This window comes from Octopus bimaculoides, chromosome 22 (genome assembly GCF_046866305.1).
Source record: "Octopus bimaculoides isolate indiv1 chromosome 22, ASM4686630v1, whole genome shotgun sequence".
NCBI classification, from domain to species: domain Eukaryota; kingdom Metazoa; phylum Mollusca; class Cephalopoda; order Octopoda; family Octopodidae; genus Octopus; species Octopus bimaculoides.
In genome coordinates, this window is record NC_142949.1 from 15,917,085 (window position 1) to 16,205,442 (window position 288,358).

A 288,358-nucleotide genomic window follows, 5' to 3' on the forward strand; every position below is an offset into this window, starting at 1 on the left:
TATCAAAGCGTTCATCGAAGTCACAACCGTTTTCAGAAAACACAAACTCACAATATTTGGCAAATAACCATGAAAAAGCAACAAATCTTGAAAATGCTTATTTCGTGATTTCCAGTCGATTTTAGACACTTTTAGGTAGTTTTCATTTTAGCAAAACCACTACTCGTTTTGAAGTCTAGATGGTTAATATAAGCTCGATGGGTGTTGAAAACATTATATTTATCAAAGCGTTCATCGAAGTCACAAGCGTTTTCAGAAAACACAAACTCACACAATTTGGCAAATAACCATGGAAAAGCAACAAGACTTGAAAATGCTTATTTCGTGATTTGCAGTCGATTTTAGACACTTTTAGGTAGTTTTCATTTTTCAAATCCACTATTCGTTTTGAAATCTAGATGGTTAATATAAGCTAGAAATAAGCACTTTTCGTTTTGAAGTCTAGTGGGTTAATAATATAGGCTAGAAAAGACCACATTTCATTTTGATGTCTCGAGGGTTAATATACGCTAGAAAAAATCTCTTTTCATTTTGAAGTCTAGTGGGTTAATATAGGCTAGAAAAAAGCACTTTTCATTTCGAAGACTAGTGGGATAATATAGGCTAGAAAAATGCACTTTTCATTTGGTTAATATAGGCTAGAAAAAAGCATTTTTCATTTTGAAGTCTAGTGGGTTAATATAGGCTAGAAAAAATCACTTTTCATTTTGAAGTCTAGTGGGTTAATATAGACTAGAAAAAAAGCACTTGAAAATGCTTATTTGGCAAATAACCATGAAAAAGCAACAAAACTTGAAAATGCTTATTTCGTGATTTCCAGTCGATTTTTGTCAGTTTTAGGTAGCTTTGATTTTGGAAAACCACTATTCGTTTTGAATTCTAGATGGTTAATATAAGCTAGATGGGTTTTGAAAACATTATATTTCTCAAAGCGTTCAGCGAAGTCACAACTGTTTTCAGAATACACACACTCACACAATTTGGCAAATAACCATGAAAAGCAACGCATCTTGAAAATGCTTATTTCGTGATTTGCAGTCGATTTTAGACACTATTAGGTAGTTTTCATTTTTGCAAAACCAATATTCGTTTTGAAATCTAGATGGTTAATATAGGTTAGAAAAAAGCACTTTTCGTTTTGAAGTCTAGTGGGTTAATATAGGCTAGAAAAAAGCACTACATTTTGAAGTCTACTGAGTTAATATAGGCTAGAAAAAAGCACTTTTCATTTCGAAGACTAGTGGGATAATATAGGCTAGAAAAATGCACTTTTCATTTTGAAGTCTAGTGGGTTAATATAGGCTAGAAACAAGCACTGTTCATTTTGAAGTCTAGTGGGTTAATATAGGCTAGAAAAATGCACTTTTCCTTTTAAAGGCTAGTGGGTTAATATAAGAGATAGAAAAAAGCACTTTTCATTTTGAAATCTAGTGGGTTAATATAGGCTAGAAAAAAGCACGTTTCATTATGAAGTCTATTTGGTTAATATAGGCTAGAAAAAGTGCATTTTTCATTTTGAAGACTATTGGGTTAATATAGGCTATAAAAAAATCACTGTTCATTTTGAAGTCTAGTGGGTTAATATAGGCTAGTTAAAAATCACTTTTCATTTTGAAGTCTAGTGGGTTAATATAGACTAGAAAAAAAGCACTTGAAAATGCTTATTTGGCAATTAACCATGAAAAATCAACAAAACTTGAAAATGCTTATTTAGTGATTTCCAGTCGATTTTAGACACTTTTAGGTAGATTTCATTTCTGCAAAACTATTATTCATTTTGAAGTCTAGATGGTTAATATAAGCTAGATGGGTGTTGAAAACATTATATTTACCAAAGCGTTCATGGAAGTCACAAGCGTTTTCAGAATACACAAACTCACAAAATTTGGCAAATAACCATGGAAAAGCAACAAAACTTGAAAATGCTTATTTCGTGATTTCCAGTCGATTTTAGACACTTTTAGGTAGTTTTCATTTTAGCAAAACCACAACTCGTTTTGAAGTCTGGATGGTTAATATAAGCTACATGGGTGTAGCTTATATAGCGTTCAACGAAGTCACAACCGTTTTCAGAATACACACACTCACAAAATTTGGCAAATAACCATGAAAAAACAAAAAAACTTGAAAATGCTTATTTAGTGATTTCCAGTCGATTTTAGACACTTTTAGGTAGTTTTCATTTTGGAAAACCACTATTCGTTTTGAAGTCTAGATGGTTAATATAAGCTACATGGGTGTTGAAAACATTATATTTATCAAAGCGTTCATCGAAGTCACAACCGTTTTCAGAATACACAAACTCACACAATTTGGCAAATAACCATGGAAAAGCAACAAAACTTGAAAATGCTTATTTCGTGATTTGCAGTCGATTTTAGACACTTTTAGGTAGTTTTCATTTTTCAAATCCACTATTCGTTTTGAAATCTAGATGGTTAATATAAGCTAGAAATAAGCACTTTTCGTTTTGAAGTCTAGTGGGTTAATAATATAGGCTAGAAAAAACCACATTTCATTTTGATGTCTCGAGGGTTAATATACGCTAGAAAAAATCTCTTTTAATTTTGAAGTCTAGTGGGTTAATATAGGCTAGAAAAAAGCACTTTTCATTTCGAAGACTAGTGGGATAATATAGGCTAGAAAAATGCATTTTTCATTTGGTTAATATAGGCTAGAAAAAAGCATTTTTCATTTTGAAGTCTAGTGGGTTAATATAGGCTAGAAAAAATCACTTTTCATTTTGAAGTCTAGTGGGTTAATATAGACTAGAAAAAAAGCACTTGAAAATGCTTATTTGTCAAATAACCATGATAAAGCAACAAAACTTGAAAATGCTTATTTCGTGATTTCCAGTCGATTTTTGTCACTTTTAGGTAGCTTTGATTTTGGAAAACCACTATTCGTTTTGAATTCTAGATGGTTAATATAAGCTAGATGGCTGTTGAAAACATTATATTTATGAAAGCATTCATCGAAGTCACAACCATTTTCAGAAAACACAAACTCACAAAATTTGGCAAATAACCATGAAAAAGCAACAAAATTTGAAAATGCTTATTTCGTGATTTCCAGTCGATTTTAGACACTTTTAGGTAGTTTTCATTTTAGAAAAACCACTACTCGTTTTGAAGTCTGGATGGTTAATATAAGCTAGATGGGTGTTGAAAACATAATATTTATCAAAGCGTTCATCGAAGTCACAAGCGTTTTCAGAAAACACAAACTCACAAAATTTAGCAAATAACCATGAAAAAGCAACAAAATTCGAAAATGCTTATTTCGTGATTTCCAGTCGATTTTAGACACTTTTAGGTAGTTTTCATTTTAGCAAAACCACTACTCGTTTTGAAGTCTGGATGGTTAATATAAGCTAGATGGGTGTTGAAAACATTATATTTATCAAAGCGTTCATCGAAGTCACAACCGTTTTCAGAAAACACAAACTCACAAAATTTGGCAAATAACCATGAAAAAGCAACAAAATTTGAAAAAGCTTATTTCGTGATTTCCAGTCGATTTTAGACACTTTTAGGTAGTTTTCATTTTAGCAAAACCACTACTCGTTTTGAAGTCTGGATGGTTAATATAAGCTAGATGGGTGTTGAAAACATTATATTTATCAAAGCGTTCATCGAAGTCACAAGCGTTTTCAGAAAACACAAACTCACAAAATTTAGCAAATAACCATGAAAAAGCGACAAAATTCGAAAATGCTTATTTCGTGATTTCCAGTCGATTTTAGACACTTTTAGGTAGTTTTCATTTTAGCAAAACCACTACTGGTTTTGAAGTCTGGATGGTTAATATAAGCTAGATGGGTGTTGAAAACATTATATTTATCAAAGCGTTCATCGAAGTCACAACCGTTTTCAGAAAACACAAACTCACAAAATTTGGCAAATAACCATGAAAAAGCAACAAATCTTGAAAATGCTTATTTCGTGATTTCCAGTCGATTTTAGACACTTTTAGGTAGTTTTCATTTTAGCAAAACCACTACTCGTTTTGAAGTCTGGATGGTTAATATAAGCTAGATGGGTGTTGAAATCATTATATTTATCAAAGCGTTCATCGAAGTCACAACCGTTTTCAGAAAACACAAACTCACAAAATTTGGCAAATAACCATGAAAAAGCAACAAAATTTGAAAATGCTTATTTCGTGATTTCCAGTCGATTTTAGACACTTTTAGGTAGTTTTCATTTTAGCAAAACCACTACTCGTTTTGAAGTCTGGATGGTTAATATAAGCTAGATGGGTGTTTAAAACATTATATTTATCAAAGCGTTCATCGAAGTCACAAGCGTTTTCAGAAAACACAAACTCACAAAATTTGGCAATTAACCATGAAAAAGCAACAAAATTTGAAAATGCTTATTTCGTGATTTCCAGTCGATTTTAGACACTTTTAGGTAGTTTTCATTTTAGCAAAACCACTACTCGTTTTGAAGTCTGGATGGTTAATATAAGCTAGATGGGTGTTGAAAACATTATATTTATCAAAGCGTTCATCGATGTCACAACCGTTTTCAGAAAACACAAACTCACAATATTTGGCAAATAACCATCAAAAAGCAACAAATCTTGAAAATGCTTATTTCGTGATTTCCAGTCGATTTTAGACACTTTTAGGTAGTTTTCATTTTAGCAAAACCACTACTCGTTTTGAAGTCTAGATGGTTAATATAAGCTCGATGGGTGTTGAAAACATTATATTTATCAAAGCGTTCATCGAAGTCACAAGCGTTTTCAGAAAACACAAACTCACAAAATTTGGCAAATAACCATGAAAATGCAGCAAAATTTGAAAATGCTTATTTCGTGATTTCCAGTCGATTTTAGACACTTTTAGGTAGTTTTCATTTTAGCAAAATCACTACTCGTTTTGAAGTCTGGATGGTTAATATAAGCTAGATGGGTGTTGAAAACATTATATTTATCAAAGCGTTCATCGAAGTCACAACCGTTTTCAGAAAACACAAACTCACAAAATTTGGCAAATAACCATGAAAAAGCAACAAATCTTGAAAATGCTTATTTCGTGATTTCCACTCGATTTTAGACACTTTTAGGTAGTTTTCATTTTAGCAAAACCACTATTCCTTTTGAAGTCTGGATCGTTAATATAAGCTAGATGGGTGTTGAAAACATTATATTTATCAAAGCGTTCATCGAAGTCACAAGCGTTTTCAGAAAACACAAACTCACAAAATTTGGCAAATAACCATGAAAAAGCAACAAAATTTGAAAATGCTTATTTCGTGATTTCCAGTCGATTTTAGACACTTTTAGGTAGTTTTCATTTTAGCAAAACCACTACTCGTTTTGAAGTCTGGATGGTTAATATAAGCTAGATGGGTGTTGAAAACATCATATTTATCAAAGCGTTCATCGAAGTCACAAGCGTTTTCAGAAAACACAAACTCACAAAATTTGGCAAATAACCATGAAAAAGCAACAAAATTTGAAAATGCTTATTTCGTGATTTCCAGTCGATTTCAGACACTTTTAGGTAGTTTTCATTTTAGCAAAACCACTACTCGTTTTGAAGTCTGGATCGTTAATATAAGCTAGATGGATGTTGAAAACATTATATTTATCAAAGCGTTCATCGAAGTCACAAGCGTTTTCAGAAAACACAAACTCACAAAATTTGGCAAATAACCATGAAAAAGCAACAAATCTTGAAAATGCTTATTTCGTGATTTCCACTCGATTTTAGACACTTTTAGGTAGTTTTCATTTTAGCAAAACCACTACTCGTTTTGAAGTCTGGATCGTTAATATAAGCTAGATGGGTGTTGAAAACATTATATTTATCAAAGCGTTCATCGAAGTCACAAGCGTTTTCAGAAAACACAAACTCACAAAATTTGGCAAATAACCATGAAAAAGCAACAAATCTTGAAAATGCTTATTTCGTGATTTCCAGTCGATTTTAGACACTTTTAGGTAGTTTTCATTTTAGCAAAACCACTACTCGTTTTGAAGTCTGGATGGTTAATATAAGCTAGATGGGTGTTGAAAACATTATATTTATCAAAGCGTTCATCGAAGTCACAAGCGTTTTCAGAAAACACAAACTCACAAAATTTGGCAAATAACCATGAAAAAGCAACAAAATTTGAAAATGCTGATTTCGTGATTTCCAGTCGATTTTAGACACTTTTAGGTAGTTTTCATTTTAGCAAAACCACTACTTGTTTTGAAGTCTGGATGGTTAATATAAGCTAGATGGGTGTTGAAAACATTATATTTATCAAAGCGTTCATCGAAGTCACAAGCGTTTTCAGAAAACACAAACTCACAAAATTTGGCAAATAACCATGAAAAAGCAACAAATCTTGAAAATGCTTATTTCGTGATTTCCACTCGATTTTAGACACTTTTAGGTAGTTTTCATTTTAGCAAAACCACTACTCGTTTTGAAGTCTGGATCGTTAATATAAGCTAGATGGGTGTTGAAAACATTATATTTATCAAAGCGTTCATCGAAGTCACAAGCGTTTTCAGAAAACACAAACTCACAAAATTTGGCAAATAACCATGAAAAAGCAACAAATCTTGAAAATGCTTATTTCGTGATTTCCAGTCGATTTTAGACACTTTTAGGTAGTTTTCATTTTAGCAAAACCACTACTCGTTTTGAAGTCTGGATGGTTAATATAAGCTAGATGGGTGTTGAAAACATTATATTTATCAAAGCGTTCATCGAAGTCACAAGCGTTTTCAGAAAACACAAACTCACAAAATTTGGCAAATAACCATGAAAAAGCAACAAAATTTGAAAATGCTGATTTCGTGATTTCCAGTCGATTTTAGACACTTTTAGGTAGTTTTCATTTTAGCAAAACCACTACTTGTTTTGAAGTCTGGATGGTTAATATAAGCTAGATGGGTGTTGAAAACATTATATTTATCAAAGCGTTCATCGAAGTCACAAGCGTTTTCAGAAAACACAAACTCACAAAATTTGGCAAATAACCATGAAAAAGCAACAAAATTTGAAAATGCTTATTTCGTGATTTCCAGTCGATTTTAGACACTTTTAGGTAGTTTTCATTTTAGCAAAACCACTACTCGTTTTGAAGTCTGGATGGTTAATATAAGCTAGATGGGTGTTGAAAACATTATATTTATCAAAGCGTTCATCGAAGTCACAAGCGTTTTCAGAAAACACAAACTCACAAAATTTGGCAAATAACCATGAAAAAGCAACAAAATTTGAAAATGCTTATTTCGTGATTTCCAGTCGATTTTAGACACTTTTAGGTAGTTTTCATTTTAGCAAAACCACTACTCGTTTTGAAGTCTGGATGGTTAATATAAGCTAGATGGGTGTTGAAAACATCATATTTATCAAAGCGTTCATCGAAGTCACAAGCGTTTTCAGAAAACACAAACTCACAAAATTTGGCAAATAACCATGAAAAAGCAACAAATCTTGAAAATGCTTATTTCGTGATTTCCACTCGATTTTAGACACTTTTAGGTAGTTTTCATTTTAGCAAAACCACTACTCGTTTTGAAGTCTGGATCGTTAATATAAGCTAGATGGGTGTTGAAAACATTATATTTATCAAAGCGTTCATCGAAGTCACGAGCGTTTTCAGAAAACACAAACTCACAAAATTTGGCAAATAACCATGAAAAAGCAACAAATCTTGAAAATGCTTATTTCGTGATTTCCACTCGATTTTAGACACTTTTAGGTAGTTTTCATTTTAGCAAAACCACTATTCCTTTTGAAGTCTGGATCGTTAATATAAGCTAGATGGGTGTTGAAAACATTATATTTATCAAAGCGTTCATCGAAGTCACAAGCGTTTTCAGAAAACACAAACTCACAAAATTTGGCAAATAACCATGAAAAAGCAACAAAATTTGAAAATGCTTATTTCGTGATTTCCAGTCGATTTTAGACACTTTTAGGTAGTTTTCATTTTAGCAAAACCACTACTCGTTTTGAAGTCTGGATGGTTAATATAAGCTAGATGGGTGTTGAAAACATTATATTTATCAAAGCGTTCATCGAAGTCACAACCGTTTTCAGAAAACACAAACTCACAAAATTTGGCAAACAACCATGAAAAAGCAACAAATCTTGAAAATGCTTATTTCGTGATTTCCAGTCGATTTTAGACACTTTTAGGTAGTTTTCATTTTAGCAAAACCACTACTCGTTTTGAAGTCTGGATGGTTAATATAAGCTAGATGGGTGTTGAAAACATTATATTTATCAAAGCGTTCATCGAAGTCACAACCGTTTTCAGAAAACACAAACTCACAAAATTTGGCAAATAACCATGAAAAAGCAACAAATCTTGAAAATGCTTATTTCGTGATTTCCAGTCGATTTTAGACACTTTTAGGTAGTTTTCATTTTAGCAAAACCACTATTTGTTTTGAAGTCTAGATGGTTAATATAAGCTAGATGGGTGTTTAAAACATTATATTTATCAAAGCGTTCATCGAAGTCACAACCGTTTTCAGAAAACACAAACTCACAAAATTTGGCAAACAACCATGAAAAAGCAACAAATCTTGAAAATGCTTATTTCGTGATTTCCAGTCGATTTTAGACACTTTTAGGTAGTTTTCATTTTAGCAAAACCACTACTCGTTTTGAAGTCTGGATGGTTAATATAAGCTAGATGGGTGTTGAAAACATTATATTTATCAAAGCGTTCATCGAAGTCACAAGCGTTTTCAGAAAACACAAACTCACAAAATTTGGCAAATAACCATGAAAAAGCAACAAATCTTGAAAATGCTTATTTCGTGATTTCCAGTCGATTTTAGACACTTTTAGGTAGTTTTCATTTTAGCAAAACCACTACTCGTTTTGAAGTCTAGATGGTTAATATAAGCTAGATGGGTGTTGAAAACATTATATTTATCAAAGCGTTCATCGAAGTCACAAGCGTTTTCAGAAAACACAAACTCACAAAATTTGGCAAATAACCATGAAAAACCAAGAAAATTTGAAAATGCTTATTTCGTGATTTCCAGTCGATTTTAGACACTTTTAGGTAGTTTTCATTTTAGCAAAACCACTACTCGTTTTGAAGTCTGGATGGTTAATATAAGCTAGATGGGTGTTGAAAACATTATATTTATCAAAGCGTTCATCGAAGTCACAAGCGTTTTCAGAAAACACAAACTCACAAAATTTGGCAAACAACCATGAAAAAGCAACAAATCTTGAAAATGCTTATTTCGTGATTTCCAGTCGATTTTAGACACTTTTAGGTAGTTTTCATTTTAGCAAAACCACTACTCGTTTTGAAGTCTGGATGGTTAATATAAGCTAGATGGGTGTTGAAAACATTATATTTATCAAAGCGTTCATCGAAGTCACAACCGTTTTCAGAAAACACAAACTCACAAAATTTGGCAAATAACCATGAAAAAGCAACAAATCTTGAAAATGCTTATTTCGTGATTTCCAGTCGATTTTAGACACTTTTAGGTAGTTTTCATTTTAGCAAAACCACTATTTGTTTTGAAGTCTGGATGGTTAATATAAGCTAGATGGGTGTTTAAAACATTATATTTATCAAAGCGTTCATCGAAGTCACAACCGTTTTCAGAAAACACAAACTCACAAAATTTGGCAAACAACCATGAAAAAGCAACAAATCTTGAAAATGCTTATTTCGTGATTTCCAGTCGATTTTAGACACTTTTAGGTAGTTTTCATTTTAGCAAAACCACTACTCGTTTTGAAGTCTGGATGGTTAATATAAGCTAGATGGGTGTTGAAAACATTATATTTATCAAAGCGTTCATCGAAGTCACAAGCGTTTTCAGAAAACACAATCTCACAAAATTTGGCAAATAACCATGAAAAAGCAACAAAATTTGAAAATGCTTATTTCGTGATTTCCAGTCGATTTTAGACACTTTTAGGTAGTTTTCATTTTAGCAAAACCACTACTCCTTTTGAAGTCTGGATGGTTAATATAAGCTAGATGGGTGTTGAAAACATTATATTTCTCAAAGCGTTCATCGAAGTCACAACCGTTTTCAGAAAACACAAACTCACAACATTTGGCAAATAACCATGAAAAAGCAACAAATCTTGAAAATGCTTATTTCGTGATTTCCAGTCGATTTTAGACACTTTTAGGTAGTTTTCATTTTAGCAAAACCACTACTCGTTTTGAAGTCTGGATGGTTAATATAAGCTAGATGGGTGTTGAAAACATTATATTTATCAAAGCGTTCATCGAAGTCACAAGCGTTTTCAGAAAACACAAACTCACAAAATTTGGCAAATAACCATGAAAAAGCAACAAATCTTGAAAATGCTTATTTCGTGATTTCCAGTCGATTTTAGACACTTTTAGGTAGTTTTCATTTTAGCAAAACCACTACTCGTTTTGAAGTCTAGATGGTTAATATAAGCTAGATGGGTGTTGAAAACATTATATTTATCAAAGCGTTCATCGAAGTCACAACCGTTTTCAGAAAACACAAACTCACAAAATTTGGCAAATAACCATGAAAAAGCAACAAAATTTGAAAATGCTTATTTCGTGATTTCCAGTCGATTTTAGACACTTTTAGGTAGTTTTCATTTTAGCAAAACCACTAGTCGTTTTGAAGTCTGGATGGTTAATATAAGCTAGATGGGTGTTGAAAACATTATATTTATCAAAGCGTTCATCGAAGTCACAAGCGTTTTCAGAAAACACAAACTCACAAAATTTGGCAAATAACCATGAAAAAGCAACAAAATTTGAAAATGCTTATTTCGTGATTTCCAGTCGATTTTAGACACTTTTAGGTAGTTTTCATTTTAGCAAAACCACTACTCGTTTTGAAGTCTGGATGGTTAATATAAGCTAGATGGGTGTTGAAAACATTATTTTTATCAAAGCGTTCATCGAAGTCACAACCGTTTTCAGAAAACACAAACTCACAAAATTTGGCAAATAACCATGAAAGAGCAACAAATCTTGAAAATGCTTATTTCGTGATTTCCAGTCGATTTTAGACACTTTTAGGTAGTTTTCATTTTAGCAAAACCACTACTCGTTTTGAAGTCTAGATGGTTAATATAAGCTAGATGGGTGTTGAAAACATTATATTTATCAAAGCGTTCATCGAAGTCACAACCGTTTTCAGAAAACACAAACTCACAAAATTTGGCAAATAACCATGAAAAAGCAACAAAATTTGAAAATGCTTATTTCGTGATTTCCAGTCGATTTTAGACACTTTTAGGTAGTTTTCATTTTAGCAAAACCACTACTCGTTTTGAAGTCTGGATGGTTAATATAAGCTAGATGGGTGTTGAAAACATTATATTTATCAAAGCGTTCATCGAAGTCACAACCGTTTTCAGAAAACACAAACTCACAAAATTTGGCAAATAACCATGAAAAAGCAACAAATCTTGAAAATGCTTATTTCGTGATTTCCAGTCGATTTTAGACACTTTTAGGTAGTTTTCATTTTAGCAAAACCACTACTCCTTTTGAAGTCTGGATGGTTAATATAAGCTAGATGGGTGTTGAAAACATTATTTATATCAAAGCGTTCATCGAAGTCACAAGCGTTTTCAGAAAACACAAACTCACAAAATTTGGCAAATAACCATGAAAAAGCAACGAATCTTGAAAATGCTTATTTCGTGATTTCCAGTCGATTTTAGACACTTTTAGGTAGTTTTCATTTTAGCAAAACCACTACTCCTTTTGAAGTCTAGATGGTTAATATAAGCTAGATGGGTGTTGAAAACATTATATTTATCAAAGCGTTCATCGAAGTCACAACCGTTTTCAGAAAACACAAACTCACAAAATTTGGCAAACAACCATGAAAAAGCAACAAATCTTGAAAATGCTTATTTCGTGATTTCCAGTCGATTTTAGACACTTTTAGGTAGTTTTCATTTTAGCAAAACCACTACTCCTTTTGAAGTCTAGATGGTTAATATAAGCTAGATGGGTGTTGAAAACATTATATTTATCAAAGCGTTCATCGAAGTCACAACCGTTTTCAGAAAATACAAACTCACAAAATTTGGCAAACAACCATGAAAAAGCAACAAATCTTGAAAATGCTTATTTCGTGATTTCCAGTCGATTTTAGACACTTTTAGGTAGTTTTCATTTTAGCAAAACCACTACTCGTTTTGAAGTCTAGATGGTTAATATAAGCTAGATGGGTGTTGAAAACATTATATTTATCAAAGCGTTCATCGAAGTCACAACCGTTTTCAGAAAACACAAACTCACAAAATTTGGCAAACAACCATGAAAAAGCAACAAATCTTGAAAATGCTTATTTCGTGATTTCCAGTCGATTTTAGACACTTTTAGGTAGTTTTCATTTTAGCAAAACCACTACTCGTTTTGAAGTCTGGATGGTTAATATAAGCTAGATGGGTGTTGAAAACATTATATTTATCAAAGCGTTCATCGAAGTCACAACCGTTTTCAGAAAACACAAACTCACAAAATTTGGCAAATAACCATGAAAAAGCAACAAAATTTGAAAATGCTTATTTCGTGATTTCCAGTCGATTTTAGACACTTTTAGGTAGTTTTCATTTTAGCAAAACCACTACTCGTTTTGAAGTCTGGATGGTTAATATAAGCTAGATGGGTGTTGAAAACATTATATTTATCAAAGCGTTCATCGAAGTCACAACCGTTTTCAGAAAACACAAACTCACAAAATTTGGCAAACAACCATGAAAAAGCAACAAATCTTGAAAATGCTTATTTCGTGATTTCCAGTCGATTTTAGACACTTTTAGGTAGTTTTCATTTTAGCAAAACCACTACTCGTTTTGAAGTCTGGATGGTTAATATAAGCTAGATGGGTGTTGAAAACATTATATTTATCAAAGCGTTCATCGAAGTCACAACCGATTTCAGAAAACACAAACTCACAAAATTTGGCAAATAACCATGAAAAAGCAACAAATCTTGAAAATGCTTATTTCGTGATTTCCAGTCGATTTTAGACACTTTTAGGTAGTTTTCATTTTAGCAAAACCACTATTCGTTTTGAAGTCTGGATGGTTAATATAAGCTAGATGGGTGTTTAAAACATTATATTTATCAAAGCGTTCATCGAAGTCACAACCGTTTTCAGAAAACACAAACTCACAAAATTTGGCAAACAACCATGAAAAAGCAACAAATCTTGAAAATGCTTATTTCGTGATTTCCAGTCGATTTTAGACACTTTTAGGTAGTTTTCATTTTAGCAAAACCACTACTCGTTTTGAAGTTTGGATGGTTAATATAAGCTAGATGGGTGTTGAAAACATTATATTTATCAAAGCGTTCATCGAAGTCACAAGCGTTTTCAGAAAACACAAACTCACAAAATTTGGCAAATAACCATGAAAAAGCAACAAATCTTGAAAATGCTTATTTCGTGATTTCCAGTCGATTTTAGACACTTTTAGGTAGTTTTCATTTTAGCAAAACCACTACTCGTTTTGAAGTCTAGATGGTTAATATAAGCTAGATGGGTGTTGAAAACATTATATTTATCAAAGCGTTCATCGAAGTCACAACCGTTTTCAGAAAACACAAACTCACAAAATTTGGCAAACAACCATGAAAAAGCAACAAATCTTGAAAATGCTTATTTCGTGATTTCCAGTCGATTTTAGACACTTTTAGGTAGTTTTCATTTTAGCAAAACCACTACTCGTTTTGAAGTCTGGATGGTCAATATAAGCTAGATGGGTGTTGAAAACATTATATTTATCAAAGCGTTCATCGAAGTCACAACCGTTTTCAGAAAACACAAACTCACAAAATTTGGCAAATAACCATGAAAAAGCAACAAAATTTGAAAATGCTTATTTCGTGATTTCCAGTCGATTTTAGACACTTTTAGGTAGTTTTCATTTTAGCAAAACCACTACTCGTTTTGAAGTCTGGATGGTTAATATAAGCTAGATGGGTGTTGAAAACATTATATTTATCAAAGCGTTCATCGAAGTCACAACCGTTTTCAGAAAACACAAACTCACAAAATTTGGCAAACAACCATGAAAAAGCAACAAATCTTGAAAATGCTTATTTCGTGATTTCCAGTCGATTTTAGACACTTTTAGGTAGTTTTCATTTTAGCAAAACCACTACTCGTTTTGAAGTCTGGATGGTTAATATAAGCTAGATGGGTGTTGAAAACATTATATTTATCAAAGCGTTCATCGAAGTCACAAGCGTTTTCAGAAAACACAAACTCACAAAATTTGGCAAATAACCATGAAAAAGCAACAAATCTTGAAAATGCTTATTTCGTGATTTCCAGTCGATTTTAGACACTTTTAGGTAGTTTTCATTTTAGCAAAACCACTATTCGTTTTGAAGTCTGGATGGTTAATATAAGCTAGATGGGTGTTGAAAACATTATATTTATCAAAGCGTTCATCGAAGTCACAACCGTTTTCAGAAAACACAAACTCACAAAATTTGGCAAACAACCATGAAAAAGCAACAAATCTTGAAAATGCTTATTTCGTGATTTCCAGTCGATTTTAGACACTTTTAGGTAGTTTTCATTTTAGCAAAACCACTACTCGTTTTGAAGTCTGGATGGTTAATATAAGCTAGATGGGTGTTGAAAACATTATATTTATCAAAGCGTTCATCGAAGTCACAAGCGTTTTCAGAAAACACAAACTCACAAAATTTGGCAAATAACCATGAAAAAGCAACAAATCTTGAAAATGCTTATTTCGTGATTTCCAGTCGATTTTAGACACTTTTAGGTAGTTTTCATTTTAGCAAAACCACTACTCGTTTTGAAGTCTAGATGGTTAATATAAGCTAGATGGGTGTTGAAAACATTATATTTATCAAAGCGTTCATCGAAGTCACAAGCGTTTTCAGAAAACACAAACTCACAAAATTTGGCAAATAACCATGAAAAAGCAACAAAATTTGAAAATGCTTATTTCGTGATTTCCAGTCGATTTTAGACACTTTTAGGTAGTTTTCATTTTAGCAAAACCACTACTCGTTTTGAAGTCTGGATGGTTAATATAAGCTAGATGGGTGTTGAAAACATTATATTTATCAAAGCGTTCATCGAAGTCACAACCGTTTTCAGAAAACACAAACTCACAAAATTTGGCAAATAACCATGAAAAAGCAACAAAATTTGAAAATGCTTATTTCGTGATTTCCAGTCGATTTTAGACACTTTTAGGTAGTTTTCATTTTAGCAAAACCACTACTCGTTTTGAAGTCTGGATGGTTAATATAAGCTAGATGGGTGTTGAAAACATTATATTTATCAAAGCGTTCATCGAAGTCACAACCGTTTTCAGAAAACACAAACTCACAAAATTTGGCAAACAACCATGAAAAAGCAACAAATCTTGAAAATGCTTATTTCGTGATTTCCAGTCGATTTTAGACACTTTTAGGTAGTTTTCATTTTAGCAAAACCACTACTCGTTTTGAAGTCTGGATGGTTAATATAAGCTAGATGGGTGTTGAAAACATTATATTTATCAAAGCGTTCATCGAAGTCACAAGCGTTTTCAGAAAACACAAACTCACAAAATTTGGCAAATAACCATGAAAAAGCAACAAAATTTGAAAATGCTTATTTCGTGATTTCCAGTCGATTTTAGACACTTTTAGGTAGTTTTCATTTTAGCAAAACCACTACTCGTTTTGAAGTCTGGATGGTTAATATAAGCTAGATGGGTGTTGAAAACATTATATTTATCAAAGCGTTCATCGAAGTCACAACCGTTTTCAGAAAACACAAACTCACAAAATTTGGCAAATAACCATGAAAAAGCAACAAATCTTGAAAATGCTTATTTCGTGATTTCCAGTCGATTTTAGACACTTTTAGGTAGTTTTCATTTTAGCAAAACCACTATTCGTTTTGAAGTCTGGATGGTTAATATAAGCTAGATGGGTGTTTAAAACATTATATTTATCAAAGCGTTCATCGAAGTCACAACCGTTTTCAGAAAACACAAACTCACAAAATTTGGCAAACAACCATGAAAAAGCAACAAATCTTGAAAATGCTTATTTCGTGATTTCCAGTCGATTTTAGACACTTTTAGGTAGTTTTCATTTTAGCAAAACCACTACTCGTTTTGAAGTCTGGATGGTTAATATAAGCTAGATGGGTGTTGAAAACATTATATTTATCAAAGCGTTCATCGAAGTCACAAGCGTTTTCAGAAAACACAAACTCACAAAATTTGGCAAATAACCATGAAAAAGCAACAAATCTTGAAAATGCTTATTTCGTGATTTCCAGTCGATTTTAGACACTTTTAGGTAGTTTTCATTTTAGCAAAACCACTACTCGTTTTGAAGTCTAGATGGTTAATATAAGCTAGATGGGTGTTGAAAACATTATATTTATCAAAGCGTTCATCGAAGTCACAAGCGTTTTCAGAAAACACAAACTCACAAAATTTGGCAAATAACCATGAAAAAGCAACAAAATTTGAAAATGCTTATTTCGTGATTTCCAGTCGATTTTAGACACTTTTAGGTAGTTTTCATTTTAGCAAAACCACTACTCGTTTTGAAGTCTGGATGGTTAATATAAGCTAGATGGGTGTTGAAAACATTATATTTATCAAAGCGTTCATCGAAGTCACAACCGTTTTCAGAAAACACAAACTCACAAAATTTGGCAAATAACCATGAAAAAGCAACAAAATTTGAAAATGCTTATTTCGTGATTTCCAGTCGATTTTAGACACTTTTAGGTAGTTTTCATTTTAGCAAAACCACTACTCGTTTTGAAGTCTGGATGGTTAATATAAGCTAGATGGGTGTTGAAAACATTATATTTATCAAAGCGTTCATCGAAGTCACAACCGTTTTCAGAAAACACAAACTCACAAAATTTGGCAAACAACCATGAAAAAGCAACAAATCTTGAAAATGCTTATTTCGTGATTTCCAGTCGATTTTAGACACTTTTAGGTAGTTTTCATTTTAGCAAAACCACTACTCGTTTTGAAGTCTGGATGGTTAATATAAGCTAGATGGGTGTTGAAAACATTATATTTATCAAAGCGTTCATCGAAGTCACAACCGTTTTCAGAAAACACAAACTCACAAAATTTGGCAAATAACCATGAAAAAGCAACAAATCTTGAAAATGCTTATTTCGTGATTTCCAGTCGATTTTAGACACTTTTAGGTAGTTTTCATTTTAGCAAAACCACTATTCGTTTTGAAGTCTGGATGGTTAATATAAGCTAGATGGGTGTTTAAAACATTATATTTATCAAAGCGTTCATCGAAGTCACAACCGTTTTCAGAAAACACAAACTCACAAAATTTGGCAAACAACCATGAAAAAGCAACAAATCTTGAAAATGCTTATTTCGTGATTTCCAGTCGATTTTAGACACTTTTAGGTAGTTTTCATTTTAGCAAAACCACTACTCGTTTTGAAGTCTGGATGGTTAATATAAGCTAGATGGGTGTTGAAAACATTATATTTATCAAAGCGTTCATCGATGTCACAAGCGTTTTCAGAAAACACAAACTCACAAAATTTGGCAAATAACCATGAAAAAGCAACAAATCTTGAAAATGCTTATTTCGTGATTTCCAGTCGATTTTAGACACTTTTAGGTAGTTTTCATTTTAGCAAAACCACTACTCGTTTTGAAGTCTAGATGGTTAATATAAGCTAGATGGGTGTTGAAAACATTATATTTATCAAAGCGTTCATCGAAGTCACAAGCGTTTTCAGAAAACACAAACTCACAAAATTTGGCAAATAACCATGAAAAAGCAACAAAATTTGAAAATGCTTATTTCGTGATTTCCAGTCGATTTTAGACACTTTTAGGTAGTTTTCATTTTAGCAAAACCACTACTCGTTTTGAAGTCTGGATGGTTAATATAAGCTAGATGGGTGTTGAAAACATTATATTTATCAAAGCGTTCATCGAAGTCACAAGCGTTTTCAGAAAACACAAACTCACAAAATTTGTCAAATAACCATGAAAAAGCAACAAATCTTGAAAATGCTTATTTCGTGATTTCCAGTCGATTTTAGACACTTTTAGGTAGTTTTCATTTTAGCAAAACCACTACTCGTTTTGAAGTCTGGATGGTTAATATAAGCTAGATGGGTGTTGAAAACATTATATTTATCAAAGCGTTCATCGAAGTCACAACCGTTTTCAGAAAACACAAACTCACAAAATTTGGCAAATAACCATGAAAAAGCAACAAATCTTGAAAATGCTTATTTCGTGATTTCCAGTCGATTTTAGACACTTTTAGGTAGTTTTCATTTTAGCAAAACCACTACTCGTTTTGAAGTCTGGATGGTTAATATAAGCTAGATGGGTGTTGAAAACATTATATTTATCAAAGCGTTCATCGAAGTCACAAGCGTTTTCAGAAAACACAAACTCACAAAATTTGGCAAATAACCATGAAAAAGCAACAAATCTTGAAAATGCTTATTTCGTGATTTCCAGTCGATTTTAGACACTTTTAGGTAGTTTTCATTTTAGCAAAACCACTACTCGTTTTGAAGTCTAGATGGTTAATATAAGCTAGATGGGTGTTGAAAACATTATATTTATCAAAGCGTTCATCGAAGTCACAACCGTTTTCAGAAAACACAAACTCACAAAATTTGGCAAATAACCATGAAAAAGCAACAAATCTTGAAAATGCTTATTTCGTGATTTCCAGTCGATTTTAGACACTTTTAGGTAGTTTTCATTTTAGCAAAACCACTACTCGTTTTGAAGTCTAGATGGTTAATATAAGCTAGATGGGTGTTGAAAACATATTTATCAAAGCGTTCATCGAAGTCACAACCGTTTTCAGAAAACACAAACTCACAAAATTTGGCAAACAACCATGAAAAAGCAACAAATCTTGAAAATGCTTATTTCGTGATTTCCAGTCGATTTTAGACACTTTTAGGTAGTTTTCATTTTAGCAAAACCACTACTCGTTTTGAAGTCTAGATGGTTAATATAAGCTAGATGGGTGTTGAAAACATTATATTTATCAAAGCGTTCATCGAAGTCACAACCGTTTTCAGAAAATACAAACTCACAAAATTTGGCAAACAACCATGAAAAAGCAACAAATCTTGAAAATGCTTATTTCGTGATTTCCAGTCGATTTTAGACACTTTTAGGTAGTTTTCATTTTAGCAAAACCACTACTCGTTTTGAAGTCTGGATGGTTAATATAAGCTAGATGGGTGTTGAAAACATTATATTTATCAAAGCGTTCATCGAAGTCACAACCGTTTTCAGAAAACACAAACTCACAAAATTTGGCAAATAACCATGAAAAAGCAACAAATCTTGAAAATGCTTATTTCGTGATTTCCAGTCGATTTTAGACACTTTTAGGTAGTTTTCATTTTAGCAAAACCACTACTCCTTTTGAAGTCTGGATGGTTAATATAAGCTAGATGGGTGTTGAAAACATTGTTTTTATCAAAGCGTTCATCGAAGTCACAAGCGTTTTCAGAAAACACAAACTCACAAAATTTGGCAAATAACCATGAAAAAGCAACAAATCTTGAAAATGCTTATTTCGTGATTTCCAGTCGATTTTAGACACTTTTAGGTAGTTTTCATTTTAGCAAAACCACTACTCCTTTTGAAGTCTAGATGGTTAATATAAGCTAGATGGGTGTTGAAAACATTATATTTATCAAAGCGTTCATCGAAGTCACAACCGTTTTCAGAAAACACAAACTCACAAAATTTGGCAAACAACCATGAAAAAGCAACAAATCTTGAAAATGCTTATTTCGTGATTTCCAGTCGATTTTAGACACTTTTAGGTAGTTTTCATTTTAGCAAAACCACTACTCCTTTTGAAGTCTAGATGGTTAATATAAGCTAGATGGGTGTTGAAAACATTATATTTATCAAAGCGTTCATCGAAGTCACAAGCGTTTTCAGAAAACACAAACTCACAAAATTTGGCAAATAACCATGAAAAAGCAACAAATCTTGAAAATGCTTATTTCGTGATTTCCAGTCGATTTTAGACACTTTTAGGTAGTTTTCATTTTAGCAAAACCACTACTCGTTTTGAAGTCTGGATGGTTAATATAAGCTAGATGGGTGTTGAAAACATTATTTTTATCAAAGCGTTCATCGAAGTCACAACCGTTTTCAGAAAACACAAACTCACAAAATTTGGCAAATAACCATGAAAAAGCAACAAATCTTGAAAATGCTTATTTCGTGATTTCCAGTCGATTTTAGACACTTTTAGGTAGTTTTCATTTTAGCAAAACCACTACTCGTTTTGAAGTCTGGATGGTTAATATAAGCTAGATGGGTGTTGAAAACATTATATTTATCAAAGCGTTCATCGAAGTCACAAGCGTTTTCAGAAAACACAAACTCACAAAATTTGGCAAATAACCATGAAAAAGCAACAAATCTTGAAAATGCTTATTTCGTGATTTCCAGTCGATTTTAGACACTTTTAGGTAGTTTTCATTTTAGCAAAACCACTACTCGTTTTGAAGTCTAGATGGTTAATATAAGCTAGATGGGTGTTGAAAACATTATATTTATCAAAGCGTTCATCGAAGTCACAACCGTTTTCAGAAAACACAAACTCACAAAATTTGGCAAATAACCATGAAAAAGCAACAAATCTTGAAAATGCTTATTTCGTGATTTCCAGTCGATTTTAGACACTTTTAGGTAGTTTTCATTTTAGCAAAACCACTACTCGTTTTGAAGTCTAGATGGTTAATATAAGCTAGATGGGTGTTGAAAACATATTTATCAAAGCGTTCATCGAAGTCACAACCGTTTTCAGAAAACACAAACTCACAAAATTTGGCAAACAACCATGAAAAAGCAACAAATCTTGAAAATGCTTATTTCGTGATTTCCAGTCGATTTTAGACACTTTTAGGTAGTTTTCATTTTAGCAAAACCACTACTCGTTTTGAAGTCTAGATGGTTAATATAAGCTAGATGGGTGTTGAAAACATTATATTTATCAAAGCGTTCATCGAAGTCACAACCGTTTTCAGAAAATACAAACTCACAAAATTTGGCAAACAACCATGAAAAAGCAACAAATCTTGAAAATGCTTATTTCGTGATTTCCAGTCGATTTTAGACACTTTTAGGTAGTTTTCATTTTAGCAAAACCACTACTCGTTTTGAAGTCTGGATGGTTAATATAAGCTAGATGGGTGTTGAAAACATTATATTTATCAAAGCGTTCATCGAAGTCACAACCGTTTTCAGAAAACACAAACTCACAAAATTTGGCAAATAACCATGAAAAAGCAACAAATCTTGAAAATGCTTATTTCGTGATTTCCAGTCGATTTTAGACACTTTTAGGTAGTTTTCATTTTAGCAAAACCACTACTCCTTTTGAAGTCTGGATGGTTAATATAAGCTAGATGGGTGTTGAAAACATTGTTTTTATCAAAGCGTTCATCGAAGTCACAAGCGTTTTCAGAAAACACAAACTCACAAAATTTGGCAAATAACCATGAAAAAGCAACAAATCTTGAAAATGCTTATTTCGTGATTTCCAGTCGATTTTAGACACTTTTAGGTAGTTTTCATTTTAGCAAAACCACTACTCCTTTTGAAGTCTAGATGGTTAATATAAGCTAGATGGGTGTTGAAAACATTATATTTATCAAAGCGTTCATCGAAGTCACAACCGTTTTCAGAAAACACAAACTCACAAAATTTGGCAAACAACCATGAAAAAGCAACAAATCTTGAAAATGCTTATTTCGTGATTTCCAGTCGATTTTAGACACTTTTAGGTAGTTTTCATTTTAGCAAAACCACTACTCCTTTTGAAGTCTAGATGGTTAATATAAGCTAGATGGGTGTTGAAAACATTATATTTATCAAAGCGTTCATCGAAGTCACAAGCGTTTTCAGAAAACACAAACTCACAAAATTTGGCAAATAACCATGAAAAAGCAACAAATCTTGAAAATGCTTATTTCGTGATTTCCAGTCGATTTTAGACACTTTTAGGTAGTTTTCATTTTAGCAAAACCACTACTCGTTTTGAAGTCTGGATGGTTAATATAAGCTAGATGGGTGTTGAAAACATTATTTTTATCAAAGCGTTCATCGAAGTCACAAGCGTTTTCAGAAAACACAAACTCACAAAATTTGGCAAATAACCATGAAAAAGCAACAAATCTTGAAAATGCTTATTTCGTGATTTCCAGTCGATTTTAGACACTTTTAGGTAGTTTTCATTTTAGCAAAACCACTACTCGTTTTGAAGTCTAGATGGTTAATATAAGCTAGATGGGTGTTGAAAACATTATATTTATCAAAGCGTTCATCGAAGTCACAACCGTTTTCAGAAAATACAAACTCACAAAATTTGGCAAACAACCATGAAAAAGCAACAAATCTTGAAAATGCTTATTTCGTGATTTCCAGTCGATTTTAGACACTTTTAGGTAGTTTTCATTTTAGCAAAACCACTACTCGTTTTGAAGTCTGGATGGTTAATATAAGCTAGATGGGTGTTGAAAACATTATATTTATCAAAGCGTTCATCGATGTCACAACCGTTTTCAGAAAACACAAACTCACAAAATTTGGCAAATAACCATGAAAAAGCAACAAAATTTGAAAATGCTTATTTCGTGATTTCCAGTCGATTTTAGACACTTTTAGGTAGTTTTCATTTTAGCAAAACCACTACTCGTTTTGAAGTCTGGATGGTTAATATAAGCTAGATGGGTGTTGAAAACATTATATTTATCAAAGCGTTCATCGAAGTCACAACCGTTTTCAGAAAACACAAACTCACAAAATTTGGCAAACAACCATGAAAAAGCAACAAATCTTGAAAATGCTTATTTCGTGATTTCCAGTCGATTTTAGACACTTTTAGGTAGTTTTCATTTTAGCAAAACCACTACTCGTTTTGAAGTCTGGATGGTTAATATAAGCTAGATGGGTGTTGAAAACATTATATTTATCAAAGCGTTCATCGAAGTCACAACCGTTTTCAGAAAACACAAACTCACAAAATTTGGCAAATAACCATGAAAAAGCAACAAATCTTGAAAATGCTTATTTCGTGATTTCCAGTCGATTTTAGACACTTTTAGGTAGTTTTCATTTTAGCAAAACCACTATTCGTTTTGAAGTCTGGATGGTTAATATAAGCTAGATGGGTGTTTAAAACATTATATTTATCAAAGCGTTCATCGAAATCACAACCGTTTTCAGAAAACACAAACTCACAAAATTTGGCAAACAACCATGAAAAAGCAACAAATCTTGAAAATGCTTATTTCGTGATTTCCAGTCGATTTTAGACACTTTTAGGTAGTTTTCATTTTAGCAAAACCACTACTCGTTTTGAAGTCTGGATGGTTAATATAAGCTAGATGGGTGTTGAAAACATTATATTTATCAAAGCGTTCATCGAAGTCACAAGCGTTTTCAGAAAACACAAACTCACAAAATTTGGCAAATAACCATGAAAAAGCAACAAATCTTGAAAATGCTTATTTCGTGATTTCCAGTCGATTTTAGACACTTTTAGGTAGTTTTCATTTTAGCAAAACCACTACTCGTTTTGAAGTCTAGATGGTTAATATAAGCTAGATGGGTGTTGAAAACATATTTATCAAAGCGTTCATCGAAGTCACAACCGTTTTCAGAAAATACAAACTCACAAAATTTGGCAAACAACCATGAAAAAGCAACAAATCTTGAAAATGCTTATTTCGTGATTTCCAGTCGATTTTAGACACTTTTAGGTAGTTTTCATTTTAGCAAAACCACTACTCGTTTTGAAGTCTGGATGGTTAATATAAGCTAGATGGGTGTTGAAAACATTATATTTATCAAAGCGTTCATCGAAGTCACAACCGTTTTCAGAAAACACAAATTCACAAAATTTGGCAAACAACCATGAAAAGGCAACAAATCTTGAAAATGCTTATTTCGTGATTTCCAGTCGATTTTAGACACTTTTAGGTAGTTTTCATTTTAGCAAAGCCACTACTCGTTTTGAAGTCTGGATGGTTAATATAAGCTAGATGGGTGTTGAAAACATTATTTTTATCAAAGCGTTCATCGAAGTCACAAGCGTTTTCAGAAAACACAAACTCACAAAATTTGGCAAATAACCATGAAAAAGCAACAAATCTTGAAAATGCTTATTTCGTGATTTCCAGTCGATTTTAGACACTTTTAGGTAGTTTTCATTTTAGCAAAACCACTACTCGTTTTGAAGTCTAGATGGTTAATATAAGCTAGATGGGTGTTGAAAACATTATATTTATCAAAGCGTTCATCGAAGTCACAACCGTTTTCAGAAAATACAAACTCACAAAATTTGGCAAACAACCATGAAAAAGCAACAAATCTTGAAAATGCTTATTTCGTGATTTCCAGTCGATTTTAGACACTTTTAGGTAGTTTTCATTTTAGCAAAACCACTACTCGTTTTGAAGTCTGGATGGTTAATATAAGCTAGATGGGTGTTGAAAACATTATATTTATCAAAGCGTTCATCGAAGTCACAACCGTTTTCAGAAAACACAAACTCACAAAATTTGGCAAATAACCATGAAAAAGCAACAAATCTTGAAAATGCTTATTTCGTGATTTCCAGTCGATTTTAGACACTTTTAGGTAGTTTTCATTTTAGCAAAACCACTACTCCTTTTGAAGTCTGGATGGTTAATATAAGCTAGATGGGTGTTGAAAACATTATTTTTATCAAAGCGTTCATCGAAGTCACAAGCGTTTTCAGAAAACACAAACTCACAAAATTTGGCAAATAACCATGAAAAAGCAACAAATCTTGAAAATGCTTATTTCGTGATTTCCAGTCGATTTTAGACACTTTTAGGTAGTTTTCATTTTAGCAAAACCACTACTCCTTTTGAAGTCTAGATGGTTAATATAAGCTAGATGGGTGTTGAAAACATATATTTATCAAAGCGTTCATCGAAGTCACAACCGTTTTCAGAAAACACAAACTCACAAAATTTGGCAAACAACCATGAAAAAGCAACAAATCTTGAAAATGCTTATTTCGTGATTTCCAGTCGATTTTAGACACTTTTAGGTAGTTTTCATTTTAGCAAAACCACTACTCCTTTTGAAGTCTAGATGGTTAATATAAGCTAGATGGGTGTTGAAAACATTATATTTATCAAAGCGTTCATCGAAGTCACAAGCGTTTTCAGAAAACACAAACTCACAAAATTTGGCAAATAACCATGAAAAAGCAACAAATCTTGAAAATGCTTATTTCGTGATTTCCAGTCGATTTTAGACACTTTTAGGTAGTTTTCATTTTAGCAAAACCACTACTCGTTTTGAAGTCTGGATGGTTAATATAAGCTAGATGGGTGTTGAAAACATTATTTTTATCAAAGCGTTCATCGAAGTCACAAGCGTTTTCAGAAAACACAAACTCACAAAATTTGGCAAATAACCATGAAAAAGCAACAAATCTTGAAAATGCTTATTTCGTGATTTCCAGTCGATTTTAGACACTTTTAGGTAGTTTTCATTTTAGCAAAACCACTACTCGTTTTGAAGTCTAGATGGTTAATATAAGCTAGATGGGTGTTGAAAACATTATATTTATCAAAGCGTTCATCGAAGTCACAACCGTTTTCAGAAAATACAAACTCACAAAATTTGGCAAACAACCATGAAAAAGCAACAAATCTTGAAAATGCTTATTTCGTGATTTCCAGTCGATTTTAGACACTTTTAGGTAGTTTTCATTTTAGCAAAACCACTACTCGTTTTGAAGTCTGGATGGTTAATATAAGCTAGATGGGTGTTGAAAACATTATATTTATCAAAGCGTTCATCGAAGTCACAACCGTTTTCAGAAAACACAAACTCACAAAATTTGGCAAATAACCATGAAAAAGCAACAAAATTTGAAAATGCTTATTTCGTGATTTCCAGTCGATTTTAGACACTTTTAGGTAGTTTTCATTTTAGCAAAACCACTACTCGTTTTGAAGTCTGGATGGTTAATATAAGCTAGATGGGTGTTGAAAACATTATATTTATCAAAGCGTTCATCGAAGTCACAACCGTTTTCAGAAAACACAAACTCACAAAATTTGGCAAACAACCATGAAAAAGCAACAAATCTTGAAAATGCTTATTTCGTGATTTCCAGTCGATTTTAGACACTTTTAGGTAGTTTTCATTTTAGCAAAACCACTACTCGTTTTGAAGTCTGGATGGTTAATATAAGCTAGATGGGTGTTGAAAACATTATATTTATCAAAGCGTTCATCGAAGTCACAAGCGTTTTCAGAAAACACAAACTCACAAAATTTGGCAAATAACCATGAAAAAGCAACAAATCTTGAAAATGCTTATTTCGTGATTTCCAGTCGATTTTAGACACTTTTAGGTAGTTTTCATTTTAGCAAAACCACTACTCGTTTTGAAGTCTAGATGGTTAATATAAGCTAGATGGGTGTTGAAAACATTATATTTATCAAAGCGTTCATCGAAGTCACAAGCGTTTTCAGAAAACACAAACTCACAAAATTTGGCAAATAACCATGAAAAAGCAACAAAATTTGAAAATGCTTATTTCGTGATTTCCAGTCGATTTTAGACACTTTTAGGTAGTTTTCATTTTAGCAAAACCACTACTCGTTTTGAAGTCTGGATGGTTAATATAAGCTAGATGGGTGTTGAAAACATTATATTTATCAAAGCGTTCATCGAAGTCACAACCGTTTTCAGAAAACACAAACTCACAAAATTTGGCAAATAACCATGAAAAAGCAACAAATCTTGAAAATGCTTATTTCGTGATTTCCAGTCGATTTTAGACACTTTTAGGTAGTTTTCATTTTAGCAAAACCACTACTCGTTTTGAAGTCTGGATGGTTAATATAAGCTAGATGGGTGTTTAAAACATTATATTTATCAAAGCGTTCATCGAAGTCACAACCGTTTTCAGAAAACACAAATTCACAAAATTTGGCAAACAACCATGAAAAAGCAACAAATCTTGAAAATGCTTATTTCGTGATTTCCAGTCGATTTTAGACACTTTTAGGTAGTTTTCATTTTAGCAAAACCACTACTCGTTTTGAAGTCTGGATGGTTAATATAAGCTAGATGGGTGTTGAAAACATTATATTTATCAAAGCGTTCATCGAAGTCACAAGCGTTTTCAGAAAACACAAACTCACAAAATTTGGCAAATAACCATGAAAAAGCAACAAATCTTGAAAATGCTTATTTCGTGATTTCCAGTCGATTTTAGACACTTTTAGGTAGTTTTCATTTTAGCAAAACCACTACTCGTTTTGAAGTCTAGATGGTTAATATAAGCTAGATGGGTGTTGAAAACATTATATTTATCAAAGCGTTCATCGAAGTCACAACCGTTTTCAGAAAACACAAACTCACAAAATTTGGCAAATAACCATGAAAAAGCAACAAATCTTGAAAATGCTTATTTCGTGATTTCCAGTCGATTTTAGACACTTTTAGGTAGTTTTCATTTTAGCAAAACCACTACTCGTTTTGAAGTCTAGATGGTTAATATAAGCTAGATGGGTGTTGAAAACATATTTAGCAAAGCGTTCATCGAAGTCACAACCGTTTTCAGAAAACACAAACTCACAAAATTTGGCAAATAACCATGAAAAAGCAACAAAATTTGAAAATGCTTATTTCGTGATTTCCAGTCGATTTTAGACACTTTTAGGTAGTTTTCATTTTAGCAAAACCACTACTCCTTTTGAAGTCTGGATGGTTAATATAAGCTAGATGGGTGTTGAAAACATTATATTTATCAAAGCGTTCATCGAAGTCACAACCGTTTTCAGAAAACACAAACTCACAAAATTTGGCAAACAACCATGAAAAAGCAACAAATCTTGAAAATGCTTATTTCGTGATTTCCAGTCGATTTTAGACACTTTTAGGTAGTTTTCATTTTAGCAAAACCACTACTCGTTTTGAAGTCTGGATGGTTAATATAAGCTAGATGGGTGTTGAAAACATTATATTTATCAAAGCGTTCATCGAAGTCACAAGCGTTTTCAGAAAACACAAACTCACAAAATTTGGCAAATAACCATGAAAAAGCAACAAATCTTGAAAATGCTTATTTCGTGATTTCCAGTCGATTTTAGACACTTTTAGGTAGTTTTCATTTTAGCAAAACCACTACTCCTTTTGAAGTCTGGATGGTTAATATAAGCTAGATGGGTGTTGAAAACATTATATTTATCAAAGCGTTCATCGAAGTCACAAGCGTTTTCAGAAAACACAAACTCACAAAATTTGGCAAACAACCATGAAAAAGCAACAAATCTTGAAAATGCTTATTTCGTGATTTCCAGTCGATTTTAGACACTTTTAGGTAGTTTTCATTTTAGCAAAACCACTACTCGTTTTGAAGTCTGGATGGTTAATATAAGCTAGATGGGTGTTGAAAACATTATATTTCTCAAAGCGTTCATCGAAGTCACAACCGTTTTCAGAAAACACAAACTCACAAAATTTGGCAAACAACCATGAAAAAGCAACAAATCTTGAAAATGCTTATTTCGTGATTTCCAGTCGATTTTAGACACTTTTAGGTAGTTTTCATTTTAGCAAAACCACTACTCCTTTTGAAGTCTGGATGGTTAATATAAGCTAGATGGGTGTTGAAAACATTATATTTATCAAAGCGTTCATCGAAGTCACAACCGTTTTCAGGAAACACAAACTCACAAAATTTGGCAAACAACCATGAAAAAGCAACAAATCTTGAAAATGCTTATTTCGTGATTTCCAGTCGATTTTAGACACTTTTAGGTAGTTTTCATTTTAGCAAAACCACTACTCGTTTTGAAGTCTGGATGGTTAATATAAGCTAGATGGGTGTTGAAAACATTATATTTATCAAAGCGTTCATCGAAGTCACAAGCGTTTTCAGAAAACACAAACTCACAAAATTTGGCAAATAACCATGAAAAAGCAACAAATCTTGAAAATGCTTATTTCGTGATTTCCAGTCGATTTTAGACACTTTTAGGTAGTTTTCATTTTAGCAAAACCACTACTCCTTTTGAAGTCTGGATGGTTAATATAAGCTAGATGGGTGTTGAAAACATTATATTTATCAAAGCGTTCATCGAAGTCACAACCGTTTTCAGAAAACACAAACTCACAAAGTTTGGCAAACAACCATGAAAAAGCAACAAATCTTGAAAATGCTTATTTCGTGATTTCCAGTCGATTTTAGACACTTTTAGGTAGTTTTCATTTTAGCAAAACCACTACTCGTTTTGAAGTCTGGATGGTTAATATAAGCTAGATGGGTGTTGAAAACATTATATTTCTCAAAGCGTTCATCGAAGTCACAACCGTTTTCAGAAAACACAAACTCACAAAATTTGGCAAACAACCATGAAAAAGCAACAAATCTTGAAAATGCTTATTTCGTGATTTCCAGTCGATTTTAGACACTTTTAGGTAGTTTTCATTTTAGCAAAACCACTACTCGTTTTGAAGTCTGGATGGTTGATATAATCTAGATGGGTGTTGAAAACATTATATTTATCAAAGCGTTCATCGAAGTCACAAGCGTTTTCAGAAAACACAAACTCACAAAATTTGGCAAATAACCATGAAAAAGCAACAAATCTTGAAAATGCTTATTTCGTGATTTCCAGTCGATTTTAGACACTTTTAGGTAGTTTTCATTTTAGCAAAACCACTACTCGTTTTGAAGTCTGGATGGTTAATATAAGCTAGATGGGTGTTGAAAACATTATATTTATCAAAGCGTTCATCGAAGTCACAAGCGTTTTCAGAAAACACAAACTCACAAAATTTGGCAAGTAACCATGAAAAAGCAACAAATCTTGAAAATGCTTATTTCGTGATTTCCAGTCGATTTTAGACACTTTTAGGTAGTTTTCATTTTAGCAAAACCACTACTCGTTTTGAAGTCTAGATGGTTAATATAAGCTAGATGGGTGTTGAAAACATTATATTTATCAAAGCGTTCATCGAAGTCACAACCGTTTTCAGAAAACACAAACTCACAAAATTTGGCAAACAACCATGAAAAAGCAACAAAATTTGAAAATGCTTATTTCGTGATTTCCACTCGATTTTAGACACTTTTAGGTAGTTTTCATTTTAGCAAAACCACTACTCGTTTTGAAGTCTGGATGGTTAATATAAGCTAGATGGGTGTTGAAAACATTATATTTATCAAAGCGTTCATCGAAGTCACAAGCGTTTTCAGAAAACACAAACTCACAAAATTTGGCAAATAATCATGAAAAAGCAACAAATCTTGAAAATGCTTATTTCGTGATTTCCAGTCGATTTTAGACACTTTTAGGTAGTTTTCATTTTAGCAAAACCACTACTCCTTTTGAAGTCTGGATGGTTAATATAAGCTAGATGGGTGTTGAAAACATTATATTTATCAAAGCGTTCATCGAAGTCACAAGCGTTTTCAGAAAACACAAACTCACAAAATTTGGCAAATAACCATGAAAAAGCAACAAAATTTGAAAATGCTTATTTCGTGATTTCCAGTCGATTTTAGACACTTTTAGGTAGTTTTCATTTTAGCAAAACCACTACTCGTTTTGAAGTCTGGATGGTTAATATAAGCTAGATGGGTGTTGAAAACATTATTTTTATCAAAGCGTTCATCGAAGTCACAAGCGTTTTCAGAAAACACAAACTCACAAAATTTGGCAAATAACCATGAAAAAGCAACAAATCTTGAAAATGCTTATTTCGTGATTTCCAGTCGATTTTAGACACTTTTAGGTAGTTTTCATTTTAGCAAAACCACTACTCGTTTTGAAGTCTGGATGGTTAATATAAGCTAGATGGGTGTTGAAAACATTATATTTATCAAAGCGTTCATCGAAGTCACAACCGTTTTCAGAAAACACAAACTCACAAAATTTGGCAAATAACCATGAAAAAGCAACAAAATTTGAAAATGCTTATTTCGTGATTTCCAGTCGATTTTAGACACTTTTAGGTAGTTTTCATTTTAGCAAAACCACTACTCGTTTTGAAGTCTGGATGGTTAATATAAGCTAGATGGGTGTTGAAAACATTATATTTATCAAAGCGTTCATCGAAGTCACAACCGTTTCCAGAAAACACAAACTCACAAAATTTGGCAAACAACCATGAAAAAGCAACAAATCTTGAAAATGCTTATTTCGTGATTTCCACTCGATTTTAGACACTTTTAGGTAGTTTTCATTTTAGCAAAACCACTACTCGTTTTGAAGTCTGGATGGTTAATATAAGCTAGATGGGTGTTGAAAACATTATATTTATCAAAGCGTTCATCGAAGTCACAAGCGTTTTCAGAAAACACAAACTCACAAAATTTGGCAAATAACCATGAAAAAGCAACAAATCTTGAAAATGCTTATTTCGTGATTTCCAGTCGATTTTAGACACTTTTAGGTAGTTTTCATTTTAGAAAAACCACTACTCCTTTTGAAGTCTAGATGGTTAATATAAGCTAGATGGGTGTTGAAAACATTATATTTATCAAAGCGTTCATCGAAGTCACAAGCGTTTTCAGAAAACACAAACTCACAAAATTTGGCAAATAACCATGAAAAAGCAACAAAATTTGAAAATGCTTATTTCGTGATTTCCAGTCGATTTTAGACACTTTTAGGTAGTTTTCATTTTAGCAAAACCACTACTCGTTTTGAAGTCTGGATGGTTAATATAAGCTAGATGGGTGTTGAAAACATTATATTTATCAAAGCGTTCATCGAAGTCACAAGCGTTTTCAGAAAACACAAACTCACAAAATTTGGCAAATAACCATGAAAAAGCAACAAATCTTGAAAATGCTTATTTCGTGATTTCCAGTCGATTTTAGACACTTTTAGGTAGTTTTCATTTTAGCAAAACCACTACTCGTTTTGAAGTCTGGATGGTTAATATAAGCTAGATGGGTGTTGAAAACATTATTTTTATCAAAGCGTTCATCGAAGTCACAAGCGTTTTCAGAAAACACAAACTCACAAAATTTGGCAAATAACCATGAAAAAGCAACAAATCTTGAAAATGCTTATTTCGTGATTTCCAGTCGATTTTAGACACTTTTAGGTAGTTTTCATTTTAGCAAAACCACTACTCGTTTTGAAGTCTAGATGGTTAATATAAGCTAGATGGGTGTTGAAAACATTATATTTATCAAAGCGTTCATCGAAGTCACAACCGTTTTCAGAAAATACAAACTCACAAAATTTGGCAAACAACCATGAAAAAGCAACAAATCTTGAAAATGCTTATTTCGTGATTTCCAGTCGATTTTAGACACTTTTAGGTAGTTTTAATTTTAGCAAAACCACTACTCGTTTTGAAGTCTGGATGGTTAATATAAGCTAGATGGGTGTTGAAAACATTATATTTATCAAAGCGTTCATCGAAGTCACAACCGTTTTCAGAAAACACAAACTCACAAAATTTGGCAAACAACCATGAAAAAGCAACAAATCTTGAAAATGCTTATTTCGTGATTTCCAGTCGATTTTAGACACTTTTAGGTAGTTTTCATTTTAGCAAAACCACTACTCGTTTTGAAGTCTGGATGGTTAATATAAGCTAGATGGGTGTTGAAAACATTATATTTCTCAAAGCGTTCATCGAAGTCACAACCGTTTTCAGAAAACACAAACTCACAAAATTTGGCAAACAACCATGAAAAAGCAACAAATCTTGAAAATGCTTATTTCGTGATTTCCAGTCGATTTTAGACACTTTTAGGTAGTTTTCATTTTAGCAAAACCACTACTCGTTTTGAAGTCTGGATGGTTGATATAAGCTAGATGGGTGTTGAAAACATTATATTTATCAAAGCGTTCATCGAAGTCACAAGCGTTTTCAGAAAACACAAACTCACAAAATTTGGCAAATAACCATGAAAAAGCAACAAATCTTGAAAATGCTTATTTCGTGATTTCCAGTCGATTTTAGACACTTTTAGGTAGTTTTCAATTTAGCAAAACCACTACTCGTTTTGAAGTCTGGATGGTTAATATAAGCTAGATGGGTGTTGAAAACATTATTTTTATCAAAGCGTTCATCGAAGTCACAACCGTTTTCAGAAAACACAAACTCACAAAATTTGGCAAATAACCATGAAAAAGCAACAAATCTTGAAAATGCTTATTTCGTGATTTCCAGTCGATTTTAGACACTTTTAGGTAGTTTTCATTTTAGCAAAACCACTACTCGTTTTGAAGTCTAGATGGTTAATATAAGCTAGATGGGTGTTGAAAACATTATATTTATCAAAGCGTTCATCGAAGTCACAACCGTTTTCAGAAAACACAAACTCACAAAATTTGGCAAATAACCATGAAAAAGCAACAAATCTTGAAAATGCTTATTTCGTGATTTCCAGTCGATTTTAGACACTTTTAGGTAGTTTTCATTTTAGCAAAACCACTACTCGTTTTGAAGTCTGGATGGTTAATATAAGCTAGATGGGTGTTGAAAACATTATTTTTATCAAAGCGTTCATCGAAGTCACAAGCGTTTTCAGAAAACACAAACTCACAAAATTTGGCAAATAACCATGAAAAAGCAACAAATCTTGAAAATGCTTATTTCGTGATTTCCAGTCGATTTTAGACACTTTTAGGTAGTTTTCATTTTAGCAAAACCACTACTCCTTTTGAAGTCTAGATGGTTAATATAAGCTAGATGGGTGTTGAAAACATTATATTTATCAAAGCGTTCATCGAAGTCACAACCGTTTTCAGAAAACACAAACTCACAAAATTTGGCAAACAACCATGAAAAAGCAACAAATCTTGAAAATGCTTATTTCGTGATTTCCAGTCGATTTTAGACACTTTTAGGTAGTTTTCATTTTAGCAAAACCACTACTCCTTTTGAAGTCTAGATGGTTAATATAAGCTAGATGGGTGTTGAAAACATTATATTTATCAAAGCGTTCATCGAAGTCACAAGCGTTTTCAGAAAACACAAACTCACAAAATTTGGCAAATAACCATGAAAAAGCAACAAATCTTGAAAATGCTTATTTCGTGATTTCCAGTCGATTTTAGACACTTTTAGGTAGTTTTCATTTTAGCAAAACCACTACTCGTTTTGAAGTCTGGATGGTTAATATAAGCTAGATGGGTGTTGAAAACATTATTTTTATCAAAGCGTTCATCGAAGTCACAAGCGTTTTCAGAAAACACAAACTCACAAAATTTGGCAAATAACCATGAAAAAGCAACAAATCTTGAAAATGCTTATTTCGTGATTTCCAGTCGATTTTAGACACTTTTAGGTAGTTTTCATTTTAGCAAAACCACTACTCGTTTTGAAGTCTAGATGGTTAATATAAGCTAGATGGGTGTTGAAAACATTATATTTATCAAAGCGTTCATCGAAGTCACAACCGTTTTCAGAAAATACAAACTCACAAAATTTGGCAAACAACCATGAAAAAGCAACAAATCTTGAAAATGCTTATTTCGTGATTTCCAGTCGATTTTAGACACTTTTAGGTAGTTTTCATTTTAGCAAAACCACTACTCGTTTTGAAGTCTGGATGGTTAATATAAGCTAGATGGGTGTTGAAAACATTATACTTATCAAAGCGTTCATCGAAGTCACAACCGTTTTCAGAAAACACAAACTCACAAAATTTGGCAAATAACCATGAAAAAGCAACAAAATTTGAAAATGCTTATTTCGTGATTTCCAGTCGATTTTAGACACTTTTAGGTAGTTTTCATTTTAGCAAAACCACTACTCGTTTTGAAGTCTGGATGGTTAATATAAGCTAGATGGGTGTTGAAAACATTATATTTATCAAAGCGTTCATCGAAGTCACAACCGTTTCCAGAAAACACAAACTCACAAAATTTGGCAAACAACCATGAAAAAGCAACAAATCTTGAAAATGCTTATTTCGTGATTTCCAGTCGATTTTAGACACTTTTAGGTAGTTTTCATTTTAGCAAAACCACTACTCGTTTTGAAGTCTGGATGGTTAATATAAGCTAGATGGGTGTTGAAAACATTATATTTATCAAAGCGTTCATCGAAGTCACAAGCGTTTTCAGAAAACACAAACTCACAAAATTTGGCAAATAACCATGAAAAAGCAACAAATCTTGAAAATGCTTATTTCGTGATTTCCAGTCGATTTTAGACACTTTTAGGTAGTTTTCATTTTAGCAAAACCACTACTCCTTTTGAAGTCTAGATGGTTAATATAAGCTAGATGGGTGTTGAAAACATTATATTTATCAAAGCGTTCATCGAAGTCACAACCGTTTTCAGAAAACACAAACTCACAAAATTTGGCAAACAACCATGAAAAAGCAACAAATCTTGAAAATGCTTATTTCGTGATTTCCAGTCGATTTTAGACACTTTTAGGTAGTTTTCATTTTAGCAAAACCACTACTCCTTTTGAAGTCTAGATGGTTAATATAAGCTAGATGGGTGTTGAAAACATTATATTTATCAAAGCGTTCATCGAAGTCACAAGCGTTTTCAGAAAACACAAACTCACAAAATTTGGCAAATAACCATGAAAAAGCAACAAATCTTGAAAATGCTTATTTCGTGATTTCCAGTCGATTTTAGACACTTTTAGGTAGTTTTCATTTTAGCAAAACCACTACTCGTTTTGAAGTCTGGATGGTTAATATAAGCTAGATGGGTGTTGAAAACATTATTTTTATCAAAGCGTTCATCGAAGTCACAAGCGTTTTCAGAAAACACAAACTCACAAAATTTGGCAAATAACCATGAAAAAGCAACAAATCTTGAAAATGCTTATTTCGTGATTTCCAGTCGATTTTAGACACTTTTAGGTAGTTTTCATTTTAGCAAAACCACTACTCGTTTTGAAGTCTAGATGGTTAATATAAGCTAGATGGGTGTTGAAAACATTATATTTATCAAAGCGTTCATCGAAGTCACAACCGTTTTCAGAAAATACAAACTCACAAAATTTGGCAAACAACCATGAAAAAGCAACAAATCTTGAAAATGCTTATTTCGTGATTTCCAGTCGATTTTAGACACTTTTAGGTAGTTTTCATTTTAGCAAAACCACTACTCGTTTTGAAGTCTGGATGGTTAATATAAGCTAGATGGGTGTTGAAAACATTATACTTATCAAAGCGTTCATCGAAGTCACAACCGTTTTCAGAAAACACAAACTCACAAAATTTGGCAAATAACCATGAAAAAGCAACAAAATTTGAAAATGCTTATTTCGTGATTTCCAGTCGATTTTAGACACTTTTAGGTAGTTTTCATTTTAGCAAAACCACTACTCGTTTTGAAGTCTGGATGGTTAATATAAGCTAGATGGGTGTTGAAAACATTATATTTATCAAAGCGTTCATCGAAGTCACAACCGTTTTCAGAAAACACAAACTCACAAAATTTGGCAAACAACCATGAAAAAGCAACAAATCTTGAAAATGCTTATTTCGTGATTTCCAGTCGATTTTAGACACTTTTAGGTAGTTTTCATTTTAGCAAAACCACTACTCGTTTTGAAGTCTGGATGGTTAATATAAGCTAGATGGGTGTTGAAAACATTATATTTATCAAAGCGTTCATCGAAGTCACAACCGTTTCCAGAAAACACAAACTCACAAAATTTGGCAAACAACCATGAAAAAGCAACAAATCTTGAAAATGCTTATTTCGTGATTTCCAGTCGATTTTAGACACTTTTAGGTAGTTTTCATTTTAGCAAAACCACTACTCGTTTTGAAGTCTGGATGGTTAATATAAGCTAGATGGGTGTTGAAAACATTATATTTATCAAAGCGTTCATCGAAGTCACAAGCGTTTTCAGAAAACACAAACTCACAAAATTTGGCAAATAACCATGAAAAAGCAACAAATCTTGAAAATGCTTATTTCGTGATTTCCAGTCGATTTTAGACACTTTTAGGTAGTTTTCATTTTAGCAAAACCACTACTCGTTTTGAAGTCTAGATGGTTAATATAAGCTAGATGGGTGTTGAAAACATTATATTTATCAAAGCGTTCATCGAAGTCACAAGCGTTTTCAGAAAACACAAACTCACAAAATTTGGCAAACAACCATGAAAAAGCAACAAATCTTGAAAATGCTTATTTCGTGATTTCCAGTCGATTTTAGACACTTTTAGGTAGTTTTCATTTTAGCAAAACCACTACTCGTTTTGAAGTCTGGATGGTTAATATAAGCTAGATGGGTGTTGAAAACATTATATTTATCAAAGCGTTCATCGAAGTCACAACCGTTTCCAGAAAACACAAACTCACAAAATTTGGCAAACAACCATGAAAAAGCAACAAATCTTGAAAATGCTTATTTCGTGATTTCCAGTCGATTTTAGACACTTTTAGGTAGTTTTCATTTTAGCAAAACCACTACTCGTTTTGAAGTCTGGATGGTTAATATAAGCTAGATGGGTGTTGAAAACATTATATTTATCAAAGCGTTCATCGAAGTCACAAGCGTTTTCTGAAAACACAAACTCACAAAATTTGGCAAATAACCATGAAAAAGCAACAAATCTTGAAAATGCTTATTTCGTGATTTCCAGTCGATTTTAGACACTTTTAGGTAGTTTTCATTTTAGCAAAACCACTACTCCTTTTGAAGTCTAGATGGTTAATATAAGCTAGATGGGTGTTGAAAACATTATATTTATCAAAGCGTTCATCGAAGTCACAAGCGTTTTCAGAAAACACAAACTCACAAAATTTGGCAAATAACCATGAAAAAGCAACAAAATTTGAAAATGCTTATTTCGTGATTTCCAGTCGATTTTAGACACTTTTAGGTAGTTTTCATTTTAGCAAGACCACTACTCGTTTTGAAGTCTGGATGGTTAATATAAGCTAGATGGGTGTTGAAAACATTATTTTTATCAAAGCGTTCATCGAAGTCACAACCGTTTTCAGAAAACACAAACTCATAAAATTTGGCAAATAACCATGAAAAAGCAACAAATCTTGAAAATGCTTATTTCGTGATTTCCAGTCGATTTTAGACACTTTTAGGTAGTTTTCATTTTAGCAAAACCACTACTCGTTTTGAATTTTAGATGGTTAATATAAGCTAGATGGGTGTTGAAAACATTATATTTATCAAAGCGTTCATCGAAGTCACAACCGTTTTCAGAAAACACAAACTCACAAAATTTGGCAAATAACCATGAAAAAGCAACAAAATTTGAAAATGCTTATTTCGTGATTTCCAGTCGATTTTAGACACTTTTAGGTAGTTTTCATTTTAGCAAAACCACTACTCGTTTTGAAGTCTGGATGGTTAATATAAGCTAGATGGGTGTTGAAAACATTACATTTATCAAAGCGTTCATCGAAGTCACAACCGTTTTCAGAAAACACAAACTCACAAAATTTGGCAAACAACCATGAAACAGCAACAAATCTTGAAAATGCTTATTTCGTGATTTCCAGTCGATTTTAGACACTTTTAGGTAGTTTTCATTTTAGCAAAACCACTACTCGTTTTGAAGTCTGGATGGTTAATATAAGCTAGATGTGTGTTGAAAACATTATATTTATCAAAGCGTTCATCGAAGTCACAAGCGTTTTCAGAAAACACAAACTCACAAAATTTGGCAAATAACCATGAAAAAGCAACAAATCTTGAAAATGCTTATTTCGTGATTTCCAGTCGATTTTAGACACTTTTAGGTAGTTTTCATTTTAGCAAAACCACTACTCGTTTTGAAGTCTGGATGGTTAATATAAGCTAGATGGGTGTTGAAAACATTATATTTATCAAAGCGTTCATCGAAGTCACAACCGTTTTCAGAAAACACAAACTCACAAAATTTGGCAAACAACCATTAAAAAGCAACAAATCTTGAAAATGCTTATTTCGTGATTTCCAGTCGATTTTAGACACTTTTAGGTAGTTTTCATTTTAGCAAAACCACTACTCGTTTTGAAGTCTGGATGGTTAATATAAGCTAGATGGGTGTTGAAAACATTATATTTATCAAAGCGTTCATCGAAGTCACAAGCGTTTTCAGAAAACACAAACTCACAAAATTTGGCAAATAACCATGAAAAAGCAACAAAATTTGAAAATGCTTATTTCGTGATTTCCAGTCGATTTTAGACACTTTTAGGTAGTTTTCATTTTAGCAAAACCACTACTCGTTTTGAAGTCTAGATGGTTAATATAAGCTAGATGGGTGTTGAAAACATTATATTTCTCAAAGCGTTCATCGAAGTCACAACCGTTTTCAGAAAACACAAACTCACAAAATTTGGCAAACAACCATGAAAAAGCAACAAATCTTGAAAATGCTTATTTCGTGATTTCCAGTCGATTTTAGACACTTTTAGGTAGTTTTCATTTTAGCAAAACCACTACTGGTTTTGAAGTCTGGATGGTTAATATAAGCTAGATGGGTGTTGAAAACATTATTTTTATCAAAGCGTTCATCGAAGTCACAACCGTTTTCAGAAAACACAAACTCACCAAATTTGGCAAATAACCATGAAAAAGCAACAAATCTTGAAAATGCTTATTTCGTGATTTCCAGTCGATTTTAGACACTTTTAGGTAGTTTTCATTTTAGCAAAACCACTACTCGTTTTGAATTCTAGATGGTTAATATAAGCTAGATGGGTGTTGAAAACATTATATTTATCAAAGCGTTCATCGAAGTCACAACCGTTTTCAGAAAACACAAACTCACAAAATTTGGCAAATAACCATGAAAAAGCAACAAAATTTGAAAATGCTTATTTCGTGATTTCCAGTCGATTTTAGACACTTTTAGGTAGTTTTCATTTTAGCAAAACCACTACTCGTTTTGAAGTCTGGATGGTTAATATAAGCTAGATGGGTGTTGAAAACATTACATTTATCAAAGCGTTCATCGAAGTCACAACCGTTTTCAGAAAACACAAACTCACAAAATTTGGCAAACAACCATGAAAAAGCAACAAATCTTGAAAATGCTTATTTCGTGATTTCCAGTCGATTTTAGACACTTTTAGGTAGTTTTCATTTTAGCAAAACCACTACTCGTTTTGAAGTCTGGATGGTTAATATAAGCTAGATGGGTGTTGAAAACATTATATTTATCAAAGCGTTCATCGAAGTCACAAGCGTTTTCAGAAAACACAAACTCACAAAATTTGGCAAATAACCATGAAAAAGCAACAAATCTTGAAAATGCTTATTTCGTGATTTCCAGTCGATTTTAGACACTTTTAGGTAGTTTTCATTTTAGCAAAACCACTACTCGTTTTGAAGTCTGGATGGTTAATATAAGCTAGATGGGTGTTGAAAACATTATATTTATCAAAGCGTTCATCGAAGTCACAACCGTTTTCAGAAAACACAAACTCACAAAATTTGGCAAACAACCATTAAAAAGCAACAAATCTTGAAAATGCTTATTTCGTGATTTCCAGTCGATTTTAGACACTTTTAGGTAGTTTTCATTTTAGCAAAACCACTACTCGTTTTGAAGTCTGGATGGTTAATATAAGCTAGATGGGTGTTGAAAACATTATATTTATCAAAGCGTTCATCGAAGTCACAAGCGTTTTCAGAAAACACAAACTCACAAAATTTGGCAAATAACCATGAAAAAGCAACAAAATTTGAAAATGCTTATTTCGTGATTTCCAGTCGATTTTAGACACTTTTAGGTAGTTTTCATTTTAGCAAAACCACTACTCGTTTTGAAGTCTGGATGGTTAATATAAGCTAGATGGGTGTTGAAAACATTATTTTTATCAAAGCGTTCATCGAAGTCACAAGCGTTTTCAGAAAACACAAACTCACAAAATTTGGCAAATAACCATGAAAAAGCAACAAATCTTGAAAATGCTTATTTCGTGATTTCCAGTCGATTTTAGACACTTTTAGGTAGTTTTCATTTTAGCAAAACCACTACTCCTTTTGAAGTCTAGATGGTTAATATAAGCTAGATGGGTGTTGAAAACATTATATTTATCAAAGCGTTCATCGAAGTCACAACCGTTTTCAGAAAATACAAACTCACAAAATTTGGCAAACAACCATGAAAAAGCAACAAATCTTGAAAATGCTTATTTCGTGATTTCCAGTCGATTTTAGACACTTTTAGGTAGTTTTCATTTTAGCAAAACCACTACTCGTTTTGAAGTCTGGATGGTTAATATAAGCTAGATGGGTGTTGAAAACATTATATTTATCAAAGCGTTCATCGAAGTCACAACCGTTTTCAGAAAACACAAACTCACAAAATTTGGCAAACAACCATTAAAAAGCAACAAATCTTGAAAATGCTTATTTCGTGATTTCCAGTCGATTTTAGACACTTTTAGGTAGTTTTCATTTTAACAAAACCACTACTCGTTTTGAAGTCTGGATGGTTAATATAAGCTAGATGGGTGTTGAAAACATTATATTTATCAAAGCGTTCATCGAAGTCACAAGCGTTTTCAGAAAACACAAACTCACAAAATTTGGCAAATAACCATGAAAAAGCAACAAAATTTGAAAATGCTTGTTTCGTGATTTCCAGTCGATTTTAGACACTTTTAGGTAGTTTTCATTTTAGCAAAACCACTACTCGTTTTGAAGTCTGGATGGTTAATATAAGCTAGATGGGTGTTGAAAACATTATTTTTATCAAAGCGTTCATCGAAGTCACAAGCGTTTTCAGAAAACACAAACTCACAAAATTTGGCAAATAACCATGAAAAAGCAACAAATCTTGAAAATGCTTATTTCGTGATTTCCAGTCGATTTTAGACACTTTTAGGTAGTTTTCATTTTAGCAAAACCACTACTCGTTTTGAAGTCTAGATGGTTAATATAAGCTAGATGGGTGTTGAAAACATTATATTTATCAAAGCGTTCATCGAAGTCACAACCGTTTTCAGAAAATACAAACTCACAAAATTTGGCAAACAACCATGAAAAAGCAACAAATCTTGAAAATGCTTATTTCGTGATTTCCAGTCGATTTTAGACACTTTTAGGTAGTTTTCATTTTAGCAAAACCACTACTCGTTTTGAAGTCTGGATGGTTAATATAAGCTAGATGGGTGTTGAAAACATTATATTTATCAAAGCGTTCATCGAAGTCACAACCGTTTTCAGAAAACACAAACTCACAAAATTTGGCAAACAACCATGAAAAAGCAACAAATCTTGAAAATGCTTATTTCGTGATTTCCAGTCGATTTTAGACACTTTTAGGTAGTTTTCATTTTAGCAAAACCACTACTCGTTTTGAAGTCTGGATGGTTAATATAAGCTAGATGGGTGTTGAAAACATTATATTTCTCAAAGCGTTCATCGAAGTCACAACCGTTTTCAGAAAACACAAACTCACAAAATTTGGCAAACAACCGTGAAAAAGCAACTAATCTTGAAAATGCTTATTTCGTGATTTCCAGTCGATTTTAGACACTTTTAGGTAGTTTTCATTTTAGCAAAACCACTACTCGTTTTGAATTCTAGATGGTTAATATAAGCTAGATGGGTGTTGAAAACATTATATTTATCAAAGCGTTCATCGAAGTCACAACCGTTTTCAGAAAACACAAACTCACAAAATTTGGCAAATAACCATGAAAAAGCAACAAAATTGAAAATGCTTATTTCGTGATTTCCAGTCGATTTTAGACACTTTTAGGTAGTTTTCATTTTAGCAAAACCACTACTCGTTTTGAAGTCTGGATGGTTAATATAAGCTAGATGGGTGTTGAAAACATTACATTTATCAAAGCGTTCATCGAAGTCACAACCGTTTTCAGAAAACACAAACTCACAAAATTTGGCAAACAACCATGAAAAAGCAACAAATCTTGAAAATGCTTATTTCGTGATTTCCAGTCGATTTTAGACACTTTTAGGTAGTTTTCATTTTAGCAAAACCACTACTCGTTTTGAAGTCTAGATGGTTAATATAAGCTAGATGGGTGTTGAAAACATTATATTTATCAAAGCGTTCATCGAAGTCACAACCGTTTTCAGAAAACACAAACTCACAAAATTTGGCAAATAACCATGAAAAAGCAACAAAATTTGAAAATGCTTATTTCGTGATTTCCAGTCGATTTTAGACACTTTTAGGTAGTTTTCATTTTAGCAAAACCACTACTCGTTTTGAAGTCTGGATGGTTAATATAAGCTAGATGGGTGTTGAAAACATTATATTTATCAAAGCGTTCATCGAAGTCACAACCGTTTTCAGAAAACACAAACTCACAAAATTTGGCAAACAACCATTAAAAAGCAACAAATCTTGAAAATGCTTATTTCGTGATTTCCAGTCGATTTTAGACACTTTTAGGTAGTTTTCATTTTAGCAAAACCACTACTCGTTTTGAAGTCTAGATGGTTAATATAAGCTAGATGGGTGTTGAAAACATTATATTTATCAAAGCGTTCATCGAAGTCACAACCGTTTTCAGAAAATACAAACTCACAAAATTTGACAAACAACCATGAAAAAGCAACAAATCTTGAAAATGCTTATTTCGTGATTTCCAGTCGATTTTAGACACTTTTAGGTAGTTTTCATTTTAGCAAAACCACTACTCGTTTTGAAGTCTGGATGGTTAATATAAGCTAGATGGGTGTTGAAAACATTATTTTTATCAAAGCGTTCATCGAAGTCACAACCGTTTTCAGAAAACACAAACTCACAAAATTTGGCAAATAACCATGAAAAAGCAACAAATCTTGAAAATGCTTATTTCGTGATTTCCAGTCGATTTTAGACACTTTTAGGTAGTTTTCATTTTAGCAAAACCACTACTCGTTTTGAATTTTAGATGGTTAATATAAGCTAGATGGGTGTTGAAAACATTATATTTATCAAAGCGTTCATCGAAGTCACAACCGTTTTCAGAAAACACAAACTCACAAAATTTGGCAAATAACCATGAAAAAGCAACAAAATTTGAAAATGCTTATTTCGTGATTTCCAGTCGATTTTAGACACTTTTAGGTAGTTTTCATTTTAGCAAAACCACTACTCGTTTTGAAGTCTGGATGGTTAATATAAGCTAGATGGGTGTTGAAAACATTACATTTATCAAAGCGTTCATCGAAGTCACAACCGTTTTCAGAAAACACAAACTCACAAAATTTGGCAAACAACCATGAAACAGCAACAAATCTTGAAAATGCTTATTTCGTGATTTCCAGTCGATTTTAGACACTTTTAGGTAGTTTTCATTTTAGCAAAACCACTACTCGTTTTGAAGTCTGGATGGTTAATATAAGCTAGATGTGTGTTGAAAACATTATATTTATCAAAGCGTTCATCGAAGTCACAAGCGTTTTCAGAAAACACAAACTCACAAAATTTGGCAAATAACCATGAAAAAGCAACAAATCTTGAAAATGCTTATTTCGTGATTTCCAGTCGATTTTAGACACTTTTAGGTAGTTTTCATTTTAGCAAAACCACTACTCGTTTTGAAGTCTGGATGGTTAATATAAGCTAGATGGGTGTTGAAAACATTATATTTATCAAAGCGTTCATCGAAGTCACAACCGTTTTCAGAAAACACAAACTCACAAAATTTGGCAAACAACCATTAAAAAGCAACAAATCTTGAAAATGCTTATTTCGTGATTTCCAGTCGATTTTAGACACTTTTAGGTAGTTTTCATTTTAGCAAAACCACTACTCGTTTTGAAGTCTGGATGGTTAATATAAGCTAGATGGGTGTTGAAAACATTATATTTATCAAAGCGTTCATCGAAGTCACAAGCGTTTTCAGAAAACACAAACTCACAAAATTTGGCAAATAACCATGAAAAAGCAACAAAATTTGAAAATGCTTATTTCGTGATTTCCAGTCGATTTTAGACACTTTTAGGTAGTTTTCATTTTAGCAAAACCACTACTCGTTTTGAAGTCTAGATGGTTAATATAAGCTAGATGGGTGTTGAAAACATTATATTTATCAAAGCGTTCATCGAAGTCACAACCGTTTTCAGAAAATACAAACTCACAAAATTTGGCAAACAACCATGAAAAAGCAACAAATCTTGAAAATGCTTATTTCGTGATTTCCAGTCGATTTTAGACACTTTTAGGTAGTTTTCATTTTAGCAAAACCACTACTCGTTTTGAAGTCTGGATGGTTAATATAAGCTAGATGGGTGTTGAAAACATTATATTTATCAAAGCGTTCATCGAAGTCACAACCGTTTTCAGAAAACACAAACTCACAAAATTTGGCAAACAACCATGAAAAAGCAACAAATCTTGAAAATGCTTATTTCGTGATTTCCAGTCGATTTTAGACACTTTTAGGTAGTTTTCATTTTAGCAAAACCACTACTCGTTTTGAAGTCTGGATGGTTAATATAAGCTAGATGGGTGTTGAAAACATTATATTTCTCAAAGCGTTCATCGAAGTCACAACCGTTTTCAGAAAACACAAACTCACAAAATTTGGCAAACAACCATGAAAAAGCAACAAATCTTGAAAATGCTTATTTCGTGATTTCCAGTCGATTTTAGACACTTTTAGGTAGTTTTCATTTTAGCAAAACCACTACTGGTTTTGAAGTCTGGATGGTTAATATAAGCTAGATGGGTGTTGAAAACATTATTTTTATCAAAGCGTTCATCGAAGTCACAACCGTTTTCAGAAAACACAAACTCATCAAATTTGGCAAATAACCATGAAAAAGCAACAAATCTTGAAAATGCTTATTTCGTGATTTCCAGTCGATTTTAGACACTTTTAGGTAGTTTTCATTTTAGCAAAACCACTACTCGTTTTGAATTCTAGATGGTTAATATAAGCTAGATGGGTGTTGAAAACATTATATTTATCAAAGCGTTCATCGAAGTCACAACCGTTTTCAGAAAACACAAACTCACAAAATTTGGCAAATAACCATGAAAAAGCAACAAAATTTGAAAATGCTTATTTCGTGATTTCCAGTCGATTTTAGACACTTTTAGGTAGTTTTCATTTTAGCAAAACCACTACTCGTTTTGAAGTCTGGATGGTTAATATAAGCTAGATGGGTGTTGAAAACATTACATTTATCAAAGCGTTCATCGAAGTCACAACCGTTTTCAGAAAACACAAACTCACAAAATTTGGCAAACAACCATGAAAAAGCAACAAATCTTGAAAATGCTTATTTCGTGATTTCCAGTCGATTTTAGACACTTTTAGGTAGTTTTCATTTTAGCAAAACCACTACTCGTTTTGAAGTCTGGATGGTTAATATAAGCTAGATGGGTGTTGAAAACATTATATTTATCAAAGCGTTCATCGAAGTCACAAGCGTTTTCAGAAAACACAAACTCACAAAATTTGGCAAATAACCATGAAAAAGCAACAAATCTTGAAAATGCTTATTTCGTGATTTCCAGTCGATTTTAGACACTTTTAGGTAGTTTTCATTTTAGCAAAACCACTACTCGTTTTGAAGTCTGGATGGTTAATATAAGCTAGATGGGTGTTGAAAACATTATATTTATCAAAGCGTTCATCGAAGTCACAACCGTTTTCAGAAAACACAAACTCACAAAATTTGGCAAACAACCATTAAAAAGCAACAAATCTTGAAAATGCTTATTTCGTGATTTCCAGTCGATTTTAGACACTTTTAGGTAGTTTTCATTTTAGCAAAACCACTACTCGTTTTGAAGTCTGGATGGTTAATATAAGCTAGATGGGTGTTGAAAACATTATATTTATCAAAGCGTTCATCGAAGTCACAAGCGTTTTCAGAAAACACAAACTCACAAAATTTGGCAAATAACCATGAAAAAGCAACAAAATTTGAAAATGCTTATTTCGTGATTTCCAGTCGATTTTAGACACTTTTAGGTAGTTTTCATTTTAGCAAAACCACTACTCGTTTTGAAGTCTGGATGGTTAATATAAGCTAGATGGGTGTTGAAAACATTATTTTTATCAAAGCGTTCATCGAAGTCACAAGCGTTTTCAGAAAACACAAACTCACAAAATTTGGCAAATAACCATGAAAAAGCAACAAATCTTGAAAATGCTTATTTCGTGATTTCCAGTCGATTTTAGACACTTTTAGGTAGTTTTCATTTTAGCAAAACCACTACTCCTTTTGAAGTCTAGATGGTTAATATAAGCTAGATGGGTGTTGAAAACATTATATTTATCAAAGCGTTCATCGAAGTCACAACCGTTTTCAGAAAATACAAACTCACAAAATTTGGCAAACAACCATGAAAAAGCAACAAATCTTGAAAATGCTTATTTCGTGATTTCCAGTCGATTTTAGACACTTTTAGGTAGTTTTCATTTTAGCAAAACCACTACTCGTTTTGAAGTCTGGATGGTTAATATAAGCTAGATGGGTGTTGAAAACATTATATTTATCAAAGCGTTCATCGAAGTCACAACCGTTTTCAGAAAACACAAACTCACAAAATTTGGCAAACAACCATTAAAAAGCAACAAATCTTGAAAATGCTTATTTCGTGATTTCCAGTCGATTTTAGACACTTTTAGGTAGTTTTCATTTTAACAAAACCACTACTCGTTTTGAAGTCTGGATGGTTAATATAAGCTAGATGGGTGTTGAAAACATTATATTTATCAAAGCGTTCATCGAAGTCACAAGCGTTTTCAGAAAACACAAACTCACAAAATTTGGCAAATAACCATGAAAAAGCAACAAAATTTGAAAATGCTTATTTCGTGATTTCCAGTCGATTTTAGACACTTTTAGGTAGTTTTCATTTTAGCAAAACCACTACTCGTTTTGAAGTCTGGATGGTTAATATAAGCTAGATGGGTGTTGAAAACATTATTTTTATCAAAGCGTTCATCGAAGTCACAAGCGTTTTCAGAAAACACAAACTCACAAAATTTGGCAAATAACCATGAAAAAGCAACAAATCTTGAAAATGCTTATTTCGTGATTTCCAGTCGATTTTAGACACTTTTAGGTAGTTTTCATTTTAGCAAAACCACTACTCGTTTTGAAGTCTAGATGGTTAATATAAGCTAGATGGGTGTTGAAAACATTATATTTATCAAAGCGTTCATCGAAGTCACAACCGTTTTCAGAAAATACAAACTCACAAAATTTGGCAAACAACCATGAAAAAGCAACAAATCTTGAAAATGCTTATTTCGTGATTTCCAGTCGATTTTAGACACTTTTAGGTAGTTTTCATTTTAGCAAAACCACTACTCGTTTTGAAGTCTGGATGGTTAATATAAGCTAGATGGGTGTTGAAAACATTATATTTATCAAAGCGTTCATCGAAGTCACAACCGTTTTCAGAAAACACAAACTCACAAAATTTGGCAAACAACCATGAAAAAGCAACAAATCTTGAAAATGCTTATTTCGTGATTTCCAGTCGATTTTAGACACTTTTAGGTAGTTTTCATTTTAGCAAAACCACTACTCGTTTTGAAGTCTGGATGGTTAATATAAGCTAGATGGGTGTTGAAAACATTATATTTCTCAAAGCGTTCATCGAAGTCACAACCGTTTTCAGAAAACACAAACTCACAAAATTTGGCAAACAACCATGAAAAAGCAACTAATCTTGAAAATGCTTATTTCGTGATTTCCAGTCGATTTTAGACACTTTTAGGTAGTTTTCATTTTAGCAAAACCACTACTCGTTTTGAATTCTAGATGGTTAATATAAGCTAGATGGGTGTTGAAAACATTATATTTATCAAAGCGTTCATCGAAGTCACAACCGTTTTCAGAAAACACAAACTCACAAAATTTGGCAAATAACCATGAAAAAGCAACAAAATTTGAAAATGCTTATTTCGTGATTTCCAGTCGATTTTAGACACTTTTAGGTAGTTTTCATTTTAGCAAAACCACTACTCGTTTTGAAGTCTGGATGGTTAATATAAGCTAGATGGGTGTTGAAAACATTACATTTATCAAAGCGTTCATCGAAGTCACAACCGTTTTCAGAAAACACAAACTCACAAAATTTGGCAAACAACCATGAAAAAGCAACAAATCTTGAAAATGCTTATTTCGTGATTTCCAGTCGATTTTAGACACTTTTAGGTAGTTTTCATTTTAGCAAAACCACTACTCGTTTTGAAGTCTAGATGTTTAATATAAGCTAGATGGGTGTTGAAAACATTATATTTATCAAAGCGTTCATCGAAGTCACAACCGTTTTCAGAAAACACAAACTCACAAAATTTGGCAAATAACCATGAAAAAGCAACAAAATTTGAAAATGCTTATTTCGTGATTTCCAGTCGATTTTAGACACTTTTAGGTAGTTTTCATTTTAGCAAAACCACTACTCGTTTTGAAGTCTGGATGGTTAATATAAGCTAGATGGGTGTTGAAAACATTATATTTATCAAAGCGTTCATCGAAGTCACAACCGTTTTCAGAAAACACAAACTCACAAAATTTGGCAAACAACCATTAAAAAGCAACAAATCTTGAAAATGCTTATTTCGTGATTTCCAGTCGATTTTAGACACTTTTAGGTAGTTTTCATTTTAGCAAAACCACTACTCGTTTTGAAGTCTAGATGGTTAATATAAGCTAGATGGGTGTTGAAAACATTATATTTATCAAAGCGTTCATCGAAGTCACAACCGTTTTCAGAAAATACAAACTCACAAAATTTGACAAACAACCATGAAAAAGCAACAAATCTTGAAAATGCTTATTTCGTGATTTCCAGTCGATTTTAGACACTTTTAGGTAGTTTTCATTTTAGCAAAACCACTACTCGTTTTGAAGTCTGGATGGTTAATATAAGCTAGATGGGTGTTGAAAACATTATATTTATCAAAGCGTTCATCGAAGTCACAACCGTTTTCAGAAAACACAAACTCACAAAATTTGGCAAACAACCATGAAAAAGCAACAAATCTTGAAAATGCTTATTTCGTGATTTCCAGTCGATTTTAGACACTTTTAGGTAGTTTTCATTTTAGCAAAACCACTACTCGTTTTGAAGTCTGGATGGTTAATATAAGCTAGATGGGTGTTGAAAACATTATTTTTATCAAAGCGTTCATCGAAGTCACAAGCGTTTTCAGAAAACACAAACTCACAAAATTTGGCAAATAACCATGAAAAAGCAACAAATCTTGAAAATGCTTATTTCGTGATTTCCAGTCGATTTTAGACACTTTTAGGTAGTTTTCATTTTAGCAAAACCACTACTCGTTTTGAAGTCTAGATGGTTAATATAAGCTAGATGGGTGTTGAAAACATTATATTTATCAAAGCGTTCATCGAAGTCACAACCGTTTTCAGAAAATACAAACTCACAAAATTTGGCAAACAACCATGAAAAAGCAACAAATCTTGAAAATGCTTATTTCGTGATTTCCAGTCGATTTTAGACACTTTTAGGTAGTTTTCATTTTAGCAAAACCACTACTCGTTTTGAAGTCTGGATGGTTAATATAAGCTAGATGGGTGTTGAAAACATTATATTTATCAAAGCGTTCATCGAAGTCACAACCGTTTTCAGAAAACACAAACTCACAAAATTTGGCAAACAACCATGAAAAAGCAACAAATCTTGAAAATGCTTATTTCGTGATTTCCAGTCGATTTTAGACACTTTTAGGTAGTTTTCATTTTAGCAAAACCACTACTCGTTTTGAAGTCTGGATGGTTAATATAAGCTAGATGGGTGTTGAAAACATTATATTTCTCAAAGCGTTCATCGAAGTCACAACCGTTTTCAGAAAACACAAACTCACAAAATTTGGCAAACAACCATGAAAAAGCAACAAATCTTGAAAATGCTTATTTCGTGATTTCCAGTCGATTTTAGACACTTTTAGGTAGTTTTCATTTTAGCAAAACCACTACTCGTTTTGAAGTCTGGATGGTTGATATAAGCTAGATGGGTGTTGAAAACATTATATTTATCAAAGCGTTCATCGAAGTCACAAGCGTTTTCAGAAAACACAAACTCACAAAATTTGGCAAATAACCATGAAAAAGCAACAAATCTTGAAAATGCTTATTTCGTGATTTCCAGTCGATTTTAGACACTTTTAGGTAGTTTTCATTTTAGCAAAACCACTACTCGTTTTGAAGTCTGGATGGTTAATATAAGCTAGATGGGTGTTGAAAACATTATATTTCTCAAAGCGTTCATCGAAGTCACAACCGTTTTCAGAAAACACAAACTCACAAAATTTGGCAAACAACCATGAAAAAGCAACTAATCTTGAAAATGCTTATTTCGTGATTTCCAGTCGATTTTAGACACTTTTAGGTAGTTTTCATTTTAGCAAAACCACTACTCGTTTTGAATTCTAGATGGTTAATATAAGCTAGATGGGTGTTGAAAACATTATATTTATCAAAGCGTTCATCGAAGTCACAACCGTTTTCAGAAAACACAAACTCACAAAATTTGGCAAATAACCATGAAAAAGCAACAAAATTTGAAAATGCTTATTTCGTGATTTCCAGTCGATTTTAGACACTTTTAGGTAGTTTTCATTTTAGCAAAACCACTACTCGTTTTGAAGTCTGGATGGTTAATATAAGCTAGATGGGTGTTGAAAACATTACATTTATCAAAGCGTTCATCGAAGTCACAACCGTTTTCAGAAAACACAAACTCACAAAATTTGGCAAACAACCATGAAAAAGCAACAAATCTTGAAAATGCTTATTTCGTGATTTCCAGTCGATTTTAGACACTTTTAGGTAGTTTTCATTTTAGCAAAACCACTACTCGTTTTGAAGTCTAGATGGTTAATATAAGCTAGATGGGTGTTGAAAACATTATATTTATCAAAGCGTTCATCGAAGTCACAACCGTTTTCAGAAAACACAAACTCACAAAATTTGGCAAATAACCATGAAAAAGCAACAAAATTTGAAAATGCTTATTTCGTGATTTCCAGTCGATTTTAGACACTTTTAGGTAGTTTTCATTTTAGCAAAACCACTACTCGTTTTGAAGTCTGGATGGTTAATATAAGCTAGATGGGTGTTGAAAACATTATACTTATCAAAGCGTTCATCGAAGTCACAACCGTTTTCAGAAAACACAAACTCACAAAATTTGGCAAACAACCATTAAAAAGCAACAAATCTTGAAAATGCTTATTTCGTGATTTCCAGTCGATTTTAGACACTTTTAGGTAGTTTTCATTTTAGCAAAACCACTACTCGTTTTGAAGTCTAGATGGTTAATATAAGCTAGATGGGTGTTGAAAACATTATATTTATCAAAGCGTTCATCGAAGTCACAACCGTTTTCAGAAAATACAAACTCACAAAATTTGACAAACAACCATGAAAAAGCAACAAATCTTGAAAATGCTTATTTCGTGATTTCCAGTCGATTTTAGACACTTTTAGGTAGTTTTCATTTTAGCAAAACCACTACTCGTTTTGAAGTCTGGATGGTTAATATAAGCTAGATGGGTGTTGAAAACATTATATTTATCAAAGCGTTCATCGAAGTCACAACCGTTTTCAGAAAACACAAACTCACAAAATTTGGCAAACAACCATGAAAAAGCAACAAATCTTGAAAATGCTTATTTCGTGATTTCCAGTCGATTTTAGACACTTTTAGGTAGTTTTCATTTTAGCAAAACCACTACTCGTTTTGAAGTCTGGATGGTTAATATAAGCTAGATGGGTGTTGAAAACATTATTTTTATCAAAGCGTTCATCGAAGTCACAAGCGTTTTCAGAAAACACAAACTCACAAAATTTGGCAAATAACCATGAAAAAGCAACAAATCTTGAAAATGCTTATTTCGTGATTTCCAGTCGATTTTAGACACTTTTAGGTAGTTTTCATTTTAGCAAAACCACTACTCGTTTTGAAGTCTAGATGGTTAATATAAGCTAGATGGGTGTTGAAAACATTATATTTATCAAAGCGTTCATCGAAGTCACAACCGTTTTCAGAAAATACAAACTCACAAAATTTGGCAAACAACCATGAAAAAGCAACAAATCTTGAAAATGCTTATTTCGTGATTTCCAGTCGATTTTAGACACTTTTAGGTAGTTTTCATTTTAGCAAAACCACTACTCGTTTTGAAGTCTGGATGGTTAATATAAGCTAGATGGGTGTTGAAAACATTATATTTATCAAAGCGTTCATCGAAGTCACAACCGTTTTCAGAAAACACAAACTCACAAAATTTGGCAAACAACCATGAAAAAGCAACAAATCTTGAAAATGCTTATTTCGTGATTTCCAGTCGATTTTAGACACTTTTAGGTAGTTTTCATTTTAGCAAAACCACTACTCGTTTTGAAGTCTGGATGGTTAATATAAGCTAGATGGGTGTTGAAAACATTATATTTCTCAAAGCGTTCATCGAAGTCACAACCGTTTTCAGAAAACACAAACTCACAAAATTTGGCAAACAACCATGAAAAAGCAACAAATCTTGAAAATGCTTATTTCCTGATTTCCAGTCGATTTTAGACACTTTTAGGTAGTTTTCATTTTAGCAAAACCACTACTCGTTTTGAAGTCTGGATGGTTAATATAAGCTAGATGGGTGTTGAAAACATTATATTTATCAAAGCGTTCATCGAAGTCACAAGCGTTTTCAGAAAACACAAACTCACAAAATTTGGCAAATAACCATGAAAAAGCAACAAATCTTGAAAATGCTTATTTCGTGATTTCCAGTCGATTTTAGACACTTTTAGGTAGTTTTCATTTTAGCAAAACCACTACTCGTTTTGAAGTCTAGATGGTTAATATAAGCTAGATGGGTGTTGAAAACATTATATTTATCAAAGCGTTCATCGAAGTCACAACCGTTTTCAGAAAACACAAACTCACAAAATTTGGCAAACAACCATGAAAAAGCAACAAATCTTGAAAATGCTTATTTCGTGATTTCCAGTCGATTTTAGACACTTTTAGGTAGTTTTCATTTTAGCAAAACCACTACTCGTTTTGAAGTCTAGATGGTTAATATAAGCTAGATGGGTGTTGAAAACATTATATTTATCAAAGCGTTCATCGAAGTCACAAGCGTTTTCAGAAAACACAAACTCACAAAATTTGGCAAATAACCATGAAAAAGCAACAAATCTTGAAAATGCTTATTTCGTGATTTCCAGTCGATTTTAGACACTTTTAGGTAGTTTTCATTTTAGCAAAACCACTACTCGTTTTGAAGTCTAGATGGTTAATATAAGCTAGATGGGTGTTGAAAACATTATATTTATCAAAGCGTTCATCGAAGTCACAACCGTTTTCAGAAAATACAAACTCACAAAATTTGGCAAACAACCATGAAAAAGCAACAAATCTTGAAAATGCTTATTTCGTGATTTCCAGTCGATTTTAGACACTTTTAGGTAGTTTTCATTTTAGCAAAACCACTACTCGTTTTGAAGTCTGGATGGTTAATATAAGCTAGATTGGTGTTGAAAACATTATATTTATCAAAGCGTTCATCGAAGTCACAACCGTTTTCAGAAAACACAAACTCACAAAATTTGGCAAATAACCATGAAAAAGCAACAAAATTTGAAAATGCTTATTTCGTGATTTCCAGTCGATTTTAGACACTTTTAGGTAGTTTTCATTTTAGCAAAACCACTACTCGTTTTGAAGTCTGGATGGTTAATATAAGCTAGATGGGTGTTGAAAACATTATATTTCTCAAAGCGTTCATCGAAGTCACAACCGTTTTCAGAAAACACAAACTCACAAAATTTGGCAAACAACCATGAAAAAGCAACAAATCTTGAAAATGCTTATTTCGTGATTTCCAGTCGATTTTAGACACTTTTAGGTAGTTTTCATTTTAGCAAAACCACTACTCGTTTTGAAGTCTAGATGGTTAATATAAGCTAGATGGGTGTTGAAAACATTATATTTATCAAAGCGTTCATCGAAGTCACAAGCGTTTTCAGAAAACACAAACTCACAAAATTTGGCAAATAACCATGAAAAAGCAACAAAATTTGAAAATGCTTATTTCGTGATTTCCAGTCGATTTTAGACACTTTTAGGTAGTTTTCATTTTAGCAAAACCACTACTCGTTTTGAAGTCTGGATGGTTAATATAAGCTAGATTGGTGTTGAAAACATTATATTTATCAAAGCGTTCATCGAAGTCACAACCGTTTTCAGAAAACACAAACTCACAAAATTTGGCAAATAACCATGAAAAAGCAACAAAATTTGAAAATGCTTATTTCGTGATTTCCAGTCGATTTTAGACACTTTTAGGTAGTTTTCATTTTAGCAAAACCACTACTCGTTTTGAAGTCTGGATGGTTAATATAAGCTAGATGGGTGTTGAAAACATTATATTTATCAAAGCGTTCATCGAAGTCACAAGCGTTTTCAGAAAACACAAACTCACAAAATTTGGCAAATAACCATGAAAAAGCAACAAATCTTGAAAATGCTTATTTCGTGATTTCCAGTCGATTTTAGACACTTTTAGGTAGTTTTCATTTTAGCAAAACCACTACTCGTTTTGAAGTCTAGATGGTTAATATAAGCTAGATGGGTGTTGAAAACATTATATTTATCAAAGCGTTCATCGAAGTCACAACCGTTTTCAGAAAACACAAACTCACAAAATTTGGCAAATAACCATGAAAAAGCAACAAAATTTGAAAATGCTTATTTCGTGATTTCCAGTCGATTTTAGACACTTTTAGGTAGTTTTCATTTTAGCAAAACCACTACTCGTTTTGAAGTCTGGATGGTTAATATAAGCTAGATGGGTGTTGAAAACATTATATTTATCAAAGCGTTCATCGAAGTCACAACCGTTTTCAGAAAACACAAACTCACAAAATTTGGCAAACAACCATTAAAAAGCAACAAATCTTGAAAATGCTTATTTCGTGATTTCCAGTCGATTTTAGACACTTTTAGGTAGTTTTCATTTTAGCAAAACCACTACTCGTTTTGAAGTCTGGATGGTTAATATAAGCTAGATGGGTGTTGAAAACATTATATTTATCAAAGCGTTCATCGAAGTCACAAGCGTTTTCAGAAAACACAAACTCACAAAATTTGGCAAATAACCATGAAAAAGCAACAAAATTTGAAAATGCTTATTTCGTGATTTCCAGTCGATTTTAGACACTTTTAGGTAGTTTTCATTTTAGCAAAACCACTACTCGTTTTGAAGTCTGGATGGTTAATATAAGCTAGATGGGTGTTGAAAACATTATTTTTATCAAAGCGTTCATCGAAGTCACAAGCGTTTTCAGAAAACACAAACTCACAAAATTTGGCAAATAACCATGAAAAAGCAACAAATCTTGAAAATGCTTATTTCGTGATTTCCAGTCGATTTTAGACACTTTTAGGTAGTTTTCATTTTAGCAAAACCACTACTCCTTTTGAAGTCTAGATGGTTAATATAAGCTAGATGGGTGTTGAAAACATTATATTTATCAAAGCGTTCATCGAAGTCACAAGCGTTTTCAGAAAACACAAACTCACAAAATTTGGCAAACAACCATGAAAAAGCAACAAATCTTGAAAATGCTTATTTCGTGATTTCCAGTCGATTTTAGACACTTTTAGGTAGTTTTCATTTTAGCAAAACCACTACTCGTTTTGAAGTCTGGATGGTTAATATAAGCTAGATGGGTGTTGAAAACATTATATTTCTCAAAGCGTTCATCGAAGTCACAACCGTTTTCAGAAAACACAAACTCACAAAATTTGGCAAACAACCATGAAAAAGCAACAAATCTTGAAAATGCTTATTTCGTGATTTCCAGTCGATTTTAGACACTTTTAGGTAGTTTTCATTTTAGCAAAACCACTACTCGTTTTGAAGTCTGGATGGTTGATATAAGCTAGATGGGTGTTGAAAACATTATATTTATCAAAGCGTTCATCGAAGTCACAAGCGTTTTCAGAAAACACAAACTCACAAAATTTGGCAAATAACCATGAAAAAGCAACAAATCTTGAAAATGCTTATTTCGTGATTTCCAGTCGATCTTAGACACTTTTAGGTAGTTTTCATTTTAGCAAAACCACTACTCGTTTTGAAGTCTAGATGGTTAATATAAGCTAGATGGGTGTTGAAAACATTATATTTATCAAAGCGTTCATCGAAGTCACAACCGTTTTCAGAAAACACAAACTCACAAAATTTGGCAAATAACCATGAAAAAGCAACAAAATTTGAAAATGCTTATTTCGTGATTTCCAGTCGATTTTAGACACTTTTAGGTAGTTTTCATTTTAGCAAAACCACTAGTCGTTTTGAAGTCTGGATGGTTAATATAAGCTAGATGGGTGTTGAAAACATTATATTTCTCAAAGCGTTCATCGAAGTCACAACCGTTTCCAGAAAACACAAACTCACAAAATTTGGCAAACAACCATGAAAAAGCAACAAATCTTGAAAATGCTTATTTCGTGATTTCCACTCGATTTTAGACACTTTTAGGTAGTTTTCATTTTAGCAAAACCACTACTCCTTTTGAAGTCTAGATGGTTAATATAAGCTAGATGGGTGTTGAAAACATTATATTTATCAAAGCGTTCATCGAAGTCACAACCGTTTTCAGAAAATACAAACTCACAAAATTTGGCAAACAACCATGAAAAAGCAACAAATCTTGAAAATGCTTATTTCGTGATTTCCAGTCGATTTTAGACACTTTTAGGTAGTTTTCATTTTAACAAAACCACTACTCGTTTTGAAGTCTGGATGGTTAATATAAGCTAGATGGGTGTTGAAAACATTATATTTATCAAAGCGTTCATCGAAGTCACAACCGTTTTCAGAAAACACAAACTCACAAAATTTGGCAAATAACCATGAAAAAGCAACAAAATTTGAAAATGCTTATTTCGTGATTTCCAGTCGATTTTAGACACTTTTAGGTAGTTTTCATTTTAGCAAAACCACTACTCGTTTTGAAGTCTGGATGGTTAATATAAGCTAGATGGGTGTTGAAAACATTATTTTTATCAAAGCGTTCATCGAAGTCACAAGCGTTTTCAGAAAACACAAACTCACAAAATTTGGCAAATAACCATGAAAAAGCAACAAATCTTGAAAATGCTTATTTCGTGATTTCCAGTCGATTTTAGACACTTTTAGGTAGTTTTCATTTTAGCAAAACCACTACTCGTTTTGAAGTCTAGATGGTTAATATAAGCTAGATGGGTGTTGAAAACATTATATTTATCAAAGCGTTCATCGAAGTCACAACCGTTTTCAGAAAATACAAACTCACAAAATTTGGCAAACAACCATGAAAAAGCAACAAATCTTGAAAATGCTTATTTCGTGATTTCCAGTCGATTTTAGACACTTTTAGGTAGTTTTCATTTTAGCAAAACCACTACTCGTTTTGAAGTCTGGATGGTTAATATAAGCTAGATGGGTGTTGAAAACATTATATTTATCAAAGCGTTCATCGAAGTCACAACCGTTTTCAGAAAACACAAACTCACAAAATTTGGCAAACAACCATGAAAAAGCAACAAATCTTGAAAATGCTTATTTCGTGATTTCCAGTCGATTTTAGACACTTTTAGGTAGTTTTCATTTTAGCAAAACCACTACTCGTTTTGAAGTCTGGATGGTTAATATAAGCTAGATGGGTGTTGAAAACATTATATTTCTCAAAGCGTTCATCGAAGTCACAACCGTTTTCAGAAAACACAAACTCACAAAATTTGGCAAACAACCATGAAAAAGCAACTAATCTTGAAAATGCTTATTTCGTGATTTCCAGTCGATTTTAGACACTTTTAGGTAGTTTTCATTTTAGCAAAACCACTACTCGTTTTGAATTCTAGATGGTTAATATAAGCTAGATGGGTGTTGAAAACATTATATTTATCAAAGCGTTCATCGAAGTCACAACCGTTTTCAGAAAACACAAACTCACAAAATTTGGCAAATAACCATGAAAAAGCAACAAAATTTGAAAATGCTTATTTCGTGATTTCCAGTCGATTTTAGACACTTTTAGGTAGTTTTCATTTTAGCAAAACCACTACTCGTTTTGAAGTCTGGATGGTTAATATAAGCTAGATGGGTGTTGAAAACATTACATTTATCAAAGCGTTCATCGAAGTCACAACCGTTTTCAGAAAACACAAACTCACAAAATTTGGCAAACAACCATGAAAAAGCAACAAATCTTGAAAATGCTTATTTCGTGATTTCCAGTCGATTTTAGACACTTTTAGGTAGTTTTCATTTTAGCAAAACCACTACTCGTTTTGAAGTCTGGATGGTTAATATAAGCTAGATGGGTGTTGAAAACATTATATTTATCAAAGCGTTCATCGAAGTCACAAGCGTTTTCAGAAAACACAAACTCACAAAATTTGGCAAATAACCATGAAAAAGCAACAAATCTTGAAAATGCTTATTTCGTGATTTCCAGTCGATTTTAGACACTTTTAGGTAGTTTTCATTTTAGCAAAACCACTACTCGTTTTGAAGTCTGGATGGTTAATATAAGCTAGATGGGTGTTGAAAACATTATATTTATCAAAGCGTTCATCGAAGTCACAACCGTTTTCAGAAAACACAAACTCACAAAATTTGGCAAACAACCATTAAAAAGCAACAAATCTTGAAAATGCTTATTTCGTGATTTCCAGTCGATTTTAGACACTTTTAGGTAGTTTTCATTTTAGCAAAACCACTACTCGTTTTGAAGTCTGGATGGTTAATATAAGCTAGATGGGTGTTGAAAACATTATATTTATCAAAGCGTTCATCGAAGTCACAACCGTTTTCAGAAAACACAAACTCACAAAATTTGGCAAACAACCATGAAAAAGCAACAAATCTTGAAAATGCTTATTTCGTGATTTCCAGTCGATTTTAGACACTTTTAGGTAGTTTTCATTTTAGCAAAACCACTACTCCTTTTGAAGTCTAGATGGTTAATATAAGCTAGATGGGTGTTGAAAACATTATATTTATCAAAGCGTTCATCGAAGTCACAAGCGTTTTCAGAAAACACAAACTCACAAAATTTGGCAAATAACCATGAAAAAGCAACAAATCTTGAAAATGCTTATTTCGTGATTTCCAGTCGATTTTAGACACTTTTAGGTAGTTTTCATTTTAGCAAAACCACTACTCGTTTTGAAGTCTGGATGGTTAATATAAGCTAGATGGGTGTTGAAAACATTATTTTTATCAAAGCGTTCATCGAAGTCACAAGCGTTTTCAGAAAACACAAACTCACAAAATTTGGCAAATAACCATGAAAAAGCAACAAATCTTGAAAATGCTTATTTCGTGATTTCCAGTCGATTTTAGACACTTTTAGGTAGTTTTCATTTTAGCAAAACCACTACTCGTTTTGAAGTCTAGATGGTTAATATAAGCTAGATGGGTGTTGAAAACATTATATTTATCAAAGCGTTCATCGAAGTCACAACCGTTTTCAGAAAATACAAACTCACAAAATTTGGCAAACAACCATGAAAAAGCAACAAATCTTGAAAATGCTTATTTCGTGATTTCCAGTCGATTTTAGACACTTTTAGGTAGTTTTCATTTTAGCAAAACCACTACTCGTTTTGAAGTCTGGATGGTTAATATAAGCTAGATGGGTGTTGAAAACATTATATTTATCAAAGCGTTCATCGAAGTCACAACCGTTTTCAGAAAACACAAACTCACAAAATTTGGCAAACAACCATGAAAAAGCAACAAATCTTGAAAATGCTTATTTCGTGATTTCCAGTCGATTTTAGACACTTTTAGGTAGTTTTCATTTTAGCAAAACCACTACTCGTTTTGAAGTCTGGATGGTTAATATAAGCTAGATGGGTGTTGAAAACATTATATTTCTCAAAGCGTTCATCGAAGTCACAACCGTTTTCAGAAAACACAAACTCACAAAATTTGGCAAACAACCATGAAAAAGCAACAAATCTTGAAAATGCTTATTTCGTGATTTCCAGTCGATTTTAGACACTTTTAGGTAGTTTTCATTTTAGCAAAACCACTACTCGTTTTGAAGTCTGGATGGTTGATATAAGCTAGATGGGTGTTGAAAACATTATATTTATCAAAGCGTTCATCGAAGTCACAAGCGTTTTCAGAAAACACAAACTCACAAAATTTGGCAAATAACCATGAAAAAGCAACAAATCTTGAAAATGCTTATTTCGTGATTTCCAGTCGATTTTAGACACTTTTAGGTAGTTTTCATTTTAGCAAAACCACTACTCGTTTTGAAGTCTAGATGGTTAATATAAGCTAGATGGGTGTTGAAAACATTATATTTATCAAAGCGTTCATCGAAGTCACAACCGTTTTCAGAAAACACAAACTCACAAAATTTGGCAAATAACCATTAAAAAGCAACAAATCTTGAAAATGCTTATTTCGTGATTTCCAGTCGATTTTAGACACTTTTAGGTAGTTTTCATTTTAGCAAAACCACTACTCGTTTTGAAGTCTAGATGGTTAATATAAGCTAGATGGGTGTTGAAAACATTATATTTATCAAAGCGTTCATCGAAGTCACAACCGTTTTCAGAAAACACAAACTCACAAAATTTGGCAAATAACCATTAAAAAGCAACAAATCTTGAAAATGCTTATTTCGTGATTTCCAGTCGATTTTAGACACTTTTAGGTAGTTTTCATTTTAGCAAAACCACTACTCGTTTTGAAGTCTGGATGGTTAATATAAGCTAGATGGGTGTTGAAAACATTATATTTATCAAAGCGTTCATCGAAGTCACAAGCGTTTTCAGAAAACACAAACTCACAAAATTTGGCAAATAACCATGAAAAAGCAACAAATCTTGAAAATGCTTATTTCGTGATTTCCAGTCGATTTTAGACACTTTTAGGTAGTTTTCATTTTAGCAAAACCACTACTCGTTTTGAAGTCTAGATGGTTAATATAAGCTAGATGGGTGTTGAAAACATTATATTTATCAAAGCGTTCATCGAAGTCACAACCGTTTTCAGAAAACACAAACTCACAAAATTTGGCAAATAACCATGAAAAAGCAACAAAATTTGAAAATGCTTATTTCGTGATTTCCAGTCGATTTTAGACACTTTTAGGTAGTTTTCATTTTAGCAAAACCACTACTCGTTTTGAAGTCTGGATGGTTAATATAAGCTAGATGGGTGTTGAAAACATTATATTTATCAAAGCGTTCATCGAAGTCACAACCGTTTTCAGAAAACACAAACTCACAAAATTTGGCAAATAACCATGAAAAAGCAACAAAATTTGAAAATGCTTATTTCGTGATTTCCAGTCGATTTTAGACACTTTTAGGTAGTTTTCATTTTAGCAAAACCACTACTCGTTTTGAAGTCTGGATGGTTAATATAAGCTAGATGGGTGTTGAAAACATTATATTTATCAAAGCGTTCATCGAAGTCACAAGCGTTTTCAGAAAACACAAACTCACAAAATTTGGCAAATAACCATGAAAAAGCAACAAATCTTGAAAATGCTTATTTCGTGATTTCCAGTCGATTTTAGACACTTTTAGGTAGTTTTCATTTTAGCAAAACCACTACTCGTTTTGAAGTCTAGATGGTTAATATAAGCTAGATGGGTGTTGAAAACATTATATTTATCAAAGCGTTCATCGAAGTCACAACCGTTTTCAGAAAACACAAACTCACAAAATTTGGCAAATAACCATGAAAAAGCAACAAAATTTGAAAATGCTTATTTCGTGATTTCCAGTCGATTTTAGACACTTTTAGGTAGTTTTCATTTTAGCAAAACCACTACTCGTTTTGAAGTCTGGATGGTTAATATAAGCTAGATGGGTGTTGAAAACATTATATTTATCAAAGCGTTCATCGAAGTCACAACCGTTTTCAGAAAACACAAACTCACAAAATTTGGCAAACAACCATTAAAAAGCAACAAATCTTGAAAATGCTTATTTCGTGATTTCCAGTCGATTTTAGACACTTTTAGGTAGTTTTCATTTTAGCAAAACCACTACTCGTTTTGAAGTCTAGATGGTTAATATAAGCTAGATGGGTGTTGAAAACATTATATTTATCAAAGCGTTCATCGAAGTCACAACCGTTTTCAGAAAATACAAACTCACAAAATTTGGCAAACAACCATGAAAAAGCAACAAATCTTGAAAATGCTTATTTCGTGATTTCCAGTCGATTTTAGACACTTTTAGGTAGTTTTCATTTTAGCAAAACCACTACTCGTTTTGAAGTCTGGATGGTTAATATAAGCTAGATGGGTGTTGAAAACATTATATTTATCAAAGCGTTCATCGAAGTCACAAGCGTTTTCAGAAAACACAAACTCACAAAATTTGGCAAATAACCATGAAAAAGCAACAAATCTTGAAAATGCTTATTTCGTGATTTCCAGTCGATTTTAGACACTTTTAGGTAGTTTTCATTTTAGCAAAACCACTACTCGTTTTGAAGTCTAGATGGTTAATATAAGCTAGATGGGTGTTGAAAACTTTATATTTATCAAAGCGTTCATCGAAGTCACAACCGTTTTCAGAAAACACAAACTCACAAAATTTGGCAAACAACCATTAAAAAGCAACAAATCTTGAAAATGCTTATTTCGTGATTTCCAGTCGATTTTAGACACTTTTAGGTAGTTTTCATTTTAGCAAAACCACTACTCGTTTTGAAGTCTAGATGGTTAATATAAGCTAGATGGGTGTTGAAAACATTATATTTATCAAAGCGTTCATCGAAGTCACAACCGTTTTCAGAAAATACAAACTCACAAAATTTGGCAAACAACCATGAAAAAGCAACAAATCTTGAAAATGCTTATTTCGTGATTTCCAGTCGATTTTAGACACTTTTAGGTAGTTTTCATTTTAGCAAAACCACTACTCGTTTTGAAGTCTGGATGGTTAATATAAGCTAGATGGGTGTTGAAAACATTATATTTATCAAAGCGTTCATCGAAGTCACAAGCGTTTTCAGAAAACACAAACTCACAAAATTTGGCAAATAACCATGAAAAAGCAACAAATCTTGAAAATGCTTATTTCGTGATTTCCAGTCGATTTTAGACACTTTTAGGTAGTTTTCATTTTAGCAAAACCACTACTCGTTTTGAAGTCTAGATGGTTAATATAAGCTAGATGGGTGTTGAAAACATTATATTTATCAAAGCGTTCATCGAAGTCACAACCGTTTTCAGAAAACACAAACTCACAAAATTTGGCAAATAACCATGAAAAAGCAACAAAATTTGAAAATGCTTATTTCGTGATTTCCAGTCGATTTTAGACACTTTTAGGTAGTTTTCATTTTAGCAAAACCACTACTCGTTTTGAAGTCTGGATGGTTAATATAAGCTAGATGGGTGTTGAAAACATTATTTTTATCAAAGCGTTCATCGAAGTCACAAGCGTTTTCAGAAAACACAAACTCACAAAATTTGGCAAATAACCATGAAAAAGCAACAAATCTTGAAAATGCTTATTTCGTGATTTCCAGTCGATTTTAGACACTTTTAGGTAGTTTTCATTTTAGCAAAACCACTACTCGTTTTGAAGTCTAGATGGTTAATATAAGCTAGATGGGTGTTGAAAACATTATATTTATCAAAGCGTTCATCGAAGTCACAACCGTTTTCAGAAAATACAAACTCACAAAATTTGGCAAACAACCATGAAAAAGCAACAAATCTTGAAAATGCTTATTTCGTGATTTCCAGTCGATTTTAGACACTTTTAGGTAGTTTTCATTTTAGCAAAACCACTACTCGTTTTGAAGTCTGGATGGTTAATATAAGCTAGATGGGTGTTGAAAACATTATATTTATCAAAGCGTTCATCGAAGTCACAAGCGTTTTCAGAAAACACAAACTCACAAAATTTGGCAAATAACCATGAAAAAGCAACAAATCTTGAAAATGCTTATTTCGTGATTTCCAGTCGATTTTAGACACTTTTAGGTAGTTTTCATTTTAGCAAAACCACTACTCGTTTTGAAGTCTAGATGGTTAATATAAGCTAGATGGGTGTTGAAAACATTATATTTATCAAAGCGTTCATCGAAGTCACAACCGTTTTCAGAAAACACAAACTCACAAAATTTGGCAAATAACCATGAAAAAGCAACAAAATTTGAAAATGCTTATTTCGTGATTTCCAGTCGATTTTAGACACTTTTAGGTAGTTTTCATTTTAGCAAAACCACTACTCGTTTTGAAGTCTGGATGGTTAATATAAGCTAGATGGGTGTTGAAAACATTATATTTATCAAAGCGTTCATCGAAGTCACAACCGTTTTCAGAAAACACAAACTCACAAAATTTGGCAAATAACCATGAAAAAGCAACAAAATTTGAAAATGCTTATTTCGTGATTTCCAGTCGATTTTAGACACTTTTAGGTAGTTTTCATTTTAGCAAAACCACTACTCGTTTTGAAGTCTGGATGGTTAATATAAGCTAGATGGGTGTTGAAAACATTATATTTATCAAAGCGTTCATCGAAGTCACAAGCGTTTTCAGAAAACACAAACTCACAAAATTTGGCAAATAACCATGAAAAAGCAACAAATCTTGAAAATGCTTATTTCGTGATTTCCAGTCGATTTTAGACACTTTTAGGTAGTTTTCATTTTAGCAAAACCACTACTCGTTTTGAAGTCTAGATGGTTAATATAAGCTAGATGGGTGTTGAAAACATTATATTTATCAAAGCGTTCATCGAAGTCACAACCGTTTTCAGAAAACACAAACTCACAAAATTTGGCAAATAACCATGAAAAAGCAACAAAATTTGAAAATGCTTATTTCGTGATTTCCAGTCGATTTTAGACACTTTTAGGTAGTTTTCATTTTAGCAAAACCACTACTCGTTTTGAAGTCTGGATGGTTAATATAAGCTAGATGGGTGTTGAAAACATTATATTTATCAAAGCGTTCATCGAAGTCACAAGCGTTTTCAGAAAACACAAACTCACAAAATTTGGCAAACAACCATTAAAAAGCAACAAATCTTGAAAATGCTTATTTCGTGATTTCCAGTCGATTTTAGACACTTTTAGGTAGTTTTCATTTTAGCAAAACCACTACTCGTTTTGAAGTCTAGATGGTTAATATAAGCTAGATGGGTGTTGAAAACATTATATTTATCAAAGCGTTCATCGAAGTCACAACCGTTTTCAGAAAACACAAACTCACAAAATTTGGCAAATAACCATGAAAAAGCAACAAAATTTGAAAATGCTTATTTCGTGATTTCCAGTCGATTTTAGACACTTTTAGGTAGTTTTCATTTTAGCAAAACCACTACTCGTTTTGAAGTCTGGATGGTTAATATAAGCTAGATGGGTGTTGAAAACATTATATTTATCAAAGCGTTCATCGAAGTCACAACCGTTTTCAGAAAACACAAACTCACAAAATTTGGCAAACAACCATTAAAAAGCAACAAATCTTGAAAATGCTTATTTCGTGATTTCCAGTCGATTTTAGACACTTTTAGGTAGTTTTCATTTTAGCAAAACCACTACTCGTTTTGAAGTCTGGATGGTTAATATAAGCTAGATGGGTGTTGAAAACATTATATTTATCAAAGCGTTCATCGAAGTCACAAGCGTTTTCAGAAAACACAAACTCACAAAATTTGGCAAATAACCATGAAAAAGCAACAAAATTTGAAAATGCTTATTTCGTGATTTCCAGTCGATTTTAGACACTTTTAGGTAGTTTTCATTTTAGCAAAACCACTACTCGTTTTGAAGTCTGGATGGTTAATATAAGCTAGATGGGTGTTGAAAACATTATTTTTATCAAAGCGTTCATCGAAGTCACAAGCGTTTTCAGAAAACACAAACTCACAAAATTTGGCAAATAACCATGAAAAAGCAACAAATCTTGAAAATGCTTATTTCGTGATTTCCAGTCGATTTTAGACACTTTTAGGTAGTTTTCATTTTAGCAAAACCACTACTCCTTTTGAAGTCTAGATGGTTAATATAAGCTAGATGGGTGTTGAAAACATTATATTTATCAAAGCGTTCATCGAAGTCACAAGCGTTTTCAGAAAACACAAACTCACAAAATTTGGCAAATAACCATGAAAAAGCAACAAATCTTGAAAATGCTTATTTCGTGATTTCCAGTCGATTTTAGACACTTTTAGGTAGTTTTCATTTTAGCAAAACCACTACTCGTTTTGAAGTCTGGATGGTTAATATAAGCTAGATGGGTGTTGAAAACATTATTTTTATCAAAGCGTTCATCGAAGTCACAAGCGTTTTCAGAAAACACAAACTCACAAAATTTGGCAAATAACCATGAAAAAGCAACAAATCTTGAAAATGCTTATTTCGTGATTTCCAGTCGATTTTAGACACTTTTAGGTAGTTTTCATTTTAGCAAAACCACTACTCGTTTTGAAGTCTGGATGGTTAATATAAGCTAGATGGGTGTTGAAAACATTATATTTATCAAAGCGTTCATCGAAGTCACAAGCGTTTTCAGAAAACACAAACTCACAAAATTTGGCAAATAACCATGAAAAAGCAACAAATCTTGAAAATGCTTATTTCGTGATTTCCAGTCGATTTTAGACACTTTTAGGTAGTTTTCATTTTAGCAAAACCACTACTCGTTTTGAAGTCTAGATGGTTAATATAAGCTAGATGGGTGTTGAAAACATTATATTTATCAAAGCGTTCATCGAAGTCACAACCGTTTTCAGAAAATACAAACTCACAAAATTTGGCAAACAACCATGAAAAAGCAACAAATCTTGAAAATGCTTATTTCGTGATTTCCAGTCGATTTTAGACACTTTTAGGTAGTTTTCATTTTAGCAAAACCACTACTCGTTTTGAAGTCTGGATGGTTAATATAAGCTAGATGGGTGTTGAAAACATTATATTTATCAAAGCGTTCATCGAAGTCACAACCGTTTTCAGAAAACACAAACTCACAAAATTTGGCAAACAACCATGAAAAAGCAACAAATCTTGAAAATGCTTATTTCGTGATTTCCAGTCGATTTTAGACACTTTTAGGTAGTTTTCATTTTAGCAAAACCACTACTCGTTTTGAAGTCTGGATGGTTAATATAAGCTAGATGGGTGTTGAAAACATTATATTTCTCAAAGCGTTCATCGAAGTCACAACCGTTTTCAGAAAACACAAACTCACAAAATTTGGCAAACAACCATGAAAAAGCAACAAATCTTGAAAATGCTTATTTCGTGATTTCCAGTCGATTTTAGACACTTTTAGGTAGTTTTCATTTTAGCAAAACCACTACTCGTTTTGAAGTCTGGATGGTTGATATAAGCTAGATGGGTGTTGAAAACATTATATTTATCAAAGCGTTCATCGAAGTCACAAGCGTTTTCAGAAAACACAAACTCACAAAATTTGGCAAATAACCATGAAAAAGCAACAAATCTTGAAAATGCTTATTTCGTGATTTCCAGTCGATTTTAGACACTTTTAGGTAGTTTTCATTTTAGCAAAACCACTACTCGTTTTGAAGTCTAGATGGTTAATATAAGCTAGATGGGTGTTGAAAACATTATATTTATCAAAGCGTTCATCGAAGTCACAACCGTTTTCAGAAAACACAAACTCACAAAATTTGGCAAATAACCATGAAAAAGCAACAAAATTTGAAAATGCTTATTTCGTGATTTCCAGTCGATTTTAGACACTTTTAGGTAGTTTTCATTTTAGCAAAACCACTAGTCGTTTTGAAGTCTGGATGGTTAATATAAGCTAGATGGGTGTTGAAAACATTATATTTATCAAAGCGTTCATCGAAGTCACAACCGTTTCCAGAAAACACAAACTCACAAAATTTGGCAAACAACCATGAAAAAGCAACAAATCTTGAAAATGCTTATTTCGTGATTTCCACTCGATTTTAGACACTTTTAGGTAGTTTTCATTTTAGCAAAACCACTACTCGTTTTGAAGTCTGGATGGTTAATATAAGCTAGATGGGTGTTGAAAACATTATATTTATCAAAGCGTTCATCGAAGTCACAAGCGTTTTCAGAAAACACAAACTCACAAAATTTGGCAAATAACCATGAAAAAGCAACAAATCTTGAAAATGCTTATTTCGTGATTTCCAGTCGATTTTAGACACTTTTAGGTAGTTTTCATTTTAGCAAAACCACTACTCGTTTTGAAGTCTGGATGGTTAATATAAGCTAGATGGGTGTTGAAAACATTATATTTATCAAAGCGTTCATCGAAGTCACAAGCGTTTTCAGAAAACACAAACTCACAAAATTTGGCAAATAACCATGAAAAAGCAACAAAATTTGAAAATGCTTATTTCGTGATTTCCAGTCGATTTTAGACACTTTTAGGTAGTTTTCATTTTAGCAAAACCACTACTCGTTTTGAAGTCTGGATGGTTAATATAAGCTAGATGGGTGTTGAAAACATTATTTTTATCAAAGCGTTCATCGAAGTCACAAGCGTTTTCAGAAAACACAAACTCACAAAATTTGGCAAATAACCATGAAAAAGCAACAAATCTTGAAAATGCTTATTTCGTGATTTCCAGTCGATTTTAGACACTTTTAGGTAGTTTTCATTTTAGCAAAACCACTACTCCTTTTGAAGTCTAGATGGTTAATATAAGCTAGATGGGTGTTGAAAACATTATATTTATCAAAGCGTTCATCGAAGTCACAAGCGTTTTCAGAAAACACAAACTCACAAAATTTGGCAAATAACCATGAAAAAGCAACAAATCTTGAAAATGCTTATTTCGTGATTTCCAGTCGATTTTAGACACTTTTAGGTAGTTTTCATTTTAGCAAAACCACTACTCGTTTTGAAGTCTGGATGGTTAATATAAGCTAGATGGGTGTTGAAAACATTATTTTTATCAAAGCGTTCATCGAAGTCACAAGCGTTTTCAGAAAACACAAACTCACAAAATTTGGCAAATAACCATGAAAAAGCAACAAATCTTGAAAATGCTTATTTCGTGATTTCCAGTCGATTTTAGACACTTTTAGGTAGTTTTCATTTTAGCAAAACCACTACTCGTTTTGAAGTCTAGATGGTTAATATAAGCTAGATGGGTGTTGAAAACATTATATTTATCAAAGCGTTCATCGAAGTCACAACCGTTTTCAGAAAATACAAACTCACAAAATTTGGCAAACAACCATGAAAAAGCAACAAATCTTGAAAATGCTTATTTCGTGATTTCCAGTCGATTTTAGACACTTTTAGGTAGTTTTCATTTTAGCAAAACCACTACTCGTTTTGAAGTCTGGATGGTTAATATAAGCTAGATGGGTGTTGAAAACATTATATTTATCAAAGCGTTCATCGAAGTCACAACCGTTTTCAGAAAACACAAACTCACAAAATTTGGCAAACAACCATGAAAAAGCAACAAATCTTGAAAATGCTTATTTCGTGATTTCCAGTCGATTTTAGACACTTTTAGGTAGTTTTCATTTTAGCAAAACCACTACTCGTTTTGAAGTCTGGATGGTTAATATAAGCTAGATGGGTGTTGAAAACATTATATTTCTCAAAGCGTTCATCGAAGTCACAACCGTTTTCAGAAAACACAAACTCACAAAATTTGGCAAACAACCATGAAAAAGCAACAAATCTTGAAAATGCTTATTTCGTGATTTCCAGTCGATTTTAGACACTTTTAGGTAGTTTTCATTTTAGCAAAACCACTACTCGTTTTGAAGTCTGGATGGTTGATATAAGCTAGATGGGTGTTGAAAACATTATATTTATCAAAGCGTTCATCGAAGTCACAAGCGTTTTCAGAAAACACAAACTCACAAAATTTGGCAAATAACCATGAAAAAGCAACAAATCTTGAAAATGCTTATTTCGTGATTTCCAGTCGATTTTAGACACTTTTAGGTAGTTTTCATTTTAGCAAAACCACTACTCGTTTTGAAGTCTAGATGGTTAATATAAGCTAGATGGGTGTTGAAAACATTATATTTATCAAAGCGTTCATCGAAGTCACAACCGTTTTCAGAAAACACAAACTCACAAAATTTGGCAAATAACCATGAAAAAGCAACAAAATTTGAAAATGCTTATTTCGTGATTTCCAGTCGATTTTAGACACTTTTAGGTAGTTTTCATTTTAGCAAAACCACTAGTCGTTTTGAAGTCTGGATGGTTAATATAAGCTAGATGGGTGTTGAAAACATTATATTTATCAAAGCGTTCATCGAAGTCACAACCGTTTCCAGAAAACACAAACTCACAAAATTTGGCAAACAACCATGAAAAAGCAACAAATCTTGAAAATGCTTATTTCGTGATTTCCACTCGATTTTAGACACTTTTAGGTAGTTTTCATTTTAGCAAAACCACTACTCGTTTTGAAGTCTGGATGGTTAATATAAGCTAGATGGGTGTTGAAAACATTATATTTATCAAAGCGTTCATCGAAGTCACAAGCGTTTTCAGAAAACACAAACTCACAAAATTTGGCAAATAACCATGAAAAAGCAACAAATCTTGAAAATGCTTATTTCGTGATTTCCAGTCGATTTTAGACACTTTTAGGTAGTTTTCATTTTAGCAAAACCACTACTCCTTTTGAAGTCTAGATGGTTAATATAAGCTAGATGGGTGTTGAAAACATTATATTTATCAAAGCGTTCATCGAAGTCACAAGCGTTTTCAGAAAACACAAACTCACAAAATTTGGCAAATAACCATGAAAAAGCAACAAATCTTGAAAATGCTTATTTCGTGATTTCCAGTCGATTTTAGACACTTTTAGGTAGTTTTCATTTTAGCAAAACCACTACTCCTTTTGAAGTCTAGATGGTTAATATAAGCTAGATGGGTGTTGAAAACATTATATTTATCAAAGCGTTCATCGAAGTCACAACCGTTTTCAGAAAATACAAACTCACAAAATTTGGCAAACAACCATGAAAAAGCAACAAATCTTGAAAATGCTTATTTCGTGATTTCCAGTCGATTTTAGACACTTTTAGGTAGTTTTCATTTTAGCAAAACCACTACTCGTTTTGAAGTCTGGATGGTTAATATAAGCTAGATGGGTGTTGAAAACATTATATTTATCAAAGCGTTCATCGAAGTCACAACCGTTTTCAGAAAACACAAACTCACAAAATTTGGCAAACAACCATTAAAAAGCAACAAATCTTGAAAATGCTTATTTCGTGATTTCCAGTCGATTTTAGACACTTTTAGGTAGTTTTCATTTTAACAAAACCACTACTCGTTTTGAAGTCTGGATGGTTAATATAAGCTAGATGGGTGTTGAAAACATTATATTTATCAAAGCGTTCATCGAAGTCACAAGCGTTTTCAGAAAACACAAACTCACAAAATTTGGCAAATAACCATGAAAAAGCAACAAAATTTGAAAATGCTTATTTCGTGATTTCCAGTCGATTTTAGACACTTTTAGGTAGTTTTCATTTTAGCAAAACCACTACTCGTTTTGAAGTCTGGATGGTTAATATAAGCTAGATGGGTGTTGAAAACATTATTTTTATCAAAGCGTTCATCGAAGTCACAAGCGTTTTCAGAAAACACAAACTCACAAAATTTGGCAAATAACCATGAAAAAGCAACAAATCTTGAAAATGCTTATTTCGTGATTTCCAGTCGATTTTAGACACTTTTAGGTAGTTTTCATTTTAGCAAAACCACTACTCGTTTTGAAGTCTAGATGGTTAATATAAGCTAGATGGGTGTTGAAAACATTATATTTATCAAAGCGTTCATCGAAGTCACAACCGTTTTCAGAAAATACAAACTCACAAAATTTGGCAAACAACCATGAAAAAGCAACAAATCTTGAAAATGCTTATTTCGTGATTTCCAGTCGATTTTAGACACTTTTAGGTAGTTTTCATTTTAGCAAAACCACTACTCGTTTTGAAGTCTGGATGGTTAATATAAGCTAGATGGGTGTTGAAAACATTATATTTATCAAAGCGTTCATCGAAGTCACAACCGTTTTCAGAAAACACAAACTCACAAAATTTGGCAAACAACCATGAAAAAGCAACAAATCTTGAAAATGCTTATTTCGTGATTTCCAGTCGATTTTAGACACTTTTAGGTAGTTTTCATTTTAGCAAAACCACTACTCGTTTTGAAGTCTGGATGGTTAATATAAGCTAGATGGGTGTTGAAAACATTATATTTCTCAAAGCGTTCATCGAAGTCACAACCGTTTTCAGAAAACACAAACTCACAAAATTTGGCAAACAACCATGAAAAAGCAACTAATCTTGAAAATGCTTATTTCGTGATTTCCAGTCGATTTTAGACACTTTTAGGTAGTTTTCATTTTAGCAAAACCACTACTCGTTTTGAATTCTAGATGGTTAATATAAGCTAGATGGGTGTTGAAAACATTATATTTATCAAAGCGTTCATCGAAGTCACAACCGTTTTCAGAAAACACAAACTCACAAAATTTGGCAAATAACCATGAAAAAGCAACAAAATTTGAAAATGCTTATTTCGTGATTTCCAGTCGATTTTAGACACTTTTAGGTAGTTTTCATTTTAGCAAAACCACTACTCGTTTTGAAGTCTGGATGGTTAATATAAGCTAGATGGGTGTTGAAAACATTACATTTATCAAAGCGTTCATCGAAGTCACAACCGTTTTCAGAAAACACAAACTCACAAAATTTGGCAAACAACCATGAAAAAGCAACAAATCTTGAAAATGCTTATTTCGTGATTTCCAGTCGATTTTAGACACTTTTAGGTAGTTTTCATTTTAGCAAAACCACTACTCGTTTTGAAGTCTGGATGGTTAATATAAGCTAGATGGGTGTTGAAAACATTATATTTATCAAAGCGTTCATCGAAGTCACAAGCGTTTTCAGAAAACACAAACTCACAAAATTTGGCAAATAACCATGAAAAAGCAACAAATCTTGAAAATGCTTATTTCGTGATTTCCAGTCGATTTTAGACACTTTTAGGTAGTTTTCATTTTAGCAAAACCACTACTCGTTTTGAAGTCTGGATGGTTAATATAAGCTAGATGGGTGTTGAAAACATTATATTTATCAAAGCGTTCATCGAAGTCACAACCGTTTTCAGAAAACACAAACTCACAAAATTTGGCAAACAACCATTAAAAAGCAACAAATCTTGAAAATGCTTATTTCGTGATTTCCAGTCGATTTTAGACACTTTTAGGTAGTTTTCATTTTAGCAAAACCACTACTCGTTTTGAAGTCTGGATGGTTAATATAAGCTAGATGGGTGTTGAAAACATTATATTTATCAAAGCGTTCATCGAAGTCACAAGCGTTTTCAGAAAACACAAACTCACAAAATTTGGCAAATAACCATGAAAAAGCAACAAAATTTGAAAATGCTTATTTCGTGATTTCCAGTCGATTTTAGACACTTTTAGGTAGTTTTCATTTTAGCAAAACCACTACTCGTTTTGAAGTCTGGATGGTTAATATAAGCTAGATGGGTGTTGAAAACATTATTTTTATCAAAGCGTTCATCGAAGTCACAAGCGTTTTCAGAAAACACAAACTCACAAAATTTGGCAAATAACCATGAAAAAGCAACAAATCTTGAAAATGCTTATTTCGTGATTTCCAGTCGATTTTAGACACTTTTAGGTAGTTTTCATTTTAGCAAAACCACTACTCCTTTTGAAGTCTAGATGGTTAATATAAGCTAGATGGGTGTTGAAAACATTATATTTATCAAAGCGTTCATCGAAGTCACAAGCGTTTTCAGAAAACACAAACTCACAAAATTTGGCAAATAACCATGAAAAAGCAACAAATCTTGAAAATGCTTATTTCGTGATTTCCAGTCGATTTTAGACACTTTTAGGTAGTTTTCATTTTAGCAAAACCACTACTCGTTTTGAAGTCTGGATGGTTAATATAAGCTAGATGGGTGTTGAAAACATTATTTTTATCAAAGCGTTCATCGAAGTCACAAGCGTTTTCAGAAAACACAAACTCACAAAATTTGGCAAATAACCATGAAAAAGCAACAAATCTTGAAAATGCTTATTTCGTGATTTCCAGTCGATTTTAGACACTTTTAGGTAGTTTTCATTTTAGCAAAACCACTACTCGTTTTGAAGTCTAGATGGTTAATATAAGCTAGATGGGTGTTGAAAACATTATATTTATCAAAGCGTTCATCGAAGTCACAACCGTTTTCAGAAAATACAAACTCACAAAATTTGGCAAACAACCATGAAAAAGCAACAAATCTTGAAAATGCTTATTTCGTGATTTCCAGTCGATTTTAGACACTTTTAGGTAGTTTTCATTTTAGCAAAACCACTACTCGTTTTGAAGTCTGGATGGTTAATATAAGCTAGATGGGTGTTGAAAACATTATATTTATCAAAGCGTTCATCGAAGTCACAACCGTTTTCAGAAAACACAAACTCACAAAATTTGGCAAACAACCATGAAAAAGCAACAAATCTTGAAAATGCTTATTTCGTGATTTCCAGTCGATTTTAGACACTTTTAGGTAGTTTTCATTTTAGCAAAACCACTACTCGTTTTGAAGTCTGGATGGTTAATATAAGCTAGATGGGTGTTGAAAACATTATATTTCTCAAAGCGTTCATCGAAGTCACAACCGTTTTCAGAAAACACAAACTCACAAAATTTGGCAAACAACCATGAAAAAGCAACAAATCTTGAAAATGCTTATTTCGTGATTTCCAGTCGATTTTAGACACTTTTAGGTAGTTTTCATTTTAGCAAAACCACTACTCGTTTTGAAGTCTGGATGGTTGATATAAGCTAGATGGGTGTTGAAAACATTATATTTATCAAAGCGTTCATCGAAGTCACAAGCGTTTTCAGAAAACACAAACTCACAAAATTTGGCAAATAACCATGAAAAAGCAACAAATCTTGAAAATGCTTATTTCGTGATTTCCAGTCGATTTTAGACACTTTTAGGTAGTTTTCATTTTAGCAAAACCACTACTCGTTTTGAAGTCTAGATGGTTAATATAAGCTAGATGGGTGTTGAAAACATTATATTTATCAAAGCGTTCATCGAAGTCACAACCGTTTTCAGAAAACACAAACTCACAAAATTTGGCAAATAACCATGAAAAAGCAACAAAATTTGAAAATGCTTATTTCGTGATTTCCAGTCGATTTTAGACACTTTTAGGTAGTTTTCATTTTAGCAAAACCACTACTCGTTTTGAAGTCTGGATGGTTAATATAAGCTAGATGGGTGTTGAAAACATTATATTTATCAAAGCGTTCATCGAAGTCACAACCGTTTTCAGAAAACACAAACTCACAAAATTTGGCAAACAACCATTAAAAAGCAACAAATCTTGAAAATGCTTATTTCGTGATTTCCAGTCGATTTTAGACACTTTTAGGTAGTTTTCATTTTAGCAAAACCACTACTCGTTTTGAAGTCTGGATGGTTAATATAAGCTAGATGGGTGTTGAAAACATTATATTTATCAAAGCGTTCATCGAAGTCACAAGCGTTTTCAGAAAACACAAACTCACAAAATTTGGCAAATAACCATGAAAAAGCAACAAATCTTGAAAATGCTTATTTCGTGATTTCCAGTCGATTTTAGACACTTTTAGGTAGTTTTCATTTTAGCAAAACCACTACTCGTTTTGAAGTCTAGATGGTTAATATAAGCTAGATGGGTGTTGAAAACATTATATTTATCAAAGCGTTCATCGAAGTCACAACCGTTTTCAGAAAACACAAACTCACAAAATTTGGCAAATAACCATGAAAAAGCAACAAAATTTGAAAATGCTTATTTCGTGATTTCCAGTCGATTTTAGACACTTTTAGGTAGTTTTCATTTTAGCAAAACCACTACTCGTTTTGAAGTCTGGATGGTTAATATAAGCTAGATGGGTGTTGAAAACATTATATTTATCAAAGCGTTCATCGAAGTCACAAGCGTTTTCAGAAAACACAAACTCACAAAATTTGGCAAATAACCATGAAAAAGCAACAAATCTTGAAAATGCTTATTTCGTGATTTCCAGTCGATTTTAGACACTTTTAGGTAGTTTTCATTTTAGCAAAACCACTACTCGTTTTGAAGTCTAGATGGTTAATATAAGCTAGATGGGTGTTGAAAACATTATATTTATCAAAGCGTTCATCGAAGTCACAACCGTTTTCAGAAAACACAAACTCACAAAATTTGGCAAATAACCATGAAAAAGCAACAAAATTTGAAAATGCTTATTTCGTGATTTCCAGTCGATTTTAGACACTTTTAGGTAGTTTTCATTTTAGCAAAACCACTACTCGTTTTGAAGTCTGGATGGTTAATATAAGCTAGATGGGTGTTGAAAACATTATATTTATCAAAGCGTTCATCGAAGTCACAACCGTTTTCAGAAAACACAAACTCACAAAATTTGGCAAACAACCATTAAAAAGCAACAAATCTTGAAAATGCTTATTTCGTGATTTCCAGTCGATTTTAGACACTTTTAGGTAGTTTTCATTTTAGCAAAACCACTACTCGTTTTGAAGTCTGGATGGTTAATATAAGCTAGATGGGTGTTGAAAACATTATATTTATCAAAGCGTTCATCGAAGTCACAAGCGTTTTCAGAAAACACAAACTCACAAAATTTGGCAAATAACCATGAAAAAGCAACAAAATTTGAAAATGCTTATTTCGTGATTTCCAGTCGATTTTAGACACTTTTAGGTAGTTTTCATTTTAGCAAAACCACTACTCGTTTTGAAGTCTGGATGGTTAATATAAGCTAGATGGGTGTTGAAAACATTATATTTATCAAAGCGTTCATCGAAGTCACAAGCGTTTTCAGAAAACACAAACTCACAAAATTTGGCAAATAACCATGAAAAAGCAACAAAATTTGAAAATGCTTATTTCGTGATTTCCAGTCGATTTTAGACACTTTTAGGTAGTTTTCATTTTAGCAAAACCACTACTCGTTTTGAAGTCTGGATGGTTAATATAAGCTAGATGGGTGTTGAAAACATTATTTTTATCAAAGCGTTCATCGAAGTCACAAGCGTTTTCAGAAAACACAAACTCACAAAATTTGGCAAATAACCATGAAAAAGCAACAAATCTTGAAAATGCTTATTTCGTGATTTCCAGTCGATTTTAGACACTTTTAGGTAGTTTTCATTTTAGCAAAACCACTACTCCTTTTGAAGTCTAGATGGTTAATATAAGCTAGATGGGTGTTGAAAACATTATATTTATCAAAGCGTTCATCGAAGTCACAAGCGTTTTCAGAAAACACAAACTCACAAAATTTGGCAAATAACCATGAAAAAGCAACAAATCTTGAAAATGCTTATTTCGTGATTTCCAGTCGATTTTAGACACTTTTAGGTAGTTTTCATTTTAGCAAAACCACTACTCGTTTTGAAGTCTGGATGGTTAATATAAGCTAGATGGGTGTTGAAAACATTATTTTTATCAAAGCGTTCATCGAAGTCACAAGCGTTTTCAGAAAACACAAACTCACAAAATTTGGCAAATAACCATGAAAAAGCAACAAATCTTGAAAATGCTTATTTCGTGATTTCCAGTCGATTTTAGACACTTTTAGGTAGTTTTCATTTTAGCAAAACCACTACTCGTTTTGAAGTCTAGATGGTTAATATAAGCTAGATGGGTGTTGAAAACATTATATTTATCAAAGCGTTCATCGAAGTCACAACCGTTTTCAGAAAATACAAACTCACAAAATTTGGCAAACAACCATGAAAAAGCAACAAATCTTGAAAATGCTTATTTCGTGATTTCCAGTCGATTTTAGACACTTTTAGGTAGTTTTCATTTTAGCAAAACCACTACTCGTTTTGAAGTCTGGATGGTTAATATAAGCTAGATGGGTGTTGAAAACATTATATTTATCAAAGCGTTCATCGAAGTCACAACCGTTTTCAGAAAACACAAACTCACAAAATTTGGCAAACAACCATGAAAAAGCAACAAATCTTGAAAATGCTTATTTCGTGATTTCCAGTCGATTTTAGACACTTTTAGGTAGTTTTCATTTTAGCAAAACCACTACTCGTTTTGAAGTCTGGATGGTTAATATAAGCTAGATGGGTGTTGAAAACATTATATTTCTCAAAGCGTTCATCGAAGTCACAACCGTTTTCAGAAAACACAAACTCACAAAATTTGGCAAACAACCATGAAAAAGCAACAAATCTTGAAAATGCTTATTTCGTGATTTCCAGTCGATTTTAGACACTTTTAGGTAGTTTTCATTTTAGCAAAACCACTACTCGTTTTGAAGTCTGGATGGTTGATATAAGCTAGATGGGTGTTGAAAACATTATATTTATCAAAGCGTTCATCGAAGTCACAAGCGTTTTCAGAAAACACAAACTCACAAAATTTGGCAAATAACCATGAAAAAGCAACAAATCTTGAAAATGCTTATTTCGTGATTTCCAGTCGATTTTAGACACTTTTAGGTAGTTTTCATTTTAGCAAAACCACTACTCGTTTTGAAGTCTAGATGGTTAATATAAGCTAGATGGGTGTTGAAAACATTATATTTATCAAAGCGTTCATCGAAGTCACAACCGTTTTCAGAAAACACAAACTCACAAAATTTGGCAAATAACCATGAAAAAGCAACAAAATTTGAAAATGCTTATTTCGTGATTTCCAGTCGATTTTAGACACTTTTAGGTAGTTTTCATTTTAGCAAAACCACTACTCGTTTTGAAGTCTGGATGGTTAATATAAGCTAGATGGGTGTTGAAAACATTATATTTATCAAAGCGTTCATCGAAGTCACAACCGTTTTCAGAAAACACAAACTCACAAAATTTGGCAAACAACCATTAAAAAGCAACAAATCTTGAAAATGCTTATTTCGTGATTTCCAGTCGATTTTAGACACTTTTAGGTAGTTTTCATTTTAGCAAAACCACTACTCGTTTTGAAGTCTGGATGGTTAATATAAGCTAGATGGGTGTTGAAAACATTATATTTATCAAAGCGTTCATCGAAGTCACAAGCGTTTTCAGAAAACACAAACTCACAAAATTTGGCAAATAACCATGAAAAAGCAACAAATCTTGAAAATGCTTATTTCGTGATTTCCAGTCGATTTTAGACACTTTTAGGTAGTTTTCATTTTAGCAAAACCACTACTCGTTTTGAAGTCTAGATGGTTAATATAAGCTAGATGGGTGTTGAAAACATTATATTTATCAAAGCGTTCATCGAAGTCACAACCGTTTTCAGAAAACACAAACTCACAAAATTTGGCAAATAACCATGAAAAAGCAACAAATCTTGAAAATGCTTATTTCGTGATTTCCAGTCGATTTTAGACACTTTTAGGTAGTTTTCATTTTAGCAAAACCACTACTCGTTTTGAAGTCTAGATGGTTAATATAAGCTAGATGGGTGTTGAAAACATTATATTTATCAAAGCGTTCATCGAAGTCACAACCGTTTTCAGAAAACACAAACTCACAAAATTTGGCAAATAACCATGAAAAAGCAACAAAATTTGAAAATGCTTATTTCGTGATTTCCAGTCGATTTTAGACACTTTTAGGTAGTTTTCATTTTAGCAAAACCACTACTCGTTTTGAAGTCTGGATGGTTAATATAAGCTAGATGGGTGTTGAAAACATTATATTTATCAAAGCGTTCATCGAAGTCACAACCGTTTTCAGAAAACACAAACTCACAAAATTTGGCAAACAACCATTAAAAAGCAACAAATCTTGAAAATGCTTATTTCGTGATTTCCAGTCGATTTTAGACACTTTTAGGTAGTTTTCATTTTAGCAAAACCACTACTCGTTTTGAAGTCTGGATGGTTAATATAAGCTAGATGGGTGTTGAAAACATTATATTTATCAAAGCGTTCATCGAAGTCACAAGCGTTTTCAGAAAACACAAACTCACAAAATTTGGCAAATAACCATGAAAAAGCAACAAAATTTGAAAATGCTTATTTCGTGATTTCCAGTCGATTTTAGACACTTTTAGGTAGTTTTCATTTTAGCAAAACCACTACTCGTTTTGAAGTCTGGATGGTTAATATAAGCTAGATGGGTGTTGAAAACATTATTTTTATCAAAGCGTTCATCGAAGTCACAAGCGTTTTCAGAAAACACAAACTCACAAAATTTGGCAAATAACCATGAAAAAGCAACAAATCTTGAAAATGCTTATTTCGTGATTTCCAGTCGATTTTAGACACTTTTAGGTAGTTTTCATTTTAGCAAAACCACTACTCGTTTTGAAGTCTGGATGGTTAATATAAGCTAGATGGGTGTTGAAAACATTATTTTTATCAAAGCGTTCATCGAAGTCACAAGCGTTTTCAGAAAACACAAACTCACAAAATTTGGCAAATAACCATGAAAAAGCAACAAATCTTGAAAATGCTTATTTCGTGATTTCCAGTCGATTTTAGACACTTTTAGGTAGTTTTCATTTTAGCAAAACCACTACTCGTTTTGAAGTCTAGATGGTTAATATAAGCTAGATGGGTGTTGAAAACATTATATTTATCAAAGCGTTCATCGAAGTCACAACCGTTTTCAGAAAATACAAACTCACAAAATTTGGCAAACAACCATGAAAAAGCAACAAATCTTGAAAATGCTTATTTCGTGATTTCCAGTCGATTTTAGACACTTTTAGGTAGTTTTCATTTTAGCAAAACCACTACTCGTTTTGAAGTCTGGATGGTTAATATAAGCTAGATGGGTGTTGAAAACATTATATTTATCAAAGCGTTCATCGAAGTCACAACCGTTTTCAGAAAACACAAACTCACAAAATTTGGCAAACAACCATGAAAAAGCAACAAATCTTGAAAATGCTTATTTCGTGATTTCCAGTCGATTTTAGACACTTTTAGGTAGTTTTCATTTTAGCAAAACCACTACTCGTTTTGAAGTCTGGATGGTTAATATAAGCTAGATGGGTGTTGAAAACATTATATTTCTCAAAGCGTTCATCGAAGTCACAACCGTTTTCAGAAAACACAAACTCACAAAATTTGGCAAACAACCATGAAAAAGCAACAAATCTTGAAAATGCTTATTTCGTGATTTCCAGTCGATTTTAGACACTTTTAGGTAGTTTTCATTTTAGCAAAACCACTACTCGTTTTGAAGTCTGGATGGTTGATATAAGCTAGATGGGTGTTGAAAACATTATATTTATCAAAGCGTTCATCGAAGTCACAAGCGTTTTCAGAAAACACAAACTCACAAAATTTGGCAAATAACCATGAAAAAGCAACAAATCTTGAAAATGCTTATTTCGTGATTTCCAGTCGATTTTAGACACTTTTAGGTAGTTTTCATTTTAGCAAAACCACTACTCGTTTTGAAGTCTAGATGGTTAATATAAGCTAGATGGGTGTTGAAAACATTATATTTATCAAAGCGTTCATCGAAGTCACAACCGTTTTCAGAAAACACAAACTCACAAAATTTGGCAAATAACCATGAAAAAGCAACAAAATTTGAAAATGCTTATTTCGTGATTTCCAGTCGATTTTAGACACTTTTAGGTAGTTTTCATTTTAGCAAAACCACTAGTCGTTTTGAAGTCTGGATGGTTAATATAAGCTAGATGGGTGTTGAAAACATTATATTTATCAAAGCGTTCATCGAAGTCACAACCGTTTCCAGAAAACACAAACTCACAAAATTTGGCAAACAACCATGAAAAAGCAACAAATCTTGAAAATGCTTATTTCGTGATTTCCACTCGATTTTAGACACTTTTAGGTAGTTTTCATTTTAGCAAAACCACTACTCGTTTTGAAGTCTGGATGGTTAATATAAGCTAGATGGGTGTTGAAAACATTATATTTATCAAAGCGTTCATCGAAGTCACAAGCGTTTTCAGAAAACACAAACTCACAAAATTTGGCAAATAACCATGAAAAAGCAACAAATCTTGAAAATGCTTATTTCGTGATTTCCAGTCGATTTTAGACACTTTTAGGTAGTTTTCATTTTAGCAAAACCACTACTCCTTTTGAAGTCTAGATGGTTAATATAAGCTAGATGGGTGTTGAAAACATTATATTTATCAAAGCGTTCATCGAAGTCACAAGCGTTTTCAGAAAACACAAACTCACAAAATTTGGCAAATAACCATGAAAAAGCAACAAAATTTGAAAATGCTTATTTCGTGATTTCCAGTCGATTTTAGACACTTTTAGGTAGTTTTCATTTTAGCAAAACCACTACTCGTTTTGAAGTCTGGATGGTTAATATAAGCTAGATGGGTGTTGAAAACATTATTTTTATCAAAGCGTTCATCGAAGTCACAACCGTTTTCAGAAAACACAAACTCACAAAATTTGGCAAATAACCATGAAAAAGCAACAAATCTTGAAAATGCTTATTTCGTGATTTCCAGTCGATTTTAGACACTTTTAGGTAGTTTTCATTTTAGCAAAACCACTACTCGTTTTGAAGTCTAGATGGTTAATATAAGCTAGATGGGTGTTGAAAACATTATATTTATCAAAGCGTTCATCGAAGTCACAACCGTTTTCAGAAAACACAAACTCACAAAATTTGGCAAATAACCATGAAAAAGCAACAAAATTTGAAAATGCTTATTTCGTGATTTCCAGTCGATTTTAGACACTTTTAGGTAGTTTTCATTTTAGCAAAACCACTACTCGTTTTGAAGTCTGGATGGTTAATATAAGCTAGATGGGTGTTGAAAACATTATATTTATCAAAGCGTTCATCGAAGTCACAACCGTTTTCAGAAAACACAAACTCACAAAATTTGGCAAATAACCATGAAAAAGCAACAAATCTTGAAAATGCTTATTTCGTGATTTCCAGTCGATTTTAGACACTTTTAGGTAGTTTTCATTTTAGCAAAACCACTACTCGTTTTGAAGTCTGGATGGTTAATATAAGCTAGATGGGTGTTGAAAACATTATTTTTATCAAAGCGTTCATCGAAGTCACAAGCGTTTTCAGAAAACACAAACTCACAAAATTTGGCAAATAACCATGAAAAAGCAACAAATCTTGAAAATGCTTATTTCGTGATTTCCAGTCGATTTTAGACACTTTTAGGTAGTTTTCATTTTAGCAAAACCACTACTCCTTTTGAAGTCTAGATGGTTAATATAAGCTAGATGGGTGTTGAAAACATTATATTTATCAAAGCGTTCATCGAAGTCACAACCGTTTTCAGGAAAAAAACAAACTCACAAAATTTGGCAAACAACCATGAAAAAGCAACAAATCTTGAAAATGCTTATTTCGTGATTTCCAGTCGATTTTAGACACTTTTAGGTAGTTTTCATTTTAGCAAAACCGCTACTCCTTTTGAAGTCTAGATGGTTAATATAAGCTAGATGGGTGTTGAAAACATTATATTTATCAAAGCGTTCATCGAAGTCACAAGCGTTTTCAGAAAACACAAACTCACAAAATTTGGCAAATAACCATGAAAAAGCAACAAATCTTGAAAATGCTTATTTCGTGATTTCCAGTCGATTTTAGACACTTTTAGGTAGTTTTCATTTTAGCAAAACCACTACTCGTTTTGAAGTCTGGATGGTTAATATAAGCTAGATGGGTGTTGAAAACATTATATTTATCAAAGCGTTCATCGAAGTCACAAGCGTTTTCAGAAAACACAAACTCACAAAATTTGGCAAATAACCATGAAAAAGCAACAAAATTTGAAAATGCTTATTTCGTGATTTCCAGTCGATTTTAGACACTTTTAGGTAGTTTTCATTTTAGCAAAACCACTACTCGTTTTGAAGTCTGGATGGTTAATATAAGCTAGATGGGTGTTGAAAACATTATTTTTATCAAAGCGTTCATCGAAGTCACAAGCGTTTTCAGAAAACACAAACTCACAAAATTTGGCAAATAACCATGAAAAAGCAACAAATCTTGAAAATGCTTATTTCGTGATTTCCAGTCGATTTTAGACACTTTTAGGTAGTTTTCATTTTAGCAAAACCACTACTCGTTTTGAAGTCTAGATGGTTAATATAAGCTAGATGGGTGTTGAAAACATTATATTTATCAAAGCGTTCATCGAAGTCACAACCGTTTTCAGAAAATACAAACTCACAAAATTTGGCAAACAACCATGAAAAAGCAACAAATCTTGAAAATGCTTATTTCGTGATTTCCAGTCGATTTTAGACACTTTTAGGTAGTTTTCATTTTAGCAAAACCACTACTCGTTTTGAAGTCTGGATGGTTAATATAAGCTAGATGGGTGTTGAAAACATTATATTTATCAAAGCGTTCATCGAAGTCACAACCGTTTTCAGAAAACACAAACTCACAAAATTTGGCAAACAACCATGAAAAAGCAACAAATCTTGAAAATGCTTATTTCGTGATTTCCAGTCGATTTTAGACACTTTTAGGTAGTTTTCATTTTAGCAAAACCACTACTCGTTTTGAAGTCTGGATGGTTAATATAAGCTAGATGGGTGTTGAAAACATTATATTTCTCAAAGCGTTCATCGAAGTCACAACCGTTTTCAGAAAACACAAACTCACAAAATTTGGCAAACAACCATGAAAAAGCAACAAATCTTGAAAATGCTTATTTCGTGATTTCCAGTCGATTTTAGACACTTTTAGGTAGTTTTCATTTTAGCAAAACCACTACTGGTTTTGAAGTCTGGATGGTTAATATAAGCTAGATGGGTGTTGAAAACATTATTTTTATCAAAGCGTTCATCGAAGTCACAACCGTTTTCAGAAAACACAAACTCATAAAATTTGGCAAATAACCATGAAATAGCAACAAATCTTGAAAATGCTTATTTCGTGATTTCCAGTCGATTTTAGACACTTTTAGGTAGTTTTCATTTTAGCAAAACCACTACTCGTTTTGAATTCTAGATGGTTAATATAAGCTAGATGGGTGTTGAAAACATTATATTTATCAAAGCGTTCATCGAAGTCACAACCGTTTTCAGAAAACACAAACTCACAAAATTTGGCAAATAACCATGAAAAAGCAACAAAATTTGAAAATGCTTATTTCGTGATTTCCAGTCGATTTTAGACACTTTTAGGTAGTTTTCATTTTAGCAAAACCACTACTCGTTTTGAAGTCTGGATGGTTAATATAAGCTAGATGGGTGTTGAAAACATTACATTTATCAAAGCGTTCATCGAAGTCACAACCGTTTTCAGAAAACACAAACTCACAAAATTTGGCAAACAACCATGAAAAAGCAACAAATCTTGAAAATGCTTATTTCGTGATTTCCAGTCGATTTTAGACACTTTTAGGTAGTTTTCATTTTAGCAAAACCACTACTCGTTTTGAAGTCTGGATGGTTAATATAAGCTAGATGGGTGTTGAAAACATTATATTTATCAAAGCGTTCATCGAAGTCACAAGCGTTTTCAGAAAACACAAACTCACAAAATTTGGCAAATAACCATGAAAAAGCAACAAATCTTGAAAATGCTTATTTCGTGATTTCCAGTCGATTTTAGACACTTTTAGGTAGTTTTCATTTTAGCAAAACCACTACTCGTTTTGAAGTCTGGATGGTTAATATAAGCTAGATGGGTGTTGAAAACATTATATTTATCAAAGCGTTCATCGAAGTCACAACCGTTTTCAGAAAACACAAACTCACAAAATTTGGCAAACAACCATTAAAAAGCAACAAATCTTGAAAATGCTTATTTCGTGATTTCCAGTCGATTTTAGACACTTTTAGGTAGTTTTCATTTTAGCAAAACCACTACTCGTTTTGAAGTCTGGATGGTTAATATAAGCTAGATGGGTGTTGAAAACATTATATTTATCAAAGCGTTCATCGAAGTCACAAGCGTTTTCAGAAAACACAAACTCACAAAATTTGGCAAATAACCATGAAAAAGCAACAAAATTTGAAAATGCTTATTTCGTGATTTCCAGTCGATTTTAGACACTTTTAGGTAGTTTTCATTTTAGCAAAACCACTACTCGTTTTGAAGTCTGGATGGTTAATATAAGCTAGATGGGTGTTGAAAACATTATTTTTATCAAAGCGTTCATCGAAGTCACAAGCGTTTTCAGAAAACACAAACTCACAAAATTTGGCAAATAACCATGAAAAAGCAACAAATCTTGAAAATGCTTATTTCGTGATTTCCAGTCGATTTTAGACACTTTTAGGTACTTTTCATTTTAGCAAAACCACTACTCCTTTTGAAGTCTAGATGGTTAATATAAGCTAGATGGGTGTTGAAAACATTATATTTATCAAAGCGTTCATCGAAGTCACAACCGTTTTCAGAAAATACAAACTCACAAAATTTGGCAAACAACCATGAAAAAGCAACAAATCTTGAAAATGCTTATTTCGTGATTTCCAGTCGATTTTAGACACTTTTAGGTAGTTTTCATTTTAGCAAAACCACTACTCGTTTTGAAGTCTGGATGGTTAATATAAGCTAGATGGGTGTTGAAAACATTATATTTATCAAAGCGTTCATCGAAGTCACAACCGTTTTCAGAAAACACAAACTCACAAAATTTGGCAAACAACCATTAAAAAGCAACAAATCTTGAAAATGCTTATTTCGTGATTTCCAGTCGATTTTAGACACTTTTGGGTAGTTTTCATTTTAACAAAACCACTACTCGTTTTGAAGTCTGGATGGTTAATATAAGCTAGATGGGTGTTGAAAACATTATATTTATCAAAGCGTTCATCGAAGTCACAAGCGTTTTCAGAAAACACAAACTCACAAAATTTGGCAAATAACCATGAAAAAGCAACAAAATTTGAAAATGCTTATTTCGTGATTTCCAGTCGATTTTAGACACTTTTAGGTAGTTTTCATTTTAGCAAAACCACTACTCGTTTTGAAGTCTGGATGGTTAATATAAGCTAGATGGGTGTTGAAAACATTATTTTTATCAAAGCGTTCATCGAAGTCACAAGCGTTTTCAGAAAACACAAACTCACAAAATTTGGCAAATAACCATGAAAAAGCAACAAATCTTGAAAATGCTTATTTCGTGATTTCCAGTCGATTTTAGACACTTTTAGGTAGTTTTCATTTTAGCAAAACCACTACTCGTTTTGAAGTCTAGATGGTTAATATAAGCTAGATGGGTGTTGAAAACATTATATTTATCAAAGCGTTCATCGAAGTCACAACCGTTTTCAGAAAATACAAACTCACAAAATTTGGCAAACAACCATGAAAAAGCAACAAATCTTGAAAATGCTTATTTCGTGATTTCCAGTCGATTTTAGACACTTTTAGGTAGTTTTCATTTTAGCAAAACCACTACTCGTTTTGAAGTCTGGATGGTTAATATAAGCTAGATGGGTGTTGAAAACATTATATTTATCAAAGCGTTCATCGAAGTCACAACCGTTTTCAGAAAACACAAACTCACAAAATTTGGCAAACAACCATGAAAAAGCAACAAATCTTGAAAATGCTTATTTCGTGATTTCCAGTCGATTTTAGACACTTTTAGGTAGTTTTCATTTTAGCAAAACCACTACTCGTTTTGAAGTCTGGATGGTTAATATAAGCTAGATGGGTGTTGAAAACATTATATTTCTCAAAGCGTTCATCGAAGTCACAACCGTTTTCAGAAAACACAAACTCACAAAATTTGGCAAACAACCATGAAAAAGCAACTAATCTTGAAAATGCTTATTTCGTGATTTCCAGTCGATTTTAGACACTTTTAGGTAGTTTTCATTTTAGCAAAACCACTACTCGTTTTGAATTCTAGATGGTTAATATAAGCTAGATGGGTGTTGAAAACATTATATTTATCAAAGCGTTCATCGAAGTCACAACCGTTTTCAGAAAACACAAACTCACAAAATTTGGCAAATAACCATGAAAAAGCAACAAAATTTGAAAATGCTTATTTCGTGATTTCCAGTCGATTTTAGACACTTTTAGGTAGTTTTCATTTTAGCAAAACCACTACTCGTTTTGAAGTCTGGATGGTTAATATAAGCTAGATGGGTGTTGAAAACATTACATTTATCAAAGCGTTCATCGAAGTCACAACCGTTTTCAGAAAACACAAACTCACAAAATTTGGCAAACAACCATGAAAAAGCAACAAATCTTGAAAATGCTTATTTCGTGATTTCCAGTCGATTTTAGACACTTTTAGGTAGTTTTCATTTTAGCAAAACCACTACTCGTTTTGAAGTCTGGATGGTTAATATAAGCTAGATGGGTGTTGAAAACATTATATTTATCAAAGCGTTCATCGAAGTCACAAGCGTTTTCAGAAAACATAAACTCACAAAATTTGGCAAATAACCATGAAAAAGCAACAAATCTTGAAAATGCTTATTTCGTGATTTCCAGTCGATTTTAGACACTTTTAGGTAGTTTTCATTTTAGCAAAACCACTACTCGTTTTGAAGTCTGGATGGTTAATATAAGCTAGATGGGTGTTGAAAACATTATATTTATCAAAGCGTTCATCGAAGTCACAACCGTTTTCAGAAAACACAAACTCACAAAATTTGGCAAACAACCATTAAAAAGCAACAAATCTTGAAAATGCTTATTTCGTGATTTCCAGTCGATTTTAGACACTTTTAGGTAGTTTTCATTTTAGCAAAACCACTACTCGTTTTGAAGTCTGGATGGTTAATATAAGCTAGATGGGTGTTGAAAACATTATATTTATCAAAGCGTTCATCGAAGTCACAAGCGTTTTCAGAAAACACAAACTCACAAAATTTGGCAAATAACCATGAAAAAGCAACAAAATTTGAAAATGCTTATTTCGTGATTTCCAGTCGATTTTAGACACTTTTAGGTAGTTTTCATTTTAGCAAAACCACTACTCGTTTTGAAGTCTGGATGGTTAATATAAGCTAGATGGGTGTTGAAAACATTATTTTTATCAAAGCGTTCATCGAAGTCACAAGCGTTTTCAGAAAACACAAACTCACAAAATTTGGCAAATAACCATGAAAAAGCAACAAATCTTGAAAATGCTTATTTCGTGATTTCCAGTCGATTTTAGACACTTTTAGGTAGTTTTCATTTTAGCAAAACCACTACTCCTTTTGAAGTCTAGATGGTTAATATAAGCTAGATGGGTGTTGAAAACATTATATTTATCAAAGCGTTCATCGAAGTCACAAGCGTTTTCAGAAAACACAAACTCACAAAATTTGGCAAATAACCATGAAAAAGCAACAAATCTTGAAAATGCTTATTTCGTGATTTCCAGTCGATTTTAGACACTTTTAGGTAGTTTTCATTTTAGCAAAACCACTACTCGTTTTGAAGTCTGGATGGTTAATATAAGCTAGATGGGTGTTGAAAACATTATTTTTATCAAAGCGTTCATCGAAGTCACAAGCGTTTTCAGAAAACACAAACTCACAAAATTTGGCAAATAACCATGAAAAAGCAACAAATCTTGAAAATGCTTATTTCGTGATTTCCAGTCGATTTTAGACACTTTTAGGTAGTTTTCATTTTAGCAAAACCACTACTCGTTTTGAAGTCTAGATGGTTAATATAAGCTAGATGGGTGTTGAAAACATTATATTTATCAAAGCGTTCATCGAAGTCACAACCGTTTTCAGAAAATACAAACTCACAAAATTTGGCAAACAACCATGAAAAAGCAACAAATCTTGAAAATGCTTATTTCGTGATTTCCAGTCGATTTTAGACACTTTTAGGTAGTTTTCATTTTAGCAAAACCACTACTCGTTTTGAAGTCTGGATGGTTAATATAAGCTAGATGGGTGTTGAAAACATTATATTTATCAAAGCGTTCATCGAAGTCACAACCGTTTTCAGAAAACACAAACTCACAAAATTTGGCAAACAACCATGAAAAAGCAACAAATCTTGAAAATGCTTATTTCGTGATTTCCAGTCGATTTTAGACACTTTTAGGTAGTTTTCATTTTAGCAAAACCACTACTCGTTTTGAAGTCTGGATGGTTAATATAAGCTAGATGGGTGTTGAAAACATTATATTTCTCAAAGCGTTCATCGAAGTCACAACCGTTTTCAGAAAACACAAACTCACAAAATTTGGCAAACAACCATGAAAAAGCAACAAATCTTGAAAATGCTTATTTCGTGATTTCCAGTCGATTTTAGACACTTTTAGGTAGTTTTCATTTTAGCAAAACCACTACTCGTTTTGAAGTCTGGATGGTTGATATAAGCTAGATGGGTGTTGAAAACATTATATTTATCAAAGCGTTCATCGAAGTCACAAGCGTTTTCAGAAAACACAAACTCACAAAATTTGGCAAATAACCATGAAAAAGCAACAAATCTTGAAAATGCTTATTTCGTGATTTCCAGTCGATTTTAGACACTTTTAGGTAGTTTTCATTTTAGCAAAACCACTACTCGTTTTGAAGTCTAGATGGTTAATATAAGCTAGATGGGTGTTGAAAACATTATATTTATCAAAGCGTTCATCGAAGTCACAACCGTTTTCAGAAAACACAAACTCACAAAATTTGGCAAATAACCATGAAAAAGCAACAAAATTTGAAAATGCTTATTTCGTGATTTCCAGTCGATTTTAGACACTTTTAGGTAGTTTTCATTTTAGCAAAACCACTACTCGTTTTGAAGTCTGGATGGTTAATATAAGCTAGATGGGTGTTGAAAACATTATATTTATCAAAGCGTTCATCGAAGTCACAACCGTTTTCAGAAAACACAAACTCACAAAATTTGGCAAACAACCATTAAAAAGCAACAAATCTTGAAAATGCTTATTTCGTGATTTCCAGTCGATTTTAGACACTTTTAGGTAGTTTTCATTTTAGCAAAACCACTACTCGTTTTGAAGTCTGGATGGTTAATATAAGCTAGATGGGTGTTGAAAACATTATATTTATCAAAGCGTTCATCGAAGTCACAAGCGTTTTCAGAAAACACAAACTCACAAAATTTGGCAAATAACCATGAAAAAGCAACAAATCTTGAAAATGCTTATTTCGTGATTTCCAGTCGATTTTAGACACTTTTAGGTAGTTTTCATTTTAGCAAAACCACTACTCGTTTTGAAGTCTAGATGGTTAATATAAGCTAGATGGGTGTTGAAAACATTATATTTATCAAAGCGTTCATCGAAGTCACAACCGTTTTCAGAAAACACAAACTCACAAAATTTGGCAAATAACCATGAAAAAGCAACAAAATTTGAAAATGCTTATTTCCTGATTTCCAGTCGATTTTAGACACTTTTAGGTAGTTTTCATTTTAGCAAAACCACTACTCGTTTTGAAGTCTGGATGGTTAATATAAGCTAGATGGGTGTTGAAAACATTATATTTATCAAAGCGTTCATCGAAGTCACAACCGTTTTCAGAAAACACAAACTCACAAAATTTGGCAAACAACCATTAAAAAGCAACAAATCTTGAAAATGCTTATTTCGTGATTTCCAGTCGATTTTAGACACTTTTAGGTAGTTTTCATTTTAGCAAAACCACTACTCGTTTTGAAGTCTGGATGGTTAATATAAGCTAGATGGGTGTTGAAAACATTATATTTATCAAAGCGTTCATCGAAGTCACAAGCGTTTTCAGAAAACACAAACTCACAAAATTTGGCAAATAACCATGAAAAAGCAACAAAATTTGAAAATGCTTATTTCGTGATTTCCAGTCGATTTTAGACACTTTTAGGTAGTTTTCATTTTAGCAAAACCACTACTCGTTTTGAAGTCTGGATGGTTAATATAAGCTAGATGGGTGTTGAAAACATTATTTTTATCAAAGCGTTCATCGAAGTCACAAGCGTTTTCAGAAAACACAAACTCACAAAATTTGGCAAATAACCATGAAAAAGCAACAAATCTTGAAAATGCTTATTTCGTGATTTCCAGTCGATTTTAGACACTTTTAGGTAGTTTTCATTTTAGCAAAACCACTACTCCTTTTGAAGTCTAGATGGTTAATATAAGCTAGATGGGTGTTGAAAACATTATATTTATCAAAGCGTTCATCGAAGTCACAAGCGTTTTCAGAAAACACAAACTCACAAAATTTGGCAAATAACCATGAAAAAGCAACAAATCTTGAAAATGCTTATTTCGTGATTTCCAGTCGATTTTAGACACTTTTAGGTAGTTTTCATTTTAGCAAAACCACTACTCGTTTTGAAGTCTGGATGGTTAATATAAGCTAGATGGGTGTTGAAAACATTATTTTTATCAAAGCGTTCATCGAAGTCACAAGCGTTTTCAGAAAACACAAACTCACAAAATTTGGCAAATAACCATGAAAAAGCAACAAATCTTGAAAATGCTTATTTCGTGATTTCCAGTCGATTTTAGACACTTTTAGGTAGTTTTCATTTTAGCAAAACCACTACTCGTTTTGAAGTCTAGATGGTTAATATAAGCTAGATGGGTGTTGAAAACATTATATTTATCAAAGCGTTCATCGAAGTCACAACCGTTTTCAGAAAATACAAACTCACAAAATTTGGCAAACAACCATGAAAAAGCAACAAATCTTGAAAATGCTTATTTCGTGATTTCCAGTCGATTTTAGACACTTTTAGGTAGTTTTCATTTTAGCAAAACCACTACTCGTTTTGAAGTCTGGATGGTTAATATAAGCTAGATGGGTGTTGAAAACATTATATTTATCAAAGCGTTCATCGAAGTCACAACCGTTTTCAGAAAACACAAACTCACAAAATTTGGCAAACAACCATGAAAAAGCAACAAATCTTGAAAATGCTTATTTCGTGATTTCCAGTCGATTTTAGACACTTTTAGGTAGTTTTCATTTTAGCAAAACCACTACTCGTTTTGAAGTCTGGATGGTTAATATAAGCTAGATGGGTGTTGAAAACATTATATTTCTCAAAGCGTTCATCGAAGTCACAACCGTTTTCAGAAAACACAAACTCACAAAATTTGGCAAACAACCATGAAAAAGCAACAAATCTTCAAAATGCTTATTTCGTGATTTCCAGTCGATTTTAGACACTTTTAGGTAGTTTTCATTTTAGCAAAACCACTACTCGTTTTGAAGTCTGGATGGTTAATATAAGCTAGATGGGTGTTGAAAACATTATATTTATCAAAGCGTTCATCGAAGTCACAACCGTTTTCAGAAAACACAAACTCACAAAATTTGGCAAATAACCATGAAAAAGCAACAAAATTTGAAAATGCTTATTTCGTGATTTCCAGTCGATTTTAGACACTTTTAGGTAGTTTTCATTTTAGCAAAACCACTACTCGTTTTGAAGTCTGGATGGTTAATATAAGCTAGATGGGTGTTGAAAACATTACATTTATCAAAGCGTTCATCGAAGTCACAACCGTTTTCAGAAAACACAAACTCACAAAATTTGGCAAACAACCATGAAAAAGCAACAAATCTTGAAAATGCTTATTTCGTGATTTCCAGTCGATTTTAGACACTTTTAGGTAGTTTTCATTTTAGCAAAACCACTACTCGTTTTGAAGTCTGGATGGTTAATATAAGCTAGATGGGTGTTGAAAACATTATATTTATCAAAGCGTTCATCGAAGTCACAAGCGTTTTCAGAAAACACAAACTCACAAAATTTGGCAAATAACCATGAAAAAGCAACAAATCTTGAAAATGCTTATTTCGTGATTTCCAGTCGATTTTAGACACTTTTAGGTAGTTTTCATTTTAGCAAAACCACTACTCGTTTTGAAGTCTGGATGGTTAATATAAGCTAGATGGGTGTTGAAAACATTATATTTATCAAAGCGTTCATCGAAGTCACAACCGTTTTCAGAAAACACAAACTCACAAAATTTGGCAAACAACCATTAAAAAGCAACAAATCTTGAAAATGCTTATTTCGTGATTTCCAGTCGATTTTAGACACTTTTAGGTAGTTTTCATTTTAGCAAAACCACTACTCGTTTTGAAGTCTGGATGGTTAATATAAGCTAGATGGGTGTTGAAAACATTATATTTATCAAAGCGTTCATCGAAGTCACAAGCGTTTTCAGAAAACACAAACTCACAAAATTTGGCAAATAACCATGAAAAAGCAACAAAATTTGAAAATGCTTATTTCGTGATTTCCAGTCGATTTTAGACACTTTTAGGTAGTTTTCATTTTAGCAAAACCACTACTCGTTTTGAAGTCTGGATGGTTAATATAAGCTAGATGGGTGTTGAAAACATTATTTTTATCAAAGCGTTCATCGAAGTCACAAGCGTTTTCAGAAAACACAAACTCACAAAATTTGGCAAATAACCATGAAAAAGCAACAAATCTTGAAAATGCTTATTTCGTGATTTCCAGTCGATTTTAGACACTTTTAGGTAGTTTTCATTTTAGCAAAACCACTACTCCTTTTGAAGTCTAGATGGTTAATATAAGCTAGATGGGTGTTGAAAACATTATATTTATCAAAGCGTTCATCGAAGTCACAAGCGTTTTCAGAAAACACAAACTCACAAAATTTGGCAAATAACCATGAAAAAGCAACAAATCTTGAAAATGCTTATTTCGTGATTTCCAGTCGATTTTAGACACTTTTAGGTAGTTTTCATTTTAGCAAAACCACTACTCGTTTTGAAGTCTGGATGGTTAATATAAGCTAGATGGGTGTTGAAAACATTATTTTTATCAAAGCGTTCATCGAAGTCACAAGCGTTTTCAGAAAACACAAACTCACAAAATTTGGCAAATAACCATGAAAAAGCAACAAATCTTGAAAATGCTTATTTCGTGATTTCCAGTCGATTTTAGACACTTTTAGGTAGTTTTCATTTTAGCAAAACCACTACTCGTTTTGAAGTCTAGATGGTTAATATAAGCTAGATGGGTGTTGAAAACATTATATTTATCAAAGCGTTCATCGAAGTCACAACCGTTTTCAGAAAATACAAACTCACAAAATTTGGCAAACAACCATGAAAAAGCAACAAATCTTGAAAATGCTTATTTCGTGATTTCCAGTCGATTTTAGACACTTTTAGGTAGTTTTCATTTTAGCAAAACCACTACTCGTTTTGAAGTCTGGATGGTTAATATAAGCTAGATGGGTGTTGAAAACATTATATTTATCAAAGCGTTCATCGAAGTCACAACCGTTTTCAGAAAACACAAACTCACAAAATTTGGCAAACAACCATGAAAAAGCAACAAATCTTGAAAATGCTTATTTCGTGATTTCCAGTCGATTTTAGACACTTTTAGGTAGTTTTCATTTTAGCAAAACCACTACTCGTTTTGAAGTCTGGATGGTTAATATAAGCTAGATGGGTGTTGAAAACATTATATTTCTCAAAGCGTTCATCGAAGTCACAACCGTTTTCAGAAAACACAAACTCACAAAATTTGGCAAACAACCATGAAAAAGCAACAAATCTTCAAAATGCTTATTTCGTGATTTCCAGTCGATTTTAGACACTTTTAGGTAGTTTTCATTTTAGCAAAACCACTACTCGTTTTGAAGTCTGGATGGTTAATATAAGCTAGATGGGTGTTGAAAACATTATATTTATCAAAGCGTTCATCGAAGTCACAACCGTTTTCAGAAAACACAAACTCACAAAATTTGGCAAATAACCATGAAAAAGCAACAAAATTTGAAAATGCTTATTTCGTGATTTCCAGTCGATTTTAGACACTTTTAGGTAGTTTTCATTTTAGCAAAACCACTACTCGTTTTGAAGTCTGGATGGTTAATATAAGCTAGATGGGTGTTGAAAACATTACATTTATCAAAGCGTTCATCGAAGTCACAACCGTTTTCAGAAAACACAAACTCACAAAATTTGGCAAACAACCATGAAAAAGCAACAAATCTTGAAAATGCTTATTTCGTGATTTCCAGTCGATTTTAGACACTTTTAGGTAGTTTTCATTTTAGCAAAACCACTACTCGTTTTGAAGTCTGGATGGTTAATATAAGCTAGATGGGTGTTGAAAACATTATATTTATCAAAGCGTTCATCGAAGTCACAAGCGTTTTCAGAAAACACAAACTCACAAAATTTGGCAAATAACCATGAAAAAGCAACAAATCTTGAAAATGCTTATTTCGTGATTTCCAGTCGATTTTAGACACTTTTAGGTAGTTTTCATTTTAGCAAAACCACTACTCGTTTTGAAGTCTGGATGGTTAATATAAGCTAGATGGGTGTTGAAAACATTATATTTATCAAAGCGTTCATCGAAGTCACAACCGTTTTCAGAAAACACAAACTCACAAAATTTGGCAAACAACCATTAAAAAGCAACAAATCTTGAAAATGCTTATTTCGTGATTTCCAGTCGATTTTAGACACTTTTAGGTAGTTTTCATTTTAGCAAAACCACTACTCGTTTTGAAGTCTGGATGGTTAATATAAGCTAGATGGGTGTTGAAAACATTATATTTATCAAAGCGTTCATCGAAGTCACAAGCGTTTTCAGAAAACACAAACTCACAAAATTTGGCAAATAACCATGAAAAAGCAACAAAATTTGAAAATGCTTATTTCGTGATTTCCAGTCGATTTTAGACACTTTTAGGTAGTTTTCATTTTAGCAAAACCACTACTCGTTTTGAAGTCTGGATGGTTAATATAAGCTAGATGGGTGTTGAAAACATTATTTTTATCAAAGCGTTCATCGAAGTCACAAGCGTTTTCAGAAAACACAAACTCACAAAATTTGGCAAATAACCATGAAAAAGCAACAAATCTTGAAAATGCTTATTTCGTGATTTCCAGTCGATTTTAGACACTTTTAGGTAGTTTTCATTTTAGCAAAACCACTACTCCTTTTGAAGTCTAGATGGTTAATATAAGCTAGATGGGTGTTGAAAACATTATATTTATCAAAGCGTTCATCGAAGTCACAACCGTTTTCAGAAAATACAAACTCACAAAATTTGGCAAACAACCATGAAAAAGCAACAAATCTTGAAAATGCTTATTTCGTGATTTCCAGTCGATTTTAGACACTTTTAGGTAGTTTTCATTTTAGCAAAACCACTACTCGTTTTGAAGTCTGGATGGTTAATATAAGCTAGATGGGTGTTGAAAACATTATATTTATCAAAGCGTTCATCGAAGTCACAACCGTTTTCAGAAAACACAAACTCACAAAATTTGGCAAACAACCATTAAAAAGCAACAAATCTTGAAAATGCTTATTTCGTGATTTCCAGTCGATTTTAGACACTTTTAGGTAGTTTTCATTTTAACAAAACCACTACTCGTTTTGAAGTCTGGATGGTTAATATAAGCTAGATGGGTGTTGAAAACATTATATTTATCAAAGCGTTCATCGAAGTCACAAGCGTTTTCAGAAAACACAAACTCACAAAATTTGGCAAATAACCATGAAAAAGCAACAAAATTTGAAAATGCTTATTTCGTGATTTCCAGTCGATTTTAGACACTTTTAGGTAGTTTTCATTTTAGCAAAACCACTACTCGTTTTGAAGTCTGGATGGTTAATATAAGCTAGATGGGTGTTGAAAACATTATTTTTATCAAAGCGTTCATCGAAGTCACAAGCGTTTTCAGAAAACACAAACTCACAAAATTTGGCAAATAACCATGAAAAAGCAACAAATCTTGAAAATGCTTATTTCGTGATTTCCAGTCGATTTTAGACACTTTTAGGTAGTTTTCATTTTAGCAAAACCACTACTCGTTTTGAAGTCTAGATGGTTAATATAAGCTAGATGGGTGTTGAAAACATTATATTTATCAAAGCGTTCATCGAAGTCACAACCGTTTTCAGAAAATACAAACTCACAAAATTTGGCAAACAACCATGAAAAAGCAACAAATCTTGAAAATGCTTATTTCGTGATTTCCAGTCGATTTTAGACACTTTTAGGTAGTTTTCATTTTAGCAAAACCACTACTCGTTTTGAAGTCTGGATGGTTAATATAAGCTAGATGGGTGTTGAAAACATTATATTTATCAAAGCGTTCATCGAAGTCACAACCGTTTTCAGAAAACACAAACTCACAAAATTTGGCAAACAACCATGAAAAAGCAACAAATCTTGAAAATGCTTATTTCGTGATTTCCAGTCGATTTTAGACACTTTTAGGTAGTTTTCATTTTAGCAAAACCACTACTCGTTTTGAAGTCTGGATGGTTAATATAAGCTAGATGGGTGTTGAAAACATTATATTTCTCAAAGCGTTCATCGAAGTCACAACCGTTTTCAGAAAACACAAACTCACAAAATTTGGCAAACAACCATGAAAAAGCAACTAATCTTGAAAATGCTTATTTCGTGATTTCCAGTCGATTTTAGACACTTTTAGGTAGTTTTCATTTTAGCAAAACCACTACTCGTTTTGAATTCTAGATGGTTAATATAAGCTAGATGGGTGTTGAAAACATTATATTTATCAAAGCGTTCATCGAAGTCACAACCGTTTTCAGAAAACACAAACTCACAAAATTTGGCAAATAACCATGAAAAAGCAACAAAATTTGAAAATGCTTATTTCGTGATTTCCAGTCGATTTTAGACACTTTTAGGTAGTTTTCATTTTAGCAAAACCACTACTCGTTTTGAAGTCTGGATGGTTAATATAAGCTAGATGGGTGTTGAAAACATTACATTTATCAAAGCGTTCATCGAAGTCACAACCGTTTTCAGAAAACACAAACTCACAAAATTTGGCAAACAACCATGAAAAAGCAACAAATCTTGAAAATGCTTATTTCGTGATTTCCAGTCGATTTTAGACACTTTTAGGTAGTTTTCATTTTAGCAAAACCACTACTCGTTTTGAAGTCTGGATGGTTAATATAAGCTAGATGGGTGTTGAAAACATTATATTTATCAAAGCGTTCATCGAAGTCACAAGCGTTTTCAGAAAACACAAACTCACAAAATTTGGCAAATAACCATGAAAAAGCAACAAATCTTGAAAATGCTTATTTCGTGATTTCCAGTCGATTTTAGACACTTTTAGGTAGTTTTCATTTTAGCAAAACCACTACTCGTTTTGAAGTCTGGATGGTTAATATAAGCTAGATGGGTGTTGAAAACATTATATTTATCAAAGCGTTCATCGAAGTCACAACCGTTTTCAGAAAACACAAACTCACAAAATTTGGCAAACAACCATTAAAAAGCAACAAATCTTGAAAATGCTTATTTCGTGATTTCCAGTCGATTTTAGACACTTTTAGGTAGTTTTCATTTTAGCAAAACCACTACTCGTTTTGAAGTCTGGATGGTTAATATAAGCTAGATGGGTGTTGAAAACATTATATTTATCAAAGCGTTCATCGAAGTCACAAGCGTTTTCAGAAAACACAAACTCACAAAATTTGGCAAATAACCATGAAAAAGCAACAAAATTTGAAAATGCTTATTTCGTGATTTCCAGTCGATTTTAGACACTTTTAGGTAGTTTTCATTTTAGCAAAACCACTACTCGTTTTGAAGTCTGGATGGTTAATATAAGCTAGATGGGTGTTGAAAACATTATTTTTATCAAAGCGTTCATCGAAGTCACAAGCGTTTTCAGAAAACACAAACTCACAAAATTTGGCAAATAACCATGAAAAAGCAACAAATCTTGAAAATGCTTATTTCGTGATTTCCAGTCGATTTTAGACACTTTTAGGTAGTTTTCATTTTAGCAAAACCACTACTCCTTTTGAAGTCTAGATGGTTAATATAAGCTAGATGGGTGTTGAAAACATTATATTTATCAAAGCGTTCATCGAAGTCACAAGCGTTTTCAGAAAACACAAACTCACAAAATTTGGCAAATAACCATGAAAAAGCAACAAATCTTGAAAATGCTTATTTCGTGATTTCCAGTCGATTTTAGACACTTTTAGGTAGTTTTCATTTTAGCAAAACCACTACTCGTTTTGAAGTCTGGATGGTTAATATAAGCTAGATGGGTGTTGAAAACATTATTTTTATCAAAGCGTTCATCGAAGTCACAAGCGTTTTCAGAAAACACAAACTCACAAAATTTGGCAAATAACCATGAAAAAGCAACAAATCTTGAAAATGCTTATTTCGTGATTTCCAGTCGATTTTAGACACTTTTAGGTAGTTTTCATTTTAGCAAAACCACTACTCGTTTTGAAGTCTAGATGGTTAATATAAGCTAGATGGGTGTTGAAAACATTATATTTATCAAAGCGTTCATCGAAGTCACAACCGTTTTCAGAAAATACAAACTCACAAAATTTGGCAAACAACCATGAAAAAGCAACAAATCTTGAAAATGCTTATTTCGTGATTTCCAGTCGATTTTAGACACTTTTAGGTAGTTTTCATTTTAGCAAAACCACTACTCGTTTTGAAGTCTGGATGGTTAATATAAGCTAGATGGGTGTTGAAAACATTATATTTATCAAAGCGTTCATCGAAGTCACAACCGTTTTCAGAAAACACAAACTCACAAAATTTGGCAAACAACCATGAAAAAGCAACAAATCTTGAAAATGCTTATTTCGTGATTTCCAGTTGATTTTAGACACTTTTAGGTAGTTTTCATTTTAGCAAAACCACTACTCGTTTTGAAGTCTGGATGGTTAATATAAGCTAGATGGGTGTTGAAAACATTATATTTCTCAAAGCGTTCATCGAAGTCACAACCGTTTTCAGAAAACACAAACTCACAAAATTTGGCAAACAACCATGAAAAAGCAACAAATCTTGAAAATGCTTATTTCGTGATTTCCAGTCGATTTTAGACACTTTTAGGTAGTTTTCATTTTAGCAAAACCACTACTCGTTTTGAAGTCTGGATGGTTGATATAAGCTAGATGGGTGTTGAAAACATTATATTTATCAAAGCGTTCATCGAAGTCACAAGCGTTTTCAGAAAACACAAACTCACAAAATTTGGCAAATAACCATGAAAAAGCAACAAAATTTGAAAATGCTTATTTCGTGATTTCCAGTCGATTTTAGACACTTTTAGGTAGTTTTCATTTTAGCAAAACCACTACTCGTTTTGAAGTCTGGATGGTTAATATAAGCTAGATGGGTGTTGAAAACATTATATTTATCAAAGCGTTCATCGAAGTCACAACCGTTTTCAGAAAACACAAACTCACAAAATTTGGCAAACAACCATTAAAAAGCAACAAATCTTGAAAATGCTTATTTCGTGATTTCCAGTCGATTTTAGACACTTTTAGGTAGTTTTCATTTTAGCAAAACCACTACTCGTTTTGAAGTCTGGATGGTTAATATAAGCTAGATGGGTGTTGAAAACATTATATTTATCAAAGCGTTCATCGAAGTCACAAGCGTTTTCAGAAAACACAAACTCACAAAATTTGGCAAATAACCATGAAAAAGCAACAAATCTTGAAAATGCTTATTTCGTGATTTCCAGTCGATTTTAGACACTTTTAGGTAGTTTTCATTTTAGCAAAACCACTACTCGTTTTGAAGTCTAGATGGTTAATATAAGCTAGATGGGTGTTGAAAACATTATATTTATCAAAGCGTTCATCGAAGTCACAACCGTTTTCAGAAAACACAAACTCACAAAATTTGGCAAATAACCATGAAAAAGCAACAAAATTTGAAAATGCTTATTTCGTGATTTCCAGTCGATTTTAGACACTTTTAGGTAGTTTTCATTTTAGCAAAACCACTACTCGTTTTGAAGTCTGGATGGTTAATATAAGCTAGATGGGTGTTGAAAACATTATATTTATCAAAGCGTTCATCGAAGTCACAACCGTTTTCAGAAAACACAAACTCACAAAATTTGGCAAACAACCATTAAAAAGCAACAAATCTTGAAAATGCTTATTTCGTGATTTCCAGTCGATTTTAGACACTTTTAGGTAGTTTTCATTTTAGCAAAACCACTACTCGTTTTGAAGTCTGGATGGTTAATATAAGCTAGATGGGTGTTGAAAACATTATATTTATCAAAGCGTTCATCGAAGTCACAAGCGTTTTCAGAAAACACAAACTCACAAAATTTGGCAAATAACCATGAAAAAGCAACAAATCTTGAAAATGCTTATTTCGTGATTTCCAGTCGATTTTAGACACTTTTAGGTAGTTTTCATTTTAGCAAAACCACTACTCCTTTTGAAGTCTAGATGGTTAATATAAGCTAGATGGGTGTTGAAAACATTATATTTATCAAAGCGTTCATCGAAGTCACAAGCGTTTTCAGAAAACACAAACTCACAAAATTTGGCAAATAACCATGAAAAAGCAACAAATCTTGAAAATGCTTATTTCGTGATTTCCAGTCGATTTTAGACACTTTTAGGTAGTTTTCATTTTAGCAAAACCACTACTCGTTTTGAAGTCTGGATGGTTAATATAAGCTAGATGGGTGTTGAAAACATTATTTTTATCAAAGCGTTCATCGAAGTCACAAGCGTTTTCAGAAAACACAAACTCACAAAATTTGGCAAATAACCATGAAAAAGCAACAAATCTTGAAAATGCTTATTTCGTGATTTCCAGTCGATTTTAGACACTTTTAGGTAGTTTTCATTTTAGCAAAACCACTACTCGTTTTGAAGTCTAGATGGTTAATATAAGCTAGATGGGTGTTGAAAACATTATATTTATCAAAGCGTTCATCGAAGTCACAACCGTTTTCAGAAAATACAAACTCACAAAATTTGGCAAACAACCATGAAAAAGCAACAAATCTTGAAAATGCTTATTTCGTGATTTCCAGTCGATTTTAGACACTTTTAGGTAGTTTTCATTTTAGCAAAACCACTACTCGTTTTGAAGTCTGGATGGTTAATATAAGCTAGATGGGTGTTGAAAACATTATATTTATCAAAGCGTTCATCGAAGTCACAACCGTTTTCAGAAAACACAAACTCACAAAATTTGGCAAACAACCATGAAAAAGCAACAAATCTTGAAAATGCTTATTTCGTGATTTTCAGTCGATTTTAGACACTTTTAGGTAGTTTTCATTTTAGCAAAACCACTACTCGTTTTGAAGTCTGGATGGTTAATATAAGCTAGATGGGTGTTGAAAACATTATATTTCTCAAAGCGTTCATCGAAGTCACAACCGTTTTCAGAAAAACACAAACTCACAAAATTTGGCAAACAACCATGAAAAAGCAACAAATCTTGAAAATGCTTATTTCGTGATTTCCAGTCGATTTTAGACACTTTTAGGTAGTTTTCATTTTAGCAAAACCACTACTCGTTTTGAAGTCTGGATGGTTGATATAAGCTAGATGGGTGTTGAAAACATTATATTTATCAAAGCGTTCATCGAAGTCACAAGCGTTTTCAGAAAACACAAACTCACAAAATTTGGCAAATAACCATGAAAAAGCAACAAATCTTGAAAATGCTTATTTCGTGATTTCCAGTCGATTTTAGACACTTTTAGGTAGTTTTCATTTTAGCAAAACCACTACTCGTTTTGAAGTCTAGATGGTTAATATAAGCTAGATGGGTGTTGAAAACATTATATTTATCAAAGCGTTCATCGAAGTCACAACCGTTTTCAGAAAACACAAACTCACAAAATTTGGCAAATAACCATGAAAAAGCAACAAAATTTGAAAATGCTTATTTCGTGATTTCCAGTCGATTTTAGACACTTTTAGGTAGTTTTCATTTTAGCAAAACCACTAGTCGTTTTGAAGTCTGGATGGTTAATATAAGCTAGATGGGTGTTGAAAACATTATATTTATCAAAGCGTTCATCGAAGTCACAACCGTTTCCAGAAAACACAAACTCACAAAATTTGGCAAACAACCATGAAAAAGCAACAAATCTTGAAAATGCTTATTTCGTGATTTCCACTCGATTTTAGACACTTTTAGGTAGTTTTCATTTTAGCAAAACCACTACTCGTTTTGAAGTCTGGATGGTTAATATAAGCTAGATGGGTGTTGAAAACATTATATTTATCAAAGCGTTCATCGAAGTCACAAGCGTTTTCAGAAAACACAAACTCACAAAATTTGGCAAATAACCATGAAAAAGCAACAAATCTTGAAAATGCTTATTTCGTGATTTCCAGTCGATTTTAGACACTTTTAGGTAGTTTTCATTTTAGCAAAACCACTACTCCTTTTGAAGTCTAGATGGTTAATATAAGCTAGATGGGTGTTGAAAACATTATATTTATCAAAGCGTTCATCGAAGTCACAAGCGTTTTCAGAAAACACAAACTCACAAAATTTGGCAAATAACCATGAAAAAGCAACAAAATTTGAAAATGCTTATTTCGTGATTTCCAGTCGATTTTAGACACTTTTAGGTAGTTTTCATTTTAGCAAAACCACTACTCGTTTTGAAGTCTGGATGGTTAATATAAGCTAGATGGGTGTTGAAAACATTATTTTTATCAAAGCGTTCATCGAAGTCACAACCGTTTTCAGAAAACACAAACTCACAAAATTTGGCAAATAACCCTGAAAAAGCAACAAATCTTGAAAATGCTTATTTCGTGATTTCCAGTCGATTTTAGACACTTTTAGGTAGTTTTCATTTTAGCAAAACCACTACTCGTTTTGAAGTCTGGATGGTTGATATAAGCTAGATGGGTGTTGAAAACATTATATTTATCAAAGCGTTCATCGAAGTCACAAGCGTTTTCAGAAAACACAAACTCACAAAATTTGGCAAATAACCATGAAAAAGCAACAAATCTTGAAAATGCTTATTTCGTGATTTCCAGTCGATTTTAGACACTTTTAGGTAGTTTTCATTTTAGCAAAACCACTACTCGTTTTGAAGTCTAGATGGTTAATATAAGCTAGATGGGTGTTGAAAACATTATATTTATCAAAGCGTTCATCGAAGTCACAACCGTTTTCAGAAAACACAAACTCACAAAATTTGGCAAATAACCATGAAAAAGCAACAAAATTTGAAAATGCTTATTTCGTGATTTCCAGTCGATTTTAGACACTTTTAGGTAGTTTTCATTTTAGCAAAACCACTAGTCGTTTTGAAGTCTGGATGGTTAATATAAGCTAGATGGGTGTTGAAAACATTATATTTATCAAAGCGTTCATCGAAGTCACAACCGTTTCCAGAAAACACAAACTCACAAAATTTGGCAAACAACCATGAAAAAGCAACAAATCTTGAAAATGCTTATTTCGTGATTTCCACTCGATTTTAGACACTTTTAGGTAGTTTTCATTTTAGCAAAACCACTACTCGTTTTGAAGTCTGGATGGTTAATATAAGCTAGATGGGTGTTGAAAACATTATATTTATCAAAGCGTTCATCGAAGTCACAAGCGTTTTCAGAAAACACAAACTCACAAAATTTGGCAAATAACCATGAAAAAGCAACAAATCTTGAAAATGCTTATTTCGTGATTTCCAGTCGATTTTAGACACTTTTAGGTAGTTTTCATTTTAGCAAAACCACTACTCCTTTTGAAGTCTAGATGGTTAATATAAGCTAGATGGGTGTTGAAAACATTATATTTATCAAAGCGTTCATCGAAGTCACAAGCGTTTTCAGAAAACACAAACTCACAAAATTTGGCAAATAACCATGAAAAAGCAACAAAATTTGAAAATGCTTATTTCGTGATTTCCAGTCGATTTTAGACACTTTTAGGTAGTTTTCATTTTAGCAAAACCACTACTCGTTTTGAAGTCTGGATGGTTAATATAAGCTAGATGGGTGTTGAAAACATTATTTTTATCAAAGCGTTCATCGAAGTCACAACCGTTTTCAGAAAACACAAACTCACAAAATTTGGCAAATAACCATGAAAAAGCAACAAATCTTGAAAATGCTTATTTCGTGATTTCCAGTCGATTTTAGACACTTTTAGGTAGTTTTCATTTTAGCAAAACCACTACTCGTTTTGAAGTCTAGATGGTTAATATAAGCTAGATGGGTGTTGAAAACATTATATTTATCAAAGCGTTCATCGAAGTCACAACCGTTTTCAGAAAACACAAACTCACAAAATTTGGCAAATAACCATGAAAAAGCAACAAAATTTGAAAATGCTTATTTCGTGATTTCCAGTCGATTTTAGACACTTTTAGGTAGTTTTCATTTTAGCAAAACCACTACTCGTTTTGAAGTCTGGATGGTTAATATAAGCTAGATGGGTGTTGAAAACATTATATTTATCAAAGCGTTCATCGAAGTCACAACCGTTTTCAGAAAACACAAACTCACAAAATTTGGCAAATAACCATGAAAAAGCAACAAATCTTGAAAATGCTTATTTCGTGATTTCCAGTCGATTTTAGACACTTTTAGGTAGTTTTCATTTTAGCAAAACCACTACTCGTTTTGAAGTCTGGATGGTTAATATAAGCTAGATGGGTGTTGAAAACATTATTTTTATCAAAGCGTTCATCGAAGTCACAAGCGTTTTCAGAAAACACAAACTCACAAAATTTGGCAAATAACCATGAAAAAGCAACAAATCTTGAAAATGCTTATTTCGTGATTTCCAGTCGATTTTAGACACTTTTAGGTAGTTTTCATTTTAGCAAAACCACTACTCCTTTTGAAGTCTAGATGGTTAATATAAGCTAGATGGGTGTTGAAAACATTATATTTATCAAAGCGTTCATCGAAGTCACAACCGTTTTCAGGAAAAAAACAAACTCACAAAATTTGGCAAACAACCATGAAAAAGCAACAAATCTTGAAAATGCTTATTTCGTGATTTCCAGTCGATTTTAGACACTTTTAGGTAGTTTTCATTTTAGCAAAACCGCTACTCCTTTTGAAGTCTAGATGGTTAATATAAGCTAGATGGGTGTTGAAAACATTATATTTATCAAAGCGTTCATCGAAGTCACAAGCGTTTTCAGAAAACACAAACTCACAAAATTTGGCAAATAACCATGAAAAAGCAACAAATCTTGAAAATGCTTATTTCGTGATTTCCAGTCGATTTTAGACACTTTTAGGTAGTTTTCATTTTAGCAAAACCACTACTCGTTTTGAAGTCTGGATGGTTAATATAAGCTAGATGGGTGTTGAAAACATTATTTTTATCAAAGCGTTCATCGAAGTCACAAGCGTTTTCAGAAAACACAAACTCACAAAATTTGGCAAATAACCATGAAAAAGCAACAAATCTTGAAAATGCTTATTTCGTGATTTCCAGTCGATTTTAGACACTTTTAGGTAGTTTTCATTTTAGCAAAACCACTACTCGTTTTGAAGTCTAGATGGTTAATATAAGCTAGATGGGTGTTGAAAACATTATATTTATCAAAGCGTTCATCGAAGTCACAACCGTTTTCAGAAAATACAAACTCACAAAATTTGGCAAACAACCATGAAAAAGCAACAAATCTTGAAAATGCTTATTTCGTGATTTCCAGTCGATTTTAGACACTTTTAGGTAGTTTTCATTTTAGCAAAACCACTACTCGTTTTGAAGTCTGGATGGTTAATATAAGCTAGATGGGTGTTGAAAACATTATATTTATCAAAGCGTTCATCGAAGTCACAACCGTTTTCAGAAAACACAAACTCACAAAATTTGGCAAATAACCATGAAAAAGCAACAAAATTTGAAAATGCTTATTTCGTGATTTCCAGTCGATTTTAGACACTTTTAGGTAGTTTTCATTTTAGCAAAACCACTACTCGTTTTGAAGTCTGGATGGTTAATATAAGCTAGATGGGTGTTGAAAACATTATATTTATCAAAGCGTTCATCGAAGTCACAACCGTTTTCAGAAAACACAAACTCACAAAATTTGGCAAACAACCATGAAAAAGCAACAAATCTTGAAAATGCTTATTTCGTGATTTCCAGTCGATTTTAGACACTTTTAGGTAGTTTTCATTTTAGCAAAACCACTACTCGTTTTGAAGTCTGGATGGTTAATATAAGCTAGATGGGTGTTGAAAACATTATATTTATCAAAGCGTTCATCGAAGTCACAACCGTTTCCAGAAAACACAAACTCACAAAATTTGGCAAACAACCATGAAAAAGCAACAAATCTTGAAAATGCTTATTTCGTGATTTCCAGTCGATTTTAGACACTTTTAGGTAGTTTTCATTTTAGCAAAACCACTACTCGTTTTGAAGTCTGGATGGTTAATATAAGCTAGATGGGTGTTGAAAACATTATATTTATCAAAGCGTTCATCGAAGTCACAACCGTTTCCAGAAAACACAAACTCACAAAATTTGGCAAACAACCATGAAAAAGCAACAAATCTTGAAAATGCTTATTTCGTGATTTCCAGTCGATTTTAGACACTTTTAGGTAGTTTTCATTTTAGCAAAACCACTACTCGTTTTGAAGTCTGGATGGTTAATATAAGCTAGATGGGTGTTGAAAACATTATATTTATCAAAGCGTTCATCGAAGTCACAAGCGTTTTCAGAAAACACAAACTCACAAAATTTGGCAAATAACCATGAAAAAGCAACAAATCTTGAAAATGCTTATTTCGTGATTTCCAGTCGATTTTAGACACTTTTAGGTAGTTTTCATTTTAGCAAAACCACTACTCCTTTTGAAGTCTAGATGGTTAATATAAGCTAGATGGGTGTTGAAAACATTATATTTATCAAAGCGTTCATCGAAGTCACAAGCGTTTTCAGAAAACACAAACTCACAAAATTTGGCAAATAACCATGAAAAAGCAACAAAATTTGAAAATGCTTATTTCGTGATTTCCAGTCGATTTTAGACACTTTTAGGTAGTTTTCATTTTAGCAAAACCACTACTCGTTTTGAAGTCTGGATGGTTAATATAAGCTAGATGGGTGTTGAAAACATTATTTTTATCAAAGCGTTCATCGAAGTCACAACCGTTTTCAGAAAACACAAACTCATAAAATTTGGCAAATAACCATGAAAAAGCAACAAATCTTGAAAATGCTTATTTCGTGATTTCCAGTCGATTTTAGACACTTTTAGGTAGTTTTCATTTTAGCAAAACCTCTACTCGTTTTGAATTCTAGATGGTTAATATAAGCTAGATGGGTGTTGAAAACATTATATTTATCAAAGCGTTCATCGAAGTCACAAGCGTTTTCAGAAAACACAAACTCACAAAATTTGGCAAACAACCATGAAAAAGCAACAAATCTTGAAAATGCTTATTTCGTGATTTCCAGTCGATTTTAGACACTTTTAGGTAGTTTTCATTTTAGCAAAACCACTACTCGTTTTGAAGTCTGGATGGTTAATATAAGCTAGATGGGTGTTGAAAACATTATATTTATCAAAGCGTTCATCGAAGTCACAAGCGTTTTCAGAAAACACAAACTCACAAAATTTGGCAAATAACCATGAAAAAGCAACAAATCTTGAAAATGCTTATTTCGTGATTTCCAGTCGATTTTAGACACTTTTAGGTAGTTTTCATTTTAGCAAAACCACTACTCGTTTTGAAGTCTGGATGGTTAATATAAGCTAGATGGGTGTTGAAAACATTATATTTATAAAAGCGTTCATCGAAGTCACAACCGTTTTCAGAAAACACAAACTCACAAAATTTGGCAAACAACCATGAAAAAGCAACAAATCTTGAAAATGCTTATTTCGTGATTTCCAGTCGATTTTAGACACTTTTAGGTAGTTTTCATTTTAGCAAAACCACTACTCGTTTTGAAGTCTGGATGGTTAATATAAGCTAGATGGGTGTTGAAAACATTATATTTATCAAAGCGTTCATCGAAGTCACAACCGTTTCCAGAAAACACAAACTCACAAAATTTGGCAAACAACCATGAAAAAGCAACAAATCTTGAAAATGCTTATTTCGTGATTTCCAGTCGATTTTAGACACTTTTAGGTAGTTTTCATTTTAGCAAAACCACTACTCGTTTTGAAGTCTGGATGGTTAATATAAGCTAGATGGGTGTTGAAAACATTATATTTATCAAAGCGTTCATCGAAGTCACAACCGTTTCCAGAAAACACAAACTCACAAAATTTGGCAAACAACCATGAAAAAGCAACAAATCTTGAAAATGCTTATTTCGTGATTTCCAGTCGATTTTAGACACTTTTAGGTAGTTTTCATTTTAGCAAAACCACTACTCGTTTTGAAGTCTGGATGGTTAATATAAGCTAGATGGGTGTTGAAAACATTATATTTATCAAAGCGTTCATCGAAGTCACAAGCGTTTTCAGAAAACACAAACTCACAAAATTTGGCAAATAACCATGAAAAAGCAACAAATCTTGAAAATGCTTATTTCGTGATTTCCAGTCGATTTTAGACACTTTTAGGTAGTTTTCATTTTAGCAAAACCACTACTCCTTTTGAAGTCTAGATGGTTAATATAAGCTAGATGGGTGTTGAAAACATTATATTTATCAAAGCGTTCATCGAAGTCACAAGCGTTTTCAGAAAACACAAACTCACAAAATTTGGCAAATAACCATGAAAAAGCAACAAAATTTGAAAATGCTTATTTCGTGATTTCCAGTCGATTTTAGACACTTTTAGGTAGTTTTCATTTTAGCAAAACCACTACTCGTTTTGAAGTCTGGATGGTTAATATAAGCTAGATGGGTGTTGAAAACATTATTTTTATCAAAGCGTTCATCGAAGTCACAACCGTTTTCAGAAAACACAAACTCATAAAATTTGGCAAATAACCATGAAAAAGCAACAAATCTTGAAAATGCTTATTTCGTGATTTCCAGTCGATTTTAGACACTTTTAGGTAGTTTTCATTTTAGCAAAACCACTACTCGTTTTGAATTCTAGATGGTTAATATAAGCTAGATGGGTGTTGAAAACATTATATTTATCAAAGCGTTCATCGAAGTCACAAGCGTTTTCAGAAAACACAAACTCACAAAATTTGGCAAATAACCATGAAAAAGCAACAAAATTTGAAAATGCTTATTTCGTGATTTCCAGTCGATTTTAGACACTTTTAGGTAGTTTTCATTTTAGCAAAACCACTACTCGTTTTGAAGTCTGGATGGTTAATATAAGCTAGATGGGTGTTGAAAACATTATATTTATCAAAGCGTTCATCGAAGTCACAAGCGTTTTCAGAAAACACAAACTCACAAAATTTGGCAAACAACCATGAAAAAGCAACAAATCTTGAAAATGCTTATTTCGTGATTTCCAGTCGATTTTAGACACTTTTAGGTAGTTTTCATTTTAGCAAAACCACTACTCGTTTTGAAGTCTGGATGGTTAATATAAGCTAGATGGGTGTTGAAAACATTATATTTATCAAAGCGTTCATCGAAGTCACAAGCGTTTTCAGAAAACACAAACTCACAAAATTTGGCAAATAACCATGAAAAAGCAACAAATCTTGAAAATGCTTATTTCGTGATTTCCAGTCGATTTTAGACACTTTTAGGTAGTTTTCATTTTAGCAAAACCACTACTCGTTTTGAAGTCTGGATGGTTAATATAAGCTAGATGGGTGTTGAAAACATTATATTTATAAAAGCGTTCATCGAAGTCACAACCGTTTTCAGAAAACACAAACTCACAAAATTTGGCAAACAACCATTAAAAAGCAACAAATCTTGAAAATGCTTATTTCGTGATTTCCAGTCGATTTTAGACACTTTTAGGTAGTTTTCATTTTAGCAAAACCACTACTCGTTTTGAAGTCTGGATGGTTAATATAAGCTAGATGGGTGTTGAAAACATTATATTTATCAAAGCGTTCATCGAAGTCACAACCGTTTTCAGAAAACACAAACTCACAAAATTTGGCAAACAACCATTAAAAAGCAACAAATCTTGAAAATGCTTATTTCGTGATTTCCAGTCGATTTTAGACACTTTTAGGTAGTTTTCATTTTAGCAAAACCACTACTCGTTTTGAAGTCTGGATGGTTAATATAAGCTAGATGGGTGTTGAAAACATTATATTTATCAAAGCGTTCATCGAAGTCACAAGCGTTTTCAGAAAACACAAACTCACAAAATTTGGCAAATAACCATGAAAAAGCAACAAATCTTGAAAATGCTTATTTCGTGATTTCCAGTCGATTTTAGACACTTTTAGGTAGTTTTCATTTTAGCAAAACCACTACTCGTTTTGAAGTCTGGATGGTTAATATAAGCTAGATGGGTGTTGAAAACATTATTTTTATCAAAGCGTTCATCGAAGTCACAAGCGTTTTCAGAAAACACAAACTCACAAAATTTGGCAAATAACCATGAAAAAGCAACAAATCTTGAAAATGCTTATTTCGTGATTTCCAGTCGATTTTAGACACTTTTAGGTAGTTTTCATTTTAGCAAAACCACTACTCGTTTTGAAGTCTAGATGGTTAATATAAGCTAGATGGGTGTTGAAAACATTATTTTTATCAAAGCGTTCATCGAAGTCACAACCGTTTTCAGAAAACACAAACTCACAAAATTTGGCAAACAACCATGAAAAAGCAACAAATCTTGAAAATGCTTATTTCGTGATTTCCAGTCGATTTTAGACACTTTTAGGTAGTTTTCATTTTAGCAAAACCACTACTCGTTTTGAAGTCTGGATGGTTAATATAAGCTAGATGGGTGTTGAAAACATTATATTTATCAAAGCGTTCATCGAAGTCACAAGCGTTTTCAGAAAACACAAACTCACAAAATTTGGCAAATAACCATGAAAAAGCAACAAATCTTGAAAATGCTTATTTCGTGATTTCCAGTCGATTTTAGACACTTTTAGGTAGTTTTCATTTTAGCAAAACCACTACTCGTTTTGAAGTCTGGATGGTTAATATAAGCTAGATGGGTGTTGAAAACATTATATTTATCAAAGCGTTCATCGAAGTCACAAGCGTTTTCAGAAAACACAAACTCACAAAATTTGGCAAACAACCATGAAAAAGCAACAAATCTTGAAAATGCTTATTTCGTGATTTCCAGTCGATTTTAGACACTTTTAGGTAGTTTTCATTTTAGCAAAACCACTACTCGTTTTGAAGTCTGGATGGTTAATATAAGCTAGATGGGTGTTGAAAACATTATATTTATCAAAGCGTTCATCGAAGTCACAACCGTTTTCAGAAAACACAAACTCACAAAATTTGGCAAACAACCATTAAAAAGCAACAAATCTTGAAAATGCTTATTTCGTGATTTCCAGTCGATTTTAGACACTTTTAGGTAGTTTTCATTTTAGCAAAACCACTACTCGTTTTGAAGTCTGGATGGTTAATATAAGCTAGATGGGTGTTGAAAACATTATATTTATCAAAGCGTTCATCGAAGTCACAAGCGTTTTCAGAAAACACAAACTCACAAAATTTGGCAAATAACCATGAAAAAGCAACAAATCTTGAAAATGCTTATTTCGTGATTTCCAGTCGATTTTAGACACTTTTAGGTAGTTTTCATTTTAGCAAAACCACTACTCGTTTTGAAGTCTGGATGGTTAATATAAGCTAGATGGGTGTTGAAAACATTATTTTTATCAAAGCGTTCATCGAAGTCACAAGCGTTTTCAGAAAACACAAACTCACAAAATTTGGCAAATAACCATGAAAAAGCAACAAATCTTGAAAATGCTTATTTCGTGATTTCCAGTCGATTTTAGACACTTTTAGGTAGTTTTCATTTTAGCAAAACCACTACTCGTTTTGAAGTCTAGATGGTTAATATAAGCTAGATGGGTGTTGAAAACATTATATTTATCAAAGCGTTCATCGAAGTCACAACCGTTTTCAGAAAACACAAACTCACAAAATTTGGCAAACAACCATGAAAAAGCAACAAATCTTGAAAATGCTTATTTCGTGATTTCCAGTCGATTTTAGACACTTTTAGGTAGTTTTCATTTTAGCAAAACCACTACTCGTTTTGAAGTCTGGATGGTTAATATAAGCTAGATGGGTGTTGAAAACATTATATTTATCAAAGCGTTCATCGAAGTCACAAGCGTTTTCAGAAAACACAAACTCACAAAATTTGGCAAATAACCATGAAAAAGCAACAAATCTTGAAAATGCTTATTTCGTGATTTCCAGTCGATTTTAGACACTTTTAGGTAGTTTTCATTTTAGCAAAACCACTACTCGTTTTGAAGTCTGGATGGTTAATATAAGCTAGATGGGTGTTGAAAACATTATATTTATCAAAGCGTTCATCGAAGTCACAACCGTTTTCAGAAAACACAAACTCACAAAATTTGGCAAACAACCATGAAAAAGCAACAAATCTTGAAAATGCTTATTTCGTGATTTCCAGTCGATTTTAGACACTTTTAGGTAGTTTTCATTTTAGCAAAACCACTACTCGTTGTGAAGTCTGGATGGTTAATATAAGCTAGATGGGTTTGAAAACATTATATTTATCAAAGCGTTCATCGAAGTCACAAGCGTTTTCAGAAAACACAAACTCACAAAATTTGGCAAATAACCATGAAAAAGCAACAAATATTGAAAATGCTTATTTCGTGATTTCCAGTCGATTTTAGACACTTTTAGGTAGTTTTCATTTTAGCAAAACCACTACTCGTTTTGAAGTCTAGATGGTTAATATAAGCTAGATGGGTGTTGAAAACATTATATTTATCAAAGCGTTCATCGAAGTCACAAGCGTTTTCAGAAAACACAAACTCACAAAATTTGGCAAATAACCATGAAAAAGCAACAAATCTTGAAAATGCTTATTTCGTGATTTCCAGTCGATTTTAGACACTTTTAGGTAGTTTTCATTTTAGCAAAACCACTACTCGTTTTGAAGTCTAGATGGTTAATATAAGCTAGATGGGTGTTGAAAACATTATATTTATCAAAGCGTTCATCGAAGTCACAAGCGTTTTCAGAAAACACAAACTCACAAAATTTGGCAAATAACCATGAAAAAGCAACAAAATTTGAAAATGCTTATTTCGTGATTTCCAGTCGATTTTAGACACTTTTAGGTAGTTTTCATTTTAGCAAAACCACTACTCGTTTTGAAGTCTGGATGGTTAATATAAGCTAGATGGGTGTTGAAAACATTATTTTTATCAAAGCGTTCATCGAAGTCACAACCGTTTTCAGAAAACACAAACTCATAAAATTTGGCAAATAACCATGAAAAAGCAACAAATCTTGAAAATGCTTATTTCGTGATTTCCAGTCGATTTTAGACACTTTTAGGTAGTTTTCATTTTAGCAAAACCACTACTCGTTTTGAAGTCTGGATGGTTAATATAAGCTAGATGGGTGTTGAAAACATTATTTTTATCAAAGCGTTCATCGAAGTCACAAGCGTTTTCAGAAAACACAAACTCACAAAATTTGGCAAATAACCATGAAAAAGCAACAAATCTTGAAAATGCTTATTTCGTGATTTCCAGTCGATTTTAGACACTTTTAGGTAGTTTTCATTTTAGCAAAACCACTACTCGTTTTGAAGTCTAGATGGTTAATATAAGCTAGATGGGTGTTGAAAACATTATATTTATCAAAGCGTTCATCGAAGTCACAACCGTTTTCAGAAAACACAAACTCACAAAATTTGGCAAACAACCATGAAAAAGCAACAAATCTTGAAAATGCTTATTTCGTGATTTCCAGTCGATTTTAGACACTTTTAGGTAGTTTTCATTTTAGCAAAACCACTACTCGTTTTGAAGTCTGGATGGTTAATATAAGCTAGATGGGTGTTGAAAACATTATATTTATCAAAGCGTTCATCGAAGTCACAAGCGTTTTCAGAAAACACAAACTCACAAAATTTGGCAAATAACCATGAAAAAGCAACAAATCTTGAAAATGCTTATTTCGTGATTTCCAGTCGATTTTAGACACTTTTAGGTAGTTTTCATTTTAGCAAAACCACTACTCGTTTTGAAGTCTGGATGGTTAATATAAGCTAGATGGGTGTTGAAAACATTATATTTATCAAAGCGTTCATCGAAGTCACAACCGTTTTCAGAAAACACAAACTCACAAAATTTGGCAAACAACCATGAAAAAGCAACAAATCTTGAAAATGCTTATTTCGTGATTTCCAGTCGATTTTAGACACTTTTAGGTAGTTTTCATTTTAGCAAAACCACTACTCGTTGTGAAGTCTAGATGGTTAATATAAGCTAGATGGGTGTTGAAAACATTATATTTATCAAAGCGTTCATCGAAGTCACAAGCGTTTTCAGAAAACACAAACTCACAAAATTTGGCAAATAACCATGAAAAAGCAACAAAATTTGAAAATGCTTATTTCGTGATTTCCAGTCGATTTTAGACACTTTTAGGTAGTTTTCATTTTAGCAAAACCACTACTCGTTTTGAAGTCTGGATGGTTAATATAAGCTAGATGGGTGTTGAAAACATTATTTTTATCAAAGCGTTCATCGAAGTCACAACCGTTTTCAGAAAACACAAACTCATAAAATTTGGCAAATAACCATGAAAAAGCAACAAATCTTGAAAATGCTTATTTCGTGATTTCCAGTCGATTTTAGACACTTTTAGGTAGTTTTCATTTTAGCAAAACCACTACTCGTTTTGAAGTCTGGATGGTTAATATAAGCTAGATGGGTGTTGAAAACATTATTTTTATCAAAGCGTTCATCGAAGTCACAAGCGTTTTCAGAAAACACAAACTCACAAAATTTGGCAAATAACCATGAAAAAGCAACAAATCTTGAAAATGCTTATTTCGTGATTTCCAGTCGATTTTAGACACTTTTAGGTAGTTTTCATTTTAGCAAAACCACTACTCGTTTTGAAGTCTAGATGGTTAATATAAGCTAGATGGGTGTTGAAAACATTATATTTATCAAAGCGTTCATCGAAGTCACAACCGTTTTCAGAAAACACAAACTCACAAAATTTGGCAAACAACCATGAAAAAGCAACAAATCTTGAAAATGCTTATTTCGTGATTTCCAGTCGATTTTAGACACTTTTAGGTAGTTTTCATTTTAGCAAAACCACTACTCGTTTTGAAGTCTGGATGGTTAATATAAGCTAGATGGGTGTTGAAAACATTATATTTATCAAAGCGTTCATCGAAGTCACAAGCGTTTTCAGAAAACACAAACTCACAAAATTTGGCAAATAACCATGAAAAAGCAACAAATCTTGAAAATGCTTATTTCGTGATTTCCAGTCGATTTTAGACACTTTTAGGTAGTTTTCATTTTAGCAAAACCACTACTCGTTTTGAAGTCTGGATGGTTAATATAAGCTAGATGGGTGTTGAAAACATTATATTTATCAAAGCGTTCATCGAAGTCACAACCGTTTTCAGAAAACACAAACTCACAAAATTTGGCAAACAACCATGAAAAAGCAACAAATCTTGAAAATGCTTATTTCGTGATTTCCAGTCGATTTTAGACACTTTTAGGTAGTTTTCATTTTAGCAAAACCACTACTCGTTGTGAAGTCTGGATGGTTAATATAAGCTAGATGGGTTTGAAAACATTATATTTATCAAAGCGTTCATCGAAGTCACAAGCGTTTTCAGAAAACACAAACTCACAAAATTTGGCAAATAACCATGAAAAAGCAACAAATATTGAAAATGCTTATTTCGTGATTTCCAGTCGATTTTAGACACTTTTAGGTAGTTTTCATTTTAGCAAAACCACTACTCGTTTTGAAGTCTAGATGGTTAATATAAGCTAGATGGGTGTTGAAAACATTATATTTATCAAAGCGTTCATCGAAGTCACAAGCGTTTTCAGAAAACACAAACTCACAAAATTTGGCAAATAACCATGAAAAAGCAACAAATCTTGAAAATGCTTATTTCGTGATTTCCAGTCGATTTTAGACACTTTTAGGTAGTTTTCATTTTAGCAAAACCACTACTCGTTTTGAAGTCTGGATGGTTAATATAAGCTAGATGGGTGTTGAAAACATTATTTTTATCAAAGCGTTCATCGAAGTCACAACCGTTTTCAGAAAACACAAACTCATAAAATTTGGCAAATAACCATGAAAAAGCAACAAATCTTGAAAATGCTAATTTCGTGATTTCCAGTCGATTTTAGACACTTTTAGGTAGTTTTCATTTTAGCAAAACCACTACTCGTTTTGAAGTCTAGATGGTTAATATAAGCTAGATGGGTGTTGAAAACATTATATTTATCAAAGCGTTCATCGAAGTCACAACCGTTTTCAGAAAACACAAACTCACAAAATTTGGCAAATAACCATGAAAAAGCAACAAAATTTGAAAATGCTTATTTCGTGATTTCCAGTCGATTTTAGACACTTTTAGGTAGTTTTCATTTTAGCAAAACCACTACTCGTTTTGAAGTCTGGATGGTTAATATAAGCTAGATGGGTGTTGAAAACATTATATTTATCAAAGCGTTCATCGAAGTCACAACCGTTTTCAGAAAACACAAACTCACAAAATTTGGCAAACAACCATGAAAAAGCAACAAATCTTGAAAATGCTTATTTCGTGATTTCCAGTCGATTTTAGACACTTTTAGGTAGTTTTCATTTTAGCAAAACCACTACTCGTTTTGAAGTCTGGATGGTTAATATAAGCTAGATGGGTGTTGAAAACATTATATTTATCAAAGCGTTCATCGAAGTCACAACCGTTTTCAGAAAACACAAACTCACAAAATTTGGCAAATAACCATGAAAAAGCAACAAATCTTGAAAATGCTTATTTCGTGATTTCCAGTCGATTTTAGACACTTTTAGGTAGTTTTCATTTTAGCAAAACCACTACTCGTTTTGAAGTCTGGATGGTTAATATAAGGTAGATGGGTGTTGAAAACATTATATTTATCAAAGCGTTCATCGAAGTCACAACCGTTTTCAGAAAACACAAACTCACAAAATTTGGCAAACAACCATGAAAAAGCAACAAATCTTGAAAATGCTTATTTCGTGATTTCCAGTCGATTTTAGACACTTTTAGGTAGTTTTCATTTTAGCAAAACCACTACTCGTTTTGAAGTCTGGATGGTTAATATAAGCTAGATGGGTGTTGAAAACATTATATTTATCAAAGCGTTCATCGAAGTCACAAGCGTTTTCAGAAAACACAAACTCACAAAATTTGGCAAATAACCATGAAAAAGCAACAAATCTTGAAAATGCTTATTTCGTGATTTCCAGTCGATTTTAGACACTTTTAGGTAGTTTTCATTTTAGCAAAACCACTACTCGTTTTGAAGTCTGGATGGTTAATATAAGCTAGATGGGTTTGAAAACATTATATTTATCAAAGCGTTCATCGAAGTCACAAGCGTTTTCAGAAAACACAAACTCACAAAATTTGGCAAATAACCATGAAAAAGCAACAAATATTGAAAATGCTTATTTCGTGATTTCCAGTCGATTTTAGACACTTTTAGGTAGTTTTCATTTTAGCAAAACCACTACTCGTTTTGAAGTCTAGATGGTTAATATATGCTAGATGGGTGTTGAAAACATTATATTTATCAAAGCGTTCATCGAAGTCACAAGCGTTTTCAGAAAACACAAACTCACAAAATTTGGCAAATAACCATGAAAAAGCAACAAATCTTGAAAATGCTTATTTCGTGAATTCCAGTCGATTTTAGACACTTTTAGGTAGTTTTCATTTTAGCAAAACCACTACTCCTTTTGAAGTCTAGATGGTTAATATAAGCTAGATGGGTGTTGAAAACATTATATTTATCAAAGCGTTCATCGAAGTCACAAGCGTTTTCAGAAAACACAAACTCACAAAATTTGGCAAATAACCATGAAAAAGCAACAAAATTTGAAAATGCTTATTTCGTGATTTCCAGTCGATTTTAGACACTTTTAGGTAGTTTTCATTTTAGCAAAACCACTACTCGTTTTGAAGTCTGGATGGTTAATATAAGCTAGATGGGTTTGAAAACATTATATTTATCAAAGCGTTCATCGAAGTCACAAGCGTTTTCAGAAAACACAAACTCACAAAATTTGGCAAATAACCATGAAAAAGCAACAAATCTTGAAAATGCTTATTTCGTGATTTCCAGTCGATTTTAGACACTTTTAGGTAGTTTTCATTTTAGCAAAACCACTACTCGTTTTGAAGTCTAGATGGTTAATATAAGCTAGATGGGTGTTGAAAACATTATATTTATCAAAGCGTTCATCGAAGTCACAACCGTTTTCAGAAAACACAAACTCACAAAATTTGGCAAACAACCATGAAAAAGCAACAAATCTTGAAAATGCTTATTTCGTGATTTCCAGTCGATTTTAGACACTTTTAGGTAGTTTTCATTTTAGCAAAACCACTACTCGTTTTGAAGTCTGGATGGTTAATATAAGCTAGATGGGTGTTGAAAACATTATATTTATCAAAGCGTTCATCGAAGTCACAAGCGTTTTCAGAAAATACAAACTCACAAAATTTGTCAAATAACCATGAAAAAGCAACAAATCTTGAAAATGCTTATTTCGTGATTTCCAGTCGATTTTAGACACTTTTAGGTAGTTTTCATTTTAGCAAAACCACTACTCGTTTTGAAGTCTGGATGGTTAATATAAGCTAGATGGGTGTTGAAAACATTATATTTATCAAAGCGTTCATCGAAGTCACAAGCGTTTTCAGAAAACACAAACTCACAAAATTTGGCAAACAACCATGAAAAAGCAACAAATCTTGAAAATGCTTATTTCGTGATTTCCAGTCGATTTTAGACACTTTTAGGTAGTTTTCATTTTAGCAAAACCACTACTCGTTTTGAAGTCTGGATGGTTAATATAAGCTAGATGGGTTTGAAAACATTATATTTATCAAAGCGTTCATCGAAGTCACAAGCGTTTTCAGAAAATACAAACTCACAAAATTTGTCAAATAACCATGAAAAAGCAACAAATATTGAAAATGCTTATTTCGTGATTTCCAGTCGATTTTAGACACTTTTAGGTAGTTTTCATTTTAGCAAAACCACTACTCGTTTTGAAGTCTAGATGGTTAATATAAGCTAGATGGGTGTTGAAAACATTATATTTATCAAAGCGTTCATCGAAGTCACAACCGTTTTCAGAAAACACAAACTCACAAAATTTGGCAAATAACCATGAAAAAGCAACAAATCTTGAAAATGCTTATTTCGTGATTTCCAGTCGATTTTAGACACTTTTAGGTAGTTTTCATTTTAGCAAAACCACTACTCGTTTTGAAGTCTAGATGGTTAATATAAGCTAGATGGGTGTTGAAAACATTATATTTATCAAAGCGTTCATCGAAGTCACAACCGTTTTCAGAAAACACAAACTCACAAAATTTGGCAAATAACCATGAAAAAGCAACAAAATTTGAAAATGCTTATTTCGTGATTTCCAGTCGATTTTAGACACTTTTAGGTAGTTTTCATTTTAGCAAAACCACTACTCGTTTTGAAGTCTGGATGGTTAATATAAGCTAGATGGGTGTTGAAAACATTATATTTATCAAAGCGTTCATCGAAGTCACAACCGTTTTCAGAAAACACAAACTCACAAAATTTAGCAAATAACCATGAAAAAGCAACAAATCTTGAAAATGCTTATTTCGTGATTTCCAGTCGATTTTAGACACTTTTAGGTAGTTTTCATTTTAGCAAAACCACTACTCGTTTTGAAGTCTGGATGGTTAATATAAGCTAGATGGGTGTTGAAAACATTATATTTATCAAAGCGTTCATCGAAGTCACAAGCGTTTTCAGAAAACACAAACTCACAAAATTTGGCAAATAACCATGAAAAAGCAACAAATCTTGAAAATGCTTATTTCGTGATTTCCAGTCGATTTTAGACACTTTTAGGTAGTTTTCATTTTAGCAAAACCACTACTCGTTTTGAAGTCTAGATGGTTAATATAAGCTAGATGGGTGTTGAAAACATTATATTTATCAAAGCGTTCATCGAAGTCACAACCGTTTTCAGAATACACAAACTCACAAAATTTGGCAAATAACCATGAAAAAGCAACAAAATTTGAAAATGCTTATTTCGTGATTTCCAGTCGATTTTAGACACTTTTAGGTAGTTTTCATTTTAGCAAAACCACTACTCGTTTTGAAGTCTGGATGGTTAATATAAGCTAGATGGGTGTTGAAAACATTATATTTATCAAAGCGTTCATCGAAGTCACAAGCGTTTTCAGAAAACACAAACTCACAAAATTTGGCAAATAACCATGAAAAAGCAACAAATCTTGAAAATGCTTATTTCGTGATTTCCAGTCGATTTTAGACACTTTTAGGTAGTTTTCATTTTAGCAAAACCACTACTCGTTTTGAAGTCTAGATGGTTAATATAAGCTAGATGGGTGTTGAAAACATTATATTTATCAAAGCGTTCATCGAAGTCACAACCGTTTTCAGAAAACACAAACTCACAAAATTTGGCAAATAACCATGAAAAAGCAACAAATCTTGAAAATGCTTATTTCGTGATTTCCAGTCGATTTTAGACACTTTTAGGTAGTTTTCATTTTAGCAAAACCACTACTCGTTTTGAAGTCTAGATGGTTAATATAAGCTAGATGGGTGTTGAAAACATATTTATCAAAGCGTTCATCGAAGTCACAACCGTTTTCAGAAAACACAAACTCACAAAATTTGGCAAATAACCATGAAAAAGCAACAAAATTTGAAAATGCTTATTTCGTGATTTCCAGTCGATTTTAGACACTTTTAGGTAGTTTTCATTTTAGCAAAACCACTACTCCTTTTGAAGTCTGGATGGTTAATATAAGCTAGATGGGTGTTGAAAACATTATATTTATCAAAGCGTTCATCGAAGTCACAACCGTTTTCAGAAAACACAAACTCACAAAATTTGGCAAACAACCATGAAAAAGCAACAAATCTTGAAAATGCTTATTTCGTGATTTCCAGTCGATTTTAGACACTTTTAGGTAGTTTTCATTTTAGCAAAACCACTACTCGTTTTGAAGTCTGGATGGTTAATATAAGCTAGATGGGTGTTGAAAACATTATATTTATCAAAGCGTTCATCGAAGTCACAAGCGTTTTCAGAAAACACAAACTCACAAAATTTGGCAAATAACCATGAAAAAGCAACAAATCTTGAAAATGCTTATTTCGTGATTTCCAGTCGATTTTAGACAATTTTAGGTAGTTTTCATTTTAGCAAAACCACTACTCGTTTTGAAGTCTGGATGGTTGATATAAGCTAGATGGGTGTTGAAAACATTATATTTATCAAAGCGTTCATCGAAGTCACAAGCGTTTTCAGAAAACACAAACTCACAAAATTTGGCAAATAACCATGTAAAAGCAACAAATCTTGAAAATGCTTATTTCGTGATTTCCAGTCGATTTTAGACACTTTTAGGTAGTTTTCATTTTAGCAAAACCACTACTCGTTTTGAAGTCTAGATGGTTAATATAAGCTAGATGGGTGTTGAAAACATTATATTTATCAAAGCGTTCATCGAAGTCACAAGCGTTTTCAGAAAACACAAACTCACAAAATTTGGCAAATAACCATGAAAAAGCAACAAAATTTGAAAATGCTTATTTCGTGATTTCCAGTCGATTTTAGACACTTTTAGGTAGTTTTCATTTTAGCAAAACCACTACTCGTTTTGAAGTCTGGATGGTTAATATAAGCTAGATGGGTGTTGAAAACATTATTTTTATCAAAGCGTTCATCGAAGTCACAACCGTTTTCAGAAAACACAAACTCATAAAATTTGGCAAATAACCATGAAAAAGCAACAAATCTTGAAAATGCTTATTTCGTGATTTCCAGTCGATTTTAGACACTTTTAGGTAGTTTTCATTTTAGCAAAACCACTACTCGTTTTGAATTCTAGATGGTTAATATAAGCTAGATGGGTGTTGAAAACATTATATTTATCAAAGCGTTCATCGAAGTCACAACCGTTTTCAGAAAACACAAACTCACAAAATTTGGCAAATAACCATGAAAAAGCAACAAAATTTGAAAATGCTTATTTCGTGATTTCCAGTCGATTTTAGACACTTTTAGGTAGTTTTCATTTTAGCAAAACCACTACTCGTTTTGAAGTCTGGATGGTTAATATAAGCTAGATGGGTGTTGAAAACATTATATTTATCAAAGCGTTCATCGAAGTCACAACCGTTTTCAGAAAACACAAGCTCACAAAATTTGGCAAACAACCATGAAAAAGCAACAAATCTTGAAAATGCTTATTTCGTGATTTCCAGTCGATTTTAGACACTTTTAGGTAGTTTTCATTTTAGCAAAACCACTACTCGTTTTGAAGTCTGGATGGTTAATATAAGCTAGATGGGTGTTGAAAACATTATATTTATCAAAGCGTTCATCGAAGTCACAACCGTTTTCAGAAAACACAAACTCACAAAATTTGGCAAATAACCATGAAAAAGCAACAAATCTTGAAAATGCTTATTTCGTGATTTCCAGTCGATTTTAGACACTTTTAGGTAGTTTTCATTTTAGCAAAACCACTACTCGTTTTGAAGTCTGGATGGTTAATATAAGCTAGATGGGTGTTGAAAACATTATATTTATCAAAGCGTTCATCGAAGTCACAACCGTTTTCAGAAAACACAAACTCACAAAATTTGGCAAACAACCATGAAAAAGCAACAAATCTTGAAAATGCTTATTTCGTGATTTCCAGTCGATTTTAGACACTTTTAGGTAGTTTTCATTTTAGCAAAACCACTACTCGTTTTGAAGTCTGGATGGTTAATATAAGCTAGATGGGTGTTGAAAACATTATATTTATCAAAGCGTTCATCGAAGTCACAAGCGTTTTCAGAAAACACAAACTCACAAAATTTGGCAAATAACCATGAAAAAGCAACAAATCTTGAAAATGCTTATTTCGTGATTTCCAGTCGATTTTAGACACTTTTAGGTAGTTTTCATTTTAGCAAAACCACTACTCGTTTTGAAGTCTGGATGGTTAATATAAGCTAGATGGGTTTGAAAACATTATATTTATCAAAGCGTTCATCGAAGTCACAAGCGTTTTCAGAAAACACAAACTCACAAAATTTGGCAAATAACCATGAAAAAGCAACAAATATTGAAAATGCTTATTTCGTGATTTCCAGTCGATTTTAGACACTTTTAGGTAGTTTTCATTTTAGCAAAACCACTACTCGTTTTGAAGTCTAGATGGTTAATATAAGCTAGATGGGTGTTGAAAACATTATATTTATCAAAGCGTTCATCGAAGTCACAAGCGTTTTCAGAAAACACAAACTCACAAAATTTGGCAAATAACCATGAAAAAGCAACAAATCTTGAAAATGCTTATTTCGTGAATTCCAGTCGATTTTAGACACTTTTAGGTAGTTTTCATTTTAGCAAAACCACTACTCCTTTTGAAGTCTAGATGGTTAATATAAGCTAGATGGGTGTTGAAAACATTATATTTATCAAAGCGTTCATCGAAGTCACAAGCGTTTTCAGAAAACACAAACTCACAAAATTTGGCAAATAACCATGAAAAAGCAACAAAATTTGAAAATGCTTATTTCGTGATTTCCAGTCGATTTTAGACACTTTTAGGTAGTTTTCATTTTAGCAAAACCACTACTCGTTTTGAAGTCTGGATGGTTAATATAAGCTAGATGGGTTTGAAAACATTATATTTATCAAAGCGTTCATCGAAGTCACAAGCGTTTTCAGAAAACACAAACTCACAAAATTTGGCAAATAACCATGAAAAAGCAACAAATCTTGAAAATGCTTATTTCGTGATTTCCAGTCGATTTTAGACACTTTTAGGTAGTTTTCATTTTAGCAAAACCACTACTCGTTTTGAAGTCTAGATGGTTAATATAAGCTAGATGGGTGTTGAAAACATTATATTTATCAAAGCGTTCATCGAAGTCACAACCGTTTTCAGAAAACACAAACTCACAAAATTTGGCAAACAACCATGAAAAAGCAACAAATCTTGAAAATGCTTATTTCGTGATTTCCAGTCGATTTTAGACACTTTTAGGTAGTTTTCATTTTAGCAAAACCACTACTCGTTTTGAAGTCTGGATGGTTAATATAAGCTAGATGGGTGTTGAAAACATTATATTTATCAAAGCGTTCATCGAAGTCACAAGCGTTTTCAGAAAATACAAACTCACAAAATTTGTCAAATAACCATGAAAAAGCAACAAATCTTGAAAATGCTTATTTCGTGATTTCCAGTCGATTTTAGACACTTTTAGGTAGTTTTCATTTTAGCAAAACCACTACTCGTTTTGAAGTCTGGATGGTTAATATAAGCTAGATGGGTGTTGAAAACATTATATTTATCAAAGCGTTCATCGAAGTCACAAGCGTTTTCAGAAAACACAAACTCACAAAATTTGGCAAACAACCATGAAAAAGCAACAAATCTTGAAAATGCTTATTTCGTGATTTCCAGTCGATTTTAGACACTTTTAGGTAGTTTTCATTTTAGCAAAACCACTACTCGTTTTGAAGTCTGGATGGTTAATATAAGCTAGATGGGTTTGAAAACATTATATTTATCAAAGCGTTCATCGAAGTCACAAGCGTTTTCAGAAAACACAAACTCACAAAATTTGGCAAATAACCATGAAAAAGCAACAAATATTGAAAATGCTTATTTCGTGATTTCCAGTCGATTTTAGACACTTTTAGGTAGTTTTCATTTTAGCAAAACCACTACTCGTTTTGAAGTCTAGATGGTTAATATAAGCTAGATGGGTGTTGAAAACATTATATTTATCAAAGCGTTCATCGAAGTCACAACCGTTTTCAGAAAACACAAACTCACAAAATTTGGCAAATAACCATGAAAAAGCAACAAATCTTGAAAATGCTTATTTCGTGATTTCCAGTCGATTTTAGACACTTTTAGGTAGTTTTCATTTTAGCAAAACCACTACTCGTTTTGAAGTCTAGATGGTTAATATAAGCTAGATGGGTGTTGAAAACATTATATTTATCAAAGCGTTCATCGAAGTCACAACCGTTTTCAGAAAACACAAACTCACAAAATTTGGCAAATAACCATGAAAAAGCAACAAAATTTGAAAATGCTTATTTCGTGATTTCCAGTCGATTTTAGACACTTTTAGGTAGTTTTCATTTTAGCAAAACCACTACTCGTTTTGAAGTCTGGATGGTTAATATAAGCTAGATGGGTGTTGAAAACATTATATTTATCAAAGCGTTCATCGAAGTCACAACCGTTTTCAGAAAACACAAACTCACAAAATTTAGCAAATAACCATGAAAAAGCAACAAATCTTGAAAATGCTTATTTCGTGATTTCCAGTCGATTTTAGACACTTTTAGGTAGTTTTCATTTTAGCAAAACCACTACTCGTTTTGAAGTCTGGATGGTTAATATAAGCTAGATGGGTGTTGAAAACATTATATTTATCAAAGCGTTCATCGAAGTCACAAGCGTTTTCAGAAAACACAAACTCACAAAATTTGGCAAATAACCATGAAAAAGCAACAAATCTTGAAAATGCTTATTTCGTGATTTCCAATCGATTTTAGACACTTTTAGGTAGTTTTCATTTTAGCAAAACCACTACTCGTTTTGAAGTCTAGATGGTTAATATAAGCTAGATGGGTGTTGAAAACATTATATTTATCAAAGCGTTCATCGAAGTCACAACCGTTTTCAGAATACACAAACTCACAAAATTTGGCAAATAACCATGAAAAAGCAACAAAATTTGAAAATGCTTATTTCGTGATTTCCAGTCGATTTTAGACACTTTTAGGTAGTTTTCATTTTAGCAAAACCACTACTCGTTTTGAAGTCTGGATGGTTAATATAAGCTAGATGGGTGTTGAAAACATTATATTTATCAAAGCGTTCATCGAAGTCACAAGCGTTTTCAGAAAACACAAACTCACAAAATTTGGCAAATAACCATGAAAAAGCAACAAATCTTGAAAATGCTTATTTCGTGATTTCCAGTCGATTTTAGACACTTTTAGGTAGTTTTCATTTTAGCAAAACCACTACTCGTTTTGAAGTCTAGATGGTTAATATAAGCTAGATGGGTGTTGAAAACATTATATTTATCAAAGCGTTCATCGAAGTCACAACCGTTTTCAGAAAACACAAACTCACAAAATTTGGCAAATAACCATGAAAAAGCAACAAATCTTGAAAATGCTTATTTCGTGATTTCCAGTCGATTTTAGACACTTTTAGGTAGTTTTCATTTTAGCAAAACCACTACTCGTTTTGAAGTCTAGATGGTTAATATAAGCTAGATGGGTGTTGAAAACATATTTATCAAAGCGTTCATCGAAGTCACAACCGTTTTCAGAAAACACAAACTCACAAAATTTGGCAAATAACCATGAAAAAGCAACAAAATTTGAAAATGCTTATTTCGTGATTTCCAGTCGATTTTAGACACTTTTAGGTAGTTTTCATTTTAGCAAAACCACTACTCCTTTTGAAGTCTGGATGGTTAATATAAGCTAGATGGGTGTTGAAAACATTATATTTATCAAAGCGTTCATCGAAGTCACAACCGTTTTCAGAAAACACAAACTCACAAAATTTGGCAAACAACCATGAAAAAGCAACAAATCTTGAAAATGCTTATTTCGTGATTTCCAGTCGATTTTAGACACTTTTAGGTAGTTTTCATTTTAGCAAAACCACTACTCGTTTTGAAGTCTGGATGGTTAATATAAGCTAGATGGGTGTTGAAAACATTATATTTATCAAAGCGTTCATCGAAGTCACAAGCGTTTTCAGAAAACACAAACTCACAAAATTTGGCAAATAACCATGAAAAAGCAACAAATCTTGAAAATGCTTATTTCGTGATTTCCAGTCGATTTTAGACAATTTTAGGTAGTTTTCATTTTAGCAAAACCACTACTCGTTTTGAAGTCTGGATGGTTGATATAAGCTAGATGGGTGTTGAAAACATTATATTTATCAAAGCGTTCATCGAAGTCACAAGCGTTTTCAGAAAACACAAACTCACAAAATTTGGCAAATAACCATGTAAAAGCAACAAATCTTGAAAATGCTTATTTCGTGATTTCCAGTCGATTTTAGACACTTTTAGGTAGTTTTCATTTTAGCAAAACCACTACTCGTTTTGAAGTCTAGATGGTTAATATAAGCTAGATGGGTGTTGAAAACATTATATTTATCAAAGCGTTCATCGAAGTCACAAGCGTTTTCAGAAAACACAAACTCACAAAATTTGGCAAATAACCATGAAAAAGCAACAAATCTTGAAAATGCTTATTTCGTGATTTCCAGTCGATTTTAGACACTTTTAGGTAGTTTTCATTTTAGCAAAACCACTACTCGTTTTGAAGTCTGGATGGTTAATATAAGCTAGATGGGTGTTGAAAACATTATATTTATCAAAGCGTTCATCGAAGTCACAAGCGTTTTCAGAAAACACAAACTCACAAAATTTGGCAAATAACCATGAAAAAGCAACAAATCTTGAAAATGCTTATTTCGTGATTTCCAGTCGATTTTAGACACTTTTAGGTAGTTTTCATTTTAGCAAAACCACTACTCGTTTTGAAGTCTAGATGGTTAATATGAGCTAGATGGGTGTTGAAAACATTATATTTATCAAAGCGTTCATCGAAGTCACAAGCGTTTTCAGAAAACACAAACTCACAAAATTTGGCAAATAACCATGAAAAAGCAACAAAATTTGAAAATGCTTATTTCGTGATTTCCAGTCGATTTTAGACACTTTTAGGTAGTTTTCATTTTAGCAAAACCACTACTCGTTTTGAAGTCTGGATGGTTAATATAAGCTAGATGGGTGTTGAAAACATTATTTTTATCAAAGCGTTCATCGAAGTCACAACCGTTTTCAGAAAACACAAACTCATAAAATTTGGCAAATAACCATGAAAAAGCAACAAATCTTGAAAATGCTTATTTCGTGATTTCCAGTCGATTTTAGACACTTTTAGGTAGTTTTCATTTTAGCAAAACCACTACTCGTTTTGAATTCTAGATGGTTAATATAAGCTAGATGGGTGTTGAAAACATTATATTTATCAAAGCGTTCATCGAAGTCACAACCGTTTTCAGAAAACACAAACTCACAAAATTTGGCAAATAACCATGAAAAAGCAACAAAATTTGAAAATGCTTATTTCGTGATTTCCAGTCGATTTTAGACACTTTTAGGTAGTTTTCATTTTAGCAAAACCACTACTCGTTTTGAAGTCTGGATGGTTAATATAAGCTAGATGGGTGTTGAAAACATTATATTTATCAAAGCGTTCATCGAAGTCACAACCGTTTTCAGAAAACACAAACTCACAAAATTTGGCAAACAACCATGAAAAAGCAACAAATCTTGAAAATGCTTATTTCGTGATTTCCAGTCGATTTTAGACACTTTTAGGTAGTTTTCATTTTAGCAAAACCACTACTCGTTTTGAAGTCTGGATGGTTAATATAAGCTAGATGGGTGTTGAAAACATTATATTTATCAAAGCGTTCATCGAAGTCACAAGCGTTTTCAGAAAACACAAACTCACAAAATTTGGCAAATAACCATGAAAAAGCAACAAATCTTGAAAATGCTTATTTCGTGATTTCCAGTCGATTTTAGACACTTTTAGGTAGTTTTCATTTTAGCAAAACCACTACTCGTTTTGAAGTCTAGATGGTTAATATAAGCTAGATGGGTGTTGAAAACATTATATTTATCAAAGCGTTCATCGAAGTCACAACCGTTTTCAGAAAACACAAACTCACAAAATTTGGCAAATAACCATGAAAAAGCAACAAATCTTGAAAATGCTTATTTCGTGATTTCCAGTCGATTTTAGACACTTTTAGGTAGTTTTCATTTTAGCAAAACCACTACTCGTTTTGAAGTCTAGATGGTTAATATAAGCTAGATGGGTGTTGAAAACATATTTATCAAAGCGTTCATCGAAGTCACAACCGTTTTCAGAAAACACAAACTCACAAAATTTGGCAAATAACCATGAAAAAGCAACAAAATTTGAAAATGCTTATTTCGTGATTTCCAGTCGATTTTAGACACTTTTAGGTAGTTTTCATTTTAGCAAAACCACTACTCCTTTTGAAGTCTGGATGGTTAATATAAGCTAGATGGGTGTTGAAAACATTATATTTATCAAAGCGTTCATCGAAGTCACAACCGTTTTCAGAAAACACAAACTCACAAAATTTGGCAAACAACCATGAAAAAGCAACAAATCTTGAAAATGCTTATTTCGTGATTTCCAGTCGATTTTAGACACTTTTAGGTAGTTTTCATTTTAGCAAAACCACTACTCGTTTTGAAGTCTGGATGGTTAATATAAGCTAGATGGGTGTTGAAAACATTATATTTATCAAAGCGTTCATCGAAGTCACAAGCGTTTTCAGAAAACACAAACTCACAAAATTTGGCAAATAACCATGAAAAAGCAACAAATCTTGAAAATGCTTATTTCGTGATTTCCAGTCGATTTTAGACAATTTTAGGTAGTTTTCATTTTAGCAAAACCACTACTCGTTTTGAAGTCTGGATGGTTGATATAAGCTAGATGGGTGTTGAAAACATTATATTTATCAAAGCGTTCATCGAAGTCACAAGCGTTTTCAGAAAACACAAACTCACAAAATTTGGCAAATAACCATGTAAAAGCAACAAATCTTGAAAATGCTTATTTCGTGATTTCCAGTCGATTTTAGACACTTTTAGGTAGTTTTCATTTTAGCAAAACCACTACTCGTTTTGAAGTCTAGATGGTTAATATAAGCTAGATGGGTGTTGAAAACATTATATTTATCAAAGCGTTCATCGAAGTCACAAGCGTTTTCAGAAAACACAAACTCACAAAATTTGGCAAATAACCATGAAAAAGCAACAAATCTTGAAAATGCTTATTTCGTGATTTCCAGTCGATTTTAGACACTTTTAGGTAGTTTTCATTTTAGCAAAACCACTACTCGTTTTGAAGTCTGGATGGTTAATATAAGCTAGATGGGTGTTGAAAACATTATATTTATCAAAGCGTTCATCGAAGTCACAAGCGTTTTCAGAAAACACAAACTCACAAAATTTGGCAAATAACCATGAAAAAGCAACAAATCTTGAAAATGCTTATTTCGTGATTTCCAGTCGATTTTAGACACTTTTAGGTAGTTTTCATTTTAGCAAAACCACTACTCGTTTTGAAGTCTAGATGGTTAATATGAGCTAGATGGGTGTTGAAAACATTATATTTATCAAAGCGTTCATCGAAGTCACAAGCGTTTTCAGAAAACACAAACTCACAAAATTTGGCAAATAACCATGAAAAAGCAACAAAATTTGAAAATGCTTATTTCGTGATTTCCAGTCGATTTTAGACACTTTTAGGTAGTTTTCATTTTAGCAAAACCACTACTCGTTTTGAAGTCTGGATGGTTAATATAAGCTAGATGGGTGTTGAAAACATTATTTTTATCAAAGCGTTCATCGAAGTCACAACCGTTTTCAGAAAACACAAACTCATAAAATTTGGCAAATAACCATGAAAAAGCAACAAATCTTGAAAATGCTTATTTCGTGATTTCCAGTCGATTTTAGACACTTTTAGGTAGTTTTCATTTTAGCAAAACCACTACTCGTTTTGAATTCTAGATGGTTAATATAAGCTAGATGGGTGTTGAAAACATTATATTTATCAAAGCGTTCATCGAAGTCACAACCGTTTTCAGAAAACACAAACTCACAAAATTTGGCAAATAACCATGAAAAAGCAACAAAATTTGAAAATGCTTATTTCGTGATTTCCAGTCGATTTTAGACACTTTTAGGTAGTTTTCATTTTAGCAAAACCACTACTCGTTTTGAAGTCTGGATGGTTAATATAAGCTAGATGGGTGTTGAAAACATTATATTTATCAAAGCGTTCATCGAAGTCACAACCGTTTTCAGAAAACACAAACTCACAAAATTTGGCAAACAACCATGAAAAAGCAACAAATCTTGAAAATGCTTATTTCGTGATTTCCAGTCGATTTTAGACACTTTTAGGTAGTTTTCATTTTAGCAAAACCACTACTCGTTTTGAAGTCTGGATGGTTAATATAAGCTAGATGGGTGTTGAAAACATTATATTTATCAAAGCGTTCATCGAAGTCACAAGCGTTTTCAGAAAACACAAACTCACAAAATTTGGCAAATAACCATGAAAAAGCAACAAATCTTGAAAATGCTTATTTCGTGATTTCCAGTCGATTTTAGACACTTTTAGGTAGTTTTCATTTTAGCAAAACCACTACTCGTTTTGAAGTCTGGATGGTTAATATAAGCTAGATGGGTGTTGAAAACATTATTTTTATCAAAGCGTTCATCGAAGTCACAACCGTTTTCAGAAAACACAAACTCATAAAATTTGGCAAATAACCATGAAAAAGCAACAAATCTTGAAAATGCTTATTTCGTGATTTCCAGTCGATTTTAGACACTTTTAGGTAGTTTTCATTTTAGCAAAACCACTACTCGTTTTGAATTCTAGATGGTTAATATAAGCTAGATGGGTGTTGAAAACATTATATTTATCAAAGCGTTCATCGAAGTCACAACCGTTTTCAGAAAACACAAACTCACAAAATTTGGCAAATAACCATGAAAAAGCAACAAAATTTGAAAATGCTTATTTCGTGATTTCCAGTCGATTTTAGACACTTTTAGGTAGTTTTCATTTTAGCAAAACCACTACTCGTTTTGAAGTCTGGATGGTTAATATAAGCTAGATGGGTGTTGAAAACATTATATTTATCAAAGCGTTCATCGAAGTCACAACCGTTTTCAGAAAACACAAACTCACAAAATTTGGCAAACAACCATGAAAAAGCAACAAATCTTGAAAATGCTTATTTCGTGATTTCCAGTCGATTTTAGACACTTTTAGGTAGTTTTCATTTTAGCAAAACCACTACTCGTTTTGAAGTCTGGATGGTTAATATAAGCTAGATGGGTGTTGAAAACATTATATTTATCAAAGCGTTCATCGAAGTCACAAGCGTTTTCAGAAAACACAAACTCACAAAATTTGGCAAATAACCATGAAAAAGCAACAAATCTTGAAAATGCTTATTTCGTGATTTCCAGTCGATTTTAGACACTTTTAGGTAGTTTTCATTTTAGCAAAACCACTACTCGTTTTGAAGTCTAGATGGTTAATATAAGCTAGATGGGTGTTGAAAACATTATATTTATCAAAGCGTTCATCGAAGTCACAACCGTTTTCAGAAAACACAAACTCACAAAATTTGGCAAATAACCATGAAAAAGCAACAAATCTTGAAAATGCTTATTTCGTGATTTCCAGTCGATTTTAGACACTTTTAGGTAGTTTTCATTTTAGCAAAACCACTACTCGTTTTGAAGTCTAGATGGTTAATATAAGCTAGATGGGTGTTGAAAACATATTTATCAAAGCGTTCATCGAAGTCACAACCGTTTTCAGAAAACACAAACTCACAAAATTTGGCAAATAACCATGAAAAAGCAACAAAATTTGAAAATGCTTATTTCGTGATTTCCAGTCGATTTTAGACACTTTTAGGTAGTTTTCATTTTAGCAAAACCACTACTCCTTTTGAAGTCTGGATGGTTAATATAAGCTAGATGGGTGTTGAAAACATTATATTTATCAAAGCGTTCATCGAAGTCACAACCGTTTTCAGAAAACACAAACTCACAAAATTTGGCAAACAACCATGAAAAAGCAACAAATCTTGAAAATGCTTATTTCGTGATTTCCAGTCGATTTTAGACACTTTTAGGTAGTTTTCATTTTAGCAAAACCACTACTCGTTTTGAAGTCTGGATGGTTAATATAAGCTAGATGGGTGTTGAAAACATTATATTTATCAAAGCGTTCATCGAAGTCACAAGCGTTTTCAGAAAACACAAACTCACAAAATTTGGCAAATAACCATGAAAAAGCAACAAATCTTGAAAATGCTTATTTCGTGATTTCCAGTCGATTTTAGACAATTTTAGGTAGTTTTCATTTTAGCAAAACCACTACTCGTTTTGAAGTCTGGATGGTTGATATAAGCTAGATGGGTGTTGAAAACATTATATTTATCAAAGCGTTCATCGAAGTCACAAGCGTTTTCAGAAAACACAAACTCACAAAATTTGGCAAATAACCATGTAAAAGCAACAAATCTTGAAAATGCTTATTTCGTGATTTCCAGTCGATTTTAGACACTTTTAGGTAGTTTTCATTTTAGCAAAACCACTACTCGTTTTGAAGTCTAGATGGTTAATATAAGCTAGATGGGTGTTGAAAACATTATATTTATCAAAGCGTTCATCGAAGTCACAAGCGTTTTCAGAAAACACAAACTCACAAAATTTGGCAAATAACCATGAAAAAGCAACAAATCTTGAAAATGCTTATTTCGTGATTTCCAGTCGATTTTAGACACTTTTAGGTAGTTTTCATTTTAGCAAAACCACTACTCGTTTTGAAGTCTGGATGGTTAATATAAGCTAGATGGGTGTTGAAAACATTATATTTATCAAAGCGTTCATCGAAGTCACAAGCGTTTTCAGAAAACACAAACTCACAAAATTTGGCAAATAACCATGAAAAAGCAACAAATCTTGAAAATGCTTATTTCGTGATTTCCAGTCGATTTTAGACACTTTTAGGTAGTTTTCATTTTAGCAAAACCACTACTCGTTTTGAAGTCTAGATGGTTAATATGAGCTAGATGGGTGTTGAAAACATTATATTTATCAAAGCGTTCATCGAAGTCACAAGCGTTTTCAGAAAACACAAACTCACAAAATTTGGCAAATAACCATGAAAAAGCAACAAAATTTGAAAATGCTTATTTCGTGATTTCCAGTCGATTTTAGACACTTTTAGGTAGTTTTCATTTTAGCAAAACCACTACTCGTTTTGAAGTCTGGATGGTTAATATAAGCTAGATGGGTGTTGAAAACATTATTTTTATCAAAGCGTTCATCGAAGTCACAACCGTTTTCAGAAAACACAAACTCATAAAATTTGGCAAATAACCATGAAAAAGCAACAAATCTTGAAAATGCTTATTTCGTGATTTCCAGTCGATTTTAGACACTTTTAGGTAGTTTTCATTTTAGCAAAACCACTACTCGTTTTGAATTCTAGATGGTTAATATAAGCTAGATGGGTGTTGAAAACATTATATTTATCAAAGCGTTCATCGAAGTCACAACCGTTTTCAGAAAACACAAACTCACAAAATTTGGCAAATAACCATGAAAAAGCAACAAAATTTGAAAATGCTTATTTCGTGATTTCCAGTCGATTTTAGACACTTTTAGGTAGTTTTCATTTTAGCAAAACCACTACTCGTTTTGAAGTCTGGATGGTTAATATAAGCTAGATGGGTGTTGAAAACATTATATTTATCAAAGCGTTCATCGAAGTCACAACCGTTTTCAGAAAACACAAACTCACAAAATTTGGCAAACAACCATGAAAAAGCAACAAATCTTGAAAATGCTTATTTCGTGATTTCCAGTCGATTTTAGACACTTTTAGGTAGTTTTCATTTTAGCAAAACCACTACTCGTTTTGAAGTCTGGATGGTTAATATAAGCTAGATGGGTGTTGAAAACATTATATTTATCAAAGCGTTCATCGAAGTCACAAGCGTTTTCAGAAAACACAAACTCACAAAATTTGGCAAATAACCATGAAAAAGCAACAAATCTTGAAAATGCTTATTTCGTGATTTCCAGTCGATTTTAGACACTTTTAGGTAGTTTTCATTTTAGCAAAACCACTACTCGTTTTGAATTCTAGATGGTTAATATAAGCTAGATGGGTGTTGAAAACATTATATTTATCAAAGCGTTCATCGAAGTCACAACCGTTTTCAGAAAACACAAACTCACAAAATTTGGCAAATAAACATGAAAAAGCAACAAATCTTGAAAATGCTTATTTCGTGATTTCCAGTCGATTTTAGACACTTTTAGGTAGTTTTCATTTTAGCAAAACCACTACTCGTTTTGAAGTCTGGATGGTTAATATAAGCTAGATGGGTGTTGAAAACATTATATTTATCAAAGCGTTCATCGAAGTCACAAGCGTTTTCAGAAAACACAAACTCACAAAATTTGGCAAATAACCATGAAAAAGCAACAAATCTTGAAAATGCTTATTTCGTGATTTCCAGTCGATTTTAGACACTTTTAGGTAGTTTTCATTTTAGCAAAACCACTACTCGTTTTGAAGTCTGGATGGTTAATATAAGCTAGATGGGTGTTGAAAACATTATTTTTATCAAAGCGTTCATCGAAGTCACAACCGTTTTCAGAAAACACAAACTCATAAAATTTGGCAAATAACCATGAAAAAGCAACAAATCTTGAAAATGCTTATTTCGTGATTTCCAGTCGATTTTAGACACTTTTAGGTAGTTTTCATTTTAGCAAAACCACTACTCGTTTTGAAGTCTGGATGGTTAATATAAGCTAGATGGGTGTTGAAAACATTATATTTATCAAAGCGTTCATCGAAGTCACAAGCGTTTTCAGAAAACACAAACTCACAAAATTTGGCAAATAACCATGAAAAAGCAACAAATCTTGAAAATGCTTATTTCGTGATTTCCAGTCGATTTTAGACACTTTTAGGTAGTTTTCATTTTAGCAAAACCACTACTCGTTTTGAAGTCTAGATGGTTAATATAAGCTAGATGGGTGTTGAAAACATTATATTTATCAAAGCGTTCATCGAAGTCACAACCGTTTTCAGAAAACACAAACTCACAAAATTTGGCAAACAACCATGAAAAAGCAACAAATCTTGAAAATGCTTATTTCGTGATTTCCAGTCGATTTTAGACACTTTTAGGTAGTTTTCATTTTAGCAAAACCACTACTCGTTTTGAAGTCTGGATGGTTAATATAAGCTAGATGGGTGTTGAAAACATTATATTTATCAAAGCGTTCATCGAAGTCACAAGCGTTTTCAGAAAACACAAACTCACAAAATTTGTCAAATAACCATGAAAAAGCAACAAAATTTGAAAATGCTTATTTCGTGATTTCCAGTCGATTTTAGACACTTTTAGGTAGTTTTCATTTTAGCAAAACCACTACTCGTTTTGAAGTCTGGATGGTTAATATAAGCTAGATGGGTGTTGAAAACATTATTTTTATCAAAGCGTTCATCGAAGTCACAACCGTTTTCAGAAAACACAAACTCATAAAATTTGGCAAATAACCATGAAAAAGCAACAAATCTTGAAAATGCTTATTTCGTGATTTCCAGTCGATTTTAGACACTTTTAGGTAGTTTTCATTTTAGCAAAACCACTACTCGTTTTGAAGTCTAGATGGTTAATATAAGCTAGATGGGTGTTGAAAACATTATATTTATCAAAGCGTTCATCGAAGTCACAAGCGTTTTCAGAAAACACAAACTAACAAAATTTGGCAAATAACCATGAAAAAGCAACAAAATTTGAAAATGCTTATTTCGTGATTTCCAGTCGATTTTAGACACTTTTAGGTAGTTTTCATTTTAGCAAAACCACTACTCGTTTTGAAGTCTGGATGGTTAATATAAGCTAGATGGGTGTTGAAAACATTATATTTATCAAAGCGTTCATCGAAGTCACAACCGTTTTCAGAAAACACAAACTCACAAAATTTGGCAAACAACCATGAAAAAGCAACAAATCTTGAAAATGCTTATTTCGTGATTTCCAGTCGATTTTAGACACTTTTAGGTAGTTTTCATTTTAGCAAAACCACTACTCGTTTTGAAGTCTGGATGGTTAATATAAGCTAGATGGGTGTTGAAAACATTATATTTATCAAAGCGTTCATCGAAGTCACAACCGTTTTCAGAAAACACAAACTCACAAAATTTGGCAAATAACCATGAAAAAGCAACAAATCTTGAAAATGCTTATTTCGTGATTTCCAGTCGATTTTAGACACTTTTAGGTAGTTTTCATTTTAGCAAAACCACTACTCGTTTTGAAGTCTGGATGGTTAATATAAGCTAGATGGGTGTTGAAAACATTATATTTATCAAAGCGTTCATCGAAGTCACAAGCGTTTTCAGAAAACACAAATTCACAAAATTTGGCAAATAACCATGAAAAAGCAACAAATCTTGAAAATGCTTATTTCGTGATTTCCAGTCGATTTTAGACACTTTTAGGTAGTTTTCATTTTAGCAAAACCACTACTCGTTTTGAAGTCTGGATGGTTAATATAAGCTAGATGGGTGTTGAAAACATTATATTTATCAAAGCGTTCATCGAAGTCACAACCGTTTTCAGAAAACACAAACTCACAAAATTTGGCAAACAACCATGAAAAAGCAACAAATCTTGAAAATGCTTATTTCGTGATTTCCAGTCGATTTTAGACACTTTTAGGTAGTTTTCATTTTAGCAAAACCACTACTCGTTTTGAAGTCTAGATGGTTAATATGAGCTAGATGGGTGTTGAAAACATTATATTTATCAAAGCGTTCATCGAAGTCACAAGCGTTTTCAGAAAACACAAACTCACAAAATTTGGCAAATAACCATGAAAAAGCAACAAAATTTGAAAATGCTTATTTCGTGATTTCCAGTCGATTTTAGACACTTTTAGGTAGTTTTCATTTTAGCAAAACCACTACTCGTTTTGAAGTCTGGATGGTTAATATAAGCTAGATGGGTGTTGAAAACATTATTTTTATCAAAGCGTTCATCGAAGTCACAACCGTTTTCAGAAAACACAAACTCATAAAATTTGGCAAATAACCATGAAAAAGCAACAAATCTTGAAAATGCTTATTTCGTGATTTCCAGTCGATTTTAGACACTTTTAGGTAGTTTTCATTTTAGCAAAACCACTACTCGTTTTGAATTCTAGATGGTTAATATAAGCTAGATGGGTGTTGAAAACATTATATTTATCAAAGCGTTCATCGAAGTCACAACCGTTTTCAGAAAACACAAACTCACAAAATTTGGCAAATAACCATGAAAAAGCAACAAAATTTGAAAATGCTTATTTCGTGATTTCCAGTCGATTTTAGACACTTTTAGGTAGTTTTCATTTTAGCAAAACCACTACTCGTTTTGAAGTCTGGATGGTTAATATAAGCTAGATGGGTGTTGAAAACATTATATTTATCAAAGCGTTCATCGAAGTCACAACCGTTTTCAGAAAACACAAACTCACAAAATTTGGCAAACAACCATGAAAAAGCAACAAATCTTGAAAATGCTTATTTCGTGATTTCCAGTCGATTTTAGACACTTTTAGGTAGTTTTCATTTTAGCAAAACCACTACTCGTTTTGAAGTCTGGATGGTTAATATAAGCTAGATGGGTGTTGAAAACATTATATTTATCAAAGCGTTCATCGAAGTCACAAGCGTTTTCAGAAAACACAAACTCACAAAATTTGGCAAATAACCATGAAAAAGCAACAAATCTTGAAAATGCTTATTTCGTGATTTCCAGTCGATTTTAGACACTTTTAGGTAGTTTTCATTTTAGCAAAACCACTACTCGTTTTGAATTCTAGATGGTTAATATAAGCTAGATGGGTGTTGAAAACATTATATTTATCAAAGCGTTCATCGAAGTCACAACCGTTTTCAGAAAACACAAACTCACAAAATTTGGCAAATAAACATGAAAAAGCAACAAATCTTGAAAATGCTTATTTCGTGATTTCCAGTCGATTTTAGACACTTTTAGGTAGTTTTCATTTTAGCAAAACCACTACTCGTTTTGAAGTCTGGATGGTTAATATAAGCTAGATGGGTGTTGAAAACATTATATTTATCAAAGCGTTCATCGAAGTCACAAGCGTTTTCAGAAAACACAAACTCACAAAATTTGGCAAATAACCATGAAAAAGCAACAAATCTTGAAAATGCTTATTTCGTGATTTCCAGTCGATTTTAGACACTTTTAGGTAGTTTTCATTTTAGCAAAACCACTACTCGTTTTGAAGTCTGGATGGTTAATATAAGCTAGATGGGTGTTGAAAACATTATTTTTATCAAAGCGTTCATCGAAGTCACAACCGTTTTCAGAAAACACAAACTCATAAAATTTGGCAAATAACCATGAAAAAGCAACAAATCTTGAAAATGCTTATTTCGTGATTTCCAGTCGATTTTAGACACTTTTAGGTAGTTTTCATTTTAGCAAAACCACTACTCGTTTTGAAGTCTGGATGGTTAATATAAGCTAGATGGGTGTTGAAAACATTATATTTATCAAAGCGTTCATCGAAGTCACAAGCGTTTTCAGAAAACACAAACTCACAAAATTTGGCAAATAACCATGAAAAAGCAACAAATCTTGAAAATGCTTATTTCGTGATTTCCAGTCGATTTTAGACACTTTTAGGTAGTTTTCATTTTAGCAAAACCACTACTCGTTTTGAAGTCTAGATGGTTAATATAAGCTAGATGGGTGTTGAAAACATTATATTTATCAAAGCGTTCATCGAAGTCACAACCGTTTTCAGAAAACACAAACTCACAAAATTTGGCAAACAACCATGAAAAAGCAACAAATCTTGAAAATGCTTATTTCGTGATTTCCAGTCGATTTTAGACACTTTTAGGTAGTTTTCATTTTAGCAAAACCACTACTCGTTTTGAAGTCTGGATGGTTAATATAAGCTAGATGGGTGTTGAAAACATTATATTTATCAAAGCGTTCATCGAAGTCACAAGCGTTTTCAGAAAACACAAACTCACAAAATTTGTCAAATAACCATGAAAAAGCAACAAAATTTGAAAATGCTTATTTCGTGATTTCCAGTCGATTTTAGACACTTTTAGGTAGTTTTCATTTTAGCAAAACCACTACTCGTTTTGAAGTCTGGATGGTTAATATAAGCTAGATGGGTGTTGAAAACATTATTTTTATCAAAGCGTTCATCGAAGTCACAACCGTTTTCAGAAAACACAAACTCATAAAATTTGGCAAATAACCATGAAAAAGCAACAAATCTTGAAAATGCTTATTTCGTGATTTCCAGTCGATTTTAGACACTTTTAGGTAGTTTTCATTTTAGCAAAACCACTACTCGTTTTGAAGTCTGGATGGTTAATATAAGCTAGATGGGTGTTGAAAACATTATATTTATCAAAGCGTTCATCGAAGTCACAACCGTTTTCAGAAAACACAAACTCACAAAATTTGGCAAATAACCATGAAAAAGCAACAAATCTTGAAAATGCTTATTTCGTGATTTCCAGTCGATTTTAGACACTTTTAGGTAGTTTTCATTTTAGCAAAACCACTACTCGTTTTGAAGTCTGGATGGTTAATATAAGCTAGATGGGTGTTGAAAACATTATATTTATCAAAGCGTTCATCGAAGTCACAAGCGTTTTCAGAAAACACAAACTCACAAAATTTGGCAAATAACCATGAAAAAGCAACAAATCTTGAAAATGCTTATTTCGTGATTTCCAGTCGATTTTAGACACTTTTAGGTAGTTTTCATTTTAGCAAAACCACTACTCGTTTTGAAGTCTGGATGGTTAATATAAGCTAGATGGGTGTTGAAAACATTATATTTATCAAAGCGTTCATCGAAGTCACAACCGTTTTCAGAAAACACAAACTCACAAAATTTGGCAAACAACCATGAAAAAGCAACAAATCTTGAAAATGCTTATTTCGTGATTTCCAGTCGATTTTAGACACTTTTAGGTAGTTTTCATTTTAGCAAAACCACTACTCGTTTTGAAGTCTGGATGGTTAATATAAGCTAGATGGGTGTTGAAAACATTATATTTATCAAAGCGTTCATCGAAGTCACAAGCGTTTTCAGAAAACACAAACTCACAAAATTTGGCAAATAACCATGAAAAAGCAACAAATCTTGAAAATGCTTATTTCGTGATTTCCAGTCGATTTTAGACACTTTTAGGTAGTTTTCATTTTAGCAAAACCACTACTCGTTTTGAAGTCTGGATGGTTAATATAAGCTAGATGGGTGTTGAAAACATTATTTTTATCAAAGCGTTCATCGAAGTCACAAGCGTTTTCAGAAAACACAAACTCACAAAATTTGGCAAATAACCATGAAAAAGCAACAAATCTTGAAAATGCTTATTTCGTGATTTCCAGTCGATTTTAGACACTTTTAGGTAGTTTTCATTTTAGCAAAACCACTACTCGTTTTGAAGTCTAGATGGTTAATATAAGCTAGATGGGTGTTGAAAACATTATATTTATCAAAGCGTTCATCGAAGTCACAACCGTTTTCAGAAAACACAAACTCACAAAATTTGGCAAACAACCATGAAAAAGCAACAAATCTTGAAAATGCTTATTTCGTGATTTCCAGTCGATTTTAGACACTTTTAGGTAGTTTTCATTTTAGCAAAACCACTACTCGTTTTGAAGTCTGGATGGTTAATATAAGCTAGATGGGTGTTGAAAACATTATATTTATCAAAGCGTTCATCGAAGTCACAAGCGTTTTCAGAAAACACAAACTCACAAAATTTGTCAAATAACCATGAAAAAGCAACAAAATTTGAAAATGCTTATTTCGTGATTTCCAGTCGATTTTAGACTCTTTTAGGTAGTTTTCATTTTAGCAAAACCACTACTCGTTTTGAAGTCTGGATGGTTAATATAAGCTAGATGGGTGTTGAAAACATTATTTTTATCAAAGCGTTCATCGAAGTCACAACCGTTTTCAGAAAACACAAACTCATAAAATTTGGCAAATAACCATGAAAAAGCAACAAATCTTGAAAATGCTTATTTCGTGATTTCCAGTCGATTTTAGACACTTTTAGGTAGTTTTCATTTTAGCAAAACCACTACTCGTTTTGAAGTCTAGATGGTTAATATAAGCTAGATGGGTGTTGAAAACATTATATTTATCAAAGCGTTCATCGAAGTCACAAGCGTTTTCAGAAAACACAAACTCACAAAATTTGTCAAATAACCATGAAAAAGCAACAAAATTTGAAAATGCTTATTTCGTGATTTCCAGTCGATTTTAGACACTTTTAGGTAGTTTTCATTTTAGCAAAACCACTACTCGTTTTGAAGTCTGGATGGTTAATATAAGCTAGATGGGTGTTGAAAACATTATTTTTATCAAAGCGTTCATCGAAGTCACAACCGTTTTCAGAAAACACAAACTCATAAAATTTGGCAAATAACCATGAAAAAGCAACAAATCTTGAAAATGCTTATTTCGTGATTTCCAGTCGATTTTAGACACTTTTAGGTAGTTTTCATTTTAGCAAAACCACTACTCGTTTTGAAGTCTAGATGGTTAATATAAGCTAGATGGGTGTTGAAAACATTATATTTATCAAAGCGTTCATCGAAGTCACAAGCGTTTTCAGAAAACACAAACTAACAAAATTTGGCAAATAACCATGAAAAAGCAACAAAATTTGAAAATGCTTATTTCGTGATTTCCAGTCGATTTTAGACACTTTTAGGTAGTTTTCATTTTAGCAAAACCACTACTCGTTTTGAAGTCTGGATGGTTAATATAAGCTAGATGGGTGTTGAAAACATTATATTTATCAAAGCGTTCATCGAAGTCACAACCGTTTTCAGAAAACACAAACTCACAAAATTTGGCAAACAACCATGAAAAAGCAACAAATCTTGAAAATGCTTATTTCGTGATTTCCAGTCGATTTTAGACACTTTTAGGTAGTTTTCATTTTAGCAAAACCACTACTCGTTTTGAAGTCTGGATGGTTAATATAAGCTAGATGGGTGTTGAAAACATTATATTTATCAAAGCGTTCATCGAAGTCACAACCGTTTTCAGAAAACACAAACTCACAAAGTTTGGCAAGTAACCATGAAAAAGCAACAAATCTTGAAAATGCTTATTTCGTGATTTCCAGTCGATTTTAGACACTTTTAGGTAGTTTTCATTTTAGCAAAACCACTACTCGTTTTGAAGTCTGGATGGTTAATATAAGCTAGATGGGTGTTGAAAACATTATATTTATCAAAGCGTTCATCGAAGTCACAAGCGTTTTCAGAAAACACAAACTCACAAAATTTGGCAAATAACCATGAAAAAGCAACAAATCTTGAAAATGCTTATTTCGTGATTTCCAGTCGATTTTAGACACTTTTAGGTAGTTTTCATTTTAGCAAAACCACTACTCGTTTTGAAGTCTGGATGGTTAATATAAGCTAGATGGGTGTTGAAAACATTATATTTATCAAAGCGTTCATCGAAGTCACAACCGTTTTCAGAAAACACAAACTCACAAAATTTGGCAAACAACCATGAAAAAGCAACAAATCTTGAAAATGCTTATTTCGTGATTTCCAGTCGATTTTAGACACTTTTAGGTAGTTTTCATTTTAGCAAAACCACTACTCGTTTTGAAGTCTGGATGGTTAATATAAGCTAGATGGGTGTTGAAAACATTATATTTATCAAAGCGTTCATCGAAGTCACAAGCGTTTTCAGAAAACACAAACTCACAAAATTTGGCAAATAACCATGAAAAAGCAACAAATCTTGAAAATGCTTATTTCGTGATTTCCAGTCGATTTTAGACACTTTTAGGTAGTTTTCATTTTAGCAAAACCACTACTCGTTTTGAAGTCTGGATGGTTAATATAAGCTAGATGGGTGTTGAAAACATTATTTTTATCAAAGCGTTCATCGAAGTCACAAGCGTTTTCAGAAAACACAAACTCACAAAATTTGGCAAATAACCATGAAAAAGCAACAAATCTTGAAAATGCTTATTTCGTGATTTCCAGTCGATTTTAGACACTTTTAGGTAGTTTTCATTTTAGCAAAACCACTACTCGTTTTGAAGTCTAGATGGTTAATATAAGCTAGATGGGTGTTGAAAACATTATATTTATCAAAGCGTTCATCGAAGTCACAACCGTTTTCAGAAAACACAAACTCACAAAATTTGGCAAACAACCATGAAAAAGCAACAAATCTTGAAAATGCTTATTTCGTGATTTCCAGTCGATTTTAGACACTTTTAGGTAGTTTTCATTTTAGCAAAACCACTACTCGTTTTGAAGTCTGGATGGTTAATATAAGCTAGATGGGTGTTGAAAACATTATATTTATCAAAGCGTTCATCGAAGTCACAAGCGTTTTCAGAAAACACAAACTCACAAAATTTGTCAAATAACCATGAAAAAGCAACAAAATTTGAAAATGCTTATTTCGTGATTTCCAGTCGATTTTAGACTCTTTTAGGTAGTTTTCATTTTAGCAAAACCACTACTCGTTTTGAAGTCTGGATGGTTAATATAAGCTAGATGGGTGTTGAAAACATTATTTTTATCAAAGCGTTCATCGAAGTCACAACCGTTTTCAGAAAACACAAACTCATAAAATTTGGCAAATAACCATGAAAAAGCAACAAATCTTGAAAATGCTTATTTCGTGATTTCCAGTCGATTTTAGACACTTTTAGGTAGTTTTCATTTTAGCAAAACCACTACTCGTTTTGAAGTCTAGATGGTTAATATAAGCTAGATGGGTGTTGAAAACATTATATTTATCAAAGCGTTCATCGAAGTCACAAGCGTTTTCAGAAAACACAAACTCACAAAATTTGGCAAATAACCATGAAAAAGCAACAAAATTTGAAAATGCTTATTTCGTGATTTCCAGTCGATTTTAGACACTTTTAGGTAGTTTTCATTTTAGCAAAACCACTACTCGTTTTGAAGTCTGGATGGTTAATATAAGCTAGATGGGTGTTGAAAACATTATATTTATCAATGCGTTCATCGAAGTCACAACCGTTTTCAGAAAACACAAACTCACAAAATTTGGCAAACAACCATGAAAAAGCAACAAATCTTGAAAATGCTTATTTCGTGATTTCCAGTCGATTTTAGACACTTTTAGGTAGTTTTCATTTTAGCAAAACCACTACTCGTTTTGAAGTCTGGATGGTTAATATAAGCTAGATGGGTGTTGAAAACATTATATTTATCAAAGCGTTCATCGAAGTCACAACCGTTTTCAGAAAACACAAACTCACAAAATTTGGCAAATAACCATGAAAAAGCAACAAATCTTGAAAATGCTTATTTCGTGATTTCCAGTCGATTTTAGACACTTTTAGGTAGTTTTCATTTTAGCAAAACCACTACTCGTTTTGAAGTCTGGATGGTTAATATAAGCTAGATGGGTGTTGAAAACATTATATTTATCAAAGCGTTCATCGAAGTCACAACCGTTTTCAGAAAACACAAACTCACAAAATTTGGCAAACAACCATGAAAAAGCAACAAATCTTGAAAATGCTTATTTCGTGATTTCCAGTCGATTTTAGACACTTTTAGGTAGTTTTCATTTTAGCAAAACCACTACTCGTTTTGAAGTCTGGATGGTTAATATAAGCTAGATGGGTGTTGAAAACATTATATTTATCAAAGCGTTCATCGAAGTCACAAGCGTTTTCAGAAAACACAAACTCACAAAATTTGGCAAATAACCATGAAAAAGCAACAAATCTTGAAAATGCTTATTTCGTGATTTCCAGTCGATTTTAGACACTTTTAGGTAGTTTTCATTTTAGCAAAACCACTACTCGTTTTGAAGTCTGGATGGTTAATATAAGCTAGATGGGTGTTGAAAACATTATTTTTATCAAAGCGTTCATCGAAGTCACAAGCGTTTTCAGAAAACACAAACTCACAAAATTTGGCAAATAACCATGAAAAAGCAACAAATCTTGAAAATGCTTATTTCGTGATTTCCAGTCGATTTTAGACACTTTTAGGTAGTTTTCATTTTAGCAAAACCACTACTCGTTTTGAAGTCTGGATGGTTAATATAAGCTAGATGGGTTTGAAAACATTATATTTATCAAAGCGTTCATCGAAGTCACAAGCGTTTTCAGAAAACACAAACTCACAAAATTTGGCAAATAACCATGAAAAAGCAACAAATCTTGAAAATGCTTATTTCGTGATTTCCAGTCGATTTTAGACACTTTTAGGTAGTTTTCATTTTAGCAAAACCACTACTCGTTTTGAAGTCTAGATGGTTAATATAAGCTAGATGGGTGTTGAAAACATTATATTTATCAAAGCGTTCATCGAAGTCACAACCGTTTTCAGAAAACACAAACTCACAAAATTTGGCAAACAACCATGAAAAAGCAACAAATCTTGAAAATGCTTATTTCGTGATTTCCAGTCGATTTTAGACACTTTTAGGTAGTTTTCATTTTAGCAAAACCACTACTCCTTTTGAAGTCTAGATGGTTAATATAAGCTAGATGGGTGTTGAAAACATTATATTTATCAAAGCGTTCATCGAAGTCACAAGCGTTTTCAGAAAACACAAACTCACAAAATTTGGCAAATAACCATGAAAAAGCAACAAATCTTGAAAATGCTTATTTCGTGATTTCCAGTCGATTTTAGACACTTTTAGGTAGTTTTCATTTTAGCAAAACCACTACTCGTTTTGAAGTCTGGATGGTTAATATAAGCTAGATGGGTGTTGAAAACATTATTTTTATCAAAGCGTTCATCGAAGTCACAAGCGTTTTCAGAAAACACAAACTCACAAAATTTGGCAAATAACCATGAAAAAGCAACAAATCTTGAAAATGCTTATTTCGTGATTTCCAGTCGATTTTAGACACTTTTAGGTAGTTTTCATTTTAGCAAAACCACTACTCGTTTTGAAGTCTAGATGGTTAATATAAGCTAGATGGGTGTTGAAAACATTATATTTATCAAAGCGTTCATCGAAGTCACAAGCGTTTTCAGAAAACACAAACTCACAAAATTTGGCAAATAACCATGAAAAAGCAACAAAATTTGAAAATGCTTATTTCGTGATTTCCAGTCGATTTTAGACACTTTTAGGTAGTTTTCATTTTAGCAAAACCACTACTCGTTTTGAAGTCTGGATGGTTAATATAAGCTAGATGGGTGTTGAAAACATTATATTTATCAAAGCGTTCATCGAAGTCACAACCGTTTTCAGAAAACACAAACTCACAAAATTTGGCAAACAACCATGAAAAAGCAACAAATCTTGAAAATGCTTATTTCGTGATTTCCAGTCGATTTTAGACACTTTTAGGTAGTTTTCATTTTAGCAAAACCACTACTCGTTTTGAAGTCTGGATGGTTAATATAAGCTAGATGGGTGTTGAAAACATTATATTTATCAAAGCGTTCATCGAAGTCACAACCGTTTTCAGAAAACACAAACTCACAAAATTTGGCAAATAACCATGAAAAAGCAACAAATCTTGAAAATGCTTATTTCGTGATTTCCAGTCGATTTTAGACACTTTTAGGTAGTTTTCATTTTAGCAAAACCACTACTCGTTTTGAAGTCTGGATGGTTAATATAAGCTAGATGGGTGTTGAAAACATTATATTTATCAAAGCGTTCATCGAAGTCACAACCGTTTTCAGAAAACACAAACTCACAAAATTTGGCAAACAACCATGAAAAAGCAACAAATCTTGAAAATGCTTATTTCGTGATTTCCAGTCGATTTTAGACACTTTTAGGTAGTTTTCATTTTAGCAAAACCACTACTCGTTTTGAAGTCTGGATGGTTAATATAAGCTAGATGGGTGTTGAAAACATTATATTTATCAAAGCGTTCATCGAAGTCACAACCGTTTTCAGAAAACACAAACTCACAAAATTTGGCAAATAACCATGAAAAAGCAACAAATCTTGAAAATGCTTATTTCGTGATTTCCAGTCGATTTTAGACACTTTTAGGTAGTTTTCATTTTAGCAAAACCACTACTCGTTTTGAAGTCTGGATGGTTAATATAAGCTAGATGGGTGTTGAAAACATTATATTTATCAAAGCGTTCATCGAAGTCACAACCGTTTTCAGAAAACACAAACTCACAAAATTTGGCAAACAACCATGAAAAAGCAACAAATCTTGAAAATGCTTATTTCGTGATTTCCAGTCGATTTTAGACACTTTTAGGTAGTTTTCATTTTAGCAAAACCACTACTCGTTTTGAAGTCTGGATGGTTAATATAAGCTAGATGGGTGTTGAAAACATTATATTTATCAAAGCGTTCATCGAAGTCACAAGCGTTTTCAGAAAACACAAACTCACAAAATTTGGCAAATAACCATGAAAAAGCAACAAATCTTGAAAATGCTTATTTCGTGATTTCCAGTCGATTTTAGACACTTTTAGGTAGTTTTCATTTTAGCAAAACCACTACTCGTTTTGAAGTCTGGATGGTTAATATAAGCTAGATGGGTGTTGAAAACATTATTTTTATCAAAGCGTTCATCGAAGTCACAAGCGTTTTCAGAAAACACAAACTCACAAAATTTGGCAAATAACCATGAAAAAGCAACAAATCTTGAAAATGCTTATTTCGTGATTTCCAGTCGATTTTAGACACTTTTAGGTAGTTTTCATTTTAGCAAAACCACTACTCGTTTTGAAGTCTGGATGGTTAATATAAGCTAGATGGGTTTGAAAACATTATATTTATCAAAGCGTTCATCGAAGTCACAAGCGTTTTCAGAAAACACAAACTCACAAAATTTGGCAAATAACCATGAAAAAGCAACAAATCTTGAAAATGCTTATTTCGTGATTTCCAGTCGATTTTAGACACTTTTAGGTAGTTTTCATTTCAGCAAAACCACTACTCCTTTTGAAGTCTAGATGGTTAATATAAGCTAGATGGGTGTTGAAAACATTATATTTATCAAAGCGTTCATCGAAGTCACAAGCGTTTTCAGAAAACACAAACTCACAAAATTTGGCAAATAACCATGAAAAAGCAACAAAATTTGAAAATGCTTATTTCGTGATTTCCAGTCGATTTTAGACACTTTTAGGTAGTTTTCATTTTAGCAAAACCACTACTCGTTTTGAAGTCTGGATGGTTAATATAAGCTAGATGGGTGTTGAAAACATTATTTTTATCAAAGCGTTCATCGAAGTCACAACCGTTTTCAGAAAACACAAACTCATAAAATTTGGCAAATAACCATGAAAAAGCAACAAATCTTGAAAATGCTTATTTCGTGATTTCCAGTCGATTTTAGACACTTTTAGGTAGTTTTCATTTTAGCAAAACCACTACTCGTTTTGAAGTCTGGATGGTTAATATAAGCTAGATGGGTGTTGAAAACATTATATTTATCAAAGCGTTCATCGAAGTCACAACCGTTTTCAGAAAACACAAACTCACAAAATTTGGCAAATAACCATGAAAAAGCAACAAATCTTGAAAATGCTTATTTCGTGATTTCCAGTCGATTTTAGACACTTTTAGGTAGTTTTCATTTTAACAAAACCACTACTCGTTTTGAAGTCTGGATGGTTAATATAAGCTAGATGGGTGTTGAAAACATTATATTTATCAAAGCGTTCATCGAAGTCACAAGCGTTTTCAGAAAACACAAACTCACAAAATTTGGCAAATAACCATGAAAAAGCAACAAATCTTGAAAATGCTTATTTCGTGATTTCCAGTCGATTTTAGACACTTTTAGGTAGTTTTCATTTTAGCAAAACCACTACTCCTTTTGAAGTCTAGATAGTTAATATAAGCTAGATGGGTGTTGAAAACATTATATTTATCAAAGCGTTCATCGAAGTCACAAGCGTTTTCAGAAAACACAAACTCACAAAATTTGGCAAATAACCATGAAAAAGCAACAAAATTTGAAAATGCTTATTTCGTGATTTCCAGTCGATTTTAGACACTTTTAGGTAGTTTTCATTTTAGCAAAACCACTACTCGTTTTGAAGTCTGGATGGTTAATATAAGCTAGATGGGTGTTGAAAACATTATTTTTATCAAAGCGTTCATCGAAGTCACAACCGTTTTCAGAAAACACAAACTCATAAAATTTGGCAAATAACCATGAAAAAGCAACAAATCTTGAAAATGCTTATTTCGTGATTTCCAGTCGATTTTAGACACTTTTAGGTAGTTTTCATTTTAGCAAAACCACTACTCGTTTTGAAGTCTGGATGGTTAATATAAGCTAGATGGGTGTTGAAAACATTATATTTATCAAAGCGTTCATCGAAGTCACAACCGTTTTCAGAAAACACAAACTCACAAAATTTGGCAAATAACCATGAAAAAGCAACAAATCTTGAAAATGCTTATTTCGTGATTTCCAGTCGATTTTAGACACTTTTAGGTAGTTTTCATTTTAACAAAACCACTACTCGTTTTGAAGTCTGGATGGTTAATATAAGCTAGATGGGTGTTGAAAACATTATATTTATCAAAGCGTTCATCGAAGTCACAACCGTTTTCAGAAAACACAAACTCACAAAATTTGGCAAACAACCATGAAAAAGCAACAAATCTTGAAAATGCTTATTTCGTGATTTCCAGTCGATTTTAGACACTTTTAGGTAGTTTTCATTTTAGCAAAACCACTACTCGTTTTGAAGTCTGGATGGTTAATATAAGCTAGATGGGTGTTGAAAACATTATATTTATCAAAGCGTTCATCGAAGTCACAAGCGTTTTCAGAAAACACAAACTCACAAAATTTGGCAAATAACCATGAAAAAGCAACAAATCTTGAAAATGCTTATTTCGTGATTTCCAGTCGATTTTAGACACTTTTAGGTAGTTTTCATTTTAGCAAAACCACTACTCGTTTTGAAGTCTGGATGGTTAATATAAGCTAGATGGGTGTTGAAAACATTATTTTTATCAAAGCGTTCATCGAAGTCACAAGCGTTTTCAGAAAACACAAACTCACAAAATTTGGCAAATAACCATGAAAAAGCAACAAATCTTGAAAATGCTTATTTCGTGATTTCCAGTCGATTTTAGACACTTTTAGGTAGTTTTCATTTTAGCAAAACCACTACTCGTTTTGAAGTCTGGATGGTTAATATAAGCTAGATGGGTTTGAAAACATTATATTTATCAAAGCGTTCATCGAAGTCACAAGCGTTTTCAGAAAACACAAACTCACAAAATTTGGCAAATAACCATGAAAAAGCAACAAATCTTGAAAATGCTTATTTCGTGATTTCCAGTCGATTTTAGACACTTTTAGGTAGTTTTCATTTTAGCAAAACCACTACTCGTTTTGAAGTCTGGATGGTTAATATAAGCTAGATGGGTGTTGAAAACATTATATTTATCAAAGCGTTCATCGAAGTCACAACCGTTTTCAGAAAACACAAACTCACAAAATTTGGCAAATAACCATGAAAAAGCAACAAATCTTGAAAATGCTTATTTCGTGATTTCCAGTCGATTTTAGACACTTTTAGGTAGTTTTCATTTTAACAAAACCACTACTCGTTTTGAAGTCTGGATGGTTAATATAAGCTAGATGGGTGTTGAAAACATTATATTTATCAAAGCGTTCATCGAAGTCACAAGCGTTTTCAGAAAACACAAACTCACAAAATTTGGCAAATAACCATGAAAAAGCAACAAATCTTGAAAATGCTTATTTCGTGATTTCCAGTCGATTTTAGACACTTTTAGGTAGTTTTCATTTTAGCAAAACCACTACTCGTTTTGAAGTCTGGATGGTTAATATAAGCTAGATGGGTGTTGAAAACATTATTTTTATCAAAGCGTTCATCGAAGTCACAAGCGTTTTCAGAAAACACAAACTCACAAAATTTGGCAAATAACCATGAAAAAGCAACAAATCTTGAAAATGCTTATTTCGTGATTTCCAGTCGATTTTAGACACTTTTAGGTAGTTTTCATTTTAGCAAAACCACTACTCGTTTTGAAGTCTGGATGGTTAATATAAGCTAGATGGGTTTGAAAACATTATATTTATCAAAGCGTTCATCGAAGTCACAAGCGTTTTCAGAAAACACAAACTCACAAAATTTGGCAAATAACCATGAAAAAGCAACAAATCTTGAAAATGCTTATTTCGTGATTTCCAGTCGATTTTAGACACTTTTAGGTAGTTTTCATTTTAGCAAAACCACTACTCCTTTTGAAGTCTAGATAGTTAATATAAGCTAGATGGGTGTTGAAAACATTATATTTATCAAAGCGTTCATCGAAGTCACAAGCGTTTTCAGAAAACACAAACTCACAAAATTTGGCAAATAACCATGAAAAAGCAACAAAATTTGAAAATGCTTATTTCGTGATTTCCAGTCGATTTTAGACACTTTTAGGTAGTTTTCATTTTAGCAAAACCACTACTCGTTTTGAAGTCTGGATGGTTAATATAAGCTAGATGGGTGTTGAAAACATTATTTTTATCAAAGCGTTCATCGAAGTCACAACCGTTTTCAGAAAACACAAACTCACAAAATTTGGCAAATAACCATGAAAAAGCAACAAATCTTGAAAATGCTTATTTCGTGATTTCCAGTCGATTTTAGACACTTTTAGGTAGTTTTCATTTTAACAAAACCACTACTCGTTTTGAAGTCTGGATGGTTAATATAAGCTAGATGGGTGTTGAAAACATTATATTTATCAAAGCGTTCATCGAAGTCACAACCGTTTTCAGAAAACACAAACTCACAAAATTTGGCAAACAACCATGAAAAAGCAACAAATCTTGAAAATGCTTATTTCGTGATTTCCAGTCGATTTTAGACACTTTTAGGTAGTTTTCATTTTAGCAAAACCACTACTCGTTTTGAAGTCTGGATGGTTAATATAAGCTAGATGGGTGTTGAAAACATTATATTTATCAAAGCGTTCATCGAAGTCACAACCGTTTTCAGAAAACACAAACTCACAAAATTTGGCAAACAACCATGAAAAAGCAACAAATCTTGAAAATGCTTATTTCGTGATTTCCAGTCGATTTTAGACACTTTTAGGTAGTTTTCATTTTAGCAAAACCACTACTCGTTTTGAAGTCTGGATGGTTAATATAAGCTAGATGGGTGTTGAAAACATTATTTTTATCAAAGCGTTCATCGAAGTCACAAGCGTTTTCAGAAAACACAAACTCACAAAATTTGGCAAATAACCATGAAAAAGCAACAAATCTTGAAAATGCTTATTTCGTGATTTCCAGTCGATTTTAGACACTTTTAGGTAGTTTTCATTTTAGCAAAACCACTACTCGTTTTGAAGTCTGGATGGTTAATATAAGCTAGATGGGTTTGAAAACATTATATTTATCAAAGCGTTCATCGAAGTCACAAGCGTTTTCAGAAAACACAAACTCACAAAATTTGGCAAATAACCATGAAAAAGCAACAAATCTTGAAAATGCTTATTTCGTGATTTCCAGTCGATTTTAGACACTTTTAGGTAGTTTTCATTTTAGCAAAACCACTACTCCTTTTGAAGTCTAGATGGTTAATATAAGCTAGATGGGTGTTGAAAACATTATATTTATCAAAGCGTTCATCGAAGTCACAAGCGTTTTCAGAAAACACAAACTCACAAAATTTGGCAAATAACCATGAAAAAGCAACAAAATTTGAAAATGCTTATTTCGTGATTTCCAGTCGATTTTAGACACTTTTAGGTAGTTTTCATTTTAGCAAAACCACTACTCGTTTTGAAGTCTGGATGGTTAATATAAGCTAGATGGGTGTTGAAAACATTATTTTTATCAAAGCGTTCATCGAAGTCACAACCGTTTTCAGAAAACACAAACTCATAAAATTTGGCAAATAACCATGAAAAAGCAACAAATCTTCAAAATGCTTATTTCGTGATTTCCAGTCGATTTTAGACACTTTTAGGTAGTTTTCATTTTAGCAAAACCACTACTCGTTTTGAAGTCTAGATGGTTAATATAAGCTAGATGGGTGTTGAAAACATTATATTTATCAAAGCGTTCATCGAAGTCACAAGCGTTTTCAGAAAACACAAACTCACAAAATTTGGCAAATAACCATGAAAAAGCAACAAATCTTGAAAATGCTTATTTCGTGATTTCCAGTCGATTTTAGACACTTTTAGGTAGTTTTCATTTTAGCAAAACCACTACTCGTTTTGAAGTCTAGATGGTTAATATAAGCTAGATGGGTGTTGAAAACATTATATTTATCAAAGCGTTCATCGAAGTCACAACCGTTTTCAGAAAACACAAACTCACAAAATTTGGCAAACAACCATGAAAAAGCAACAAATCTTGAAAATGCTTATTTCGTGATTTCCAGTCGATTTTCGACACTTTTAGGTAGTTTTCATTTTAGCAAAACCACTACTCGTTTTGAAGTCTGGATGGTTAATATAAGCTAGATGGGTGTTGAAAACATTATATTTATCAAAGCGTTCATCGAAGTCACAAGCGTTTTCAGAAAATACAAACTCACAAAATTTGTCAAATAACCATGAAAAAGCAACAAATCTTGAAAATGCTTATTTCGTGATTTCCAGTCGATTTTAGACACTTTTAGGTAGTTTTCATTTTAGCAAAACCACTACTCGTTTTGAAGTCTGGATGGTTAATATAAGCTAGATGGGTTTGAAAACATTATATTTATCAAAGCGTTCATCGAAGTCACAAGCGTTTTCAGAAAACACAACCTCACAAAATTTGGCAAATAACCATGAAAAAGCAACAAATATTGAAAATGCTTATTTCGTGATTTCCAGTCGATTTTAGACACTTTTAGGTAGTTTTCATTTTAGCAAAACCACTACTCGTTTTGAAGTCTAGATGGTTAATATAAGCTAGATGGGTGTTGAAAACATTATATTTATCAAAGCGTTCATCGAAGTCACAAGCGTTTTCAGAAAACACAAACTCACAAAATTTGGCAAATAACCATGAAAAAGCAACAAATCTTGAAAATGCTTATTTCGTGATTTCCAGTCGATTTTAGACACTTTTAGGTAGTTTTCATTTTAGCAAAACCACTACTCGTTTTGAAGTCTAGATGGTTAATATAAGCTAGATGGGTGTTGAAAACATTATATTTATCAAAGCGTTCATCGAAGTCACAAGCGTTTTCAGAAAACACAAACTCACAAAATTTGGCAAATAACCATGAAAAAGCAACAAAATTTGAAAATGCTTATTTCGTGATTTCCAGTCGATTTTAGACACTTTTAGGTAGTTTTCATTTTAGCAAAACCACTACTCGTTTTGAAGTCTGGATGGTTAATATAAGCTAGATGGGTGTTGAAAACATTATTTTTATCAAAGCGTTCATCGAAGTCACAACCGTTTTCAGAAAACACAAACTCATAAAATTTGGCAAATAACCCTGAAAAAGCAACAAATCTTGAAAATGCTTATTTCGTGATTTCCAGTCGATTTTAGACACTTTTAGGTAGTTTTCATTTTAACAAAACCACTACTCGTTTTGAAGTCTGGATGGTTAATATAAGCTAGATGGGTGTTGAAAATATTATATTTATCAAAGCGTTCATCGAAGTCACAACCGTTTTCAGAAAACACAAACTCACAAAATTTGGCAAACAACCATGAAAAAGCAACAAATCTTGAAAATGCTTATTTCGTGATTTCCAGTCGATTTTAGACACTTTTAGGTAGTTTTCATTTTAGCAAAACCACTACTCGTTTTGAAGTCTGGATGGTTAATATAAGCTAGATGGGTGTTGAAAACATTATATTTATCAAAGCGTTCATCGAAGTCACAAGCGTTTTCAGAAAACACAAACTCACAAAATTTGGCAAATAACCATGAAAAAGCAACAAATCTTGAAAATGCTTATTTCGTGATTTCCAGTCGATTTTAGACACTTTTAGGTAGTTTTCATTTTAGCAAAACCACTACTCGTTTTGAAGTCTGGATGGTTAATATAAGCTAGATGGGTGTTGAAAACATTATTTTTATCAAAGCGTTCATCGAAGTCACAAGCGTTTTCAGAAAACACAAACTCACAAAATTTGGCAAATAACCATGAAAAAGCAACAAATCTTGAAAATGCTTATTTCGTGATTTCCAATCGATTTTAGACACTTTTAGGTAGTTTTCATTTTAGCAAAACCACTACTCGTTTTGAAGTCTGGATGGTTAATATAAGCTAGATGGGTTTGAAAACATTATATTTATCAAAGCGTTCATCGAAGTCACAAGCGTTTTCAGAAAACACAAACTCACAAAATTTGGCAAATAACCATGAAAAAGCAACAAATCTTGAAAATGCTTATTTCGTGATTTCCAGTCGATTTTAGACACTTTTAGGTAGTTTTCATTTTAGCAAAACCACTACTCCTTTTGAAGTCTAGATGGTTAATATAAGCTAGATGGGTGTTGAAAACATTATATTTATCAAAGCGTTCATCGAAGTCACAAGCGTTTTCAGAAAACACAAACTCACAAAATTTGGCAAATAACCATGAAAAAGCAACAAAATTTGAAAATGCTTATTTCGTGATTTCCAGTCGATTTTAGACACTTTTAGGTAGTTTTCATTTTAGCAAAACCACTACTCGTTTTGAAGTCTGGATGGTTAATATAAGCTAGATGGGTGTTGAAAACATTATTTTTATCAAAGCGTTCATCGAAGTCACAACCGTTTTCAGAAAACACAAACTCACAAAATTTGGCAAACAACCATGAAAAAGCAACAAATCTTGAAAATGCTTATTTCGTGATTTCCAGTCGATTTTAGACACTTTTAGGTAGTTTTCATTTTAGCAAAACCACTACTCGTTTTGAAGTCTGGATGGTTAATATAAGCTAGATGGGTGTTGAAAACATTATATTTATCAAAGCGTTCATCGAAGTCACAAGCGTTTTCAGAAAACACAAACTCACAAAATTTGGCAAATAACCATGAAAAAGCAACAAATCTTGAAAATGCTTATTTCGTGATTTCCAGTCGATTTTAGACACTTTTAGGTAGTTTTCATTTTAGCAAAACCACTACTCGTTTTGAAGTCTGGATGGTTAATATAAGCTAGATGGGTGTTGAAAACATTATTTTTATCAAAGCGTTCATCGAAGTCACAAGCGTTTTCAGAAAACACAAACTCACAAAATTTGGCAAATAACCATGAAAAAGCAACAAATCTTGAAAATGCTTATTTCGTGATTTCCAATCGATTTTAGACACTTTTAGGTAGTTTTCATTTTAGCAAAACCACTACTCGTTTTGAAGTCTGGATGGTTAATATAAGCTAGATGGGTTTGAAAACATTATATTTATCAAAGCGTTCATCGAAGTCACAAGCGTTTTCAGAAAACACAAACTCACAAAATTTGGCAAATAACCATGAAAAAGCAACAAATCTTGAAAATGCTTATTTCGTGATTTCCAGTCGATTTTAGACACTTTTAGGTAGTTTTCATTTTAGCAAAACCACTACTCCTTTTGAAGTCTAGATGGTTAATATAAGCTAGATGGGTGTTGAAAACATTATATTTATCAAAGCGTTCATCGAAGTCACAAGCGTTTTCAGAAAACACAAACTCACAAAATTTGGCAAATAACCATGAAAAAGCAACAAAATTTGAAAATGCTTATTTCGTGATTTCCAGTCGATTTTAGACACTTTTAGGTAGTTTTCATTTTAGCAAAACAACTACTCGTTTTGAAGTCTGGATGGTTAATATAAGCTAGATGGGTGTTGAAAACATTATTTTTATCAAAGCGTTCATCGAAGTCACAACCGTTTTCAGAAAACACAAACTCATAAAATTTGGCAAATAACCATGAAAAAGCAACAAATCTTGAAAATGCTTATTTCGTGATTTCCAGTCGATTTTAGACACTTTTAGGTAGTTTTCATTTTAGCAAAACCACTACTCGTTTTGAAGTCTAGATGGTTAATATAAGCTAGATGGGTGTTGAAAACATTATATTTATCAAAGCGTTCATCGAAGTCACAAGCGTTTTCAGAAAACACAAACTCACAAAATTTGGCAAATAACCATGAAAAAGCAACAAATCTTGAAAATGCTTATTTCGTGATTTCCAGTCGATTTTAGACACTTTTAGGTAGTTTTCATTTTAGCAAAACCACTACTCGTTTTGAAGTCTAGATGGTTAATATAAGCTAGATGGGTGTTGAAAACATTATATTTATCAAAGCGTTCATCGAAGTCACAACCGTTTTCAGAAAACACAAACTCACAAAATTTGGCAAACAACCATGAAAAAGCAACAAATCTTGAAAATGCTTATTTCGTGATTTCCAGTCGATTTTAGACACTTTTAGGTAGTTTTCATTTTAGCAAAACCACTACTCGTTTTGAAGTCTGGATGGTTAATATAAGATAGATGGGTGTTGAAAACATTATATTTATCAAAGCGTTCATCGAAGTCACAAGCGTTTTCAGAAAATACAAACTCACAAAATTTGTCAAATAACCATGAAAAAGCAACAAATCTTGAAAATGCTTATTTCGTGATTTCCAGTCGATTTTAGACACTTTTAGGTAGTTTTCATTTTAGCAAAACCACTACTCGTTTTGAAGTCTGGATGGTTAATATAAGCTAGATGGGTTTGAAAACATTATATTTATCAAAGCGTTCATCGAAGTCACAAGCGTTTTCAGAAAACACAACCTCACAAAATTTGGCAAATAACCATAAAAAAGCAACAAATATTGAAAATGCTTATTTCGTGATTTCCAGTCGATTTTAGACACTTTTAGGTAGTTTTCATTTTAGCAAAACCACTACTCGTTTTGAAGTCTAGATGGTTAATATAAGCTAGATGGGTGTTGAAAACATTATATTTATCAAAGCGTTCATCGAAGTCACAAGCGTTTTCAGAAAACACAAACTCACAAAATTTGGCAAATAACCATGAAAAAGCAACAAATCTTGAAAATGCTTATTTCGTGATTTCCAGTCGATTTTAGACACTTTTAGGTAGTTTTCATTTTAGCAAAACCACTACTCCTTTTGAAGTCTAGATGGTTAATATAAGCTAGATGGGTGTTGAAAACATTATATTTATCAAAGCGTTCATCGAAGTCACAAGCGTTTTCAGAAAACACAAACTCACAAAATTTGGCAAATAACCATGAAAAAGCAACAAAATTTGAAAATGCTTATTTCGTGATTTCCAGTCGATTTTAGACACTTTTAGGTAGTTTTCATTTTAGCAAAACCACTACTCGTTTTGAAGTCTAGATGGTTAATATAAGCTAGATGGGTGTTGAAAACATTATTTTTATCAAAGCGTTCATCGAAGTCACAACCGTTTTCAGAAAACACAAACTCACAAAATTTGGCAAATAACCATGAAAAAGCAACAAAATTTGAAAATGCTTATTTCGTGATTTCCAGTCGATTTTAGACACTTTTAGGTAGTTTTCATTTTAGCAAAACCACTACTCGTTTTGAAGTCTGGATGGTTAATATAAGCTAGATGGGTTTGAAAACATATTTATCAAAGCGTTCATCGAAGTCACAAGCGTTTTCAGAAAACACAACCTCACAAAATTTGGCAAATAACCATGAAAAAGCAACAAATATTGAAAATGCTTATTTCGTGATTTCCAGTCGATTTTAGACACTTTTAGGTAGTTTTCATTTTAGCAAAACCACTACTCGTTTTGAAGTCTAGATGGTTAATATAAGCTAGATGGGTGTTGAAAACATTATATTTATCAAAGCGTTCATCGAAGTCACAAGCGTTTTCAGAAAACACAAACTCACAAAATTTGGCAAATAACCATGAAAAAGCAACAAATCTTGAAAATGCTTATTTCGTGATTTCCAGTCGATTTTAGACACTTTTAGGTAGTTTTCATTTTAGCAAAACCACTACTCCTTTTGAAGTCTAGATGGTTAATATAAGCTAGATGGGTGTTGAAAACATTATATTTATCAAAGCGTTCATCGAAGTCACAAGCGTTTTCAGAAAACACAAACTCACAAAATTTGGCAAATAACCATGAAAAAGCAACAAAATTTGAAAATGCTTATTTCGTGATTTCCAGTCGATTTTAGACACTTTTAGGTAGTTTTCATTTTAGCAAAACCACTACTCGTTTTGAAGTCTGGATGGTTAATATAAGCTAGATGGGTGTTGAAAACATTATTTTTATCAAAGCGTTCATCGAAGTCACAACCGTTTTCAGAAAACACAAACTCATAAAATTTGGCAAATAACCCTGAAAAAGCAACAAATCTTGAAAATGCTTATTTCGTGATTTCCAGTCGATTTTAGACACTTTTAGGTAGTTTTCATTTTAACAAAACCACTACTCGTTTTGAAGTCTGGATGGTTAATATAAGCTAGATGGGTGTTGAAAACATTATATTTATCAAAGCGTTCATCGAAGTCACAACCGTTTTCAGAAAACACAAACTCACAAAATTTGGCAAACAACCATGAAAAAGCAACAAATCTTGAAAATGCTTATTTCGTGATTTCCAGTCGATTTTAGACACTTTTAGGTAGTTTTCATTTTAGCAAAACCACTACTCGTTTTGAAGTCTGGATGGTTAATATAAGCTAGATGGGTGTTGAAAACATTATATTTATCAAAGCGTTCATCGAAGTCACAAGCGTTTTCAGAAAACACAAACTCACAAAATTTGGCAAATAACCATGAAAAAGCAACAAATCTTGAAAATGCTTATTTCGTGATTTCCAGTCGATTTTAGACACTTTTAGGTAGTTTTCATTTTAGCAAAACCACTACTCGTTTTGAAGTCTGGATGGTTAATATAAGCTAGATGGGTGTTGAAAACATTATTTTTATCAAAGCGTTCATCGAAGTCACAAGCGTTTTCAGAAAACACAAACTCACAAAATTTGGCAAATAACCATGAAAAAGCAACAAATCTTGAAAATGCTTATTTCGTGATTTCCAGTCGATTTTAGACACTTTTAGGTAGTTTTCATTTTAGCAAAACCACTACTCGTTTTGAAGTCTGGATGGTTAATATAAGCTAGATGGGTTTGAAAACATTATATTTATCAAAGCGTTCATCGAAGTCACAAGCGTTTTCAGAAAACACAAACTCACAAAATTTGGCAAATAACCATGAAAAAGCAACAAATCTTGAAAATGCTTATTTCGTGATTTCCAGTCGATTTTAGACACTTTTAGGTAGTTTTCATTTTAGCAAAACCACTACTCGTTTTGAAGTCTAGATGGTTAATATAAGCTAGATGGGTGTTGAAAACATTATATTTATCAAAGCGTTCATCGAAGTCACAAGCGTTTTCAGAAAACACAAACTCACAAAATTTGGCAAATAACCATGAAAAAGCAACAAAATTTGAAAATGCTTATTTCGTGATTTCCAGTCGATTTTAGACACTTTTAGGTAGTTTTCATTTTAGCAAAACCACTACTCGTTTTGAAGTCTGGATGGTTAATATAAGCTAGATGGGTGTTGAAAACATTATTTTTATCAAAGCGTTCATCGAAGTCACAACCGTTTTCAGAAAACACAAACTCATAAAATTTGGCAAATAACCATGAAAAAGCAACAAATCTTGAAAATGCTTATTTCGTGATTTCCAGTCGATTTTAGACACTTTTAGGTAGTTTTCATTTTAGCAAAACCACTACTCGTTTTGAAGTCTAGATGGTTAATATAAGCTAGATGGGTGTTGAAAACATTATATTTATCAAAGCGTTCATCGAAGTCACAAGCGTTTTCAGAAAACACAAACTCACAAAATTTGGCAAATAACCATGAAAAAGCAACAAATCTTGAAAATGCTTATTTCGTGATTTCCAGTCGATTTTAGACACTTTTAGGTAGTTTTCATTTTAGCAAAACCACTACTCGTTTTGAAGTCTAGATGGTTAATATAAGCTAGATGGGTGTTGAAAACATTATATTTATCAAAGCGTTCATCGAAGTCACAACCGTTTTCAGAAAACACAAACTCACAAAATTTGGCAAACAACCATGAAAAAGCAACAAATCTTGAAAATGCTTATTTCGTGATTTCCAGTCGATTTTAGACACTTTTAGGTAGTTTTCATTTTAGCAAAACCACTACTCGTTTTGAAGTCTGGATGGTTAATATAAGATAGATGGGTGTTGAAAACATTATATTTATCAAAGCGTTCATCGAAGTCACAAGCGTTTTCAGAAAATACAAACTCACAAAATTTGTCAAATAACCATGAAAAAGCAACAAATCTTGAAAATGCTTATTTCGTGATTTCCAGTCGATTTTAGACACTTTTAGGTAGTTTTCATTTTAGCAAAACCACTACTCGTTTTGAAGTCTGGATGGTTAATATAAGCTAGATGGGTTTGAAAACATTATATTTATCAAAGCGTTCATCGAAGTCACAAGCGTTTTCAGAAAACACAACCTCACAAAATTTGGCAAATAACCATGAAAAAGCAACAAATATTGAAAATGCTTATTTCGTGATTTCCAGTCGATTTTAGACACTTTTAGGTAGTTTTCATTTTAGCAAAACCACTACTCGTTTCGAAGTCTAGATGGTTAATATAAGCTAGATGGGTGTTGAAAACATTATATTTATCAAAGCGTTCATCGAAGTCACAAGCGTTTTCAGAAAACACAAACTCACAAAATTTGGCAAATAACCATAAAAAAGCAACAAATCTTGAAAATGCTTATTTCGTGATTTCCAGTCGATTTTAGACACTTTTAGGTAGTTTTCATTTTAGCAAAACCACAACTCCTTTTGAAGTCTAGATGGTTAATATAAGCTAGATGGGTGTTGAAAACATTATATTTATCAAAGCGTTCATCGAAGTCACAAGCGTTTTCAGAAAACACAAACTCACAAAATTTGGCAAATAACCATGAAAAAGCAACAAAATTTGAAAATGCTTATTTCGTGATTTCCAGTCGATTTTAGACACTTTTAGGTAGTTTTCATTTTAGCAAAACCACTACTCGTTTTGAAGTCTGGATGGTTAATATAAGCTAGATGGGTGTTGAAAACATTATTTTTATCAAAGCGTTCATCGAAGTCACAACCGTTTTCAGAAAACACAAACTCATAAAATTTGGCAAATAACCATGAAAAAGCAACAAATCTTGAAAATGCTTATTTCGTGATTTCCAGTCGATTTTAGACACTTTTAGGTAGTTTTCATTTTAGCAAAACCACTACTCGTTTTGAAGTCTAGATGGTTAATATAAGCTAGATGGGTGTTGAAAACATTATATTTATCAAAGCGTTCATCGAAGTCACAAGCGTTTTCAGAAAACACAAACTCACAAAATTTGGCAAATAACCATGAAAAAGCAACAAATCTTGAAAATGCTTATTTCGTGATTTCCAGTCGATTTTAGACACTTTTAGGTAGTTTTCATTTTAGCAAAACCACTACTCGTTTTGAAGTCTAGATGGTTAATATAAGCTAGATGGGTGTTGAAAACATTATATTTATCAAAGCGTTCATCGAAGTCACAACCGTTTTCAGAAAACACAAACTCACAAAATTTGGCAAACAACCATGAAAAAGCAACAAATCTTGAAAATGCTTATTTCGTGATTTCCAGTCGATTTTAGACACTTTTAGGTAGTTTTCATTTTAGCAAAACCACTACTCGTTTTGAAGTCTGGATGGTTAATATAAGATAGATGGGTGTTGAAAACATTATATTTATCAAAGCGTTCATCGAAGTCACAAGCGTTTTCAGAAAATACAAACTCACAAAATTTGTCAAATAACCATGAAAAAGCAACAAATCTTGAAAATGCTTATTTCGTGATTTCCAGTCGATTTTAGACACTTTTAGGTAGTTTTCATTTTAGCAAAACCACTACTCGTTTTGAAGTCTGGATGGTTAATATAAGCTAGATGGGTTTGAAAACATTATATTTATCAAAGCGTTCATCGAAGTCACAAGCGTTTTCAGAAAACACAACCTCACAAAATTTGGCAAATAACCATGAAAAAGCAACAAATATTGAAAATGCTTATTTCGTGATTTCCAGTCGATTTTAGACACTTTTAGGTAGTTTTCATTTTAGCAAAACCACTACTCGTTTCGAAGTCTAGATGGTTAATATAAGCTAGATGGGTGTTGAAAACATTATATTTATCAAAGCGTTCATCGAAGTCACAAGCGTTTTCAGAAAACACAAACTCACAAAATTTGGCAAATAACCATAAAAAAGCAACAAATCTTGAAAATGCTTATTTCGTGATTTCCAGTCGATTTTAGACACTTTTAGGTAGTTTTCATTTTAGCAAAACCACAACTCCTTTTGAAGTCTAGATGGTTAATATAAGCTAGATGGGTGTTGAAAACATTATATTTATCAAAGCGTTCATCGAAGTCACAAGCGTTTTCAGAAAACACAAACTCACAAAATTTGGCAAATAACCATGAAAAAGCAACAAAATTTGAAAATGCTTATTTCGTGATTTCCAGTCGATTTTAGACACTTTTAGGTAGTTTTCATTTTAGCAAAACCACTACTCGTTTTGAAGTCTAGATGGTTAATATAAGCTAGATGGGTGTTGAAAACATTATTTTTATCAAAGCGTTCATCGAAGTCACAACCGTTTTCAGAAAACACAAACTCATAAAATTTGGCAAATAACCCTGAAAAAGCAACAAATCTTGAAAATGCTTATTTCGTGATTTCCAGTCGATTTTAGACACTTTTAGGTAGTTTTCATTTTAGCAAAACCACTACTCGTTTTGAAGTCTGGATGGTTAATATAAGATAGATGGGTGTTGAAAACATTATATTTATCAAAGCGTTCATCGAAGTCACAAGCGTTTTCAGAAAATACAAACTCACAAAATTTGTCAAATAACCATGAAAAAGCAACAAATCTTGAAAATGCTTATTTCGTGATTTCCAGTCGATTTTAGACACTTTTAGGTAGTTTTCATTTTAGCAAAACCACTACTCGTTTTGAAGTCTGGATGGTTAATATAAGCTAGATGGGTTTGAAAACATTATATTTATCAAAGCGTTCATCGAAGTCACAAGCGTTTTCAGAAAACACAACCTCACAAAATTTGGCAAATAACCATGAAAAAGCAACAAATATTGAAAATGCTTATTTCGTGATTTCCAGTCGATTTTAGACACTTTTAGGTAGTTTTCATTTTAGCAAAACCACTACTCGTTTCGAAGTCTAGATGGTTAATATAAGCTAGATGGGTGTTGAAAACATTATATTTATCAAAGCGTTCATCGAAGTCACAAGCGTTTTCAGAAAACACAAACTCACAAAATTTGGCAAATAACCATAAAAAAGCAACAAATCTTGAAAATGCTTATTTCGTGATTTCCAGTCGATTTTAGACACTTTTAGGTAGTTTTCATTTTAGCAAAACCACAACTCCTTTTGAAGTCTAGATGGTTAATATAAGCTAGATGGGTGTTGAAAACATTATATTTATCAAAGCGTTCATCGAAGTCACAAGCGTTTTCAGAAAACACAAACTCACAAAATTTGGCAAATAACCATGAAAAAGCAACAAAATTTGAAAATGCTTATTTCGTGATTTCCAGTCGATTTTAGACACTTTTAGGTAGTTTTCATTTTAGCAAAACCACTACTCGTTTTGAAGTCTAGATGGTTAATATAAGCTAGATGGGTGTTGAAAACATTATTTTTATCAAAGCGTTCATCGAAGTCACAACCGTTTTCAGAAAACACAAACTCATAAAATTTGGCAAATAACCCTGAAAAAGCAACAAATCTTGAAAATGCTTATTTCGTGATTTCCAGTCGATTTTAGACACTTTTAGGTAGTTTTCATTTTAGCAAAACCACTACTCGTTTTGAAGTCTAGATGGTTAATATAAGCTAGATGGGTGTTGAAAACATTATATTTATCAAAGCGTTCATCGAAGTCACAACCGTTTTCAGAAAACACAAACTCACAAAATTTGGCAAATAACCATGAAAAAGCAACAAAATTTGAAAATGCTTATTTCGTGATTTCCAGTCGATTTTAGACACTTTTAGGTAGTTTTCATTTTAGCAAAACCACTACTCGTTTTGAAGTCTGGATGGTTAATATAAGCTAGATGGGTGTTGAAAACATTATATTTATCAAAGCGTTCATCGAAGTCACAAGCGTTTTCAGAAAACACAAACTCACAAAATTTGGCAAATAACCATGAAAAAGCAACAAATCTTGAAAATGCTTATTTCGTGATTTCCTGTCGATTTTAGACACTTTTAGGTAGTTTTCATTTTAGCAAAACCACTACTCGTTTTGAAGTCTGGATGGTTAATATAAGCTAGATGGGTGTTGAAAACATTATATTTATCAAAGCGTTCATCGAAGTCACAACCGTTTTCAGAAAACACAAACTCACAAAATTTGGCAAACAACCATGAAAAAGCAACAAATCTTGAAAATGCTTATTTCGTGATTTCCAGTCGATTTTAGACACTTTTAGGTAGTTTTCATTTTAGCAAAACCACTACTCGTTTTGAAGTCTAGATGGTTAATATAAGCTAGATGGGTGTTGAAAACATTATATTTATCAAAGCGTTCATCGAAGTCACAACCGTTTTCAGAAAACACAAACTCACAAAATTTGGCAAACAACCATGAAAAAGCAACAAATCTTGAAAATGCTTATTTCGTGATTTCCAGTCGATTTTAGACACTTTTAGGTAGTTTTCATTTTAGCAAAACCACTACTCGTTTTGAAGTCTGGATGGTTAATATAAGCTAGATGGGTGTTGAAAACATTATTTTTATCAAAGCGTTCATCGAAGTCACAACCGTTTTCAGAAAACACAAACTCATAAAATTTGGCAAATAACCATGAAAAAGCAACAAATCTTGAAAATGCTTATTTCGTGATTTCCAGTCGATTTTAGACACTTTTAGGTAGTTTTCATTTTAGCAAAACCACTACTCGTTTTGAAGTCTAGATGGTTAATATAAGCTAGATGGGTGTTGAAAACATTATATTTATCAAAGCGTTCATCGAAGTCACAACCGTTTTCAGAAAACACAAACTCACAAAATTTGGCAAATAACCATGAAAAAGCAACAAAATTTGAAAATGCTTATTTCGTGATTTCCAGTCGATTTTAGACACTTTTAGGTAGTTTTCATTTTAGCAAAACCACTACTCGTTTTGAAGTCTGGATGGTTAATATAAGCTAGATGGGTGTTGAAAACATTATATTTATCAAAGCGTTCATCGAAGTCACAACCGTTTTCAGAAAACACAAACTCACAAAATTTGGCAAACAACCATGAAAAAGCAACAAATCTTGAAAATGCTTATTTCGTGATTTCCAGTCGATTTTAGACACTTTTAGGTAGTTTTCATTTTAGCAAAACCACTACTCGTTTTGAAGTCTGGATGGTTAATATAAGCTAGATGGGTGTTGAAAACATTATATTTATCAAAGCGTTCATCGAAGTCACAACCGTTTTCAGAAAACACAAACTCACAAAATTTGGCAAACAACCATGAAAAAGCAACAAATCTTGAAAATGCTTATTTCGTGATTTCCAGTCGATTTTAGACACTTTTAGGTAGTTTTCATTTTAGCAAAACCACTACTCGTTTTGAAGTCTGGATGGTTAATATAAGCTAGATGGGTGTTGAAAACATTATATTTATCAAAGCGTTCATCGAAGTCACAAGCGTTTTCAGAAAACACAAACTCACAAAATTTGGCAAATAACCATGAAAAAGCAACAAATCTTGAAAATGCTTATTTCGTGATTTCCAGTCGATTTTAGACACTTTTAGGTAGTTTTCATTTTAGCAAAACCACTACTCGTTTTGAAGTCTGGATGGTTAATATAAGCTAGATGGGTGTTGAAAACATTATTTTTATCAAAGCGTTCATCGAAGTCACAAGCGTTTTCAGAAAACACAAACTCACAAAATTTGGCAAATAACCATGAAAAAGCAACAAATCTTGAAAATACTTATTTCGTGATTTCCAGTCGATTTTAGACACTTTTAGGTAGTTTTCATTTTAGCAAAACCACTACTCGTTTTGAAGTCTAGATGGTTAATATAAGCTAGATGGGTGTTGAAAACATTATATTTATCAAAGCGTTCATCGAAGTCACAACCGTTTTCAGAAAACACAAACTCACAAAATTTGGCAAACAACCATGAAAAAGCAACAAATCTTGAAAATGCTTATTTCGTGATTTCCAGTCGATTTTAGACACTTTTAGGTAGTTTTCATTTTAGCAAAACCACTACTCGTTTTGAAGTCTGGATGGTTAATATAAGCTAGATGGGTGTTGAAAACATTATATTTATCAAAGCGTTCATCGAAGTCACAAGCGTTTTCAGAAAACACAAACTCACAAAATTTGGCAAATAACCATGAAAAAGCAACAAATCTTGAAAATGCTTATTTCGTGATTTCCAGTCGATTTTAGACACTTTTAGGTAGTTTTCATTTTAGCAAAACCACTACTCGTTTTGAAGTCTGGATGGTTAATATAAGCTAGATGGGTTTGAAAACATATTTATCAAAGCGTTCATCGAAGTCACAAGCGTTTTCAGAAAACACAACCTCACAAAATTTGGCAAATAACCATGAAAAAGCAACAAATATTGAAAATGCTTATTTCGTGATTTCCAGTCGATTTTAGACACTTTTAGGTAGTTTTCATTTTAGCAAAACCACTACTCGTTTTGAAGTCTAGATGGTTAATATAAGCTAGATGGGTGTTGAAAACATTATATTTATCAAAGCGTTCATCGAAGTCACAAGCGTTTTCAGAAAACACAAACTCACAAAATTTGGCAAATAACCATGAAAAAGCAACAAATCTTGAAAATGCTTATTTCGTGATTTCCAGTCGATTTTAGACACTTTTAGGTAGTTTTCATTTTAGCAAAACCACTACTCCTTTTGAAGTCTAGATGGTTAATATAAGCTAGATGGGTGTTGAAAACATTATATTTATCAAAGCGTTCATCGAAGTCACAAGCGTTTTCAGAAAACACAAACTCACAAAATTTGGCAAATAACCATGAAAAAGCAACAAAATTTGAAAATGCTTATTTCGTGATTTCCAGTCGATTTTAGACACTTTTAGGTAGTTTTCATTTTAGCAAAACCACTACTCGTTTTGAAGTCTGGATGGTTAATATAAGCTAGATGGGTGTTGAAAACATTATTTTTATCAAAGCGTTCATCGAAGTCACAACCGTTTTCAGAAAACACAAACTCATAAAATTTGGCAAATAACCCTGAAAAAGCAACAAATCTTGAAAATGCTTATTTCGTGATTTCCAGTCGATTTTAGACACTTTTAGGTAGTTTTCATTTTAACAAAACCACTACTCGTTTTGAAGTCTGGATGGTTAATATAAGCTAGATGGGTGTTGAAAACATTATATTTATCAAAGCGTTCATCGAAGTCACAACCGTTTTCAGAAAACACAAACTCACAAAATTTGGCAAACAACCATGAAAAAGCAACAAATCTTGAAAATGCTTATTTCGTGATTTCCAGTCGATTTTAGACACTTTTAGGTAGTTTTCATTTTAGCAAAACCACTACTCGTTTTGAAGTCTGGATGGTTAATATAAGCTAGATGGGTGTTGAAAACATTATATTTATCAAAGCGTTCATCGAAGTCACAAGCGTTTTCAGAAAACACAAACTCACAAAATTTGGCAAATAACCATGAAAAAGCAACAAATCTTGAAAATGCTTATTTCGTGATTTCCAGTCGATTTTAGACACTTTTAGGTAGTTTTCATTTTAGCAAAACCACTACTCGTTTTGAAGTCTGGATGGTTAATATAAGCTAGATGGGTGTTGAAAACATTATTTTTATCAAAGCGTTCATCGAAGTCACAAGCGTTTTCAGAAAACACAAACTCACAAAATTTGGCAAATAACCATGAAAAAGCAACAAATCTTGAAAATGCTTATTTCGTGATTTCCAGTCGATTTTAGACACTTTTAGGTAGTTTTCATTTTAGCAAAACCACTACTCGTTTTGAAGTCTGGATGGTTAATATAAGCTAGATGGGTTTGAAAACATTATATTTATCAAAGCGTTCATCGAAGTCACAAGCGTTTTCAGAAAACACAAACTCACAAAATTTGGCAAATAACCATGAAAAAGCAACAAATCTTGAAAATGCTTATTTCGTGATTTCCAGTCGATTTTAGACACTTTTAGGTAGTTTTCATTTTAGCAAAACCACTACTCGTTTTGAAGTCTAGATGGTTAATATAAGCTAGATGGGTGTTGAAAACATTATATTTATCAAAGCGTTCATCGAAGTCACAAGCGTTTTCAGAAAACACAAACTCACAAAATTTGGCAAATAACCATGAAAAAGCAACAAAATTTGAAAATGCTTATTTCGTGATTTCCAGTCGATTTTAGACACTTTTAGGTAGTTTTCATTTTAGCAAAACCACTACTCGTTTTGAAGTCTGGATGGTTAATATAAGCTAGATGGGTGTTGAAAACATTATTTTTATCAAAGCGTTCATCGAAGTCACAACCGTTTTCAGAAAACACAAACTCATAAAATTTGGCAAATAACCATGAAAAAGCAACAAATCTTGAAAATGCTTATTTCGTGATTTCCAGTCGATTTTAGACACTTTTAGGTAGTTTTCATTTTAGCAAAACCACTACTCGTTTTGAAGTCTAGATGGTTAATATAAGCTAGATGGGTGTTGAAAACATTATATTTATCAAAGCGTTCATCGAAGTCACAAGCGTTTTCAGAAAACACAAACTCACAAAATTTGGCAAATAACCATGAAAAAGCAACAAATCTTGAAAATGCTTATTTCGTGATTTCCAGTCGATTTTAGACACTTTTAGGTAGTTTTCATTTTAGCAAAACCACTACTCGTTTTGAAGTCTAGATGGTTAATATAAGCTAGATGGGTGTTGAAAACATTATATTTATCAAAGCGTTCATCGAAGTCACAACCGTTTTCAGAAAACACAAACTCACAAAATTTGGCAAACAACCATGAAAAAGCAACAAATCTTGAAAATGCTTATTTCGTGATTTCCAGTCGATTTTAGACACTTTTAGGTAGTTTTCATTTTAGCAAAACCACTACTCGTTTTGAAGTCTGGATGGTTAATATAAGATAGATGGGTGTTGAAAACATTATATTTATCAAAGCGTTCATCGAAGTCACAAGCGTTTTCAGAAAATACAAACTCACAAAATTTGTCAAATAACCATGAAAAAGCAACAAATCTTGAAAATGCTTATTTCGTGATTTCCAGTCGATTTTAGACACTTTTAGGTAGTTTTCATTTTAGCAAAACCACTACTCGTTTTGAAGTCTGGATGGTTAATATAAGCTAGATGGGTTTGAAAACATTATATTTATCAAAGCGTTCATCGAAGTCACAAGCGTTTTCAGAAAACACAACCTCACAAAATTTGGCAAATAACCATGAAAAAGCAACAAATATTGAAAATGCTTATTTCGTGATTTCCAGTCGATTTTAGACACTTTTAGGTAGTTTTCATTTTAGCAAAACCACTACTCGTTTCGAAGTCTAGATGGTTAATATAAGCTAGATGGGTGTTGAAAACATTATATTTATCAAAGCGTTCATCGAAGTCACAAGCGTTTTCAGAAAACACAAACTCACAAAATTTGGCAAATAACCATAAAAAAGCAACAAATCTTGAAAATGCTTATTTCGTGATTTCCAGTCGATTTTAGACACTTTTAGGTAGTTTTCATTTTAGCAAAACCACAACTCCTTTTGAAGTCTAGATGGTTAATATAAGCTAGATGGGTGTTGAAAACATTATATTTATCAAAGCGTTCATCGAAGTCACAAGCGTTTTCAGAAAACACAAACTCACAAAATTTGGCAAATAACCATGAAAAAGCAACAAAATTTGAAAATGCTTATTTCGTGATTTCCAGTCGATTTTAGACACTTTTAGGTAGTTTTCATTTTAGCAAAACCACTACTCGTTTTGAAGTCTAGATGGTTAATATAAGCTAGATGGGTGTTGAAAACATTATTTTTATCAAAGCGTTCATCGAAGTCACAACCGTTTTCAGAAAACACAAACTCATAAAATTTGGCAAATAACCCTGAAAAAGCAACAAATCTTGAAAATGCTTATTTCGTGATTTCCAGTCGATTTTAGACACTTTTAGGTAGTTTTCATTTTAGCAAAACCACTACTCGTTTTGAAGTCTGGATGGTTAATATAAGCTAGATGGGTGTTGAAAACATTATATTTATCAAAGCGTTCATCGAAGTCACAAGCGTTTTCAGAAAACACAAACTCACAAAATTTGGCAAATAACCATGAAAAAGCAACAAATCTTGAAAATGCTTATTTCGTGATTTCCTGTCGATTTTAGACACTTTTAGGTAGTTTTCATTTTAGCAAAACCACTACTCGTTTTGAAGTCTGGATGGTTAATATAAGCTAGATGGGTGTTGAAAACATTATATTTATCAAAGCGTTCATCGAAGTCACAACCGTTTTCAGAAAACACAAACTCACAAAATTTGGCAAACAACCATGAAAAAGCAACAAATCTTGAAAATGCTTATTTCGTGATTTCCAGTCGATTTTAGACACTTTTAGGTAGTTTTCATTTTAGCAAAACCACTACTCGTTTTGAAGTCTAGATGGTTAATATAAGCTAGATGGGTGTTGAAAACATTATATTTATCAAAGCGTTCATCGAAGTCACAACCGTTTTCAGAAAACACAAACTCACAAAATTTGGCAAACAACCATGAAAAAGCAACAAATCTTGAAAATGCTTATTTCGTGATTTCCAGTCGATTTTAGACACTTTTAGGTAGTTTTCATTTTAGCAAAACCACTACTCGTTTTGAAGTCTGGATGGTTAATATAAGCTAGATGGGTGTTGAAAACATTATTTTTATCAAAGCGTTCATCGAAGTCACAACCGTTTTCAGAAAACACAAACTCATAAAATTTGGCAAATAACCATGAAAAAGCAACAAATCTTGAAAATGCTTATTTCGTGATTTCCAGTCGATTTTAGACACTTTTAGGTAGTTTTCATTTTAGCAAAACCACTACTCGTTTTGAAGTCTAGATGGTTAATATAAGCTAGATGGGTGTTGAAAACATTATATTTATCAAAGCGTTCATCGAAGTCACAACCGTTTTCAGAAAACACAAACTCACAAAATTTGGCAAATAACCATGAAAAAGCAACAAAATTTGAAAATGCTTATTTCGTGATTTCCAGTCGATTTTAGACACTTTTAGGTAGTTTTCATTTTAGCAAAACCACTACTCGTTTTGAAGTCTGGATGGTTAATATAAGCTAGATGGGTGTTGAAAACATTATATTTATCAAAGCGTTCATCGAAGTCACAACCGTTTTCAGAAAACACAAACTCACAAAATTTGGCAAACAACCATGAAAAAGCAACAAATCTTGAAAATGCTTATTTCGTGATTTCCAGTCGATTTTAGACACTTTTAGGTAGTTTTCATTTTAGCAAAACCACTACTCGTTTTGAAGTCTGGATGGTTAATATAAGCTAGATGGGTGTTGAAAACATTATATTTATCAAAGCGTTCATCGAAGTCACAACCGTTTTCAGAAAACACAAACTCACAAAATTTGGCAAACAACCATGAAAAAGCAACAAATCTTGAAAATGCTTATTTCGTGATTTCCAGTCGATTTTAGACACTTTTAGGTAGTTTTCATTTTAGCAAAACCACTACTCGTTTTGAAGTCTGGATGGTTAATATAAGCTAGATGGGTGTTGAAAACATTATATTTATCAAAGCGTTCATCGAAGTCACAAGCGTTTTCAGAAAACACAAACTCACAAAATTTGGCAAATAACCATGAAAAAGCAACAAATCTTGAAAATGCTTATTTCGTGATTTCCAGTCGATTTTAGACACTTTTAGGTAGTTTTCATTTTAGCAAAACCACTACTCGTTTTGAAGTCTGGATGGTTAATATAAGCTAGATGGGTGTTGAAAACATTATTTTTATCAAAGCGTTCATCGAAGTCACAAGCGTTTTCAGAAAACACAAACTCACAAAATTTGGCAAATAACCATGAAAAAGCAACAAATCTTGAAAATACTTATTTCGTGATTTCCAGTCGATTTTAGACACTTTTAGGTAGTTTTCATTTTAGCAAAACCACTACTCGTTTTGAAGTCTAGATGGTTAATATAAGCTAGATGGGTGTTGAAAACATTATATTTATCAAAGCGTTCATCGAAGTCACAACCGTTTTCAGAAAACACAAACTCACAAAATTTGGCAAACAACCATGAAAAAGCAACAAATCTTGAAAATGCTTATTTCGTGATTTCCAGTCGATTTTAGACACTTTTAGGTAGTTTTCATTTTAGCAAAACCACTACTCGTTTTGAAGTCTGGATGGTTAATATAAGCTAGATGGGTGTTGAAAACATTATATTTATCAAAGCGTTCATCGAAGTCACAAGCGTTTTCAGAAAACACAAACTCACAAAATTTGGCAAATAACCATGAAAAAGCAACAAATCTTGAAAATGCTTATTTCGTGATTTCCAGTCGATTTTAGACACTTTTAGGTAGTTTTCATTTTAGCAAAACCACTACTCGTTTTGAAGTCTAGATGGTTAATATAAGCTAGATGGGTGTTGAAAACATTATATTTATCAAAGCGTTCATCGAAGTCACAACCGTTTTCAGAAAACACAAACTCACAAAATTTGGCAAATAACCATGAAAAAGCAACAAAATTTGAAAATGCTTATTTCGTGATTTCCAGTCGATTTTAGACACTTTTAGGTAGTTTTCATTTTAGCAAAACCACTACTCGTTTTGAAGTCTGGATGGTTAATATAAGCTAGATGGGTGTTGAAAACATTATATTTATCAAAGCGTTCATCGAAGTCACAACCGTTTTCAGAAAACACAAACTCACAAAATTTGGCAAACAACCATGAAAAAGCAACAAATCTTGAAAATGCTTATTTCGTGATTTCCAGTCGATTTTAGACACTTTTAGGTAGTTTTCATTTTAGCAAAACCACTACTCGTTTTGAAGTCTGGATGGTTAATATAAGCTAGATGGGTGTTGAAAACATTATATTTATCAAAGCGTTCATCGAAGTCACAACCGTTTTCAGAAAACACAAACTCACAAAATTTGGCAAACAACCATGAAAAAGCAACAAATCTTGAAAATGCTTATTTCGTGATTTCCAGTCGATTTTAGACACTTTTAGGTAGTTTTCATTTTAGCAAAACCACTACTCGTTTTGAAGTCTGGATGGTTAATATAAGCTAGATGGGTGTTGAAAACATTATATTTATCAAAGCGTTCATCGAAGTCACAAGCGTTTTCAGAAAACACAAACTCACAAAATTTGGCAAATAACCATGAAAAAGCAACAAATCTTGAAAATGCTTATTTCGTGATTTCCAGTCGATTTTAGACACTTTTAGGTAGTTTTCATTTTAGCAAAACCACTACTCGTTTTGAAGTCTGGATGGTTAATATAAGCTAGATGGGTGTTGAAAACATTATTTTTATCAAAGCGTTCATCGAAGTCACAAGCGTTTTCAGAAAACACAAACTCACAAAATTTGGCAAATAACCATGAAAAAGCAACAAATCTTGAAAATACTTATTTCGTGATTTCCAGTCGATTTTAGACACTTTTAGGTAGTTTTCATTTTAGCAAAACCACTACTCGTTTTGAAGTCTAGATGGTTAATATAAGCTAGATGGGTGTTGAAAACATTATATTTATCAAAGCGTTCATCGAAGTCACAACCGTTTTCAGAAAACACAAACTCACAAAATTTGGCAAACAACCATGAAAAAGCAACAAATCTTGAAAATGCTTATTTCGTGATTTCCAGTCGATTTTAGACACTTTTAGGTAGTTTTCATTTTAGCAAAACCACTACTCGTTTTGAAGTCTGGATGGTTAATATAAGCTAGATGGGTGTTGAAAACATTATATTTATCAAAGCGTTCATCGAAGTCACAAGCGTTTTCAGAAAACACAAACTCACAAAATTTGGCAAATAACCATGAAAAAGCAACAAAATTTGAAAATGCTTATTTCGTGATTTCCAGTCGATTTTAGACACTTTTAGGTAGTTTTCATTTTAGCAAAACCACTACTCGTTTTGAAGTCTGGATGGTTAATATAAGCTAGATGGGGGTTGAAAACATTATTTTTATCAAAGCGTTCATCGAAGTCACAACCGTTTTCAGAAAACACAAACTCATAAAATTTGGCAAATAACCATGAAAAAGCAACAAATCTTGAAAATGCTTATTTCGTGATTTCCAGTCGATTTTAGACACTTTTAGGTAGTTTTCATTTTAGCAAAACCACTACTCGTTTTGAAGTCTAGATGGTTAATATAAGCTAGATGGGTGTTGAAAACATTATATTTATCAAAGCGTTCATCGAAGTCACAAGCGTTTTCAGAAAACACAAACTCACAAAATTTGGCAAATAACCATGAAAAAGCAACAAAATTTGAAAATGCTTATTTCGTGATTTCCAGTCGATTTTAGACACTTTTAGGTAGTTTTCATTTTAGCAAAACCACTACTCGTTTTGAAGTCTGGATGGTTAATATAAGCTAGATGGGTGTTGAAAACATTATATTTATCAAAGCGTTCATCGAAGTCACAACCGTTTTCAGAAAACACAAACTCACAAAATTTGGCAAACAACCATGAAAAAGCAACAAATCTTGAAAATGCTTATTTCGTGATTTCCAGTCGATTTTAGACACTTTTAGGTAGTTTTCATTTTAGCAAAACCACTACTCGTTTTGAAGTCTGGATGGTTAATATAAGCTAGATGGGTGTTGAAAACATTATATTTATCAAAGCGTTCATCGAAGTCACAACCGTTTTCAGAAAACACAAACTCACAAAATTTGGCAAATAACCATGAAAAAGCAACAAATCTTGAAAATGCTTATTTCGTGATTTCCAGTCGATTTTAGACACTTTTAGGTAGTTTTCATTTTAGCAAAACCACTACTCGTTTTGAAGTCTGGATGGTTAATATAAGCTAGATGGGTGTTGAAAACATTATATTTATCAAAGCGTTCATCGAAGTCACAAGCGTTTTCAGAAAACACAAACTCACAAAATTTGGCAAACAACCATGAAAAAGCAACAAATCTTGAAAATGCTTATTTCGTGATTTCCAGTCGATTTTAGACACTTTTAGGTAGTTTTCATTTTAGCAAAACCACTACTCGTTTTGAAGTCTGGATGGTTAATATAAGCTAGATGGGTGTTGAAAACATTATATTTATCAAAGCGTTCATCGAAGTCACAAGCGTTTTCAGAAAACACAAACTCACAAAATTTGGCAAATAACCATGAAAAAGCAACAAATCTTGAAAATGCTTATTTCGTGATTTCCAGTCGATTTTAGACACTTTTAGGTAGTTTTCATTTTAGCAAAACCACTACTCCTTTTGAAGTCTAGATGGTTAATATAAGCTAGATGGGTGTTGAAAACATTATATTTATCAAAGCGTTCATCGAAGTCACAAGCGTTTTCAGAAAACACAAACTCACAAAATTTGGCAAATAACCATGAAAAAGCAACAAATCTTGAAAATGCTTATTTCGTGATTTCCAGTCGATTTTAGACACTTTTAGGTAGTTTTCATTTTAGCAAAACCACTACTCGTTTTGAAGTCTAGATGGTTAATATAAGCTAGATGGGTGTTGAAAACATTATATTTATCAAAGCGTTCATCGAAGTCACAAGCGTTTTCAGAAAACACAAACTCACAAAATTTGGCAAATAACCATGAAAAAGCAACAAATCTTGAAAATGCTTATTTCGTGATTTCCAGTCGATTTTAGACACTTTTAGGTAGTTTTCATTTTAGCAAAACCACTACTCCTTTTGAAGTCTAGATGGTTAATATAAGCTAGATGGGTGTTGAAAACATTATATTTATCAAAGCGTTCATCGAAGTCACAAGCGTTTTCAGAAAACACAAACTCACAAAATTTGGCAAATAACCATGAAAAAGCAACAAAATTTGAAAATGCTTATTTCGTGATTTCCAGTCGATTTTAGACACTTTTAGGTAGTTTTCATTTTAGCAAAACCACTACTCGTTTTGAAGTCTGGATGGTTAATATAAGCTAGATGGGTGTTGAAAACATTATTTTTATCAAAGCGTTCATCGAAGTCACAACCGTTTTCAGAAAACACAAACTCATAAAATTTGGCAAATAACCATGAAAAAGCAACAAATCTTGAAAATGCTTATTTCGTGATTTCCAGTCGATTTTAGACACTTTTAGGTAGTTTTCATTTTAGCAAAACCACTACTCGTTTTGAAGTCTAGATGGTTAATATAAGCTAGATGGGTGTTGAAAACATTATATTTATCAAAGCGTTCATCGAAGTCACAACCGTTTTCAGAAAACACAAACTCACAAAATTTGGCAAATAACCATGAAAAAGCAACAAAATTTGAAAATGCTTATTTCGTGATTTCCAGTCGATTTTAGACACTTTTAGGTAGTTTTCATTTTAGCAAAACCACTACTCGTTTTGAAGTCTGGATGGTTAATATAAGCTAGATGGGTGTTGAAAACATTATATTTATCAAAGCGTTCATCGAAGTCACAACCGTTTTCAGAAAACACAAACTCACAAAATTTGGCAAACAACCATGAAAAAGCAACAAATCTTGAAAATGCTTATTTCGTGATTTCCAGTCGATTTTAGACACTTTTAGGTAGTTTTCATTTTAGCAAAACCACTACTCGTTTTGAAGTCTGGATGGTTAATATAAGCTAGATGGGTGTTGAAAACATTATATTTATCAAAGCGTTCATCGAAGTCACAAGCGTTTTCAGAAAACACAAACTCACAAAATTTGGCAAATAACCATGAAAAAGCAACAAATCTTGAAAATGCTTATTTCGTGATTTCCAGTCGATTTTAGACACTTTTAGGTAGTTTTCATTTTAGCAAAACCACTACTCGTTTTGAAGTCTGGATGGTTAATATAAGCTAGATGGGTGTTGAAAACATTATATTTATCAAAGCGTTCATCGAAGTCACAACCGTTTTCAGAAAACACAAACTCACAAAATTTGGCAAACAACCATGAAAAAGCAACAAATCTTGAAAATGCTTATTTCGTGATTTCCAGTCGATTTTAGACACTTTTAGGTAGTTTTCATTTTAGCAAAACCACTACTCGTTTTGAAGTCTGGATGGTTAATATAAGCTAGATGGGTGTTGAAAACATTATATTTATCAAAGCGTTCATCGAAGTCACAAGCGTTTTCAGAAAACACAAACTCACAAAATTTGGCAAATAACCATGAAAAAGCAACAAATCTTGAAAATGCTTATTTCGTGATTTCCAGTCGATTTTAGACACTTTTAGGTAGTTTTCATTTTAGCAAAACCACTACTCGTTTTGAAGTCTGGATGGTTAATATAAGCTAGATGGGTGTTGAAAACATTATTTTTATCAAAGCGTTCATCGAAGTCACAAGCGTTTTCAGAAAACACAAACTCACAAAATTTGGCAAATAACCATGAAAAAGCAACAAATCTTGAAAATACTTATTTCGTGATTTCCAGTCGATTTTAGACACTTTTAGGTAGTTTTCATTTTAGCAAAACCACTACTCGTTTTGAAGTCTAGATGGTTAATATAAGCTAGATGGGTGTTGAAAACATTATATTTATCAAAGCGTTCATCGAAGTCACAACCGTTTTCAGAAAACACAAACTCACAAAATTTGGCAAACAACCATGAAAAAGCAACAAATCTTGAAAATGCTTATTTCGTGATTTCCAGTCGATTTTAGACACTTTTAGGTAGTTTTCATTTTAGCAAAACCACTACTCGTTTTGAAGTCTGGATGGTTAATATAAGCTAGATGGGTGTTGAAAACATTATATTTATCAAAGCGTTCATCGAAGTCACAAGCGTTTTCAGAAAACACAAACTCACAAAATTTGGCAAATAACCATGAAAAAGCAACAAAATTTGAAAATGCTTATTTCGTGATTTCCAGTCGATTTTAGACACTTTTAGGTAGTTTTCATTTTAGCAAAACCACTACTCGTTTTGAAGTCTGGATGGTTAATATAAGCTAGATGGGGGTTGAAAACATTATTTTTATCAAAGCGTTCATCGAAGTCACAACCGTTTTCAGAAAACACAAACTCATAAAATTTGGCAAATAACCATGAAAAAGCAACAAATCTTGAAAATGCTTATTTCGTGATTTCCAGTCGATTTTAGACACTTTTAGGTAGTTTTCATTTTAGCAAAACCACTACTCGTTTTGAAGTCTAGATGGTTAATATAAGCTAGATGGGTGTTGAAAACATTATATTTATCAAAGCGTTCATCGAAGTCACAAGCGTTTTCAGAAAACACAAACTCACAAAATTTGGCAAATAACCATGAAAAAGCAACAAAATTTGAAAATGCTTATTTCGTGATTTCCAGTCGATTTTAGACACTTTTAGGTAGTTTTCATTTTAGCAAAACCACTACTCGTTTTGAAGTCTGGATGGTTAATATAAGCTAGATGGGTGTTGAAAACATTATATTTATCAAAGCGTTCATCGAAGTCACAACCGTTTTCAGAAAACACAAACTCACAAAATTTGGCAAACAACCATGAAAAAGCAACAAATCTTGAAAATGCTTATTTCGTGATTTCCAGTCGATTTTAGACACTTTTAGGTAGTTTTCATTTTAGCAAAACCACTACTCGTTTTGAAGTCTGGATGGTTAATATAAGCTAGATGGGTGTTGAAAACATTATATTTATCAAAGCGTTCATCGAAGTCACAACCGTTTTCAGAAAACACAAACTCACAAAATTTGGCAAATAACCATGAAAAAGCAACAAATCTTGAAAATGCTTATTTCGTGATTTCCAGTCGATTTTAGACACTTTTAGGTAGTTTTCATTTTAGCAAAACCACTACTCGTTTTGAAGTCTGGATGGTTAATATAAGCTAGATGGGTGTTGAAAACATTATATTTATCAAAGCGTTCATCGAAGTCACAAGCGTTTTCAGAAAACACAAACTCACAAAATTTGGCAAACAACCATGAAAAAGCAACAAATCTTGAAAATGCTTATTTCGTGATTTCCAGTCGATTTTAGACACTTTTAGGTAGTTTTCATTTTAGCAAAACCACTACTCGTTTTGAAGTCTGGATGGTTAATATAAGCTAGATGGGTGTTGAAAACATTATATTTATCAAAGCGTTCATCGAAGTCACAAGCGTTTTCAGAAAACACAAACTCACAAAATTTGGCAAATAACCATGAAAAAGCAACAAATCTTGAAAATGCTTATTTCGTGATTTCCAGTCGATTTTAGACACTTTTAGGTAGTTTTCATTTTAGCAAAACCACTACTCCTTTTGAAGTCTAGATGGTTAATATAAGCTAGATGGGTGTTGAAAACATTATATTTATCAAAGCGTTCATCGAAGTCACAAGCGTTTTCAGAAAACACAAACTCACAAAATTTGGCAAATAACCATGAAAAAGCAACAAATCTTGAAAATGCTTATTTCGTGATTTCCAGTCGATTTTAGACACTTTTAGGTAGTTTTCATTTTAGCAAAACCACTACTCGTTTTGAAGTCTAGATGGTTAATATAAGCTAGATGGGTGTTGAAAACATTATATTTATCAAAGCGTTCATCGAAGTCACAAGCGTTTTCAGAAAACACAAACTCACAAAATTTGGCAAATAACCATGAAAAAGCAACAAATCTTGAAAATGCTTATTTCGTGATTTCCAGTCGATTTTAGACACTTTTAGGTAGTTTTCATTTTAGCAAAACCACTACTCCTTTTGAAGTCTAGATGGTTAATATAAGCTAGATGGGTGTTGAAAACATTATATTTATCAAAGCGTTCATCGAAGTCACAAGCGTTTTCAGAAAACACAAACTCACAAAATTTGGCAAATAACCATGAAAAAGCAACAAAATTTGAAAATGCTTATTTCGTGATTTCCAGTCGATTTTAGACACTTTTAGGTAGTTTTCATTTTAGCAAAACCACTACTCGTTTTGAAGTCTGGATGGTTAATATAAGCTAGATGGGTGTTGAAAACATTATTTTTATCAAAGCGTTCATCGAAGTCACAACCGTTTTCAGAAAACACAAACTCATAAAATTTGGCAAATAACCATGAAAAAGCAACAAATCTTGAAAATGCTTATTTCGTGATTTCCAGTCGATTTTAGACACTTTTAGGTAGTTTTCATTTTAGCAAAACCACTACTCGTTTTGAAGTCTAGATGGTTAATATAAGCTAGATGGGTGTTGAAAACATTATATTTATCAAAGCGTTCATCGAAGTCACAACCGTTTTCAGAAAACACAAACTCACAAAATTTGGCAAATAACCATGAAAAAGCAACAAAATTTGAAAATGCTTATTTCGTGATTTCCAGTCGATTTTAGACACTTTTAGGTAGTTTTCATTTTAGCAAAACCACTACTCGTTTTGAAGTCTGGATGGTTAATATAAGCTAGATGGGTGTTGAAAACATTATATTTATCAAAGCGTTCATCGAAGTCACAACCGTTTTCAGAAAACACAAACTCACAAAATTTGGCAAACAACCATGAAAAAGCAACAAATCTTGAAAATGCTTATTTCGTGATTTCCAGTCGATTTTAGACACTTTTAGGTAGTTTTCATTTTAGCAAAACCACTACTCGTTTTGAAGTCTGGATGGTTAATATAAGCTAGATGGGTGTTGAAAACATTATATTTATCAAAGCGTTCATCGAAGTCACAAGCGTTTTCAGAAAACACAAACTCACAAAATTTGGCAAATAACCATGAAAAAGCAACAAATCTTGAAAATGCTTATTTCGTGATTTCCAGTCGATTTTAGACACTTTTAGGTAGTTTTCATTTTAGCAAAACCACTACTCGTTTTGAAGTCTGGATGGTTAATATAAGCTAGATGGGTGTTGAAAACATTATATTTATCAAAGCGTTCATCGAAGTCACAACCGTTTTCAGAAAACACAAACTCACAAAATTTGGCAAACAACCATGAAAAAGCAACAAATCTTGAAAATGCTTATTTCGTGATTTCCAGTCGATTTTAGACACTTTTAGGTAGTTTTCATTTTAGCAAAACCACTACTCGTTTTGAAGTCTGGATGGTTAATATAAGCTAGATGGGTGTTGAAAACATTATATTTATCAAAGCGTTCATCGAAGTCACAAGCGTTTTCAGAAAACACAAACTCACAAAATTTGGCAAATAACCATGAAAAAGCAACAAATCTTGAAAATGCTTATTTCGTGATTTCCAGTCGATTTTAGACACTTTTAGGTAGTTTTCATTTTAGCAAAACCACTACTCGTTTTGAAGTCTGGATGGTTAATATAAGCTAGATGGGTGTTGAAAACATTATTTTTATCAAAGCGTTCATCGAAGTCACAAGCGTTTTCAGAAAACACAAACTCACAAAATTTGGCAAATAACCATGAAAAAGCAACAAATCTTGAAAATGATTATTTCGTGATTTCCAGTCGATTTTAGACACTTTTAGGTAGTTTTCATTTTAGCAAAACCACTACTCGTTTTGAAGTCTAGATGGTTAATATAAGCTAGATGGGTGTTGAAAACATTATATTTATCAAAGCGTTCATCGAAGTCACAACCGTTTTCAGAAAACACAAACTCACAAAATTTGGCAAACAACCATGAAAAAGCAACAAATCTTGAAAATGCTTATTTCGTGATTTCCAGTCGATTTTAGACACTTTTAGGTAGTTTTCATTTTAGCAAAACCACTACTCGTTTTGAAGTCTGGATGGTTAATATAAGCTAGATGGGTGTTGAAAACATTATATTTATCAAAGCGTTCATCGAAGTCACAAGCGTTTTCAGAAAACACAAACTCACAAAATTTGTCAAATAACCATGAAAAAGCAACAAAATTTGAAAATGCTTATTTCGTGATTTCCAGTCGATTTTAGACACTTTTAGGTAGTTTTCATTTTAGCAAAACCACTACTCGTTTTGAAGTCTGGATGGTTAATATAAGCTAGATGGGTGTTGAAAACATTATTTTTATCAAAGCGTTCATCGAAGTCACAACCGTTTTCAGAAAACACAAACTCATAAAATTTGGCAAATAACCATGAAAAAGCAACAAATCTTGAAAATGCTTATTTCGTGATTTCCAGTCGATTTTAGACACTTTTAGGTAGTTTTCATTTTAGCAAAACCACTACTCGTTTTGAAGTCTAGATGGTTAATATAAGCTAGATGGGTGTTGAAAACATTATATTTATCAAAGCGTTCATCGAAGTCACAAGCGTTTTCAGAAAACACAAACTCACAAAATTTGGCAAATAACCATGAAAAAGCAACAAAATTTGAAAATGCTTATTTCGTGATTTCCAGTCGATTTTAGACACTTTTAGGTAGTTTTCATTTTAGCAAAACCACTACTCGTTTTGAAGTCTGGATGGTTAATAATAAGCTAGATGGGTGTTGAAAACATTATATTTATCAAAGCGTTCATCGAAGTCACAACCGTTTTCAGAAAACACAAACTCACAAAATTTGGCAAACAACCATGAAAAAGCAACAAATCTTGAAAATGCTTATTTCGTGATTTCCAGTCGATTTTAGACACTTTTAGGTAGTTTTCATTTTAGCAAAACCACTACTCGTTTTGAAGTCTGGATGGTTAATATAAGCTAGATGGGTGTTGAAAACATTATTTTTATCAAAGCGTTCATCGAAGTCACAAGCGTTTTCAGAAAACACAAACTCACAAAATTTGGCAAATAACCATGAAAAAGCAACAAATCTTGAAAATGCTTATTTCGTGATTTCCAGTCGATTTTAGACACTTTTAGGTAGTTTTCATTTTAGCAAAACCACTACTCGTTTTGAAGTCTAGATGGTTAATATAAGCTAGATGGGTGTTGAAAACATTATATTTATCAAAGCGTTCATCGAAGTCACAACCGTTTTCAGAAAACACAAACTCACAAAATTTGGCAAACAACCATGAAAAAGCAACAAATCTTGAAAATGCTTATTTCGTGATTTCCAGTCGATTTTAGACACTTTTAGGTAGTTTTCATTTTAGCAAAACCACTACTCGTTTTGAAGTCTGGATGGTTAATATAAGCTAGATGGGTGTTGAAAACATTATATTTATCAAAGCGTTCATCGAAGTCACAAGCGTTTTCAGAAAACACAAACTCACAAAATTTGTCAAATAACCATGAAAAAGCAACAAAATTTGAAAATGCTTATTTCGTGATTTCCAGTCGATTTTAGACACTTTTAGGTAGTTTTCATTTTAGCAAAACCACTACTCGTTTTGAAGTCTGGATGGTTAATATAAGCTAGATGGGTGTTGAAAACATTATTTTTATCAAAGCGTTCATCGAAGTCACAACCGTTTTCAGAAAACACAAACTCATAAAATTTGGCAAATAACCATGAAAAAGCAACAAATCTTGAAAATGCTTATTTCGTGATTTCCAGTCGATTTTAGACACTTTTAGGTAGTTTTCATTTTAGCAAAACCACTACTCGTTTTGAAGTCTAGATGGTTAATATAAGCTAGATGGGTGTTGAAAACATTATATTTATCAAAGCGTTCATCGAAGTCACAAGCGTTTTCAGAAAACACAAACTCACAAAATTTGGCAAATAACCATGAAAAAGCAACAAAATTTGAAAATGCTTATTTCGTGATTTCCAGTCGATTTTAGACACTTTTAGGTAGTTTTCATTTTAGCAAAACCACTACTCGTTTTGAAGTCTGGATGGTTAATAATAAGCTAGATGGGTGTTGAAAACATTATATTTATCAAAGCGTTCATCGAAGTCACAACCGTTTTCAGAAAACACAAACTCACAAAATTTGGCAAACAACCATGAAAAAGCAACAAATCTTGAAAATGCTTATTTCGTGATTTCCAGTCGATTTTAGACACTTTTAGGTAGTTTTCATTTTAGCAAAACCACTACTCGTTTTGAAGTCTGGATGGTTAATATAAGCTAGATGGGTGTTGAAAACATTATATTTATCAAAGCGTTCATCGAAGTCACAACCGTTTTCAGAAAACACAAACTCACAAAATTTGGCAAATAACCATGAAAAAGCAACAAATCTTGAAAATGCTTATTTCGTGATTTCCAGTCGATTTTAGACACTTTTAGGTAGTTTTCATTTTAGCAAAACCACTACTCGTTTTGAAGTCTGGATGGTTAATATAAGCTAGATGGGTGTTGAAAACATTATATTTATCAAAGCGTTCATCGAAGTCACAACCGTTTTCAGAAAACACAAACTCACAAAATTTGGCAAACAACCATGAAAAAGCAACAAATCTTGAAAATGCTTATTTCGTGATTTCCAGTCGATTTTAGACACTTTTAGGTAGTTTTCATTTTAGCAAAACCACTACTCGTTTTGAAGTCTGGATGGTTAATATAAGCTAGATGGGTGTTGAAAACATTATATTTATCAAAGCGTTCATCGAAGTCACAAGCGTTTTCAGAAAACACAAACTCACAAAATTTGGCAAATAACCATGAAAAAGCAACAAATCTTGAAAATGCTTATTTCGTGATTTCCAGTCGATTTTAGACACTTTTAGGTAGTTTTCATTTTAGCAAAACCACTACTCGTTTTGAAGTCTGGATGGTTAATATAAGCTAGATGGGTGTTGAAAACATTATTTTTATCAAAGCGTTCATCGAAGTCACAAGCGTTTTCAGAAAACACAAACTCACAAAATTTGGCAAATAACCATGAAAAAGCAACAAATCTTGAAAATACTTATTTCGTGATTTCCAGTCGATTTTAGACACTTTTAGGTAGTTTTCATTTTAGCAAAACCACTACTCGTTTTGAAGTCTAGATGGTTAATATAAGCTAGATGGGTGTTGAAAACATTATATTTATCAAAGCGTTCATCGAAGTCACAACCGTTTTCAGAAAACACAAACTCACAAAATTTGGCAAACAACCATGAAAAAGCAACAAATCTTGAAAATGCTTATTTCGTGATTTCCAGTCGATTTTAGACACTTTTAGGTAGTTTTCATTTTAGCAAAACCACTACTCGTTTTGAAGTCTGGATGGTTAATATAAGCTAGATGGGTGTTGAAAACATTATATTTATCAAAGCGTTCATCGAAGTCACAAGCGTTTTCAGAAAACACAAACTCACAAAATTTGGCAAATAACCATGAAAAAGCAACAAAATTTGAAAATGCTTATTTCGTGATTTCCAGTCGATTTTAGACACTTTTAGGTAGTTTTCATTTTAGCAAAACCACTACTCGTTTTGAAGTCTGGATGGTTAATATAAGCTAGATGGGGGTTGAAAACATTATTTTTATCAAAGCGTTCATCGAAGTCACAACCGTTTTCAGAAAACACAAACTCATAAAATTTGGCAAATAACCATGAAAAAGCAACAAATCTTGAAAATGCTTATTTCGTGATTTCCAGTCGATTTTAGACACTTTTAGGTAGTTTTCATTTTAGCAAAACCACTACTCGTTTTGAAGTCTAGATGGTTAATATAAGCTAGATGGGTGTTGAAAACATTATATTTATCAAAGCGTTCATCGAAGTCACAAGCGTTTTCAGAAAACACAAACTCACAAAATTTGGCAAATAACCATGAAAAAGCAACAAAATTTGAAAATGCTTATTTCGTGATTTCCAGTCGATTTTAGACACTTTTAGGTAGTTTTCATTTTAGCAAAACCACTACTCGTTTTGAAGTCTGGATGGTTAATATAAGCTAGATGGGTGTTGAAAACATTATATTTATCAAAGCGTTCATCGAAGTCACAACCGTTTTCAGAAAACACAAACTCACAAAATTTGGCAAACAACCATGAAAAAGCAACAAATCTTGAAAATGCTTATTTCGTGATTTCCAGTCGATTTTAGACACTTTTAGGTAGTTTTCATTTTAGCAAAACCACTACTCGTTTTGAAGTCTGGATGGTTAATATAAGCTAGATGGGTGTTGAAAACATTATATTTATCAAAGCGTTCATCGAAGTCACAACCGTTTTCAGAAAACACAAACTCACAAAATTTGGCAAATAACCATGAAAAAGCAACAAATCTTGAAAATGCTTATTTCGTGATTTCCAGTCGATTTTAGACACTTTTAGGTAGTTTTCATTTTAGCAAAACCACTACTCGTTTTGAAGTCTGGATGGTTAATATAAGCTAGATGGGTGTTGAAAACATTATATTTATCAAAGCGTTCATCGAAGTCACAAGCGTTTTCAGAAAACACAAACTCACAAAATTTGGCAAACAACCATGAAAAAGCAACAAATCTTGAAAATGCTTATTTCGTGATTTCCAGTCGATTTTAGACACTTTTAGGTAGTTTTCATTTTAGCAAAACCACTACTCGTTTTGAAGTCTGGATGGTTAATATAAGCTAGATGGGTGTTGAAAACATTATATTTATCAAAGCGTTCATCGAAGTCACAAGCGTTTTCAGAAAACACAAACTCACAAAATTTGGCAAATAACCATGAAAAAGCAACAAATCTTGAAAATGCTTATTTCGTGATTTCCAGTCGATTTTAGACACTTTTAGGTAGTTTTCATTTTAGCAAAACCACTACTCCTTTTGAAGTCTAGATGGTTAATATAAGCTAGATGGGTGTTGAAAACATTATATTTATCAAAGCGTTCATCGAAGTCACAAGCGTTTTCAGAAAACACAAACTCACAAAATTTGGCAAATAACCATGAAAAAGCAACAAATCTTGAAAATGCTTATTTCGTGATTTCCAGTCGATTTTAGACACTTTTAGGTAGTTTTCATTTTAGCAAAACCACTACTCGTTTTGAAGTCTAGATGGTTAATATAAGCTAGATGGGTGTTGAAAACATTATATTTATCAAAGCGTTCATCGAAGTCACAAGCGTTTTCAGAAAACACAAACTCACAAAATTTGGCAAATAACCATGAAAAAGCAACAAATCTTGAAAATGCTTATTTCGTGATTTCCAGTCGATTTTAGACACTTTTAGGTAGTTTTCATTTTAGCAAAACCACTACTCCTTTTGAAGTCTAGATGGTTAATATAAGCTAGATGGGTGTTGAAAACATTATATTTATCAAAGCGTTCATCGAAGTCACAAGCGTTTTCAGAAAACACAAACTCACAAAATTTGGCAAATAACCATGAAAAAGCAACAAAATTTGAAAATGCTTATTTCGTGATTTCCAGTCGATTTTAGACACTTTTAGGTAGTTTTCATTTTAGCAAAACCACTACTCGTTTTGAAGTCTGGATGGTTAATATAAGCTAGATGGGTGTTGAAAACATTATTTTTATCAAAGCGTTCATCGAAGTCACAACCGTTTTCAGAAAACACAAACTCATAAAATTTGGCAAATAACCATGAAAAAGCAACAAATCTTGAAAATGCTTATTTCGTGATTTCCAGTCGATTTTAGACACTTTTAGGTAGTTTTCATTTTAGCAAAACCACTACTCGTTTTGAAGTCTAGATGGTTAATATAAGCTAGATGGGTGTTGAAAACATTATATTTATCAAAGCGTTCATCGAAGTCACAACCGTTTTCAGAAAACACAAACTCACAAAATTTGGCAAATAACCATGAAAAAGCAACAAAATTTGAAAATGCTTATTTCGTGATTTCCAGTCGATTTTAGACACTTTTAGGTAGTTTTCATTTTAGCAAAACCACTACTCGTTTTGAAGTCTGGATGGTTAATATAAGCTAGATGGGTGTTGAAAACATTATATTTATCAAAGCGTTCATCGAAGTCACAACCGTTTTCAGAAAACACAAACTCACAAAATTTGGCAAACAACCATGAAAAAGCAACAAATCTTGAAAATGCTTATTTCGTGATTTCCAGTCGATTTTAGACACTTTTAGGTAGTTTTCATTTTAGCAAAACCACTACTCGTTTTGAAGTCTGGATGGTTAATATAAGCTAGATGGGTGTTGAAAACATTATATTTATCAAAGCGTTCATCGAAGTCACAAGCGTTTTCAGAAAACACAAACTCACAAAATTTGGCAAATAACCATGAAAAAGCAACAAATCTTGAAAATGCTTATTTCGTGATTTCCAGTCGATTTTAGACACTTTTAGGTAGTTTTCATTTTAGCAAAACCACTACTCGTTTTGAAGTCTGGATGGTTAATATAAGCTAGATGGGTGTTGAAAACATTATATTTATCAAAGCGTTCATCGAAGTCACAACCGTTTTCAGAAAACACAAACTCACAAAATTTGGCAAACAACCATGAAAAAGCAACAAATCTTGAAAATGCTTATTTCGTGATTTCCAGTCGATTTTAGACACTTTTAGGTAGTTTTCATTTTAGCAAAACCACTACTCGTTTTGAAGTCTGGATGGTTAATATAAGCTAGATGGGTGTTGAAAACATTATATTTATCAAAGCGTTCATCGAAGTCACAAGCGTTTTCAGAAAACACAAACTCACAAAATTTGGCAAATAACCATGAAAAAGCAACAAATCTTGAAAATGCTTATTTCGTGATTTCCAGTCGATTTTAGACACTTTTAGGTAGTTTTCATTTTAGCAAAACCACTACTCGTTTTGAAGTCTGGATGGTTAATATAAGCTAGATGGGTGTTGAAAACATTATTTTTATCAAAGCGTTCATCGAAGTCACAAGCGTTTTCAGAAAACACAAACTCACAAAATTTGGCAAATAACCATGAAAAAGCAACAAATCTTGAAAATACTTATTTCGTGATTTCCAGTCGATTTTAGACACTTTTAGGTAGTTTTCATTTTAGCAAAACCACTACTCGTTTTGAAGTCTAGATGGTTAATATAAGCTAGATGGGTGTTGAAAACATTATATTTATCAAAGCGTTCATCGAAGTCACAACCGTTTTCAGAAAACACAAACTCACAAAATTTGGCAAACAACCATGAAAAAGCAACAAATCTTGAAAATGCTTATTTCGTGATTTCCAGTCGATTTTAGACACTTTTAGGTAGTTTTCATTTTAGCAAAACCACTACTCGTTTTGAAGTCTGGATGGTTAATATAAGCTAGATGGGTGTTGAAAACATTATATTTATCAAAGCGTTCATCGAAGTCACAAGCGTTTTCAGAAAACACAAACTCACAAAATTTGGCAAATAACCATGAAAAAGCAACAAAATTTGAAAATGCTTATTTCGTGATTTCCAGTCGATTTTAGACACTTTTAGGTAGTTTTCATTTTAGCAAAACCACTACTCGTTTTGAAGTCTGGATGGTTAATATAAGCTAGATGGGGGTTGAAAACATTATTTTTATCAAAGCGTTCATCGAAGTCACAACCGTTTTCAGAAAACACAAACTCATAAAATTTGGCAAATAACCATGAAAAAGCAACAAATCTTGAAAATGCTTATTTCGTGATTTCCAGTCGATTTTAGACACTTTTAGGTAGTTTTCATTTTAGCAAAACCACTACTCGTTTTGAAGTCTAGATGGTTAATATAAGCTAGATGGGTGTTGAAAACATTATATTTATCAAAGCGTTCATCGAAGTCACAAGCGTTTTCAGAAAACACAAACTCACAAAATTTGGCAAATAACCATGAAAAAGCAACAAAATTTGAAAATGCTTATTTCGTGATTTCCAGTCGATTTTAGACACTTTTAGGTAGTTTTCATTTTAGCAAAACCACTACTCGTTTTGAAGTCTGGATGGTTAATATAAGCTAGATGGGTGTTGAAAACATTATATTTATCAAAGCGTTCATCGAAGTCACAACCGTTTTCAGAAAACACAAACTCACAAAATTTGGCAAACAACCATGAAAAAGCAACAAATCTTGAAAATGCTTATTTCGTGATTTCCAGTCGATTTTAGACACTTTTAGGTAGTTTTCATTTTAGCAAAACCACTACTCGTTTTGAAGTCTGGATGGTTAATATAAGCTAGATGGGTGTTGAAAACATTATATTTATCAAAGCGTTCATCGAAGTCACAACCGTTTTCAGAAAACACAAACTCACAAAATTTGGCAAATAACCATGAAAAAGCAACAAATCTTGAAAATGCTTATTTCGTGATTTCCAGTCGATTTTAGACACTTTTAGGTAGTTTTCATTTTAGCAAAACCACTACTCGTTTTGAAGTCTGGATGGTTAATATAAGCTAGATGGGTGTTGAAAACATTATATTTATCAAAGCGTTCATCGAAGTCACAAGCGTTTTCAGAAAACACAAACTCACAAAATTTGGCAAACAACCATGAAAAAGCAACAAATCTTGAAAATGCTTATTTCGTGATTTCCAGTCGATTTTAGACACTTTTAGGTAGTTTTCATTTTAGCAAAACCACTACTCGTTTTGAAGTCTGGATGGTTAATATAAGCTAGATGGGTGTTGAAAACATTATATTTATCAAAGCGTTCATCGAAGTCACAAGCGTTTTCAGAAAACACAAACTCACAAAATTTGGCAAATAACCATGAAAAAGCAACAAATCTTGAAAATGCTTATTTCGTGATTTCCAGTCGATTTTAGACACTTTTAGGTAGTTTTCATTTTAGCAAAACCACTACAACTTTTGAAGTCTAGATGGTTAATATAAGCTAGATGGGTGTTGAAAACATTATATTTATCAAAGCGTTCATCGAAGTCACAAGCGTTTTCAGAAAACACAAACTCACAAAATTTGGCAAATAACCATGAAAAAGCAACAAATCTTGAAAATGCTTATTTCGTGATTTCCAGTCGATTTTAGACACTTTTAGGTAGTTTTCATTTTAGCAAAACCACTACTCGTTTTGAAGTCTAGATGGTTAATATAAGCTAGATGGGTGTTGAAAACATTATATTTATCAAAGCGTTCATCGAAGTCACAAGCGTTTTCAGAAAACACAAACTCACAAAATTTGGCAAATAACCATGAAAAAGCAACAAATCTTGAAAATGCTTATTTCGTGATTTCCAGTCGATTTTAGACACTTTTAGGTAGTTTTCATTTTAGCAAAACCACTACTCCTTTTGAAGTCTAGATGGTTAATATAAGCTAGATGGGTGTTGAAAACATTATATTTATCAAAGCGTTCATCGAAGTCACAAGCGTTTTCAGAAAACACAAACTCACAAAATTTGGCAAATAACCATGAAAAAGCAACAAAATTTGAAAATGCTTATTTCGTGATTTCCAGTCGATTTTAGACACTTTTAGGTAGTTTTCATTTTAGCAAAACCACTACTCGTTTTGAAGTCTGGATGGTTAATATAAGCTAGATGGGTGTTGAAAACATTATTTTTATCAAAGCGTTCATCGAAGTCACAACCGTTTTCAGAAAACACAAACTCATAAAATTTGGCAAATAACCATGAAAAAGCAACAAATCTTGAAAATGCTTATTTCGTGATTTCCAGTCGATTTTAGACACTTTTAGGTAGTTTTCATTTTAGCAAAACCACTACTCGTTTTGAAGTCTAGATGGTTAATATAAGCTAGATGGGTGTTGAAAACATTATATTTATCAAAGCGTTCATCGAAGTCACAACCGTTTTCAGAAAACACAAACTCACAAAATTTGGCAAATAACCATGAAAAAGCAACAAAATTTGAAAATGCTTATTTCGTGATTTCCAGTCGATTTTAGACACTTTTAGGTAGTTTTCATTTTAGCAAAACCACTACTCGTTTTGAAGTCTGGATGGTTAATATAAGCTAGATGGGTGTTGAAAACATTATATTTATCAAAGCGTTCATCGAAGTCACAACCGTTTTCAGAAAACACAAACTCACAAAATTTGGCAAACAACCATGAAAAAGCAACAAATCTTGAAAATGCTTATTTCGTGATTTCCAGTCGATTTTAGACACTTTTAGGTAGTTTTCATTTTAGCAAAACCACTACTCGTTTTGAAGTCTGGATGGTTAATATAAGCTAGATGGGTGTTGAAAACATTATATTTATCAAAGCGTTCATCGAAGTCACAAGCGTTTTCAGAAAACACAAACTCACAAAATTTGGCAAATAACCATGAAAAAGCAACAAATCTTGAAAATGCTTATTTCGTGATTTCCAGTCGATTTTAGACACTTTTAGGTAGTTTTCATTTTAGCAAAACCACTACTCGTTTTGAAGTCTGGATGGTTAATATAAGCTAGATGGGTGTTGAAAACATTATATTTATCAAAGCGTTCATCGAAGTCACAACCGTTTTCAGAAAACACAAACTCACAAAATTTGGCAAACAACCATGAAAAAGCAACAAATCTTGAAAATGCTTATTTCGTGATTTCCAGTCGATTTTAGACACTTTTAGGTAGTTTTCATTTTAGCAAAACCACTACTCGTTTTGAAGTCTGGATGGTTAATATAAGCTAGATGGGTGTTGAAAACATTATATTTATCAAAGCGTTCATCGAAGTCACAAGCGTTTTCAGAAAACACAAACTCACAAAATTTGGCAAATAACCATGAAAAAGCAACAAATCTTGAAAATGCTTATTTCGTGATTTCCAGTCGATTTTAGACACTTTTAGGTAGTTTTCATTTTAGCAAAACCACTACTCGTTTTGAAGTCTGGATGGTTAATATAAGCTAGATGGGTGTTGAAAACATTATTTTTATCAAAGCGTTCATCGAAGTCACAAGCGTTTTCAGAAAACACAAACTCACAAAATTTGGCAAATAACCATGAAAAAGCAACAAATCTTGAAAATGCTTATTTCGTGATTTCCAGTCGATTTTAGACACTTTTAGGTAGTTTTCATTTTAGCAAAACCACTACTCGTTTTGAAGTCTAGATGGTTAATATAAGCTAGATGGGTGTTGAAAACATTATATTTATCAAAGCGTTCATCGAAGTCACAACCGTTTTCAGAAAACACAAACTCACAAAATTTGGCAAACAACCATGAAAAAGCAACAAATCTTGAAAATGCTTATTTCGTGATTTCCAGTCGATTTTAGACACTTTTAGGTAGTTTTCATTTTAGCAAAACCACTACTCGTTTTGAAGTCTGGATGGTTAATATAAGCTAGATGGGTGTTGAAAACATTATATTTATCAAAGCGTTCATCGAAGTCACAAGCGTTTTCAGAAAACACAAACTCACAAAATTTGTCAAATAACCATGAAAAAGCAACAAAATTTGAAAATGCTTATTTCGTGATTTCCAGTCGATTTTAGACACTTTTAGGTAGTTTTCATTTTAGCAAAACCACTACTCGTTTTGAAGTCTGGATGGTTAATATAAGCTAGATGGGTGTTGAAAACATTATTTTTATCAAAGCGTTCATCGAAGTCACAACCGTTTTCAGAAAACACAAACTCATAAAATTTGGCAAATAACCATGAAAAAGCAACAAATCTTGAAAATGCTTATTTCGTGATTTCCAGTCGATTTTAGACACTTTTAGGTAGTTTTCATTTTAGCAAAACCACTACTCGTTTTGAAGTCTAGATGGTTAATATAAGCTAGATGGGTGTTGAAAACATTATATTTATCAAAGCGTTCATCGAAGTCACAAGCGTTTTCAGAAAACACAAACTCACAAAATTTGGCAAATAACCATGAAAAAGCAACAAAATTTGAAAATGCTTATTTCGTGATTTCCAGTCGATTTTAGACACTTTTAGGTAGTTTTCATTTTAGCAAAACCACTACTCGTTTTGAAGTCTGGATGGTTAATAATAAGCTAGATGGGTGTTGAAAACATTATATTTATCAAAGCGTTCATCGAAGTCACAACCGTTTTCAGAAAACACAAACTCACAAAATTTGGCAAACAACCATGAAAAAGCAACAAATCTTGAAAATGCTTATTTCGTGATTTCCAGTCGATTTTAGACACTTTTAGGTAGTTTTCATTTTAGCAAAACCACTACTCGTTTTGAAGTCTGGATGGTTAATATAAGCTAGATGGGTGTTGAAAACATTATTTTTATCAAAGCGTTCATCGAAGTCACAAGCGTTTTCAGAAAACACAAACTCACAAAATTTGGCAAATAACCATGAAAAAGCAACAAATCTTGAAAATGCTTATTTCGTGATTTCCAGTCGATTTTAGACACTTTTAGGTAGTTTTCATTTTAGCAAAACCACTACTCGTTTTGAAGTCTAGATGGTTAATATAAGCTAGATGGGTGTTGAAAACATTATATTTATCAAAGCGTTCATCGAAGTCACAACCGTTTTCAGAAAACACAAACTCACAAAATTTGGCAAACAACCATGAAAAAGCAACAAATCTTGAAAATGCTTATTTCGTGATTTCCAGTCGATTTTAGACACTTTTAGGTAGTTTTCATTTTAGCAAAACCACTACTCGTTTTGAAGTCTGGATGGTTAATATAAGCTAGATGGGTGTTGAAAACATTATATTTATCAAAGCGTTCATCGAAGTCACAAGCGTTTTCAGAAAACACAAACTCACAAAATTTGTCAAATAACCATGAAAAAGCAACAAAATTTGAAAATGCTTATTTCGTGATTTCCAGTCGATTTTAGACACTTTTAGGTAGTTTTCATTTTAGCAAAACCACTACTCGTTTTGAAGTCTGGATGGTTAATATAAGCTAGATGGGTGTTGAAAACATTATTTTTATCAAAGCGTTCATCGAAGTCACAACCGTTTTCAGAAAACACAAACTCATAAAATTTGGCAAATAACCATGAAAAAGCAACAAATCTTGAAAATGCTTATTTCGTGATTTCCAGTCGATTTTAGACACTTTTAGGTAGTTTTCATTTTAGCAAAACCACTACTCGTTTTGAAGTCTAGATGGTTAATATAAGCTAGATGGGTGTTGAAAACATTATATTTATCAAAGCGTTCATCGAAGTCACAAGCGTTTTCAGAAAACACAAACTCACAAAATTTGGCAAATAACCATGAAAAAGCAACAAAATTTGAAAATGCTTATTTCGTGATTTCCAGTCGATTTTAGACACTTTTAGGTAGTTTTCATTTTAGCAAAACCACTACTCGTTTTGAAGTCTGGATGGTTAATAATAAGCTAGATGGGTGTTGAAAACATTATATTTATCAAAGCGTTCATCGAAGTCACAACCGTTTTCAGAAAACACAAACTCACAAAATTTGGCAAACAACCATGAAAAAGCAACAAATCTTGAAAATGCTTATTTCGTGATTTCCAGTCGATTTTAGACACTTTTAGGTAGTTTTCATTTTAGCAAAACCACTACTCGTTTTGAAGTCTGGATGGTTAATATAAGCTAGATGGGTGTTGAAAACATTATATTTATCAAAGCGTTCATCGAAGTCACAACCGTTTTCAGAAAACACAAACTCACAAAATTTGGCAAATAACCATGAAAAAGCAACAAATCTTGAAAATGCTTATTTCGTGATTTCCAGTCGATTTTAGACACTTTTAGGTAGTTTTCATTTTAGCAAAACCACTACTCGTTTTGAAGTCTGGATGGTTAATATAAGCTAGATGGGTGTTGAAAACATTATATTTATCAAAGCGTTCATCGAAGTCACAACCGTTTTCAGAAAACACAAACTCACAAAATTTGGCAAACAACCATGAAAAAGCAACAAATCTTGAAAATGCTTATTTCGTGATTTCCAGTCGATTTTAGACACTTTTAGGTAGTTTTCATTTTAGCAAAACCACTACTCGTTTTGAAGTCTGGATGGTTAATATAAGCTAGATGGGTGTTGAAAACATTATATTTATCAAAGCGTTCATCGAAGTCACAAGCGTTTTCAGAAAACACAAACTCACAAAATTTGGCAAATAACCATGAAAAAGCAACAAATCTTGAAAATGCTTATTTCGTGATTTCCAGTCGATTTTAGACACTTTTAGGTAGTTTTCATTTTAGCAAAACCACTACTCGTTTTGAAGTCTGGATGGTTAATATAAGCTAGATGGGTGTTGAAAACATTATTTTTATCAAAGCGTTCATCGAAGTCACAAGCGTTTTCAGAAAACACAAACTCACAAAATTTGGCAAATAACCATGAAAAAGCAACAAATCTTGAAAATGCTTATTTCGTGATTTCCAGTCGATTTTAGACACTTTTAGGTAGTTTTCATTTTAGCAAAACCACTACTCGTTTTGAAGTCTGGATGGTTAATATAAGCTAGATGGGTGTTGAAAACATTAATTTTATCAAAGCGTTCATCGAAGTCACAACCGTTTTCAGAAAACACAAACTCATAAAATTTGGCAAATAACCATGAAAAAGCAACAAATCTTGAAAATGCTTATTTCGTGATTTCCAGTCGATTTTAGACACTTTTAGGTAGTTTTCATTTTAGCAAAACCACTACTCGTTTTGAAGTCTGGATGGTTAATATAAGCTAGATGGGTGTTGAAAACATTATATTTATCAAAGCGTTCATCGAAGTCACAACCGTTTTCAGAAAACACAAACTCACAAAATTTGGCAAATAACCATGAAAAAGCAACAAATCTTGAAAATGCTTATTTCGTGATTTCCAGTCGATTTTAGACACTTTTAGGTAGTTTCATTTTAACAAAACCACTACTCGTTTTGAAGTCTGGATGGTTAATATAAGCTAGATGGGTGTTGAAAACATTATATTTATCAAAGCGTTCATCGAAGTCACAACCGTTTTCAGAAAACACAAACTCACAAAATTTGGCAAACAACCATGAAAAAGCAACAAATCTTGAAAATGCTTATTTCGTGATTTCCAGTCGATTTTAGGACACTTTTAGGTAGTTTTCATTTTAGCAAAACCACTACTCGTTTTGAAGTCTGGATGGTTAATATAAGCTAGATGGGTGTTGAAAACATTATATTTATCAAAGCGTTCATCGAAGTCACAAGCGTTTTCAGAAAACACAAACTCACAAAATTTGGCAAATAACCATGAAAAAGCAACAAATCTTGAAAATGCTTATTTCGTGATTTCCAGTCGATTTTAGACACTTTTAGGTAGTTTTCATTTTAGCAAAACCACTACTCGTTTTGAAGTCTGGATGGTTAATATAAGCTAGATGGGTGTTGAAAACATTATTTTTATCAAAGCGTTCATCGAAGTCACAAGCGTTTTCAGAAAACACAAACTCACAAAATTTGGCAAATAACCATGAAAAAGCAACAAATCTTGAAAATGCTTATTTCGTGATTTCCAGTCGATTTTAGACACTTTTAGGTAGTTTTCATTTTAGCAAAACCACTACTCGTTTTGAAGTCTGGATGGTTAATATAAGCTAGATGGGTGTTGAAAACATTATTTTTATCAAAGCGTTCATCGAAGTCACAACCGTTTTCAGAAAACACAAACTCATAAAATTTGGCAAATAACCATGAAAAAGCAACAAATCTTGAAAATGCTTATTTCGTGATTTCCAGTCGATTTTAGACACTTTTAGGTAGTTTTCATTTTAGCAAAACCACTACTCGTTTTGAAGTCTGGATGGTTAATATAAGCTAGATGGGTGTTGAAAACATATATTTATCAAAGCGTTCATCGAAGTCACAACCGTTTTCAGAAAACACAAACTCACAAAATTTGGCAAATAACCATGAAAAAGCAACAAATCTTGAAAATGCTTATTTCGTGATTTCCAGTCGATTTTAGACACTTTTAGGTAGTTTTCATTTTAACAAAACCACTACTCGTTTTGAAGTCTGGATGGTTAATATAAGCTAGATGGGTGTTGAAAACATTATATTTATCAAAGCGTTCATCGAAGTCACAACCGTTTTCAGAAAACACAAACTCACAAAATTTGGCAAACAACCATGAAAAAGCAACAAATCTTGAAAATGCTTATTTCGTGATTTCCAGTCGATTTTAGACACTTTTAGGTAGTTTTCATTTTAGCAAAACCACTACTCGTTTTGAAGTCTGGATGGTTAATATAAGCTAGATGGGTGTTGAAAACATTATATTTATCAAAGCGTTCATCGAAGTCACAAGCGTTTTCAGAAAACACAAACTCACAAAATTTGGCAAATAACCATGAAAAAGCAACAAATCTTGAAAATGCTTATTTCGTGATTTCCAGTCGATTTTAGACACTTTTAGGTAGTTTTCATTTTAGCAAAACCACTACTCGTTTTGAAGTCTGGATGGTTAATATAAGCTAGATGGGTGTTGAAAACATTATTTTTATCAAAGCGTTCATCGAAGTCACAAGCGTTTTCAGAAAACACAAACTCACAAAATTTGGCAAATAACCATGAAAAAGCAAGAAATCTTGAAAATGCTTATTTCGTGATTTCCAGTCGATTTTAGACACTTTTAGGTAGTTTTCATTTTAGCAAAACCACTACTCGTTTTGAAGTCTGGATGGTTAATATAAGCTAGATGGGTTTGAAAACATTATATTTATCAAAGCGTTCATCGAAGTCACAAGCGTTTTCAGAAAACACAAACTCACAAAATTTGGCAAACAACCATGAAAAAGCAACAAATCTTGAAAATGCTTATTTCGTGATTTCCAGTCGATTTTAGACACTTTTAGGTAGTTTTCATTTTAGCAAAACCACTACTCGTTTTGAAGTCTGGATGGTTAATATAAGCTAGATGGGTGTTGAAAACATTATATTTATCAAAGCGTTCATCGAAGTCACAAGCGTTTTCAGAAAACACAAACTCACAAAATTTGGCAAATAACCATGAAAAAGCAACAAATCTTGAAAATGCTTATTTCGTGATTTCCAGTCGATTTTAGACACTTTTAGGTAGTTTTCATTTTAGCAAAACCACTACTCGTTTTGAAGTCTGGATGGTTAATATAAGCTAGATGGGTGTTGAAAACATTATTTTTATCAAAGCGTTCATCGAAGTCACAAGCGTTTTCAGAAAACACAAACTCACAAAATTTGGCAAATAACCATGAAAAAGCAACAAATCTTGAAAATACTTATTTCGTGATTTCCAGTCGATTTTAGACACTTTTAGGTAGTTTTCATTTTAGCAAAACCACTACTCGTTTTGAAGTCTAGATGGTTAATATAAGCTAGATGGGTGTTGAAAACATTATATTTATCAAAGCGTTCATCGAAGTCACAACCGTTTTCAGAAAACACAAACTCACAAAATTTGGCAAAAAACCATGAAAAAGCAACAAATCTTGAAAATGCTTATTTCGTGATTTCCAGTCGATTTTAGACACTTTTAGGTAGTTTTCATTTTAGCAAAACCACTACTCGTTTTGAAGTCTGGATGGTTAATATAAGCTAGATGGGTGTTGAAAACATTATATTTATCAAAGCGTTCATCGAAGTCACAAGCGTTTTCAGAAAACACAAACTCACAAAATTTGGCAAATAACCATGAAAAAGCAACAAAATTTGAAAATGCTTATTTCGTGATTTCCAGTCGATTTTAGACACTTTTAGGTAGTTTTCATTTTAGCAAAACCACTACTCGTTTTGAAGTCTGGATGGTTAATATAAGCTAGATGGGGGTTGAAAACATTATTTTTATCAAAGCGTTCATCGAAGTCACAACCGTTTTCAGAAAACACAAACTCATAAAATTTGGCAAATAACCATGAAAAAGCAACAAATCTTGAAAATGCTTATTTCGTGATTTCCAGTCGATTTTAGACACTTTTAGGTAGTTTTCATTTTAGCAAAACCACTACTCGTTTTGAAGTCTAGATGGTTAATATAAGCTAGATGGGTGTTGAAAACATTATATTTATCAAAGCGTTCATCGAAGTCACAAGCGTTTTCAGAAAACACAAACTCACAAAATTTGGCAAATAACCATGAAAAAGCAACAAAATTTGAAAATGCTTATTTCGTGATTTCCAGTCGATTTTAGACACTTTTAGGTAGTTTTCATTTTAGCAAAACCACTACTCGTTTTGAAGTCTGGATGGTTAATATAAGCTAGATGGGTGTTGAAAACATTATATTTATCAAAGCGTTCATCGAAGTCACAACCGTTTTCAGAAAACACAAACTCACAAAATTTGGCAAACAACCATGAAAAAGCAACAAATCTTGAAAATGCTTATTTCGTGATTTCCAGTCGATTTTAGACACTTTTAGGTAGTTTTCATTTTAGCAAAACCACTACTCGTTTTGAAGTCTGGATGGTTAATATAAGCTAGATGGGTGTTGAAAACATTATATTTATCAAAGCGTTCATCGAAGTCACAACCGTTTTCAGAAAACACAAACTCACAAAATTTGGCAAATAACCATGAAAAAGCAACAAATCTTGAAAATGCTTATTTCGTGATTTCCAGTCGATTTTAGACACTTTTAGGTAGTTTTCATTTTAGCAAAACCACTACTCGTTTTGAAGTCTGGATGGTTAATATAAGCTAGATGGGTGTTGAAAACATTATATTTATCAAAGCGTTCATCGAAGTCACAAGCGTTTTCAGAAAACACAAACTCACAAAATTTGGCAAACAACCATGAAAAAGCAACAAATCTTGAAAATGCTTATTTCGTGATTTCCAGTCGATTTTAGACACTTTTAGGTAGTTTTCATTTTAGCAAAACCACTACTCGTTTTGAAGTCTGGATGGTTAATATAAGCTAGATGGGTGTTGAAAACATTATATTTATCAAAGCGTTCATCGAAGTCACAAGCGTTTTCAGAAAACACAAACTCACAAAATTTGGCAAATAACCATGAAAAAGCAACAAATCTTGAAAATGCTTATTTCGTGATTTCCAGTCGATTTTAGACACTTTTAGGTAGTTTTCATTTTAGCAAAACCACTACTCCTTTTGAAGTCTAGATGGTTAATATAAGCTAGATGGGTGTTGAAAACATTATATTTATCAAAGCGTTCATCGAAGTCACAAGCGTTTTCAGAAAACACAAACTCACAAAATTTGGCAAATAACCATGAAAAAGCAACAAATCTTGAAAATGCTTATTTCGTGATTTCCAGTCGATTTTAGACACTTTTAGGTAGTTTTCATTTTAGCAAAACCACTACTCGTTTTGAAGTCTAGATGGTTAATATAAGCTAGATGGGTGTTGAAAACATTATATTTATCAAAGCGTTCATCGAAGTCACAAGCGTTTTCAGAAAACACAAACTCACAAAATTTGGCAAATAACCATGAAAAAACAATAAATCTTGAAAATGCTTATTTCGTGATTTCCAGTCGATTTTAGACACTTTTAGGTAGTTTTCATTTTAGCAAAACCACTACTCCTTTTGAAGTCTAGATGGTTAATATAAGCTAGATGGGTGTTGAAAACATTATATTTATCAAAGCGTTCATCGAAGTCACAAGCGTTTTCAGAAAACACAAACTCACAAAATTTGGCAAATAACCATGAAAAAGCAACAAAATTTGAAAATGCTTATTTCGTGATTTCCAGTCGATTTTAGACACTTTTAGGTAGTTTTCATTTTAGCAAAACCACTACTCGTTTTGAAGTCTGGATGGTTAATATAAGCTAGATGGGTGTTGAAAACATTATTTTTATCAAAGCGTTCATCGAAGTCACAACCGTTTTCAGAAAACACAAACTCATAAAATTTGGCAAATAACCATGAAAAAGCAACAAATCTTGAAAATGCTTATTTCGTGATTTCCAGTCGATTTTAGACACTTTTAGGTAGTTTTCATTTTAGCAAAACCACTACTCGTTTTGAAGTCTAGATGGTTAATATAAGCTAGATGGGTGTTGAAAACATTATATTTATCAAAGCGTTCATCGAAGTCACAACCGTTTTCAGAAAACACAAACTCACAAAATTTGGCAAATAACCATGAAAAAGCAACAAAATTTGAAAATGCTTATTTCGTGATTTCCAGTCGATTTTAGACACTTTTAGGTAGTTTTCATTTTAGCAAAACCACTACTCGTTTTGAAGTCTGGATGGTTAATATAAGCTAGATGGGTGTTGAAAACATTATATTTATCAAAGCGTTCATCGAAGTCACAACCGTTTTCAGAAAACACAAACTCACAAAATTTGGCAAACAACCATGAAAAAGCAACAAATCTTGAAAATGCTTATTTCGTGATTTCCAGTCGATTTTAGACACTTTTAGGTAGTTTTCATTTTAGCAAAACCACTACTCGTTTTGAAGTCTGGATGGTTAATATAAGCTAGATGGGTGTTGAAAACATTATATTTATCAAAGCGTTCATCGAAGTCACAAGCGTTTTCAGAAAACACAAACTCACAAAATTTGGCAAATAACCATGAAAAAGCAACAAATCTTGAAAATGCTTATTTCGTGATTTCCAGTCGATTTTAGACACTTTTAGGTAGTTTTCATTTTAGCAAAACCACTACTCGTTTTGAAGTCTGGATGGTTAATATAAGCTAGATGGGTGTTGAAAACATTATATTTATCAAAGCGTTCATCGAAGTCACAACCGTTTTCAGAAAACACAAACTCACAAAATTTGGCAAACAACCATGAAAAAGCAACAAATCTTGAAAATGCTTATTTCGTGATTTCCAGTCGATTTTAGACACTTTTAGGTAGTTTTCATTTTAGCAAAACCACTACTCGTTTTGAAGTCTGGATGGTTAATATAAGCTAGATGGGTGTTGAAAACATTATATTTATCAAAGCGTTCATCGAAGTCACAAGCGTTTTCAGAAAACACAAACTCACAAAATTTGGCAAATAACCATGAAAAAGCAACAAATCTTGAAAATGCTTATTTCGTGATTTCCAGTCGATTTTAGACACTTTTAGGTAGTTTTCATTTTAGCAAAACCACTACTCGTTTTGAAGTCTGGATGGTTAATATAAGCTAGATGGGTGTTGAAAACATTATTTTTATCAAAGCGTTCATCGAAGTCACAAGCGTTTTCAGAAAACACAAACTCACAAAATTTGGCAAATAACCATGAAAAAGCAACAAATCTTGAAAATGCTTATTTCGTGATTTCCAGTCGATTTTAGACACTTTTAGGTAGTTTTCATTTTAGCAAAACCACTATTCGTTTTGAAGTCTAGATGGTTAATATAAGCTAGATGGGTGTTGAAAACATTATATTTATCAAAGCGTTCATCGAAGTCACAAGCGTTTTCAGAAAACACAAACTCACAAAATTTGGCAAATAACCATGAAAAAGCAACAAAATTTGAAAATGCTTATTTCGTGATTTCCAGTCGATTTTAGACACTTTTAGGTAGTTTTCATTTTAGCAAAACCACTACTCGTTTTGAAGTCTGGATGGTTAATAATAAGCTAGATGGGTGTTGAAAACATTATATTTATCAAAGCGTTCATCGAAGTCACAACCGTTTTCAGAAAACACAAACTCACAAAATTTGGCAAACAACCATGAAAAAGCAACAAATCTTGAAAATGCTTATTTCGTGATTTCCAGTCGATTTTAGACACTTTTAGGTAGTTTTCATTTTAGCAAAACCACTACTCGTTTTGAAGTCTGGATGGTTAATATAAGCTAGATGGGTGTTGAAAACATTATATTTATCAAAGCGTTCATCGAAGTCACAACCGTTTTCAGAAAACACAAACTCACAAAATTTGGCAAATAACCATGAAAAAGCAACAAATCTTGAAAATGCTTATTTCGTGATTTCCAGTCGATTTTAGACACTTTTAGGTAGTTTTCATTTTAGCAAAACCACTACTCGTTTTGAAGTCTGGATGGTTAATATAAGCTAGATGGGTGTTGAAAACATTATATTTATCAAAGCGTTCATCGAAGTCACAACCGTTTTCAGAAAACACAAACTCACAAAATTTGGCAAACAACCATGAAAAAGCAACAAATCTTGAAAATGCTTATTTCGTGATTTCCAGTCGATTTTAGACACTTTTAGGTAGTTTTCATTTTAGCAAAACCACTACTCGTTTTGAAGTCTGGATGGTTAATATAAGCTAGATGGGTGTTGAAAACATTATATTTATCAAAGCGTTCATCGAAGTCACAAGCGTTTTCAGAAAACACAAACTCACAAAATTTGGCAAATAACCATGAAAAAGCAACAAATCTTGAAAATGCTTATTTCGTGATTTCCAGTCGATTTTAGACACTTTTAGGTAGTTTTCATTTTAGCAAAACCACTACTCGTTTTGAAGTCTGGATGGTTAATATAAGCTAGATGGGTGTTGAAAACATTATTTTTATCAAAGCGTTCATCGAAGTCACAAGCGTTTTCAGAAAACACAAACTCACAAAATTTGGCAAATAACCATGAAAAAGCAACAAATCTTGAAAATGCTTATTTCGTGATTTCCAGTCGATTTTAGACACTTTTAGGTAGTTTTCATTTTAGCAAAACCACTACTCGTTTTGAAGTCTAGATGGTTAATATAAGCTAGATGGGTGTTGAAAACATTATATTTATCAAAGCGTTCATCGAAGTCACAACCGTTTTCAGAAAACACAAACTCACAAAATTTGGCAAACAACCATGAAAAAGCAACAAATCTTGAAAATGCTTATTTCGTGATTTCCAGTCGATTTTAGACACTTTTAGGTAGTTTTCATTTTAGCAAAACCACTACTCGTTTTGAAGTCTGGATGGTTAATATTAGCTAGATGGGTGTTGAAAACATTATATTTATCAAAGCGTTCATCGAAGTCACAAGCGTTTTCAGAAAACACAAACTCACAAAATTTGTCAAATAACCATGAAAAAGCAACAAAATTTGAAAATGCTTATTTCGTGATTTCCAGTCGATTTTAGACACTTTTAGGTAGTTTTCATTTTAGCAAAACCACTACTCGTTTTGAAGTCTGGATGGTTAATATAAGCTAGATGGGTGTTGAAAACATTATTTTTATCAAAGCGTTCATCGAAGTCACAACCGTTTTCAGAAAACACAAACTCATAAAATTTGGCAAATAACCATGAAAAAGCAACAAATCTTGAAAATGCTTATTTCGTGATTTCCAGTCGATTTTAGACACTTTTAGGTAGTTTTCATTTTAGCAAAACCACTACTCGTTTTGAAGTCTAGATGGTTAATATAAGCTAGATGGGTGTTGAAAACATTATATTTATCAAAGCGTTCATCGAAGTCACAAGCGTTTTCAGAAAACACAAACTCACAAAATTTGGCAAATAACCATGAAAAAGCAACAAAATTTGAAAATGCTTATTTCGTGATTTCCAGTCGATTTTAGACACTTTTAGGTAGTTTTCATTTTAGCAAAACCACTACTCGTTTTGAAGTCTGGATGGTTAATAATAAGCTAGATGGGTGTTGAAAACATTATATTTATCAAAGCGTTCATCGAAGTCACAACCGTTTTCAGAAAACACAAACTCACAAAATTTGGCAAACAACCATGAAAAAGCAACAAATCTTGAAAATGCTTATTTCGTGATTTCCAGTCGATTTTAGACACTTTTAGGTAGTTTTCATTTTAGCAAAACCACTACTCGTTTTGAAGTCTGGATGGTTAATATAAGCTAGATGGGTGTTGAAAACATTATATTTATCAAAGCGTTCATCGAAGTCACAACCGTTTTCAGAAAACACAAACTCACAAAATTTGGCAAATAACCATGAAAAAGCAACAAATCTTGAAAATGCTTATTTCGTGATTTCCAGTCGATTTTAGACACTTTTAGGTAGTTTTCATTTTAGCAAAACCACTACTCGTTTTGAAGTCTGGATGGTTAATATAAGCTAGATGGGTGTTGAAAACATTATATTTATCAAAGCGTTCATCGAAGTCACAACCGTTTTCAGAAAACACAAACTCACAAAATTTGGCAAACAACCATGAAAAAGCAACAAATCTTGAAAATGCTTATTTCGTGATTTCCAGTCGATTTTAGACACTTTTAGGTAGTTTTCATTTTAGCAAAACCACTACTCGTTTTGAAGTCTGGATGGTTAATATAAGCTAGATGGGTGTTGAAAACATTATATTTATCAAAGCGTTCATCGAAGTCACAAGCGTTTTCAGAAAACACAAACTCACAAAATTTGGCAAATAACCATGAAAAAGCAACAAATCTTGAAAATGCTTATTTCGTGATTTCCAGTCGATTTTAGACACTTTTAGGTAGTTTTCATTTTAGCAAAACCACTACTCGTTTTGAAGTCTGGATGGTTAATATAAGCTAGATGGGTGTTGAAAACATTATTTTTATCAAAGCGTTCATCGAAGTCACAAGCGTTTTCAGAAAACACAAACTCACAAAATTTGGCAAATAACCATGAAAAAGCAACAAATCTTGAAAATGCTTATTTCGTGATTTCCAGTCGATTTTAGACACTTTTAGGTAGTTTTCATTTTAGCAAAACCACTACTCGTTTTGAAGTCTGGATGGTTAATATAAGCTAGATGGGTGTTGAAAACATTATTTTTATCAAAGCGTTCATCGAAGTCACAACCGTTTTCAGAAAACACAAACTCATAAAATTTGGCAAATAACCATGAAAAAGCAACAAATCTTGAAAATGCTTATTTCGTGATTTCCAGTCGATTTTAGACACTTTTAGGTAGTTTTCATTTTAGCAAAACCACTACTCGTTTTGAAGTCTGGATGGTTAATATAAGCTAGATGGGTGTTGAAAACATTATATTTATCAAAGCGTTCATCGAAGTCACAACCGTTTTCAGAAAACACAAACTCACAAAATTTGGCAAATAACCATGAAAAAGCAACAAATCTTGAAAATGCTTATTTCGTGATTTCCAGTCGATTTTAGACACTTTTAGGTAGTTTTCATTTTAACAAAACCACTACTCGTTTTGAAGTCTGGATGGTTAATATAAGCTAGATGGGTGTTGAAAACATTATATTTATCAAAGCGTTCATCGAAGTCACAACCGTTTTCAGAAAACACAAACTCACAAAATTTGGCAAACAACCATGAAAAAGCAACAAATCTTGAAAATGCTTATTTCGTGATTTCCAGTCGATTTTAGACACTTTTAGGTAGTTTTCATTTTAGCAAAACCACTACTCGTTTTGAAGTCTGGATGGTTAATATAAGCTAGATGGGTGTTGAAAACATTATATTTATCAAAGCGTTCATCGAAGTCACAAGCGTTTTCAGAAAACACAAACTCACAAAATTTGGCAAATAACCATGAAAAAGCAACAAATCTTGAAAATGCTTATTTCGTGATTTCCAGTCGATTTTAGACACTTTTAGGTAGTTTTCATTTTAGCAAAACCACTACTCGTTTTGAAGTCTGGATGGTTAATATAAGCTAGATGGGTGTTGAAAACATTATTTTTATCAAAGCGTTCATCGAAGTCACAAGCGTTTTCAGAAAACACAAACTCACAAAATTTGGCAAATAACCATGAAAAAGCAACAAATCTTGAAAATGCTTATTTCGTGATTTCCAGTCGATTTTAGACACTTTTAGGTAGTTTTCATTTTAGCAAAACCACTACTCGTTTTGAAGTCTGGATGGTTAATATAAGCTAGATGGGTGTTGAAAACATTATTTTTATCAAAGCGTTCATCGAAGTCACAACCGTTTTCAGAAAACACAAACTCATAAAATTTGGCAAATAACCATGAAAAAGCAACAAATCTTGAAAATGCTTATTTCGTGATTTCCAGTCGATTTTAGACACTTTTAGGTAGTTTTCATTTTAGCAAAACCACTACTCGTTTTGAAGTCTGGATGGTTAGTATAAGCTAGATGGGTTTTGAAAACATTATATTTATCAAAGCGTTCATCGAAGTCACAACCGTTTTCAGAAAACACAAACTCACAAAATTTGGCAAATAACCATGAAAAAGCAACAAATCTTGAAAATGCTTATTTCGTGATTTCCAGTCGATTTTAGACACTTTTAGGTAGTTTTCATTTTAACAAAACCACTACTCGTTTTGAAGTCTGGATGGTTAATATAAGCTAGATGGGTGTTGAAAACATTATATTTATCAAAGCGTTCATCGAAGTCACAACCGTTTTCAGAAAACACAAACTCACAAAATTTGGCAAACAACCATGAAAAAGCAACAAATCTTGAAAATGCTTATTTCGTGATTTCCAGTCGATTTTAGACACTTTTAGGTAGTTTTCATTTTAGCAAAACCACTACTCGTTTTGAAGTCTGGATGGTTAATATAAGCTAGATGGGTGTTGAAAACATTATATTTATCAAAGCGTTCATCGAAGTCACAAGCGTTTTCAGAAAACACAAACTCACAAAATTTGGCAAATAACCATGAAAAAGCAACAAATCTTGAAAATGCTTATTTCGTGATTTCCAGTCGATTTTAGACACTTTTAGGTAGTTTTCATTTTAGCAAAACCACTACTCGTTTTGAAGTCTGGATGGTTAATATAAGCTAGATGGGTGTTGAAAACATTATATTTATCAAAGCGTTCATCGAAGTCACAAGCGTTTTCAGAAAACACAAACTCACAAAATTTGGCAAATAACCATGAAAAAGCAACAAATCTTGAAAATGCTTATTTCGTGATTTCCAGTCGATTTTAGACACTTTTAGGTAGTTTTCATTTTAGCAAAACCACTACTCGTTTTGAAGTCTGGATGGTTAATATAAGCTAGATGGGTGTTGAAAACATTATTTTTATCAAAGCGTTCATCGAAGTCACAAGCGTTTTCAGAAAACACAAACTCACAAAATTTGGCAAATAACCATGAAAAAGCAACAAATCTTGAAAATGCTTATTTCGTGATTTCCAGTCGATTTTAGACACTTTTAGGTAGTTTTCATTTTAGCAAAACCACTACTCGTTTTGAAGTCTGGATGGTTATTATAAGCTAGATGGGTGTTGAAAACATTATTTTTATCAAAGCGTTCATCGAAGTCACAACCGTTTTCAGAAAACACAAACTCATAAAATTTGGCAAATAACCATGAAAAAGCAACAAATCTTGAAAATGCTTATTTCGTGATTTCCAGTCGATTTTAGACACTTTTAGGTAGTTTTCATTTTAGCAAAACCACTACTCGTTTTGAAGTCTGGATGGTTAATATAAGCTAGATGGGTGTTGAAAACATTATATTTATCAAAGCGTTCATCGAAGTCACAACCGTTTTCAGAAAACACAAACTCACAAAATTTGGCAAATAACCATGAAAAAGCAACAAATCTTGAAAATGCTTATTTCGTGATTTCCAGTCGATTTTAGACACTTTTAGGTAGTTTTCATTTTAACAAAACCACTACTCGTTTTGAAGTCTGGATGGTTAATATAAGCTAGATGGGTGTTGAAAACATTATATTTATCAAAGCGTTCATCGAAGTCACAACCGTTTTCAGAAAACACAAACTCACAAAATTTGGCAAACAACCATGAAAAAGCAACAAATCTTGAAAATGCTTATTTCGTGATTTCCAGTCGATTTTAGACACTTTTAGGTAGTTTTCATTTTAGCAAAACCACTACTCGTTTTGAAGTCTGGATGGTTAATATAAGCTAGATGGGTGTTGAAAACATTATATTTATCAAAGCGTTCATCGAAGTCACAAGCGTTTTCAGAAAACACAAACTCACAAAATTTGGCAAATAACCATGAAAAAGCAACAAATCTTGAAAATGCTTATTTCGTGATTTCCAGTCGATTTTAGACACTTTTAGGTAGTTTTCATTTTAGCAAAACCACTACTCGTTTTGAAGTCTGGATGGTTAATATAAGCTAGATGGGTGTTGAAAACATTATTTTTATCAAAGCGTTCATCGAAGTCACAAGCGTTTTCAGAAAACACAAACTCACAAAATTTGGCAAATAACCATGAAAAAGCAACAAATCTTGAAAATGCTTATTTCGTGATTTCCAGTCGATTTTAGACACTTTTAGGTAGTTTTCATTTTAGCAAAACCACTACTCGTTTTGAAGTCTGGATGGTTAATATAAGCTAGATGGGTGTTGAAAACATTATTTTTATCAAAGCGTTCATCGAAGTCACAACCGTTTTCAGAAAACACAAACTCATAAAATTTGGCAAATAACCATGAAAAAGCAACAAATCTTGAAAATGCTTATTTCGTGATTTCCAGTCGATTTTAGACACTTTTAGGTAGTTTTCATTTTAGCAAAACCACTACTCGTTTTGAAGTCTGGATGGTTAATATAAGCTAGATGGGTGTTGAAAACATTATATTTATCAAAGCGTTCATCGAAGTCACAACCGTTTTCAGAAAACACAAACTCACAAAATTTGGCAAATAACCATGAAAAAGCAACAAATCTTGAAAATGCTTATTTCGTGATTTCCAGTCGATTTTAGACACTTTTAGGTAGTTTTCATTTTAACAAAACCACTACTCGTTTTGAAGTCTGGATGGTTAATATAAGCTAGATGGGTGTTGAAAACATTATATTTATCAAAGCGTTCATCGAAGTCACAACCGTTTTCAGAAAACACAAACTCACAAAATTTGGCAAACAACCATGAAAAAGCAACAAATCTTGAAAATGCTTATTTCGTGATTTCCAGTCGATTTTAGACACTTTTAGGTAGTTTTCATTTTAGCAAAACCACTACTCGTTTTGAAGTCTGGATGGTTAATATAAGCTAGATGGGTGTTGAAAACATTATATTTATCAAAGCGTTCATCGAAGTCACAAGCGTTTTCAGAAAACACAAACTCACAAAATTTGGCAAATAACCATGAAAAAGCAACAAATCTTGAAAATGCTTATTTCGTGATTTCCAGTCGATTTTAGACACTTTTAGGTAGTTTTCATTTTAGCAAAACCACTACTCGTTTTGAAGTCTGGATGGTTAATATAAGCTAGATGGGTGTTGAAAACATTATTTTTATCAAAGCGTTCATCGAAGTCACAAGCGTTTTCAGAAAACACAAACTCACAAAATTTGGCAAATAACCATGAAAAAGCAAGAAATCTTGAAAATGCTTATTTCGTGATTTCCAGTCGATTTTAGACACTTTTAGGTAGTTTTCATTTTAGCAAAACCACTACTCGTTTTGAAGTCTGGATGGTTAATATAAGCTAGATGGGTTTGAAAACATTATATTTATCAAAGCGTTCATCGAAGTCACAAGCGTTTTCAGAAAACACAAACTCACAAAATTTGGCAAACAACCATGAAAAAGCAACAAATCTTGAAAATGCTTATTTCGTGATTTCCAGTCGATTTTAGACACTTTTAGGTAGTTTTCATTTTAGCAAAACCACTACTCGTTTTGAAGTCTGGATGGTTAATATAAGCTAGATGGGTGTTGAAAACATTATTTTTATCAAAGCGTTCATCGAAGTCACAACCGTTTTCAGAAAACACAAACTCATAAAATTTGGCAAATAACCATGAAAAAGCAACAAATCTTGAAAATGCTTATTTCGTGATTTCCAGTCGATTTTAGACACTTTTAGGTAGTTTTCATTTTAGCAAAACCACTACTCGTTTTGAAGTCTGGATGGTTAATATAAGCTAGATGGGTGTTGAAAACATTATATTTATCAAAGCGTTCATCGAAGTCACAACCGTTTTCAGAAAACACAAACTCACAAAATTTGGCAAATAACCATGAAAAAGCAAGAAATCTTGAAAATGCTTATTTCGTGATTTCCAGTCGATTTTAGACACTTTTAGGTAGTTTTCATTTTAACAAAACCACTACTCGTTTTGAAGTCTGGATGGTTAATATAAGCTAGATGGGTGTTGAAAACATTATATTTATCAAAGCGTTCATCGAAGTCACAACCGTTTTCAGAAAACACAAACTCACAAAATTTGGCAAACAACCATGAAAAAGCAACAAATCTTGAAAATGCTTATTTCGTGATTTCCAGTCGATTTTAGACACTTTTAGGTAGTTTTCATTTTAGCAAAACCACTACTCGTTTTGAAGTCTGGATGGTTAATATAAGCTAGATGGGTGTTGAAAACATTATATTTATCAAAGCGTTCATCGAAGTCACAAGCGTTTTCAGAAAACACAAACTCACAAAATTTGGCAAATAACCATGAAAAAGCAACAAATCTTGAAAATGCTTATTTCGTGATTTCCAGTCGATTTTAGACACTTTTAGGTAGTTTTCATTTTAGCAAAACCACTACTCGTTTTGAAGTCTGGATGGTTAATATAAGCTAGATGGGTGTTGAAAACATTATTTTTATCAAAGCGTTCATCGAAGTCACAAGCGTTTTCAGAAAACACAAACTCACAAAATTTGGCAAATAACCATGAAAAAGCAAGAAATCTTGAAAATGCTTATTTCGTGATTTCCAGTCGATTTTAGACACTTTTAGGTAGTTTTCATTTTAGCAAAACCACTACTCGTTTTGAAGTCTGGATGGTTAATATAAGCTAGATGGGTTTGAAAACATTATATTTATCAAAGCGTTCATCGAAGTCACAAGCGTTTTCAGAAAACACAAACTCACAAAATTTGGCAAATAACCATGAAAAAGCAACAAATCTTGAAAATGCTTATTTCGTGATTTCCAGTCGATTTTAGACACTTTTAGGTAGTTTTCATTTTAGCAAAACCACTACTCCTTTTGAAGTCTAGATGGTTAATATAAGCTAGATGGGTGTTGAAAACATTATATTTATCAAAGCGTTCATCGAAGTCACAAGCGTTTTCAGAAAACACAAACTCACAAAATTTGGCAAATAACCATGAAAAAGCAACAAATCTTGAAAATGCTTATTTCGTGATTTCCAGTCGATTTTAGACACTTTTAGGTAGTTTTCATTTTAGCAAAACCACTACTCGTTTTGAAGTCTGGATGGTTAATATAAGCTAGATGGGTGTTGAAAACATTATTTTTATCAAAGCGTTCATCGAAGTCACAAGCGTTTTCAGAAAACACAAACTCACAAAATTTGGCAAATAACCATGAAAAAGCAACAAATCTTGAAAATGCTTATTTCGTGATTTCCAGTCGATTTTAGACACTTTTAGGTAGTTTTCATTTTAGCAAAACCACTACTCGTTTTGAAGTCTGGATGGTTAATATAAGCTAGATGGGTTTGAAAACATTATATTTATCAAAGCGTTCATCGAAGTCACAAGCGTTTTCAGAAAACACAAACTCACAAAATTTGGCAAATAACCATGAAAAAGCAACAAATCTTGAAAATGCTTATTTCGTGATTTCCAGTCGATTTTAGACACTTTTAGGTAGTTTTCATTTTAGCAAAACCACTACTCCTTTTGAAGTCTAGATGGTTAATATAAGCTAGATGTGTGTTGAAAACATTATATTTATCAAAGCGTTCATCGAAGTCACAAGCGTTTTCAGAAAACACAAACTCACAAAATTTGGCAAATAACCATGAAAAAGCAACAAAATTTGAAAATGCTTATTTCGTGATTTCCAGTCGATTTTAGACACTTTTAGGTAGTTTTCATTTTAGCAAAACCACTACTCGTTTTGAAGTCTGGATGGTTAATATAAGCTAGATGGGTGTTGAAAACATTATTTTTATCAAAGCGTTCATCGAAGTCACAACCGTTTTCAGAAAACACAAACTCATAAAATTTGGCAAATAACCATGAAAAAGCAACAAATCTTGAAAATGCTTATTTCGTGATTTCCAGTCGATTTTAGACACTTTTAGGTAGTTTTCATTTTAGCAAAACCACTACTCGTTTTGAAGTCTGGATGGTTAATATAAGCTAGATGGGTGTTGAAAACATTATATTTATCAAAGCGTTCATCGAAGTCACAACCGTTTTCAGAAAACACAAACTCACAAAATTTGGCAAACAACCATGAAAAAGCAACAAATCTTGAAAATGCTTATTTCGTGATTTCCAGTCGATTTTAGACACTTTTAGGTAGTTTTCATTTTAGCAAAACCACTACTCGTTTTGAAGTCTGGATGGTTAATATAAGCTAGATGGGTGTTGAAAACATTATATTTATCAAAGCGTTCATCGAAGTCACAAGCGTTTTCAGAAAACACAAACTCACAAAATTTGGCAAATAACCATGAAAAAGCAACAAATCTTGAAAATGCTTATTTCGTGATTTCCAGTCGATTTTAGACACTTTTAGGTAGTTTTCATTTTAGCAAAACCACTACTCGTTTTGAAGTCTGGATGGTTAATATAAGCTAGATGGGTGTTGAAAACATTATTTTTATCAAAGCGTTCATCGAAGTCACAAGCGTTTTCAGAAAACACAAACTCACAAAATTTGGCAAATAACCATGAAAAAGCAACAAATCTTGAAAATGCTTATTTCGTGATTTCCAGTCGATTTTAGACACTTTTAGGTAGTTTTCATTTTAGCAAAACCACTACTCGTTTTGAAGTCTGGATGGTTAATATAAGCTAGATGGGTTTGAAAACATTATATTTATCAAAGCGTTCATCGAAGTCACAAGCGTTTTCAGAAAACACAAACTCACAAAATTTGGCAAATAACCATGAAAAAGCAACAAATCTTGAAAATGCTTATTTCGTGATTTCCAGTCGATTTTAGACACTTTTAGGTAGTTTTCATTTTAGCAAAACCACTACTCCTTTTGAAGTCTAGATGGTTAATATAAGCTAGATGGGTGTTGAAAACATTATATTTATCAAAGCGTTCATCGAAGTCACAAGCGTTTTCAGAAAACACAAACTCACAAAATTTGGCAAATAACCATGAAAAAGCAACAAAATTTGAAAATGCTTATTTCGTGATTTCCAGTCGATTTTAGACACTTTTAGGTAGTTTTCATTTTAGCAAAACCACTACTCGTTTTGAAGTCTGGATGGTTAATATAAGCTAGATGGGTGTTGAAAACATTATTTTTATCAAAGCGTTCATCGAAGTCACAACCGTTTTCAGAAAACACAAACTCATAAAATTTGGCAAATAACCATGAAAAAGCAACAAATCTTGAAAATGCTTATTTCGTGATTTCCAGTCGATTTTAGACACTTTTAGGTAGTTTTCATTTTAGCAAAACCACTACTCGTTTTGAAGTCTAGATGGTTAATATAAGCTAGATGGGTGTTGAAAACATTATATTTATCAAAGCGTTCATCGAAGTCACAACCGTTTTCAGAAAACACAAACTCACAAAATTTGGCAAACAACCATGAAAAAGCAACAAATCTTGAAAATGCTTATTTCGTGATTTCCAGTCGATTTTAGACACTTTTAGGTAGTTTTCATTTTAGCAAAACCACTACTCGTTTTGAAGTCTGGATGGTTAATATAAGCTAGATGGGTGTTGAAAACATTATATTTATCAAAGCGTTCATCGAAGTCACAAGCGTTTTCAGAAAATACAAACTCACAAAATTTGTCAAATAACCATGAGAAAGCAACAAATCTTGAAAATGCTTATTTCGTGATTTCCAGTCGATTTTAGACACTTTTAGGTAGTTTTCATTTTAGCAAAACCACTACTCGTTTTGAAGTCTGGATGGTTAATATAAGCTAGATGGGTTTGAAAACATTATATTTATCAAAGCGTTCATCGAAGTCACAAGCGTTTTCAGAAAACACAACCTCACAAAATTTGGCAAATAACCATGAAAAAGCAACAAATATTGAAAATGCTTATTTCGTGATTTCCAGTCGATTTTAGACACTTTTAGGTAGTTTTCATTTTAGCAAAACCACTACTCGTTTTGAAGTCTAGATGGTTAATATAAGCTAGATGGGTGTTGAAAACATTATATTTATCAAAGCGTTCATCGAAGTCACAAGCGTTTTCAGAAAACACAAACTCACAAAATTTGGCAAATAACCATGAAAAAGCAACAAATCTTGAAAATGCTTATTTCGTGATTTCCAGTCGATTTTAGACACTTTTAGGTAGTTTTCATTTTAGCAAAACCACTACTCCTTTTGAAGTCTAGATGGTTAATATAAGCTAGATGGGTGTTGAAAACATTATATTTATCAAAGCGTTCATCGAAGTCACAGGCGTTTTCAGAAAACACAAACTCACAAAATTTGGCAAATAACCATGAAAAAGCAACAAAATTTGAAAATGCTTATTTCGTGATTTCCAGTCGATTTTAGACACTTTTAGGTAGTTTTCATTTTAGCAAAACCACTACTCGTTTTGAAGTCTGGATGGTTAATATAAGCTAGATGGGTGTTGAAAACATTATTTTTATCAAAGCGTTCATCGAAGTCACAACCGTTTTCAGAAAACACAAACTCATAAAATTTGGCAAATAACCCTGAAAAAGCAACAAATCTTGAAAATGCTTATTTCGTGATTTCCAGTCGATTTTAGACACTTTTAGGTAGTTTTCATTTTAGCAAAACCACTACTCGTTTTGAAGTCTTGATGGTTAATATAAGCTAGATGGGTGTTGAAAACATTATATTTATCAAAGCGTTCATCGAAGTCACAACCGTTTTCAGAAAACACAAACTCACAAAATTTGGCAAATAACCATGAAAAAGCAACAAAATTTGAAAATGCTTATTTCGTGATTTCCAGTCGATTTTAGACACTTTTAGGTAGTTTTCATTTTAGCAAAACCACTACTCGTTTTGAAGTCTGGATGGTTAATATAAGCTAGATGGGTGTTGAAAACATTATATTTATCAAAGCGTTCATCGAAGTCACAACCGTTTTCAGAAAACACAAACTCACAAAATTTGGCAAACAACCATGAAAAAGCAACAAATCTTGAAAATGCTTATTTCGTGATTTCCAGTCGATTTTAGACACTTTTAGGTAGTTTTCATTTTAGCAAAACCACTACTCGTTTTGAAGTCTGGATGGTTAATATAAGCTAGATGGGTGTTGAAAACATTATATTTATCAAAGCGTTCATCGAAGTCACAAGCGTTTTCAGAAAACACAAACTCACAAAATTTGGCAAATAACCATGAAAAAGCAACAAATCTTGAAAATGCTTATTTCGTGATTTCCTGTCGATTTTAGACACTTTTAGGTAGTTTTCATTTTAGCAAAACCACTACTCGTTTTGAAGTCTGGATGGTTAATATAAGCTAGATGGGTGTTGAAAACATTATATTTATCAAAGCGTTCATCGAAGTCACAACCGTTTTCAGAAAACACAAACTCACAAAATTTGGCAAACAACCATGAAAAAGCAACAAATCTTGAAAATGCTTATTTCGTGATTTCCAGTCGATTTTAGACACTTTTAGGTAGTTTTCATTTTAGCAAAACCACTACTCGTTTTGAAGTCTAGATGGTTAATATAAGCTAGATCGGTGTTGAAAACATTATATTTATCAAAGCGTTCATCGAAGTCACAACCGTTTTCAGAAAACACAAACTCACAAAATTTGGCAAACAACCATGAAAAAGCAACAAATCTTGAAAATGCTTATTTCGTGATTTCCAGTCGATTTTAGACACTTTTAGGTAGTTTTCATTTTAGCAAAACCACTACTCGTTTTGAAGTCTGGATGGTTAATATAAGCTAGATGGGTTTGAAAACATTATATTTATCAAAGCGTTCATCGAAGTCACAAGCGTTTTCAGAAAACACAAACTCACAAAATTTGGCAAATAACCATGAAAAAGCAACAAATCTTGAAAATGCTTATTTCGTGATTTCCAGTCGATTTTAGACACTTTTAGGTAGTTTTCATTTTAGCAAAACCACTACTCGTTTTGAAGTCTAGATGGTTAATATAAGCTAGATGGGTGTTGAAAACATTATATTTATCAAAGCGTTCATCGAAGTCACAAGCGTTTTCAGAAAACACAAACTCACAAAATTTGGCAAATAACCATGAAAAAGCAACAAAATTTGAAAATGCTTATTTCGTGATTTCCAGTCGATTTTAGACACTTTTAGGTAGTTTTCATTTTAGCAAAACCACTACTCGTTTTGAAGTCTGGATGGTTAATATAAGCTAGATGGGTGTTGAAAACATTATTTTTATCAAAGCGTTCATCGAAGTCACAACCGTTTTCAGAAAACACAAACTCATAAAATTTGGCAAATAACCCTGAAAAAGCAACAAATCTTGAAAATGCTTATTTCGTGATTTCCAGTCGATTTTAGACACTTTTAGGTAGTTTTCATTTTAGCAAAACCACTACTCGTTTTGAAGTCTAGATGGTTAATATAAGCTAGATGGGTGTTGAAAACATTATATTTATCAAAGCGTTCATCGAAGTCACAACCGTTTTCAGAAAACACAAACTCACAAAATTTGGCAAATAACCATGAAAAATCAACAAAATTTGAAAATGCTTATTTCGTGATTTCCAGTCGATTTTAGACACTTTTAGGTAGTTTTCATTTTAGCAAAACCACTACTCGTTTTGAAGTCTGGATGGTTAATATAAGCTAGATGGGAGTTGAAAACATTATATTTATCAAAGCGTTCATCGAAGTCACAACCGTTTTCAGAAAACACAAACTCACAAAATTTGGCAAACAACCATGAAAAAGCAACAAATCTTGAAAATGCTTATTTCGTGATTTCCAGTCGATTTTAGACACTTTTAGGTAGTTTTCATTTTAGCAAAACCACTACTCGTTTTGAAGTCTGGATGGTTAATATAAGCTAGATGGGTGTTGAAAACATTATATTTATCAAAGCGTTCATCGAAGTCACAAGCGTTTTCAGAAAACACAAACTCACAAAATTTGGCAAATAACCATGAAAAAGCAACAAATCTTGAAAATGCTTATTTCGTGATTTCCAGTCGATTTTAGACACTTTTAGGTAGTTTTCATTTTAGCAAAACCACTACTCGTTTTGAAGTCTGGATGGTTAATATAAGCTAGATGGGTGTTGAAAACATTATATTTATCAAAGCGTTCATCGAAGTCACAACCGTTTTCAGAAAACACAAACTCACAAAATTTGGCAAACAACCATGAAAAAGCAACAAATCTTGAAAATGCTTATTTCGTGATTTCCAGTCGATTTTAGACACTTTTAGGTAGTTTTCATTTTAGCAAAACCACTACTCGTTTTGAAGTCTGGATGGTTAATATAAGCTAGATGGGTGTTGAAAACATTATATTTATCAAAGCGTTCATCGAAGTCACAAGCGTTTTCAGAAAACACAAACTCACAAAATTTGGCAAATAACCATGAAAAAGCAACAAATCTTGAAAATGCTTATTTCGTGATTTCCAGTCGATTTTAGACACTTTTAGGTAGTTTTCATTTTAGCAAAACCATTACTCGTTTTGAAGTCTGGATGGTTAATATAAGCTAGATGGGTGTTGAAAACATTATTTTTATCAAAGCGTTCATCGAAGTCACAAGCGTTTTCAGAAAACACAAACTCACAAAATTTGGCAAATAACCATGAAAAAGCAACAAATCTTGAAAATACTTATTTCGTGATTTCCAGTCGATTTTAGACACTTTTAGGTAGTTTTCATTTTAGCAAAACCACTACTCGTTTTGAAGTCTAGATGGTTAATATAAGCTAGATGGGTGTTGAAAACATTATATTTATCAAAGCGTTCATCGAAGTCACAACCGTTTTCAGAAAAAACAAACTCACAAAATTTGGCAAACAACCATGAAAAAGCAACAAATCTTGAAAATGCTTATTTCGTGATTTCCAGTCGATTTTAGACACTTTTAGGTAGTTTTCATTTTAGCAAAACCACTACTCGTTTTGAAGTCTGGATGGTTAATATAAGCTAGATGGGTGTTGAAAACATTATATTTATCAAAGCGTTCATCGAAGTCACAAGCGTTTTCAGAAAACACAAACTCACAAAATTTGGCAAATAACCATGAAAAATCAACAAAATTTGAAAATGCTTATTTCGTGATTTCCAGTCGATTTTAGACACTTTTAGGTAGTTTTCATTTTAGCAAAACCACTACTCGTTTTGAAGTCTGGATGGTTAATATAAGCTAGATGGGAGTTGAAAACATTATATTTATCAAAGCGTTCATCGAAGTCACAACCGTTTTCAGAAAACACAAACTCACAAAATTTGGCAAACAACCATGAAAAAGCAACAAATCTTGAAAATGCTTATTTCGTGATTTCCAGTCGATTTTAGACACTTTTAGGTAGTTTTCATTTTAGCAAAACCACTACTCGTTTTGAAGTCTGGATGGTTAATATAAGCTAGATGGGTGTTGAAAACATTATATTTATCAAAGCGTTCATCGAAGTCACAAGCGTTTTCAGAAAACACAAACTCACAAAATTTGGCAAATAACCATGAAAAAGCAACAAATCTTGAAAATGCTTATTTCGTGATTTCCAGTCGATTTTAGACACTTTTAGGTAGTTTTCATTTTAGCAAAACCACTACTCGTTTTGAAGTCTGGATGGTTAATATAAGCTAGATGGGTGTTGAAAACATTATTTTTATCAAAGCGTTCATCGAAGTCACAAGCGTTTTCAGAAAACACAAACTCACAAAATTTGGCAAATAACCATGAAAAAGCAACAAATCTTGAAAATACTTATTTCGTGATTTCCAGTCGATTTTAGACACTTTTAGGTAGTTTTCATTTTAGCAAAACCACTACTCGTTTTGAAGTCTAGATGGTTAATATAAGCTAGATGGGTGTTGAAAACATTATATTTATCAAAGCGTTCATCGAAGTCACAACCGTTTTCAGAAAACACAAACTCACAAAATTTGGCAAACAACCATGAAAAAGCAACAAATCTTGAAAATGCTTATTTCGTGATTTCCAGTCGATTTTAGACACTTTTAGGTAGTTTTCATTTTAGCAAAACCACTACTCGTTTTGAAGTCTGGATGGTTAATATAAGCTAGATGGGTGTTGAAAACATTATATTTATCAAAGCGTTCATCGAAGTCACAAGCGTTTTCAGAAAACACAAACTCACAAAATTTGGCAAATAACCATGAAAAAGCAACAAAATTTGAAAATGCTTATTTCGTGATTTCCAGTCGATTTTAGACACTTTTAGGTAGTTTTCATTTTAGCAAAACCACTACTCGTTTTGAAGTCTGGATGGTTAATATAAGCTAGATGGGGGTTGAAAACATTATTTTTATCAAAGCGTTCATCGAAGTCACAACCGTTTTCAGAAAACACAAACTCATAAAATTTGGCAAATAACCATGAAAAAGCAACAAATCTTGAAAATGCTTATTTCGTGATTTCCAGTCGATTTTAGACACTTTTAGGTAGTTTTCATTTTAGCAAAACCACTACTCGTTTTGAAGTCTAGATGGTTAATATAAGCTAGATGGGTGTTGAAAACATTATATTTATCAAAGCGTTCATCGAAGTCACAACCGTTTTCAGAAAACACAAACTCACAAAATTTGGCAAATAACCATGAAAAAGCAACAAAATTTGAAAATGCTTATTTCGTGATTTCCAGTCGATTTTAGACACTTTTAGGTAGTTTTCATTTTAGCAAAACCACTACTCGTTTTGAAGTCTGGATGGTTAATATAAGCTAGATGGGTGTTGAAAACATTATATTTATCAAAGCGTTCATCGAAGTCACAACCGTTTTCAGAAAACACAAACTCACAAAATTTGGCAAACAACCATGAAAAAGCAACAAATCTTGAAAATGCTTATTTCGTGATTTCCAGTCGATTTTAGACACTTTTAGGTAGTTTTCATTTTAGCAAAACCACTACTCGTTTTGAAGTCTGGATGGTTAATATAAGCTAGATGGGGGTTGAAAACATTATTTTTATCAAAGCGTTCATCGAAGTCACAACCGTTTTCAGAAAACACAAACTCATAAAATTTGGCAAATAACCATGAAAAAGCAACAAATCTTGAAAATGCTTATTTCGTGATTTCCAGTCGATTTTAGACACTTTTAGGTAGTTTTCATTTTAGCAAAACCACTACTCGTTTTGAAGTCTAGATGGTTAATATAAGCTAGATGGGTGTTGAAAACATTATATTTATCAAAGCGTTCATCGAAGTCACAACCGTTTTCAGAAAACACAAACTCACAAAATTTGGCAAATAACCATGAAAAAGCAACAAAATTTGAAAATGCTTATTTCGTGATTTCCAGTCGATTTTAGACACTTTTAGGTAGTTTTCATTTTAGCAAAACCACTACTCGTTTTGAAGTCTGGATGGTTAATATAAGCTAGATGGGTGTTGAAAACATTATATTTATCAAAGCGTTCATCGAAGTCACAACCGTTTTCAGAAAACACAAACTCACAAAATTTGGCAAACAACCATGAAAAAGCAACAAATCTTGAAAATGCTTATTTCGTGATTTCCAGTCGATTTTAGACACTTTTAGGTAGTTTTCATTTTAGCAAAACCACTACTCGTTTTGAAGTCTGGATGGTTAATATAAGCTAGATGGGTGTTGAAAACATTATATTTATCAAAGCGTTCATCGAAGTCACAACCGTTTTCAGAAAACACAAACTCACAAAATTTGGCAAATAACCATGAAAAAGCAACAAATCTTGAAAATGCTTATTTCGTGATTTCCAGTCGATTTTAGACACTTTTAGGTAGTTTTCATTTTAGCAAAACCACTACTCGTTTTGAAGTCTGGATGGTTAATATAAGCTAGATGGGTGTTGAAAACATTATATTTATCAAAGCGTTCATCGAAGTCACAAGCGTTTTCAGAAAACACAAACTCACAAAATTTGGCAAACAACCATGAAAAAGCAACAAATCTTGAAAATGCTTATTTCGTGATTTCCAGTCGATTTTAGACACTTTTAGGTAGTTTTCATTTTAGCAAAACCACTACTCGTTTTGAAGTCTGGATGGTTAATATAAGCTAGATGGGTGTTGAAAACATTATTTTTATCAAAGCGTTCATCGAAGTCACAAGCGTTTTCAGAAAACACAAACTCACAAAATTTGGCAAACAACCATGAAAAAGCAACAAATCTTGAAAATGCTTATTTCGTGATTTCCAGTCGATTTTAGACACTTTTAGGTAGTTTTCATTTTAGCAAAACCACTACTCCTTTTGAAGTCTGGATGGTTAATATAAGCTAGATGGGTGTTGAAAACATTATTTTTATCAAAGCGTTCATCGAAGTCACAACCGTTTTCAGAAAACACAAACTCATAAAATTTGGCAAATAACCATGAAAAAGCAACAAATCTTGAAAATGCTTATTTCGTGATTTCCAGTCGATTTTAGACACTTTTAGGTAGTTTTCATTTTAGCAAAACCACTACTCGTTTTGAAGTCTGGATGGTTAATATAAGCTAGATGGGTGTTGAAAACATTATATTTATCAAAGCGTTCATCGAAGTCACAAGCGTTTTCAGAAAATACAAACTCACAAAATTTGTCAAATAACCATGAAAAAGCAACAAATCTTGAAAATGCTTATTTCGTGATTTCCAGTCGATTTTAGACACTTTTAGGTAGTTTTCATTTTAGCAAAACCACTACTCGTTTTGAAGTCTGGATGGTTAATATAAGCTAGATGGGTGTTGAAAACATTATATTTATCAAAGCGTTCATCGAAGTCACAACCGTTTTCAGAAAACACAAACTCACAAAATTTGGCAAATAACCATGAAAAAGCAACAAAATTTGAAAATGCTTATTTCGTGATTTCCAGTCGATTTTAGACACTTTTAGGTAGTTTTCATTTTAGCAAAACCACTACTCGTTTTGAAGTCTGGATGGTTAATATAAGCTAGATGGGTGTTGAAAACATTATTTTTATCAAAGCGTTCATCGAAGTCACAACCGTTTTCAGAAAACACAAACTCATAAAATTTGGCAAATAACCATGAAAAAGCAACAAATCTTGAAAATGCTTATTTCGTGATTTCCAGTCGATTTTAGACACTTTTAGGTAGTTTTCATTTTAGCAAAACCACTACTCGTTTTGAAGTCTAGATGGTTAATATAAGCTAGATGGGTGTTGAAAACATTATATTTATCAAAGCGTTCATCGAAGTAACAAGCGTTTTCAGAAAACACAAACTCACAAAATTTGGCAAATAACCGTGAAAAAGCAACAAATCTTGAAAATGCTTATTTCGTGATTTCCAGTCGATTTTAGACACTTTTAGGTAGTTTTCATTTTAGCAAAACCACTACTCGTTTTGAAGTCTAGATGGTTAATATAAGCTAGATGGGTGTTGAAAACATTATATTTATCAAAGCGTTCATCGAAGTCACAACCGTTTTCAGAAAACACAAACTCACAAAATTTGGCAAACAACCATGAAAAAGCAACAAATCTTGAAAATGCTTATTTCGTGATTTCCAGTCGATTTTAGACACTTTTAGGTAGTTTTCATTTTAGCAAAACCACTACTCGTTTTGAAGTCTAGATGGTTAATATAAGCTAGATGGGTGTTGAAAACATTATATTTATCAAAGCGTTCATCGAAGTCACAAGCGTTTTCAGAAAACACAAACTCACAAAATTTGGCAAATAACCATGAAAAAGCAACAAATCTTGAAAATGCTTATTTCGTGATTTCCAGTCGATTTTAGACACTTTTAGGTAGTTTTCATTTTAGCAAAACCACTACTCGTTTTGAAGTCTGGATGGTTAATATAAGCTAGATGGGTGTTGAAAACATTATATTTATCAAAGCGTTCATCGAAGTCACAACCGTTTTCAGAAAACACAAACTCACAAAATTTGGCAAATAACCATGAAAAAGCAACAAATCTTGAAAATGCTTATTTCGTGATTTCCGGTCGATTTTAGACACTTTTAGGTAGTTTTCATTTTAGCAAAACCACTACTCCTTTTGAAGTCTAGATGGTTAAAATAAGCTAGATGGGTGTTGAAAACATTATATTTATCAAAGCGTTCATCGAAGTCACAAGCGTTTTCAGAAAACACAAACTCACAAAATTTGGCAAATAACCATGAAAAAGCAACAAATCTTGAAAATGCTTATTTCGTGATTTCCAGTCGATTTTAGACACTTTTAGGTAGTTTTCATTTTAGCAAAACCACTACTCGTTTTGAAGTCTGGATGGTTAATATAAGCTAGATGGGTGTTGAAAACATTATATTTATCAAAGCGTTCATCGAAGTCACAACCGTTTTCAGAAAACACAAACTCACAAAATTTGGCAAACAACCATGAAAAAGCAACAAATCTTGAAAATGCTTATTTCGTGATTTCCAGTCGATTTTAGACACTTTTAGGTAGTTTTCATGTTAGCAAAACCACTACTCCTTTTGAAGTCTAGATGGTTAATATAAGCTAGATGGGTGTTGAAAACATTATATTTATCAAAGCGTTCATCGAAGTCACAGGCGTTTTCAGAAAACACAAACTCACAAAATTTGGCAAATAACCATGAAAAAGCAACAAAATTTGAAAATGCTTATTTCGTGATTTCCAGTCGATTTTAGACACTTTTAGGTAGTTTTCATTTTAGCAAAACCACTACTCGTTTTGAAGTCTGGATGGTTAATATAAGCTAGATGGGTGTTGAAAACATTATTTTTATCAAAGCGTTCATCGAAGTCACAACCGTTTTCAGAAAACACAAACTCATAAAATTTGGCAAATAACCCTGAAAAAGCAACAAATCTTGAAAATGCTTATTTCGTGATTTCCAGTCGATTTTAGACACTTTTAGGTAGTTTTCATTTTAGCAAAACCACTACTCGTTTTGAAGTCTTGATGGTTAATATAAGCTAGATGGGTGTTGAAAACATTATATTTATCAAAGCGTTCATCGAAGTCACAACCGTTTTCAGAAAACACAAACTCACAAAATTTGGCAAATAACCATGAAAAAGCAACAAAATTTGAAAATGCTTATTTCGTGATTTCCAGTCGATTTTAGACACTTTTAGGTAGTTTTCATTTTAGCAAAACCACTACTCGTTTTGAAGTCTGGATGGTTAATATAAGCTAGATGGGTGTTGAAAACATTATATTTATCAAAGCGTTCATCGAAGTCACAACCGTTTTCAGAAAACACAAACTCACAAAATTTGGCAAACAACCATGAAAAAGCAACAAATCTTGAAAATGCTTATTTCGTGATTTCCAGTCGATTTTAGACACTTTTAGGTAGTTTTCATTTTAGCAAAACCACTACTCGTTTTGAAGTCTGGATGGTTAATATAAGCTAGATGGGTGTTGAAAACATTATATTTATCAAAGCGTTCATCGAAGTCACAAGCGTTTTCAGAAAACACAAACTCACAAAATTTGGCAAATAACCATGAAAAAGCAACAAATCTTGAAAATGCTTATTTCGTGATTTCCTGTCGATTTTAGACACTTTTAGGTAGTTTTCATTTTAGCAAAACCACTACTCGTTTTGAAGTCTGGATGGTTAATATAAGCTAGATGGGTGTTGAAAACATTATATTTATCAAAGCGTTCATCGAAGTCACAACCGTTTTCAGAAAACACAAACTCACAAAATTTGGCAAACAACCATGAAAAAGCAACAAATCTTGAAAATGCTTATTTCGTGATTTCCAGTCGATTTTAGACACTTTTAGGTAGTTTTCATTTTAGCAAAACCACTACTCGTTTTGAAGTCTAGATGGTTAATATAAGCTAGATCGGTGTTGAAAACATTATATTTATCAAAGCGTTCATCGAAGTCACAACCGTTTTCAGAAAACACAAACTCACAAAATTTGGCAAACAACCATGAAAAAGCAACAAATCTTGAAAATGCTTATTTCGTGATTTCCAGTCGATTTTAGACACTTTTAGGTAGTTTTCATTTTAGCAAAACCACTACTCGTTTTGAAGTCTGGATGGTTAATATAAGCTAGATGGGTTTGAAAACATTATATTTATCAAAGCGTTCATCGAAGTCACAAGCGTTTTCAGAAAACACAAACTCACAAAATTTGGCAAATAACCATGAAAAAGCAACAAATCTTGAAAATGCTTATTTCGTGATTTCCAGTCGATTTTAGACACTTTTAGGTAGTTTTCATTTTAGCAAAACCACTACTCGTTTTGAAGTCTAGATGGTTAATATAAGCTAGATGGGTGTTGAAAACATTATATTTATCAAAGCGTTCATCGAAGTCACAAGCGTTTTCAGAAAACACAAACTCACAAAATTTGGCAAATAACCATGAAAAAGCAACAAAATTTGAAAATGCTTATTTCGTGATTTCCAGTCGATTTTAGACACTTTTAGGTAGTTTTCATTTTAGCAAAACCACTACTCGTTTTGAAGTCTGGATGGTTAATATAAGCTAGATGGGTGTTGAAAACATTATTTTTATCAAAGCGTTCATCGAAGTCACAACCGTTTTCAGAAAACACAAACTCATAAAATTTGGCAAATAACCCTGAAAAAGCAACAAATCTTGAAAATGCTTATTTCGTGATTTCCAGTCGATTTTAGACACTTTTAGGTAGTTTTCATTTTAGCAAAACCACTACTCGTTTTGAAGTCTAGATGGTTAATATAAGCTAGATGGGTGTTGAAAACATTATATTTATCAAAGCGTTCATCGAAGTCACAACCGTTTTCAGAAAACACAAACTCACAAAATTTGGCAAATAACCATGAAAAATCAACAAAATTTGAAAATGCTTATTTCGTGATTTCCAGTCGATTTTAGACACTTTTAGGTAGTTTTCATTTTAGCAAAACCACTACTCGTTTTGAAGTCTGGATGGTTAATATAAGCTAGATGGGAGTTGAAAACATTATATTTATCAAAGCGTTCATCGAAGTCACAACCGTTTTCAGAAAACACAAACTCACAAAATTTGGCAAACAACCATGAAAAAGCAACAAATCTTGAAAATGCTTATTTCGTGATTTCCAGTCGATTTTAGACACTTTTAGGTAGTTTTCATTTTAGCAAAACCACTACTCGTTTTGAAGTCTGGATGGTTAATATAAGCTAGATGGGTGTTGAAAACATTATATTTATCAAAGCGTTCATCGAAGTCACAAGCGTTTTCAGAAAACACAAACTCACAAAATTTGGCAAATAACCATGAAAAAGCAACAAATCTTGAAAATGCTTATTTCGTGATTTCCAGTCGATTTTAGACACTTTTAGGTAGTTTTCATTTTAGCAAAACCACTACTCGTTTTGAAGTCTGGATGGTTAATATAAGCTAGATGGGTGTTGAAAACATTATATTTATCAAAGCGTTCATCGAAGTCACAACCGTTTTCAGAAAAAACAAACTCACAAAATTTGGCAAACAACCATGAAAAAGCAACAAATCTTGAAAATGCTTATTTCGTGATTTCCAGTCGATTTTAGACACTTTTAGGTAGTTTTCATTTTAGCAAAACCACTACTCGTTTTGAAGTCTGGATGGTTAATATAAGCTAGATGGGTGTTGAAAACATTATATTTATCAAAGCGTTCATCGAAGTCACAAGCGTTTTCAGAAAACACAAACTCACAAAATTTGGCAAATAACCATGAAAAATCAACAAAATTTGAAAATGCTTATTTCGTGATTTCCAGTCGATTTTAGACACTTTTAGGTAGTTTTCATTTTAGCAAAACCACTACTCGTTTTGAAGTCTGGATGGTTAATATAAGCTAGATGGGAGTTGAAAACATTATATTTATCAAAGCGTTCATCGAAGTCACAACCGTTTTCAGAAAACACAAACTCACAAAATTTGGCAAACAACCATGAAAAAGCAACAAATCTTGAAAATGCTTATTTCGTGATTTCCAGTCGATTTTAGACACTTTTAGGTAGTTTTCATTTTAGCAAAACCACTACTCGTTTTGAAGTCTGGATGGTTAATATAAGCTAGATGGGTGTTGAAAACATTATATTTATCAAAGCGTTCATCGAAGTCACAAGCGTTTTCAGAAAACACAAACTCACAAAATTTGGCAAATAACCATGAAAAAGCAACAAATCTTGAAAATGCTTATTTCGTGATTTCCAGTCGATTTTAGACACTTTTAGGTAGTTTTCATTTTAGCAAAACCACTACTCGTTTTGAAGTCTGGATGGTTAATATAAGCTAGATGGGTGTTGAAAACATTATTTTTATCAAAGCGTTCATCGAAGTCACAAGCGTTTTCAGAAAACACAAACTCACAAAATTTGGCAAATAACCATGAAAAAGCAACAAATCTTGAAAATACTTATTTCGTGATTTCCAGTCGATTTTAGACACTTTTAGGTAGTTTTCATTTTAGCAAAACCACTACTCGTTTTGAAGTCTAGATGGTTAATATAAGCTAGATGGGTGTTGAAAACATTATATTTATCAAAGCGTTCATCGAAGTCACAACCGTTTTCAGAAAACACAAACTCACAAAATTTGGCAAACAACCATGAAAAAGCAACAAATCTTGAAAATGCTTATTTCGTGATTTCCAGTCGATTTTAGACACTTTTAGGTAGTTTTCATTTTAGCAAAACCACTACTCGTTTTGAAGTCTGGATGGTTAATATAAGCTAGATGGGTGTTGAAAACATTATATTTATCAAAGCGTTCATCGAAGTCACAAGCGTTTTCAGAAAACACAAACTCACAAAATTTGGCAAATAACCATGAAAAAGCAACAAAATTTGAAAATGCTTATTTCGTGATTTCCAGTCGATTTTAGACACTTTTAGGTAGTTTTCATTTTAGCAAAACCACTACTCGTTTTGAAGTCTGGATGGTTAATATAAGCTAGATGGGGGTTGAAAACATTATTTTTATCAAAGCGTTCATCGAAGTCACAACCGTTTTCAGAAAACACAAACTCATAAAATTTGGCAAATAACCATGAAAAAGCAACAAATCTTGAAAATGCTTATTTCGTGATTTCCAGTCGATTTTAGACACTTTTAGGTAGTTTTCATTTTAGCAAAACCACTACTCGTTTTGAAGTCTAGATGGTTAATATAAGCTAGATGGGTGTTGAAAACATTATATTTATCAAAGCGTTCATCGAAGTCACAACCGTTTTCAGAAAACACAAACTCACAAAATTTGGCAAATAACCATGAAAAAGCAACAAAATTTGAAAATGCTTATTTCGTGATTTCCAGTCGATTTTAGACACTTTTAGGTAGTTTTCATTTTAGCAAAACCACTACTCGTTTTGAAGTCTGGATGGTTAATATAAGCTAGATGGGTGTTGAAAACATTATATTTATCAAAGCGTTCATCGAAGTCACAACCGTTTTCAGAAAACACAAACTCACAAAATTTGGCAAACAACCATGAAAAAGCAACAAATCTTGAAAATGCTTATTTCGTGATTTCCAGTCGATTTTAGACACTTTTAGGTAGTTTTCATTTTAGCAAAACCACTACTCGTTTTGAAGTCTGGATGGTTAATATAAGCTAGATGGGGGTTGAAAACATTATTTTTATCAAAGCGTTCATCGAAGTCACAACCGTTTTCAGAAAACACAAACTCATAAAATTTGGCAAATAACCATGAAAAAGCAACAAATCTTGAAAATGCTTATTTCGTGATTTCCAGTCGATTTTAGACACTTTTAGGTAGTTTTCATTTTAGCAAAACCACTACTCGTTTTGAAGTCTAGATGGTTAATATAAGCTAGATGGGTGTTGAAAACATTATATTTATCAAAGCGTTCATCGAAGTCACAACCGTTTTCAGAAAACACAAACTCACAAAATTTGGCAAATAACCATGAAAAAGCAACAAAATTTGAAAATGCTTATTTCGTGATTTCCAGTCGATTTTAGACACTTTTAGGTAGTTTTCATTTTAGCAAAACCACTACTCGTTTTGAAGTCTGGATGGTTAATATAAGCTAGATGGGTGTTGAAAACATTATATTTATCAAAGCGTTCATCGAAGTCACAACCGTTTTCAGAAAACACAAACTCACAAAATTTGGCAAACAACCATGAAAAAGCAACAAATCTTGAAAATGCTTATTTCGTGATTTCCAGTCGATTTTAGACACTTTTAGGTAGTTTTCATTTTAGCAAAACCACTACTCGTTTTGAAGTCTGGATGGTTAATATAAGCTAGATGGGTGTTGAAAACATTATATTTATCAAAGCGTTCATCGAAGTCACAACCGTTTTCAGAAAACACAAACTCACAAAATTTGGCAAATAACCATGAAAAAGCAACAAATCTTGAAAATGCTTATTTCGTGATTTCCAGTCGATTTTAGACACTTTTAGGTAGTTTTCATTTTAGCAAAACCACTACTCGTTTTGAAGTCTGGATGGTTAATATAAGCTAGATGGGTGTTGAAAACATTATATTTATCAAAGCGTTCATCGAAGTCACAAGCGTTTTCAGAAAACACAAACTCACAAAATTTGGCAAACAACCATGAAAAAGCAACAAATCTTGAAAATGCTTATTTCGTGATTTCCAGTCGATTTTAGACACTTTTAGGTAGTTTTCATTTTAGCAAAACCACTACTCGTTTTGAAGTCTGGATGGTTAATATAAGCTAGATGGGTGTTGAAAACATTATTTTTATCAAAGCGTTCATCGAAGTCACAAGCGTTTTCAGAAAACACAAACTCACAAAATTTGGCAAACAACCATGAAAAAGCAACAAATCTTGAAAATGCTTATTTCGTGATTTCCAGTCGATTTTAGACACTTTTAGGTAGTTTTCATTTTAGCAAAACCACTACTCCTTTTGAAGTCTGGATGGTTAATATAAGCTAGATGGGTGTTGAAAACATTATTTTTATCAAAGCGTTCATCGAAGTCACAACCGTTTTCAGAAAACACAAACTCATAAAATTTGGCAAATAACCATGAAAAAGCAACAAATCTTGAAAATGCTTATTTCGTGATTTCCAGTCGATTTTAGACACTTTTAGGTAGTTTTCATTTTAGCAAAACCACTACTCGTTTTGAAGTCTGGATGGTTAATATAAGCTAGATGGGTGTTGAAAACATTATATTTATCAAAGCGTTCATCGAAGTCACAAGCGTTTTCAGAAAATACAAACTCACAAAATTTGTCAAATAACCATGAAAAAGCAACAAATCTTGAAAATGCTTATTTCGTGATTTCCAGTCGATTTTAGACACTTTTAGGTAGTTTTCATTTTAGCAAAACCACTACTCGTTTTGAAGTCTGGATGGTTAATATAAGCTAGATGGGTGTTGAAAACATTATATTTATCAAAGCGTTCATCGAAGTCACAACCGTTTTCAGAAAACACAAACTCACAAAATTTGGCAAATAACCATGAAAAAGCAACAAAATTTGAAAATGCTTATTTCGTGATTTCCAGTCGATTTTAGACACTTTTAGGTAGTTTTCATTTTAGCAAAACCACTACTCGTTTTGAAGTCTGGATGGTTAATATAAGCTAGATGGGTGTTGAAAACATTATTTTTATCAAAGCGTTCATCGAAGTCACAACCGTTTTCAGAAAACACAAACTCATAAAATTTGGCAAATAACCATGAAAAAGCAACAAATCTTGAAAATGCTTATTTCGTGATTTCCAGTCGATTTTAGACACTTTTAGGTAGTTTTCATTTTAGCAAAACCACTACTCGTTTTGAAGTCTAGATGGTTAATATAAGCTAGATGGGTGTTGAAAACATTATATTTATCAAAGCGTTCATCGAAGTAACAAGCGTTTTCAGAAAACACAAACTCACAAAATTTGGCAAATAACCGTGAAAAAGCAACAAATCTTGAAAATGCTTATTTCGTGATTTCCAGTCGATTTTAGACACTTTTAGGTAGTTTTCATTTTAGCAAAACCACTACTCGTTTTGAAGTCTAGATGGTTAATATAAGCTAGATGGGTGTTGAAAACATTATATTTATCAAAGCGTTCATCGAAGTCACAACCGTTTTCAGAAAACACAAACTCACAAAATTTGGCAAACAACCATGAAAAAGCAACAAATCTTGAAAATGCTTATTTCGTGATTTCCAGTCGATTTTAGACACTTTTAGGTAGTTTTCATTTTAGCAAAACCACTACTCGTTTTGAAGTCTAGATGGTTAATATAAGCTAGATGGGTGTTGAAAACATTATATTTATCAAAGCGTTCATCGAAGTCACAAGCGTTTTCAGAAAACACAAACTCACAAAATTTGGCAAATAACCATGAAAAAGCAACAAATCTTGAAAATGCTTATTTCGTGATTTCCAGTCGATTTTAGACACTTTTAGGTAGTTTTCATTTTAGCAAAACCACTACTCGTTTTGAAGTCTGGATGGTTAATATAAGCTAGATGGGTGTTGAAAACATTATATTTATCAAAGCGTTCATCGAAGTCACAACCGTTTTCAGAAAACACAAACTCACAAAATTTGGCAAATAACCATGAAAAAGCAACAAATCTTGAAAATGCTTATTTCGTGATTTCCGGTCGATTTTAGACACTTTTAGGTAGTTTTCATTTTAGCAAAACCACTACTCCTTTTGAAGTCTAGATGGTTAAAATAAGCTAGATGGGTGTTGAAAACATTATATTTATCAAAGCGTTCATCGAAGTCACAAGCGTTTTCAGAAAACACAAACTCACAAAATTTGGCAAATAACCATGAAAAAGCAACAAATCTTGAAAATGCTTATTTCGTGATTTCCAGTCGATTTTAGACACTTTTAGGTAGTTTTCATTTTAGCAAAACCACTACTCGTTTTGAAGTCTGGATGGTTAATATAAGCTAGATGGGTGTTGAAAACATTATATTTATCAAAGCGTTCATCGAAGTCACAACCGTTTTCAGAAAACACAAACTCACAAAATTTGGCAAACAACCATGAAAAAGCAACAAATCTTGAAAATGCTTATTTCGTGATTTCCAGTCGATTTTAGACACTTTTAGGTAGTTTTCATTTTAGCAAAACCACTACTCGTTTTGAAGTCTGGATGGTTAATATAAGCTAGATGGGTGTTGAAAACATTATATTTCTCAAAGCGTTCATCGAAGTCACAACCGTTTTCAGAAAACACAAACTCACAAAATTTGGCAAACAACCATGAAAAAGCAACAAATCTTGAAAATGCTTATTTCGTGATTTCCAGTCGATTTTAGACACTTTTAGGTAGTTTTCATTTTAGCAAAACCACTACTCGTTTTGAAGTCTGGATGGTTGATATAAGCTAGATGGGTGTTGAAAACATTATATTTATCAAAGCGTTCATCGAAGTCACAAGCGTTTTCAGAAAACACAAACTCACAAAATTTGGCAAATAACCATGAAAAAGCAACAAATCTTGAAAATGCTTATTTCGTGATTTCCAGTCGATTTTAGACACTTTTAAGTAGTTTTCATTTTAGCAAAACCACTACTCGTTTTGAAGTCTGGATGGTTAATATAAGCTAGATGGGTGTTGAAAACATTATATTTATCAAAGCGTTCATCGAAGTCACAACCGTTTTCAGAATACACAAACTCACAAAATTTGGCAAATAACCATGAAAAAGCAACAAATCTTGAAAATGCTTATTTCGTGATTTCCAGTCGATTTTAGACACTTTTAGGTAGTTTTCATTTTAGCAAAACCACTACTCGTTTTGAAGTCTGGATGGTTAATATAAGCTAGATGGGTGTTGAAAACATTATATTTATCAAAGCGTTCATCGAAGTCACAACCGTTTTCAGAAAACACAAACTCACAAAATTTGGCAAACAACCATGAAAAAGCAACAAATCTTGAAAATGCTTATTTCGTGATTTCCAGTCGATTTTAGACACTTTTAGGTAGTTTTCATTTTAGCAAAACCACTACTCGTTTTGAAGTCTGGATGGTTAATATAAGCTAGATGGGGGTTGAAAACATTATTTTTATCAAAGCGTTCATCGAAGTCACAACCGTTTTCAGAAAACACAAACTCATAAAATTTGGCAAATAACCATGAAAAAGCAACAAATCTTGAAAATGCTTATTTCGTGATTTCCAGTCGATTTTAGACACTTTTAGGTAGTTTTCATTTTAGCAAAACCACTACTCGTTTTGAAGTCTAGATGGTTAATATAAGCTAGATGGGTGTTGAAAACATTATATTTATCAAAGCGTTCATCGAAGTCACAACCGTTTTCAGAAAACACAAACTCACAAAATTTGGCAAATAACCATGAAAAAGCAACAAAATTTGAAAATGCTTATTTCGTGATTTCCAGTCGATTTTAGACACTTTTAGGTAGTTTTCATTTTAGCAAAACCACTACTCGTTTTGAAGTCTGGATGGTTAATATAAGCTAGATGGGTGTTGAAAACATTATATTTATCAAAGCGTTCATCGAAGTCACAACCGTTTTCAGAAAACACAAACTCACAAAATTTGGCAAACAACCATGAAAAAGCAACAAATCTTGAAAATGCTTATTTCGTGATTTCCAGTCGATTTTAGACACTTTTAGGTAGTTTTCATTTTAGCAAAACCACTACTCGTTTTGAAGTCTGGATGGTTAATATAAGCTAGATGGGTGTTGAAAACATTATATTTATCAAAGCGTTCATCGAAGTCACAACCGTTTTCAGAAAACACAAACTCACAAAATTTGGCAAATAACCATGAAAAAGCAACAAATCTTGAAAATGCTTATTTCGTGATTTCCAGTCGATTTTAGACACTTTTAGGTAGTTTTCATTTTAGCAAAACCACTACTCGTTTTGAAGTCTGGATGGTTAATATAAGCTAGATGGGTGTTGAAAACATTATATTTATCAAAGCGTTCATCGAAGTCACAACCGTTTTCAGAAAACACAAACTCACAAAATTTGGCAAATAACCATGAAAAAGCAACAAATCTTGAAAATGCTTATTTCGTGATTTCCAGTCGATTTTAGACACTTTTAGGTAGTTTTCATTTTAGCAAAACCACTACTCCTTTTGAAGTCTAGATGGTTAAAATAAGCTAGATGGGTGTTGAAAACATTATATTTATCAAAGCGTTCATCGAAGTCACAAGCGTTTTCAGAAAACACAAACTCACAAAATTTGGCAAATAACCATGAAAAAGCAACAAATCTTGAAAATGCTTATTTCGTGATTTCCAGTCGATTTTAGACACTTTTAGGTAGTTTTCATTTTAGCAAAACCACTACTCGTTTTGAAGTCTGGATGGTTAATATAAGCTAGATGGGTGTTGAAAACATTATATTTATCAAAGCGTTCATCGAAGTCACAACCGTTTTCAGAAAACACAAACTCACAAAATTTGGCAAACAACCATGAAAAAGCAACAAATCTTGAAAATGCTTATTTCGTGATTTCCAGTCGATTTTAGACACTTTTAGGTAGTTTTCATTTTAGCAAAACCACTACTCGTTTTGAAGTCTGGATGGTTAATATAAGCTAGATGGGTGTTGAAAACATTATATTTCTCAAAGCGTTCATCGAAGTCACAACCGTTTTCAGAAAACACAAACTCACAAAATTTGGCAAACAACCATGAAAAAGCAACAAATCTTGAAAATGCTTATTTCGTGATTTCCAGTCGATTTTAGACACTTTTAGGTAGTTTTCATTTTAGCAAAACCACTACTCGTTTTGAAGTCTGGATGGTTGATATAAGCTAGATGGGTGTTGAAAACATTATATTTATCAAAGCGTTCATCGAAGTCACAAGCGTTTTCAGAAAACACAAACTCACAAAATTTGGCAAATAACCATGAAAAAGCAACAAATCTTGAAAATGCTTATTTCGTGATTTCCAGTCGATTTTAGACACTTTTAAGTAGTTTTCATTTTAGCAAAACCACTACTCGTTTTGAAGTCTGGATGGTTAATATAAGCTAGATGGGTGTTGAAAACATTATATTTATCAAAGCGTTCATCGAAGTCACAACCGTTTTCAGAATACACAAACTCACAAAATTTGGCAAATAACCATGAAAAAGCAACAAATCTTGAAAATGCTTATTTCGTGATTTCCAGTCGATTTTAGACACTTTTAGGTAGTTTTCATTTTAGCAAAACCACTACTCGTTTTGAAGTCTGGATGGTTAATATAAGCTAGATGGGTGTTGAAAACATTATTTTTATCAAAGCGTTCATCGAAGTCACAAGCGTTTTCAGAAAACACAAACTCACAAAATTTGGCAAATAACCATGAAAAAGCAACAAATCTTGAAAATGCTTATTTCGTGATTTCCAGTCGATTTTAGACACTTTTAGGTAGTTTTCATTTTAGCAAAACCACTACTCGTTTTGAAGTCTAGATGGTTAATATAAGCTAGATGGGTGTTGAAAACATTATATTTATCAAAGCGTTCATCGAAGTCACAACCGTTTTCAGAAAACACAAACTCACAAAATTTGGCAAACAACCATGAAAAAGCAACAAATCTTGAAAATGCTTATTTCGTGATTTCCAGTCGATTTTAGACACTTTTAGGTAGTTTTCATTTTAGCAAAACCACTACTCGTTTTGAAGTCTGGATGGTTAATATAAGCTAGATGGGTGTTGAAAACATTATATTTATCAAAGCGTTCATCGAAGTCACAACCGTTTTCAGAAAACACAAACTCACAAAATTTGGCAAACAACCATGAAAAAGCAACAAATCTTGAAAATGCTTATTTCGTGATTTCCAGTCGATTTTAGACACTTTTAGGTAGTTTTCATTTTAGCAAAACCACTACTCGTTTTGAAGTCTGGATGGTTAATATAAGCTAGATGGGTGTTGAAAACATTATATTTATCAAAGCGTTCATCGAAGTCACAAGCGTTTTCAGAAAACACAAACTCACAAAATTTGGCAAATAACCATGAAAAAGCAACAAATCTTGAAAATGCTTATTTCGTGATTTCCAGTCGATTTTAGACACTTTTAGGTAGTTTTCATTTTAGCAAAACCACTACTCGTTTTGAAGTCTGGATGGTTAATATAAGCTAGATGGGTGTTGAAAACATTATATTTATCAAAGCGTTCATCGAAGTCACAACCGTTTTCAGAAAACACAAACTCACAAAATTTGGCAAACAACCATGAAAAAGCAACAAATCTTGAAAATGCTTATTTCGTGATTTCCAGTCGATTTTAGACACTTTTAGGTAGTTTTCATTTTAGCAAAACCACTACTCGTTTTGAAGTCTGGATGGTTAATATAAGCTAGATGGGTGTTGAAAACATTATTTTTATCAAAGCGTTCATCGAAGTCACAACCGTTTTCAGAAAACACAAACTCATAAAATTTGGCAAATAACCATGAAAAAGCAACAAATCTTGAAAATGCTTATTTCGTGATTTCCAGTCGATTTTAGACAATTTTAGGTAGTTTTCATTTTAGCAAAACCACTACTCGTTTTGAATTCTAGATGGTTAATATAAGCTAGATGGGTGTTGAAAACATTATATTTATCAAAGCGTTCATCGAAGTCACAACCGTTTTCAGAAAACACTAACTCACAAAATTTGGCAAATAACCATGAAAAAGCAACAAAATTTGAAAATGCTTATTTCGTGATTTCCAGTCGATTTTAGACACTTTTAGGTAGTTTTCATTTTAGCAAAACCACTACTCGTTTTGAAGTCTGGATGGTTAATATAAGCTAGATGGGTGTTGAAAACATTATATTTATCAAAGCGTTCATCGAAGTCACAACCGTTTTCAGAAAACACAAACTCACAAAATTTGGCAAACAACCGTGAAAAAGCAACAAATCTTGAAAATGCTTATTTCGTGATTTCCAGTCGATTTTAGACACTTTTAGGTAGTTTTCATTTTAGCAAAACCACTACTCGTTTTGAAGTCTGGATGGTTAATATAAGCTAGATGGGTGTTGAAAACATTATATTTCTCAAAGCGTTCATCGAAGTCACAACCGTTTTCAGAAAACACAAACTCACAAAATTTGGCAAACAACCATGAAAAAGCAACAAATCTTGAAAATGCTTATTTCGTGATTTCCAGTCGATTTTAGACACTTTTAGGTAGTTTTCATTTTAGCAAAACCACTACTCGTTTTGAAGTCTGGATGGTTGATATAAGCTAGATGGGTGTTGAAAACATTATATTTATCAAAGCGTTCATCGAAGTCACAAGCGTTTTCAGAAAACACAAACTCACAAAATTTGGCAAATAACCATGAAAAAGCAACAAATCTTGAAAATGCTTATTTCGTGATTTCCAGTCGATTTTAGACACTTTTAGGTAGTTTTCATTTTAGCAAAACCACTACTCGTTTTGAAGTCTGGATGGTTAATATAAGCTAGATGGGTGTTGAAAACATTATATTTATGAAAGCGTTCATCGAAGTCACAACCGTTTCCAGAAAACACAAACTCACAAAATTTGGCAAACAACCATGAAAAAGCAACAAAATTTGAAAATGCTTATTTCGTGATTTCCAGTCGATTTTAGACACTTTTAGGTAGTTTTCATTTTAGCAAAACCACTACTCGTTTTGAAGTCTGGATGGTTAATATAAGCTAGATGGGTGTTGAAAACATTATATTTATCAAAGCGTTCATCGAAGTCACAACCGTTTTCAGAAAACACAAACTCACAAAATTTGGCAAACAACCGTGAAAAAGCAACAAATCTTGAAAATGCTTATTTCGTGATTTCCAGTCGATTTTAGACACTTTTAGGTAGTTTTCATTTTAGCAAAACCACTACTCGTTTTGAAGTCTGGATGGTTAATATAAGCTAGATGGGTGTTGAAAACATTATATTTCTCAAAGCGTTCATCGAAGTCACAACCGTTTTCAGAAAACACAAACTCACAAAATTTGGCAAACAACCATGAAAAAGCAACAAATCTTGAAAATGCTTATTTCGTGATTTCCAGTCGATTTTAGACACTTTTAGGTAGTTTTCATTTTAGCAAAACCACTACTCGTTTTGAAGTCTGGATGGTTGATATAAGCTAGATGGGTGTTGAAAACATTATATTTATCAAAGCGTTCATCGAAGTCACAAGCGTTTTCAGAAAACACAAACTCACAAAATTTGGCAAATAACCATGAAAAAGCAACAAATCTTGAAAATGCTTATTTCGTGATTTCCAGTCGATTTTAGACACTTTTAGGTAGTTTTCATTTTAGCAAAACCACTACTCGTTTTGAAGTCTGGATGGTTAATATAAGCTAGATGGGTGTTGAAAACATTATATTTATGAAAGCGTTCATCGAAGTCACAACCGTTTCCAGAAAACACAAACTCACAAAATTTGGCAAACAACCATGAAAAAGCAACAAATCTTGAAAATGCTTATTTCGTGATTTCCAGTCGATTTTAGACACTTTTAAGTAGTTTTCATTTTAGCAAAACCACTACTCGTTTTGAAGTCTGGATGGTTAATATAAGCTAGATGGGTGTTGAAAACATTATATTTCTCAAAGCGTTCATCGAAGTCACAACCGTTTTCAGAATACACAAACTCACAAAATTTGGCAAATAACCATGAAAAAGCAACAAATCTTGAAAATGCTTATTTCGTGATTTCCAGTCGATTTTAGACACTTTTAGGTAGTTTTCATTTTAGCAAAACCACTACTCGTTTTGAAGTCTGGATGGTTAATATAAGCTAGATGGGTGTTGAAAACATTATTTTTATCAAAGCGTTCATCGAAGTCACAAGCGTTTTCAGAAAACACAAACTCACAAAATTTGGCAAATAACCATGAAAAAGCAACAAATCTTGAAAATGCTTATTTCGTGATTTCCAGTCGATTTTAGACACTTTTAGGTAGTTTTCATTTTAGCAAAACCACTACTCGTTTTGAAGTCTAGATGGTTAATATAAGCTAGATGGGTGTTGAAAACATTATATTTATCAAAGCGTTCATCGAAGTCACAACCGTTTTCAGAAAACACAAACTCACAAAATTTGGCAAACAACCATGAAAAAGCAACAAATCTTGAAAATGCTTATTTCGTGATTTCCAGTCGATTTTAGAGACACTTTTAGGTAGTTTTCATTTTAGCAAAACCACTACTCGTTTTGAAGTCTGGATGGTTAATATAAGCTAGATGGGTGTTGAAAACATTATATTTATCAAAGCGTTCATCGAAGTCACAACCGTTTTCAGAAAACACAAACTCACAAAATTTGGCAAACAACCATGAAAAAGCAACAAATCTTGAAAATGCTTATTTCGTGATTTCCAGTCGATTTTAGACACTTTTAGGTAGTTTTCATTTTAGCAAAACCACTACTCGTTTTGAAGTCTGGATGGTTAATATAAGCTAGATGGGTGTTGAAAACATTATATTTATCAAAGCGTTCATCGAAGTCACAACCGTTTTCAGAAAACACAAACTCACAAAATTTGGCAAACAACCATGAAAAAGCAACAAATCTTGAAAATGCTTATTTCGTGATTTCCAGTCGATTTTAGACACTTTTAGGTAGTTTTCATTTTAGCAAAACCACTACTCGTTTTGAAGTCTGGATGGTTAATATAAGCTAGATGGGTGTTGAAAACATTATATTTATCAAAGCGTTCATCGAAGTCACAAGCGTTTTCAGAAAACACAAACTCACAAAATTTGGCAAATAACCATGAAAAAGCAACAAATCTTGAAAATGCTTATTTCGTGATTTCCAGTCGATTTTAGACACTTTTAGGTAGTTTTCATTTTAGCAAAACCACTACTCGTTTTGAAGTCTGGATGGTTAATATAAGCTAGATGGGTGTTGAAAACATTATATTTATCAAAGCGTTCATCGAAGTCACAACCGTTTTCAGAAAACACAAACTCACAAAATTTGGCAAACAACCATGAAAAAGCAACAAATCTTGAAAATGCTTATTTCGTGATTTCCAGTCGATTTTAGACACTTTTAGGTAGTTTTCATTTTAGCAAAACCACTACTCGTTTTGAAGTCTGGATGGTTAATATAAGCTAGATGGGTGTTGAAAACATTATTTTTATCAAAGCGTTCATCGAAGTCACAACCGTTTTCAGAAAACACAAACTCATAAAATTTGGCAAATAACCATGAAAAAGCAACAAATCTTGAAAATGCTTATTTCGTGATTTCCAGTCGATTTTAGACACTTTTAGGTAGTTTTCATTTTAGCAAAACCACTACTCGTTTTGAATTCTAGATGGTTAATATAAGCTAGATGGGTGTTGAAAACATTATATTTATCAAAGCGTTCATCGAAGTCACAACCGTTTTCAGAAAACACAAACTCACAAAATTTGGCAAATAACCATGAAAAAGCAACAAAATTTGAAAATGCTTATTTCGTGATTTCCAGTCGATTTTAGACACTTTTAGGTAGTTTTCATTTTAGCAAAACCACTACTCGTTTTGAAGTCTGGATGGTTAATATAAGCTAGATGGGTGTTGAAAACATTATATTTATCAAAGCGTTCATCGAAGTCACAACCGTTTTCAGAAAACACAAACTCACAAAATTTGGCAAACAACCATGAAAAAGCAACAAATCTTGAAAATGCTTATTTCGTGATTTCCAGTCGATTTTAGACACTTTTAGGTAGTTTTCATTTTAGCAAAACCACTACTCGTTTTGAAGTCTGGATGGTTAATATAAGCTAGATGGGTGTTGAAAACATTATATTTATCAAAGCGTTCATCGAAGTCACAAGCGTTTTCAGAAAACACAAACTCACAAAATTTGGCAAATAACCATGAAAAAGCAACAAATCTTGAAAATGCTTATTTCGTGATTTCCAGTCGATTTTAGACACTTTTAGGTAGTTTTCATTTTAGCAAAACCACTACTCGTTTTGAAGTCTGGATGGTTAATATAAGCTAGATGGGTGTTGAAAACATTATATTTATGAAAGCGTTCATCGAAGTCACAACCGTTTCCAGAAAACACAAACTCACAAAATTTGGCAAACAACCATGAAAAAGCAACAAATCTTGAAAATGCTTATTTCGTGATTTCCAGTCGATTTTAGACACTTTTAAGTAGTTTTCATTTTAGCAAAACCACTACTCGTTTTGAAGTCTGGATGGTTAATATAAGCTAGATGGGTGTTGAAAACATTATATTTATCAAAGCGTTCATCGAAGTCACAAGCGTTTTCAGAAAACACAAACTCACAAAATTTGGCAAATAACCATGAAAAAGCAACAAATCTTGAAATTGCTTATTTCGTGATTTCCAGTCGATTTTAGACACTTTTAGGTAGTTTTCATTTTAGCAAAACCACTACTCGTTTGAAGTCTGGATGGTTAATATAAGCTAGATGGGTGTTGAAAACATTATTTTTATCAAAGCGTTCATCGAAGTCACAAGCGTTTTCAGAAAACACAAACTCACAAAATTTGGCAAATAACCATGAAAAAGCAACAAATCTTGAAAATGCTTATTTCGTGATTTCCAGTCGATTTTAGACACTTTTAGGTAGTTTTCATTTTAGCAAAACCACTACTCGTTTTGAAGTCTAGATGGTTAATATAAGCTAGATGGGTGTTGAAAACATTATATTTATCAAAGCGTTCATCGAAGTCACAACCGTTTCCAGAAAACACAAACTCACAAAATTTGGCAAACAACCATGAAAAAGCAACAAATCTTGAAAATGCTTATTTCGTGATTTCCAGTCGATTTTAGACACTTTTAGGTAGTTTTCATTTTAGCAAAACCACTACTCCTTTTGAAGTCTAGATGGTTAATATAAGCTAGTTGGGTGTTGAAAACATTATATTTATCAAAGCGTTCATCGAAGTCACAAGCGTTTTCAGAAAACACAAACTCACAAAATTTGGCAAATAACCATGAAAAAGCAACAAAATTTGAAAATGCTTATTTCGTGATTTCCAGTCGATTTTAGACACTTTTAGGTAGTTTTCATTTTAGCAAAACCACTACTCGTTTTGAAGTCTGGATGGTTAATATAAGCTAGATGGGTGTTGAAAACATTATTTTTATCAAAGCGTTCATCGAAGTCACAACCGTTTTCAGAAAACACAAACTCACAAAATTTGGCAAATAACCATGAAAAAGCAACAAATCTTGAAAATGCTTATTTCGTGATTTCCAGTCGATTTTAGACACTTTTAGGTAGTTTTCATTTTAGCAAAACCACTACTCGTTTTGAAGTCTAGATGGTTAATATAAGCTAGATGGGTGTTGAAAACATTATATTTATCAAAGCGTTCATCGAAGTCACAACCGTTTTCAGAAAACACAAACTCACAAAATTTGGCAAATAACCATGAAAAAGCAACAAAATTTGAAAATGCTTATTTCGTGATTTCCAGTCGATTTTAGACACTTTTAGGTAGTTTTCATTTTAGCAAAACCACTACTCGTTTTGAAGTCTGGATGGTTAATATAAGCTAGATGGGTGTTGAAAACATTATATTTATCAAAGCGTTCATCGAAGTCACAACCGTTTTCAGAAAACACAAACTCACAAAATTTGGCAAATAACCATGAAAAAGCAACAAATCTTGAAAATGCTTATTTCGTGATTTCCAGTCGATTTTAGACACTTTTAGGTAGTTTTCATTTTAGCAAAACCACTACTCGTTTTGAAGTCTGGATGGTTAATATAAGCTAGATGGGTGTTGAAAACATTATTTTTATCAAAGCGTTCATCGAAGTCACAAGCGTTTTCAGAAAACACAAACTCACAAAATTTGGCAAATAACCATGAAAAAGCAACAAATCTTGAAAATGCTTATTTCGTGATTTCCAGTCGATTTTAGACACTTTTAGGTAGTTTTCATTTTAGCAAAACCACTACTCCTTTTGAAGTCTAGATGGTTAATATAAGCTAGATGGGTGTTGAAAACATTATATTTATCAAAGCGTTCATCGAAGTCACAACCGTTTTCAGAAAACACAAACTCACAAAATTTGGCAAACAACCATGAAAAAGCAACAAATCTTGAAAATGCTTATTTCGTGATTTCCAGTCGATTTTAGACACTTTTAGGTAGTTTTCATTTTAGCAAAACCACTACTCCTTTTGAAGTCTAGATGGTTAATATAAGCTAGATGGGTGTTGAAAACATTATTTTTATCAAAGCGTTCATCGAAGTCACAAGCGTTTTCAGAAAACACAAACTCACAAAATTTGGCAAATAACCATGAAAAAGCAACAAATCTTGAAAATGCTTATTTCGTGATTTCCAGTCGATTTTAGACACTTTTAGGTAGTTTTCATTTTAGCAAAACCACTACTCCTTTTGAAGTCTAGATGGTTAATATAAGCTAGATGGGTGTTGAAAACATTATATTTATCAAAGCGTTCATCGAAGTCACAACCGTTTTCAGAAAATACAAACTCACAAAATTTGGCAAACAACCATGAAAAAGCAACAAATCTTGAAAATGCTTATTTCGTGATTTCCAGTCGATTTTAGACACTTTTAGGTAGTTTTCATTTTAGCAAAACCACTACTCCTTTTGAAGTCTAGATGGTTAATATAAGCTAGATGGGTGTTGAAAACATTATATTTATCAAAGCGTTCATCGAAGTCACAAGCGTTTTCAGAAAACACAAACTCACAAAATTTGGCAAATAACCATGAAAAAGCTACAAATCTTGAAAATGCTTATTTCGTGATTTCCAGTCGATTTTAGACACTTTTAGGTAGTTTTCATTTTAGCAAAACCACTACTCGTTTTGAAGTCTGGATGGTTAATATAAGCTAGATGGGTGTTGAAAACATTATTTTTATCAAAGCGTTCATCGAAGTCACAAGCGTTTTCAGAAAACACAAACTCACAAAATTTGGCAAATAACCATGAAAAAGCAACAAATCTTGAAAATGCTTATTTCGTGATTTCCAGTCGATTTTAGACACTTTTAGGTAGTTTTCATTTTAGCAAAACCACTACTCGTTTTGAAGTCTGGATGGTTAATATAAGCTAGATGGGTGTTGAAAACATTATATTTATGAAAGCGTTCATCGAAGTCACAACCGTTTCCAGAAAACACAAACTCACAAAATTTGGCAAACAACCATGAAAAAGCAACAAATCTTGAAAATGCTTATTTCGTGATTTCCAGTCGATTTTAGAGACACTTTTAGGTAGTTTTCATTTTAGCAAAACCACTACTCGTTTTGAAGTCTGGATGGTTAATATAAGCTAGATGGGTGTTGAAAACATTATATTTATCAAAGCGTTCATCGAAGTCACAACCGTTTCCAGAAAACACAAACTCACAAAATTTGGCAAACAACCATGAAAAAGCAACAAATCTTGAAAATGCTTATTTCGTGATTTCCAGTCGATTTTAGACACTTTTAGGTAGTTTTCATTTTAGCAAAACCACTACTCGTTTTGAAGTCTGGATGGTTAATATAAGCTAGATGGGTGTTGAAAACATTATTTTTATCAAAGCGTTCATCGAAGTCACAAGCGTTTTCAGAAAACACAAACTCACAAAATTTGGCAAATAACCATGAAAAAGCAACAAATCTTGAAAATGCTTATTTCGTGATTTCCAGTCGATTTTAGACACTTTTAGGTAGTTTTCATTTTAGCAAAACCACTACTCCTTTTGAAGTCTAGATGGTTAATATAAGCTAGATGGGTGTTGAAAACATTATATTTATCAAAGCGTTCATCGAAGTCACAACCGTTTTCAGAAAACACAAACTCACAAAATTTGGCAAACAACCATGAAAAAGCAACAAATCTTGAAAATGCTTATTTCCTGATTTCCAGTCGATTTTAGACACTTTTAGGTAGTTTTCATTTTAGCAAAACCACTACTCCTTTTGAAGTCTAGATGGTTAATATAAGCTAGATGGGTGTTGAAAACATTATTTTTATCAAAGCGTTCATCGAAGTCACAAGCGTTTTCAGAAAACACAAACTCACAAAATTTGGCAAATAACCATGAAAAAGCAACAAATCTTGAAAATGCTTATTTCGTGATTTCCAGTCGATTTTAGACACTTTTAGGTAGTTTTCATTTTAGCAAAACCACTACTCCTTTTGAAGTCTAGATGGTTAATATAAGCTAGATGGGTGTTGAAAACATTATATTTATCAAAGCGTTCATCGAAGTCACAACCGTTTTCAGAAAACACAAACTCACAAAATTTGGCAAACAACCATGAAAAAGCAACAAATCTTGAAAATGCTTATTTCGTGATTTCCAGTCGATTTTAGACACTTTTAGGTAGTTTTCATTTTAGCAAAACCACTACTCCTTTTGAAGTCTAGATGGTTAATATAAGCTAGATGGGTGTTGAAAACATTATATTTATCAAAGCGTTCATCGAAGTCACAAGCGTTTTCAGAAAACACAAACTCACAAAATTTGGCAAATAACCATGAAAAAGCTACAAATCTTGAAAATGCTTATTTCGTGATTTCCAGTCGATTTTAGACACTTTTAGGTAGTTTTCATTTTAGCAAAACCACTACTCGTTTTGAAGTCTGGATGGTTAATATAAGCTAGATGGGTGTTGAAAACATTATTTTTATCAAAGCGTTCATCGAAGTCACAAGCGTTTTCAGAAAACACAAACTCACAAAATTTGGCAAATAACCATGAAAAAGCAACAAATCTTGAAAATGCTTATTTCGTGATTTCCAGTCGATTTTAGACACTTTTAGGTAGTTTTCATTTTAGCAAAACCACTACTCGTTTTGAAGTCTAGATGGTTAATATAAGCTAGATGGGTGTTGAAAACATTATATTTATCAAAGCGTTCATCGAAGTCACAACCGTTTTCAGAAAATACAAACTCACAAAATTTTGCAAACAACCATGAAAAAGCAACAAATCTTGAAAATGCTTATTTCGTGATTTCCAGTCGATTTTAGACACTTTTAGGTAGTTTTCATTTTAGCAAAACCACTACTCGTTTTGAAGTCTGGATGGTTAATATAAGCTAGATGGGTGTTGAAAACATTATATTTATCAAAGCGTTCATCGAAGTCACAACCGTTTTCAGAAAACACAAACTCACAAAATTGGCAAATAACCATGAAAAAGCAACAAAATTTGAAAATGCTTATTTCGTGATTTCCAGTCGATTTTAGACACTTTTAGGTAGTTTTCATTTTAGCAAAACCACTACTCGTTTTGAAGTCTGGATGGTTAATATAAGCTAGATGGGTGTTGAAAACATTATATTTATCAAAGCGTTCATCGAAGTCACAACCGTTTTCAGAAAACACAAACTCACAAAATTTGGCAAACAACCATGAAAAAGCAACAAATCTTGAAAATGCTTATTTCGTGATTTCCAGTCGATTTTAGACACTTTTAGGTAGTTTTCATTTTAGCAAAACCACTACTCGTTTTGAAGTCTGGATGGTTAATATAAGCTAGATGGGTGTTGAAAACATTATATTTATCAAAGCGTTCATCGAAGTCACAACCGTTTCCAGAAAACACAAACTCACAAAATTTGGCAAACAACCATGAAAAAGCAACAAATCTTGAAAATGCTTATTTCGTGATTTCCAGTCGATTTTAGACACTTTTAGGTAGTTTTCATTTTAGCAAAACCACTACTCGTTTTGAAGTCTGGATGGTTAATATAAGCTAGATGGGTGTTGAAAACATTATATTTATCAAAGCGTTCATCGAAGTCACAAGCGTTTTCAGAAAACACAAACTCACAAAATTTGGCAAATAACCATGAAAAAGCAACAAATCTTGAAAATGCTTATTTCGTGATTTCCAGTCGATTTTAGACACTTTTAGGTAGTTTTCATTTTAGCAAAACCACTACTCGTTTTGAAGTCTAGATGGTTAATATAAGCTAGATGGGTGTTGAAAACATTATATTTATCAAAGCGTTCATCGAAGTCACAAGCGTTTTCAGAAAACACAAACTCACAAAATTTGGCAAACAACCATGAAAAAGCAACAAATCTTGAAAATGCTTATTTCGTGATTTCCAGTCGATTTTAGACACTTTTAGGTAGTTTTCATTTTAGCAAAACCACTACTCGTTTTGAAGTCTGGATGGTTAATATAAGCTAGATGGGTGTTGAAAACATTATATTTATCAAAGCGTTCATCGAAGTCACAACCGTTTCCAGAAAACACAAACTCACAAAATTTGGCAAACAACCATGAAAAAGCAACAAATCTTGAAAATGCTTATTTCGTGATTTCCAGTCGATTTTAGACACTTTTAGGTAGTTTTCATTTTAGCAAAACCACTACTCGTTTTGAAGTCTGGATGGTTAATATAAGCTAGATGGGTGTTGAAAACATTATATTTATCAAAGCGTTCATCGAAGTCACAAGCGTTTTCAGAAAACACAAACTCACAAAATTTGGCAAATAACCATGAAAAAGCAACAAATCTTGTAAATGCTTATTTCGTGATTTCCAGTCGATTTTAGACACTTTTAGGTAGTTTTCATTTTAGCAAAACCACTACTCCTTTTGAAGTCTAGATGGTTAATATAAGCTAGATGGGTGTTGAAAACATTATATTTATCAAAGCGTTCATCGAAGTCACAAGCGTTTTCAGAAAACACAAACTCACAAAATTTGGCAAATAACCATGAAAAAGCAACAAAATTTGAAAATGCTTATTTCGTGATTTCCAGTCGATTTTAGACACTTTTAGGTAGTTTTCATTTTAGCAAAACCACTACTCGTTTTGAAGTCTGGATGGTTAATATAAGCTAGATGGGTGTTGAAAACATTATTTTTATCAAAACGTTCATCGAAGTCACAACCGTTTTCAGAAAACACAAACTCATAAAATTTGGCAAATAACCATGAAAAAGCAACAAATCTTGAAAATGCTTATTTCGTGATTTCCAGTCGATTTTAGACACTTTTAGGTAGTTTTCATTTTAGCAAAACCACTACTCGTTTTGAATTCTAGATGGTTAATATAAGCTAGATGGGTGTTGAAAACATTATATTTATCAAAGCGTTCATCGAAGTCACAACCGTTTTCAGAAAGCACAAACTCACAAAATTTGGCAAATAACCATGAAAAAGCAACAAAATTTGAAAATGCTTATTTCGTGATTTCCAGTCGATTTTAGACACTTTTAGGTAGTTTTCATTTTAGCAAAACCACTACTCGTTTTGAAGTCTGGATGGTTAATATAAGCTAGATGGGTGTTGAAAACATTACATTTATCAAAGCGTTCATCGAAGTCACAACCGTTTTCAGAAAACACAAACTCACAAAATTTGTCAAATAACCATGAAAAAGCAACAAATCTTGAAAATGCTTATTTCGTGATTTCCAGTCGATTTTAGACACTTTTAGGTAGTTTTCATTTTAGCAAAACCACTACTCGTTTTGAAGTCTGGATGGTTAATATAAGCTAGATGGGTGTTGAAAACATTATATTTATCAAAGCGTTCATCGAAGTCACAAGCGTTTTCAGAAAACACAAACTCACAAAATTTGGCAAATAACCATGAAAAAGCAACAAATCTTGAAAATGCTTATTTCGTGATTTCCAGTCGATTTTAGACACTTTTAGGTAGTTTTCATTTTAGCAAAACCACTACTCGTTTTGAAGTCTGGATGGTTAATATAAGCTAGATGGGTGTTGAAAACATTATATTTATCAAAGCGTTCATCGAAGTCACAACCGTTTTCAGAAAACACAAACTCACAAAATTTGGCAAACAACCATGAAAAAGCAACAAATCTTGAAAATGCTTATTTCGTGATTTCCAGTCGATTTTAGACACTTTTAGGTAGTTTTCATTTTAGCAAAACCACTACTCGTTTTGAAGTCTGGATGGTTAATATAAGCTAGATGGGTGTTGAAAACATTATATTTATCAAAGCGTTCATCGAAGTCACAACCGTTTCCAGAAAACACAAACTCACAAAATTTGGCAAACAACCATGAAAAAGCAACAAATCTTGAAAATGCTTATTTCGTGATTTCCAGTCGATTTTAGACACTTTTAGGTAGTTTTCATTTTAGCAAAACCACTACTCGTTTTGAAGTCTGGATGGTTAATATAAGCTAGATGGGTGTTGAAAACATTATATTTCTCAAAGCGTTCATCGAAGTCACAACCGTTTTCAGAATACACAAACTCACAAAATTTGGCAAATAACCATGAAAAAGCAACAAATCTTGAAAATGCTTATTTCGTGATTTCCAGTCGATTTTAGACACTTTTAGGTAGTTTTCATTTTAGCAAAACCACTACTCGTTTTGAAGTCTGGATGGTTAATATAAGCTAGATGGGTGTTGAAAACATTATTTTTATCAAAGCGTTCATCGAAGTCACAAGCGTTTTCAGAAAACACAAACTCACAAAATTTGGCAAATAACCATGAAAAAGCAACAAATCTTGAAAATGCTTATTTCGTGATTTCCAGTCGATTTTAGACACTTTTAGGTAGTTTTCATTTTAGCAAAACCACTACTCGTTTTGAAGTCTAGATGGTTAATATAAGCTAGATGGGTGTTGAAAACATTATATTTATCAAAGCGTTCATCGAAGTCACAACCGTTTTCAGAAAACACAAACTCACAAAATTTGGCAAACAACCATGAAAAAGCAACAAATCTTGAAAATGCTTATTTCGTGATTTCCAGTCGATTTTAGAGACACTTTTAGGTAGTTTTCATTTTAGCAAAACCACTACTCGTTTTGAAGTCTGGATGGTTAATATAAGCTAGATGGGTGTTGAAAACATTATATTTATCAAAGCGTTCATCGAAGTCACAACCGTTTTCAGAAAACACAAACTCACAAAATTTGGCAAACAACCATGAAAAAGCAACAAATCTTGAAAATGCTTATTTCGTGATTTCCAGTCGATTTTAGACACTTTTAGGTAGTTTTCATTTTAGCAAAACCACTACTCGTTTTGAAGTCTGGATGGTTAATATAAGCTAGATGGGTGTTGAAAACATTATATTTATCAAAGCGTTCATCGAAGTCACAACCGTTTTCAGAAAACACAAACTCACAAAATTTGGCAAACAACCATGAAAAAGCAACAAATCTTGAAAATGCTTATTTCGTGATTTCCAGTCGATTTTAGACACTTTTAGGTAGTTTTCATTTTAGCAAAACCACTACTCGTTTTGAAGTCTGGATGGTTAATATAAGCTAGATGGGTGTTGAAAACATTATATTTATCAAAGCGTTCATCGAAGTCACAAGCGTTTTCAGAAAACACAAACTCACAAAATTTGGCAAATAACCATGAAAAAGCAACAAATCTTGAAAATGCTTATTTCGTGATTTCCAGTCGATTTTAGACACTTTTAGGTAGTTTTCATTTTAGCAAAACCACTACTCGTTTTGAAGTCTGGATGGTTAATATAAGCTAGATGGGTGTTGAAAACATTATATTTATCAAAGCGTTCATCGAAGTCACAACCGTTTTCAGAAAACACAAACTCACAAAATTTGGCAAACAACCATGAAAAAGCAACAAATCTTGAAAATGCTTATTTCGTGATTTCCAGTCGATTTTAGACACTTTTAGGTAGTTTTCATTTTAGCAAAACCACTACTCGTTTTGAAGTCTGGATGGTTAATATAAGCTAGATGGGTGTTGAAAACATTATTTTTATCAAAGCGTTCATCGAAGTCACAACCGTTTTCAGAAAACACAAACTCATAAAATTTGGCAAATAACCATGAAAAAGCAACAAATCTTGAAAATGCTTATTTCGTGATTTCCAGTCGATTTTAGACACTTTTAGGTAGTTTTCATTTTAGCAAAACCACTACTCGTTTTGAATTCTAGATGGTTAATATAAGCTAGATGGGTGTTGAAAACATTATATTTATCAAAGCGTTCATCGAAGTCACAACCGTTTTCAGAAAACACAAACTCACAAAATTTGGCAAATAACCATGAAAAAGCAACAAAATTTGAAAATGCTTATTTCGTGATTTCCAGTCGATTTTAGACACTTTTAGGTAGTTTTCATTTTAGCAAAACCACTACTCGTTTTGAAGTCTGGATGGTTAATATAAGCTAGATGGGTGTTGAAAACATTATATTTATCAAAGCGTTCATCGAAGTCACAACCGTTTTCAGAAAACACAAACTCACAAAATTTGGCAAACAACCATGAAAAAGCAACAAATCTTGAAAATGCTTATTTCGTGATTTCCAGTCGATTTTAGACACTTTTAGGTAGTTTTCATTTTAGCAAAACCACTACTCGTTTTGAAGTCTGGATGGTTAATATAAGCTAGATGGGTGTTGAAAACATTATATTTATCAAAGCGTTCATCGAAGTCACAAGCGTTTTCAGAAAACACAAACTCACAAAATTTGGCAAATAACCATGAAAAAGCAACAAATCTTGAAAATGCTTATTTCGTGATTTCCAGTCGATTTTAGACACTTTTAGGTAGTTTTCATTTTAGCAAAACCACTACTCGTTTTGAAGTCTGGATGGTTAATATAAGCTAGATGGGTGTTGAAAACATTATATTTATGAAAGCGTTCATCGAAGTCACAACCGTTTCCAGAAAACACAAACTCACAAAATTTGGCAAACAACCATGAAAAAGCAACAAATCTTGAAAATGCTTATTTCGTGATTTCCAGTCGATTTTAGACACTTTTAAGTAGTTTTCATTTTAGCAAAACCACTACTCGTTTTGAAGTCTGGATGGTTAATATAAGCTAGATGGGTGTTGAAAACATTATATTTATCAAAGCGTTCATCGAAGTCACAAGCGTTTTCAGAAAACACAAACTCACAAAATTTGGCAAATAACCATGAAAAAGCAACAAATCTTGAAAATGCTTATTTCGTGATTTCCAGTCGATTTTAGACACTTTTAGGTAGTTTTCATTTTAGCAAAACCACTACTCGTTTTGAAGTCTGGATGGTTAATATAAGCTAGATGGGTGTTGAAAACATTATTTTTATCAAAGCGTTCATCGAAGTCACAAGCGTTTTCAGAAAACACAAACTCACAAAATTTGGCAAATAACCATGAAAAAGCAACAAATCTTGAAAATGCTTATTTCGTGATTTCCAGTCGATTTTAGACACTTTTAGGTAGTTTTCATTTTAGCAAAACCACTACTCGTTTTGAAGTCTAGATGGTTAATATAAGCTAGATGGGTGTTGAAAACATTATATTTATCAAAGCGTTCATCGAAGTCACAACCGTTTCCAGAAAACACAAACTCACAAAATTTGGCAAACAACCATGAAAAAGCAACAAATCTTGAAAATGCTTATTTCGTGATTTCCAGTCGATTTTAGACACTTTTAGGTAGTTTTCATTTTAGCAAAACCACTACTCCTTTTGAAGTCTAGATGGTTAATATAAGCTAGTTGGGTGTTGAAAACATTATATTTATCAAAGCGTTCATCGAAGTCACAAGCGTTTTCAGAAAACACAAACTCACAAAATTTGGCAAATAACCATGAAAAAGCAACAAAATTTGAAAATGCTTATTTCGTGATTTCCAGTCGATTTTAGACACTTTTAGGTAGTTTTCATTTTAGCAAAACCACTACTCGTTTTGAAGTCTGGATGGTTAATTTAAGCTAGATGGGTGTTGAAAACATTATTTTTATCAAAGCGTTCATCGAAGTCACAACCGTTTTCAGAAAACACAAACTCACAAAATTTGGCAAATAACCATGAAAAAGCAACAAATCTTGAAAATGCTTATTTCGTGATTTCCAGTCGATTTTAGACACTTTTAGGTAGTTTTCATTTTAGCAAAACCACTACTCGTTTTGAAGTCTAGATGGTTAATATAAGCTAGATGGGTGTTGAAAACATTATATTTATCAAAGCGTTCATCGAAGTCACAACCGTTTTCAGAAAACACAAACTCACAAAATTTGGCAAATAACCATGAAAAAGCAACAAAATTTGAAAATGCTTATTTCGTGATTTCCAGTCGATTTTAGACACTTTTAGGTAGTTTTCATTTTAGCAAAACCACTACTCGTTTTGAAGTCTGGATGGTTAATATAAGCTAGATGGGTGTTGAAAACATTATATTTATCAAAGCGTTCATCGAAGTCACAACCGTTTTCAGAAAACACAAACTCACAAAATTTGGCAAATAACCATGAAAAAGCAACAAATCTTGAAAATGCTTATTTCGTGATTTCCAGTCGATTTTAGACACTTTTAGGTAGTTTTCATTTTAGCAAAACCACTACTCGTTTTGAAGTCTGGATGGTTAATATAAGCTAGATGGGTGTTGAAAACATTATTTTTATCAAAGCGTTCATCGAAGTCACAAGCGTTTTCAGAAAACACAAACTCACAAAATTTGGCAAATAACCATGAAAAAGCAACAAATCTTGAAAATGCTTATTTCGTGATTTCCAGTCGATTTTAGACACTTTTAGGTAGTTTTCATTTTAGCAAAACCACTACTCCTTTTGAAGTCTAGATGGTTAATATAAGCTAGATGGGTGTTGAAAACATTATATTTATCAAAGCGTTCATCGAAGTCACAACCGTTTTCAGAAAACACAAACTCACAAAATTTGGCAAACAACCATGAAAAAGCAACAAATCTTGAAAATGCTTATTTCGTGATTTCCAGTCGATTTTAGACACTTTTAGGTAGTTTTCATTTTAGCAAAACCACTACTCCTTTTGAAGTCTAGATGGTTAATATAAGCTAGATGGGTGTTGAAAACATTATTTTTATCAAAGCGTTCATCGAAGTCACAAGCGTTTTCAGAAAACACAAACTCACAAAATTTGGCAAATAACCATGAAAAAGCAACAAATCTTGAAAATGCTTATTTCGTGATTTCCAGTCGATTTTAGACACTTTTAGGTAGTTTTCATTTTAGCAAAACCACTACTCCTTTTGAAGTCTAGATGGTTAATATAAGCTAGATGGGTGTTGAAAACATTATATTTATCAAAGCGTTCATCGAAGTCACAACCGTTTTCAGAAAATACAAACTCACAAAATTTGGCAAACAACCATGAAAAAGCAACAAATCTTGAAAATGCTTATTTCGTGATTTCCAGTCGATTTTAGACACTTTTAGGTAGTTTTCATTTTAGCAAAACCACTACTCCTTTTGAAGTCTAGATGGTTAATATAAGCTAGATGGGTGTTGAAAACATTATATTTATCAAAGCGTTCATCGAAGTCACAAGCGTTTTCAGAAAACACAAACTCACAAAATTTGGCAAATAACCATGAAAAAGCTACAAATCTTGAAAATGCTTATTTCGTGATTTCCAGTCGATTTTAGACACTTTTAGGTAGTTTTCATTTTAGCAAAACCACTACTCGTTTTGAAGTCTGGATGGTTAATATAAGCTAGATGGGTGTTGAAAACATTATTTTTATCAAAGCGTTCATCGAAGTCACAAGCGTTTTCAGAAAACACAAACTCACAAAATTTGGCAAATAACCATGAAAAAGCAACAAATCTTGAAAATGCTTATTTCGTGATTTCCAGTCGATTTTAGACACTTTTAGGTAGTTTTCATTTTAGCAAAACCACTACTCGTTTTGAAGTCTGGATGGTTAATATAAGCTAGATGGGTGTTGAAAACATTATATTTATGAAAGCGTTCATCGAAGTCACAACCGTTTCCAGAAAACACAAACTCACAAAATTTGGCAAACAACCATGAAAAAGCAACAAATCTTGAAAATGCTTATTTCGTGATTTCCAGTCGATTTTAGAGACACTTTTAGGTAGTTTTCATTTTAGCAAAACCACTACTCGTTTTGAAGTCTGGATGGTTAATATAAGCTAGATGGGTGTTGAAAACATTATATTTATCAAAGCGTTCATCGAAGTCACAACCGTTTCCAGAAAACACAAACTCACAAAATTTGGCAAACAACCATGAAAAAGCAACAAATCTTGAAAATGCTTATTTCGTGATTTCCAGTCGATTTTAGACACTTTTAGGTAGTTTTCATTTTAGCAAAACCACTACTCGTTTTGAAGTCTGGATGGTTAATATAAGCTAGATGGGTGTTGAAAACATTATTTTTATCAAAGCGTTCATCGAAGTCACAAGCGTTTTCAGAAAACACAAACTCACAAAATTTGGCAAATAACCATGAAAAAGCAACAAATCTTGAAAATGCTTATTTCGTGATTTCCAGTCGATTTTAGACACTTTTAGGTAGTTTTCATTTTAGCAAAACCACTACTCCTTTTGAAGTCTAGATGGTTAATATAAGCTAGATGGGTGTTGAAAACATTATATTTATCAAAGCGTTCATCGAAGTCACAACCGTTTTCAGAAAACACAAACTCACAAAATTTGGCAAACAACCATGAAAAAGCAACAAATCTTGAAAATGCTTATTTCGTGATTTCCAGTCGATTTTAGACACTTTTAGGTAGTTTTCATTTTAGCAAAACCACTACTCCTTTTGAAGTCTAGATGGTTAATATAAGCTAGATGGGTGTTGAAAACATTATTTTTATCAAAGCGTTCATCGAAGTCACAAGCGTTTTCAGAAAACACAAACTCACAAAATTTGGCAAATAACCATGAAAAAGCAACAAATCTTGAAAATGCTTATTTCGTGATTTCCAGTCGATTTTAGACACTTTTAGGTAGTTTTCATTTTAGCAAAACCACTACTCCTTTTGAAGTCTAGATGGTTAATATAAGCTAGATGGGTGTTGAAAACATTATATTTATCAAAGCGTTCATCGAAGTCACAACCGTTTTCAGAAAACACAAACTCACAAAATTTGGCAAACAACCATGAAAAAGCAACAAATCTTGAAAATGCTTATTTCGTGATTTCCAGTCGATTTTAGACACTTTTAGGTAGTTTTCATTTTAGCAAAACCACTACTCCTTTTGAAGTCTAGATGGTTAATATAAGCTAGATGGGTGTTGAAAACATTATATTTATCAAAGCGTTCATCGAAGTCACAAGCGTTTTCAGAAAACACAAACTCACAAAATCTGGCAAATAACCATGAAAAAGCTACAAATCTTGAAAATGCTTATTTCGTGATTTCCAGTCGATTTTAGACACTTTTAGGTAGTTTTCATTTTAGCAAAACCACTACTCGTTTTGAAGTCTGGATGGTTAATATAAGCTAGATGGGTGTTGAAAACATTATTTTTATCAAAGCGTTCATCGAAGTCACAAGCGTTTTCAGAAAACACAAACTCACAAAATTTGGCAAATAACCATGAAAAAGCAACAAATCTTGAAAATGCTTATTTCGTGATTTCCAGTCGATTTTAGACACTTTTAGGTAGTTTTCATTTTAGCAAAACCACTACTCGTTTTGAAGTCTAGATGGTTAATATAAGCTAGATGGGTGTTGAAAACATTATATTTATCAAAGCGTTCATCGAAGTCACAACCGTTTTCAGAAAATACAAACTCACAAAATTTTGCAAACAACCATGAAAAAGCAACAAATCTTGAAAATGCTTATTTCGTGATTTCCAGTCGATTTTAGACACTTTTAGGTAGTTTTCATTTTAGCAAAACCACTACTCGTTTTGAAGTCTGGATGGTTAATATAAGCTAGATGGGTGTTGAAAACATTATATTTATCAAAGCGTTCATCGAAGTCACAACCGTTTTCAGAAAACACAAACTCACAAAATTTGGCAAATAACCATGAAAAAGCAACAAAATTTGAAAATGCTTATTTCGTGATTTCCAGTCGATTTTAGACACTTTTAGGTAGTTTTCATTTTAGCAAAACCACTACTCGTTTTGAAGTCTGGATGGTTAATATAAGCTAGATGGGTGTTGAAAACATTATATTTATCAAAGCGTTCATCGAAGTCACAACCGTTTTCAGAAAACACAAACTCACAAAATTTGGCAAACAACCATGAAAAAGCAACAAATCTTGAAAATGCTTATTTCGTGATTTCCAGTCGATTTTAGACACTTTTAGGTAGTTTTCATTTTAGCAAAACCACTACTCGTTTTGAAGTCTGGATGGTTAATATAAGCTAGATGGGTGTTGAAAACATTATATTTATCAAAGCGTTCATCGAAGTCACAACCGTTTCCAGAAAACACAAACTCACAAAATTTGGCAAACAACCATGAAAAAGCAACAAATCTTGAAAATGCTTATTTCGTGATTTCCAGTCGATTTTAGACACTTTTAGGTAGTTTTCATTTTAGCAAAACCACTACTCGTTTTGAAGTCTGGATGGTTAATATAAGCTAGATGGGTGTTGAAAACATTATATTTATCAAAGCGTTCATCGAAGTCACAAGCGTTTTCAGAAAACACAAACTCACAAAATTTGGCAAATAACCATGAAAAAGCAACAAATCTTGAAAATGCTTATTTCGTGATTTCCAGTCGATTTTAGACACTTTTAGGTAGTTTTCATTTTAGCAAAACCACTACTCGTTTTGAAGTCTAGATGGTTAATATAAGCTAGATGGGTGTTGAAAACATTATATTTATCAAAGCGTTCATCGAAGTCACAAGCGTTTTCAGAAAACACAAACTCACAAAATTTGGCAAACAACCATGAAAAAGCAACAAATCTTGAAAATGCTTATTTCGTGATTTCCAGTCGATTTTAGACACTTTTAGGTAGTTTTCATTTTAGCAAAACCACTACTCGTTTTGAAGTCTGGATGGTTAATATAAGCTAGATGGGTGTTGAAAACATTATATTTATCAAAGCGTTCATCGAAGTCACAACCGTTTCCAGAAAACACAAACTCACAAAATTTGGCAAACAACCATGAAAAAGCAACAAATCTTGAAAATGCTTATTTCGTGATTTCCAGTCGATTTTAGACACTTTTAGGTAGTTTTCATTTTAGCAAAACCACTACTCGTTTTGAAGTCTGGATGGTTAATATAAGCTAGATGGGTGTTGAAAACATTATATTTATCAAAGCGTTCATCGAAGTCACAAGCGTTTTCAGAAAACACAAACTCACAAAATTTGGCAAATAACCATGAAAAAGCAACAAATCTTGTAAATGCTTATTTCGTGATTTCCAGTCGATTTTAGACACTTTTAGGTAGTTTTCATTTTAGCAAAACCACTACTCGTTTTGAAGTCTGGATGGTTAATATAAGCTAGATGGGTGTTGAAAACATTATTTTTATCAAAGCGTTCATCGAAGTCACAACCGTTTTCAGAAAACACAAACTCACAAAATTTGGCAAATAACCATGAAAAAGCAACAAAATTTGAAAATGCTTATTTCGTGATTTCCAGTCGATTTTAGACACTTTTAGGTAGTTTTCATTTTAGCAAAACCACTACTCGTTTTGAAGTCTGGATGGTTAATATAAGCTAGATGGGTGTTGAAAACATTATTTTTATCAAAACGTTCATCGAAGTCACAACCGTTTTCAGAAAACACAAACTCATAAAATTTGGCAAATAACCATGAAAAAGCAACAAATCTTGAAAATGCTTATTTCGTGATTTCCAGTCGATTTTAGACACTTTTAGGTAGTTTTCATTTTAGCAAAACCACTACTCGTTTTGAATTCTAGATGGTTAATATAAGCTAGATGGGTGTTGAAAACATTATATTTATCAAAGCGTTCATCGAAGTCACAACCGTTTTCAGAAAGCACAAACTCACAAAATTTGGCAAATAACCATGAAAAAGCAACAAAATTTGAAAATGCTTATTTCGTGATTTCCAGTCGATTTTAGACACTTTTAGGTAGTTTTCATTTTAGCAAAACCACTACTCGTTTTGAAGTCTGGATGGTTAATATAAGCTAGATGGGTGTTGAAAACATTACATTTATCAAAGCGTTCATCGAAGTCACAACCGTTTTCAGAAAACACAAACTCACAAAATTTGTCAAATAACCATGAAAAAGCAACAAATCTTGAAAATGCTTATTTCGTGATTTCCAGTCGATTTTAGACACTTTTAGGTAGTTTTCATTTTAGCAAAACCACTACTCGTTTTGAAGTCTGGATGGTTAATATAAGCTAGATGGGTGTTGAAAACATTATATTTATCAAAGCGTTCATCGAAGTCACAAGCGTTTTCAGAAAACACAAACTCACAAAATTTGGCAAATAACCATGAAAAAGCAACAAATCTTGAAAATGCTTATTTCGTGATTTCCAGTCGATTTTAGACACTTTTAGGTAGTTTTCATTTTAGCAAAACCACTACTCGTTTTGAAGTCTGGATGGTTAATATAAGCTAGATGGGTGTTGAAAACATTATATTTATCAAAGCGTTCATCGAAGTCACAACCGTTTTCAGAAAACACAAACTCACAAAATTTGGCAAACAACCATGAAAAAGCAACAAATCTTGAAAATGCTTATTTCGTGATTTCCAGTCGATTTTAGACACTTTTAGGTAGTTTTCATTTTAGCAAAACCACTACTCGTTTTGAAGTCTGGATGGTTAATATAAGCTAGATGGGTGTTGAAAACATTATATTTATCAAAGCGTTCATCGAAGTCACAACCGTTTCCAGAAAACACAAACTCACAAAATTTGGCAAACAACCATGAAAAAGCAACAAATCTTGAAAATGCTTATTTCGTGATTTCCAGTCGATTTTAGACACTTTTAGGTAGTTTTCATTTTAGCAAAACCACTACTCGTTTTGAAGTCTGGATGGTTAATATAAGCTAGATGGGTGTTGAAAACATTATATTTATCAAAGCGTTCATCGAAGTCACAAGCGTTTTCAGAAAACACAAACTCACAAAATTTGGCAAATAACCATGAAAAAGCAACAAATCTTGAAAATGCTTATTTCGTGATTTCCAGTCGATTTTAGACACTTTTAGGTAGTTTTCATTTTAGCAAAACCACTACTCGTTTTGAAGTCTAGATGGTTAATATAAGCTAGATGGGTGTTGAAAACATTATATTTATCAAAGCGTTCATCGAAGTCACAAGCGTTTTCAGAAAACACAAACTCACAAAATTTGGCAAACAACCATGAAAAAGCAACAAATCTTGAAAATGCTTATTTCGTGATTTCCAGTCGATTTTAGACACTTTTAGGTAGTTTTCATTTTAGCAAAACCACTACTCGTTTTGAAGTCTGGATGGTTAATATAAGCTAGATGGGTGTTGAAAACATTATATTTATCAAAGCGTTCATCGAAGTCACAACCGTTTCCAGAAAACACAAACTCACAAAATTTGGCAAACAACCATGAAAAAGCAACAAATCTTGAAAATGCTTATTTCGTGATTTCCAGTCGATTTTAGACACTTTTAGGTAGTTTTCATTTTAGCAAAACCACTACTCGTTTTGAAGTCTGGATGGTTAATATAAGCTAGATGGGTGTTGAAAACATTATATTTATCAAAGCGTTCATCGAAGTCACAAGCGTTTTCAGAAAACACAAACTCACAAAATTTGGCAAATAACCATGAAATAGCAACAAATCTTGAAAATGCTTATTTCGTGATTTCCAGTCGATTTTAGACACTTTTAGGTAGTTTTCATTTTAGCAAAACCACTACTCCTTTTGAAGTCTAGATGGTTAATATAAGCTAGATGGGTGTTGAAAACATTATATTTATCAAAGCGTTCATCGAAGTCACAAGCGTTTTCAGAAAACACAAACTCACAAAATTTGGCAAATAACCATGAAAAAGCAACAAAATTTGAAAATGCTTATTTCGTGATTTCCAGTCGATTTTAGACACTTTTAGGTAGTTTTCATTTTAGCAAAACCACTACTCGTTTTGAAGTCTGGATGGTTAATATAAGCTAGATGGGTGTTGAAAACATTATTTTTATCAAAGCGTTCATCGAAGTCACAACCGTTTTCAGAAAACACAAACTCATAAAATTTGGCAAATAACCATGAAAAAGCAACAAATCTTGAAAATGCTTATTTCGTGATTTCCAGTCGATTTTAGACACTTTTAGGTAGTTTTCATTTTAGCAAAACCACTACTCGTTTTGAATTCTAGATGGTTAATATAAGCTAGATGGGTGTTGAAAACATTATATTTATCAAAGCGTTCATCGAAGTCACAACCGTTTTCAGAAAACACAAACTCACAAAATTTGGCAAATAACCATGAAAAAGCAACAAAATTTGAAAATGCTTATTTCGTGATTTCCAGTCGATTTTAGACACTTTTAGGTAGTTTTCATTTTAGCAAAACCACTACTCGTTTTGAAGTCTGGATGGTTAATATAAGCTAGATGGGTGTTGAAAACATTACATTTATCAAAGCGTTCATCGAAGTCACAACCGTTTTCAGAAAACACAAACTCACAAAATTTGTCAAATAACCATGAAAAAGCAACAAATCTTGAAAATGCTTATTTCGTGATTTCCAGTCGATTTTAGACACTTTTAGGTAGTTTTCATTTTAGCAAAACCACTACTCGTTTTGAAGTCTGGATGGTTAATATAAGCTAGATGGGTGTTGAAAACATTATATTTATCAAAGCGTTCATCGAAGTCACAAGCGTTTTCAGAAAACACAAACTCACAAAATTTGGCAAATAACCATGAAAAAGCAACAAATCTTGAAAATGCTTATTTCGTGATTTCCAGTCGATTTTAGACACTTTTAGGTAGTTTTCATTTTAGCAAAACCACTACTCGTTTTGAAGTCTGGATGGTTAATATAAGCTAGATGGGTGTTGAAAACATTATTTTTATCAAAGCGTTCATCGAAGTCACAAGCGTTTTCAGAAAACACAAACTCACAAAATTTGGCAAATAACCATGAAAAAGCAACAAATCTTGAAAATGCTTATTTCGTGATTTCCAGTCGATTTTAGACACTTTTAGGTAGTTTTCATTTTAGCAAAACCACTACTCGTTTTGAAGTCTAGATGGTTAATATAAGCTAGATGGGTGTTGAAAACATTATATTTATCAAAGCGTTCATCGAAGTCACAACCGTTTTCAGAAAATACAAACTCACAAAATTTTGCAAACAACCATGAAAAAGCAACAAATCTTGAAAATGCTTATTTCGTGATTTCCAGTCGATTTTAGACACTTTTAGGTAGTTTTCATTTTAGCAAAACCACTACTCGTTTTGAAGTCTGGATGGTTAATATAAGCTAGATGGGTGTTGAAAACATTATATTTATCAAAGCGTTCATCGAAGTCACAACCGTTTTCAGAAAACACAAACTCACAAAATTTGGCAAATAACCATGAAAAAGCAACAAAATTTGAAAATGCTTATTTCGTGATTTCCAGTCGATTTTAGACACTTTTAGGTAGTTTTCATTTTAGCAAAACCACTACTCGTTTTGAAGTCTGGATGGTTAATATAAGCTAGATGGGTGTTGAAAACATTATATTTATCAAAGCGTTCATCGAAGTCACAACCGTTTTCAGAAAACACAAACTCACAAAATTTGGCAAACAACCATGAAAAAGCAACAAATCTTGAAAATGCTTATTTCGTGATTTCCAGTCGATTTTAGACACTTTTAGGTAGTTTTCATTTTAGCAAAACCACTACTCGTTTTGAAGTCTGGATGGTTAATATAAGCTAGATGGGTGTTGAAAACATTATATTTATCAAAGCGTTCATCGAAGTCACAACCGTTTTCAGAAAACACAAACTCACAAAATTTGGCAAATAACCATGAAAAAGCAACAAATCTTGAAAATGCTTATTTCGTGATTTCCAGTCGATTTTAGACACTTTTAGGTAGTTTTCATTTTAGCAAGACCACTACTCGTTTTGAAGTCTAGATGGTTAATATAAGCTAGATGGGTGTTGAAAACATTATATTTATCAAAGCGTTCATCGAAGTCACAAGCGTTTTCAGAAAACACAAACTCACAAAATTTGGCAAACAACCATGAAAAAGCAACAAATCTTGAAAATGCTTATTTCGTGATTTCCAGTCGATTTTAGACACTTTTAGGTAGTTTTCATTTTAGCAAAACCACTACTCGTTTTGAAGTCTGGATGGTTAATATAAGCTAGATGGGTGTTGAAAACATTATATTTATCAAAGCGTTCATCGAAGTCACAACCGTTTCCAGAAAACACAAACTCACAAAATTTGGCAAACAACCATGAAAAAGCAACAAATCTTGAAAATGCTTATTTCGTGATTTCCAGTCGATTTTAGACACTTTTAGGTAGTTTTCATTTTAGCAAAACCACTACTCGTTTTGAAATCTGGATGGTTAATATAAGCTAGATGTGTGTTGAAAACATTATATTTATCAAAGCGTTCATCGAAGTCACAAGCGTTTTCAGAAAACACAAACTCACAAAATTTGGCAAATAACCATGAAAAAGCAACAAATCTTGAAAATGCTTATTTCGTGATTTCCAGTCGATTTTAGACACTTTTAGGTAGTTTTCATTTTAGCAAAACCACTACTCCTTTTGAAGTCTGGATGGTTAATATAAGCTAGATGGGTGTTGAAAACATTATATTTATCAAAGCGTTCATCGAAGTCACAAGCGTTTTCAGAAAACACAAACTCACAAAATTTGGCAAATAACCATGAAAAAGCAACAAAATTTGAAAATGCTTATTTCGTGATTTCCAGTCGATTTTAGACACTTTTAGGTAGTTTTCATTTTAGCAAAACCACTACTCGTTTTGAAGTCTGGATGGTTAATATAAGCTAGATGGGTGTTGAAAACATTATTTTTATCAAAGCGTTCATCGAAGTCACAACCGTTTTCAGAAAACACAAACTCATAAAATTTGGCAAATAACCATGAAAAAGCAACAAATCTTGAAAATGCTTATTTCGTGATTTCCAGTCGATTTTAGACACTTTTAGGTAGTTTTCATTTTAGCAAAACCACTACTCGTTTTGAATTCTAGATGGTTAATATAAGCTAGATGGATGTTGAAAACATTATATTTATCAAAGCGTTCATCGAAGTCACAACCGTTTTCAGAAAACACAAACTCACAAAATTTGGCAAATAACCATGAAAAAGCAACAAAATTTGAAAATGCTTATTTCGTGATTTCCAGTCGATTTTAGACACTTTTAGGTAGTTTTCATTTTAGCAAAACCACTACTCGTTTTGAAGTCTGGATGGTTAATATAAGCTAGATGGGTGTTGAAAACATTACATTTATCAAAGCGTTCATCGAAGTCACAACCGTTTTCAGAAAACACAAACTCACAAAATTTGGCAAACAACCATGAAAAAGCAACAAATCTTGAAAATGCTTATTTCGTGATTTCCAGTCGATTTTAGACACTTTTAGGTAGTTTTCATTTTAGCAAAACCACTACTCGTTTTGAAGTCTAGATGGTTAATATAAGCTAGATGGGTGTTGAAAACATTATATTTATCAAAGCGTTCATCGAAGTCACAACCGTTTTCAGAAAATACAAACTCACAAAATTTGGCAAACAACCATGAAAAAGCAACAAATCTTGAAAATGCTTATTTCGTGATTTCCAGTCGATTTTAGACACTTTTAGGTAGTTTTCATTTTAGCAAAACCACTACTCGTTTTGAAGTCTGGATGGTTAATATAAGCTAGATGGGTGTTGAAAACATTATATTTATCAAAGCGTTCATCGAAGTCACAAGCGTTTTCAGAAAACACAAACTCACAAAATTTGGCAAATAACCATGAAAAAGCAACAAAATTTGAAAATGCTTATTTCGTGATTTCCAGTCGATTTTAGACACTTTTAGGTAGTTTTCATTTTAGCAAAACCACTACTCGTTTTGAAGTCTGGATGGTTAATATAAGCTAGATGGGTGTTGAAAACATTATTTTTATCAAAGCGTTCATCGAAGTCACAACCGTTTTCAGAAAACACAAACTCATAAAATTTGGCAAATAACCATGAAAAAGCAACAATTCTTGAAAATGCTTATTTCGTGATTTCCAGTCGATTTTAGACACTTTTAGGTAGTTTTCATTTTAGCAAAACCACTACTCGTTTTGAATTCTAGATGGTTAATATAAGCTAGATGGGTGTTGAAAACATTATATTTATCAAAGCGTTCATCGAAGTCACAACCGTTTTCAGAAAACACAAACTCACAAAATTTGGCAAATAACCATGAAAAAGCAACAAAATTTGAAAATGCTTATTTCGTGATTTCCAGTCGATTTTAGACACTTTTAGGTAGTTTTCATTTTAGCAAAACCACTACTCGTTTTGAAGTCTGGATGGTTAATATAAGCTAGATGGGTGTTGAAAACATTACATTTATCAAAGCGTTCATCGAAGTCACAACCGTTTTCAGAAAACACAAACTCACAAAATTTGGCAAACAACCATGAAAAAGCAACAAATCTTGAAAATGCTTATTTCGTGATTTCCAGTCGATTTTAGACACTTTTAGGTAGTTTTCATTTTAGCAAAACCACTACTCGTTTTGAAGTCTAGATGGTTAATATAAGCTAGATGGGTGTTGAAAACATTATATTTATCAAAGCGTTCATCGAAGTCACAACCGTTTTCAGAAAATACAAACTCACAAAATTTGGCAAACAACCATGAAAAAGCAACAAATCTTGAAAATGCTTATTTCGTGATTTCCAGTCGATTTTAGACACTTTTAGGTAGTTTTCATTTTAGCAAAACCACTACTCGTTTTGAAGTCTGGATGGTTAATATAAGCTAGATGGGTGTTGAAAACATTATATTTATCAAAGCGTTCATCGAAGTCACAACCGTTTTCAGAAAACACAAACTCACAAAATTTGGCAAACAACCATGAAAAAGCAACAAATCTTGAAAATGCTTATTTCGTGATTTCCAGTCGATTTTAGACACTTTTAGGTAGTTTTCATTTTAGCAAAACCACTACTCGTTTTGAAGTCTGGATGGTTAATATAAGCTAGATGGGTGTTGAAAACATTATATTTATCAAAGCGTTCATCGAAGTCACAAGCGTTTTCAGAAAACACAAACTCACAAAATTTGGCAAATAACCATGAAAAAGCAACAAATCTTGAAAATGCTTATTTCGTGATTTCCAGTCGATTTTAGACACTTTTAGGTAGTTTTCATTTTAGCAAAACCACTACTCGTTTTGAAGTCTAGATGGTTAATATAAGCTAGATGGGTGTTGAAAACATTATATTTATCAAAGCGTTCATCGAAGTCACAAGCGTTTTCAGAAAACACAAACTCACAAAATTTGGCAAACAACCATGAAAAAGCAACAAATCTTGAAAATGCTTATTTCGTGATTTCCAGTCGATTTTAGACACTTTTAGGTAGTTTTCATTTTAGCAAAACCACTACTCGTTTTGAAGTCTGGATGGTTAATATAAGCTAGATGGGTGTTGTAAACATTATATTTATCAAAGCGTTCATCGAAGTCACAACCGTTTCCAGAAAACACAAACTCACAAAATTTGGCAAACAACCATGAAAAAGCAACAAATCTTGAAAATGCTTATTTCGTGATTTCCAGTCGATTTTAGACACTTTTAGGTAGTTTTCATTTTAGCAAAACCACTACTCGTTTTGAAGTCTAGATGGTTAATATAAGCTAGATGGGTGTTGAAAACATTATATTTATCAAAGCGTTCATCGAAGTCACAACCGTTTTCAGAAAATACAAACTCACAAAATTTGGCAAACAACCATGAAAAAGCAACAAATCTTGAAAATGCTTATTTCGTGATTTCCAGTCGATTTTAGACACTTTTAGGTAGTTTTCATTTTAGCAAAACCACTACTCGTTTTGAAGTCTGGATGGTTAATATAAGCTAGATGGGTGTTGAAAACATTATATTTATCAAAGCGTTCATCGAAGTCACAACCGTTTTCAGAAAACACAAACTCACAAAATTTGGCAAACAGCCATGAAAAAGCAACAAATCTTGAAAATGCTTATTTCGTGATTTCCAGTCGATTTTAGACACTTTTAGGTAGTTTTCATTTTAGCAAAACCACTACTCGTTTTGAAGTCTGGATGGTTAATATAAGCTAGATGGGTGTTGAAAACATTATATTTCTCAAAGCGTTCATCGAAGTCACAACCGTTTTCAGAAAACACAAACTCACAAAATTTGGCAAACAACCATGAAAAAGCAACAAATCTTGAAAATGCTTTTTTCGTGATTTCTAGTCGATTTTAGACACTTTTAGGTAGTTTTCATTTTAGCAAAACCACTACTCGTTTTGAAGTCTGGATGGTTAATATAAGCTAGATGGGTGTTGAAAACATTATTTTTATCAAAGCGTTCATCGAAGTCACAACCGTTTTCAGAAAACACAAACTCACAAAATTTGGCAAACAACCATGAAAAAGCAACAAATCTTGAAAATGCTTATTTCGTGATTTCCAGTCGATTTTAGACACTTTTAGGTAGTTTTCATTTTAGAAAAACCACTACTCGTTTTGAAGTCTGGATGGTTAATATAAGCTAGATGGGTGTTGAAAACATTATATTTATCAAAGCGTTCATCGAAGTCACAACCGTTTTCAGAAAACACAAACTCACAAAATTTGGCAAACAACCATTAAAAAGCAACAAATCTTGAAAATGCTTATTTCGTGATTTCCAGTCGATTTTAGACACTTTTAGGTAGTTTTCATTTTAGCAAAACCACTACTCGTTTTGAAGTCTGGATGGTTAATATAAGCTAGATGGGTGTTGAAAACATTATATTTATCAAAGCGTTCATCGAAGTCACAAGCGTTTTCAGAAAACACAAACTCACAAAATTTGGCAAATAACCATGAAAAAGCAACAAAATTTGAAAATGCTTATTTCGTGATTTCCAGTCGATTTTAGACACTTTTAGGTAGTTTTCATTTTAGCAAAACCACTACTCGTTTTGAAGTCTGGATGGTTAATATAAGCTAGATGGGTGTTGAAAACATTATTTTTATCAAAGCGTTCATCGAAGTCACAAGCGTTTTCAGAAAACACAAACTCACAAAATTTGGCAAATAACCATGAAAAAGCAACAAATCTAGAAAATGCTTATTTCGTGATTTCCAGTCGATTTTAGACACTTTTAGGTAGTTTTCATTTTAGCAAAACCACTACTCGTTTTGAAGTCTAGATGGTTAATATAAGCTAGATGGGTGTTGAAAACATTATATTTATCAAAGCGTTCATCGAAGTCACAACCGTTTTCAGAAAATACAAACTCACAAAATTTGGCAAACAACCATGAAAAAGCAACAAATCTTGAAAATGCTTATTTCGTGATTTCCAGTCGATTTTAGACACTTTTAGGTAGTTTTCATTTTAGCAAAACCACTACTCGTTTTGAAGTCTGGATGGTTAATATAAGCTAGATGGGTGTTGAAAACATTATATTTATCAAAGCGTTCATCGAAGTCACAACCGTTTTCAGAAAACACAAACTCACAAAATTTGGCAAACAACCATGAAAAAGCAACAAATCTTGAAAATGCTTATTTCGTGATTTCCAGTCGATTTTAGACACTTTTAGGTAGTTTTCATTTTAGCAAAACCACTACTCGTTTTGAAGTCTGGATGGTTAATATAAGCTAGATGGGTGTTGAAAACATTATATTTCTCAAAGCGTTCATCGAAGTCACAACCGTTTTCAGAAAACACAAACTCACAAAATTTGGCAAACAACCATGAAAAAGCAACAAATCTTGAAAATGCTTATTTCGTGATTTCCAGTCGATTTTAGACACTTTTAGGTAGTTTTCATTTTAGCAAAACCACTACTCGTTTTGAAGTCTGGATGGTTAATATAAGCTAGATGGGTGTTGAAAACATTACATTTATCAAAGCGTTCATCGAAGTCACAACCGTTTTCAGAAAACACAAACTCACAAAATTTGGCAAACAACCATGAAAAAGCAACAAATCTTGAAAATGCTTATTTCGTGATTTCCAGTCGATTTTAGACACTTTTAGGTAGTTTTCATTTTAGCAAAACCACTACTCCTTTTGAAGTCTAGATGGTTAATATAAGCTAGATGGGTGTTGAAAACATTATATTTATCAAAGCGTTCATCGAAGTCACAAGCGTTTTCAGAAAACACAAACTCACAAAATTTGGCAAATAACCATGAAAAAGCAACAAAATTTGAAAATGCTTATTTCGTGATTTCCAGTCGATTTTAGACACTTTTAGGTAGTTTTCATTTTAGCAAAACCACTACTCGTTTTGAAGTCTGGATGGTTAATATAAGCTAGATGGGTGTTGAAAACATTATATTTATCAAAGCGTTCATCGAAGTCACAACCGTTTTCAGAAAACACAAACTCACAAAATTTGGCAAACAACCATGAAAAAGCAACAAATCTTGAAAATGCTTATTTCGTGATTTCCAGTCGATTTTAGACACTTTTAGGTAGTTTTCATTTTAGCAAAACCACTACTCGTTTTGAAGTCTGGATGGTTAATATAAGCTAGATGGGTGTTGAAAACATTATATTTCTCAAAGCGTTCATCGAAGTCACAACCGTTTTCAGAAAACACAAACTCACAAAATTTGGCAAACAACCATGAAAAAGCAACAAATCTTGAAAATGCTTATTTCGTGATTTCCAGTCGATTTTAGACACTTTTAGGTAGTTTTCATTTTAGCAAAACCACTACTCGTTTTGAAGTCTGGATGGTTGATATAAGCTAGATGGGTGTTGAAAACATTATATTTATCAAAGCGTTCATCGAAGTCACAAGCGTTTTCAGAAAACACAAACTCACAAAATTTGGCAAATAACCATGAAAAAGCAACAAATCTTGAAAATGCTTATTTCGTGATTTCCAGTCGATTTTAGACACTTTTAGGTAGTTTTCATTTTAGCAAAACCACTAGTCGTTTTGAAGTCTGGATGGTTAATATAAGCTAGATGGGTGTTGAAAACATTATATTTATCAAAGCGTTCATCGAAGTCACAACCGTTTCCAGAAAACACAAACTCACAAAATTTGGCAAACAACCATGAAAAAGCAACAAATCTTGAAAATGCTTATTTCGTGATTTCCACTCGATTTTAGACACTTTTAGGTAGTTTTCATTTTAGCAAAACCACTACTCGTTTTGAAGTCTGGATGGTTAATATAAGCTAGATGGGTGTTGAAAACATTATTTTTATCAAAGCGTTCATCGAAGTCACAACCGTTTTCAGAAAACACAAACTCATAAAATTTGGCAAATAACCATGAAAAAGCAACAAATCTTGAAAATGCTTATTTCGTGATTTCCAGTCGATTTTAGACACTTTTAGGTAGTTTTCATTTTAGCAAAACCACTACTCGTTTTGAAGTCTGGATGGTTAATATAAGCTAGATGGGTGTTGAAAACATTACATTTATCAAAGCGTTCATCGAAGTCACAACCGTTTTCAGAAAACACAAACTCACAAAATTTGGCAAACAACCATGAAAAAGCAACAAATCTTGAAAATGCTTATTTCGTGATTTCCAGTCGATTTTAGACACTTTTAGGTAGTTTTCATTTTAGCAAAACCACTACTCGTTTTGAAGTCTGGATGGTTAATATAAGCTAGATGGGTGTTGAAAACATTATATTTATCAAAGCGTTCATCGAAGTCACAAGCGTTTTCAGAAAACACAAACTCACAAAATTTGGCAAATAACCATGAAAAAGCAACAAATCTTGAAAATGCTTATTTCGTGATTTCCAGTCGATTTTAGACACTTTTAGGTAGTTTTCATTTTAGCAAAACCACTACTCGTTTTGAAGTCTGGATGGTTAATATAAGCTAGATGGGTGTTGAAAACATTATATTTATCAAAGCGTTCATCGAAGTCACAACCGTTTTCAGAAAACACAAACTCACAAAATTTGGCAAACAACCATTAAAAAGCAACAAATCTTGAAAATGCTTATTTCGTGATTTCCAGTCGATTTTAGACACTTTTAGGTAGTTTTCATTTTAGCAAAACCACTACTCGTTTTGAAGTCTGGATGGTTAATATAAGCTAGATGGGTGTTGAAAACATTATATTTATCAAAGCGTTCATCGAAGTCACAAGCGTTTTCAGAAAACACAAACTCACAAAATTTGGCAAATAACCATGAAAAAGCAACAAAATTTGAAAATGCTTATTTCGTTATTTCCAGTCGATTTTAGACACTTTTAGGTAGTTTTCATTTTAGCAAAACCACTACTCGTTTTGAAGTCTGGATGGTTAATATAAGCTAGATGGGTGTTGAAAACATTATTTTTATCAAAGCGTTCATCGAAGTCACAAGCGTTTTCAGAAAACACAAACTCACAAAATTTGGCAAATAACCATGAAAAAGCAACAAATCTTGAAAATGCTTATTTCGTGATTTCCAGTCGATTTTAGACACTTTTAGGTAGTTTTCATTTTAGCAAAACCACTACTCGTTTTGAAGTCTAGATGGTTAATATAAGCTAGATGGGTGTTGAAAACATTATATTTATCAAAGCGTTCATCGAAGTCACAACCGTTTTCAGAAAATACAAACTCACAAAATTTGGCAAACAACCATGAAAAAGCAACAAATCTTGAAAATGCTTATTTCGTGATTTCCAGTCGATTTTAGACACTTTTAGGTAGTTTTCATTTTAGCAAAACCACTACTCGTTTTGAAGTCTGGATGGTTAATATAAGCTAGATGGGTGTTGAAAACATTATATTTATCAAAGCGTTCATCGAAGTCACAACCGTTTTCAGAAAACACAAACTCACAAAATTTGGCAAACAACCATGAAAAAGCAACAAATCTTGAAAATGCTTATTTCGTGATTTCCAGTCGATTTTAGACACTTTTAGGTAGTTTTCATTTTAGCAAAACCACTACTCGTTTTGAAGTCTGGATGGTTAATATAAGCTAGATGGGTGTTGAAAACATTATATTTCTCAAAGCGTTCATCGAAGTCACAACCGTTTTCAGAAAACACAAACTCACAAAATTTGGCAAACAACCATGAAAAAGCAACAAATCTTCAAAATGCTTATTTCGTGATTTCCAGTCGATTTTAGACACTTTTAGGTAGTTTTCATTTTAGCAAAACCACTACTCGTTTTGAAGTCTGGATGGTTAATATAAGCTAGATGGGTGTTGAAAACATTATTTTTATCAAAGCGTTCATCGAAGTCACAACCGTTTTCAGAAAACACAAACTCATAAAATTTGGCAAATAACCATGAAAAAGCAACAAATCTTGAAAATGCTTATTTCGTGATTTCCAGTCGATTTTAGACACTTTTAGGTAGTTTTCATTTTAGCAAAACCACTACTCGTTTTGAAGTCTGGATGGTTAATATAAGCTAGATGGGTGTTGAAAACATTACATTTATCAAAGCGTTCATCGAAGTCACAACCGTTTTCAGAAAACACAAACTCACAAAATTTGGCAAACAACCATGAAAAAGCAACAAATCTTGAAAATGCTTATTTCGTGATTTCCAGTCGATTTTAGACACTTTTAGGTAGTTTTCATTTTAGCAAAACCACTACTCGTTTTGAAGTCTGGATGGTTAATATAAGCTAGATGGGTGTTGAAAACATTATATTTATCAAAGCGTTCATCGAAGTCACAAGCGTTTTTAGAAAACACAAACTCACAAAATTTGGCAAATAACCATGAAAAAGCAACAAATCTTGAAAATGCTTATTTCGTGATTTCCAGTCGATTTTAGACACTTTTAGGTAGTTTTCATTTTAGCAAAACCACTACTCGTTTTGAAGTCTGGATGGTTAATATAAGCTAGATGGGTGTTGAAAACATTATATTTATCAAAGCGTTCATCGAAGTCACAACCGTTTTCAGAAAACACAAACTCACAAAATTTGGCAAACAACCATTAAAAAGCAACAAATCTTGAAAATGCTTATTTCGTGATTTCCAGTCGATTTTAGACACTTTTAGGTAGTTTTCATTTTAGCAAAACCACTACTCGTTTTGAAGTCTGGATGGTTAATATAAGCTAGATGGGTGTTGAAAACATTATTTTTATCAAAGCGTTCATCGAAGTCACAAGCGTTTTCAGAAAACACAAACTCACAAAATTTGGCAAATAACCATGAAAAAGCAACAAATCTTGAAAATGCTTATTTCGTGATTTTCAGTCGATTTTAGACACTTTTAGGTAGTTTTCATTTTAGCAAAACCACTACTCGTTTTGAAGTCTAGATGGTTAATATAAGCTAGATGGGTGTTGAAAACATTATATTTATCAAAGCGTTCATCGAAGTCACAACCGTTTTCAGAAAATACAAACTCACAAAATTTGGCAAATAACCATGAAAAAGCAACAAATCTTGAAAATGCTTATTTCGTGATTTCCAGTCGATTTTAGACACTTTTAGGTAGTTTTCATTTTAGCAAAACCACTACTCGTTTTGAAGTCTGGATGGTTAATATAAGCTAGATGGGTGTTGAAAACATTATATTTATCAAAGCGTTCATCGAAGTCACAACCGTTTTCAGAAAACACAAACTCACAAAATTTGGCAAACAACCATGAAAAAGCAACAAATCTTGAAAATGCTTATTTCGTGATTTCCAGTCGATTTTAGACACTTTTAGGTAGTTTTCATTTTAGCAAAACCACTACTCGTTTTGAAGTCTGGATGGTTAATATAAGCTAGATGGGTGTTGAAAACATTATATTTCTCAAAGCGTTCATCGAAGTCACAACCGTTTTCAGAAAACACAAACTCACAAAATTTGGCAAACAACCATGAAAAAGCAACAAATCTTCAAAATGCTTATTTCGTGATTTCCAGTCGATTTTAGACACTTTTAGGTAGTTTTCATTTTAGCAAAACCACTACTCGTTTTGAAGTCTGGATGGTTAATATAAGCTAGATGGGTGTTGAAAACATTATTTTTATCAAAGCGTTCATCGAAGTCACAACCGTTTTCAGAAAACACAAACTCACAAAATTTGGCAAACAACCATGAAAAAGCAACAAATCTTGAAAATGCTTATTTCGTGATTTCCAGTCGATTTTAGACACTTTTAGGTAGTTTTCATTTTAGCAAAACCACTACTCGTTTTGAAGTCTGGATGGTTAATATAAGCTAGATGGGTGTTGAAAACATTATATTTCTCAAAGCGTTCATCGAAGTCACAACCGTTTTCAGAAAACACAAACTCACAAAATTTGGCAAACAACCATGAAAAAGCAACAAATCTTGAAAATGCTTATTTCGTGATTTCCAGTCGATTTTAGACACTTTTAGGTAGTTTTCATTTTAGCAAAACCACTACTCGTTTTGAAGTCTGGATGGTTGATATAAGCTAGATGGGTGTTGAAAACATTATATTTATCAAAGCGTTCATCGAAGTCACAAGCGTTTTCAGAAAACACAAACTCACAAAATTTGGCAAATAACCATGAAAAAGCAACAAATCTTGAAAATGCTTATTTCGTGATTTCCAGTCGATTTTAGACACTTTTAGGTAGTTTTCATTTTAGCAAAACCACTAGTCGTTTTGAAGTCTGGATGGTTAATATAAGCTAGATGGGTGTTGAAAACATTATATTTATCAAAGCGTTCATCGAAGTCACAACCGTTTCCAGAAAACACAAACTCACAAAATTTGGCAAACAACCATGAAAAAGCAACAAATCTTGAAAATGCTTATTTCGTGATTTCCACTCGATTTTAGACACTTTTAGGTAGTTTTCATTTTAGCAAAACCACTACTCGTTTTGAAGTCTGGATGGTTAATATAAGCTAGATGGGTGTTGAAAACATTATTTTTATCAAAGCGTTCATCGAAGTCACAACCGTTTTCAGAAAACACAAACTCATAAAATTTGGCAAATAACCATGAAAAAGCAACAAATCTTGAAAATGCTTATTTCGTGATTTCCAGTCGATTTTAGACACTTTTAGGTAGTTTTCATTTTAGCAAAACCACTACTCGTTTTGAAGTCTGGATGGTTAATATAAGCTAGATGGGTGTTGAAAACATTACATTTATCAAAGCGTTCATCGAAGTCACAACCGTTTTCAGAAAACACAAACTCACAAAATTTGGCAAACAACCATGAAAAAGCAACAAATCTTGAAAATGCTTATTTCGTGATTTCCAGTCGATTTTAGACACTTTTAGGTAGTTTTCATTTTAGCAAAACCACTACTCGTTTTGAAGTCTGGATGGTTAATATAAGCTAGATGGGTGTTGAAAACATTATATTTATCAAAGCGTTCATCGAAGTCACAAGCGTTTTCAGAAAACACAAACTCACAAAATTTGGCAAATAACCATGAAAAAGCAACAAATCTTGAAAATGCTTATTTCGTGATTTCCAGTCGATTTTAGACACTTTTAGGTAGTTTTCATTTTAGCAAAACCACTACTCGTTTTGAAGTCTGGATGGTTAATATAAGCTAGATGGGTGTTGAAAACATTATATTTATCAAAGCGTTCATCGAAGTCACAACCGTTTTCAGAAAACACAAACTCACAAAATTTGGCAAACAACCATTAAAAAGCAACAAATCTTGAAAATGCTTATTTCGTGATTTCCAGTCGATTTTAGACACTTTTAGGTAGTTTTCATTTTAGCAAAACCACTACTCGTTTTGAAGTCTGGATGGTTAATATAAGCTAGATGGGTGTTGAAAACATTATATTTATCAAAGCGTTCATCGAAGTCACAAGCGTTTTCAGAAAACACAAACTCACAAAATTTGGCAAATAACCATGAAAAAGCAACAAAATTTGAAAATGCTTATTTCGTTATTTCCAGTCGATTTTAGACACTTTTAGGTAGTTTTCATTTTAGCAAAACCACTACTCGTTTTGAAGTCTGGATGGTAAATATAAGCTAGATGGGTGTTGAAAACATTATTTTTATCAAAGCGTTCATCGAAGTCACAAGCGTTTTCAGAAAACACAAACTCACAAAATTTGGCAAATAACCATGAAAAAGCAACAAATCTTGAAAATGCTTATTTCGTGATTTCCAGTCGATTTTAGACACTTTTAGGTAGTTTTCATTTTAGCAAAACCACTACTCGTTTTGAAGTCTAGATGGTTAATATAAGCTAGATGGGTGTTGAAAACATTATATTTATCAAAGCGTTCATCGAAGTCACAACCGTTTTCAGAAAATACAAACTCACAAAATTTGGCAAACAACCATGAAAAAGCAACAAATCTTGAAAATGCTTATTTCGTGATTTCCAGTCGATTTTAGACACTTTTAGGTAGTTTTCATTTTAGCAAAACCACTACTCGTTTTGAAGTCTGGATGGTTAATATAAGCTAGATGGGTGTTGAAAACATTATATTTATCAAAGCGTTCATCGAAGTCACAACCGTTTTCAGAAAACACAAACTCACAAAATTTGGCAAACAACCATGAAAAAGCAACAAATCTTGAAAATGCTTATTTCGTGATTTCCAGTCGATTTTAGACACTTTTAGGTAGTTTTCATTTTAGCAAAACCACTACTCGTTTTGAAGTCTGGATGGTTAATATAAGCTAGATGGGTGTTGAAAACATTATATTTCTCAAAGCGTTCATCGAAGTCACAACCGTTTTCAGAAAACACAAACTCACAAAATTTGGCAAACAACCATGAAAAAGCAACAAATCTTCAAAATGCTTATTTCGTGATTTCCAGTCGATTTTAGACACTTTTAGGTAGTTTTCATTTTAGCAAAACCACTACTCGTTTTGAAGTCTGGATGGTTAATATAAGCTAGATGGGTGTTGAAAACATTATTTTTATCAAAGCGTTCATCGAAGTCACAACCGTTTTCAGAAAACACAAACTCATAAAATTTGGCAAATAACCATGAAAAAGCAACAAATCTTGAAAATGCTTATTTCGTGATTTCCAGTCGATTTTAGACACTTTTAGGTAGTTTTCATTTTAGCAAAACCACTACTCGTTTTGAATTCTAGATGGTTAATATAAGCTAGATGGGTGTTGAAAACATTATATTTATCAAAGCGTTCATCGAAGTCACAACCGTTTTCAGAAAACACAAACTCACAAAATTTGGCAAATAACCATGAAAAAGCAACAAAATTTGAAAATGCTTATTTCGTGATTTCCAGTCGATTTTAGACACTTTTAGGTAGTTTTCATTTTAGCAAAACCACTACTCGTTTTGAAGTCTGGATGGTTAATATAAGCTAGATGGGTGTTGAAAACATTACATTTATCAAAGCGTTCATCGAAGTCACAACCGTTTTCAGAAAACACAAACTCACAAAATTTGGCAAACAACCATGAAAAAGCAACAAATCTTGAAAATGCTTATTTCGTGATTTCCAGTCGATTTTAGACACTTTTAGGTAGTTTTCATTTTAGCAAAACCACTACTCGTTTTGAAGTCTGGATGGTTAATATAAGCTAGATGGGTGTTGAAAACATTATATTTATCAAAGCGTTCATCGAAGTCACAAGCGTTTTTAGAAAACACAAACTCACAAAATTTGGCAAATAACCATGAAAAAGCAACAAATCTTGAAAATGCTTATTTCGTGATTTCCAGTCGATTTTAGACACTTTTAGGTAGTTTTCATTTTAGCAAAACCACTACTCGTTTTGAAGTCTGGATGGTTAATATAAGCTAGATGGGTGTTGAAAACATTATATTTATCAAAGCGTTCATCGAAGTCACAACCGTTTTCAGAAAACACAAACTCACAAAATTTGGCAAACAACCATTAAAAAGCAACAAATCTTGAAAATGCTTATTTCGTGATTTCCAGTCGATTTTAGACACTTTTAGGTAGTTTTCATTTTAGCAAAACCACTACTCGTTTTGAAGTCTGGATGGTTAATATAAGCTAGATGGGTGTTGAAAACATTATTTTTATCAAAGCGTTCATCGAAGTCACAAGCGTTTTCAGAAAACACAAACTCACAAAATTTGGCAAATAACCATGAAAAAGCAACAAATCTTGAAAATGCTTATTTCGTGATTTCCAGTCGATTTTAGACACTTTTAGGTAGTTTTCATTTTAGCAAAACCACTACTCGTTTTGAAGTCTAGATGGTTAATATAAGCTAGATGGGTGTTGAAAACATTATATTTATCAAAGCGTTCATCGAAGTCACAACCGTTTTCAGAAAATACAAACTCACAAAATTTGGCAAACAACCATGAAAAAGCAACAAATCTTGAAAATGCTTATTTCGTGATTTCCAGTCGATTTTAGACACTTTTAGGTAGTTTTCATTTTAGCAAAACCACTACTCGTTTTGAAGTCTGGATGGTTAATATAAGCTAGATGGGTGTTGAAAACATTATATTTATCAAAGCGTTCATCGAAGTCACAACCGTTTTCAGAAAACACAAACTCACAAAATTTGGCAAACAACCATGAAAAAGCAACAAATCTTGAAAATGCTTATTTCGTGATTTCCAGTCGATTTTAGACACTTTTAGGTAGTTTTCATTTTAGCAAAACCACTACTCGTTTTGAAGTCTGGATGGTTAATATAAGCTAGATGGGTGTTGAAAACATTATATTTCTCAAAGCGTTCATCGAAGTCACAACCGTTTTCAGAAAACACAAACTCACAAAATTTGGCAAACAACCATGAAAAAGCAACAAATCTTCAAAATGCTTATTTCGTGATTTCCAGTCGATTTTAGACACTTTTAGGTAGTTTTCATTTTAGCAAAACCACTACTCGTTTTGAAGTCTGGATGGTTAATATAAGCTAGATGGGTGTTGAAAACATTATTTTTATCAAAGCGTTCATCGAAGTCACAACCGTTTTCAGAAAACACAAACTCATAAAATTTGGCAAATAACCATGAAAAAGCAACAAATCTTGAAAATGCTTATTTCGTGATTTCCAGTCGATTTTAGACACTTTTAGGTAGTTTTCATTTTAGCAAAACCACTACTCGTTTTGAATTCTAGATGGTTAATATAAGCTAGATGGGTGTTGAAAACATTATATTTATCAAAGCGTTCATCGAAGTCACAACCGTTTTCAGAAAACACAAACTCACAAAATTTGGCAAATAACCATGAAAAAGCAACAAAATTTGAAAATGCTTATTTCGTGATTTCCAGTCGATTTTAGACACTTTTAGGTAGTTTTCATTTTAGCAAAACCACTACTCGTTTTGAAGTCTGGATGGTTAATATAAGCTAGATGGGTGTTGAAAACATTACATTTATCAAAGCGTTCATCGAAGTCACAACCGTTTTCAGAAAACACAAACTCACAAAATTTGGCAAACAACCATGAAAAAGCAACAAATCTTGAAAATGCTTATTTCGTGATTTCCAGTCGATTTTAGACACTTTTAGGTAGTTTTCATTTTAGCAAAACCACTACTCGTTTTGAAGTCTGGATGGTTAATATAAGCTAGATGGGTGTTGAAAACATTATATTTATCAAAGCGTTCATCGAAGTCACAAGCGTTTTTAGAAAACACAAACTCACAAAATTTGGCAAATAACCATGAAAAAGCAACAAATCTTGAAAATGCTTATTTCGTGATTTCCAGTCGATTTTAGACACTTTTAGGTAGTTTTCATTTTAGCAAAACCACTACTCGTTTTGAAGTCTGGATGGTTAATATAAGCTAGATGGGTGTTGAAAACATTATATTTATCAAAGCGTTCATCGAAGTCACAACCGTTTTCAGAAAACACAAACTCACAAAATTTGGCAAACAACCATTAAAAAGCAACAAATCTTGAAAATGCTTATTTCGTGATTTCCAGTCGATTTTAGACACTTTTAGGTAGTTTTCATTTTAGCAAAACCACTACTCGTTTTGAAGTCTGGATGGTTAATATAAGCTAGATGGGTGTTGAAAACATTATATTTATCAAAGCGTTCATCGAAGTCACAAGCGTTTTCAGAAAACACAAACTCACAAAATTTGGCAAATAACCATGAAAAAGCAACAAAATTTGAAAATGCTTATTTCGTGATTTCCAGTCGATTTTAGACACTTTTAGGTAGTTTTCATTTTAGCAAAACCACTACTCGTTTTGAAGTCTGGATGGTTAATATAAGCTAGATGGGTGTTGAAAACATTATTTTTATCAAAGCGTTCATCGAAGTCACAAGCGTTTTCAGAAAACACAAACTCACAAAATTTGGCAAATAACCATGAAAAAGCAACAAATCTTGAAAATGCTTATTTCGTGATTTCCAGTCGATTTTAGACACTTTTAGGTAGTTTTCATTTTAGCAAAACCACTACTCCTTTTGAAGTCTAGATGGTTAATATAAGCTAGATGGGTGTTGAAAACATTATATTTATCAAAGCGTTCATCGAAGTCACAAGCGTTTTCAGAAAACACAAACTCACAAAATTTGGCAAATAACCATGAAAAAGCAACAAATCTTGAAAATGCTTATTTCGTGATTTCCAGTCGATTTTAGACACTTTTAGGTAGTTTTCATTTTAGCAAAACCACTACTCGTTTTGAAGTCTGGATGGTTAATATAAGCTAGATGGGTGTTGAAAACATTATTTTTATCAAAGCGTTCATCGAAGTCACAAGCGTTTTCAGAAAACACAAACTCACAAAATTTGGCAAATAACCATGAAAAAGCAACAAATCTTGAAAATGCTTATTTCGTGATTTCCAGTCGATTTTAGACACTTTTAGGTAGTTTTCATTTTAGCAAAACCACTACTCGTTTTGAAGTCTAGATGGTTAATATAAGCTAGATGGGTGTTGAAAACATTATATTTATCAAAGCGTTCATCGAAGTCACAACCGTTTTCAGAAAATACAAACTCACAAAATTTGGCAAACAACCATGAAAAAGCAACAAATCTTGAAAATGCTTATTTCGTGATTTCCAGTCGATTTTAGACACTTTTAGGTAGTTTTCATTTTAGCAAAACCACTACTCGTTTTGAAGTCTGGATGGTTAATATAAGCTAGATGGGTGTTGAAAACATTATATTTATCAAAGCGTTCATCGAAGTCACAACCGTTTTCAGAAAACACAAACTCACAAAATTTGGCAAACAACCATGAAAAAGCAACAAATCTTGAAAATGCTTATTTCGTGATTTCCAGTCGATTTTAGACACTTTTAGGTAGTTTTCATTTTAGCAAAACCACTACTCGTTTTGAAGTCTGGATGGTTAATATAAGCTAGATGGGTGTTGAAAACATTATATTTCTCAAAGCGTTCATCGAAGTCACAACCGTTTTCAGAAAACACAAACTCACAAAATTTGGCAAACAACCATGAAAAAGCAACAAATCTTGAAAATGCTTATTTCGTGATTTCCAGTCGATTTTAGACACTTTTAGGTAGTTTTCATTTTAGCAAAACCACTACTCGTTTTGAAGTCTGGATGGTTGATATAAGCTAGATGGGTGTTGAAAACATTATATTTATCAAAGCGTTCATCGAAGTCACAAGCGTTTTCAGAAAACACAAACTCACAAAATTTGGCAAATAACCATGAAAAAGCAACAAATCTTGAAAATGCTTATTTCGTGATTTCCAGTCGATTTTAGACACTTTTAGGTAGTTTTCATTTTAGCAAAACCACTAGTCGTTTTGAAGTCTGGATGGTTAATATAAGCTAGATGGGTGTTGAAAACATTATATTTATCAAAGCGTTCATCGAAGTCACAACCGTTTCCAGAAAACACAAACTCACAAAATTTGGCAAACAACCATGAAAAAGCAACAAATCTTGAAAATGCTTATTTCGTGATTTCCACTCGATTTTAGACACTTTTAGGTAGTTTTCATTTTAGCAAAACCACTACTCGTTTTGAAGTCTGGATGGTTAATATAAGCTAGATAGGTGTTGAAAACATTATATTTATCAAAGCGTTCATCGAAGTCACAAGCGTTTTCAGAAAACACAAACTCACAAAATTTGGCAAATAACCATGAAAAAGCAACAAATCTTGAAAATGCTTATTTCGTGATTTCCAGTCGATTTTAGACACTTTTAGGTAGTTTTCATTTTAGCAAAACCACTACTCCTTTTGAAGTCTAGATGGTTAATATAAGCTAGATGGGTGTTGAAAACATTATATTTATCAAAGCGTTCATCGAAGTCACAAGCGTTTTCAGAAAACACAAACTCACAAAATTTGGCAAATAACCATGAAAAAGCAACAAAATTTGAAAATGCTTATTTCGTGATTTCCAGTCGATTTTAGACACTTTTAGGTAGTTTTCATTTTAGCAAAACCACTACTCGTTTTGAAGTCTGGATGGTTAATATAAGCTAGATGGGTGTTGAAAACATTATTTTTATCAAAGCGTTCATCGAAGTCACAACCGTTTTCAGAAAACACAAACTCACAAAATTTGGCAAATAACCATGAAAAAGCAACAAATCTTGAAAATGCTTATTTCGTGATTTCCAGTCGATTTTAGACACTTTTAGGTAGTTTTCATTTTAGCAAAACCACTACTCGTTTTGAAGTCTAGATGGTTAATATAAGCTAGATGGGTGTTGAAAACATTATATTTATCAAAGCGTTCATCGAAGTCACAACCGTTTTCAGAAAACACAAACTCACAAAATTTGGCAAATAACCATGAAAAAGCAACAAAATTTGAAAATGCTTATTTCGTG